This window comes from Natator depressus, chromosome 11, assembly GCF_965152275.1.
Source record: "Natator depressus isolate rNatDep1 chromosome 11, rNatDep2.hap1, whole genome shotgun sequence".
In the NCBI taxonomy this organism is placed as follows: domain Eukaryota; kingdom Metazoa; phylum Chordata; order Testudines; family Cheloniidae; genus Natator; species Natator depressus.
The window spans coordinates 69,647,641-69,888,177 of NC_134244.1; the positions used below are offsets into that span (position 1 = coordinate 69,647,641).

General features: G+C 42.0%; 1 protein-coding gene and 1 non-coding gene across 3 annotated transcripts; one reads left to right on the forward strand and one right to left on the reverse strand.

The window, feature by feature from the left end:
* Window positions 1–30,852: 30,852 nt before the first annotated feature.
* On the reverse strand, window positions 30,853–30,925 carry TRNAK-UUU (transfer RNA lysine (anticodon UUU)). The gene has a single exon. It is a non-coding gene; the product is annotated as a tRNA-Lys (tRNA).
* A 32,328-nt stretch (window positions 30,926–63,253) lies between these two features.
* On the forward strand, window positions 63,254–220,491 carry DRC11 (dynein regulatory complex subunit 11). 2 transcript variants are annotated; one of them, XM_074968154.1, is made up of 19 exons: window positions 63,254–63,651; window positions 79,870–80,197; window positions 85,710–85,829; window positions 88,254–88,445; window positions 89,173–89,244; window positions 100,870–101,075; window positions 143,438–143,522; window positions 158,520–158,663; window positions 163,948–164,023; window positions 170,586–170,692; window positions 170,926–171,033; window positions 182,475–182,536; window positions 185,827–185,909; window positions 189,227–189,334; window positions 193,467–193,666; window positions 208,024–208,110; window positions 212,396–212,573; window positions 216,180–216,418; window positions 219,871–220,491. In XM_074968154.1, exons 1-19 carry the CDS (start codon window positions 63,641–63,643, stop codon window positions 220,003–220,005), a joined length of 2,541 nt encoding a protein of 846 aa, XP_074824255.1. In that variant the 5' UTR covers window positions 63,254–63,640; the 3' UTR covers window positions 220,006–220,491. The 2 variants fall into 2 exon arrangements, with proteins under 2 accessions (XP_074824255.1, XP_074824257.1); XM_074968156.1 differs by lacking the exon at window positions 63,254–63,651 and having other exon boundaries at window positions 79,967–80,067.
* Window positions 220,492–240,537: the final 20,046 nt, after the last annotated feature.

Consider the following 240,537-nt stretch of genomic DNA (forward strand, 5'->3'; position numbering starts at 1 on the left):
TGACTCTTGATGGGCCTTTTACAGGGGCTCTTTTGCCCCGCCATTCTCAAACCATCATCATCACTGGTATGGAAACTCCTATCTGAGATCAGGGCTCCATTGTGCTAGGCACTGTACATAAAATGTACTAAGAGACAGTCCCTGGCCCAAAGAGCTAACAATATATAGAAATTGGGCAAAGGGAGGATTACCCCTATTTTACAGCCACTCAACCAAGGTCACACAGAGAGACCATAGCAGAGGTGGGAATTGAACTCAGGTATTTTGAGTACCAGTCTAATGCTTATACTATACTGCTGCTTGTCAGTCTGAGCCACTAATGTTTATGCACAGGAGCAAATCAGAAAGCACCCACCTTCTGACTGTATTAGAAACACGGACTGGAAATGTTGCTTTCTCTTTAAACTTCCCTTTTTAATGGGCCAGTATATGGGCACTCAATCCCAGCCCTGCTTAATCAAGTACAGAAATGTAACTTGGCAGCCACAAGTGCTGGAAAGATTTTTGGTGTGATAAAAGTAAATAACTGGAGGGGAGGGGTTGTCTCAAGAGCACAAAAACATTTAAAAGAGACATGGAAATATTTGTAATTTGCACAGCATGAGACTTGGCATGAAGCAGGAGCAAGATTGAACAGCGTCACACATTTGCGCGAGTGGGTCTCGGAGAGAGACATCATCATATATCCAGTGTCATAACACAGTAAATTGGCCAGCCCTGTTACTGTCGTCCAAAGCATAAACACAGCCAGCAACATGCCCAGGTCTCTCTCAGACAACAAAACAAAACAACAGCCTTTGCGAGCATGAAGACACAACGACGGACTGTAAACTCTGTGTACTCGACTCAAGCTCTGATTGGGGCAGGTACGCAGAATTAATATAACCTACTATGATCTTCATAATGAGAGTCAGTACCAAAAAATCAATATTAATTTCCTCCCTCTTATAAGCCATCTAGATTTCTGTTCTCTCCCTGACATGGGCATTATAACGTAATTGTGATGATGGATGGAAGAACCATACAAATGACCAGACTAATTAAAAAAGAAAATCACTACTTACAGACCCATTTCTGTGAAGTTCTTTGAAGACAGAAATTAAAAATAAGTAAACTTTATCTGGGCTAAGAATGGCTGTGGTGCTTTTCAGTTTCACCTGACTCTCTACAACAGAAAATACTCACACTAAGCCTATATCTAAATCAGGTTAAGCAGCAACCAACAAAAGTCAGGAAATCCAAAGTTAGTGCTGTTATTCTCTCTCACTCAGACCATTCTGGATAAAAAGAGGCACAAAAGCATGAAGCAAAGGCAGCGTGTCCGCAGTAAATGTTAATTTCCTGGCTTTTGTTCATTTATATAGAGACTTTACGAACTTGCTTGATGCCTCCTGGACAACTTTAGACACATTCCTGTTCCATTCCAGGCTTTGTCCCCAAAATTCCCTACTGCTCCAATCACCAGCGCAGCTTCCCAGATGGTGGCAATTCTAGCAAAGGCCATCAAGCAGCCTTTATGGTCTAACCCTGCTCTGAGCATATCTATTATTATTATCATGTTTGTACCCCGGAAGCACTTAGAGACTGAGGCCCCGTTGTGCTAGGTGCTGTATGTGCTGAGAAGTATGTCCCTGCCCTAAAGAGATTGCAGTTGAAGTAGACAAGAGGTGGGAAAGAGAGGCATGGAGATTTGCCAGAGGTTGTGCAACAGGTCAATAGCAGAGCTAGGATTAGACCCCAGGGGGTTAGATCCTGGTGTAAAGTGTCATTGCTCTATTGACTGTGGAGCTATGACAGTTGACTCCAGACGAGGCCCTGTCCCCAGCTCTCCTGAGCCCTACCCCAGTGCCCTGTGCACTAGACCAAGCTGCTTCATTAGACAGTTAAAAGGCTGGTGGCCACCTGTCCCTTGCCTACACTGGACATATTGCTGTCACCAGTGGACTAACAAAAGGGGAAAGCAAATCTAATGGAGATAAGGCCATATCTCTTCCTGCTCCTGCTGCAATTTTTTCAACTGCAAAACCACCATTGGAGCAGGCCTGGGTCCAGTCGTGTTTATCGTAGGGTATGTGTAGTCCGTATTGCCCTTATTATAGATATTCATGACACCTTGTGTGAAAACTGGATCTTTGGAGCAGGCCTTTAGGGAACAAAGTCCCTTGAAGTCAACGGGGCAAGGCCCTAGAACACTCCAGTGGGTTTTGGACCAGAACTCTTCCCCCTGCAGTCGGAGCCAAATTTTCAAAAGAGCTGAGCACTCTGGATGCACATGAAAATCTGCCCATAGGCAGGAGCTACTGAGTGCTGAGGTCTTTTCCAAACCTACCTGCTTTAGGTTCTTCAGTGGGAGCTGAGCTCTTTTTGAGAGTCTGGCCCCAACTGAGAGCACTGAGCATGTGGCCATATGGGCCCCACGAGTTCACCTGCTCCCAACACATGGACCTTGCCTGCTGGCATAATTTGTTGCTTGACATTTATATCACTGATGAGCAAAATGATTTCTAAATATTATTATTTGAATGTCAGTAGCAGCTAGGAGGCCCCAGCAGGACGTAACATGGAACAAACACCCGGCCCTGGCCCCAGAGAGCTCACAACCTAAGTAAAATGTTTCTCGAAGGTGTGGTGGGTTCTTTTTACCTATGAGCAGCTTTAAAGAAGAACGCTCGTTTGTTATAATGTGCTAGAACTAAGTAGCTATTTGTAGTAACAGTGTGTGCTTCCATGCAACCCTCCCATGGAAGGCGCTAAAGGATCATTAACAGAAAATGTTAACATTTAAGCCGCACAGCTCTCTGTGTGGAAGGTATTAGTCCTGTTTTATAGATGGAGCAGCTGAGGCACAGAGCAGATAAAGTAAAATGCCAAAGGTCACCAAAAAAGGGCCTGATTGTTTTTAAAAAGGGAAAGTGAGTTTTACTTAAGGGGAAAATGCAGGCACTGACTCCCTGTCTGTAGCAGAATTGGGAACAGCAGCCATACCCCCTAGTGGCCAGAGCCTGCGCTCGAACTGCTGGACGGTACTATTGCCAAACCCAATCATTACATGTCAGTAGTCAGGTTCCACAAAACGATCAATTGGAGAGGGTTTTTATTTGAATTCTTGATCTGGGAGCCCTTGGGGTCACATTCCAAGCTGTTCTCAGCAATAAACAACACAGAAACTTTTTTTTTTAATGAAAGCCTAAATTCTCATGTAATCCCAGGACTCCAAGAGCTAGAGCTTTCAGAAAAAAAATACTGCGACACTTGTGAAAAAATGTGTGTCAACAGTGAGGTTTGAACCTCCTGTACAGGCATTAACTCCTCCCTCTGTATTCAGTATTTGTCCTTTTAGGGTTAATGGGGAAAAGGGAACAATGTGAATTTAATTATGCCATGGAGTGTATTACATGTGTCTGTCAAAATCAATGGTCCAGCCCAGTTTTTGGCTGCACTGTTCAGTTCTTTCCTGATAACTTGGCAATGCTTCCTCTCCATGACTAGAGACTTGAATTTTCTCCCCAGCTCTGCTACTGGCCTGAAAGGTGTCCTTGTACAAGTCACTTCACCGCTCTGTGCCTCCATTTCCTCATCTGCAATATGGGGACAATGATACTGACCTCCTTTGTAAAGCTCTGAGATCTACAGATGAAAAAAGAGATGTATAAGAGTTAGGTATTATTACATTAGCAGCTGCAGCTTAACCACACTAGAGAGGTTAATATCTGGATCCAGCTACCTCACAGGACACCTTCTATCAATCACATAAAGAATTGCAACTATGTCATTTTTAGCAAGTTTCCAGAAAGCCCCAAACCAGGTGTAGCCTGCATTCCAACTTGCTGCAGTAGGCCAAGAAAGGGGGGAAGGCAGAGAAATGGACATACTGTTTTCAGTGCAAAGAGAGCTTTAAAGAAAAATCTATATCCCTGTAATTAAGAATACTTCCCATGTAGCTAATAATTATTGAAGATGGCTCTCTCCTTCACAGTCCATTTCCATTTTACCCTTCCTCCACTAAATAAAGGTGGCACCTGTATATGTTATTTGTGGCTTCATAATCTACTGTCAAAGAGATTATTGTAATTTGTTTGAAAAGGAACAAGTGTGTGACCACATGGGAGCTAAAATTGGATTCTGAGCAAGAATTCTGCCTTCAGCAATTACTGCAAGTAGCAATTAAATCTTCAGATATATTGATTTTGATATAAGCACTGTTTTTAAAAAATTTTCCCCTCCATGCAGAATTGTCTCTGTGGGAACAATGGGATTAGCAATCTGGTACATTTGCATCAGTAGTATAGTAGATTCTGACAAAACCCTGCCTATAGAAAGCTGGGTTGTAACTTTCCATTAGCAACAAGTGTTAAAAAGTCACTTGGAAAAGGAAGTTTAAATTGAGGTAGAAAGTGGGGGAAATGGGCAGAAAGTGATGTAAGGAGGTAAATAACTAAAAAAGAGACGCCTGCATGAAATTAAAATGTGTGAAATCATAAATCACGCAGAAAGCGGATACATCATGAGAGAACATACTCCTCTTTCATGGAGGTATTAATTCAACAGTGGCATATCATATTTTCTCTGTGGAGGAAAAAGACATTGTTTTAAAGTAGGATATTTAAACAGTCCTCTAGGAAGAAAAGCAAATATATCCTGGGCAGGGGAAAATGACAAAATTATAATTAAGCACTTTTAGAAATAGGGCCTGATTCTCAGCCACTGTAAATCGACACAGCTCCACCAAAGTCAATGGAGCTAACCCATTTACAGAAGCTGAGAATCAGGTTCATAATCTTCCATATGTGACTTACTGACAACATTAAGTAAACTCTAACACCAAGTAATTTTTCATTGCTAATCATGACGCTATTTGCTCTAGTTTGATAATAAATGCTGCAAATGCGAAAGGTTACAAAACTGTTCCAGTTATTTCCCCACCAGTTTTATTTGATCATAATTAAGGCTACGATTTAGTAACGGAAGTCACGGAATCTGTGACTTCTAGCAACCTCTGTGACCTCAGCCTGCAGTGCTCGGGAGCTGCAGGGTCCCACACCACCACAGGGGCAGGGAGCTGCGAGGTACCTGGAGCTCCAAGCTACTGTGCCCAACAGCTCCCAGCCCTCATGGGTAGCAGGGTGATGCCCAGAGCAGCAGGCAGCAGGGGTACCCCGCAGCCCCCAGCTGCTTCAGGTGACTCCTAGCCCCTGCACAGCTGCTCCGCTTCAGGCGGTGTGGGGACCCACAGATCCCCATTTTGTCAGGGATATTTTTAGTCAAAGTCACGGACAGGTCACGGCTTCCATGAATTTTTCTTTTTTGCCAGTGACCTGTCTGTGACTTTGACTAAAAATATCCATGACAAAATCTTAGCCTTAATCATAATACTCTGAATAATTCTCCTTTGCCATGCTTGGTTTCAGCTGCAATGTGAGTTATTTTGCACAATGAGGAAAATCTATGTTCTTGTTTCTGGGCTCAGTTCTCCAAGATGCTTGGTATACTGTTCCCAATCCAGCAAGACACTTGGCACATGCCTACATGCTTGGCTGGGTCCATGAGTGTGCTCAGCACCTTGCAGAATCAAGCTCTTCGAAAGAGCCAGGGACGAGATTTGGGAGGGGAAATATTGTCACCCTGCTGCAAAGTGGTAGCAGATATTACAGCCCTGCAGGTTAGCTTCCTGGTGGAGGAGAAATCAGTGACATAAAGTCAGGGTATTTTTTTTTGTTAGTGTATCTGGTTTAATTATACCATATACACCAGTCCTGGAACAGAGGTGGTCACAAATGGCACACAGGCAAACCCTTTCTCAAATCTCAGATCAAAATGCCCAGTTCCCAAGGAGCAACTCTGCACTAAGCATTGACTCCAGTTAGAGAGATTAAAGCAGAGAACAGCTTTCTTGCTGTTTGCCATAGCTCCCCTGCTCTCTTCTCCCCCCCTCTGTTCCCACCCCACCCCACCCAACAAGGAATCTGAATTACAAAGCAAACTGACAATGATGCAACATTTCTTCAGAGACTGAACAGTCCCTGCACAAAACATGGACATTTTATGACTAGGGAACAGCACCACTTGGTGCCTCCCACCTTAACAATATTTCCCATAATGTAAAAAAAAATAATAATGCTTTTTCTACATAGTACTCAAACCCAGCAATGTTGTGATCTGGTTCCTCAAGGTGCTAAGCACCTGCAGCTCCCATTGACTTCAGTGCTTCAGCACAACCACATTTGAGGGGGAAAAATACACTGGATTATATAGGTCCAAATCATCCCCTCTCATGGGGACTCCTTGCAGGACTGGGGCCTTATTGTGTTTGCATGAGTCTTTCACATAAGCAAAAGAGGACAGAAAAACATTTACAAAGGTAGGTATGTTTAATTGTAAAACCATTAAAATTGGTGGCGAGGCCTCAGAGGCAGGTGCTTTTATCTTTGAAACTGAGGGCCTGTCTTCGCTGCTCAAATTATAATGTGGGTGTTGCCCCTAACATGAGTCCCATCCGCATGCAAAAACCCTTAACTCGAACTGGCTTTTCACTCGAGTTGGCTGGCTCCCCAAGGGGTGTAGGCTACAGCTTGAGTCGGCACAACTCATCAACTGCTAACACAACTCTTTAGGGTGACCAGATGTCCCGATTTTATAGGGACAGTCCCGATATTTGGGGCTTTTTCTTATATAGGCTCCTATTACCTCCCACCCCATCCCGATTTTTCACATTTGCTGTCTGGTCACCCTACAACTCTTCCAGTATCATTCTGCAGTGTGGCTGCTCTGACTCGAGCTAGGCTAACTCACTCAAGTTCTCTACACTCAAATTAAACTCTGCAGTAAAGACATACCCTGACAAGATTTCAAATTGATGGTGTCCTTTTAATCTGATTGGTCAATTAGGAGTTTAATTTATTCAGAAGGCCTAGGCTAATATAACGAACTACAGAGAATTGAGGGCATCAAAGAGCTGTGGATAATTTTAGGGTTTCTGCAATACTTTCTAAACCATAAGAATATGGGGTTTTTAAATGAAGGCCCCAATCCCATAATCAGGATGCACATGCACAAATGTTTGCACACGAATAGTCCTGGTAATCTTAATGAAATTAGTTGCACAAATAAAGTCGCACGCATGCAGAAGCGATTTCATTTTTATCTTTTCGTTTGCCAATTCAGTCCTCATAGGAAAGACTCGCCCCTTTAACCCAGTCAGGGGTGAAATTCAACATCTAATCAGGACCATTATTTAAGTGCAGATATATTTTGTTAAACAAGAGATTAACTACAAAAAATGTGTTCCTCATGCACAGCCAAAATAACGAAAGCAACAGATGCAAACGCTAAGGTTAACAGAGAAATATTAAGTCATTCCCATTGAGTGTCGATTGCATATGATTAACTTAAATATATTTAGTTGCACATTTAACAAGAAAAACAGCAGTAGAAAAAAACCTTACATGGGCCAGATTCTCAGCTGATGTAAATTCTCAGAACTCCAAAGCTATTTACACCAGCTGAGAATTTGGGTTATGTGCAACAAAACCAAGTCAATTGTTGCTGCAGAAACCTTTGCATTCCAATTTCCTGCCTTTGCCACGTTTACTGGGCAGCTTTTAATAGTTTTGTTACTTTTTTTTTTTTTGCACTTAATAAAAAACACACCCAGTCTTTTTACAGCAAGAAGGCAGGCTTCTTTTTAGAAGCTTTGTCCTCCAGGATAAATTCATGAAGCCAAAATTTTGTGGTGTCTGTGTCCTTACTCTCTGATGCAGTATTGATACCTTTCAATGCAACATCACTCCATAATGACATTGTGGGAGATGGGCAGTATCGCAGGGGTTCCCCACGTTTCCTTCTCTTTTAAAAAGAGCACACAAATAAAAATTCTGTTAGTTTCTTTAAGCTCTTACATGGAGTCCCACAAAGCTGTCACACTAAACCTCAGCCTAATATTTTCTACATAAATATCCATGCAAGAAGGCATCGACCACTTCCCTCTGTACAGCAAATACAAGGAATGCAACTGATAATTCCACTGTATGGGGAGAAGTCACTGGGAGGCATAGGAACCTGTCCTTGAGTTTCCCCAACTGAGGGCCCTGCTACAAAAGCAAAGGAACAGCTCTGCTGCCTTGCTCAATTCAGCAGGGACTCTGTTGTAATTGAACTGAACCGGTTTCAGAGTAGCAGCCGTGTTAGTCTGTATTCGCAAAAAGAAAAGGAGTACTTGTGGCACCTTAGAGACTAACCAATTTATTTGAGCATAAGCTTTCCTGAGCTACAGCTCACTTCATCGGATGCATACTGTGGAAAATACAGTGGGGAGATTTATACAGGAGCTCGTTACATATGTCATTCTGTCTTCGAATCTGATATCCTGTGGGGGAATCTTCAGGGAACGTGATTTAGTTCAGCCTTGGGTCAGGGAGAGTTGACTCAACCTTAAAACAAATTCAGGCGATCTCAACTGACAAGCCACTGACTACTGTTTGCACTACAATAAAGTAAGGGATCCAGCCTAGTTAAACCCAGTGTTAACATAAATCCAAGGAGAAGGGAACAACAACAATTTTCATTCACTCCATGACAAAGAGGACAATTTTCGTTGGTGCAGAATTCTGAGAAAGACGCTCACCAAGTAGCCTTCTCAGTGTCCCATGTGGTAAAAGCATCTCAATCCTGTTTAATCGCACTGATGTCTTACACAGGCTGGCAATGAGAGGTCTGGGCTTGTATGCGTCTGTGAAGGCTTTTTGTTACAGGCACTGGATGGAGTTCCTTTGTTTGCATACCGGGTAGCTTTCAGGAGAGGTATTTTATATGGATCCCCATGGAAAGATCTCAGAGGACATGCTCTAAGCACAACTCTGCACATGAAAGTAATAACTCTCCAAGCATTATTTGTGGTTTATGGTTGAGGGAAGTGCAAACTGCACTATTCGCAATTCTAGGGTGAAATCCTGCCCCTGATGAAGTCAGTGGGAGATGTACCATCGTCACTGGGGCCAGGATTTCCCCTCCTTCATTGTACTTTTTCCTTTTGTTGGATAAAGCTATTTGTAAATCATCCCACATTGACTAGTCCCATACTGCAAAGGAGGGAACGGATGTATGTGGGAAACATAATGTAAAATTAAGAAAGAGGATTTTTTTCCCCCTCCATTTGTAAGATCTTAGGAAAAACTGGTGTCTCAAACCACCATTTTTGCTTTCTGTTTGCTCAGAATGATGTTGATATTCATCTCAATGTTTCACCTTCTATAAATTTGACAGAATTCTAAGGGATCATTTAGTTCATGAACAAAAGCAGCATAATATAAAATCTTTTGCTTACATGGGTGTAAGTCAGGAGTCATATTGCTGAGGTCAGTTACACTGGTGTAAAATTGGTATTGCTGAGGTCAGTTACACTGGTGTAAAACTGTGATAAATTGGAGAAGACTCAAGCCCCAGAAATACAAGGAAAAAATTGCAGAGACTACAAAGGGTATGTCTTCACTGCAGCATTAACGTGGGCTCTTACCAGGCTGTGGCCCCTATCCCCCCTCCCATTTTGTCCACACACAAAACCTTGTCATTGGAGTTTAGCTGCACTTTTAACCCAGGTTAGTTGGCTCATCTGGGCCTGTAGGCTAAGGCCTGACTGAGGCTTTCACTTGGGCTATTAACTCAGCCACTTTTAAGTGAGGGTGCAGGCTAAATCACCCAAATGCTGATCATCCTCCAGTTCCTTCCCACAATTCCCCCCACCCTCCATTTGCCAAGAAGGACAGAGAAGTTCTCCCATAATTCACTGGGAATCATAGAGCATCTCAGGTTACTGTAACACACAGAACCATTGGATATGCTCCCAGAATTCCTAGCAGCACACACAGGCGAGTGCAGCACCAGTGAAGACTCAGTAACTCAAGCAGGGCTTTGCAGTGTGATAGTTCACACCCAAATGCTGATCACCTGAGTTAACTCTGCAGTGAAGATCACATGAGCCCGATTCACTATTGCCCTGCCCCTAGTGTAATCATTGTCACCAGTGCAAAATGGATGTAAAACACTATCAAATCAGAATAGTGGTGTTTTATATCCATTTTGCACTGGTGACAATGTCTACACTAGGGATAGGGCAATGGCGAATGGTGCCCTGTATACTTCTAGACCCTGGTAGCAAAAAAGACTGTGTCTACAGTAGCCTTTCCTGGGGAATCTGCCACCATTGCACTACCACTGGTGCAGCTCCATCAGTCCTAGTGCAAATAGGGCACAGACATTTTCACCAACATCTCATCTAACTCTCTGCAGGGTAGATCTAAATAACATGGTCGTGTCCCATCTACCTACGATCTGTGGAGCTGCACGATCCAATGGTGAGAAGATTACTCTGAAAATGATAGCATAAACAAGGTCCAAGCATGTGGCCATCTTACAAACTGTGCTAGTACCTAGTAATCTGGTCTGTAAAACTGGTTGTTATGCAGCTGGGTGAAACTTTTCAGACAAAACATTTTTTCTGCTTAAAAAAAAAAAATAAATGCAGATTCAGGCTGACCAAGATATTTTGCAAATTTGTGGTGAATTCATGGAATTGTTCAGTTGATTTTACGTGTATATATTTGGAAAAGTCAAAAAGTCTGATGCAACATGACACTGTTTCCAATTTTATTTTGATTTTATTACACTTTTTTTTAAAAAAAGGAAAAACCAAAAAGTTTCTTTTCAACTCAAACATTTGACCTAAATCTATGTATAAACAAAAAACAAAAAAAAAAATAAACCATTTTTTGGGGTCACTGAAAATTTTTTAAAAAAATTGTTCTGAATCTCCCCAAATCAATTTTTTGATTTGCGGAGATTTCATGATGATTTCATGATTTGTCAGTTTAGCCACTGAAGAGAAAAAAATGGCTATTTGCACAGCTCTAGTTTACCGTGCACAGACTCTTAAATTCTGAGCAGGGAATCTGTTGTTTAAAAAGTGAATTGTTCCACTGGTTTTCCCCATTGTGTGCCACTGCATGATTTCTAGTTAGATAGTACAACGCTTGATCCTGAAACGTATACAGTAAGCTACACAGTAGAGCTGAACATTAAGTCAGGATTTCACTTGTTAAACGAAAAAAGGTGGAATTGCCAAAGTAACGCCTCAGAGACTCTTGGAATCTTGCAGATAAGATAAAATATTTATAAGGGATGCAATATTCAAACTCAGCATTTCACAGGTCTGCATATTTTAAACTGTTGATAACTTGACTCCTGAATCAAGCGAAATTGTAACTAATTGGGATTCTTTTGCTACCAATGAGAAAACAGTGTGAGAATTAACACATTAAATTGCAATTAACAGTGTTACACGGTTCATGCTTCCCTCCAGCTGTACATTATGTACATGTACATGAATATTCACAGCCAATCAGTGCAATTTCACAAAAGCTTTTCAGTAAAGAAATTCTCAGAACAAATCTCTCCTCCAGGGATGGACGGAATGGAGACTACTAGCATCCTCCCTACAACCTCACCAGCAGCTCAACGGGGCATTATTTACTCTGAGGGAAGCAGTGCTACATCAATGTTTGGTGCAAAGAGTTACTTTAGAACCCATTACAGAACACTGGTTGGTTATATCTGAACTCTGTCTGTCACACTTGGATCACAGGGTTTGCCAGTCCAGATCAGACCTATCTGATTAGTAGTATCTGGTCTCTGGCAGTATCCAGTTCCAGCTGCTTCATAGGAAGGTGCAAGAAACCCTGCAGCAGGCAATTGTGGGACAACCTGCCCCCAGGAATGTTTCTTCCCAACTCCCATGAGCCAGAGGGTGATTTATCTCTTGAAGTATGAGGGTTTACATTCCTTGCAAAACTCTTTGATTCATCATCATAATTTGATAGTCTTATTCCCTGTGCAAATACCATTTTGTAATCCTGCTGAGATCTTGGCATCATTGATCTCCTGTAGCAAAGAGTTCTACTGGATAATTAGGCCCAGTGTTAAAAAACATTTCCTCTTATCAGTTGTAGGGACACCTAGAGCATGGGATTGCATCCCTGACCATCTTGGCTAATAGCCATCGATGGACCTATCCTACATCAATTTATCTAATTTTTTTTTAACCCAGTTATACTTCCGGCCTTCGCAACATCCCCTGCCAGCAAATTCAGGAGATTGAGTGTGCATTGTGTGAAGTACTTCCTTGTGTTTGTTTTAAATTACTGCCTATTAATTTCACTGGGTGATCCCTGGTTCTTGTGTTATGTGAAGGGGTAAATAACACTTTCTCATTCATATCTCCACATCATTCATGATTTTATAGACCTCTATCACATTCCCCTTAGTTGTCTCTTTTCTAAGTTTAACAATCCCAGTCTTTTCAATCTCTCCTTATATGGAAGTTGTTCCATACCCGGTAATCATTTTTGTTTCCTTTCTCTGCCATTTTTCCGTTTGTAATATAACTTTTTTTGAGATGGCATGACCACAACTGCACACAGTATTTAAGGTGTGGGCCTACCATGGCTTTATATACTGGCATTATGATATTTTCTTATTAACTATCCCTTTCCTCATGATTTGTAACATCCAGTTAGCATTGTTGACTGCCACTGTACATTGAGCAGACGTTTTCAGAGAACTAGCCACAATGACTCCAAGATCTTTCTTGAATGGTAACAGCTAATTTAGACCCCATCATTTTGTAGATTTAGTTGGGATTATGTTTTCCAATGTGTATTACTTTGAATTTATCAACATTAAATTTAATCTGCCATTTTGTTGCCCAGTCACCCACATTTGTAGAGTCATCCGCTAACTCTTCACAGTCTGCTTTGTACTTAACTATCATGATTAGTTTTGTATCATCTGCAAACTTTGCCACATCACTGTTTAACCTTTCAGTTATTCCAGATCATTTATGAATATGTTGAACAGCACTGGTCCCAGGACGGATTCCTGCGAGACCCTGCTATTTGCCCCTCTCCATTGTGAAAACTGACCATTTATTCCTACCCTTTGTTTCCTGTCTTTTAACCAGCTACTAAACCATGAGAGGACCTTCTCTCTGATTCCATGACAGCTTACTTTGCTTAAGAGCCTGTAGTATGGCAACTTGTGAAAGGCTTTCTGAAAGACCAAATACACATTATCCACTGGATCATCCTTGCCCACAAGTTTGTTGATCCCCTCAAAGAATTCTAATAGATTGGTGAGGCATGATTTCCATTTACACAAGCCTCAAGGGGGTTTCACCCCACCTTCCTTGGTGGCTGGTCAGGGAACCCAGGCCCTTCCTCTACTCTGGGGTTCAAGCCCAGAGGCCCTGTATCTGGCAATCAAGGTCTACTCCCTCACATTTCTCCCTGCCTCCCTGGACACCTTCCTAAAAAATGACCACAGACTCTCTCCCTGCAGTGCCCTTTCTGCTTCAAATTCCCTGGCTTTATAATCACCACCCAGTCCCTCCCCAGCTAGGCTACATTATCAATTAGGCTGGGCTTTCTCTGTCACACGGGGCAGCCAAGTATGTTAATTGGCCTCTGAGGCCCACATTAACCCCTTCAAAGCCTGTGTGGGGATACACACGCTATCACAGGTTGCTATGGCAAGGAGAAGGATGGGTATGTAACCTACGGGAGATGGGGTTGTGTCTCTTACCTGTACAACACACCAGGATGCACACAAGGACTAAAAAGAGATCATGAAACACCCACCTTCCTTTATGTCAGCAAATGGGCTCCACCTTGTCTTGCTAGGAAATAGCTTCTCCCACCAGGGCTCTGTAAACAAGTAGAAGAGTTCAGCTTCCAGGGCTGCCAATCCAGCACTTCTCAACAGCACTAACTTTACTTGGGAGGAAAAAAATAAAAATGAATGTAATTGTTTTCAAAGCGCAATATTATTAATGAATATCAAACAGGAGAGGTTCAACCAAGGGGCTCTATTTCCGTCTTGTAGGAGCCAAATCATTTTCCACCACTAGAAGGTACTAAAATAAAAGACCAGAATCCTGATCTCAGCTACACCAGAGGCATCTTTGTGGGGGGGGGGGGATGGGGGGAGGCACTGATCTGTGTTTAGTTTTCAGGGATAATCTTTAAAAATGGAAATCTGCAGTAATTCCAGACAAGTCAGTGAAGTTACAATTGTGACAGTCAGAATCAGGCCCATTTAAGATACTTGCTTAAAAGTTAAAGCCAGATACTTGAACTTTGGATACTGTTAGAAAGGAGACAGCAGCATTTTAAGGATTGGAAGGAAAGGTTAGATTTACAGAGTTGCAGGATGCATTTAAGAAGGCTCTTCCGAAATAAATTCATCACTGATTAGGTATCCAAAAGGAAACCACAAACCAGTTTACTAACGCCTATTCTGGTGAGTCAAGCATACATATTTGTAAAAGCTAGCTACAAATAGCTCTGGAAATGCTGCCTCATTCTGCAGAGAATTTTACAGGCAAGAATCAATCTCTAAAGATCTAGCAGGTTTTTGCTTGGCTGGCTAACAAAATAACCTTACATAGTTAAATGCAAACTACAGTCCTAATCCTGGAAAACTCCCTGGCCCAAAGAGTAGAACTGCTCAGGAATTTTCCAGCAAAACATTTCTTCAGCAGAAAATGTTGTTTCTGAAACATCAGAAAATGTTGAATTTGCTGAAATGTTTTTATTTTGCTTCAAGAAAATCACAGTCTGCCCTCTGGCTGAGCTGCCATAGTGCATTATGGGCAATGTAGTGCAGCTGGGGAGCCTACCTGTTTGAGGAGAATGGTGGCAGTAGCAGGGCCTCCCTACCCATATGCAAAGTACACAGCTCCATAGGGCACCAGGAAATTTGGGGCACCAAATTTCCTGGTGCCCTTCACAGCTGCGTGCTGCTCCAGCCTCTGTCCCGCCTCTTCCCACCCCTGCTTCGTCCCCACTCCACCCCTTCCCCAAAGCCTCCACCCTGCCTCTTCCCGCCTCTGCTCCACCCCAGCCCCACCCCCACTCCACCCCTTCCCCAAAGCTTCTGCCCTGCTCATAGACTCATAGACTTTAAGGTCAGAAGGGACCACTATGATCATCTCGTCTGACCTCCTGCAAACCGCAGGCCACAGAATCTCACCCACTCACTCCTGCAATAAACCTCTCATCTATGTCTGAGCTATTGAAGTCCTCAAATCGTGGTTTAAAGACTTCAAGGTGCAGAGAATCCTCCAGCAAGTGACCTATGCCCCATGCTGCAGAGGAAGGCGAAAAACCCCCAGGGCCTCTTCCACTCTGCCCTGGAGGAAAATTCCTTCCCAACCCCAAATATGGTGATCAGCTGAACCCTGAGCATGTGGGCAAGATTCACCAGCCAGATACCCAGGAAAGAATTCTCTGTAGTAACTCAGATCTCACCCCTTCTAACATCCCATCACAGGCCATTGGGCCTACTTACCATGAAAAGTTAAAGATCAATTAATTGCCAAAATCATGTTATCCCATCATACCATCTCCTCCATAAACTTATTGAGCTTAATCTTGAAGCCAGATAGGTCTTTTGCCTCCACAGCTTCCCTTGGAAGGCTGTTCCAGAACTTCACTTCTCTGATGGTTAGAAACCTTTGTCTAATTTCAAGTCTAAACTTCCTGATGGCCAGTTTATATCCATTTGTTCTTGTGTCCACATTGGTTCTGAGCTTAAATAATTCCTCTCCCCCAGGGTATTTATATCTCTGATATATTTATAGAGAGCAATCATATCTCCCCTCAGCCTTCTTTTGGTTAGGCTAAACAAGCCAAGCTCCTTGAGTCTCCTTTCATAAGACAGGTTTTCCATTCCTCAGATCATCCTAGTAGCCCTTCTCTGTACCTGTTCCAGTTTGAATTCATCCTTCTTAAACATGGGAGACCAGGACTGCACATAGTATTCCAGATGAGGTCTCACCAGTGCCTTGTATAACGGTACTAACATCTCCACTGGAAATACCTCGCCTGATGCATCCCAAGACTGCATTAGCTTTTTTCACGGCCATATCACATTGGCAGCTCATAGTCATCCTGTGATCAACCAATACTCCAAGGTCCTTCTCCTCCTCCGTTACTTCCAATTGATGCGTCCCTAGTTTATAACTAAAATTCTTGCTATTAATCCCTAAATGCATGACCTGACACTTCTCACTATTAAATTTCATCCTATTACTATTACTCCAGTTTACAAGGTCATCCAGATCTTCCTGTATGATTTCCCGGTCCTTCTCTGAATTGGCAATACTTCCCAGCTTTGTGTCATCTGTAAACTTTATTAGTACACTCTCACTTTTTGTGCGAAGGTCAGTAATAAAAAGATTAAATAAGATTGGTCCCAAAACCGATCCCTGAGGAACTCCACTGGTAACCTCCCTCCAGCCTGACAGTTCACCTTTCAGTATGACCCGCTGTAGTCTCCCCTTTAACCAATTCCTTATCCACCTTTCAATTTTCATATTGATCCCCATCTTTTCCAATTTAACTAATAATTCCCCTTGCGGCACCGTATCAAACGCCTTACTGAAATCTAGGTAAATTAGATCCACTGCGTTTCCTTTGTCTAAAAAATCTGTTACTTTCTCGAAGGAGATCAGGTTGGTTTGGCACGATCTACCTTTTGCAAAACCATGTTGTATTTTGTCCCATTTACCATTGACCTCAATGTCCTTAACTACCTTCTCCTTCAAAATTTTTTCCAAGACCCTGCATACTACAGATGTCAAACTAAGAGGCCTGTAGTTTCCCAGATCGCTTTTTTTCCCTTTCTGAAAAATAGGAACTATGTTAGCAACTCTGCAGTCATACAATACAACCCCTGAGTTTACAGATTCATTAAAAATTCTTGCTAATGGGCTTGCAATTTCATGTGCCAGTTCCTTTAATATTCTTAGATGAAGATTATCTGGGCACCCCGATTTAGTCCCATTAAGCTGTTCGAGTTTTGCTTGTACCTCGGATATGGTAATATCTATCTCCATATCCTCATTCCCATTTGTCACGCTACCATTATCCCTAAGATCCTCATTAGCCTCATTAAAGACTAAAAGAGGCAAAGTATTTGTTTAGATATTGGGCCATGCCTAGATTATCCTTAACCTCCACTCCATCCTCAGTGTTTAGATTATCCTTAACCTCCACTCCATCCTCCGCCCCGCCCCTTCCCGCCCCTGCTCTGACCCAGCCCTGCCCCCATTCCACCCTTTCCCCAAAGCCTCCACCCTGCTCTGTCCCAACCCTGCCCCCACTCCCCTGAGGACTGCAGCAGGGCCGGGCCTGCACTTACCGGCGGCAGGAAATGCAGTGACCGGGCCCCAGCCGCATCACCGGTGAGTGCTGGGGAGTGGTTCCCCCCGCCCCCCCAAGCCAGCCCCCCCCCCACAGAGGCCTGAGGCCCCACACACACACCCTCCGTGGGGAGGCTGCATAGGGCCCCAGAATAACTAGGGACAGCCCTGGGCAGTAGGCACCAGAACTACAATTCCCACAAGGCACGGCAGTAGCTCAGGTAGATGCCAAACTGACTTGAAATGAAATATTTCAAAATTTCCAAATTGAAATTTTGCAGAAGTTGGAGCTCAGTGGGATCTAAGCACATGCTTCAAGTAAAGCAAGACATTCACTTCGAAATGCAGATCAAACAAACTGGAACAGAACATTCTTAGTGGTGGTACATGGCTATGGAACTCCTTGCCACAAAAGATCAGCCCAAGCCTGAGAGAGTTCAGGTCATGGCATGAAACACACTCCTTCAACTGATACCCAGTGATCTGGATTGCTTGGTAAACTGGGCTCAAGCAGTCAATATGAATTTTAATACAGTCTACTGTAAAGTCATACATCTAGGAACAAAGGATGTAGGCCATATTTACAGGATGGGGGACTCTACCCTGGGAAGCTGTGACTCCGGGAAGGACTTGTGGTTTATGGAGGATAATCAGCTGAACATGAGCTCCCAGTGCAACATTGTGGTCAAAAGGGCTAATGAGATCCTGGGATGCATAAACCTGGGAATATTGAATAGGAAGGTAGAAAGGCTGTGTTATCTTTACATTTGGCACTGATGTGACCACTACTGGAGTATTGTGTCCTATTCTGGTGTCCACAGTTCAAGAACGATATTGATAAACTGGAGAGGGTTCAGCATTAAAGGATTGGAAAACATGCCTTATAGTGACTGAGCTCCTTGAGTCTATCTGTTTAGCTTAACAAAGAGAAGGTTAAGGGGTGACTTGATCACAGGCTGTAAGTAACTGCATGGGGAACAGAAATATGATAATAGAGGGCTCTTCAATCTAGCATACAAAGTTATAACAACTTCCAACGGCTGGAAGCTGAAGCAAGACAAACACACACTAAGCATAAGGAGCATACTTTTAGCAGTGAAGGTAATTAACCATTGGAACAATTTACCACGGTTTGTGGTGGATCTCCATCACAGCCAATTTTTAAATCAGGACAGCAGGTTTTTCTAAAAGATCTGCTCTCATTCAAACGGGAAATGAATTCAGGGAATTTCTCTGGCCTGTGTTATTCAGGATGTCAGGCTAGAGGCTTACAGGAGGGGGTTTTGGGTTTTTGCTTTGTTTTTGGCTTTATAATCTCTGAATAAAGCCATAAGAACATAAGAATGGCCCTACTGGGTCAGACCAAAGGTCCATCTCACCCAGTATCCTGTCTTCTGACAGTGGACAGTGCCAGGTGCCCCAAAGGGAATGAACAGAACACTTAATCATCAAGTGATCCATCCCCTGTCGCTCATTCCCAGCTTCTGGCAAACAGAGGCTAGGGACATCATTCCTGCTCACCCTGGCTAATAGCCATTGATGGATCTATCCTCCATGAATTTATCTAGTTCTTCTTTGAACCCTGTTATGGTCTTGGCCTTCACAACATCCTCTGGCAAGGAGTTCCACAGGTTGACTGTGTGTTGTGTGAAAAAATACTTTCTTTTATTTGTTTTAAACCTGCTGCGTATTAATTTCATTTGGTGACCCCTAGTTCTTGCATTCTGAGAAGTAGTAAACAACACTTCCTTATCTTTCTCTGCACCAGTCATGATTTTATAGACCTCAATCATAACTTCCCTTACCCATCTCTTTTCCAAGCTGAAAAGTCCCAGTCTTATTTATCTCTCCTCATACGGAAGCCATTCCATACCCCTAATCATTTTTGTTGCCCTTTTCTGAACCTTTTCCAATTCCAATTGATCTTTTTTGAGATGGGGCAACTACATCTGCACACAGTATTCAAGGTATGGGTGTACCTGGATTTATATAGAGGCAACATGATATTTTCTGTCCTATTATCTATCCCTTTCTTAATGATTCCCAGCATTCTGTTCGCTTTTTTGACTGTGACTGCACCTTGAGTGGATGTTTTCAGAGAACTATCCACAATGACTCCAAGATCTCTTTCTTGAGTGGTAACAGCTAATTTAGACCCCATCTTTTTATATGTATAGTTGGGATTATATTTTCCAATGTGCATTACTTTGCATTTACCAACATTAAATTTCATCTGCCATTTTGTTGTCCAGTCACCCAGTTTTGAGAGATCCTTTTGTAGCTCTTCGCAGTCTGCCTAGGTCTTAACTATCTTTAGTAATTTTGTATCATCTGCAAATTTTGCCACCTCACTGTTTACCCCTTTTTCCAGATCGTTTGTGAATATGTTGAATAGGACTGGGCTCAGTACAGACCCCATCCCTAACACACAGTGTCACTCCTCTGCCCAGGTGGAATGAAGAGAAAAACACACACTTTTTGTGTTTCCTCGTTTAGTTACCACAGGGATAGATGCTATATAAAAACAACCCTACTTAGAAGAAGGTTGGCACAGGCATCTAATTCTCTCTCAAGTTCAGTGCAGCTCTCAAGAAAGCTCCAGACTCCACAGCCATCAGTGTAGAGCCCCTGTACCTCCATACTGGTTACAAGTCTACTCCCTCCCACAGCTACATTGCACCTGCAAAGCCATAATCCCTGGATACCCCCACCAGCTCTCCGAACTCTCCATCTGGGGTGTGGTTTCCTGCTTCAGCAAGAGAACCAAGCTGGCCCAGCATAGCATGAATTTACTTGGGTATGCCCTGTGGGACTGAAGGGTGGGAATGATGTTGCAGAGAGTGGCTGGCTCATCTCATGGTCCTGTCCCCTCATGCCTTGGCTGATATGGTCCTTGCTCCAAATGCAATGCATGGCTGGTATCTTCTTCCCATGGTTCTGCCTGGATCCGATGCTCTTTGCTCATAGAAGCAGAGGGGGAACTGAGTTCTCTGGCCAAATGCTCAAGCAGAGTTTTTCTGAGTAGGCTAGAAAGCCCTAAATATATGGGTGTATCACATTAAAATGCTGACATCAACTGTAGTGGTGTAACTGGTATGCCCCCACAGATAGTTCCCAAAACCATCTGGGGTTATTTATTAATTTCTACATACAATCAAGGGACATCAAAGCAGCGGGCACTAGCAGTGGTATATACAACAAGGCTGACTGTCACTTACGCTGTTTATCCTAAACCACCGTTGCTCCCCATTTGGATCCTTTATCAAACAATTAAGGGCCAGATGGATGAGTTCAAGGTCACAAGTCAAATCCAAGTGGACTGAAAGAGATCCATTGAGTAGTTAAGTGACCACTGAAGAGGCCTGCCTGCCCCTCAACTCTTATTGCTCTTGTTAAACAAACATGGGAAATGCTTTTTTTTAATGAGTTTTTTTATATTTTCTAGGGAGGCATCTTTTTTATTCTTCAAGGTGTGTGAACAAAACTATTTGCTGGCACTGATCTCTGTTTGGTTTACAGGGACAGTCTTCCACAGACAAGAACTAGCCATGGTTGGATAAGCATCTGGAGCCAATGACCAGTCAGTTTCATTACAACTTGTTATACCAGTAAAGCCCATGCTGAGATATAAAAAACTAAACCAGAGGGAATTTAGGGCAGTAAAAGGGACAAGACTTGTAATTGTTATTGAAAGTGTGAGCCGTTGTGTTTACACAGAGTCGAGGTAACACTTACTGTGTTTATGCTGTATCTTGAAAATCAGCTAAACTATTGATAATACATTTTGATTTACTGCAAGTTCAGGACAGGTCAATGTGCCATGAACAATTCCTACATAAAGAAGATTAATGTTCCCCTGTGGCTGGTATTTATTTTATGCCATGAGCAATATAACCTCTGCCAGTTCTGCATGAGCTAATATAAGCAGACTGTGGTATGCTGATATCTCAACCCCTCAAGATCTGTTTTGTCAAAAGACCGCCATGCCATGCATTGCTCCAAAAAAATTGTTGGCATTAAGCACGTGCATCTGAAAGCAGAATTAACTAGAAACCCCAATATCAAGTAAGAGAAACACACCACTTCGGTGTGTTTACTTACTGTGCAGCAATTCCGGAGCCTTCTCATTCAGGAAAAAAGTGTGCTTCTACGGATGTTTGTATGAAATCAGCATAGATTATTCCATCATTTCAACTAGGGAATGCAGCCAGACGAAGAAGTTACAAGGACTTTACAGCCCACCCTGGTTCAAACTGTATAATAGGGATCTTGAACAGAACCGGAAAGGAAGAGTAGAGTCTTACAAGAACAGATCTGAAAATGAAACAGTGCGGTACAGGCCAACTTCCCTTAGCATCCCAGTCATCAATAATGTATGGAGTCTTTACACAGGAAGAGTGACCTTCATGAAGCTTGCATAGTAGAGTCACATAAGGTAGCATTTCTTTAAAATAATTTTCACATAACTGGTAAATTAGTCCGGGCACACGGTTGGTACATGCTGGAGAGCTCAGCAAGACATTCTAAGAGAGGAAATGGCACCAAGAAGCAGGAAAGCACCTAGCGTGAACTGAATGCTGATGATAGATCCCACCTTGACAGCTCTGGAGAATGAAATCGTCTATTTAGTCATAGAACTGGTACCGTATGGGCAGAACTGGTACGAGCTTCCCACACTCACAAATGTGCTTCAGCCATGTTGTGGAAGGGAGTAGCTATGGGGACACAAAGGCAATGCAGTTGCCATGTACATTTGGTCCTTGACTTCCTTGTTGAGCCTGCCTGAAAAATGTATTAGTCAGGGTAATCATTTTTGTGGTGTGTAAACCTGTTCACTAGGACCTGAATGGAGACCACTAGCTCACGTCAAACATGCCACCAAATGGTTGTTAGTAAGTAGTGAATGTAACATTGTTGGGAGTCTCACCGAGTGACACAAAGTCTGTTTATCTGAATGCATAGGAGTTAGATCTTGGCAAAATGCTTATTGCCAATCATAAGGCAAATCTTTTTAGATGACACTGAGCCTATCACCTCAGTGAAGTATGGTCTCCTGGCTGAACCTATTCTGTCCTGGTCTTTCTTTTTCTCTTAGAACCATCCTTCTGTATAACAGCTGCCCATGGGTTATAAGCAGGCAACTAAACACCACATTTACATGGTCGTGGGGCCAAAACATTATAACTACTTTGAGCCATTAGCTACCTCCCTGAGTAAGGAAAAGAGGAGTTAACCACTAATGTACCCACAGGGGGAAGGCGTTTGTACTTGGCCAATCATGAGAATCCAAGATAAAAGGAAACGCTAACCTTGTGGCGGGGTCCTTTCCACAATGCCATCTCTTTTCTTCCTAAAGGAGCTGTGTTGTCATTGGCTTCTCTGCCCATACCTGTGCAGCCTCCCCTTCATTGGAGGGGATGGAGACACACAGAGGATACTAATCTGTCTCAGGAACATTATCTCCCACATGGCTATCTGCTTGGCTAGCCATTGGGTCACAAGGGGATCTTATCACACAGCATCAGAGCTCCACAGAGTGGGGATGGAGAGGCTACTACTGTCCCATGCAGCAAAATCATTGCCCCTCACTCCATCTTCACCTGTGTTAACGCCACATTGCCGGAATAGATGGCCAGGATTTTCAGCCTCATCACTGCTAGCCTGTTCTACACTTTCCTGCAGGAGTATCATATGAGCTGTGCGCGTGTTGATGACATCTTTAGGGACCTGCACACCTGGACATTTACAAATGTTTTATTGCACTGTTAAAACATGAGAAGTAGTAAATTATGAGCTGTCCTAAGTGATGGTGCATTCCCACGATGCACTTAAGGTATTTACGAGAATAATTTACGACTGTATTAACAAATCCCTTGTACCTTTAAAGAATTACTACCTCTGCAGAGAAATAAAAGCAAATGTAAATCAATGCAAGAGAGCTGGTTCAGAGTTGCTGGCACTCTGGGTTTATGAGTGGGTTATGATCTTCAGTTAAATCTGTGGGGTGCACACCTATCAACTTGAATGCATTCTTCAGTTCTGCTGGCTTTATGTTGACATATCAAATACAGAAAATAGCCTACAAAGGGATAGAGAGAGATGTACACATAAACCAGAGCCTGAGAACTTGTATATGTTCCCACACACACTCCTCAACTGCTATGGAAGGAAAAGGAAGCTCTGAAAATATACCCTTCCAACTTCTGATGACAGTGAGTCCTTGGCAGCAGACAAAGTACTTATCCCACGTCATCTTTTCAAAGCTAAATGTTTCTGAAGTGGAACTCAATACTTACCACACTTAAAGTCCAGCCAGGGGACTTACAGCATTATTGTCACTAAATAAGTGAAGAATGTAGGGACATGTTAGCAGGCACAGGTGTTATGTCCATCCTTTATGTGGGGGAAGATGTATAGATAGGAAACATGGTGATAGGTTCATTCCTAACCACAAGAAGATAAGGAAGGGGGCTGAAGGGAACTGGTAATGCAATACTGAGCTTTCTACCTGTAGGTCAACAGTTCAAACCTGGCCCCCATCAGAGAGGCCAAGAATGCTCATGGAGACTGAATTATGGTCCCCCCAATGTAGCAATGGGGCTGATTGGTAGAGCAGTTTAGAGAGCTATCCCTCTGATGGATTTCTGTGCATAAACAGTTGGCATCAGTTACATGTCTGGTCAGTCCAATACCTTTTGCAAGCCCTAAACTCACTTTACAAATATAGTCGTTAAGAAATGTACCTTGTAGTGATGGTGTTTAAAAATAAAGCCAAGTAAGTGACAGTAAAGCTACTAGAGAAAGTAAACTGTTTTAATACTGATTAATCTGCACTGGTCAGGGATGCAAAGCCATTCAGAACTTTAACTACACATGGCAACATTCCTCCACTATTAACAACCTTTGGAAACAAGTCTCTCTTTATTGCTCTATGATGATTCTAGGCAAGACCACACAGTGATCTACTGAGCTGCACCACTGGGTATGGGAGACTAGATGACCTGGACCTGTTTCAAGTTCTTTTTTTCTTGCAGCCTATATTACTGTCCCAGGAGACCTGTCAATAGGCACGTCTCTCAAAAATGGCAGGCATAATTTTCCATGAAAACGTAGTCTGCTTCAGCAAGGATATCTAAACTTTTGTCTTCACTGTGAAATGGTGTGGTTTTACATTGAGACAGCTAACTCAAGATAGCTATTTCAGTGTGAAACCCTAGTGAGAACAAGGCAATATAGTTTTGGGGGGTTGTTTTGGGGTAATTTTTTTAACCTCAGTGACACTAGTCAAGGTAAACCCTGGTGGGTGATATGGGAATTAACCTTGATGTAGCTAATCAAGAACTACCTGTGCCTTGTCTCCCTTAGAATTTTACAGCAAATCAGCTCTCTCACGTTAATGATTCAATGTAAAAAAACACCTCCTTTCACAGTGAAGATGAAGCCAATATCACTTAGCTATAGTGCTGCCATTTATAATCAACACCAGGAAATGTAACAGCCTTCTCAAACCCAGGACACTAACTCTGTACAATTCCCTCCCTGCTGCATTGAAACATTTTATATATATAAAACAATCTTTGTTTTCACTAGAAGGCATCACTGTGATCATGCAGTCTGATTTTCTATATAAGGGCTTGTGTACACTTATTGGGGAATTGACGTGCGGCGATCAACCCATCAATGGTTGATGTAGTGGATCTAGTGAAGACCCGCTAAATCAACCGCAGATCGCTCTGCCATTGACTTCTGTACTCCACCAGAATGAGAAGAGTAAGGGAGTCGATAGGAGAGCATCTCCTGTCAACATAGCGTAGTGTGGGCCCCATGGTAAGTAGATCTAAGGTACGTCAACTTGAGTTACACTACTAACATAACTCAAATTGCATAGCTTAGATCGATTTACCCCCGGTAGTGTAGACAAGGCCTAACACAGTCCATAGGACTTCCCTGAATTAATTCCTGAATGGAACTAGAGCTTTCTATGATACCTGGAACAGTAAAAGAGATTTTTTAAATGTTAACTGCAAACTATCGGTAGCTCTTGTGCTCTTCCGGTATTTAAGGTACAGTTTGTAACTGCTGATCTCACATAATGTGGGCAAAATGGATCAGGATAATAGTTGTATGAAATGTATGTTTTTCCTGAGTTCACTTAGACCAGCTGTGTAAGCAACTGGAGGTGGAGAAGGAACGTCAGTGAAGCACAACTCTGCAGCATGTGGGCTGGATGTCAGCTTGAGAAGTGAGGTGGGATGCCAGAAGAATGCATTTTAATAAGTCTGTGGATGCTTCTCTTTTTCCATGCTGATTCCATTTCTGAATGCTGTGACCCAGGTGGTACCCAGCTGAACTCCTCAGAACTCTCTCTGGCAGACCCAAAGAGGCAGTCATAAAAAGAAAGAGCTGTGCTCCAGCTGGTGCAGCCACTCTACACAGACATAAGTTAGTGCCCTGGCGAGATCTGCTGTCTGAATCCAGATGCTTTCATTTAATGGTCGGTGTCTCTTCCTTAGCTAGCATTTAAATCACAGCAATGTTAAATTAGCGGAAAGAGATGGCAGATCACACTGCAGCAAATGAAAACACTTACCCCCATCTTCTCCCACAAGGCCTGAGGCTTGCCACATTGCCAAAGCAGTGCAATGGGACTTCACGGTCTTGTACAGTTTGGTGTATAGATCTGATCAGCAACCAGAAAGGAAACATTTCATATTTTAGTCTAGGGGGAAATTGTGATGAGCTAGTGTTGGCTTTGGGGGGAAGGGGTTATTACATTTCTCTGCGTGGTTTACAAATGGTAGTCATGTAGACAAGTGAGTAGATTCCTTGTTCATAGATTTGAAGATGTCTCTCTCCCCTTTGACTCCCTCCACTGGCTCCCCATCCTTGTTAACCTACTGGAATGAAACCCTGGCATCTTTCAACTCAGTGGCAAAAATCCCAAAGATTTCAACAGGGTGGGATTTCACCCATATTCACCTCCCTCAAGGCTCTGTATAAATCTGTTCTCCTCTCTACTTCTCTTTCTTTGTTAAGTTTTGCATTGCCTCCATCCCATGCACTCCGCCACTACCCCCTATTGCCTGCATGTTCAAGACAAAGGCAAACAAGTGCAGCCACTTATACGTGATTGGATGTCCCCGAGCTCATCCATAAGCCTCCTATCTTCTCCACTAAGTATTTCTTAAAAATCCACTTCTTCCCTGCTGCTTGTAAGTTACTCCTGTTGATTTGTCTGGAAAATCCCTTTTGTTAGTTCCCTGACAACTATCCACGTGTCTAGGCTGTTCAGAGGAAGGACCATTGCTTCTTGTATGCCCAGAAAGTGGCTTACACATTATGGGTGCTACCACAAACAAATAAATTATAGTAAAATAATAGTAATAAATAATAATAATAATAATAATTAATAATCAGAAGGGAGAGCTGCATAAGTTTTATTTCTTTTTGTGGCAACTCTTTCTATTATTTTATTGTTGCAACATATAATTTATATGTCACACAGTGAAAAATGCAGTGGTGGAATAAATGAACAGGTACATGACGTGCAAATATAAAGCCTTAATAAATCACTTTGCTGTTGGAGAGAAATATTGCATCTGACCTGCAAGCCTTCTGCATGTGGAACTCCCACTTAAACCACGTGGTTCCAGTTCATTTTATGAGATCAATTGCAGTTGCTAACACAGGGTCCAAACCTAGTGGTGCTGAGCACCCTCAACTCCCATTGAAGACAACAGGAGTAAAGGGCACTCAGTTTCTTCTAGAATAGGGGCCTAAGGGATCACACATGAACTTCTCCCCTTGTTAGGTGAGGAGTCCAGGGGCTAATTCCTCAGGTCATTTTTACACCAGTGCAAACCAGTTGACTTCAGTGGAGTCACTCCTGATTTACACTGGTGTAAATGAAAAGAATCAGATTCCATCATTGAATTCACAGATCCACTGAAGCACTTAGAGGAGAGGAAAGTGATCAGGAACAGTCAGCATGGATTCACCAAGGGCAAGTCATGCCTGACTAATCTAATTGCCTTCTATTACGAGATAACTGGCTCTGTGGATGAGGGGAAAGCAGTGGACGTTTTGTTCCTTGACTTTAGTACAGCTTTTGACATGGTCTCCCACAGTATTCTTGCCAGCAAGTTAAAGAAGTATGGGCTGGATGAATGGACTATAAGGTGGGTAGAAAGATTGTCGGGCTCAACAGGTAGTGATCAATAGCTCCATGTCTAGTTGGCAGCCAGTATCAAGTGGAGTGCCCCAAGGGTCAGTCCTCGGGCCGGTTTTGCTCAATATCTTCATAAATGATCTGGAGGATGGTGTGGATTGCACCCTCAGCAAGTTTGCAGATGACACTGAACTGGGAGGAGAGGTAGATTCGTTGGAGGGTAGGGATAGGATACAGAGGGTCCTAGACAAATGAGAGGATTGGGCCAAAAGAAATCTGATGAGGTTCAAAAAGGACAAGTGCAGGGTCCTGCACTTAGGACGGAAAAATCCCATGCACCGCTACAGACTAGGGACCGAATGGCTCGGCAGCAGTTCTGCAGAAAAGGACCTAGGGGTTACAGTGGACAAGAAGCTGGATATGAGTCAACAGTGTGCCGTTGTTGCCAAGAAGGCCAATGGCATTTTGGGATGTATATGTAGGGGCATTGCCAGCAGATCGAGGGACGTGATCGTTCCCCTCTATTCGACATTGGTGAGGCCTCATCTGGAGTACTGTGTCCAGTTTTGGGCCCCACACTACAAGAAGGATGTGGAAAAATTGGAAAACATCCAGCGGAGGGCATCAAAAATGATTAGGGGACTAGAACATATGACTTATGAGGAGAGGCTGAGGGAACTGGGATTGTTTAGTCTGCGGAAGAGAAGAATGAGGGGGGATTTGATAGCTGCTTTCAACTACCTGAAAGGGGGTTCCAAAGAGGATGGATCTAGACTGTTCTCAGTGGTAGCAGATGACAGAACAAGGAGTAATGGTCTCAAGTTGCAGTGGGGGAGGTTTAGGTTGGATATTAGGAAAAACTTTTTCACTAGGAGGGTGGTGAAACACTGGAATGCGTTACCTAGAGAGGTGGTGGAATCTCCTTCCTTAGAAGTTTTTAAGGTCAGGCTTGACAAAGCCCTGGCTGGGATGATTTAGTTGGAGATTGGTCCTTCTTTGAGCAGGGGGTTGGACTAGATGATCTCCTGAGGTCCCTTCCAACCCTGATATTCTATGATTCTATGATTCTCTATCCACGCAGGTGCACAGCACCACTAAGCAACATACTGGAACTGCACTATGCGAGCCAGTACTACGCTGGATCCAATGGGAGTTTTGCCTGAATAAGGACTGCTGGATTTGGTTTGGACATTCATCTAAAAAGCATCAACATTTACTAAGACTCAAAATGTTTCTAGTAGAGGACAAAGTTCAAAAGTTTAAAGATTGATCCTATATTCCTTTTTCAGGAAAACTACCACCGAAGTCAAGGGGAATGGGAATTGTGCCGGAGCAAGGACTGCAAGTCTAAACCCCTTGTTAGGTGAGGAGTCCAGGGGCTAATTCCTCACATCATTTTTACACCAGTGCAAACCAGTTGACTTCAGTGGAGTCACTCCTGATTTACACTGGTGTAAATGAAAAGAATCAGATTCCATCATTGAATTCACAGATCCACTGAAACCAATGGCAAAATTCCCACTGACTTCAGTGAGGCCAGGATTTCACTTCAGGTGTTTTATCCAAAGCTTAGCTGAAATATCCAAACATCTTCACTTGGCAAAACTTGCCTGAAAATTTTCCAGTAGGTTTTCTTAAAACATTTCTGGTTCTTTTGTCTCTGGGTAATCCCAGAAATACCATGGAAAATGCCTCTTCTGGGACTTCAGTGTTTCCACTTCTGGGTCTAGTGGGAAGCAAAAAGTGCAAAGAGAGATTTTTTTTTTAAGTTAACAACTTCTATAAACTGCCAAGCAAGTTTGGTTTTACTTGGGGGCAAAGGTGTTGGTTGGTGGATGGTTGGAGAATGCTTATCCCAGCCTGTATAAAATCCTGTCTCTAGAGACCTCATTGCCTGCTCTTTACTAGTTTTAGTTATATAGTCATTTTAGATTCATTTTTTCCAATATTTCAAATTTTGATTGACAAATTTTCAAGTTTAGAAATTGTTTGGCCAGCTCCAGTCTCTACCGTTTTGGTGTCATTCTAGAGCAGGAATAACCAGAATACAAGAAGGAAAATGAGAAACTGGTTCATGTATGAAGCTGTTTTGTCTAGCAACTGTTAGAGAAAGACTTAAATCAACTGTCTTCATGGATTTTATTACATAGATTCATTGGATGCAATAAATTATATGGTGCACAGAAGATACGTTAATGGATTTATTTGGCTTTTATGCCCATCACTTGTGCAAGGTTTTTGCCTGGCAGAGGAGAGAGGGGAGGAAAGGTTGGGGTTTACTTTGCTTGGAGAGAAGATGTATCCTTTTATACTGGGCCAGATTCTCAGACAGATTGGTTCCTTATTCCTTGAGTAGTTCAGTGACAAACAGGATTATGTAGGGAAGTAAGGGATTACTCAAGTAGCCCAAATGTGATTAAAAAGTGTAGATTTGGGATTTGTTTTTTAATTTACTGCGTGTGCCTTGAGTTTTGCTAATAGGGAACATATAATAAATCCGTGGCCTGTGAGATACAGGATGTCAGGTTACTACTTAATGGTGCCTTCTGGCCTTAAGCATCTATGAAATTAAAATAAAAAGCTGATTCTTCAGGCCACTTTGATAAAATGCAGTCACCTTTGGTCAAAAGGTCATTTAAGGGATTTTGCACTCAACGAAGTCAATGACAAAACTCCCAATTGACTTTAATAGTGCAGGATCAGCTGCTAAATCCTAAAATAATCTCAAAATTCTACTGGCACTTGCTGCCAATATGGCTAGTGAAAAAAATTCAAAGTTCACATGTCTGATGAAATTTCTGATTGAAATTTTGAACATTGATGGACAAAAAAAAGTCAAAATTTTCTTAACCCCCCCCCTTTTTTTTCTACCAGCGCTGATCAACATCAATTAGGGATGCAACTAGAGCTAAAAGACTGGGAAAGAATGTTACTAAATGCCCATAAAAATCTACTTACAGGAAAAGAATGGGACAGTATTAAATTTGCTCCATCAAATCTTCCATTTTCCCCTTTTCTACAGGATGTTCTATTCCCCACTGCTTGACAAGTGCTGGAGAGCAGGACAGGCAGATGTTCACACCTGGTGAGGAGGGAGAGTATTTTGAGGTTTTTGGAAGAAGGTGGTCTCAGTTATTTGCAGGTGAAGGGGATCAGACTAGATTTCATTGATTTCACCAGGTCCATATTCACCCAATGATCCATAGAATCACAGAATATCAGAGTTGGAAGGGACCTCAGGAGGTCATCTAGTCCAACCCCCTGCTCAAAGCAGGACCAATCCCCCAATTTTTGCCCCAGATCCCTAAATGGCCCCCTCAAGGATTGAACTGACAACCCTGGGTTTAGCAGGCCAATGCTCAAACCACTGAGCTATTTCCTGCCCCCGCCCCCTCAAAAAAGAGATAGACTTTTAAGATCTTGGGGAATAGTTCATTGCCTGACCAGGGACTTGAACCCTGGACCCTCAGATTAAAAGTCTGATGCTCTACCCACTGAGCTAGCCAGGCTCACTACCTGCTGAATTAGCCAGGCTCATGAGAGGTCTTGTACATCTGCAAGACGTACAACTGTGTTGTATTGGAAATTGACTCTAGCACTGGAGTATCGATTACATCAACTAATAAGAATCGCAGAGCTAGAAACTGTAGTGCTGGAAGCTGCTAATATTCCTGGACAACGGGAAGACTGTGGTAACCACCAGATCCCAGTGTGGGCTTCATTCTGCAAGGTGCTGAGCACTCTGGCCCTGATCCAGCAAAGCTCATAAACAAGTGCTTAGCTTTAAGCCCCGGCCTAGTCCCATTAAAGTCAAACATGGGTTTAAATGCTTTGCTGGCTCAGGGCCAGCATATGGCTGGATCAAGCTCTCAGTGACTATTCGTCCCTAAAAAAATTGAAACTGAAGAAGAACATACAAAAATGTATAACTGAACTGACTGAAGATAATACTCAGGACTCCAGAAAAATTTCTTGGTAATAGTTTATTGAGTTGTAAGTGATATGTGTACCTCCCCCCCCGCCCCCCCCCCAATCCCCAGCACTGCTAAAGAAAGAAAGAAAGAAAGAAAGAAAGAAAGAAAGAAAGAAAGAAAGAAAGAAAGAAAGAAAATTCTAGCATTGGTTACATCAGCTGATAATAAGTGTAAGGCTAGAAACTGCACTGCGGAGACTGCTAATATTTGTAGAAAATGTGAAGATTGTGATCTCCATCAGATCCAAATCTGGGCTTGAACCAAACCCCTGCAAATCAGAGTCAGTGCTGCACCTCTGCCCAAGCACGCACCTCCTGCTCCTAGTCCCACTCCTGGAACATCTCCTATATCAGGGCTTTTAAGGGGTCCTCAGAAGGCAGCCCAGTGGCTGTTTCCACACTGCCTGACCCTGGTGAATCCTCCCCTGGCCAGATTCAAAGCTTTTAGGACCCCTTTACACCACCCTGGCCCTTTGAAGTGGCATAAAGGGCCAGTGGGAGTGATGTTTTCACTGCTGAATCTCACACTCTTGAACTTTGTGGGTCTCAAAGCTGGATTTGGATCCTAATTTTATGGCCTAGGCCCATAGCTACTTTTTAAAAACTGCACTCAAGAATTAAGTGTTGAAGAAGAGATTTGGAAGCACAAAACCACGTTTCTGCCATTGATGGAGATTTGCTTCATTTTAACTTTAACATATGACTTTTTTGAAGTAGCCAAAGGCATCAGGAATATAAATTAATGAGAAGGACATGGGAATGTTTAAAGCAAAACAAATAATTAAGAGCTGTGTCTCTTAGTTTTATAAGTCTAATAAATGACATGCCTCTCTTAATTTTAATACAGGAAAAGGCACCAGATTGCAAAAACTGCTCCCATGTTATTCATAACTTCCTTCAGATACATTAAAATTATGCTGTACTCAGTCTTCATGAAGCATTGAAGCAAGATGGGTCACTGAAATCCCGTTACCCATGTGAATGCCAGATTTAAATGTACTGTTGACATGCTAATGGCCTCCTTCAGAAAGCAGGGTTTGTTCAGTATCCTAATAAGTAGTTCCAAGGTTTGCCAGACTGGTTTTGCAATGAAGTCCTCTTTAGTGTATCATGGACAGTTAACGTATTCTACCAGCCTTCCCACATTGAGGGCTTATCTCTACAACGTAGTTGCACATAGTAGTTTAATCTGGTTTAAAAAGTGATTTAGTTAAACTGGTACAGTAAACCCCTGTGTGGACACTCAGATATTGATTTAAAACTGGTTATATCCTTGACTGCAGACTCGATCATGGGCTATAAGTACCTACATAAGGAAGAGATGTCTGATAGAACATGGCTCTTTAATCTAGCAGATAAAAGCATAACAAGATCCGGTTGCTGAAAGCTAAAGCTACACAAATTCAGACAAGAAATAAGGTGCACATTTTTAGCAGTGAGGGTAATTAACCATTGGAACAATTTACCTAGAGATGAGTTGGATTCTCCATCATATGAATCCTTTAAATTGAGGCTGGCTGTCTTTCAAAAAGACACGCTTTGTTTTGTCTGTGACCTGAGTTATGCAGGAGGTCGGACTAACTGATCGGAATGGTGCCTTCTGGCATTAACATCTATGAATCAATGAATATTTGGTACAACTTATGCCCGTAAATTTTACCAGCACAAGCTAAACTGCTATAAGCCAGGCTTAAAGTGATTTAAGAGCGTCTAAACACAGTTGCACTAGTTTAACAAAACCAGTATAAAAATCAGAACTTTAATTAAGCCACTGCACTGCCCTGTTGACCAGGCCTCAGAGTGATCAAATAGCAGAGAGTGGCTTGGCCCAGATCCTCAGCTGATGTAAACTGGTGTAACAACATTGAAGTCAAAAGAGCTACACCAGTTTAGAACAGCTGAGGCTCTGGCCCTATATTATGGCTGCTTTCAACTGAGGTGGTTTTAACCTGATCTGAAAAAATGCTTGTCTTGTACACTTCACACCTGGGCTGTAAATAAGCCGAATACTTTAAGCATAGTTAAGGTATGAGACCGTCTCTAAAGAAGTCATTCTAACTTAAGATGGCTATCTTATATGTAAGATTAAGGTTAAGGAGACCTGGTTAGCACCATCAAGTTCTGAAATATTGAAGATAAGAATCTGAGGAGAGCACTGTCAGTGAGTAGCTGCCAAAGATCTGATACTTACACAAAGGTTTGGTGCCAAGACAGAATGCAGCAAGGAATGGGGATTCATGTTTCTTAAATATACATAGTAACAAATCCAACAATGGGATCATTATGAACCTAACTGGCTTTCAGAAACTATCCACTGAAAATTAGTTGCGTCCATTTCAAATAATTTTAGCCTACTACTAATTTTAGAACCTACTACAACAGAAGGTGTTCTCATCACTCTGAATGAGGAGAATGCTGCCACATCTACTGGCCCGTTCACTGACATGGCTTAGTGCAGGCCTTATGTCACTACCTTTTCATTTGCTCCTTTCCTTGCTGAAAATTGATCATTTCCTTGCCAGAATTTAGTGATCCAATTTGTGAAAAATCGATCTTGGTCAGATTTCACTCAGCTAAATTCCAATTGCACCCTATGAAGCTTTCTCATACCAACTAGGCACATTAGGTATGCTTGAGTTAGGAAGGAAATGAACACTTCCTATAACAAGAGAAGGGGCCAGAGGGAACGGAGATTCATGATTCCAGTCAACAGCCAGCCACAGCTGGTTACAAATATAAGGTAATCTGAACAGACGCAGGTCCAGTGCTTGGTGTTTTGTTTAACTGGAAGTAGGATCTCTATATGTAAGGATATCTTGTATGTCCTGATTCTTCAAACACTTCAGCATGCGAGTAACTTTATGCATGTAAGTATTCTCACTGACCTCACATATATAAAGTCATTCATGTCCATAAGTGTTTGCAAACTGAAGTTCTAGTTGGTGTCAGTCAGTTATGTTAGTACCCCTTAGAAAGATGATGAGCTTTGATAGTAAAAGGTTCCGCAAACTTTCTATTAACCCCTGAGTGCCAAGTCCCTCTCAACGGGAGCTGAACTGGGCCTTGTATCATGAGAAGTCCAAGAATGATAGTGACCCTGGTATTAGTAACATACGTATGATCAGAACAGACCTTCATGACAAAATCTGTCCAATATAGGATCGTTCATGCCAGTTTTGAAGGTGTATTCTTAGGATAAATTGAAGAAGTCAGGCCAGAAAATGGGTGAGAGTTAGTCCTGGTGTAAACTGGTGAAATTTCAATACAGGTTGCACTGGTCTACCCCATGGTTGAATTTGGTACAGTGTCTCTCTCCCCACTTCAAACAGTGTGATATTTGGGTTTATCATTTGAGATTTTAATACAATGTAACACATTACAGCTGGTCAGAAAATGGTAAATATTGTCACAGAGATTTCAAAATCAAATTTTTTAAAAATTGATTTTTGTTTTAATTTTTCATGGGCATTTTCTTTTCTGTTTTTCAGTAAAAAGAGCTGAAAACTGTTAGGTTTGATTCCTCATAAAAAAGGAAAACATTCCGAAACTCAGATTCTTGTGGAAATGTTTTTTCCTAAACCAAGGCTGTTTTTCATTGCCTGCACGAATACAAATAAATAATAATAATAATGAGTGCTGTACTATTATGTGGGACAGTTTTACCAGTCTCATAAGAACAGCATCAAATGAGAAAAGAAGTCATTTTTATTTTCTCTTCAAAAATGGCCTCTTGCCCTTTTACCCAGTGGTCTCAGAGTGCTCTCCAAAGGTGAATGGAATGCTGATATGCTCATTTTACAGCTTGGTAAACTGAGCCACTGAGCAGTTCATCCAACTTGCCCTGGCAGGGCAGGGATCCCAGGCATAACCCATGTTTCTATGCCTTACTGTATCCCAAATTAACCTAGCCAGCGGAAATTATGGCTCATTGACATGGAAGCTTTTTGGGACAGAGAGTATCATTTACTATATGTATGTACAGCATCTAGCTGCATGGGTGGTACTGCAATATTTAATAGTCATCATGATCATTTAATTATTTTTTGATTATTATTTTTATTATTATTATTATTTAATTTTGTAATTAATACTCTTATTAACAATTTGTCACTACAATACATGCAGCAACAACCATTTGGATAGTGCACTTGTGTGCAATTACCATAGAATACACTGAACTACGTGACTGAAACACAGAGACCAATAAAAAAGGGATCTTGAACAGCAGCAGTGCAGTTTCATGCATGGCAATGGCTAATCCAGTACCCGAAAGCCAATCTCCCTGGTTCTGCTGAAGTACAAATATGAACAGGTAATTAAGCAACAAGTGAGGGAATTTCTCCAGTGCAATGGAGCTTGGGCAGAAGAGGGCTCTTTGAAGCTAAGGAAATTTCTATAAATTTGTGCCGAGTTCTTAACATTTATCTTAGGATTTGTTTTTCAGGCCTGATCCTGCTGCTCTTCTGAGACCACTGACATATTTTGCCTTATTGTGACAAGTACCTTTCATAAAAACTGTATCCCAAATTATTCCACAGAGCTAAATTATTATATCCAACCACAAGAAAAAATGACATTCAACTAGCATTAAAGGTCTGACTTAAATCCACAAGAGTCAGGAAATTCAGAATTAAGGTTGAAACTCCATCCTAACTCAACATATTGGATCAAATTCAACTCTGGTATGAGCCCATTGTAAACAACAGCTTGTTCCAGGGATCAATTTGACATTTATGGCTAGGTATTGCAGTCCATACTGCGTGTAAGATCACCCGTTGTTTGAACCCTGCAACAATTAACCTTACTAAAGTGGAGTAGAGAATAGGGTTTCAAACTTAACTTGAAATTTCCTGGCTTGGTGGGCTTTCGTGAGACCTTTAGTATTACTTTAATGTAGTTTTTTGAGGTTCAATTGCCTACTCTTTTCTAATAACCACCTCTTTAAAAAAAATTAAAAATGAAAAGAAAAAGAATTCCATGGGCTTTCAATGAAATCTAGGCCTACTTCCACCCCACTGTACTCACCTATTATACTTCCAGAATGAGGAGAATCGGACCAATGGACGGTGTATATACTTTGGCTTATTTGCCTTGGCGTCTCTTTGGAACAGAGAAAAGACCTCAGACTGAAAAACAATAGTATTGAAAGTTTTAGAGGAATAAAATAGAGAAAACAACAGTTTCTGGGTTCAGTGAGGGAGGCGTGGTTTGCAGTTTTCTGGAGGCAACTCTGTGATAGTATAATTACATCTTTCATGCTACAGAAAGACAACTCTTTACTGCAGAAGGTTACAGTGAGCAGCTGAAGAGTATAGATTTGGGCTCTGAACTGCTTGCTGATTTGAAAAGCCCAAATCCTGAAGTGGTTTAAACAGGTGCTATTAGGACAAAATACTGATGCTTTTCTGCTGCTCCAAAGAGCAAAGCAGTAGGTCCCTGCACCTCCATGTGGAATCTGGATGTGAGCTGCAAGAGAGTAATCCACAGGAGAATTTGATGAGGATGTGGAGGTGTCGCTCACAAATATTGGGAATGCAGACATGAGATGGGGGATGGAGCAAATCCGCATGGCCCCGGATCAGGACAGGGCTGGAGCTCCAGTCCCAAGCTCTCTTGCACTGGCAGTTTCACATAAGCACAGCCCTTTTACCTTGGCTCTGCTTGCTTTTTCAGACTTGGGCCTGGTAATTCCATCCCATCTGCTACACATCAATAGCAATAAAACATGGCTCCCCCTCTGCTGAGCAGGCTGGTGTGACCACAGCACATTCTCTTGTGCAGAGCAATAGTGTTGTGTCTGCATGAGCTGAAAGCAGCCAGACTATAACTTAAACAAATCAGAGCTAATCGGCCTTATTATACATGTGATAGAATCTGCAGAACTGAGCCAGCTATGAAACTGTACAAATGGATATTTGGCAATGGGGAGGGAGGGCTGCTGCTTCAGAAGAGTTGCTTTTCTAGATGAATTCCAGCCTGTAGAAAACATTACAATGTTATCATGGATCAGTGTTTATACAGATTATTTTCCTTCTTCCACAGGCTCGTCTGTATGTCATCATTGCCCATATTTTACCTCTGGAAGAAAATTAGATAAAACACAAAAAGTCAGGTAGTGGCCTCCACTCTGCTCTAGGCTGCGCTGGAAGTGCAAAGCAGCCACAAAGCTGCCTTAGCTGGCTACCCAAGAACTCCCCACCAGGGTCATAGCCTCCCGAGGAAAACGTGGGCCCGGTGGCCTCAAGCCAGTCTTGGAGGGTCAAATCCAGAAGGTGGTGATGTCTATGGCCAGCCAAGGTTCCACTTTGTGTATTAGCACATCTCTCCTGCTTGGAGAGCAGATTCTTATTTTTTTACAGAGAAAGGTGAGAGGCCATGGTGACCATTGCCAGAGCTTTGTAACACAATGCATGGTGAGACGGCGGTTCAGAGAGGCATGGGTGGCAGTAAAAGCCTAATAACAATCAAGCTGCTGCTTCAGACCCTGCTCTGACCACTGGAGAGCGCATGCATCTTCAGCTTTGAGCAACTGCTGTTTCTCTGCAGCAGCCTTCTTCAGTGTGCTTTGGGTGGGAGAATTGGTGGCAGCTGTGTGCAGTCAATGGAAACCTCATCCAGTCTGGAGAGGAACTCTATTTCTAACCTTCCAAGACTGATCAGAAGAGGCAGATGGCCATTAGTCTGGGGCTGAGTGGGCACAGATATGTATGTTCTTATCCTAGCTTGATGTGGCTATTGAGAAGCTTTTTGTTAGGCACCAAATCTAAGATCAGTCAGTTTCAGGTCATGTTTCATTCTCTCAAAGGAAACTGTACATTCTATGCTCTGTTCCTGATGTATAGCTAAGCATACATTCCAAACTGGGGGGAGCGGGGGAGAGGTTGAGGAGCCTCTGATGTTAGTGGTGAAGGTAAGCCTCAAAGAGAAAGCCACTTGCCACCTCTTCACAGTAAGAGAGGATGATGCAGTGGCCTGCCTACGCTGTATGACTCACCTTCCCGTTGCATACATGCTTGAAAAGGAGTTCAGGGAACAGCATCTGGAGGATGCGTGTTGGGTTAGTTAGTAAACATATGGACACTGAATTTCCTGAAACACACCTCTACTGTATCATAACCGTCTGTTAGTCACCGCAGCTGCTGAAGCCTCCATCTCTTCTCAAGTGACCGTGCCACTGCCTGAAATTTAACATATACTAAATTAGCAGCCAATGCATCAGCAATGCCAAGCAGTTCGTAAAAGATGGGGTATGTGGGAGCGGCACACCTCGCACATAACTACCCAACTTAGCAGAAGATTAGCTCTTCTCGTGCCTTGCTTAGTTTATCACCACTGGGAGGCTAAAAGGCCTTTTCCTGCTACAGAATGATACAAAACCTGTGGAGGGGCCCATGGTCCCTCTCCGCCAGGAAGTGCAGTGCCCCACCAGATCTGGCTGTGACATATGATGGGGACATGACACTTCCACAGATTAATCATTTTAATGAGCTGGAAGAGACCATCTGTCCATTAATATGTAATTTGGTAGTTAGAATTTCAATTCCTTTTTGCACAGAAGCTCAGAAGAGGAGGCCAACACCACACTAAACAAACATGTCCCTTTAAAAAAGCCTCCAAACCAAGTTCCTAGCTTCCTTAATGTTCTAGGAGGCTTTCCCCTTTTCCCTTAGGTATCAGGCTGAGGGGAGAAAATGCTTAACCCAGTTTATAAGGCCCTTCCTACTTCAGAGCAACTAAACTTAGTCAGAAAACAAAGTCTGTAGGGCCTAGGTCAGGCTACTGGCCTGGAGCCTGCAACCTGTAGCAACCAGCATAGCTCCTAGCCTCTTAAACATCCCAACATTCATTTCCTGTTTATACAGCCTGCCCCAGTGTAAGGCAGGACTGCTTGATTATACCCAGGCTTTTGTAAACTGGAAACTGTCCCTTAAAGTGGTAGTAGACCCTGCCACACACAGGAAGAGATCTCTACCTCTTAGTGCAGCCTAGCCTCTGCAATTGCTTTCCCCCAATAGAGAGGGTTGCCAACCCTCCAGGATTGTCTTGGAGTCTCCAGGAATTAAAGATTAATCTTTAATTAAAGATTATGTCATGTGATGAAACCTCCAGGAATACGTCCAACCAAAACTGGCAACCCTGCTACCGGAATTAGTCTGAGAGTAGTCCCAAAGAAAGAAACGCTAGACTCTCAGATGCAATGGAGAGAATAGTTCACAGGCTGAGTGTGATGAATGAGTAGTCTAGACATCCTTTACACATACATTTTAAAGTAATGCATAGAAGGTTCTTTGCAAAATTCCATTAAACAGAATTTCTCTGAGCACCATCTGTGCAGCACATTGAAAATTCACCCCATAGTGCCCAGGCTTCTACAGATAATGTGTGCATAGCAGAGAAAAAAGAATATAAAATAATACTGCAGACAGACAGAAGGAAAGACAGACAGAAAGAGGGATCAGGAAATGCTTCTTCCTATGCAACCTCTAGCATCTGCCTTGTAGGGCCTGATTCTCATACAATGAGCTGTAGAGAAGCTTTAAATTACATTTCTGCCCATTTTAAGGCTCCATTACACTTCCAGAGTAATGTAAAGGGGCCATCATGTAAATAAGAATCAGGCCTGTGACTTTTTTATTTTTTTAAGGACAAAACCACTGGACACAATGGGACTGATTCTCAAAGTGACAAATCAGGCCCAACATTCCTGTGAGAGTAGAATACAAATCCTTTACAAATGAACACCTCTATCCCATGACTTCCATCAGCTCTCCAATATTCCCTTTCCTCACTGCTTCCAAATTTCTCCCTCTTTGTCTGCCCTCGCAGGTGCTCCTCAATAGCCTCCTCCCAACAGCTACTACATCAATTACACTCAATTAATTGATTTACATATCCCCAAGGCCCCATCATTAGTGCAATGCAGCCAAGCACGTTAACATTCAATAATATCATTCAACAACTATTTGTAACATTCCACACTGACAGATCTAAAACTATAGACAAGAGCTCATGAAGGGCTGGGGAGAGGGGGAGATGCTAAACAAAAAGAATCCATTTAGAATATAATTAGGACTGTAGAAGCGAGAGACAGAAAAGACTAGGTCATATGTCTTCCCTCTTGCCAATACAGGATCGTTCTGCACAGTCTACTCTTAATTCCTCAGCAACATGTAACTAAATAAAGTGATTTTTTTCTTGCAATAAATAGTCGAGAAGCTACAATGAATAAATATGCAGCTGTCAGGACCAGGGCATGAGTGGCCTGGTCTAGGGGATAGCATTGGGGGTGAGCTGATGGTCCAGTGTTCAGGAACCAATTACCAGGAACCAGGCTGCACTGGAATGCCAGGAGATCAGAATCAAGAGACAAACCAGAGGGCAGGAACCAGGGTGCAATTACCAAGAGCCAGCCCAAGTCAGGATACTACCAGGTCAAGATCAGAAGGCAGGACCACGTAAATTCCAGACCAGCCATCCATAGCAGGGTGAAGCCCAGTTGTACAGACAACATTCTGTTTCCTGCTCTGGCTTAAATAGGGGCTGCAGCCCAATCAGGGGCCTTGGAGCTCTCCCAATCAGAAGATAGGGGCAGGGCTTGTGCCTGAGCTGGGCTTCATGGACTCCAGTCCCAGTTGCTCCCTGTGAGCTGCTGGGTGAAGGATTGGAGTGTGATGATTTGCAGGACCTCCATGTACCCATTTTCAAGACCTGTGGGGCCTGGCAGCAGCAGAGAGAAAGGAGAAGAGAAATAATGTAAAATCGGTTTGGCCCCGATTCAGGAAAGCACTTCAGCATGTGCTTAAGTCCCATGCTTTCCTGAATCAAAACCGTAATAAAGAAAATGTTACTAGCACAGTTAAGATTGCATTCCTCTCCCCAACCACCCAACAGAGTGCCTAAAGCTATGTCTAAACTACAGAGTTCATACTGGCGTAGCGCCCTAGTGTAAAAGGAGTTTTTCTGCCAGTGTAGGAACACCACCTCCCCAAACGACATTACCTAAGCCGACAGAAGCACTCAACACTGGGAGTTTTGTCCGCACACTAATGGGTATGTTGTTTTCACTCCCCTGATCACCATAGCTACACACGTGTAAGTTTTAAGTGTAGACCAGGCCTTGATAAATATTAAAGTGAGACGGGTGTGAATTTAATTATATGCAATTAAATTGTGGCACCCTTACACACGCAGGTGAGCATTTACTCATGTGAGTAGCCCCACTGAAGTCACGTGAGTCAGTGCTCACCAGTGGAATTGGGGGGTTTACATTCTGGCCCACAATGAGCATTGTGTAGAGCTGGTGACACTTTTCCCACTTAAAAAAGTTCATGAAAAAGGAGAGCTGAAAGTCTGAAACATGACCATGAAAAGACAAGGGGTGGAGAGTCCGGGGATTGACTAAATATTTGTTATTCACCCTCCCATTTTTCAACCAACTAGAAAGCTACTTTTTGAATTGAACAAAAAATTTGAACAAAAAAGTAGACAGTGGGATGGGAAGATTGTGAAAAAGTGAGCTTTTTTTAATTCCTGTTTTCCAGTCACCTTTAGAAATATAAACTCCAGCTTTTGGGGCCATATTCAGCACTCTTCTCACGCACTGCCAGATCTAGATATGCATCCCACTTATTTCTAAGCTCTCAGGGCAGGGACTGTCTTTTTGCTTTCGATTTGTACAGCACCTGACACAGTGATTGGTCATCGCAGGCACTACCTCAGTACAAATACTAAACAATAACTGAGGTGAATGGCAAGCCTGCCAAGGCCTTTGGATAAGGAACTCACTTCAGTGGGAATTGGAAGGCTGGGTAAAGAGTGAAAATGGAGTGCTGAATGGAGCCTTTAAGCCACACAGTTATAATGCTATTTAAGCTCCTTATTCAAGTCCCTGTACAGTCCTAAATTGAAGGCTGAAAAGGGGAGAACAGCACATAATCAGCTCATTTTAAACAACTGAATGTTAAATAAATCCCAGCTCTAATTATTCTAGTTAAGGTGCCAGGAGACTATACATCTAGAAGACCCAAATAAGCATTCCAAAAAACACTGGTGCAGCATCGGGCTGTCTCTGTACAGCTCCACGGAAGTCCCTCAGCAACACTCTACTATTTCCCCTGAAAGTATGTGGCCAGTCCCCAGACAGCAGCTTGCATAGAAGCAGGTATGAGAGGTCTCCCTCTTAGCACTGTTGTATATTAAATAAATTACTCCCCCTGTACTACCGTAGCTCCAGGATGAGTCATGCCTAACCAAGAACCATACTCCAAATGTTTTCACTGCAGTCCCAGGCCTATTTCTGAATGATTTGTATAGAAAAATGAATCCTCCATTGTTATAAAGGGACCTGTTCTCAGCTCCTCTCTTTGCAGCTTCATGAAAGACAGGAATCCATTGCAGTGGCATCACCCTTTTTGGGGAAAGGTTAATTACTTGCAAAATCTGGCACTGAAAAACGAGGATGTTTTGAGGTTAATAAATAACCAAAATGATTTTTTTAAAATAGCCCTTTTTTTTGTTGGTTCCTTTCCATATTGAACTCTCAAAATTAGATTTGTGGATTTTCTTTTTGCCATGTTGACAGACACACGAAGAGCCGTGCTTTAATTGAAAACAGCCCGTTGTTCACCAGACAAGTATTTCAGCGAGGCAGTAACATCTTAAAATGCTACAATCAGAAAAGTATGATATCCAAATTAATCTCTCTTCTAATTTGTAACCCAAAACAGCTACTCTGTTCTATTTTATTTGGAAATGCTGCGAACCACTCAGTGTATGAACACCGATACCAGTAAGAGACCTGAAGAAGACCTCTGCATAGCTCGCAAGTTTGTCTCTTTCACCAACAGAAGTTGGTCCAATAAAAGATATTATCTCACCCAGCTTGTCTCTCTAATTACCAGTACATACATTTTATTGAATGCATTGTACTGTATCGCAGAAAGGCAAGGGTGTCTCTGTATAGTTTCAGAGTACCAGCCGTGTTAGTCTGTATTCGCAAAAAGAAAAGGAGTACTTGTGGCACCTTAGAGACTAACCAATTTATTTGAGCATAAGCTGTATAGTTTAGGTTGTGTAGTTTAGGTTGCAGCCAGTTTCCACTGAGATAAATTTTCAAAAGGAAAAGGAGTACTTGTGGCACCTTAGAGACTAACCGATTTATTTGAGCATAAGCTTTCGTGAGCTACAGCTCACTTCATCGGATGCATACTGTGGAAAGTGTAGAAGATCTTTTTATACACACAAAGCATGAAAAATTGCTCACCCCACCCCACTCTCCTGCTGGTAATAGCTTATCTAAAGTGATCACTCTCCTTACATCCGATGAAGTGAGCTGTAGCTCATGAAAGCTTATGCTCAAATAAATTGGTTAGTCTCGAAGGTGCCACAAGTACTCCTTTTCTTTTTGCGAATACAGATTAACACGGCTGTTACTCTGAAACCTGACATTTTCAAAAGGGTGCAGTATCAGATTTCTATGCACCTGGGACCAGATTTTCAAAAGATCTCAAATCTTATTTAGACCCCTGGTTAGATTTTGAAACAAGCTTAGCATCCAGACTCTCTCACTGTGACACCTATGTCTAGATTTTTAAAAGAACTCAGCATACTATATAGAATATCCCTTTAAATAGTTTTTGAGCCCTCTAGTGGCACTTACTGTATTCCAGTTTTTTAGAAGCCACCAGAAACAACCAGAGCATATGTATTGTTACACTGCAATAAAAAACTTGTGGCTCCAAGTCTCAGAGCCCAGGTGAACTGACTTGGACACGCAGGGCTCGGGCTGTGGGGCTAAAAATTGCAGCAATTCAGGGTTCATCTGGAGCCTGAGCTCTGAGACCTTCCATCCTCGCAGAGTTTCAGAGCCCGGGTTCTAGCCGAAACCTGAATGTCATTGTAATTTTTACCTGGCAGCCTGAGCCCTGCAAGCCCGATTCAACCTCCATGGGCCAGCAGAGTCCATGCCGAATAATCGCAGTTAACTCACGCGATTAACTCAAAAAAATTAATCGCAATTTAAAAAATTAATTGCGATTAATCACACTATTAAACAATAGAATACCAATTGAAATTTATTAAATATTTTGGAGGTTTTCTACATTTTCAAATATATTGATTTCAATTACAACATAGAATACAAAGTATAGAGTGCTCACTTTATATTATTTTTGATTACAAATATTTGCACTGTAAAATGATAAACAAAAGAAGTAATATTTTTCAATTCACCTCATACAAGTACTGTAGTGCAATCTCTTGATCATGAAAGTGCAACTTCCAATGCAGTTTTTTTGTTACATAACTGGACTCAAAAACAAACCAATGTAAAACTTTAGCACCTACAAGTCCACTCAGTCCTATTTCTTGTTCAGCCAATCGCTAAGAGAAACAAGTTTGTTTACATTTACAGGGGATAATGCTGCCCACTTCTTAAGTACAATGTCACTTGAAAGTGAGAACAGGCATTTGCATGGCACTGTTGTAGCTGGTGTTGCAATATATTTACATGCCAGATGTGCTAAAGATTCATATGCCTCTTCATGCTTCGGCCATTGTTCCAGAGGACATGCTTCAATGCAGATAACACTCGTTTTAAAAAAATGGGTTAATTAAATTTGTGACTAAACTCCTTGGGAGGAGAATTGTATGTCTCCTGCTCTGTTTTACCTGCATTCTGCCATTTATTTCATGTTATAGCAATCTCTGATGGTGACCCAGCACATGTTGTTCATTTTAAGAACACTTTCACTGCAAATTTGACAAAATGCAAAGAAGGTACCAATGTGGATTTCTAAAGATAGCTACAGCATGCAACCCAAGATTTAAGAATCTGAAGTGCCTTCCAAAATCTGAGAGGGACGAGGTGTGGCGCATGCTTTCAGAAGTCTTAAAAGAGCAACACACTGATGCAAAAATTACAGAACCCAAACCACCAAAAAAGAAAATCAACCTTCTGCTGGTGGCACCTGACTCAGATGATGAAAATGAACATGCGTCGCTCTGCACTGCTTTAGATTGTTATCAAGCAGAACCCATCATCATTATGGATGCCTGTCCTCTGGAATGGTGATTGAAGCATGAAGGGACATATGAATCTTTAGCGCATCTGGCATGTAAATATCTTGCGACACCAGCTACAACATTGCCATGCAAACGTCTGTTCTCACTTTCAGGTGACATTGTAAACAAGAAGCGAGCAGCATTATCTTCTGCAAATGTAAACAAACTTGTTTGTCTCACCAATTAGCTGAACAAGAAGTAGGACTGATTGGACTTGTAGGTTTTATAGTTTTACATTGCTTTATTTTTGAATGCAGGGGGTTTTTTGTACATAATTCTACATTTGTAAGTTCAACTTTCATTATAAATTGCACTACAGTACTTGTATTAGCTGAATTGAAAAAATACAATTTCTTTTGTTTTTTACAGTGCAAATATTTATAACAAAAAATAAATATAAAGTGAGCACCGTACACTTTGTATTCTGTGTTCTAATTGAAATCAATATATTTGAAAATGTAGAAAACATCCAAAAATATTTAAAAGGTATTCTATTATTGTTTAACAGGATGATTAATCACGATTAATTTTTTTAATCGCTTGACTGCCCTAGTTTTTTATTGCAGTGTAGATGTATCCTGTATGTTTCTGTGTAATCAGTAAAATACTATTACATGGGACCTAACTGTGCCCTTGTAGTTTCTTCACATTATTTTTGTTATGTACAGAACAAAGATACAACATGCAGCATGCTGGCTTTTTTGAAAATTAATTTATCTCCTAGCTAGCATCCTCTGCTTTTGCTCTCTTTCGCTGATAGAGCCAAAAATGGAATAAACACTTTAAGGCCAGAACAATTTCAGCCCAATAATACATTTTAAGGCCAGTGCTTTTTCAGTCTCCAGGTGAGTGCAGCAAAATACTGATTTTCATATACTTTAAAAAAAGAAGGCATGTAATGTCGTTCCCTCATTTGATGTATTCAGACTCAGAATCCTCCCTGGGCAAATCACATTACAGTTATGCAAAAAGGGTTCAGATTGCCCTAACTGTCCATAAATCAAGTGAAATAGGTTCAGATCCTCAGCTGATGTAAACTGGCATAGCTCTGCTGACTTCAGTGGAGCTGTGCAGCACACATATCCTCCCAGTTTGTCTGGAGAGATAGCACAGTGTCATGGAGTCCTTCCAATTGTGCCTGGCTCCCCTGTACAAGAGCACAAGGGAGAGAGGCTGCTTAGACCCTTTCCTCACTTAGGCCTCGTCTGTATTGCAGATGCACAGGTGCAAACTCCAAGTGTAGACAAGGAAAGCTGTGATTTACACTGGTTGAACTAACTCCTGCAGAAGAAATTACAGCAACTCCCATGTGCATATCTGGGGTTTGCACTGCGACAGTTACACTAGTTATTCGCTGCCAATTGCTGAATACCAAGAATAGACAAAACCTTATATTCTTGCACACAATGTGGACCATAATTAAATGGGAATGGTCAATTTCATTTTCTATTTTTAGTCATTTTCAGTGTTTATTTTTGGCTATTTTAATTTCTCATAGTTAATAAAAAAATCAGTTTGTATTTGAACTATAATTGCATACATTTAAGCAGAAATTTGCTTAATTAGCAGTGTGCTAAATAAAGACTATTTTTAAAACTTTTCATTTCTTGTTTGCCTGCTGATTTCCATGTATGTAACCACACAGAAAATTTGGTATGCCCAAGAAGCGAGCTGCAGAGAGCAGGAACAGGAAGTAAAACAGGTTGTAATTTATAGTAAGCCGCTTGAACAAGGCTTCAGTTCTGCTAAGAATCCCTTGAAAGGAAACTTGCCTTTTTCTGGTGTTTATTTTTTTTAAAAACAATTCTTGAAATACAACAGTGCAATTTCAATGGGACTTTAACATGCATTTATTTGTTTTCCTGGAAAATAGAAAATTTCTGGAATCAGGGCCTCGATGTACAGTATAAAGGGCAATGCTGATGATTCCTCAAGATCATATCAGATTCTCTGTGAAAATATTCAGCCACTTAAACCACCTCCGAGAAATAATCTATAGTTTTACGGAATAAACAGACAGCGTACAGCCGGAGCACTCACCTGATGATCCATGTAGAAAACAGTATAAATTGCACCTGGCTAAAAAGATCTGAAGAGGGCATTTGCTTCCTGTCTGAGACAAATATCTCAGACCTAGTGTAATTACCATGAAAGGTCATCAGGGACATCTAACGAGGCATGACAAATTAATGCACCAACCATTTCATGTGGTTAGCTTTCCTTAGAAGATTTCTTGGTAAATATCATAGAAAAGCACTGACATTTTACCTTAAAAGAGGATATGGGCAAAGGACATTTTTCTTGAACTACATGTAATAAGGAAAATTAAGGATGATATTCTGTCCACTTTCTCTGTCTTGTTTGTAAATGAGGCCAGGGAAAGAAAATTTAAAGAAACCGCAAGACACTCACTAAAAAAATATAAGCAGGTCTAAGACTTCCCTCTGACAATGTAAGACAATAGTTTTAGAGGAGTCTAAAGGTATCAGGGTCCCCAAATCTAAGGATACCAGACAGCAAGTGTAAAAAATCAGGACAGGAGGTGGGGAGTAATAGGTGCCTATATAAGACAAAGCCCCAAATATCAGGACTGTCCCTATAAAATTGGAACATCTGGTCACCCTACCCAAACCCAATGGGACTTAGGGGCTTAACTCCCTGAGACTCAATTGAAAATTCTAGCTGTAATTTTATTTTAATTTTCATTTTAATTGTGTAAATATTTGTTTGTCACATGATCATATCATCTGGTACCTATCTGCCCCCTCCATGCATAGATCAAGATTCTGCCACTGACAAATGCCTACAAACATCTGAAGAGTACAAACACCAATGAGGAAAAGGGATGTTCAACGCAACCCAAGGGGGTATATCTAGAAGGAATGGGATGACTGGGAGTAAAATAAAATTTAAGCTTAACAGCCAATGCTCAGTGAAGTCAATGGGAGCCTTTCCCTCACCTTCAGTGAGCTGTGGTTGAGCCTCAATAGCAGGGGAAATGGCTAGAGATTTGAGGTCAGGAAGGTAGCTCCTGCACAGCTGAGCTACCCCATGCATTCCTTCAGATCCTACTACCAGCTTTGCACACAGGTTCTACTGCCAGGCGGCCTTCTGCATCAGCTGTGCACGGGGCAGGATGTAACCCTTCTTGCGTGGAGATCTAAGTCTCCACCTCACCACAAATGTAGAGCAAAGTGATTATTTCAGGATTTCATTGATTACAACCCCAGTCTTCACTTCCAGGGAAGAAAACCTTTGAAGTGACCCTGGGATGGAATCACAGCCACCATCTGACTTCCTCTTCTTTTGGCAAGAGGTGTAGGCTTCCTAGTGTGCCCATCTCCTTCCAGCCAGAGACATGGGTGGGTGGTGGAGCGGTGTGCATTAGAGTGAAGGAGCTTGTTCCTGGAAGTGGTCCCAGATTGGGAAAAGTTTATGCGTCTCCTGCTCTCAGTGGAGCTGTGGAAAGGGTCCCCTATCACAGGACTCTCACTGCCCTGTTCTACTATTTCACCTCTGTCTTACTACCCTGGGTTTTGGTCCCCAAATGCCAGTCAGTGGGGGGACTGAAGCACTGTTATAAATAGTCCTCCAAAAATAAACTGCCTCTTTACAAAGTAACATGGAGTCCTCTCCTGTTATTACCCATCAGATCCCCTAGCCCAGTTCCCACCTTCCACCAAACTTGAATGCAGGAGTTGTGTGAACTAAGGCCTGGTTTGCACGCACAGTTATCCTGGTTTAACTAACAGGAGTGATTTTAGACCAATGTAGTTAAACTGGTGAAACTTTGTGGGTGGGCGGTGATCAGTTTAAACCTGATTTAATATCTGTTTAACATGCCTCAGTAAATTTATAGGCACAAGTTATACCAATATAACCAGTTTGAAGCTAACATAAGAGAGTCTGCACATAAAAAAAAGCACTGGCTTAACTGAACCAATTTAAATTAAACCAGTGCAACATCTGTGTGTGGACAAACCCGAAGAAACACAATCCTAAAATGAACTTTAACAATCAACATATACTGATTTTATTCTTAATGTCCTAAATAAACACAAATGTGTGATTAAGATGTATAACTACCCTATAAAAATCCCACATCACAATGGAAATTTGACTGGTGTCCTTGATGTAACTTTCACCTCCTTCCCACAACACTTATGTGGCTCCTTCCCACAACACTTATGTGCCATTGAGCTGTCATGGTACATCCCAGAGTTGAATTGATTTTTATGGCATTCTATGTATAGTATGCATAGGTGCTGGAATTAGGGGTCAACCTGTGAACTCTGCCAGAGGATGTTGTGAAGGCCAACAGGGTTAAAGAAGGAACTAGATAAGTTCATGGAGGATAGGTCCATCAATGGCTATTAGCCAGGATGAGTAGGGATGGTGTCCCTAGCCTCTGTTTGCCAGAAGCTGGGAATGGGCAACAAGGGATGGATCACTTGACAATTACCTGTGCTGTTCATTCCCTCTGAAGCATCTGGCACTAGCCACTGTCGGAAGACAGGATACAGGGCTAGATGGACCTTTGGTCTAACCCAGTATGGCCATTCTTATGTTCTTAGGGGTGTTGCCACATCCCCTGGCTTGAAGTGGATTCCATTATATTCAGGGCTTACAGTTTAGTTCAGTGGCTCTCAGCACCCCCATTATAAAAACTGATCCATCACCTCTGAGAGTATGTAGTTTTCAAAGTGGTTTGGGATGTATCAGTACAAAACCACCTATATACATGTAAATTATTGCTGTTATTTATTTTATGATATTACAAAATAGATCTATAAAGGATATGATGGAAGTTCCATCGCTTGAGTCTTTTAGAATTAGTCTGGACTAAGTAAACTATACTATAAGGAACAATCCTGTACTGGGAAGGGGATGGACAAGACGAATGAATACAAAGCCACAAACATCCCTGGTGCAGTTGCAATGAAGTGAAATATTTGCCCTTGTTTACTCTTGTTTACACCAGTGGGGGTTGCAAGGGTGTCACTAGAGGGAAGAATGTTGTAAATTGTGTCCATACTCATTTATCACACCATTTGGCAATGCAATTTTCCATTTTGTCTCAGCAGTAGGTCCAGTTCTGGAAAAAAAATGCAACTGGTGGCTTCATTCATAAAGTTGGCTGAAGCCTAGCATAGCAAATATAGCTATTGCTTTTATTTCTCACAGGTCACCACCTTGAAGCCTGAAAGTATTGTTTTTATAACGATTGTGAGAACAAGGGAAGAAAAATAAGAGGTTTCCCTTCCCCTCCCAGCACCCTAAATCAAATATAAATAAAATTGGGCGGATGTTAGATTCTCAGGAGATTTGTCAAATTATCCGTGATAGGTCAGTGTGCATAGCAGGTTTCTGAGTCTGAATTTTATCAATGGCTTATGGAAATCAGGTCCACTTTAAAGGATAGCAGGTGTTAAAACAATGAACAGCAGCCTCCTTTGCATCTGTGCTACAAAAGCTGTCTCCGTGTTTACAAGAAACAGGATAATCAAAAAACATCCTGCCACTGGCACATAGAAACTGCAGTTCCTTGTTATTATTCTTTTTTTCTCACACTGGACAGTTTTATTTATAGAACACACAGTTGAAGCAGGAGGAAGAAAGAAATTCATTCTCACTTCCACGTGGAAGTGACACACATGCAACGTAAAGAGGGGCACTTCATCGTGTGGTTAGTTTGTATTGTTCTTCCAACTCTAATTAAGTTGTTAACCCTTTCACTTGTTATTTTAAATGTTTAACAAGTCAGGCACAGGGTTTTTTTCATCACCACCATACAAATGAATCTCACTGCCTGTAACTCAGATTAGAATACTCTCAACAAGACAAAGAAGGAGTTGCTGCATCTAACATTGCTTGCACCTAGAAACCTCTGGGTTGGGCAGTCTATTAATATATTGATAGATAAGCAGTAGCTCATAATAATTCAGTGCTTTTAAATGAATAATAATATATTGATAGATAGGGGCAGTAGCTCATAATAATTCAGTGCTTTTAAATGAATTATTCTGTGATGCAATGACCTGGTTGATTTTCTACCTTTTTTGCATATCTTATTCTGTTGTAATAGCTTCAAGAAAATATTTATCAATGCAGAGTTTAAAAATGACTATTTTGAAATAACATGTTCTAGTTTAAGATGCACCCGAAATTGGAACTGTGGATCCATCCTTCCTCTGGTCCCAAACAAAGCTTTGGGAAAGCTCTGAATGCTCCCCCATTCCTGATCCAGATTTCTTTACTCAGGCCCATTTCTGATTCTAATAATAAATGGGGGGGGGGAGAAGCGTATTGCCAAGTCCCCAGCAATAGTTGATATTCATTTGTGATGCACCGTTCATACGACAGTCAACTCTTAGCTTCACTAAAATCCCCAATAGTAATAATTAGAGGTGATTGAAAAAAACAGTAAAAATGTTTTACGTAATTTTTTTCTTTAAAAAAAAAAAAACATGAGAATTTTTCAAATTGTCTATGAAACATCTGAAGGTTTCTAATTTTTCTATGAAAAAATGAACCTCCCTCCCAAAATGTGAAACCAAAAACCAAACTGAAAATGTTTTTGTTTGTTTTGGGGTTTGGGTGTTCCCAACCCACATCTCCTGTTTTTCCCTTTTGGCCACTAAAAAAAAGGTGGAGAGGAGTAAAAGAAATAGAATGGAGAAAAAACAAAAATGGAAACAGTGAAGACAGAATACCAAAGAATCGAATAATGCTTGCTTTAGTGTCTTTCACATGAGGCCCTCAGAGCCCTTTACAAACATTTGTTAAAGGCTAGATTCTGCCACTTTTCCTTACCTTGAATAATTGCTTACTCTGTGGATTATCCCATTGAAATCCATGGGACTATTCATGGAATAAGGTACTATTGAGGCCTGGTTTACAATACAACATTTTGTGGGCATTGTTAGGCCAGCTAGGAATTTGAAAAAAAAAAAATCACTCCTCCTAGCTGACACAGGTATGTGGCAAAACCCCCAGTGTAGACACAACTATGCCAACAGAGGAGTGCTTCTGTAGTGGCTATGTCTACTCTAGGAGTGCTTTACCAGTATAGGAATACCAGCGTTCTGTAATGGCAAAGTGCTCCTAGTGTGAATTCAGATACACTGGCAAAGATGCACTTTGCACCAGTTTATAGTACCACCACCCCACACAAAAGAAGCAAGCAATACCAGTAAAAGCACAGCGGTGCCAGTCAGGGATCACCCTTCTTCATACCCCTGACACACATAGCTATGCCAGCTGTAGTCTGTAGTGTAGATATAGTCTAATGGTATGTCAACACTGCAATCACAGAGTGTGATCGCAGCTTGGGTAGACATACCTGAACTAGCTGTAATCTAGCTAGCTTGGGTACATACTAGGGGGTGACATACTGTAAGTGACAAATCTGGTTCTAAATCCCATAATTTACGTTGGGAAGAGCCATTGTACAAATGGATAAACTATGGCACACAATGGTGGTGATTCTCTCAAGAGCACACAGTGAGAGCCAGATTCAGCAAGGTGCTGTGCACCCTCACATTTCATTCGCTTCACTGGTCACTGAAGGCTTTGACATAGTCAATGGGTGAGATCTTTCCCTTCCTTCCAGCTCCTTTACACCAGGTAAAAGAACCAGAATGGCATAAAGGGGCCCTAAAAGTCCACACCCAGCTGGGGACGGATTCCTCTGCTGCAAGTACTGCAGTGATAGGTGTAAGGATGCCCTCTGAGGACACCCTTTGAAGTCCCAGACCAGACAGCAGAGCTGGGGTGGAAGGGACATGTTGGGGTGGGACCACAGCAGACATCACTACTGAAATTCTGAGCAGCACTGCTGTTAGACAGCTCCCCTTCTCCCCCTGCCAAGACTATTAATTATGCCAAGAGCCTCTCTTGGAATAGCGCAATGGTAAGTGTGTGGCAAGAGGGCTTAAAACTGTTCTAGGATTGGTCTACGCTACAAACTTATGTCGGTATAACTACATTGCTCACGGGGTGGAAAATCCACATGCCTGAGTGACACAGTAATACCAACCTAACCCCCCATGTAGGCAGTCCTATGTCGATGGGAGGGCTTCTCCTGTTGACACAGCTACTGCCTCTCAGGGAGGTGGAGAACTTATACCAATGGGAGAAGCTCTCCTGGCAGTGCAGCATCTTCACTAAGCCATGCAGCTGCGCCATGGCAGAGATGTAAGTGTAGACAAGCCCTAGGGCAGGTCTACACTTAATAAGCTGCAGCTGCATCACTGTAGCACTTCAGTGAAGACAGGACAGCTTCTCTCATTGGCACAGTTAGTTCATTTCCTCAAGAGGCGGTAGTAATGTTGATGGGAGAAGCCTGTCTACACCGGGGGTTAGATCGGTATAACTGCGGTGCTCGGAGGGGGGAGGGGGGGCATTTTTCACAACCCGAGTGACATAGTTATGCCAATGTACGTTTATATTGTAGACTGGCCCTAGACTCCTTCCCACTGGGCTATGAGTTCTGTGGTGCACCTTTAAGAGGTGCAGCACAGAATCTCACCCAGTGTCAGTAGTCAGAAAGAGAGGCCCCACATTGTTTCAGAACCCCCCAGTTCTACCCATTAGGCAGCACTGTCTCCCAGTAATTGTCACTGTAGTCAAATAATAATAAGTAAAATATTAATTCTTGCTGAATCTAGTTACATTACAGTTCATTCAGTTATACAGTATCTAAAGCATTACAATTTATCCTGTGAGGGCTTACCCTAAAACAGGCTGGACTCTGCCTGCACCAAACACTGAGGATGGCATATCTGTCTCCAAAGTTCCCAGCAGCCTAGTAAACACTATGGATTTTTCACACCCCTCTTCATCCCATTCATGATGCTTCTCAACTTCCCCATGGTGAAGCATTCATGCTGAGTACAATGGGAGGTGCACCCACATGTCTGAGGATAGAATTAGGGTATTTGTGTCCAAAGCCTCTCAGGGCATTTGAACAGCTCCAAAGAATGGCGGAATACGCTGTCCACAGAGCTCCCAAATCTGGATCTCACCTAAGACAGCTCACAGCATGCTCCCTTCAAACTAGCAAAATCTACTTCCTATTGGCAGCAATGCTTTTGTAAGGCTGTTTCTGAAATATATATACTGTGAAATATATTGGACCAGCGCAAGTGGAGACAATGGAGTTGCACTAGGCAGAATTTTAGCTCATTGAATCTTGTTTTAATGAACTTTCACAAATCCCAACCCAATGTAAATAACTTTCCTTCCTACAGCTGCTCACAGAAGAGAGTCATTGTCCTTTCTCACCTGCTTTCTCCACCTTTAACCACTCCTAGCCCCACCAAAAAGTGGGAGTGATATTTGCAAACATGATTCCAGAAAATAATCAATGTGAGTGAGTAACTCAAAGAGAGCAGGACTTCAAAACAATTATTACAAGGAGCAAGACTGCAAGAGATGTTGAAATTTCAAATTATATTTTAGCTGATAATAAATTAAACTATAAATATTTAGGGAGCTGAAATGGTGTCCTGGTTCTATCACTTACCAGAAGAGCGCTCTGGGACTTCTTTCTTTAGGACTGAAGCACTGTCCACATGCACACGGCTCTCTTTTCTTTTCTCACTGTTTATGGTACCTGCAAGATCTGATATCATTCTAGCTCAAGAAATGTAATGTGAAAATTTACTTTATTGGAAATTTACGTCATTTGTTATCGAAAAGCGTGCAAAATAGAATCAAAAACACTTGCTAGGCTTGTGGTTCTGGGTCAGATTTTGCCACATTTACTCAAGTTGAGTAGTACTTCACTCCATGAGGAGTCCCACTGAAATTAACATGGTTACTTGAGGAGTAAGGTAATACTCAAATAAGAGTCAGAGTGGCAGAATCTGGCCCTCTGTATTCATAATTAGCATGAACACTAAAAAGAAAAGGATAAAATACTGCTGTCTGGTGACTCTATTTAGAGCAAAGAGATGGATATAGTTTCTATTCATATTAAAAGGACAGAAACATGACAGATTCTGAAAGCACTATTTCATGGATTGTATGAAATAAATCTTTTGCACTGCTCATATTGAGCTAACGCAATTTAGTTTCTAATTTTCTGATATTTCTTTTCCACTATTATATAAAAGCGACCTTTATCCTCCTAATTGATTAACCCCTGACACTATACTTGTGTTGATTTATTATGAATATGCTGGATCAAGCCAAATGTTAAAACCAAACAGTTTTCTAAAACCTCTGCTAACAAATTACTTGGATAATAGCCAGAAGCCTGGAATCAATCCCTAGTTCTATGTCTTTCTCACCAAAAACATCTGGTATATGTTAATTACAATCTGTATTGACTGTAAGATTTAGGACTGCGGATAGGTCCTAGATGTTTAAATAAATGAATGCTGATAAGCAATAGTCAATACAGAATAAAAATCAATAGATGTTTCACTACCAGCTGTTCCTAATGATAGGGAACAGAGAGTATATATACTATGAACTACCTCTTTTAGACGCTTTAATTTTATTGAGCAAATTATTTCATAAGCCATCATTTGGGGGTTTCATTTTTAACAAAAAAGTAGTAGAGTGTGGCATGGTATTTAATATCTGGCTGAGATTTAAAACTCGCACTCCTTATGAAGTATGACATTTTATACTTGAAACCACAGGAACAGTTTCCTACATTTAAGTGCAGAGGAAAATTCTTCAAATTAAATTTGAACTTTATACCTTTTAACTCTCATCCAATCCTCCTCCTCCATGTACTGTGCCTGGGTCTGATGAACACGCTGGTACTGTATCAAAGTCAAATAGACCTGGCTCCTGTCAAATCCCATTCACTTAGCCTTGAACTAAGCATCAATCCTACTGTAGATCACGGTAGTTCATGTTAGCCAGCAGCCACTCCCTCGCATGGACAACTAGCCTGAGGACTACACAAACTGATCACTACAGCTTATTTTGCAGCACTATTGCATCTGGATTCAGGGGAACAGGCACACTAGTACCTGAACTCAAATCCAGCTGACACTGCTTAGACTCTAGTCCTCCAGTGAACACCTGCCCAGAACACATCCACTGACCTCAGTAGGGACCTGCATAAGTGTTGGGGGGGGATCTGTCTGCATGGCGCTTATTGCAAGATGGAGGCCATAGGGATAAACTGCACTGCTAGAGGTGCTGTCATTCTAACCGGCTGTTCCATGGAAGTCCCTCTGTTGAATGCCCAGAATGAGCAATAAGCATCCTTGGCACTTTCTGGAGAGTCTAGGGAATAACCCTTGTGTTCTGCACAACCCACTCTCCTGTCCAGTGCTGTTCTTTACAGTGCTGAGTGCAACGTGGCTGTTCTGTCTGGCCACTATTCAAGGGCCTGATTCTGCCACCTTTGCTCATATTGCCTAGTAATTTACTCCATGAGTTGGCCTGTTGATTTCAGTGGGGATACCTGCATGAGTAAGGGTAAAGAATCAGGCCCTAAATCATTACTTTGGGCTAGATTCTGACTTGGACTGGCCTAAGCTAGGGGGAAAAGACACTTCTTCACCTCCCTAAATGGGCTGCCCGATCTTAGGTCCAGGCACACAAGGGTAAGGCTACTTACTTCCCTTGGTTGAGGTAAGGCAGTACTAATTTTCCCAGATAGGGAACCAAGGCACAGAGACTCAGGCCCAGATCCTTACAGGTACTTTGGTGTTGCTCTGCTCAGCATTGCAATGCCTAAGTCCTAGGCGGCCTGCTGCCCAGGGGAATTTTCAGCCCCAAGCTAGGCACCCAAGCTCCCATACAATGAAGGGAGAGTTTGATGCCTAAGGAAAGAATTTTCAGAAGCCAGCCAGCTGACCTGGTGCACTTGGCTGAGAGGCCAGGGACAGGTGCCTCCCTCTGCTCAAGATCTTTATCTATGAATTCTCTCCTGGAGTGCGGCACCTAAGCCAGGTCAGCCACTTAGGTAACCCATGTTCTAGCAGCAAGCCCTCTCTCCCTGTCTCCTGCTCACATTCAATACCTCTTCCATGCTCGCCCTACATGTCCCTGTGCCCCTAGCTGCCTTTTGTCTGGGTGCGCTGCTGCCCCTCCAGTGCAGTGGCTGGCAGGTATCAGGTGTTAGGCATGTTCTGGGCATGCCTACAGGATCAAACTGCCCTCGTGAGATAGGTGATCCTGTGCCTAGTTTGAGAATCTCAGTTTGAGGTCACTTGAGCTTAGGCCCCGAGCAGCTCATTAGCAGTGGTGTGGCATCAGTACTTAGGTGGCTTTGCAAATACCAATGGCTGTAAACCTAGGCACCTATGGGATTTAGGTGCCTACATACACCACTAAGGCAGCATTTTCAATGCCCCTGCTTAGCTGCCTTCAAGGATCTGGGCCAAATGTTATGCCAAAGATCTCATAGGAGGTCTGTGGCAGAGCAAGAAATTGAACCCCCCAGGTCTCATAAGTGCCAGACTAACATCCTAACTGCTGGACTAGTCTTCCTTGCTAGGGGTTGGTGCCAGAGGGGAGAAAAAGGTCTCAGAGGCACAATGCCTTCTGGGGCTCCTGCTGGGGTGGTACAATTTACAAATTACTCCTTGCTCAGGACTGGCCTAAAGGCACAATCCAGCCCTTCATAAAATGCTTTGAAATCTGAGCTGCAATTGCATACTTATTTCTGTAATATTCCATGCTTTACCTTCAGCCCCTCCAAACCCTACCCTACCCTACCCTACCTGGCCCCCACACCCCACCCCACAGCTCCCCTTTTAGGACAGCTGTTTGCCAGAAGTTTGACTTTGGAGGAACAAGAGCCTCCATTTTCATAATCGATCTCCTTGTAAGATCACCAGTAACCTATTAAACTTGCAACAAAGACCAATGTGAACATGGTGGCAAGTAGTTTCCTAGCCAGCCGAATTTTTATTCTTCTTTTTACAAGAAGCTAACAGGTGACAGACACTCATAAGTAATATGTTCTAAAAACTACCCTTGCATTTAAGTCTTGTACATTAAATAGACTATTTTCTTTTGTAATACAGAATGGTGAGAAGGAGGAGGAGGAGGTCACTGCAGGAGCTGTGCAAAAGATATGATTTTTGTTTTGAAGAACTTATTATAATTATTAGTGTATCTGTACTGTGGTAGTATGTAGCACTTCCAGGTCCCCTTATGCTAGACTTTACATACATGGGCCCTGATCCTGAAGAGACTTACACACATGCTTAACTTTGCACATTATGAGTAGCCTGACTTCAAATAAAGTTAAGCATGCGCACAAGTCTTTGCAGGAATGAGACCACAGAATACAAGTTATCCCCTCCACCAAAGAGCTTACAATCTAAATAGACATAACCAACAACGGGCAGGGGAAAGGGAATAGAAAATACAAGCAGAGTGAACAGTGTGATGATTTGCAGGGGTCGTGTGAGTTCCATGAGGTTTTTTTTTAGTTTGGTTGAGGGATTGGGGTTCTTTTTAAGAATAATTTTGGAGTATGTTTTGTTTATATTAAATGTATTTCAGAGACATAGTGGGTGAGAGGATGGAGATCAGGCCGGATGAGAAGGAAAGAATGAGGAGAGAAAGATGGAGTGTGACACGGAGGGAAATTGGATTGAGCCTGAAGTGAAGAGACTGTGAAGGAAGGGGCAGAAGGGAGCTGGAGCCATCAGCCAATCAGCAGTGGAAAAAGAACATTGAGAGTAAAAACTGTAGAGAGCAGTTTGATGAGATCATCCATGTCCAGAATGATACATAACAATCTGCGTGGTTCCACTTCTCTTTCAAACCTTGCTTTATTCCCTAATTTTCATAGTGAAAACATGTAGAAACCCAACTTCCCTGGTTTTAGTCCAATAGCCATCTTTGCTGGGAAAATGGGCCATTTGTCACTCAGACACTTGCCTCTTTGTGTTTATAACCAGACTCATTTTCATGGGAAAAGTCAGATTTTCTTTTCAAAGAGTAACACTGAAGCACGATTTTCCACTCAAATGATTCCATTTTCAGTTTCACATCAAAACATAAAAGAAAAACAAACTCTTAGCTCTGACAGGTACTTCCTATGTGACCTTGGGTAAGTCACTTAATTTCTTTGGGTATGTCTACACTGCAGCTGGGAGCAAGCTTCCCAGACCAGGTAGACAGACCTGTTTCACTCTAACACATTAACAACAGCATTGTGGACATTGCTGTACTGACAGAGGCTTGGGTAAGCCACCCAGGTTGAAGCCCACCCCACCCCTGGGTCTGAGCTCAGGTGGCAAGACTGAGCTGCCACCAGTGCTACGAAGTCCACACTGCGATTTTTAGTGCACTAATGCAAGTCTGTTTACCCAGGCTAGGAGGCTGGCTCCCAAATGCAGTGTAGTCAGACATACCTCTTGTGCCTCGGTTTCACATCTGTAAAATGGGACTAAAAATACTTCCCTTCTCCTGCCCTTTGTCCTATCTATTTAGGAGGTAAACTGCTCAAAGTAAGGGCTGTCTCCTGAATATGTACAGCCCCTAATACAATGAGACCCACACCTCTGCAGGGGCTTCTAGGCACAAACGTAATACAAATCATTAATAAGGGACCATAGAGCTTAATCACCTACTAAGACTTTTTTCCCTCCTTCTCCATCTTAAACATGTCTGCCATTCATTGGGTGGGATTGCAAGAGTAGTGCATGTCCCTGGAAGGAAAATTTTCTGAATAATGAAACGTATACAGATCGCATGTGAAACACGGCCTTTTTCAATCCATCTTGTATCTAGTGATCTGGTCACCTCTCTTTTAAGGATTCACACTTTCTAGCCTCTCACATGCATGCTTGAGTCATTTAGCTATCAGTATTTTAAATAACATTTTCCTTGAGACTCTTAGGGTTTAGAAAGAAAAATACTAAGGTAGGATTTTAGAAGGATTTTGAGCTTTTCATATACGTTTTAGTTGCTCATTAAACAAGTAAGCATCATTCCTTTTCTCTTGGATATTTCGGATCTGGGAAGAGGGATGGTAGATGGTAGATGTTCTGTGCCCTACGAAAAAAATGTATATTGCTTAGGAAATAAGGCCAAATCAGCCCTTTAAACCCACATGTTTTTATGGAAGACGTAGAACTGCTCTGAAATTATGCAAAAAGAGACAGCTGTCAAAAAGACTACATTAATGGACAGAAAATATACTGCAAGAATTCTAACAGTAATCCACTAGGGATCTGAAGAATGACTAGGGGCGAAGAAGACTATGAACTAGATTTGGTCTGAAGTTGGATGCTGCTTTTGAGACTCTCTTTACTGTAGAAGGATGAGGATGAGTCTGAGAACATCTGAGGGTCTGATCTAGCTTCTGATGCACTGTTTCAACAGAGCTGCTCTGGAATTAACTGGTGTAATTACAAGCCTTATCTGGCAATAAGATGTAAATAACCTCCAACCCCAACTGTTCAAAATCACTAGTCAAGCTCCCCAAAATCACAAGATTGACACTGGAATCATCTGATTTGGAAAAATAATAAATTTGGGTGGGTGCCCAAACCTTCTACTTTCATGTCCTTTCATTCTTTTTTTCTACTTTTTTAAGAGAGGTCTGGAAATCTATTTTTTCCAGAATGATGTGTTCTAACCCTGCCTTAGTATTGGAAACAATGTTTCAGTGCTTTTAATATACTTTCCCTTTCTGCATCACTACCATGTCCTTAATTGCTGACTGAGATGCTTAAAAAATGAAGCCAAAATGAGTGAGTCTCAGTGTAAATGATGGAGACTTGACAGGTAGGTATAGCATTTTTTGAATTAAAGGAAGGAAAATGTCTCAAAACTCTTACCAGACTTCCTAGCCACTCTGAAATGAATCCTTTACGAGTATACTTAAGTAGGAATGATACTGGAAAAAATATATGAAAACGCCTTTTGTTTTACATTGAAAAAAGTTTCTATTTTCTGTGTAAGAAGTGAACAGAAAACCACCAAAGAAATTAGTCTTGATATTTGTACTGGCACTGATGCAGAAAAAATTGGACACAAACAGAATAGCTTCCTTGAAATAACCTTTCTTCCCTGGACTGCTATAGTTTAGAAATTGCGCTAATCCCAGGGTTTTAGAAAGTTGCTCTGCCCAGTATATGTACTTGTGCACATACCGTACACACCTACCAGCCATGTCACACACATATGCTCCCCTAATACACACAGAATGCCCACAGGGCATCTCATTCTCCCCACCCCTCCACACACACACTTCTTACAAAAACTCCCCCCAACACTCACTCACTCCTCACACATAGCTCCCACGTCTCACACACAAACACCCCCACACCTTTCCTTTCTCACACACCCCACTTTGCTCGCTCTTGCTCTCACACACACATACATTTCACTGGCCATGACCACACTCCCTTCCCTTCCATGCCTCATCCCCATCTCTCTCCACACACATCCCCACACACGCACCCCCAGCTGCCAGCCCCAGCGGCAGAGCTCCAGGCTAGCCAAAGACCACCTGAGTGTATATGAACTGCATCCCAGCAGCCTCCTCCTCCCCCCCCGTGCCATGCACACACCGCCCCCCCCCTTCCCCCATGGAGTGGAGGCTGGTATGGTTCAAGGGAAAACAAAGAGCAGCCATATACCTGGCCTGAGGGGCACCAAAACAGGGCCCTGCAGCCTCCAGCTCTGCCAGCCCTAGCAGACACATGAGTCTGCAGTAGGGTTGCCGACCATCCCATATTACGGGGGACGTCCCTTTTTTAAATAGGAAATTGGCTGTCCCATGCTAAATCAGTACAGGACACTTTTTATCCTGTATTTCAACATATTAGAACTATGATCATTATACAAAGCCAGTTTCATTATTACCTTACCTTCCGATGATCTAAAGTTTGTAAAATTAGACAATGTAGTAATGCAGAATCGGTCCCACGACTTACTGAACCAATGGAATTGTAGCGCAGAGGTTCCCAAACTATGGGGCAAGCGCAATAAGGTTATCGGGGGGCATGAAAGGCTGGAGTCAGGAGGGGACTCTGTCCAGCAGGGGAAGCAGTCAGGACTCTATGCGGGTGGTCTCGGCTGCCAGGACCAGCTCCCTGCCCACCTCGCTCCCCCACTGCTGCAGCAGCCACCAGCCAGCAGTTATGCTCCTCTGCTGGGGATGTTGGCAGAGACTCTGCGACCAGGGAGGCTACACCCCGGGAGTACTCACCCGACTGCCAGACAGAGCCCCTTCCGGACCCTGGCCCTTCAGCACAGCTCCAGGGCACACAGCCCCGGCCACTTGTGCTGCCAGACACAGCCTGTGAGGCACTCAAGGGCTGGAGTCAGCAGGGGGCCCTGTCCAGCAGGGGGTCAGTACTCACCAGTGTATCTTTCCACTCCCCCCCCAACCCGGGACCTCCAGTGCTGCCCTGTTTACTTCCAGACTTGGGTCCTGACAACCAAGACTGCCCGACTGCTTCAGGGAGGGGAAGGTTTCCTCAACTGCAGCATGGTTAGCACCCCCCAGGCCCCATGGTACTGGGCACCCCACCCCTGGTCTCCATGGGCCCAGGGTACTCTGCCCCCAGAAAGTCCCGTATTTTCAAAATACAATGTTGGCAACCCTAGTCTGCACAGGGTGACCAGATAGCAAGTGTAAACAATCGGGACGGGGGGTGGGGGGGGTAATAGTTGCCTGTATAAGAAAAAGCCCCCAAAACTAGGACTGTCCCTATAAAATGAGGACATCTGGTCACCCTAATTCTGCAGCACAAGGGCAAACAGAGGCACAGGCGGCAGCCGCAGGCCCATTGGCTTCCATAGCAACAACGTGGGGGGGGGCGCCCGGGGAGGCTTGGCATCCAGTTGCTAAGGGAAGGAGAGGAGGCTGACAACGACTGTAACTAGGTGTTCTGGGCACAACAAGCAGCCTCCAGCAGGCCTGGGCCAAGCCAGTCTGACCTGCAAGGAGTGAAACAAAAGCCACCGTGCTGGTGTGATGATAGGCTTCAGCAGCAGCCTCAGACTGGCCCCATAGTGCAGGGTCAGACTGCCCCAAGAAGGGGCCCAAAATCATGGGGCTTTGGGGCCTCCCGAGTGGCTTCTGATCAGGGCCACCAGAGAGAGGTTGTGGCACCAGCTTTTCTATTGTTTATTAAGGGGCAGGCAACCCCTTCCGCCCCCACTCACCCTCCTCTGGCAATAAACACAGCCGCGGTATTTTGGATGAGAAAGCAGTGAGGTGAAGACAAGAGGAAAAGCCAAAAGCATGTCGCACATGTAAGTAAACATCTCACCTGGTGGTTTGGGGAGCTTTCAGGGAATGGTTTGTTTGAAAGGCAGGTTTGGAAAGAACCAGGCCCATAAAGTTTAGTGCTGTGGAAAACCCTGGATGGGGTGGGGTGGAGAGGGAGTGTCTGTGTGTAAATTCACCGAGTGGAAAAAACCTGGATGTACTGTTTGTGTGTGTTTGTGTGAATTAACCCATTTGAAAAACCTGGATATAGTGTGTGTGTGTGTAAATTAACCCAGTTGCAGAGAGAGAGAGTGTGTATGAATAAATTAACCCAGTTCCATTTCTTGCTGTGCAAGGACCCAGGAAGATGTTTCCATCCTTGCTCTATGGTTACTTCGCAGTATTGCCAGTACCAGGAGCTAAAGGGGACATTGCCACATTTTGTCGACTTGCAAATCATACTTATGTCTTATTTTTTTTTAACATATCATTGTTAAAAGTAACACCTAAAATTTATCTGAGAGGAATTAGAGAGAAAAACTTTTCCCTCCAGTTTGTTTACTTTGTTCACTTTGTGTATGGTCAGTTTCACGGTTTATCTTCTATAATTAGTCACTTTCCCTTCCTGTTTGTGTTGATTATCAACCATCAAGAGGGAAGAGAAAATCATATAAAAATATAAACAAAGAAAAATTGAAATGGACTAGTTTTCAAGCCGAAAATATTATTTTGTATTGTTTTGTAAAAGCACTCCAGGCAACGTATTAACTATTACTCGCTGAATTTTCAAGAGGGATTAGTGATTTCAGATGCCTCCGTTTTTAGGTGCCCAACTTTAAGGGGCCTGATTTACAGCGTGTGCCTACACTTCAAGCTGGGGGATTGATTGCCAGCTCAAGGAGACATATTTGTGCTAGCTCCACTGGAACTAGCATGCTAAGAATAGCCTAGCTGTGACAGCACAAGCAGCAGGAGGGGCTAGCCACCATAGTAGGTATTTAATATCTGTGACAGGCACACCCTCTGGGCAGCTAGCCCCTCCTGCCTGTGTTGCCATGGCTACATTCTATTTTTTAGCACTCTAGCTCTCACTAAGAGTATCCGAACTTCAACTTTTAAAATAATGAACAGGCATAGTAAGAACTACTTTGAACCCTTTTAGGAAGTAATCTTAAAGCTCATCTTCACTGCAATTAATTCGAGTTATAACACAAACGTTTCCCCTAGTGCAAGTCCCATCAACGCACAGATTAGTCCACAAACTAATGGAGGGGGTGTGCTTTAAACTCAGGTCGACTTGCTTGTTAGAGGGTCGAGGCTACAGTTCAAGTTAGTATATCTCATCAGCTGCTAACGCTGTCTTTCTATGCTGCTAATTTAATTACTCTTTGCAACTGGAGTTTTATTTTGTAGAGTGGCTTCTCTCACTCAAGTTAGGCTAACTCGGGAGAAGTTAAGTCAAGTGTATATATTTTGAGTTAACTCTGCAATGAAGAAATAGCCTCTGATACAATTCTTTATTGAACATCATTTAGCTTAAATCAGGGCAGGGCAGGGTGTTACAAGGTTGCCTATACAACAGTGTTAATCAGTTCCTCCAAAATGATACACAGTCCAGCTACCACAAGGTAAGAGCTTGTGCAGGTTCTATTCCAAACCAAGAAGTGAAGCTGGTGAGATAATCCAGCTACATGCACCTATGCTTAGGTGGACCAGTCTGTGTGATCACTCCATTCAGATATACATAGGTGTCCATAGCATGGGGATGGTTGCAGTGTTCAATACAAATACTCACAAGTACATATCTGAATAATCTGCCAGCTGTACGCAGCTGAATTAAGTAATTGCAATGCACATTCACTCCAAGTAACCACAGGTTTGTGTAGTTAGATGATTGCATGTCATATGTTCAACATTTGCAAGGATGGTTGCAACCTATACAGGGTGCAGACTGTTGTATTCACTTAGGGCTGCTTAGGAAATGCTCAACATAGCATACTTTCTAAACTATTCTAATGGCTAACATTTGCATAAAGATATACTTTTGTTCCACACACAACAGGAGATTTTCACAGATGTATTTGCACTGTATATTTTCCTGCTGAGTGTTCTTCTACCTTTACCAGTTCCTCAACCTTTTATGTGGCTTATAAGAGCTTGAGCAGTAACTTCTCAGCTTGCCCAAGCCTCAGGAAGTCAGGTCTACTGACAGCAGAGCCTGGGCAGTGCTATGAATAGCACTAACTTTTTCTTTTATGGCATCTTCCATGAAAAGAACATAGTGAAAATCTTTTAAATATCATCATGATCCAACACAATCCAATTCTCATAACGGAGAATACTGGATTTATATAAAGTAGATCACTGAACTCTGAAATTAAGACCATCTTAGTCTCTCCCTTCCAATTTTCACAAAGCAACTAAAAGAAACCAACAGTTTATTTTACATTCCATCCAAAAAATTACATTAAAAGAACATTGTTCAAGGTTGCAAAGTCAGAGGCTCTAAAATAAAGAAATACTAGACTTAAGAATGTCTTTGCAACCTTAATTTGCCCACCTTGTGTGTATGCATTATAATACGGTCTTTAATACATGATCATATTTATTTTTGTTAGGGTTGCAAATAATTTTTCCTGGTGTAGAAAGTTACTGTGAAAGTGAGTCAGATTCATTGATACATTACTTAAACTACTTTGACTATCCAAATATCTTTATTTTCTATTTAGCTCTAATGTCATTACGTTGGAAACACAGTAAACTTCAACTTGTCTGGTATAATGCAGGCAGTGGGCTGTATTAAAGAGGGTTTGTTAAGGTGTTTGTATTTTATGAACGGGAATAACAGTGCATTCCTTTTTTTCTTCAGACTGACAGCTGATATTTTATTTGAGACATAAACATACATTTATGATAAGATTTGGTGGCAGAGGTTTACTATTTCTGCTCAGTATTTGGGCAAAAGCTAGACGATGTATTCATATTAGATGTTGATGATGAAAAGCTTTCCATTCCAGCAGCAGCTAAGGAGGGTGTTAACAGCAACTAAAGCTAGCCATTTTTAAATCAGTAGGTCTACATAACTTGCACCAAAGAGTTTTTTAAAAGTTGTCTGGGGAGCTTTCTGGACCATTAATGTTGATTTTCAATGTCATGAAACACCTGGGAAGTTCCAGAGGATGGAAGAAAGCTAGTGTTGTGCCAATATTTAAAAGGGTAAATGGGGAGATTTGGGTAATGACAATCACCTCAGCCTGATATCAGTCTCAGGCAAAAAAACAGAATGTCTGCTACGGGACTCAAATTCGCAGGTTCCAAGACCAGAAGGGACCACTGTGATCATCTAGTCCGACCTGTATAGCACAGGCCAGAGAACGTCCCCAAAATAATTCCTTTTGAATTGGAGCAAATCTTTTAGAAAATCTTTTAGTCTTGACTGTAAAAGTTGTTAGTGATGGAGACTCCACCATGACCTTGGTAAATTGTTCCAATAGTTAATGACACTCAGTGGTACAAAAAATTACACCTTTATTTCCAGTCCGAGTTTGTCTAGCTTCAACTTCCAGCCCACTATCAAATATTTGCTCCCAGTGTAGATAGTTATAGACTGTAATTGTCACCCCTTAACCTTTTCTTTGTTAAGCTAAATAGATTGAGCTCTTTGAGTGTATCTCTATAAGGCTGTTTTCTAATCCTTTAGTCATTCCCATGACTTCTCTGAACAAATCAATATGGATTTATGGAAAACAGACCTTTTCAGACTTTATATCTTTTTTTGATGGGATTACGAGTTTGGTTGATAAAGGTAATAGTGTTGATGTAATATACTTAGATGTCTGTAAGGCATTTGACTTGGTACTTCACAACATTTTGATTAAGAAACAGAAAAAACACAAAATCAATATGGTACATATTAAATTAATTCAAAACTGGCTAACTGGTAGGCCTCAAAATATCATTGCAAATGGAGAAACATCATTGAGAGAGTGCATTTCTAGTGGGGTCCTATAGGGATTGGTTCTTGGCCCTAATAGGGTTGCCAGGTATCCGGTTTTTGACCGGAGCACCCGGTTGAAAAGGGACCCTGAAGGCTCCTGTCAGCACCACTGACTGAGCCGTTAAAAGTCCAGTTGGCACGGGGCTGGCAGGCTCTCTACCTGGCTCTGCATAGCTCCCCAGAAGCAGCAACAGGTCCCTCAGCTCCTAGGCAGAGGGACGGCCAGGGAGCCTACATGCACTGCCCCTACCTCGAGCACCAGCTCCACAGCTCCCATTGGCCAGGAACCATGGCCAATGGGAGCTGCGGGGGTGGCGCCTGTGGGTGGAGGCAACATGCAGAGCCACCTGGCTGCCCCTATGCCTAAGAGCCAAGGGACATGTCACCACTTCCGGGGAGCTGCCCAAGGTAAGTGCTGCCTAGTGTCCAGACCCCTTTCCATGCCCCAACCTCCTGCCCCAGCCCTGAGACCCCTCCCGCACCCAAACTCCCTCCTGGAGCCCACACCCCAAACCCCTCCTGCACCTCAACCCCCCTGACCCAGCTCAGAACCCCCTCCTGCACTCTGAACCCTTGGCCCCAGCCCAGAGCCCCCTCCTACATCCCAAACCCCTCATCCCTGGCCCCACCCCAAAGCCTGCATCCCCAGCCCTCTCCCACACCCTGAACTCCTCATCCCTGGCTCTACCCCAGAGCCTGCACCCCCAGTCGGAGCCCTCACCCCCTCCTGCAACCCAATGCCCAGCCCAGAGCACCTTCCCGCACCCTGAACTCCTCATTTCTGGCCCCGCTCTGGAGCCCACACTCCCAGCCGCACTCCTCACCCCATCCCACACCTCAAGCCTCTGCCCCAGCCCGGTGAAAATGAGTGAGTGAGTGAGTGAGGGTGGGAGAGAGCAAGTGACAGAGGGAGGGAGGATGGAGTGGATGGGTGAGGGGCCTCAGAGAAGGGGCAGGGGAGGGGGTGGTGGAAGGGTGTTCGGTTTTGTGCGATTAGCAACTTGGAAATCCTAGGCCCAAAACTATTTAACATTTTTGTAAATGACCTAGAAGAAAAATATAAAATTATCTCTGATAAAGTTTATAGATAACACAAATATTGGGGAGGTGGTGAATAAGGAAGAGGACTGGTCATGACACAGAGTGATCACTTGATAAGCTGGGCACAACCAAACAATATGCATTTTAATACATCCAAATTTAAAGTCATACGGCTAGAAAAAAAGAATGTAGGGGGACTCTACCTTGGGAGGCAGTGACTGTGAAAGGGAGTTTTGGGTCATGGTGGCTAATCAGCTGAACATGAGCTCCCAGTGCCACTCTGGCCAAAAGCCTAATGTGATCCTTGGATGTATAAACAGAGAAATATCGAACAGGAGAATGGAGGTTATGTTACTTGTATTTGACACTGGGTGTGACCACTACTGGAATATTGTGTCCAATTCTGGTATCCACAACTGAAAAAGAATGTTGATAAACTGGAGAGGGCTCAGAGAAGAGCCATGAGAATGATTAAAAAACTGGAAAACATGCCTTATAGTGATAGAGTCAAGGAGCTCAATCTTAGCTTAACAAAGCAAAGGTTAAGGGGTGACTTGATCACAGTCTATAAGTACTGACACAGGTAACAGAAATTTGATAGTGCATTTCTATCTTGCAGACAAAGGTTTAAACAAGATGTCTGGAAACTGAATCCAGACAAATTCAGACTGGAAATAAAGTGCAAATTTTTAACAGTAAATGTAATTAACCATTGGAACAACTTATCCAGGGTTGCGATGGATTTGCCATCACTGAAAATTCAAGATTGTAGGTTTTTCTGAAAGAGATGCTCTAGTTCAAACAGGAATTAATTCAGGGAAGCCCTATGACCTGTGTTATACAGGAGGTCAGAGTAGATGATCACAGTGGTCCTTTCTGGCTTTATAATCTATGACTCTAACAAATTAGCTGATGGCATCAGAAAGTTTCAGGCTGTCATAAATATAAAGGGAAGGGTAACCACCTTTCTGTATACAGTGCTATAAAATCTCTCCTGGCCAGAGGCAACATCCTGTTACCTGTGAAGGGTTAAGAAGCTCAGCTAACCTGGCTGGCACCTGACCCAAAGGACCAATAAGGGGACAAGATACCTTCAAATCTGGGGCGGGGGGAAGGCTTTTGTTTTGTGCTCTTTGTTTATGGGGTTGTTCTCTCTTGGTACTGAGAGAGGCCAGACAGAAATCCATCTTCTCCAACCCATCCTAATCCAAGTCTCCAATATTGCAACCAGTATCAGTAAGCCAGGCAAGGCGGATTAGTTTATCTTTTGTTTTATGTGAATTTTCCCTGTGTTAAGAGGGAGGTTTATTCCTGTTTTCTGTAACTTTAAGGTTTTGCCCAGAGGGGGATCCTCTGTGTTTTGAATCTGAATACCCTGTAAAGTATTTTCCATCCTGATTTTACAGAGATGATTTTTACCTTTCTTTTTTTTTTTCTAATAAAATCCTTCTTTTAAGAACCTGACTGATTTTTCCATTGTTCCAAGATCCAGGGGTTTGGGTCTTTGACGGTTTTGTAACAAATTGGTTAGGATATTATTCTCAAGCCTCCCCAGGAAAGGGGGTGTGTAGGGCTTGGGGGGATATTTTGGGGGAAGAAGTCTCCAAGTGGTCTCCTTCCCTGTTCTTTGTTTAAAACGCTTGGTGGTGGCAAGTTCAAAGACAAGGCAAAGTTTGTACCTTGAGGAAGTTTTTAACCTAAGCTGGTAAGAATAAGCTTAGGGGGTCTTTCATGCAGGTCCCCACATCTGTACCCTAGAGTTCAGAGTGGGGAAGGAACCCTGACACAGGCTATCAAGGGTGTTTATTCTACTAAAAAACTTAGTATAATCTGATAATAGTAGTTTTAGATTGTCTTAAATTTTCATAATGCTTATTTCTTTGTGCTTAGTTTTTGTGGTTGCCACATGTAACCTAGGAGAATATGCTTGTTAGAACAAGAGTAAATGAGGAACTGAAGTGTCTTGAATTAGTTAGATGACACTGTAGTTGCTAAAGAAGCATTTTGGCTGACTGAAGAATTAGATCGTTTTATAAACACACATGAAGATATTCCTTGAGCACTTGTAGCAAATGACTTTTTAGTCAATCATATTTCTTTCAAGAGGGATCAGGTATACTTATCAGATAAAATATTTGCATGTTGGAGTTCATTCTGTTATCATGGAAACAATTTGTATTGCCATCCTTCATGTATTCAAAGACTGCCTTGTATAATTATTAGACCTATAGAATTTGGAATAGTTTGTAGGTTCCATTTAGGAGAGGGTCACTGGATTAAGGATCATGGTCTTCTGCTTTGAAAGAAAAAAATAAACATTGGCAGGGGGAAATTTACAACGACAGTTATGCTAGAAAATAGGCCATATTCTCATCAGTGTGAAAGGGGTTAGAGTTGTATAGCAGTCTACATACATGAACCCTAAGCATTAATAGGAAATGTTGGCCGCTTGTGGACTTTGGGACATCTGAGCAGAGTGCCTGTCCTGTGTCTGCAGTCCTCCCCTCCCCTCACCAGCAACGGCAGTGCAGCCAGCAGCATAGCTGGATACTACTTCCCCCTCCAAGGGGGAAGAAACTGTGTGGAGGGAGTTAATGCTGTAATAAATCTCATTACTGTGCCAGTACAGTGCGGTGTAAATTAAGGCATCTTGGAGCTGGAGCATACAGTAGAGAACAGCTACTTCCTAGCTCTGGACCCTTTCTGGCTAGCCATATCCCATTCATCCACTCAACATGCATAATGCAATACAGGATCTTTGATATGGAATAGCTACTGGTGGTTATCTGATAGGGATGCAGTACTACTGTCATACTGCAGAGCTGTCTTTACACACTTCTGCAGCCACAGACAACATAGGAATATTCTTCTGATTTTGCCAGGGAAAGCATGCATTTGCTTCCCTCCTTGTCTCAAAGCAGAGGGCATTATATTGCCCTCAGGCTGGAGAAGCTGCAATAGTTAGATAAAAGGCTGCTCCTTAGAGCATGGTAAGGTAAAATTCAGCATATGGTAATCTCTTCTCCACGTAAATTACTCAAATTTCTATTCCTGCTGTTGTATTAAAATTCACCAGCACAATACCCTTCTTTGACCAAAGAAGTATCTTTTCATCAGCCTTGTGAGTTTGGGCAAGAGCAGGTGCTTGAAAGCTACTGAGGTGCAGTGTTACAGCTGGTGTTTAGTGAAGCAGGCTTCCTTGTCTTTGCTGTGGTTTCCCATTACGTTTGTGTCACACAATCTTTTATCCTGTGTTCACTCTGTTACACTACTGAAGAATGAAATCGGAGAAGGTAGAAGTGCAAGGCTGTTCCTGTTAACAATGCTGTATTTACTTTTTCCAGTGACTAGAGTCTATGGAGCTTTATCCTCCTTTATTTTGCCCCTTTGCTATTGAATCTATAGAAAATCATTGACTGGCCTGGAAATAGTTAAGGCAATTCATGTCGTTCCACTGTATGCTCCCTCATCCTGGAATAGCTTGGGAAGAATTTTAAAACCAAGCTTAATTTTAGGGATAGTGAGCAAGTTTGACCCAAAATTTTGTCCAAAACTGGAATTGAAAGGTTTAGAACAGAACAGGTTTGGATAATGTTTTTGGAAGTCAGCTAACCTTTCATTCTCATGGGCCTCAGGAACTACTAATTCTTTCTGTGATCAAAAGCCAAAATATCCCAAGAAAGAGATTGGTGTCCTTAAGGTATCTCCAGCCCATTCCGTACTTGTGTGTCCAGCCCTGTGCGAGAGTGCTTGAGGGGGCTTTTCTTCCTTTACCCTGAGGTAGAAGTCTGCCAATGGGGAGCCACACTTCTGCTTGTGTATACCAATCAGCAGAAGGCCACTGCACAGAGTGTGAGCTGTCCCCTGCAGTGGAGTAACAGCCCGGCTGTTGCAGTTTGCACTCCTCTGTGTCGGCCAAATTACCTTCCGTGACATCTGCTGGAGCATAGCTCCTCTGTCCTCATCATCCCCACAGAGTGGGTTGCAGCTTCCAATAAATCACAGTGTGGCCCAAAGTATTTTGATCTCCCTCTGCTGGCTTTGCAGCAGAAGTTAACTAATTGTTGCTGGTTCACAAAAATTGGTTGACATAAGTCACTAAGGCCTCAATCCTGCAAATAGTCAATGGAACAACTCCCATGCTTAACATTAATTCTGTAAACACTTCAGCATGAATGTGGAATTGGTGCAACAAAAATAACCAGATTAATTTCAGCTTTGTTGAAAACAGCACTTAAGTTAGTTTTTCCAAACCGGAAAAAAAATGTCAGGTGGAAATGTAATGTCAGGCTTCAGAGGATACAGGAATATTAAATAAGTGTAAAATAAATTGACAGTGTTTTAAATAATTTTTGTGTCAGTTTGACCACAGAAATGTATCTTTAAGCCTCATTTTTAAATGAGTAGGTCATATTTTATTCTGAGTAATAAAAATAAAGTTCAACCTAGAAGAAGCCATACTACGGCACAAGGCTGGATGATTAATAAAGTATTCTTGATTGACTACTAGTATCTGGACTTTGTTTACTCTCCCCGGGAGCATAGAGAGTTGAAGGAACACATTGATCAGAAAGGCAGGACTCTCTTTTACCCCGAAAGCCGTAAATGCTGCCAGAATGCACTTCAGGGCCTCTGGAATTAAGTGAGTGTATATGTTTTTCTCATCCCATTACTCAGTGTTGCTTATTTTCCCCTGTAACATTCCTTGCCTTTCAGCTGCTATGGCAATCAGCAGTACTGCTTATACTTTGTGTGTGTGTGTGTGTGTGTGTGTGTAACTTTGAGAACCTGGGCTCTTGCCCTCCCCTGAACTTCTTCCTCTAAGGTTGGAAGTATGAAAATTACACTCAGTTGCATTAGTTCCCCCCCAAACACTTAATATAGAGTAGGTTAGACCTCCAAATACTCGTCCTTCCTGCATCTCCTCATCTCTTGAATCACACTTTCAGAATTTGAATGTAGTCATTTACACTCTTTATAGTTAACTGCAATTGCTACTACTCCTGCCACTGATTCCTACCACTACTGAGTAAGCATGTTGGATGCCCCAGGAACAATTATAGACCTTCATTCTGAAAACACTCATGCACATTGTGATGTTCTATACCTTGGGGGAGCGTGCTGTAACTTCCATATTCCTCATTTTCATATAATCCTGATCTTACATATAAAGCATGCCTTGTAAGGTATCAGGGGAAAGGTTATGATCTGCTAGAAGTCATTTCTCTATCCATATATGTCTATCATTAATGCATATAAAGTTATGAGAATTGTGTAGTATGGTTGTCACTAACACATGCTGTAAGTTGGGGGAATCAGCCAGATATTAGCTTCCCAGAGGCAACAGCAAGGAAAGTAACCAACGCCTGGGTGGGATGTCAAACAATCCATCAACAGCCATTGTCCAGCAAGGGAGCTACAATGCAATGACTCACCTGCATGAGGCCACAACAGTAATGCTCACCTGACTCGGAAGTGGGGGAGCAAAGCCAAGGGGGAGGAAAGGACCTAATAAAAGGAAGAGACATTTGCCATGCCCTTCCTCTCTCTTCCACCTACATCTACAGACACCACCACACCAAGTGACTGAAGCGCTGATCAAAGGGGAGAGCCTGGCTGAAAAGCAACCAGCCAGCCTGTGGTGAGAAGCATCTAAAATTGTTAGGGCATTGAAAGTGTTAAAATCAGCTTAGAATTCATTTTGTTTTTATTGCATTTGACCATCTGACATGTTATGTTTTGACTTATAATCACTTAAAATCTATCTTTATAGTTAATAAATCTGTTTGTTTATTTTACCTGAAGCAGTGCATTTGGTTTGAAGTGTGTCAGAGGCTCCCCTTGGTACATATCAATTTCTTTGTTAAATTGATGAACTTATATAAGCTTGCAGCGACCAGAAGATTTAACTGGACACCGCAAGATGGAGGTTCCTACGGTTGTGTCTGGGACCGGAAATATTGGCTAGTGTCACTCAGTTGCAAGTAGCTGGGAGCAGCTTACATGCCAGAGGCTGGGCATGAACAGCCCAGGAGTGGGGGTTTTCACAGTAAAGCGAGGTAAGGCTGTCTCCCAGAGTCAAGGATTGGAGTGACCTAGCAGATCACCAGTCCGGATAACACCAGAGGGGAATGTCACACACATATTTAATTTTACTATCATTTGTAGCCCTACTGAATTCCATGGGACTACCTGGGATAGGAACGTTAAGTATGTGCATGAGTATCAGCAGGATCAGGGTCATAATTATGACCTTCACCCTAATGGGTTAAATCCACTTCTGATATAACTTCACACACTAGTACATATGACCCTAATGACCATTGCCTAATAACGAAGGAAAGGGAGCCAGTCTTCATGATGTCTTTATGACAGTTCCTAGTATACATCACAACTAGCAAAGATTTTCCTTTAAGATTAAAAGAAAAGTCAGCAGTCAGGATTTTGTTTCACTCTTTCCTTGGTGGCTGGAAGCCGTTTTTGCCCACAGGTCCCTCTTTTTCTAGAAGACAGGGGTGCAATGCCCTTTCAAGCTTGTGGGAAGAAAACCGTAGCAAATGGGCAAAATGAAAAGTGAGTTAAGGGCCCTATGCTGCCTGGTTAGTAAGGTGGGGATGGCTCAAGGCCCTCACTCCTCTCCTATGGTCCCTGGGCTGTGGCCAGGCACTCCCCTCAGCACAGAAGTTGCTCGCTCTAGCACACAGGGAGCATTAGCCACTCTGACAGAGGGAGAATAGATTGTAGAAACTAATGACAGGTTTCAGAGTAGCAGCCGTGTTAGTCTGTCAGCAAAAAGAACAGGAGTACTTGTGTCACCTTAGAGACTAACAAATTTATTAGAGCATAAGCTTTCGTGGGCTACAGCCCACTTCATCGGATGCATAGAATGGAACATATAGTAAGAAGATAGTGTATATATATATATATATATATATATACACACACATACAGAGAAGGTGGAAATTGCCATACAAACTGTAAGAGGCCAATTAATTAAGATGAGCGATAATATATATTAATTAGCCTCTTACAGTATGTATGCTGACTTACACCATGTGAGAATCTGCCCTTCATTGTTTTGATGTCATTCTTTTCCCTCCTTTTTCTCTTCCTTAATGTTTTATACTTTATTCCCCCCACATACACACTTCCCGTCCTTTATTTAGATTGAATGTTAATGCTGGAAAAACAGAGAAACATTTCATGATCTCCACAGACATGAAACCGATCCATAACAACATGCTTGCAGTAATTTGTCATTATCTTACACTTATCTGATACTATTTTGCCTTACGTTAACATGCTTTAATTTTTTTAAAAAAAGATTCAAAAATATAAAAAGAAACTGAATAGTAGCTGGCACAATGGGAGAACACTTGGCATTCTCCACAGACTGGGGAGAGAGAAAGAGGTTATTGTAAAATGGAGTGGACAGTTGCATGTGCAGTTTTGGTTGCACTGATGCCTATTGTCAGCTCTGAAACAACTTGCATTTGAAATGTTCTAGCCTGAGGAAACCCACTGTTCATAAATCAAGCCTGTAGTTGGGGTACAGTCTATAGGCCCAGACATCCTAAAAGATTTACAACCTCCCCACTGCAAATTGATTCTAGATACACACAGCTAGGAAAGTACAACAGCATATTGTGTTCTTCTGTGCTGGAGTACCCCATGAGTCTCATTGGTTTCCGTTCATCTGAGTCCCCAATTCTAAGAAAGTGTACAAAACCCCATTGATCAATTGGCTGAGCTGTCAGGGCACAGCTAATGGTGTTCTTGTTTGTGCCAATCTTTCCTATCCCAGTGGTTTTATTTTGTTTATCTCTTGCACCTGGGTTAATTGCTGCAATCTACTGAGTCACTTGGTGCAATGGGATGTAAACGAAGTCGGAAGAAAGGGGGAAATATCTGGGTGGGCTGTTAATACACTAAGAAGAGCAGGGCCAGCTGCTTCCTGCTGAAGCTGAAAAGTATAGTATACACTTTAAAAAAAAATTAAAGCATGTAAATTCAATAGCAGGCTCAAATTGTTAAAATTTTTGCTGATCATTCTAGTCAGTCAGAACATCCCCATCAATATCCTGAAGAAATAAACAAATATAGAGAGCTCAAGCCATTATGTCCATGATGAGAGATCTTACTAAAATATTATCCTGTCATCTCCATAGCCTCATTACAATTGCAAGTATATCATTCAGTATGATAAAATGCATAGGCATGAGGGAACAATATGATTGGCTTACAAAGATTCCAACCCATACACTTATGGATGACAAAATCACACAGGTTACAGCTGCTTGGCCTCTTCATCACAACAGAAAATTAATACACAACTGCATTCTCAGTCCCAATCAGACCATCAAGATAACAGGTCCAAAATGGCTCTATAAAATGTAACAGACATAATTCAGTTGTATCCTTGTCCTGCTCCTTTACTCTTGAATGTGTTAATAATCCTTCTGCCAGGTACCAGTGACAGCAACAAGGGCCAGGTTGAATGTATCTAGGGGTCCTTCTCTAAGATAAATAGATATATGATTCAAACCCTACCCAGAACAGTACTCTTGTTTCTGTCTCTGGAAAATAAAAATAAAACTTTCCTTGTCACGCTTACAGGAAGTTTTTTCCCCACTCACAAGCGCTCGAAAGTCATTCAGAAATATGGAACACAGGAATCTTTAATTTGGGGAAAAAGGCGAACACAACCAAAAGAAACATGACACAAAACAATGATATATATTTATATATTAGAAACTGAACAACCCAAATGAATACACCAAGAGTCTGGTCATCTCCCAGTCCAGCTTATGGAACTCCAGAACCCTGAATCACCACAAACTCCACCCATTAAAAACCCCACTCACAGGTTGAGTTAGTCTCAGTGGTAACCAAAGGATATCCAGGGGCGGCTCTCCTCTGCTTGTCAGCTCTAGACCTCAGAGAACTATTCTGCCAGATCTGACTCCAATGAGCAGCAACCTAGGCCAGTCCAGTGCTTCCAGGTCTGCCTGCACCAGCTGAGTGAGCTAGGACACTGTGAAGTCAGCTCACTATTGCCACCACTGGTCTGGTCAGGACTTCCTGTGGAACCAACTCTACTCCACTGCTACCAGTGAGGCCTCCGCACAGAGCCAGCTCTACTTCTCCATCACTACTCCAGACAGACCTCTCTATGGAGTTTTTCACTGAGGTTAGGGAATCGCCACATGGGGAGCACAGCGCAGAACTGGACCCTAGGATAAAATCCCTATTCTCTAGATCAGAATTCTTCAAGACAAAACTTCCTATCTCTTTGTTGAGGCCAAGCTTTGTTATCCAACCAAAGTCTGTTTCTTGTTCAGTCAGGGTGATTCCTCACTCATGGCATATCTTGCACAGTTCTATGTCCTTTAATGAGCACAGTACTGGCAACAACCTATTATCACCTTTACACATGAAAACAAACATTTCCAACCAAAACAACAAAAACTCAATAGTGGAATTATGGGTAAACAATATTACAATTCATGTAAATGAAGTTAGCCAGAGCTGGGTTTTCCACTTCTCCCCAACAGAGGGAACAGAGAACTCCATCCCTCTAGGTTTTCTAGCCAGGGTGCTTTCTTTAGTTTTTGGGTGAAGTAAAACTTTACTTTCAGCTTTAGATACAAATCTCCTCAGAATTCTGAGGGAGTCAGGTCTGGTTTTTTAGTTGCCGCTTCTACTTACCTTAGAGATTTAAACCATGTTATTTATTTGTATTACAGTAACTCAGAGGCCCCATTCTCCTAGGTGCTATACCATCCACATAGTGAGGGGCAGCCTCTGCCCTGAAGAAAACACAGTGTAAATAGACAAGACAGATAAAAACAGTATTATTAACCCCATTTTGCATATTGGTAACTGAAGCACAGGGAGTTTAAGTAACTTGACCAAGGTCACACAGAAAGTCTATGACAGAGCCAGGAACTGATGCATATCCTGAGTCCCAGCCCAGGGTCTTAACCACAAAACTATACATTCTGTCATCTGAGGTCCTTTCTCACATTATTTTCCTACCTTACTAGCTGTCATGCATCAGCATTTGAGAGACTTAGGATGAACGGTGAAAGCAGAGTTCCAACCCATTGTACATGGCAGTTCCTTTCTTAGTTCAGGATTTCCAGCATGGCTCTGAGACTGAGTGCTCTTTTTAGAATACCTCTTTAACCATTCCTGTGTTCCAGTTTCCATCTTACAGTAGCATGTTCCAATATACTCTATGTTGGCACTGTAAAAAAAACAAACAACTAGTGCTGATATAGCACTTTCATCAGTAGATCCAAAGCACTTTTCAAAGGGAAGTGAGTATCATTATGCCCATTTTACAGATGGGGAAATTGACGCATAGTGAGGTGTAATAACTTACGCAAGGTCATCCAGCAGGCCAGTGGCAGAGCTGGGACTATAACCCAGGCACTTATCTTCTAGGCCACACTACCTTCCTTGATCCCCCCACAATCATTGCTGTTGCAGCCAGCCTAGAAAGACTGGCTTGTAAGAGAAGCCTGCTGTTATTGTCACAGCCTGTGGAAATACAAGCAATTCCTTGCAGAACCTACAGTTTCCAAGATGCAGGTGATATAAATTCCATGTCCACATTTTGCATCATATTGCCAATGAAAAAAAAAATCACCACCATTGTAACCTTTAAACTCCTTTTTGATGCTGCTGCAGCCTAATTCCTGACAGGAGAATAAAAAGGAGAGCTTAACATTTTATTTTTTTAAATTGTAACCACTGGACATTGAATCATGCAAAAGGGTTGTGACGCCTGACGTACATGCCTTAGGTTCTGATCCTGCATTGACTTCAGTGGAGTTTCACATAGGCAGAGGGGTCTGCCTATGCAGAGCTCGTTGCTAGACTGGGGCTGTTGTTACAACTATATTTTGTGGTGAACGCCAAGAATTTCTAACTTTTTAATTTTATTAAAGCATAATTTTGAAACTCCTATTTCTAAAGCTGCTTTACTAGTAGAGACAATAAAAAAAGAACTATGGTTTAATTCAGTAACTCTGCTTTAAAATACATTTTAGCTAAGTTTTTTAAAAATCTTTTTGGAATTAAAATGCACTTCAGTGCTTGCATTTGTCAGCTATCCACACTTCTGTAGTCATAGAGACACTCAATAACTGTGCTACCAATTGTGTGCTAATCAATGCATATAGCTGCAGCTAAGATATTCTTTTCTCCTTTCAATTAGCACTTATAATAAGATGTGGGCAGAAGCCCAAGAAGCCCTCAACGGTCTGCTCCAGAGGGAGATAGAAGATAAGCTCCTAAAGGTACAGAAGGATCGCATAACAGTGTTCCAGATGTTAGCCACCTTCTACATTAAATATGTGCAAATTTTCTGTAACTTGGAGACTGCCTACGACCAGATCGTTCACCCACAAAAACGGTTAGTGATTCGGCAAGTGCTGGAGGGAGTGATGGGCCGTATCCTGGAGCTAAAGAATGAAATGGTGGAGCTGGAGAACTCGGAGTTTCATTACTTTGATGATATCCTGCAAGATCTTAAGCTGTCCCCTGTAGGTATACTTTTATCATAAGCAAGTTAGGAATATATTCTATATATTCTATATTCTAATGTAAATTGCTTGATGTCAATGAATCTATGCTGATTTACATTATCTGAGGATCTAGCCTAGTATTTACCAGAAAGTCAATACTATTTAACAGCACTGGGCTAAATTCTCTGTTGGTGTAAATTGGCACAGCACCATTTATTTCAATGAAACTGCCCCAATTTACATCAGCCGAGAACTTGGCCTACTATATGCTCACTAGTTTACTGCATAGTCATGTATTTCTGTTAAAAATAACTACACAGAATATATTCATTCGCGAGTGAGATTTTCACATGGGAGCAAGATTTTAAAAATGAATCTGCTTGATCAATATGTTATATTTCAATATGTCTGGAATATTACCAAAGATGTATAGTTTTTAATAAAGGTTATGTCTTTCCTTTATGTCTGACTTGTTCTGCTTGGTCCTAAAGTGAACTCATGCTAGAATAAGTCAGCTTCTATGTTAATAATGGCAACATTGCAAATCCACCCTGATTTTACTGTAGGGTCACATAGGATGGTCCACTCAGGACCAAGCCACAGTTGATGTCAGAGTTCAGTTTGATTTTCCTTCTGCTTCAAGATGAATCAGTTTGAGCTCATGATTCATGACTCTCTCAGAGGTTACAGATAAAACTAGGTGGGAAATAGACCCCAGCACTGCTCCTGCTCTGCTGGCTCCGGGCATGGGGGACAAGCAGTCCAGCTGTGCCTATCTTTAAGATGCAATACAGGCACAGTACAGTACTTGCTTTTTTGTTTTGTTTTGTGTGTCTGCTGCCACCTGATTGGTTACTTCCGGTTTCACATGGTTTCCCATTGACCGGTAAGTCCCTAACTCTGGTGCTTGTATCTTTGAGGTTCTACTGTATGGCCATAATATGGATCCTTGAAGGTTGAAGGTATAAAAACCAGATGAGAAATAATGGTGATTTGATTGATAATTCCTTTTGTTTCTGACAGCTCTACATGTTGTCAAAGTTGGGTACTGTAGGTAACAGGTTTCTAATGGAAAAGTAAACAAAGGTATTGTTTAAATGATTACTATTTTCTGGATCCTGGTTATGATGTGAAAGAAATTTCCTAGTGGTATCTTAATATATTATAGAATTAGTTCTTCGGGTTTTAGATATGAAACATGTTGCAGCTTTTAACTGATTATTTTGCCATATAAATATGTATAGTTCAGTGATCGCTACTTATTTCAGTCAACCATTTTTCTGCTATTTTATTCATAGCAGAGAACTATTTTGACCATCAGAAGACATATTGGAGAATATAAAGGCATCATTCAGAATCTGATAACTCAAAATGTATTAGATTTTTTTAAAAACCACAATTATGAACATTACTGTATTTTGATGATTTATAGGTAAATCAACCAAGCGAGAAAAGTTGATGAGTTTGAAATGTAACATTTTTAACATCAGGTATTAAAAAAATGAAGACGAATTCTCGTCCCTCTGCCCCACCTTAGAACTAACAAGGCATGGTGTACCTGCTGAGGGAAGATAGCATTGAGATGCTTGGGGAGGCTGGTTTAGAACTATTCTTAACAGTTGATGACAACATAGACTTGATTATATTTTTATCTGTAACATCCTTGGCTCCAGTACTAAGGTCCTGGTCAATGCACACAACAAACTCCATATATCTACATGGGACTTCCCCCATCTTTGCACCAGGGCCCTTACTTTCATCAGTTGTGAAGGGCTTGTAGTCCAGCATAATCATGATAACAGTGAGGAATATTCAGAATTGCTAAATCCCAGGCATGTTACATCTGATGGATGATTCTGAGGTGCACTGGTTTTATTTTTGGTATGCCACTCAAGCATTTAAGCTTTATCTTTCTCCAGTTATCTGTGCACCACCTTTCTCTAGTTCACCTTCAGACATGGAATCTATCTATCTATGGTAATTATACAGATACTTTTTAATGTGTTTATCCTTACTACACCTATGTGAGGTAGGGTATGGTTAAAGGCTCCATCTGTGACTTGATGTTTGTGGACAAATATCACAAGCCTATTGTTTCACAATGTTGTGTCCTACAAAGTGCTTGAGAATGAAGGCTGTCCTCTTTTGGCTGGCTAATGCTTGGTGCTAGGCCTTTACCTCCTCATACTGGGTAGAAGTCAGTTAGGCTGTGGGACTGTCTTATAATCAACCATAAAAAGTCATGCATCCTTGAAAAACTGTGAAAGTGTTCATAGAATCATAGAATATCAGGGTTGGAGGGGACCTCAGGAGGTCATCTAGTCCAACCCCCTGCTCAAAGCAGGACCAATCCCCAACTAAATCATCCCAGCCAGGGCTTTGTCAAGCCTGACCTTAAAAACTTTGAAGGAAGGAGATTCCACCACCTCCCTAGGTAACACATTCCAGTGTTTCACCACCCTCCTAGTGAAAAAGTTTTTCCTAATATCCAACCTAAACCTCCCCCACTGCAACTTGAGACCATTACTCCTTGTTCTGTCATCAGCTACCACTGAGAACAGTCTAGATCCATCCTCTTTGGAACCCCCTTTCAGGTAGTTGAAAGCAGCTATCAAATCCCCCCTCATAGTGTGGGGACCAAAACTGGACACAGTACTCCAGATGAGGCCTCACCAATGTCAAATAGAGGGGAACGATTGCATCCCTCGATCAGCTGGCAGTGCCCCTACATATACATCCCAAAATGCCATTGGCCTTCTTGGCAACAAGGGCACACTGTTGACTCATATCCAGCTTCTTGTCCACTGTAACCCCTAGATCCTTTTCTGCAGAACTGCTGCCGAGCCATTCGGTCCCTAGTCTGTAGCGGTGCATGGGATTATTCCGTCCTAAGTGCAGGACTCTGCACTTGTCCTTGTTGAACCTCATCAGATTTCTTTTGGCCCAATCCTCTAATTTGTCTAGGGCCCTCTGTATCGTATCCCTTCCCTCCAGCGTATCTACCTCTCCTCCCAGTTTAGTGTCATCTGCAAACTTGCTGAGGGTGCAATCCACACCATCCTCCAGATCATTTATGAAGATATTGAACAAAACCGGCCCGAGGACCAACCCTTGGGGCACTCCACTTGATACCGGCTGCCAACTAGACATGGAGCCATTGATCACTACCCATTGAGCCCGACAATCTAGCCAACTTTCTATCCATCTTATCGTCCATTCATCCAGCCCATACTTCTTTAAGTTGCTGGCAAGAATACTGTGGGAGACTGTGTCAAAAGCTTTGCTAAAGTCAAGGAACAACACGTCCACCGCTTTCCCCTCATCCACAGAGCCATTTATCTCGTCATAGAAGGCAATTAGAATAGTCAGGCATGTCTTGCCCTTGGTGAATCCATGCTGACTGTTCCTGATCACTTTCCTCTCCTCTAAGTGCTTCAGAATTGATTCCTGGAAGACCTGCTCCATGATTTTTCCAGGGACTGAGGTGAGGCTGACTGGCCTGTAGTTCCCAGGATCCTCCTTCTTCCCTTTTTTAAAGATGGGCACTACATTAGCCTTTTTCCAGTCGTCCGGGACTGACGTCGTGTTGATTTCTTGATCATTCTAGGGAGTAGCTCATCATTCCCAGCATAGAGATGGAGTGCACATCTCATTTCAGATTTTTACAACCAAACATTGCTTCATGTCTGAAGCAAGAAAGTGCTCCCTGAACCTGCTAAATGGAACAGGCTCATCTCATCATTGCTGGGGCCATCAGGACAGAAATCTGCAGACAGACTTGGAAATAATAGCGCATACATTTCCCTTCTCTGGGAAAAAAAGGAGCATAAGTGAGATATTCATATAGGAACAGGTGAGGAAAACCAAGAGAACAACTTGTGACACAGCATGCTATTAAGAGCAGTCAAAAATTACGATGGAAGAAGCAGAAAACTAGGCCGACAATATAGTCAGAAAACCTCCCAGATCAGGCCTCTGTTGTGATAGAGACAACTATGTAAAAGAGGCAAAAACTCTCTATGTCATGACACAAACCCAGTCCTGAGCTTTCCCTTACATACACTACCACAACAGGGGGGCCTGGGCTCCAGGACAGGAGCCACTAACAGGAAAGCTAGATGGGCTTGCTACTCACATGTGGTAAGATGTTGATTTACAGAAACTGTTTTCCTTAGCACTTGAGCCTTCCATCACACTCTCGCACTTTAGAGTTTACAAAGCACAGAAACATACAGTATATCCCAGGATCTTTAGCTAGACATTGGTGCTGTTTTAGTGGGCATCCAATGCCTTTTCACCTCGCTGCTTATGCACCGTACTGTTGCCCATATCTGAAGTGATAGCCAGGGTTCTGTAGAAACAAAAGCAACAGTCCATTTGCTTGAGTGAATATTTTAGCCATTTCTTTAATAAAATCTTTGTTAATGGCACCATTGTGTTCCAGGTCTATCAGGAGTCCAAAACAGAGACTGCTGTCAATGTGTTTTCATGTTTGCAGCTGTCATGTTTAGTCCCAGAATATTAATGAGACAAGGTGGGCGAGGTAATATCTTTTACTGGACCAACTTCGGTTGATGAAAGAGTTAGGCTTTCAAGCTTACACAGAGCTCTTCTTCAGTTCTGTGTGAGCTCGAAAGTCTGTCTCTGCACCATAACTAGTTGGTCCAATAAAAGATATTACCTCGCCCACCTTGTCTCTCTAATGCCTTTTCATTAATTTGTACTTGCCATTAAGGACTGCTAGTGATAGCGTACTCTTGGAAGAATTGCCTCTATTCATAAGCAAGGTTCTAACAATCAGTTGTGCTACTCAGTAATGCCTTGGCTTCTGCTAACTCGTAGATCTTTTGGGGGTTCTTCTTTCTCTGCATGTCTCTCAAAGAAGCCCTCTTCTTTCACTTCTCGGCATCAGTGAATAATCCTGTAAGAAAACAATCAATGGAAATGTGAGACAGTTGTAATTTTTATCATACAAGTGAGTAAAGGCAGACTTTGTGTAGACATTTCCAATCATTCTTGATTCTGAGGGGTGCTTAGATACTACAGGGATAGGCACCTTAGAAATACTGAAGAGGCTAGATAATTAATCTGGTATTAATTCCTTGTAATAATATCAATGCAATATAGCTGATTTGTTTTCCAAGATGTTGATTAAATAATGTGGGAGGATCATACTAATGAGTTTATTAAAATAAGTGGAAGTCACTGTCTGTGCATTTTTTAAATACCAGCAAACCCTGAAATGTTCAAAATAGTTGCTAATTTTTTAATTTGTAATTGCACAATTTTAAAAAATGCTGTGGAAATCTGTATGAAACTGGATTTATTTTTTGTTGTTGATTTAGACCTTGAGTAATTGCAAAGTAATAGCACAGCAGCTGTTACATAGGTCAAGTCACACAACACTCCTGGAAATTCAAGAATCTTTAGGCCAACTTAATTAGTCTGTAAAGGAAAGGTGTTAAGGTAATAAGCAACATGGTTTTAAACAAAGCTCTAACAGTGTCCCATGAATATTTCTCTCCCTTAGGAACACATAGAAATCCCTATTCCAAGGTATTTTATTAAGGAGAAGCTGAAGGTGCTGAGAGAGAGGGAGAAAATCCTTGCTCAGATTTTAATTAATGCTGGATTGCAAGACATCAAACCGGTTAGTATACCATAGGTACCGTAATTATCCAGTCATCTGCCTACCCTTTTACCTTGTAACTGAACATGTTTCCACACATACGAGTGAAGCAGATACATTTTCCCCATACCAATCTATAATGAAACATTGAAGTGAGAAATATTTTTGTAGTATATATTTAATCAAACTGCATTGATGGGTGAAGCATAACTGGAAAGAAACATAATGTACATTTCCACCAGGAAGGAATGTCTTCAATCTGAGCAATATTAACAATGGTAACTTTGCAAAATAATCTGGCTTCATTTTATGCTGTGAAAGTAATAGAAGGGCAGCATTATGGCCCCAGTTCAGCAGGGTACTTAAGCATATGGCTAACTTTTATTGCACAAGTAGTCCCACTGATTTCAACTTAGGTACATGCTTAAGTACTGTGCTGAGTCAGGGTCTATAACAAGAACAGAAATCACAGTGAAGGTTGCATAACTATTAGCATTCTAATCTCCCATTTTAATTGTTTATAACATTCTGAAAAATTCCTGTGCTCTTTTCTGTATAGCTATGCCGCTGCAATAGCTAGGAGAAGAAAACTGAAATTTGGCATTGGGACAATCCTTAGAGAGGAGAAGTGTCTTTGAACAGCCTGGTGAAAACTGGTTTTGAGCTGATGGAGTTAAGACTCTTTGCAAATAGAGTGCTGCATATGTGCAGTACTCTTTGGAAGCTTTCCTGCCCTCTAAACTACTAAAGTGCACAACTGTGCATTAATTCTGGCTAATTTAGAGTCATAGACTTTATGGCCATAAGAGATCACTATGATAATATAATCTGACTTCCTACAACACCCAAGCCATAGAATTTCACCCTGCGTTGGAGGAAATTATTCTTCCCTACTAGGTACGTGAGACTCTCAACACCAATAATTTGTGGTTGAACTAATCTGGACAGTGAAAATAAGGAGTTGAGCGAGGGCTCCTGTGCATTTCATAATGAACTAACAAAAATATTCATAGGCAGTTCCTTAGTCTCAATCCCTGCACATCTTAAAGTGTCAAGTATCAGAGGGGTAGCTGTGTTTGTCTGTATCCACAAAAACAACAAGGCACCTTAAAGACTAACAGATTTATTTATTATATGCCTGCATCTGTAATTTTCACTCCAGGCATCTGAAGAAGTGGTTTTTTACCCACAAAAGATTATGCCCAAATAAATCTGTTAGTCTTTAAGGTGCCACCGGACTCCTCGTTGTTTTTATCTTAAAGTGTGTTTACCTACCTGTGCTCTGCCCACCTCCCTCACCAAGAGTGACATACTAAGGATGAATCTGCCTGGTGTGGAGCCAGATTACATGAGAGTGAGGACTTTACACATCGTGTACTCTAGTGTAACTGTAGGGCAGGTCTCTCTTGACATGCTACCACCCTGTGAGGCTTGTAAAGCTGAATAATCTTTTTTATTAACACAGTTTATATATGTGCTCTGTGCTCTGCTTCCAGTTAATTCTGTCTACTTATTTCCTGTGCTCAACTACTACCACTGAGATTGCTGTTGAGTCTTCTGCACTTTAGTATGCATCATAGTGAACCATATACATTCAGGAAATTCTGGCAGTCTGCTAACAAGCTTCTGTATTCCCATATGCACGTAACAAAAAACTGTTAAAGAGCACGCATTAAAAATTAAATAGTTCAGCAGGGGACTTTTATGGATATCATTTTTGTGTACTCATAGATTATGTATTTTTCCTTGTAGGGAAAACCAAGTTTAAAATTTAGTACAGTGAGCCCAACTCAATATTTGTATACAGAACTGTATCCAATTGAGGATGTCAATAACAGGAGAGGGGGAAAAATTCTGCCTCTCCAGCATGTGAACTCTAGACCTCATGGGCATATCCAGAAGCTCCTATCTTCAGAATTTAGGAGGGAAATAAGAGGAAGTCAATATACAGCTATTAGTTTAATAGAATTTAGCCATACTGATATTTAGGCTTATTTCTCAAACAAAATAAAAGGGATAAGTTCTTTGTTACAGAAACTACAGTAAGAACAATTCTTACTTTTTACCCCATGTCATCAGGAACTCCTTGCCCCCTCAAAATGCTACCTTACCAAAAGGTATGATGGTTATAGCATGTCTGGTTCACTTTCTCCTTAAAATGCTTTTCAGGTTAAAATTAAGATCCTGGTACAATTATCAAAATGCCAAACTGTCAAAACTAAAATTAGGTGGTCCTGAGGTATGGGTTTCACCCTCTCTGCATTGGGGCTACTTTTGTCTTGGATGGATTCCACTAAGATATCGTTAGTTATTCAATTTGCCAACTAAAGTAGAGTTAACAAAAGACACATCTGAATTTTCAAAATGATTCAGGGAAGTAACTCTTAGGATCTACATGTTCTGATAACAGGCCCATTTATCTGTTTGTTTTTCGCTGTACCACAGAAGAAATACGTAAAGCCCTTGCCTCTTGAAGAAGTCATTAGAGTAATCCAGATTTCTGAGAGGGCTCGGCAGGGTCGCCTAAGGGCTACATTCATGAAGCAAATCTACCTGGAAGAAAAGAGAGAAAGACAAGCTAAACTTCAGGGAGCAAAAGGTCCAAATTTGGATGCTGCTGCACTTCGTATTCAAAAGGTGAGTCTTGTTTCTGTCAGAACAGTGCTGGCAGAATTGACAATGTGTTTTGTTCACAAGAGCAGCATGAACAGAAATGAACCTCATGATACAGAACATTCTGAATTGGCATTAGCCTAATTGTGTAGCTGGTTGGAACCCCATTACGTGGGCCATTCCAAACAAGACTAGACAAAGCACTAGAAACGAAAGTAAAGGGAACAGACCTGCAGGGGCAGTCCTCTGATTTCAGTGGCCAAACTGTCCTCTCTGATCCACACCCCAAGATCCAAGTATATCACTGGTGATTCATGTGTTTGGGGAGTAAAACTTGCTGCTTTTTCTGGGGCAAAAGAGAGTTTGCCCCTAAATAGAAAGAAGCAACCCTGCAAAAACTGAGACAGTGTAGTCAGTATGAAGTTGAGCGGCGGGCCATTTCTAGCTAGGATCCACATGGTGAATACTCCTGTGTGTTGGCAGGACCACAGAGCTCAGTGAGAGCAGGAATGGACCTAGATCTAAACAAGCTTTCTACAATTATGCTTTTAACATGTGCTGGGAGGAGGGGGAAGAGCAGACTTTAGAATTTGTTTAAAATAATACAGCAGATGGCAACCTGTTCAGGAGTAATTGCTTCAATTATATATTCTGTTTTTCCTTCCTCTATTTGTTTTTTCCTGTGCCTCCTGCAGTAAAGGAAGCAGTAACAGGGCCCATTTATCTCATTAGAGTCATGTTTACAATTCAGGTTTGGCGTGGATTTACCCAGTGGAAGAAAACAGAGAAAATGAGAGAAGAGGAAATGATATTTCTGGGGATGGTAAGTTTTGCTTCCCAAAGAATATAAAATGCATTCAAGATTGTATTCTGTTTTCCCTTTGGATTTTTGTAATTTAACAGTAGGGGAGAACAAGACATTCATTTTCTAAAACTCTCCACATATTTTAAAGAGGTCTTTAAGACCAAAGAACTCAAATGAAATGACTAATGGTGTGGCAGTAGGACAATCTCACTTCTGCTATAACCTCTTATGATATACATTAGTGCCATATCTACTGCAGATGTGGAAACAGACAGACTTTGCTCCAGGATTTGGGGGATATGATCCAGGCATGGCAGAGCAAGGTACTCATGTTAGTCGGTCTTCTGTTCATAATGCCTCAGGACTCAAGATGCTTTATTCCTGAAGCAGAGTTGAACCTGTCAAGTCTTCTCCTCACACCATTTTGCAGGCCCTCTCCCATTGTGTGTGTGGTTAGGAAGGGGAGTAAAAAGCTGCCAAATAAATATATCCCTTAGGCCCACGTGGGAGGGAAGAGGCAAAACAGCACCTCAGAGCTCCTGGCATGGGGAGGCAAAAGAGGAAAATAAACATACACAGTGATCTTTTAGACCAGGAGTGGTGGAGAATAGAAGGACAACCTAGGGGAGTTTCCCCCTCTCCCATAATCAGGGAAGGTAAACCGTCTCCTCCCTGCAGAAATAGGAAGGTATGTGTTTCCCCCAGCCTCTCCATGTCTCGGCTATATAGCTTCTCCAAGCAACTGGAAGCAGCAGCTGATTCTACGTAAGTCTGGTCTGTGGGAAGATGGGAAAAGTCAGAGAAGGAGAGGACACGAAGGAAAGCCATTCCCTTCATTCCTTGGAAACTCAACAAAATTCCATATTGCAAATTTGATCTGTCCTTGGAAGCAGCAACTGGTGCTCAGTAGCCTATGCATCTTGTTGGTGCTGAATATAAGTGTGCAGTAAATTATAGTGCTCCCAGCAGCTACCTGGGAGACGGGATAGAATCTCCCCATACCTTTCCAGCTGTCATCCATTCCCTCAAATGCATTTGTCCTGGCCCTCTCCACTCCGTAGTGTTTATTTTATATGACACAGTATTGGTGCCATGCCCTCCAGGTCCCCTTATCTACTACAACAATGCACTGTTGGTACTGTGTTCAAATGACAGTCTTTTACAATACTGCCCTTACAGTAATATTCATTCTCATCATGTATTTTTTTAGATGTATGCATGACTTTTTGTACTCTAGAGCTATTAAAATATCATCTAAAACAATCAGAATCAATATTCCATCATTGAAGCATACCTTCTGCTTGCCCCAAAACATGGGTTGGACAATTTTCTTATCCAACAGTGAAGTTATAATTAGGCAGGTCATTGCTTTATGAAAACTAAGTCTACCCCCAACAACATACAGAAAAAGAGCATTACTTAAGAATGTTCTTCAAAACCTAACCTACAGAAAGAACTTTGAATTGCCGTAAGCCAGTGGTTCTCAACCTTTTTCTTTCAGAGAACCTCCCCCCCCCACACACATGCTATAAAAACTCCATGCCCCTGCTCCTGCCACAACTGTTTTTCCGCATATAAAAGCCAGGGCTGGCATTAACGGATAGCAAGCAGGGCAGTTGCCTGCGGCACATGCCACAGGGGGCATTGCGAAGCTAAGTAGCTCAGGCTTTGACTTCAGCCTCGGGTGGTGGGGCTTGGGGCCCCAGGCTGCAGTCCTGCGCAGTGGGGCGTCAGCTTTCTGTGCTGGACCCTAGCGAGTCTAATGCGGGCCATGCTTGGTGGACCCCCTGAAACCTGGTCATGGCCCCCCCAAGGGGCCCCAGACCTTTGGTTGAAAACCAGTGCCCTAAGCCGTTGGTTCTCAATGAGGGGTACACATACCGCTGGGGGTACACAGAGGTCTTCCAGGGGTTATATCAACTCATCTAGATATCTGCCTAATTTTACAACAGGCTACATAAAAAGCACTAGCGAAGTCAGTACAAACTAAAATTTCATACAGACAATGACTTGTTTATCCTACTCTATATACTATACCCTGAAATATAAGTACAATATTTATATTCCAATCCATTTATTTTATAACTATATGGTAAAATGAGAAAGTCATTTTTCAGTAACAGTGTGCTGTGACACTTTTGCATTTTTATGTCTGATTGTGTAAGCAAGTAGTTTCTAAGTGAGGTGTAACTTGGGGGTATGCAAGACAACTCAGGGGGTACAGTAGTCTGGAAAGATTGAGAACCACTGCCCTAAGCTATATGAAGATGAATGGGAAATTCCTCTCTTATGGATTCTTTTCTAACATTTCTCCTGTGCAGTTCCAAAGAACACTCGTGGCAAATGACGAGTGAGTGCTGATTCTGCTTTCTGTTGAAGTCAATAAGAAAACTCCCCTAGACTTCAGCAGGGGCAGGACTAAAATGCTGGAACACTGGGATTTAGTGAACATAAATGTTTTAGAAATGATGCCTTTCAGAACCCAAGGGATCATTCGCTGTTATATTCTGTATTGGTTACCTAAAAGTCTTAGAAAGGGCTCCAGTCTCTAGAAGATGATGGAGGAGTGGAGGTCACAGGTGTGATCGGGTATACAGCTGCATCCTCTTTTCACTGTGGCCTGCACACTGATAATGGGTGTGAAGACAGCAATGTATTATACCCTATGGGAAAAAGTAGACATTCATGGGGACAAGAGGGCTTAAAACCTAACACAACATCCAGATTCTTCACTTTCTGACCGTTTTTTAGGAGCAATAGAATTGATGTTTGCAACACTGTTCTCTGTAGAGCCATTATTTGACATCAAATATCTAATCGGGGGAGATGGAGGAAATGAAAACTGCTTTGTCTTCCAATGTTTTCATATTTCGGATTTGTGTTTTTCCTGCATTTTTAATGCCACATTCCCATCTACGGCCTCTAAAGGAAACAAGTGGCAAACAGGCATCAAATCACATTGATGGATCAGCAGAGAGCTCCAAAGGTCAAGCCCCTTTGATGTATGATCATGTCAGCCCTCTAAAAAATGATCACAGGTCTTCATGCTGTAAACATGCTGAATTTGCTTTTCTAATACTTTAAGACTTAGATAAATTAGAAGACATGGCCATCTATTATTTTAAGTCCATTACAAACGAGTCAGGACTTATACTGAAAGAAATATACATTCACTTTAAATTATTATTTTAAACTTATTTATAAAGCACTGTAATTTACAATTTGCAGAAGGAATTGAAAAACTTTAAATTATTAGTAATGACTTTTGGGCCATTCAGTTATATGGACCTAACAAGAATATACACAAAGATAGTCCAAGAGCCATCCTAACTGCCTCTGAATTAACAGTGCTCATGCAATTTGCTGTCAGTTCTTATGTCTCTGTGCTGACAGAAACACTTTTTGTCAGTTTTCTTGAGTTTGAGCCTATTTCTTATTTTACTTGTTGACAGAGTAGAAGTCCATGTTCCAGAGATTTTTCTTGGCTCTAGTACAAAGTCTTGTTGTTATTATTATTATTTATACAGAAACAGCATGATTCCCTCAGCACGTTTTTCTAAATCTCAGATAAATCATGATCTGAAAAACCTGCTTCATTTGTAAAAAGAAGCAGGCCTAACCAGGAACACATATATCTTTATAACTGTCTCCTGACTTGCTTCCTGGTCTTCCTCATATTCCTGCCATGGAGCTGTGTATTAGCAGCTCCACAGCTAATTCAGCAGTCAACGTTCCATTCTAAATTCTACGTTTAACCCACTCTGACTCTGGCATAATAATTAGATTGTCCTGAAAATGTACATGCCTCGTCCAGAAGAAACCTTTATTTTCTTCCTCCAGCCATACTAAAGTTACAGGCCAGCCATATGCCGTGCTTCTGATTTTTTTAAAACTAGTAGCTAATTTCTCTTGTTTATCGATAACTCAAGAACAGCTTAATGTTAAGACTTCAGTCATCAGGGGCCAGATTCACCAGTGTGCTGTGGTTGGTTTGTGTTGGTCCAGTGATCCAAAGAAGCCACAAACCCAGCTTAGCTGGCTGGCTAACCCATGTTTGCAGCTGCTTTGTTTCACTAAAGTGGTGCAAAGCAGCCAGAGCACAATGCTAAACCTAGACTCAATTCTTTTGCTAACACAGATGCGCCTTCCATTGAAATCAATGAGAGCTGTGCTCAGAATAGAGCCAGATCCTGTGAGGTGCTACGTGCCTCTAAAAGTCAGCGAGAGTTGAGGGTATCCAGCACATCTCTGGAGATTCCCATCTCCTAATAGGACTGGTCCTTAAGTGAGGATATATTGGGCTCCCCCTGTACTCAATAGTCTCAAGACACAGGCTAGCTTAGAGGAAAATCTGTTAACATAAAAAGTTATTTAAAATTATTTGCAAATTGACTAATTCGACACAAGTCTGGTCCATGGGAAGAGAGGAGGAGTCAGAGAAGGAGAGGGCAGGAAGGAAAACCAAAGTACACACTCTGGAAACTCAACAAACTTCCATGCTGCAAATTTGCTCTGTCTTTGGTAGCAGTAATTGGTGCTCGACAGCCTATGCATCTTGTCAGTAGAGAATATGAGCGTGGAGTAGCTATATAGGCACCCAGGGACTATTTGAAACCAGGGTTGATGTGTGGATTTCACTATGGATTGCATGAGATGAACGGCTCAATCCTGTAGGGTGCAGTGCACGCTGGCCCCAATCTGGCAAAACTCTTCAACACATTTTTAACTTCAAACACAAGGAGTCAGTCTCACTGAAGTTAAGTACTTCACACGCTGAAGTGGTTTACAGGACTGAGGCCTTATTTGTTGGACATGTACATATTTATATGTTGTGCTCTGCTAGGCAACTTTGACACTCTGCTTTTATACAATCATTTATGCTCTTATAAAAAGGGAGTCTAAGGTACAATATATGTTAATACACAGCTCTTCCATATAGTTTTAGAGGATTTTTTCCCCTCCTTTCATGTGGATTTTCAATTGAAAGACATTATGTGCTCTTCAGTAAATAACTATGTTCTCTCCTCCTTACCTCTTCTAAACATACCCTAATTTAGGCATGTTGGCTTGGGAAAGGGTTATATTTCTATCTGAGGAAACAGTCTGGAATTTCCAAACAATTTTTTACCCTTTGAATTCCTAATAAATATATAACATTTCAGCCCGTCCAAAAAAAAAATAAAGAATCAGTGTTCCCCAGAATAGCCTTCTGAGTAAACATTGGAGTCTGTAGCTAAATAAATAATTTGATTGGATATTGCAAACTGTATAAATAAGTAGAGCATAAAATAATTCTCCAGCTCCTGAAGTGGATAAACAGGATAGCTGAAGGGTGCCCAAAAGTCTGTTTTTATTAAACCTAAATCTAAAATGCTATTTTGGCTTGATTTATAGCCTACCATTATGTTTGAGAAGTCAGCACAAAGGGGGTTTTGTATTATTTCCCCATAGTTATGTGTTTGCAAAATCTGAAGAATGCTATCCTAGATTTAATGTGATTTTTTAACGTGTTTAGTGTCAAACTTGTAAGATATTGGAAAGCAACACAGAGTCATCTCCGTTATTTTCTGCTATTGCTCCTTCTTTTTATGAAATTGTGCTAATATTTAAACAATTGGCTTTTACAATCAAAAACATGCATTATCATCTTTAGTAAAAGAAGTTTTGCAGCATGGCCAGGATTAATATCTGAAATAAATACAACCAGGACTGTACAAGATAACATCATTATGAATAAAAATAAGGGTTTTTTTTAAATTCCACACCAAATGTAATGTTCCTTTTATCTTTTTAATAAGTACTGTGAGTTTCATAATGATATAAACTGAGCCATTTTCAATATTTTTCTACCAAGACCTCCTACTACAAATAAATACCATTGTTTGAATGCATGTGACAATGACTTTAATTGGCAAAGCTATTGGAGTGAATCATATAGTGGCAAGCTTTAATGAATGTAATACATTTTGCTTTGTGATTCTGTTTTGTACCTAATTTGGGACTTCAGTCATATAAATTTATATGGTGCTTTGTATTGTGCTAAAATGGAAGATCTATGAACAAATGCTTAGTAAGATAAGAGACTTGTTTAAACTCTATTCTCCATTCCTCCAGACAAAATATATTGAGAAATACAGAAAAACCCTAAATAACCAATGATACAGTAAGCTTGTTAAAAGAATGTCCAGACAACCAAAGTTTAAAATTCAATAGAATAACTGACATGAGAAAAGAATAGACTTCTAGAAGGCTGAATCATGAACTCCTTTACTTTGACTAATAAGCAGTTACACATGTAGCCTCATTTACTTCAGTGGAACTGCTCATATGAGTAAAGGCACCTATAATCGGGCTCTGAATAAATATATATTCTGCTGAGAAATATCTCTTCTGCTACAAAAGTGTATTATAAAACAATGTAAATGTGGAGTAGCTGTATAGGCACCCAGGGACTATTTGAAACCAGGGTTGATGTGTGGATTTCACTATGGATTGCATGAGATGCACTGCTCAGTCCTGCAGGGTTACTAGTTTAATGGGTATTTGTTGTACACGGCTCTGTTTAAAGAATACAATTTTGGAGAAAATTATCCAAAAGAGAATCCATACAGCAGAAATCCCACAAAAATGTGTGGTTTGAGGTCTGCAAAAAGAGTCCAAGATACTGTGTCCTGAGCAAAATACCTGATAATAAAAGTACAGTAAATTTACCTTTCAGGCACGATAGTCCTAAAATATTAAATAAAATAAGATATATTTATTTACTGAAATTAAGACTATTTTCCCTCTTAAATGTAATCTTAATGGAGCAATTGAAGAGCAGTTAGTTCCACAGCATGGGGCATCCTAGATGCAGAACTATAGCCTCAAGCATGTTCAGCCCGCCTGCACCCCTCTACGTGCTTCGTAATGAACAATGAAGCAGCCTGTGTTGGAAAGAGCTGTTGAGCTGACTAAGCATAAAGAGTGCGATTTTCCCACCTTGAGACAGTGGTCTGTACAAGCCAGTTCTCAAGTGAAACCCGTACCATTGAGTGAGCTTTCCTCATGTTGGCTTACCTTGAAAAATGCAGGGAACTTCTACTGCTCGGCTTTTTCTTTTCATAAAACCTAAATTCTCTTTAGAAAACACAAAGAACACAACAGCAAGCATCTCGCTCAGTGTACTTGTGACTGATGAGTTGGAAAAACATTCTTTTAGACAAATGTCCATTTTGCCTTATTAATTTAAACAAGGATTTTAAAGACAAAGCCCATCAAACATTAGATAAGCATTTTAAGTTAATGGGCCATGTAGTCCTATTTTCCCACAAACTCAGGAAGCTTCATATTATGTCCTATTTTTACAGCAACATCAATTATTAATATGTATACTTTTGCTGACAGAGGACCTCGCTAAAAATGTGAGTTTCGTTATCCAGTTCTGGGTCATTAACTATGGAAAGCTTGTAAATATAATGGTTTATTCACATGGGAAGCCTTCATTAAGATGCATTATTCTATAGCTGATGTGGCTATAGTGCATTATTGAATTCACTGTCTCCGTCTAATATTTGTAATTTGTTTTTAAATGAGTTGCTGTTTATAAGGCGAGTTAACAAATTTGAATTTTGCATGGCCAGAGAAATTTCTTTAAGATGGAAAAATGCTTCTGCCCCCAAGGAAAAGGTATTTATTAGTGTCTGACTGCAGAGTATCTCCCTAGGAGTCAAAAGCAACCACATTAAAAGCATTCAGAGAAACAACATAGAAAAGAAATTGGCTTTTGTTTTTAACATGTGCATTAAGTATATAGATGATATCTATGAAAACTTTAAGAATTTTGGGGACTGTCAATGGAATATTGATCTGGAATATTGTTTGGTACTATTCAAAGATTGTCATCTGAATACTGTAGTAGCTGGGGTTGTTTGAAGTCATGTTGTCTTGGAGGACTGTCACCACGAAAGCAGGGCAACCTTTCCATCAGGTTAATGTTTACTTTCCCCTGCATCCTGGGACGCTCTAGGTGTGTATGTCATGCCTCATGTCTCCTTTGTAGTCCCCTGAACATCTCCCTCTTTGAAAGGAGCATGCAAAGAAAACTCAGCAGGGCTCACCCTGCTGGGTTCTCTAGGTGCTGCGTCATCTCCAAGGTCAGTGAGGCCTTTAGGTGGGATTTAGGAACATATGTGGGCCCCAAAGTTTGAAAATAGGTTTCTTGATACTACCTCAAACAGGTGACATTTAAGATGGCATAAAAAACAAAACTTTCAATACAAAGAGAACAGCCTAAGGTCCACAGAAACAGAGCTCCAGTAATGTACCATCTTTTTGGCTTTGTTTCTTTGTAAAGCAAGAGGACAAAAAAATTATTCTCTAATCACAACTGTACCATCACTGGCAATGTTCAACTCATTTTTCCTTTCATTTCATTTCAATTTGAGAAGGCCGGAGATCCTAGTTAAAGATTTTGTTTTAAAAGTAGCTAAAATTTTTGTAACTAGTGTAAAAAACCAACATACTTTTGTGACCAGTGTAAAAAACCAAGATACTCAGCACTGTTTCCTTGTGTAGTCTGTCATTTTCCTTTGTTAGCTGCCTGAGTCTTTCACAAAGCAAGAGTAGAAGAAAAACCCTTTTTAAAGAAAGTAGGGAAATACAACTGTAAATGCACAAAAAAAAATTGGTTGTTGAACTCAGGAACCAGGATGGTATATAAAACTATAGTGGGTTTATTTTTTTAAAAACTCACTTATGTTAAGTTGACACTGTTCTTTTTAATTGACCCAAGTGGTGGGGTTTCTAACACTTCACTTGGGAGACTATTCATATCTTAGGTTTCAGAGTAGCAGCCGTGTTAGTCTGTATTCGCAAAAAGAAAAGGAGTACTTGTGGCACCTTAGAGACTAACCAATTTATTTGAGCATAAGCTTTCGTGAGCTACTCAAATAAATTGGTTAGTCTCTAGGGTGCCACAAGTACTCCTTTTCTTTATTCATATCTTAGTAAGTCTCGATGCCAGGAGTTTTTTCCTTCATGTTCAGCTTTAATTTTCTTTTTTTATTTCATCCCTTCATCCTTAGTTTTACCCTATCAACTAATTTCTGTTCTTTGTTGTTTATATCCTTCACATATTTGTAAATTTATCATTTTGTCATCATTGTGAACTTTATATAGATTATGTCTCAATTTTACTTATTGCTTAGCCAAGGTGTACATAACAAGCTCTTTCCACCCCTTTCCTTTTGTGTCAATCCCTTTCCCTGCTAGTCATGGACCTAGGTTGATATATTGCTCTGTGTGAATATTCTTTGTGGTGCTTCTGCTAGTTTCCATATTTAAGCCAATCTGAATTCATTTTGAAAGATCCTGCGACATATTACTGGGCCTAATTCACCATGTGCTTTGCCTCCCCCCCACCCCCTTTTTTCCCCTCAGTATAATTCCATTGATTTCAACAGGAGTAACCCAATGGTGAAGCAGGTCTATTGGATGTATGTATGTAACGTTTTACTAAAAGCCAAATATGCATTACATGATTTTTAAATTGCAGTTCATCACTCTCCTCATTTTCCTTGAGAACAGAAGCCAGCTTGTATTTCTGACATGTGTAAACCTTGTGGTCTTCACTCACAAGCAGAATCATAATGTGTGTACCACATCAGACTGCCATGAATCCATCAGTAGTCATTTATCCTAGCTCCTGTTGCTTCTTATTTCAGAATCTCTCTCCCACGCCTCTTCTGTAATTCTTGCTTATCTGGCCCTTCATATTTGAGTTAGCTCCGTCTTCTCCATGATGAAAACAATCAAGCAGCAACATGTCATATCAACTGCTGCCTCTTTCCCCATTGAAATACACCATTTTCACATAAGTAATTCCTGTAATTTAATTTAGGAAATATTAAGAAAAGAAAGAAAGGAATCTGGATTGATGGTCTTAGCGTATATCATAACATCTAATGAAAGTAAATTTTATAATTTCCCCCCTTTTTTCTTTCATTTATTATCAAGACGTACAGAGGATGCTCACACTCTCCTTGGTATAAGTGGCACATATTGTTACTTTCTAATAAAATAGTACCCTAAGAATTAACAAGAGATAACAGAATAGTCCCTGAAGCAAGAAGCAGCCACAGCAGATCTCCCTGCCACTGGCTGACCTTTGTATTCGTAAAGTAGGAAATTTCCCGCTGCCCTCCACCTCTTGCTCCTATAGGCCAGTTCATGGACTGGGTCTGCCAAGGCCTGGCCAGCTGGGTTAGACTATACGCTAACACACATTCCTCATAAAGAGAGACACTAAGTTGCCCCAGGTCAGAAAAAATGCATGTGTGGTTCTCTCTCTCTCCTCTCAAATCCTTATGCTCAGAAGGGTCAGAGGAGAACCCCTCTCTGCTCACTGGGAAATATTCAACTGTAGCCCCAGATTCCTCCATTCATGGGGTTCACACCCCCAATTATTTTCCACTCACACTCCCAGTTCTCTCTCCTTCCACCTTTCTTCTCACCGCTGGTGGATGAAGAGAACTTTGAGACATAAACAATCATTCCAAATAAAATTACCTCTAATGAGGATCCAGCCAGAATCTCCTTTTCGAAAGGCACTCTCCAACAGGATACCCTCTGTGTTGTACCAAACAGTACCTGTAAGCCTGTCTATTCACAGAAACAATTACAGCAATCTATAAGAGCAGGATGCAGTAGGGTAGAGTTTTGCTGGCCTAGCTACACAATACCAGGCCTGATGTTATTTCCCTGGCCAATACTTCTACTCATGTAGGTCGCCTTTGAGAAGAGCACAGGGAACTGATCTGGAGAATACTTACTGACACAGTAGGAACACATTTTCAGTTTATAAATGATCACACAATGGAAAATACAGTCTAGTAAAGTTTTATCTCAACCCCACAGTTGATGTTTTTCATACTTCTTTGATTGCACAAATGAAAGACTTTCATTTGTATCTATCCTAAAATGCATATATAAAATCAATGAGAAAGCTGAGCTTATTTATTTATTTTTGTAACACTTTATTCTGACTTCTAAGCACCTAAAGTTCTCCTTGGCAGGATTATCTAATCATGGGAAATTTGGGGAGCTCCTTTTTTATTACAGTGTTTGGATTTTTATTTATAAATATATGTTTTACTCAAGGGAAGTGGATTTCCTAAAGGAGTTTTACCAGCTGCCACAGAATACCAGGAAACAACTGACCAAACAGTGCATATAAAAAATGTTAACTGAACAAATTAAAAACAATGCTGTCTAATTAAAAAGAACCACTGGGAAATCCAAACATTTGAAAATTCAATTAAAAAAATCTCTGGCACCCTTCTGACATGGATAAAGTTGGCATTTGCTGCACAGCAGTCTTCTCACCTGTCTCGTTGAGATCCCAGGATCCCACGCTGGAAGGATTGTTTTTGTACATAGCAATTTTGTTAATTAAGGTTGAAACACTAACAATAGACCATTGTGTATATCCAGGCACTTTTTATGAGCAGGTTTTCTTTTTTTTACTCTCTCTCCTTTTTTTAATTTTTCACACATAAAACGAGGCTTAGAGAACATGAGTATCAACCCAGCATTCCAACATACGTTAAATTTCTTTAATTTGTACCTTTTATTTTGAATCTCGTTCTCCCTTTTCATTTTCAGAACCCACCTCCTCAGTTCCAAAGGATTAGTGCTTCAGTAGCACGTGCCCAGAATGTGGAAACCAAGAGGTGTGAGGTCCAGGGGAGACATGAGACTGAGTACGAGAATGCTCTGGTATCCATCAAGACCCATCTGAGAGAAATAGAAGGTCCTGACATCAAGGAAAGTCTTCAGGAGCAGATCCGCCAGTGGTTCATTGAGTGCCGGTGAGAAGAAAGAAAATACTTGCACTGTAGCAATAGCATTTGCCTTAGAGGGCCTGATTCTGCCAGCATTATTCTGAGTAGCATCTTTAGTTCCAGTTGGACTACTCATAGAGGAAGGACTACTCGGGGTGAGTAAGGATCACAGAATCTGGCAGAGAGATTAAAATTCAGGACACGTTTAAACTCCACTTCAGTTTGTGTCCTAGCTTTGTGTCTACATCTGAATACTTACAAGGTGTGAGGTAATGCTTCCTGTTAGAATGTTTAGGGGATGAGAGGAATTGTCAAGCCTCCCATCAGACAAAGGAACAGGGATTTGACAGAGTGGATCAAATAACTGGTACTTAGATCCCTTTTCCTGCCACTGGCAGCATCCAATAGCTAGTGTGAAAATCCCACAAGGAGCCTGATCCTCCAAACACTTAAGCACATATATAATTTTACTTGTGTGTATTCCTATTGACTTCTGCGGAACTTAGCACATGAATAAAGTTAAGCACCTACGTAAGTGTGTGCAAGCTCAGACCACTGATACATATGGACTTCTGAGCAAGTTCACCTTAGGCAAGTATTCTTTAGTTGATGAAATTCTAGATGTTCAGCTCTAACATGGTATTATTGTTGTGAAGTAGCATAATAAGGAAGTACAAATTGCTTGAAAAATACTACTAATCTCCAGTACCAATCTTTGAGATCTGTTAACTAAAAGAAAATTGAGATTCAAATGGCAAATCCAGGGATTTATCAGTCGAATTTCAACTGCTTTGCACACCTGTTCATGATTACTAATGTATGTTTTGCCGTTTTGACTGTTTGCCCAATTTACATGACAAATGATAGTTTAACTTCAGGAACTGTGTCATCTACATTCCTGGTCATATTTTGCTTTGTTGGTTGTACCTCCCTACAATGTGCCTTCATGTGGTATTCAACTGTCACAAATACAGGCAGTCCTTGACTTTACGACATTCGAGTTACAACAAACGGCACTTACGACGCTTCTACATTGACACCCTGATTCGACTTACGACTATAGGTTTCGAGCTTATGACGCTCGGTCCTACAATGGAGTAGATCGCAGTACCAAGTTACAATGTTCTGATTTACGACACAATTGTAAGGAACCAGTTGTGTCATAAGTCCGAGGACTGCCTGTAAACGGATATCACCAGTGAGTCTTCATGTGTTTCTAAGATACAAATTTGCTAAATCCTGCTCTGCTTGTGTCTACGTGCTCCATGACTTCCTTTAGTTTCTGTTTAGTACATAACAGTAAGTGTGCGTATGAATTGTTGAAAGCCTGGAAGTTGTAGATAACTGGTGCCAATGATCATTGCATTATAGTGTTGAGCAGTTTTTCCACTCTTACTTACAATGAGTAGTACCTTTGAGAACAATGGGGCTACTGGTGGATTACTCACTGAGAGCAAGAAAGGCAGGGTCTGACCATAAGAATCTGCAAGAGTGAAGGCAAAAATATTCAGATGATAGTCTTCAAAAAGACAGACCTAAAAAGCTTGAGGTAGAGAGTATGTGGAATATGAGCAGTGAAACTAAATGGAAAACCTGGAATATTTTAAAGGACATTATTGATCTGCAGTACACTGAACATTATCTCAACAAAATAAAGTGATAAGGGCCTGGTCCTAAGCCCATGGAAGCTATGGTGAAATTTTACATTGACTTCAGTGGGCACAGAAGAGGCCCTAAAAGACCTGTGTATGTACCTGCTGAGTTTTAAAGATCTGAAAATGAAAAGGGAATAACATTAAATATAGGAAAAGAAATTATAGCAGTCATTAAGGGGTCCCATCACTAAACCAGGTTTGAGATGCATAAACACTTAAAATCAGATTCTATAGATACAATGGGTGACATCCTGGCCACACTAAAAAAATGGGAGATTTGGCATAGATTACAATGGGGCCAGGACGTCACCTAATATTTTAGTTAATTTGAATCTGGCTCAGTGATATGGGGGTTGTGGTAGTGATTGTGACGCTGACAGACTAGGTGCCATCTCATGCCAAGTCCCCTGGGCCTCACTGAACACTTACAAAGGCATAGATGGAAACCACTCTGGCTTGCCTATATGTTGGTACTGCTAAAATAGATATTAGAGTTATATGAATGTCTTTAGTATTTTGAATTTCTGAAATGCTTGTAGGATGCTGCATGTATTCACCTTACTGATGTCTGTATCCCATGTTATAAGGCAGGGGTGGCCAAACCACAGCTCTTTACAGTTAAAGTGTGCCTTGCAGAGCCCGCCATATCCCCATCCCATTCTCCACCTACCAGACTGGGGCAGGGAGAGCTCAGGGCTTCTGCTCTCCAGCAGGGTGGTGGGGCTAGGGCCTTCAGCCCTGCCGGAGGCACCTGCCAGGGCTAGGGGCTTCAGCAGAAGTGGGGTGGAAGTGACCCACTCGTAGTGTAACTGATTAGCCAATTGAATGCACCATGTGAAGAGTTATGGGGAAAGAGTGTTCTCTAAAACTTCCAGTGAAGAATTTGCGTACTAACCACAAAGTGAGTCTTTAGTCAGTGAAATGGATAAATTTTTAAACTGTCCTGTTGCAACTGAAAGTACCAGTGATAGTAGGAATTCCTCACAGCCTGAGAAGAAAAGTAGTCATAGGTATGACCCTGCTTACTTAAAGTTTGGGTTTTCATTTACTGAGGACCAAAATGATGAACACAGGCTGCAGTGTGTCATCTGCAGTAAACTGTTAGCAAATGAAACCCTAAAACCATCAAAGTTATATAGCCATTTGGAGACAAAGCATTCTAGCTATAAAGACAAGCCTCTTGATTTATTTAAACAAAAAAGCAAAGATTTGGAAATATCACAAAAAACACTTGAATGTGTATCTACTGCCTGGGAGCAAGCATTGCATGCCTCTTGCCTTGTTGTATACCCCATTGCGAAATGTAAAAAAGCTCGCACTGTCACGAGGGGTTAATTTTACCTTCTGCTATTGACATGTGCACTGAAATGTTGGGTGAGTCAGCTGGAAAAAAATTAAAAGCAATCCCTATTTCCGATGACACAATACAGAGAAGAATTTGCGATATCTTAGAAGACATCAAACTGCAAACAACTGATCATTTTTCAGTAAACGACTGTTTTCTTTTACAATTAGATGAATCTACAGATGTCTCAAACTGTGCTATCTTGGTGGTTTATGTGAGGCATGTATGGGAAAGTGATTTTCAAGAACAGTACTTGTTTAGTGCGGATTTGCCTATTTCTACTACTGCTGCTGATATATTTGTTACGCTAGCTAATTACTTGGAGTCGGTGGGATTGAGCTGGTCGAAGTGTGCTGGTATTACAACTGATGGAGCTGCTTCAATGACCAGTAGGGAAACTTTCAGGAGCTGTTCAAAGAATCCTTTTGAAAGCATCCAATGAAATGTGGGACCACAGTTTCCTGCACAGGGAGGCATGAGCAGCTAAAGACATGTACCTGAGCATCACTAAACTCTTAAAGATGTTGTCAAAACTGTGAATTACATCAAACAAAATGCCAGGAATTCACAGTGCTTACAAGTTTTCAGTCAGGAAATGGGCAGTGCACATGTACATCTGCTTTACCATGCTGAGGTTCATTGGCTATCCTGTGGTAAAGTGTTGTCTCATGTATACAAACTTAAAAGTGAGTTGGCAGCTTTTCTTAAAGAAAAAAAGTGTCACCTGGCAGAGCACTTCAGTAACAACACATGGCTTGCTCGAATTGCATATCTGGGAGATGTATTCGATCAGCTGAATGATTTGAATTTGTCTTTACAGGGCAGAGGGCACAATTGCTTTGAGTAGACTGACAGAATTGCTGCATTCAAAAATACCCTCTCTCTGTGGAACAAACATGCTTCAAATGATAGGATGGACATGTTTCATAACGTGTCTCTAGAAACAAAATAATGGAAATATTCTGCTAGCCCAGAAGCACTGAAGAAAATTATCAGTAATCGTTTAACTAAGATTAGTTAAACACACAAGATTCTGTGATTACTTTCCAGATGAGCAACTGAAGGGAGAAGAATGGGTACAGGATCCATTTGAAGTTGTGTTGGAAAACATGCGTCTACCTATGAAGCAAGAATCTCAACTGGTCGAGTTATCTTGTGATCGCAATATACAAAGAAAATATACCGAAATGACCCTTCCCCAATTTTTGTGCAGTGCTCCTGGAGAATAGCCTTCTCTTGCTTTCCATGCTATTGGAATCATTTTGCCTTTCAGTACAACGTACTTGCGCGAAACTGGATTCTCTGCCTTGACTCAAGTGAAGAATAAAAGCAGGAACAGACTGGATGTTGAACACAACCTTCAGATTGTGCTGACTACAATTACACCAAACTTTGATAAACTCATCAAAGAGAAGCAAGCTCAAGTTTCTCATAAAGTGGAACCTAGGATTTATTATACTGTTGTTAATGTGTTCCTCTTGATGTTGATTTCTGCTTTTAACTTTCTGACTATTGAGCTGCTTTAACTTAGTATCATTGTTGTTGTTGTTGTTACATGTAGTGGATAATAAATATTTTGGGGGCAAAATACTAGTGTGTTTTCTACTTAAGATATTTACTGGGTCAGGTCTGGCCATCAATGTTTATAAATGGGTCCTGATCCAAAAAGGGTTGAGAATCAGTGCCCTAAAGGACATATAAAGCTTGCATATTATAGTAGCTACTTTCATCTTTTTGAACCTAAGACTATATCTCATTTGCGTGTGTATGTTTACCTGCTTTAACCTTGTAAATAATTCTCATTTCTTTTTCCTAGTTAATAAATCTTTAGTTAGTTTATTATAGGACTGGCTACAAGCATTTGGTCAGAGATCTAGGGTACACTTGAGCTGGGATGACTGGTCCTTTGGGACTGGGAGTAACCTAAATATTGATGTGATTTTTGGTTTCAAGGACCATCTATCACTAAGTCCAGCTTGCCTGGCTGGGAAGATAGACCGGAGTACCCAAGGGGACTGTCTGTGACTCCATGTTAAGGGGGTTATGCTTGAGGAGTTCACACTTGATACTTGGTTGATGAAATCTAAGTATAGAACACACAACCAGTTTGGGGTTCATGCCCTGTTTCTTGACAGTCTGCCCTGAGGTTGGCACTCACAGTCTTGAGCCACTCCATAATGGCAGTGACATAAGTCACAATGAATTATCTGCCCTCCTTTTTGCTCTCTATGGGAGGCTTCACGTAACTGACCAAAACAAGCTTCCCACAGACATATTCATTTCCATCTAAATAGGTAAGAAGAGAATCTGCAGATTTCTAAACATGGAAGGGTTGTGTAACATGTAGAGCTAAACTGTTGGCATGATGAACCTTCTAATACTAGAAAAATTTCTGTGTCCTGTTCCTTGCATGCCTCACTGATCAGAGGCTGAACATTTGAAGTGCCAAGATTTACATTTCTTATTACATGCCAGGATATATTTTTAATCGCCTTAAAATTAAGAAACAAGATAAACTTTTAAATGTTGCTTATAAATTGTCCTTTAACTAAAATTTTTGATTGATTTTATGATCTTCCATTGTCTATTAAAAATCCAATAACTGAAGAAGGTTTACAAAGGTCCTTTTCTTTCTGATAAATTATGTTACATATACTAAAAAAATAAAACCCAAGCTTATTCATTCCTCCCATGCCTTATAGTCAATTGGAAAAGGGTGTGACAGCACGTACAATTAGCAGGTGTTGTCTTTCAAGACAGCTGTTATTGTATTATAAAAACAATGGGCAGATATTGAATTTCCCCACTTGTAAAAGGCAGTGCTGCTATAAATATTTACCCTCTTTCTTTGCAGAAAAGACCAAGCGTAACGTCAGTCATTCCTAAATCCAAGACAGTTTTTATGGGGATAGAGGTCCTAATAAACCTTCCCAACAGAATAAAATAAATGCAAAAGTCTGTTTTTTTGTTGTAGCACTGTCACTGGAGTCTTACTGGAGAATTCTACATTTCTTGTTTTATAACTTCTTTCCTTTTATGATCCTGGTTTTAGCTCTGCTATGCATCATTCTGCTTATCTATTTGTGTGCTTATTTGCCTGAATCTGTACCTCTCTGCCTGGTGAATCATTTACTTGAAAATTTCAAAGCTTCTGTTTTGTCTGGGTCCTGCGAACCACCCTGGAAAATAAGGGTAATTGTTAAAAGCTTAAAATCATTTAAAGAAGTATAGCCACTCACATTAGAGAAATGCAGTGTGCATAATGGTCTCTTATTTATCACAACTGTCCTTACGAATTGTGGAACAAGGATACAAATATTCCAAACTTAATAGCATCTGTAATGAAATCCCTCCCAGTTGTTCCAGGTTTCAGCCACTCAACTCCCAGAGAAGCCCCCACACATCACATTGACAATGCAGAGGTTTATGTTGTTATAGAAATTAGAAGTTACATAACTAGGGCTTCGGTTTTATTCAAGATGTAGGAAGCATTTTTCTGCAAATTGAGTCCTTTTGGGGTTTCACATGCATGTGCACCATGAACTAACTGCCACTCTTCTCTCTCCATTGAAAAGTTTGCAAAAAGGTGGGGAGAGCAGAAGCAGCATGAAAAATAGTAAGGAGTGTGGTGGCACCTTAGAGACTAACAGATTTATTTCAGCATAAGCTTTCGTGGATAAAAACCTCACTTCTTCAGATGCATGGAGTGAAAATTACAGATGCAGGCATAAATATACTGACACATGAAGAGAGGGGAGACACTCTCCCTTGTAATTTTCACTCCATACATCTGAAGAAGTGGGGTTTTTACCCACGAAAGCTTATGCTCAAATAAATCTGTTAGTCTCTAAGGTGCCACCGGACTCCTTGTTGTTTTTGTGGATAGAGACTAACACGGCTACCCCCTGATACATGAAAAATAGTGTTTCTTATATGCTTTTTATTGCCGGTTTAAACCTAAAACCACAACCCTGAACACAATAGCAGCACTCGCTTGTAGTTCTTCAAAGTAACTACCTCTTAGTGTGTGATAACTGCAAACCCAAGCTACAGTCAGCACTAAACAGTCAAAAGACATGAAAGAGCTCCTGTGTACATTGAATAAAAAAAGTAACACCTTTGTCAAATTTCTTGGGATAATGAATTTAGATTCATTTTGGAAGGAAGTCAAGATGAAAAATCAGAAATCAAGATGAGGTTTTTATTACTTGAGATAGCCTCAAGAGTCACAGGGGAGAGCCTAATATACAGGATTGGCTGTAATATATCTTATGCCCTCTAGCTGTAACAAATTATTTTGTGAATTTCTTGGAGGATTTATATGTCTCGGCTCAGTGCTCCAGGGAACATTTCATCAGTGGCATTGCTGACCTAATAACAGGGGAGCTAAGTATTAGCAACTTTTATGTACGTGTTATGTGTTATTCCCACAGATTTGGGGATTGCTTTTCTGGGGGAAGGAGGCAGCCAGGGATAAATGTGCTCTCATAATAGGCTTATACTTTACTGATTAGCTTTGAAAGATCCTCTTTCTCGGCCTGTTGACTTGAGTACTGTCAAAATGAACCATCTGAGCTTCACTGTGAATGAATGAGACTCATTTTAAAGCAGGCGGTTCCTGTGTTTTATTGATTCATTTTAAGCATTCCTGACTGCCAGCTCAGCCTTTGATCAAGAGGGGAGTAGAAAAGAAATAGGAGGTGATCACGTTATATTTTCCTTTTTCATAAGACTGTTTTGTTGGGCTGAGATTAATGCCAAGATGCTTGTTCACAGGACTCCATGGGAAGCAGAGAGGGAGGAACAGAAAAAGGCGGGAAGGAGATGAATGGAGGAAGAGTTTTTTCATACTGAAAGTCAACAGACTAGGGAAAGCATTTATTTATGTAAGGCTGGGGCTGCCATATTACATTTCACATTCTGTACTCATTACTCTTTCTAAAGGTAATTTTACTGTTTATGAAGGGTGCTGGATGACAGCTTCAGCAACTGAAGTCCTGCCCACGGGATGGAGATAGCTTTGAGCCATAGTAATGCTGAGCAGTGGCCCCAGCACTGTACCTCATCCCTGATTTGGAGGAACTGCTTCTCTGGGTCCAAGAGGACATACCCATTCTTTCAAGCAGTCTGAAAAAAGCCTGACTTCTTGGTACACCACATCTTCAGCCCTGGCTGGAATGCTCTAGCTATGAATAACCCATGCGATAGGATGATAGTACACAAAAGGCAGAAAGCAGCTAATAGCAAAATAGCTTCTCCGATTTTTACTATAAAAAACATAATTAAAAAAAGACAGCTGTTTAACAACAGGCTGCAACCTGGACATCCTGGGGATGTCTTGCCATGAGATAAAGTTGGAGGTCAGCCTGTTCATCGCAGTCATCTCTCTTTACAACTGTCTGGTCACTACTGACCTCCCCTCGTCCACCATTTAGTATTACTCTTCTATAGGAACCTTTCCTAGCTTGCTTTTCTGATAGCTGGCCCTTTAAATTCAGCAGACACAAGATTTGAATCCTCAAAGAAACCACCACCTCCCTCTCTTCCAGCTTATAAATATTCCCAGTATGTCCTTCCCTCTGATTGAGGAGATGGTGGCACATACTCACAGGTCTTTGGTACCACATGCATGTGCCAGCCCATACAGAACCAAAAATTCAGAGCAAGGCTATTGAAGAAGCCATTGCCATGACCCCTCAGATCTGTTCAATCATTGCAGGTGATGAGGACACAACTCCCTTAAGTCCCGTCTATCAATTGGCAGAGACACAAAGCTTGCTGTCTGGGCAGCCTGGGATGTTACTACAGGTGTATCAAGACAAATGCAATAGCAGTGCAGAGATGGTTGTGGTTCCATGGGTATGATCTGTCGCAGGAGGTTTATAACTGAGGGCCTTCCATTCAAGGCACTGGATCTGTTTAAAGAGCAGTTGGAAAATTTCTCATTGACTTGAGAACAGGATCAGATTTTTCTTGTAAGAAGGCTGGTACAGGAGCAGGGCCTGTTGCAGATGTCCTCAGAAGTCTTTCCATGAACTGTGTGTTTTGGAGAAGTAGAAATCCACACACCAGAAGATGCCGCTGGTTCCCTGAACCAGGTACATCCTTTGCATCTGCTTCAGCTACCCAGTGAGTTAGAAGATACACCTGGAAGCCTGTAACTCACCTCTTTTTGTTTTGGGGAATATCTGGGTAACTTCTTAAACACATCTACCCATAATAATTCTATTCCATACAGACCAGAAAAAATGAAGAGGTTAGTTCAGTCAGTTCCACTTTAGGTCACTCTTCAGCCCCTTTCCTCACCTTTTTTCAGGTATCCTTCCCATTTGCTGAGAGATTAAGTAAACTCCGCTTTTTCCAGTGGAACCTATAGAAGATGTTCCTCATCTGTACTGAGGAAAGAGGGCTTTACTCCTGCTACTTCTTTGTTCACAAAAGACAAGAGGAATTAATTATATTTTGACTTGGATAAGCCTTAACAGGTTCATCTATATTTTCAGATACAAGAGGGTAACAAACTAAGATTTTGCATAGGCAAGAATCACTACTAGTACAAAGTGCTCCCAATTGGCCTATCCATAGCAACCATAAAATCATCAACAGGTATCCTGCACATTTTCTTGAATTCAGTTCAGGGGACCAGCTTTGTCACGCTGGGTGCCTTAACCCACTTCCTGTTTCAATCACTGTATCTCTGAATCAAACAATCATACCATGCCATGTGGTAACTTCCACAGGAGGCACCATCAACTCCGTGAAAGCAATGGCCTTTCAACCACAGGACATATTTCTGGAGATACTGAATACCACCAGGAGCAGGCCTTGAAGAGTCAGCAGTATTATATTTTCCAAATAAAGTCTGACAATTTATTCTTGGTGTGAACTGCTTAATACTTGAGCTTGCAGGCTGCTAAGCTGAAACATGGATGGATTTTTCCTTTACAAAAGGAAGAGTAAAACTAAGAATATTTTATAATTAAGGAAATGTAAACACTAATGGGCAATGTATGGGTCTTCCCTCACTTGTCTAATAAGCTTCATTGCGTATCTAGTTATTACATGTACTAATTTTGGTAGAAATATTGAGGACTTGAAAGACCAAAGAAAATGGAGAGCAAATGCATGACTTTCTCAGCAGACGAGAAGCCAAAATCAATAGCCTAACTTCCCATGTAATGTTCCTTTGAACAGAGGAAAAGTAACATTATGATAAATGTGAGTATTGCTTTTGTGGGGCAGGAAAAAAAGAGCAAGATGAAAATTACCCAGCAAGATGATTCTGAATAACAACATGTGAGGAGGCCAAATCTGTAGCCATGATTATACCGGCCATTTCCCACTGATGGGAGTCAAAACTCTGGATTTGTTAGCAATTTAAACAATGACAAATTTAGTTGTCTTTTCTGGTTGCTTGGACACCCCTCTCCTCCCTGTCCAATTTAAAAGTGTGAACCCCTCTATTTCTAAAAGGAGTGTCATGTGAAATTCAGTCCATGTGTAGCTAACCTGCTTTATAGGGTGTTGCTGGATTTACAGGGGGCAGGGGACACTTTAGAAGCTTCTGTGCAGTGGCAAAAGTTGCCTACTTCAGTGCATTCTGAAAATTTATGAGTGTGCTGATATTAATGGAGGTGGCTTGATGGCTTTTGGGGGGGATCTGCCGGAAGCCCTGTGGTTCATATATTTTTCATACTTGGTGAAACAGATAAATCTTTGTGGCATGCATCTAAAACACACCAGTTGAAGCCCAGTGTCAGGCCTCCAGAGAGAAACTGATAATTTCACTAGCTCTGCTTTCTGAAACATTACTAACTGTGAAGCATTTCATTTCACATTCGCATAAGGCTTCTGAGTTTATACTTCAAATTAAAACAATTGCCAGTTCTACCAGGTGATTTGAAACACATGCAAAGGACTCTGCTACTGTTCTTTAATTTCTTTAATTTAATGTCAAAACTTTGAAGTAATCGAGGAGCCTAATATATGTCTTAGGTGGAAACAAAGATTCCTACAACTTAAGAGTTGTGGGAAGGCGGAGGGGGCCACAGTGCATCCTGGGTCCTGTCCCAATGCCCTGTGATGCATAGCTTTGCATCCCAGAAATCCCTGTGCTTCTGTCTGCATTTTGCGCCGTCTTTCAACGGTTTGTGTACTGCACGCTCTGCCTCTTCGGTCTTCAGGGATGGATCCCGCACTGTTGACCAATATGCTGCTCGCTCTCACTAACACATCACGAGTGGCAGTGGAGTTATTCCTTAAATTACAAAGGCAAAAGGAGTTCGACATTGATCTCTCCACACGTAGTAGCTACAACATGAGATTGCTTGTGGCATTCATGGAAGTGCTGATCACAGTGGAACGCCGCTTTTGGGCTCAGGAAACAAGCACTAAGTGGTGGGATCACGTCATCGTGCACGTCTGGGATGACGAGCAGTGGCTGCAGAACTTTCACATCAGGAAAGCCACATTAATGGGACTGTGTAATGAGCCCGCCCCAGCCCTGTGGCACAAGGACATCAGAGTGAGAGCTGCCCTGTCGTTGGAAAAGCACGTGGCAATTGCACTGTGGAAGCTGGCTGCTCCAGACTGCTACCGATTGGTCGTTAATCAGTTTGGAGTGGAAAATCGACCATTGGACTCATCTTGATGGAAGTGTGAAGGGCCATTAATCGCATCCTGCTCCGAAAAACCATGACTCCAGGCAACGTGCATGACATTGTGGATGGCTTTGCACAAATGGGCTTCCCAACTGTGGAGGGGCGATAGATGGCATGCATATTCCAATTCTGGCACCAGACCTCTTAGCCACCAATTACATTAATCGGAAGGGGTATTTCTCTATGGTTCTCCAAGCACTTGTGGATCATCGTGAGCATTTCACGGACATTAAGGCAGGCTAGTCCGGAAAGGAGCATGACACAAGCATCTTTCGAAACACTGGCGTGTTCAGGAAGCTGCAAGCAGGGACTTTTTTTCTGGACCAGAAGATCACCGTAGGGGAAGTCGAAATGCCCATTGTGATCCTGAGAGACCCTGCCTACCCCTTAATGCCGTGGCTTATGAAATCATACACGGGAACCTTGACAGCAGCAAGGAGCGGTTCAACAACAGGCTGAGCAAGTGCAGAATGACTGTTGAGTGTGCTTTTGGACATTTAAAGGCTCGCTGGCACTGCCTATATGGGAGGTTGGACCTGGCTGATGACAGTATTCCTATGCTTATAGCCACATGCTGTATGCTCCATAATATTTGTGAAGGGAAGGGTGAAAGCTTCACTTAGGGCTTGACCGCTGAGGCTCAGTGCCTGGAGGCTGAATTTGAACAGCCAGAGACCAGGGCTATTAGAGGGGTGCAGCACAGGGCCATAAGGATCAGGGATGTCTTGAGGAAGCAAGCTGAAGCTGGAAGCCACTAATATTTGTTGCTATGCTCGGGAGTGCAGTGCTTGTAATGCTAGGAGGTGATTGTGATTGGTGCAAATGATGCACTATGAAGGTTTAAGAATATTGCCTGTTGCTTTGCAGGGTTCTGTTTGCTTTCAATGAATGGAATAACGATGGCTTTCAAACCAAAACAATTCTTTTATTAAAAAACACCATCTGGAGAAGAGAGACAAACAAAAAAAACACATCAGCACTATGGGGGATGGGGGAAGGGAGGGTTCCAGGCGGAGGTGGGGTCCCGGGACGGTTAAAGATTTGTGTATGTCCAGGTATCATATCCAACCTTGTCCTTTGGAGTACAGTGCAGCGGGTACTGTGCTTTAGCAGGGCTAAACTGCAGAGGGATGGGTGTTGAGTGCGGTGGGTACTGGGAGTCCGCAGGGCTGGACGGTGACAGGGCAGGAGTGGAATGCAGCGGGTACAGACTGAAGCCAGGAGGTTGATAAGTGTGTTGGCAGTGTCTGGGGGGAGCACAGGAAAGAGTTTTGCGACAGCAGCTTCAGGGGAGGGTAGGCGCAGAGCTGATTGGTTTGCAGTGCTATTAGCTCCATAACGTTTAAGAGCCGCTCCGTGGCTTCGTTCTGATGCAGTGCATTCTCCTTTTGGTCCCTCTTCTCGCTGTTCCACCACTCCTTCAAGTCTTGTTTTTCGGCCATGGAGTGCATCATGACATCACGCAGAAAGTCTTCTTTAGTTCTTCGTGGCCGCTTTATAATTCTATGCAGCCGTTCAAACGGCGATAACAAAGGGGGAGGCTGGGCTCCCAAGGTCATACCTGTGAAGTCAAAATGCAACATTTTACAGAAGTAGTATTGTTTGCAACACACAGGCCACTGATTCAGTGATTTAAAACACAGCCACTATTTACATACCTGTCACTAACTGGCTGACCCCAGGCAAGCACACATGAGCCATAAGATGCCCAAAATGGTAAGTAACTGCAGGGGCAGGGGAAATCACTCTTCCTGGACCCTGCTGTACACTGGGCATGGGCTGTTGGGGAGAGCCAGCACTGAAGGGGAGGCCTTATAAACATTCCTGTCCCCACATTTTCCACAGGCTGTGTTCATTATGGAAGATATCTCGCTGCTGAGGGTGAGCAGGGAATCAAGGGAGGGTCTTCTTCAAGACTGCAGCTTCCACCCTGGCCCTTATGCAGCTTGCCTGTGTGCAGCAATGGTCGTCCCCCCGCTATGACGGCACAGTGGCATGGGAAAGTTACCTTTAATGGCGCAAGAAACAAAGCAGCTCTGCCAAAGAACCTGTGGCAGTGGATTGCCCAGTATCTCCATGAGAGTTTCATGGAGGTCACTGAGGCAGATTCCCATGAAGTGAGGGAGTCAATCAACACCCTGTTCCACCACTCAGACTAGGTATGTGGTGGTACATGCATCATACAGACACAAGCCAGCTTTCGGCAACCCTCCTGCCCCCAACAACTCGCTTCAGCGATTCCCAAAATCAAAGCCACTTACCAGAGGCCTCCTCTCCTGTTTGCGCTTCGCAAGCTCCGAGAGCTGTGACTGGCTAGCATCCTCCAGGGTAGAGAAGAGCCCCTGGCTGCATGCATCTCTGACCTCCAAGTCGCCCTCTGCTTTGGGTCCCCCTCCTCATCCAAGATTTCCTCCTCCTGGCTCGGTCCACTCTCAACTGGCATGCGAGCCACCGAAGTATCCACAGTGGCCTTCGCGGTGGAGGTGGAGTCGCCACCAAGTACCACATCCAGCTCTTTGTAGAACCGGCAGCTCGTGGGCGCAGCACTGGAGTGGCAGTTTGCCTCCCGCACCTCGTGGTAGGCGTTCCACAGCTCCTTCACTTTGACCCTGCACTGCAGTGTGTCCTGGTCATGGCCCCTTTCTGTTATGCATCGTGAAATCTGTCCATAGGTATCATAATTCCTATGGCTGGAGAGCAGCTGGAACTGGACAGCCTCCTCTCCCCAAATGCCAATGAGGTCCAGCAGCTCGGCTTTTTTCCAAGCGGGGGATCGCCTGGTGCGTGGAGCAGGCCTGGTCACATGGAAAGATGCGCTGAGACCACTGCATGTGTCACTGAGCAAACAGGAAGGGGACTTTCAAAATTCTCAAGGAATTTAAGGGGTAGGGCTCTCGGCTGGTCACCTGAGGGCCGGGCAGTAGACTTCAAACCGATGACCAGAGAGGCAAGAACAGGCATTGTGGGACATCTCCCGGAGGCCAGTCACGGCGCTGTAATTGACCAGCGTGTCTACATTGGCACTGCGGCACTGTAGCCCCAGCGCAGAAAGCTGTACGAGTCTCATCAGGGTGTTTTTTTAATAGCACTGCAATTGCGCAGTTTCTGCGCACTACGTGGCTTGGCAGTGTGTACACCTCGGGATTTACACTGCAGAAAGCTGCTTTACTGTGCAGAAACTTGCCAGTGTAGACAAAGGTCTGATCTTACAGGGTACTTTCAGTTGGAATTGAGAGCTCAGCACCTTGCAGGGAGTGCTCAGACTTTTGGGCCTTTAGACTACAAGCTTCTCTGGGACCTCACCTGTCCTCCATGAGTTCTCAAAGATATGACAGTTGTCTTCCCCTGAAAGCCAGGAAACATTGTGCAAAGGAACTGATTCTTCCTCTTCTCACTTTGTGACAGCAGACTGAAGGAGAGGGAATTGAGGTACAATGGGGAGATAGGAATGTGGGATTGGGGGCTTGCCAGTTGGTGGAGAGGGAGAAAGGATTAGCGATGTCTAAGGCCCTGTGTACGCAGTTTCTAAAGCATACTAATGTGCTGCACATTAACTGATCTGTGTAGACCCAGCTAGTGTGCATTAAAAGTTGCCTTGTATGCATTAGGGTAATGGTGCTACATTAGTGCACATTAATACACTTTAGAAATCACACTCTGTAGTATGCATTGCTGCATCTTGTAAACAACCCACTTATAGTGAGTTGTAATATGAGAAAAATGAGACATTGTATGGGCATGGGAAGGAGCAATTATTTTTAATGTATATTTAATTCCCTTCCCGCTCTGTGAAAGTCTGTTGCTCTTTTGGGTTGGCTAGAGACATTTCAGAATGCATCAGTATAAGATGTCACCAATGTCTCCTTGGGAAGGCTGCAAGTTGGGGAGGACTGGGGGATCTAATGGATGGTAATGGAGAGGTAAGTACGAGTGTGATTGGGTGTAGAAAAGAGATGGCTTATCTGAAGTAGGGAGAGGGAGAGAGAGAGAATATATTAATGAGAAGCAAGAACATTATTTCTCAAACTATGACCTATTCACAGAATTAAATGTTCTGAGAACCAAGGAATGGAGATAATAGGGTGTTGGGAGGGAGATGGTGCTCTTATATTATAGTCTGTGCAATGAAAAGATTGGAGAAGCCCAGGGCTAGAGGGTGAAAGAAGTGTGACAAAGATTAACAAGAGAACCTGAGTGAAGAATTAAGAGAAACAGCGAGTGAGGAGAAAGAGAGGCAGAATCAGAAAAGAGGGATGAAAGAAGAATGTGTAGGGGGAAAAGTACATATTTTAAAAATATTAGATAGATAAAGTAGGCTAATGGTGGTTAAAAAAAAAAAGACGGTTACTTACCTGTACTCTAGCAGCTGTTCTTTAGATGTGGGTGCAGACATGTTCCATTCAGGTGTGCGTGTGCCCAACACACCAAAGCCAGAGATCCTTGCTTAGCAACATCCATCAGGGCAGCACTTGTACCATCAGGCCTTCCCATGGACATCGCTGTCCTGACCCCCGTCAGTTCCTTCACACCAGAATCTAAGGCTGGGGACTCCAATACAGAGGAGAGGGGATGGAGTGTGGGTCATGGAATACACATCTTCACCCACATTTCTAAGAACAACAATTACAATACAGGTCAGTAACTATCTTTTGTTCTTCAAGCAGTTGCAGATATGTATTCTACTCAGGTGACTCTCAACAGTGGGGCTTGGCGCCTACCTAAACAATGATTGCAGAACTGCCTTCCCACAGTTTGCATCTGACCTAGATTCTGCGGTAATAGGAAAATGTTTGGTAAACATATGCATAGAAGACCACGTAGCAGCCCTACACATTTCCAATATTGAAACATCGCTGAGAAATGAGGTCAATGTCAACTGATCCCTTGTCAAATGAGCCTGTGACATCTGTGGAGGTAAAGCTTGAGCTACTTCATATGCCATGGTAATCCAGGAAGTTACCCACCTGGAAATTATCTGCATGGAGACCAGCTGACCTTTCATTCTATCCACATAGGAGACAAAAAGTCAAGGTGATGAAGGAAATGGTTTAATCTTTCCAGAGAGAACACTGAGCATTGCCTCATATCTAACACTGTTCATCTGCATTTGAGGGTCGTTTCAGAAAAAATAAAGGCAAGTAATTAACCTAGTTAAGGTGAAACCATGAGACCACTTTGAACAAAAACTTTGGTTGTCGCCTCAAGGACACTTTGTCTTTGAAAACCTGAGTATATGGAGGGCCTGGTCTTCCAACCACAAACCCTGAACTTTTAACGCCCCTAGATGTGCTCCCCAACTTATTGTGGAGGCATTGGTGACCACAGTTCTGGTTGGCTGAGGACAGGCAAAGGGAACAATGTGGCACACATTGTTCTGTTCTGCCCACCATTGTAAAGACTCCAGTATCTCTGGAGTCACTCAGACAAACCTGTTCAATGACTGGCTGCTTGGTGACAGAGCAACTTCAACCATGACTGAAGAGGACGAAGTTGCAGTCTCGTATGCTGAACCACGTAACTGCATGCAGCCATATGGCCCAGTAACTTTAGGCATACACAGACCCTGGTCAAAGAATGAGATTGGAGGTCCAGACAAAGGTGCCAAATCATCTGGAATCACTTGTGTGGGAGAAAGGCCCTTGAATTCAGAGTCTCTAGTAGGGCCCCAGTGAACTCTATTGTTTTAGTTGGAGTCAGTGTCGACTTTACTTTGTTCAAAATCAACCCCAATCAATCAAAGAGGTCCAGTGTGGATGTGACTGAGGACTTGTTTTTCAGATCTGCCACTCACTAGCCAATCATTTAGGTACAGGAAGACATGAATTCCCCTCCTTCTGAGACAGGCTGCTACCACCATCATACATTTGGTAAAGACAAATGGGGCTGATGACAGGCCAAAGAGAAGAACTGTGCACTGATAATGTTGTCCAGTGACTAGGAATCTCAGAAACTTCCTGTGACCCTGAAAATTCGCCACATGGAAACAGGTGTTCTGAAGATTGTGAGCAGTACCCCAGTCGTTGTGATCCAATGCGGAGAGAATAGTAGCCAGAATAACCACATGGAATCTCATATACTTGATGTAATTGTTCAGACCATGTACACTGAGGATAGGTCTCATCACTCTATTGGACTTGGGAATCAGGAAGTACCGGGATAGAGTCCTCTATAGCTCCCAGGACACACACAGAGTCTAGACCTGCTGAAGAAACAGTGACTCCTTTCTAGAGTAGTCTTGGTACCTAGACTGGTAAGGTGTCTGTCTGACATACTGCTGGGGGTTGTATTGGAGCTGCTGTTGCTGACCCACAAAATGATGACTTTGTTGCGGGGGTATAAATCCCCAAGGAATGCAGAGTTGCTCATGAAAACAACAAGGAGTCTGGTGGCACCTTAAAGACTAATGGATTTATTTGGGCGTAAGATTTCGTGGGTAAAAAACCCACTTCTTCAGATGCATGGAGAGAAAATTACAGATGCGGGCATTATTATACTGACACGTGAAGAGAAGGGAGTTACCTCACAAGTGGAGTACCAGGGCCAATTCAATCAGGGTGGGTGTGGTCCACTCCCAATAATTGATGAGGAGGTGTCAATTCCACGAGAGGGAAAGTTGCTTTTGTAGTGAGCCAGCCACGCCCAGTCCCTATTCATGCCCAGATTAATGGTGTTAAATTTGCAAATGAATTTTAGTTCTGCAGTTTCTCTTTGAAGTCTGTTTCTGAAGTTTTTTTGTTCAAGTATAGCTACTTTCAAATCTGTTATAGACTGTCCAGGAAGATTGATGTGTTCTGCTACTGGCTTTTGTATGTTACCATTCCTGATGTCCGATTTGTGTCCACTTCATTTATTCTTTTATGTAGAGACTGTCCAGTTTGGCCAATGTACATGGCAGAGGGGCATTGCTGGCAAATGGTGGCATATATCACATTAGTAGATGTGCAGGTGAATGAGTCCCTGATAGTGTGGCTGATGTGGTTGGGTCCTCTGATGGTGTCGCTAGAGTAGATATGGGGACAGAGTAGGCAACGAGGACTGCACTGAAGAAATCCCAGTAACTGAATGCTCCTGAATAACTGGGGAGTCAGGAACAGATAAGCAAAGTAATACTGACACTGCCTGGTATGCCAAAAGTTTAGAAACATTCAGTGCCAATGTATTTGGTACCAGACTCAATGGGCATCCCACAGAAGGTACCGGAGTCAATGACACAGTTTCAAACTGATGTTACCTTGGTACTGGAGATCGGGTAGACAACCCAGCTTCATCTCACATAACCAAAGAATCACAGTGCCAATCTGCACTCCTCATGGAAGAGGAGGATGAATTTCCCTGAGCTGTGGAGTGGCTGCAATCCATTTTATGAGACCTTTTCCTTGGAGGATCTGAGTAAAAAGAACAATCTCTCTTCCTTCTGGGAGAAGCATCAGAGTCTGGCTGAGGAACATTGGCTCACTCTGGCACTGAAGTTGTCTGAGGAGCTCGATGTTCTGTGGTGGTCCCCTGTGCTGATGTGCGCCTCCTGGCCCATTCTATAAAGTGTTGCTTATGTCCCTGCCATCGGCCTTCTTTTCTCAAAAGATTTGCAGAAGAAGCAGCTGTCTTTAATGTGCTATTCTTCTAGGCACAATAAACACTGTGTGTGGGGCTCGCTATAGGGAGGACAGACAGGGTAGATAGGACATCCCACCAGGATAACTATTTAAACTAATTACTACTAAGGGTACTACTAACTATTAACTATAAACTATTTACAACAAAATCTCAGGCTGAGATTAAAAAGTTGTGAGGTAAATACTACACCAAATGCTCCGACTCTAGGCATGGTGGAGAGAAGGAACTAAGAGGGGTCAGGGCAGCACAACCACCCTTATATAGCCAGGTACTGTTAAACAACGTTGTCCAGCTTTGGACTGGAATTCATGTCTGCAACCACTCGAAGAACACAGCACAACACAGGGAACAGTACCCCAATATAACAGAATCATAGAAAAGCTGAACTGAAAGGAACCTTAAGAGATCTTCTAGTCCAGTGGTTCTCAGCCTGCGGCCCATCGGCACACAGCTGCAGCCCATGTGACACCCTCAGGGCCATACAGGTAGTATTGGATGCAGCCCGCAATGGTATATAGGTTGAGAACCACAGATCTAGTCCGTCCCCGCTGTGCCCACGCAATATTAAGTATATGTAGACCATCTCTGCAGATGTTTGTTTAACCTATTTTTCAAAACCTCTGAAGATCCATCACAGCAAGCAAAAAAAATTGAACTAAAATATAAAGAAATGTTTGATTGCATATAATTTATTTTGAGAAGTCAGAGTATCTGTCTGCATAGTGTCTGAGATCTTGAAATATATGCTTGTTGACATGAGGTGGGGATGAGAGCCAGCCAGGAGGTAACTTTGGTTATGGGGAACATTTTTGGTTTAGAATAAAATTGTTGAATCTTTTTTCCACAGTGGGTGCCTGGGTATCTGTCTGATGGGAAATATTTCTAATTTGCGAAGGTCTGTGGTTTTGGTGTGTGGTTTTGATTATTTAACAAGCCCATCACAAGTTTTCTAGAACAAAATTTCAGACGAATAACATGTTCAACATTTAACATACAACATCTCTGGGTCACTCTCTATCAGAGATGGCATAGAGTTCACAGTGCTGCTAGTGGGAATGTATGAGATAGCAGGAGTTGTTTCATGGTTCTAAAATGCAGGAAATTTAACCTGGTATTTCAAATTGCCAAGAGACATATCTTCCCCAAGCCTTGCACTTCAATTTCTGTGCTCTTGCTTATACTTTGAATAAAGTGCTTTGCCCCCTGATAAAGACCAACTGCTACAGCACACAACTAGCTTGTGGGACTCATTGCCACCGGATATCACGATAAGGACAAGAGCACAGCAATACTTCAAAAAGTAATTAGGCATTTATATGGTTAATAATTATCCAGAGCAATAATTGTAAATATTAAGAGAACAAGCAAGAGTTTGGGGCAGGATCTGAACACTCACAATCTAGGGCAATTTCTATCCCAAGTTAACAGGAAACTTTCCCTGGGTGGCTAGGTTATCCCATAACTGAGTACTCTGGGGTCTCTTGCACTCTGCAGTAAAACAGCTGGTACAGGCCTAGTACTGACAGGGCACTGAACTAGGTCTCCCCCTGTGGTTGGCAAGAGTATGCTAAGCGAGGCAAAGCTTTTCCTGTAAACAGGTCGTACACCCTTAGAACACCCTTTGCTGGATGAACAGTATGTTGCATGGCTCGGCAAGCATTTAATTTAAACTTTTCTAAGTGCAAAGTTAGCTACAAAAGTTGATTCATCTGAACCCCATATTCAAGTTGAATCCAAGTTTACAGGGAAGGTTGAAGATTGTATTTCTATGGGTGGAACAAGAGTTTGGGTGAAATCTGAGTCTCGTCTACTCCTTTCAGAATCCGTTTGGATTAGACAAACCCCACCAAGCAGGTTGTTTTTATTATCCAGGTCAGAGTCCATGGCTTTTGAGTCACACTGTATTTCAGTGCTGTGCATATACAACTGAAAATCTAATTATTTGCAATAATTTAGTTTAAACACACGCAGCCATTACCTTTCATAAACCAGCCATGTTTTGTCTGTGGTTGCAATCATTGCTAGGATTTACACAGATGAAATGTTAAAAGTTAACATTTTAACATAAAGCAGAGCGATTGACAATGAGCCTTTGTGAATTGCTAGTTCTTGTTGGCCTCTATTTTTACAAATCAGAGGAGCATTAAGTCCCACTAATAAAATCTCTACAAAGTATGAAAAATAATTTCACTGAAGCAAAAAGATTTTAAATGTAAAAGTTACATACATTTTGAAAAAATATCTATGTAGGATAAGAAAACTGCAGCACTGACAAAAATCTGTTAAAGTCCTTCTCTGTCTCCCTCCTTAAAGAGTCATACTCATAAAATAATCCTTTCATGTCTTGAAAAGGAAATCTACTTCCTCATTTTGTATTCCTGATCATGCATGAAATCTGTCTCATTACCAGAGGTTTTCTGGAAAATGTCAAATCCAGTATCTGTGAATGTAAGACACAGTCTCTGCTAGGAGGAGAAGGTGAGGGGTGCCACACAGCAGGAGTCATCCCCTAAAACATCCTGATTCCTCTGTGGGAGCAAATGCCACAGCAGGAGCTCTGCCACCTTTTATACTGCATAATTACGCTCCCCTATCATCAGCTCAGCCCTATGGGCTGGTGCAGAGACGGTAGGGCCATGCCCCAGCTCTCACCTCACACCCTTCTGGGGAGTCTAGCATGACAGACAATTCTAGATGTGCACAGAGTGTGAAGTTTGAAATTGTGAGTGGCCTCAGTGCTGGGGATGCAGTGTAATGCGGGGGAGGGGAGGAAGCGCATTGTAGCCTCTTCACATGTAGGCATTGCTGGTAGTCTCTAAGGTGCCACAAGTACTCCTTTTCTTATTGCTGGTAATGTTTTCCAAGTCCGATCCTTACACTTTGCTCCCAGGAAAGTTTCTGTCATGTGCTTCCCTATAAGGAGGATGCTCTAGAGAAACGATCCATTGTAGGTGCTGAGTGTAAATCTTTCCAAGTTCTGAGAATGTGTGAAGCAATTGGATTTTGGCTTGAGAGATATGTAAGCAAGGATTGACTCCAGTTTCATAGAAGACTTCCCTTACAGTTTCAGTTCAGCAGGCAAGTATGCCTTTCCCTTCATATATCATCGATTCCTGGCTGCAGTAAAGAATCCTCTTCTGCAGTCACTCTGCAGAGAGCCTGCAGCTTAAAGCCCCACCTCCTGATGATGTCGTCATAATTTTCTTTAAAAGAAGAAATAAGGCTGCAGTGTTGTTCAGCAGACTAACAAACGATGAACTGATGATGCATTCTCTCATATGACTGGCGGCTGGAATGTGGAAGTGGGTTTTGGACGCTCATGGTATTCAGCACTGCCCCTGCCAACATCTAAGAATCTTTACAGAATTCAAGACTCAAAGCATTCAGACTCTATGTGGCAGACTTTAACACATGAACAATTTGAAGCAAATGTATTAATTAGCCTAGCTGTATTTGAAACCACAGCGGGTAGTTTACAGTGCAGGTTGGAAGATAACTCTCGAGAAATATCCAAGGCTCAGAATGCACCCTGCACTAATCCACAGGAAGGGATCACTCATCTGACATAGTTACTCACACATCTTCTTGTAGGAGGACATTACCAGTGCACGCCCTACGTCCCACAAGAATTGACCATAGGTGCATTCCCAAATCACAGAGAGAGCAATCCCCACAGAAACACAATGCCTCGAATCTGGCTCCATCGGAGCCTCACTACCAATGACTTCAGCTGGCCACAGCTGCCCGCAGTTCGTGAGGAAACCCCTAAGGTGGAGTTCTCCACTGCAGAGTGGACTCCATGGATAAGGTAATACCACCCCAAGTTCTCAGGTAGTCACCAAGGATCTTGTTGGGAAAATAAATTCATCTTCCCTAGCCCTAATCCCCACCCAGTGCAGGAATCCCAACCTCCCAGAACTCTTTAGCTGAGACCCTGGGAAAGTGGGGACACAGACCATTAATATTCTGCAAAGAGGAGGAAGATCTTTATGCAGAGATTCCCAGGTGCACAACCAAGCTCCAAGTCTGTATGTAGAAATAAATGTCAGATCTATTGTTGCTTAATTACTCTTTCTGATAAGGAGAACTGCACTGAATTAAAAGCTGTAATAGTCTCTCCATCTTAAACATAAGTTTGAAAGGCACTTGATTAAACCAGAGCATGTAGAAGTCAAACTCAGAGCCCATTCTCTGCACTTGATTTGAATGAAATCCCTCGGAATTCGATATAGTAGCATGTGCAGGAGAGTTAGCGCCTGTCTATATGAATACTCAGTTTGCAACAAGCGGGGATCTAAATCTACCCCGCACTAACCTGATGTGCACTAAGTGCCTATGTGGACCCTGCTGTCATGCACTCAGAGTTCCTTAGGGTGTTCTAATCTACTGTTTCAAAGCAGACTGGAGCAAAGCACACTACAGAACTTTTCATGCGCAGCAGGCTAGTGCGAGGTATATTTACATCCCAGCTTACCACAAATTAAGTGTTCGTATAGACAAACCTCAGACTGTTCAAGCAATACTAAGGGTAGAGCCAGAGTGCTCTAAACAGCATCGAATGTCTTATTCTTTCAGAGTATCAAAATTGTCAGCCAGTTTAAGAAAAATATACAGCCGCATACCCCAGATATGCCCAATAGATGAAAATCTGGCACTCAGTTTTCCTTTTACAAACAGGAGAGTGGGTTAATGAACTTGGCATCACAGAACTGTAATGTGTTTTTTGGACTGCAAAGATGACTGAGTTTTTCAATTAGCAATGTTGATAAATTGGTTGGCTTAGTACTGCACTGAGACTGGCTTTTAATTTAACTCATTTGAAATATTTCTCCCTATCTTCTTTCACACTTTAGGAATCACAGGAAATAAAGTAGAGATTTCAGACAATTTATATTGCTAAAGGTCACATGTTAGTCACTTTCAACTAAAAAGCTAGGTATTTTGCAATTAGCACTGACCAACAGTCTCTAAACCTCTCTAATTAACTGTTTCTACAGCCTCTCTTTAAAAATTATCAATATCAATCTAGGTTTTCCGCCCTCTTTTCTATATTCTGTTTAATGTGATTATGATTTATTCAAATAGAGCCCCCAAAACCAATTGGAATGAACACTGAAATTCAGTCACTGTGTCTGTTTTCATATGCATGAAATTGCGTCAGATTTATGATACAATAGTTCATTTAAAAACTCAAGAAGACCACAGAGTGAACTGGATATCTGGAAGTGAAGTGGATGAGAATGTTAGTAATAGTAAAATATGAAGAATCATACCTTGATGGATTGTTTAAAAATTAACAATAATATACTGTTCTTCTGCACTCTGGTGTTTATAATTGCTATAATTCTCATTCCCCAATCAAATTTTTTCTTGCATGTCACAAGTACTTCTAATGGAAGTGTCTTCTCAACCATAAATATAGTGTCATTAGCACGATACTATGATAGTGGTCTAAAAATGTAGCAATAAACCACTCTCCAGAGCAGTAGTGCGGTGCTTGACAGATGTTGACCGTATGTAGTCTTTTATAAAAGTTTAGGGCCAGATCGTGGGCACATGAGGGGTGAGAGGCATAGTGAGCCACACATGGGGCAGCCATAATTGGGTTGCTGGCATGGAGAGCACAAGCACTCATCTTGTTTTAACACCAAGGAGCCAGAAGATGATGTGTGATAAAGATACATCAATGTAGACTACCTTTCCTATTGGTAAAGTGGGTTGAAGTAGGCCTAAGACAGCCTAACAACATACAGGGGTCTAGTAGTGAAATGGGATGGGGAGTCTAACAACACCTTAAGTATCATCTGTGACTTTGTCTCTGGCCTGTCTAAGGAGACCTTCTTAGACCAACTTTCAAACAATGTTAACAGTTAAAAATCAAATAAAGTCACCTCATTTTTGAGTTTCTTTTGGTGATATTGTGTTGCTTACACCACAAACACAATGGGCCTGATTCTATTTTTCCTTACACTGGTAGATCTATTCTGAAATTAATTCAAATGAATTAAATTACAGGTGTAAATCTGATCTCACTCTGATCTCATTTCATTGACACAGGCATTTTCATATGACAAGTTTTTATCCCAATGGCATTTATAAATTTGTCAGTCCCTATGTACTCTACACTCTCCCTACTCATTAGCATCTTTTTTCTTAAGTGAAGTGTAGGGTATAAGACCAGTCATTATAACACCAAGGGCTTGTCTTCACCACAAGCTAAATCGGCACTGCTGCAATCGATGCAGCAGGCATCAATTTAGCAGGTCTGGTGAAGATACAATAAGTCAACGGGAGAGCGCTCTCCTGTCCACTTAATTAATCCACCTCAATGAGAGGCAGAAGCTATGTCAATGGGAGAGCATCTCCTGTCAACATAGCATGGTGGAAACACCATGTTAGGTTGATGTAAGTTACTTAACTAGCATAACTTAGATCGACTCACATTGCTAGTGTAGACAAGGCCTAACTTAGCTACAAACTTAAGAGACCTTTGTATGACAACATATTTTCACTGCAATAATTATTTAAGAACTACTAATGTTACACAAGGATCATTTACTGTGTAATAGAGCTAGCCAAAAAACAGAATTGCTGTCCCAAAAAAATTTCCAAATTTTCAAAATTTTGTTTCTTCCCAATTTGAGACAAAAAGTCAAAATCTTGGAATTTTTCATGAAACAAAATAGTCCAAAAAGTTTTGTTTTGACAAGTCAAAATGTTTCATTTCTTTTTGACTTTTATAATACAACTAACAAAAGTAAAAACAATAAAGGAGAAAAGAAACGTTTCAACACTATCAAAACATTTCAATATTTCCCATAATAAATTTCAACAAAATTGATATATTCCCATGAAATGTTTCGATTTTGTTGAATCAGCTTCCCCCCACCCCTTCTGTATTAAAAACAGTTCCCCTGGAAAATCTTTGACCAGCTCTGAGTACAACCATCCTTGCCTTGACTGGAGTTCAGGAAGACCTAAGGATTGGGGCCATGAAATCTATCACTAAAGCAATGAACCCATGAAATACTTGGAGTACTTTTTGCAGTCAGGTTTCTGTTGAGATCGATTCTGATACCTTTTGATAGAGAAAGAAATTAAACTTATGCAAAAACATTTTATAGGAAGTGGAGGGTCATGGATCTGAGCGAGCTGACAGAGTCAGTGTGTGACTCGTGTCTTTATAATCTATATAAGTGGGTCTACCAGGCTGCACTATTCGCCCATAAAGAAAGTAATCCCTCCAGGTCAAAGGGGAGGTCAGTGGTGGGGCATTGCAAAGAGACGCACTACAACTCCCTGTCTCTACCTGGCTTGTGGACTTTTTTTAAAAGCGGCGTATTTAGTTTCCATAGCTGACAACACCTTAACTACTAGGAGCATAAATACTTCTCACAGAGAACCTTTAAATCAATACACTCTTTATACCTCATTCCACTAAAATCTCCCAAAGAATCAGTGATGTTAGTGGGTAGGTTATTTCTTTTGGCTAGCTTTGTTCAAATATTGCGTATTTTATTTTTTTACAGAATCTTGTATTAAAGTACTATTGGCTTCCTCTGTCAGAATCTGTATAAAAATTGTACTTGCAGCTTCTAGTTTGGGTTGAAGTTATCTTTCTCAAGACTTGCCTTAATTGTTTTATTCCCTGTCTTGAGTTTAGTAGCCACACAGAAATGTCACTGATCTATTCATGCACATATAATTGAGAAGATCTGGTTGATAGGTCTGACTGAGGGTGAGAGGGTTTTTTTATATTCAGGAAGTACAGGGGTATTTGGCCTGCTGTTGCATGGAGCCAGTTTCCGCACTTTTGACCTCAGCCTCAAGGGAACTGGAAGATAAAAGTAAATCAGTTCAGATGAGAGTTTAAGGAGAATTTTGAGCTTCAACATACATGTTGCTCCAACACAGTAGAGTCCTTCAGACAATTAAAGACAGGTTCTGATAGGAGCTATTCAATTTCAGTAAGACTTACTCTGCACTCAGTCCAAATGAAGTATTGCTGTCAGAGGCTGACCCATAGAAAGGACAAAGACAATTTCCAGTAATCTTGGGACAGAGTCCAGTAATGTGAGAAAAGGTAAAGAGCATCTCTCTTCATGGGTGGTCCCACTGAAGGGCCAATGGGACCATGAACAAACATATCAGGATCTGACCCTTCAGGATCAGTCTGGTTTAGAACGGCGGGGGTTGAAGTTAGTATAAGGAGTACCCAAGCAAATTACATGAAACATGGCGTATAGCAAGATATTACTCGCTGAAGGTTTAGACCCAACAAGCAGAATTTCTGACATTATCGTTAACCTGCAGCCAAAATTGGAATAATTTCAAATCAGGTAAGTGATAGCATGGATGGACCACAAAAGATCTGTGGTTTGCTTTTGCTTTTTCAGTATGCATATATATTTTACTATTAGCTATCGTATCGTCATCAACAACAATGCCTCTGGGATATGCTTTTTGTGGGTCTTAGAGGGGCAACCAAAGAGAGGTCTTCTGCCTCTCCAGGGGTTCTTGCAAGGGAGGTCTCAGAAACTCACTTTCTCAGAACCCCGAGACTAATGAGTGCTTCACTGTCAAGGCAGTTACTGATTGGCTGACAATGAAACCATTGGAAACTACAGCACAATTACATCTCTTGCTCTCTTCTCACAACCCCTCACCAAAATACAAAGTACAAGTAGGCTATCCTGCTGGCACTGACCAGTCCTGAAGTCCAGCTTATGGAGTTTGCACTCTGTTTGGAACAGAGTAAGAGTTACAATGTATGGGTGTAGAAAACCATGCACTGTGAAGAACCTTGTAATGTGCTTGATCTGGCAGCACTGATAGTTAATGGGAGTAGGATTGAGACAACTTTGTATTGCAAGGACTGAGCATACGGAAGTGCAACACCCTGCCAGGGAAGAGGGAAGGATTCTCTCAATTGATCTCACTTTATTTCTATTCACTTCTTCGTAAAGTTAATATAGTTTTCTCTGGTTTTGTCTAAATTTGCAGTATGAGTTTGGCTTTTTAGCCCATGAAAAGGGTTTAGGTCATCTGGCTTGTTTAAGGCATTACAAGGGACAGGAAATCATTGTTTTCCAGTCCTGGTGTGATTAGGGGCCAAGGAAACCATAACTCCTGGCAGGGGAAAGACAGGCTGGGAAACAAGACCACCATTAGGGTATTGAGGGGGGTTTTCCTGAAAGGGATGCAATGGGTCTTCTTATCTCTGATGTCCTAGCATCCTAGCTCCTGGCCTTGAAGGGCCAGAAGGAGCAGGGACGGACTGGACCCAGAGCTACCCAGAGTTCACACTCTGGTGGGAGAGAGTCAATATTTCACTGCAAGATGTGGGGACATGGGTATGTCTACACTTAAAGTGGGAGGTGTAAATTCCAGCATGAGGAAACATACCTGCACTAGCTCTGATCAAGCTAGCACACTAACATCAGCGTGCAGGCTCTGCCGTGTGAGTGGCAAGCCGCCCCAAGTACATGCCTAGAGTCTGAGATGGGTACCGACTCGGGGCAGCTATCCCGGACTGCCACTGCAGCTACACTGCATTTTTAGTGCACTAGCTCAGTCAGAGCTAGCTTGCATATGTCTCTTTGAGCTGGAATCTAGACCTCCAGCTCAAAGCATAGACATATCTTAAAGGAGTATTGTTATGCATCAACAAAAGTCCAGCTTGCTAGCTGTGGGACTGAGGAAAGGGACCCAATAGGAGGGTCAAATAGAAAGTATCTTGAAAAATTCCTTAAATTTTTCTTTCAAGAACTATCTTCTTGGGCACTTCTAGGAAGGTTGCATCTAATAAAATACTGGCAGTTAATCACCACACAGTCCATTTGTGTCTGTGGCTCCCCCCTTGTGACAGTATTTTATCTTTTTATTCCTGTTACGCTGGCCTGGTAACACTTCCTTTTACATTTCTTAAAACATCACATGAAAAATACCATAGTAAGTACAGGCCCAGTGCTCCAAACACATACGTGAATAGTGCCATTGAAATCAGCTGAACTACTTGCATGCATAATGTTACTCATGAAAGCATTTGGAGGCTCAGGGCCTTACATCATAAATGGTGATGCTATCCACAATACACTCCTATACCATACCATTAGAGATGGCAAGTGCTGTGAGCAAATTAAGCATTATATATTGTTGAGCGACATTTGGATGTGTGATTTATTTTAGAAGCAGCTTCCAAAGCGTTTTTTAAAAAATGAAAAACAGAAAAAGCAAGAAAATGTAGGAAAATGCCACAGTTAAGAAAACTAAAACAAACCATGTAAGTTGTTACACTGAGCCCATAGCAGGTGGGATTTTAGAAACTGGCAGGTATGATAACAAATAGGGTTTTGTTTCTTTAAAGGATTTTTATTTGTATTTTGTCCTTTATTTGATGTAGTCTGTACTACTGAACTTCTGCCTAGAGTGCACAGAAATTATTCTTGTGCTTTCTTTTGTACAAATCCCACATGCTTTCTTACCCTGAAAAGAATTAAATATTCCTTTTCCTCAAAAGAACCATTTTTTTTATTTTTCTGGCAGGGCCTTTTATGCAATTAGATAGAGAAGTCCTGACCAAGATGAAAGAATAATACATGTAAAACCATGCCAGAGTAAGGAGAGTAGGTAGTAAGTTGCTGAGTCTATTACTAGGAAAATGTTTAAGTTAATGTTGTGTTCTCATAAATCAACATCCATATTGGGCCTTTACTATAACCATCTTTGAACAATACAGAATAGAGAGGAAAATATTAACATTGTAGTGCTCATGAAAGTGCACTGACTTAAGCCCAGCAGAGCAAATGTATCCACTGTGCATCTTCCTGTTTTCTCACTCATGTATGGTAGGAATTTGTTGTAAGTCAGAATTGAAGTGTACTGACATTCAACTCTTGGGCCTATCCTGTATGCAGACTTCCAATCACACTAATTTGTGCCAATTCCCGTGGTAATGTCAAAGAAGCATTCAGGCCTCGTTAAAACCAAAAACATATTTCACTTTGTGCCCCAAGACAAAACTGGTAAAATCCTGGCCCTACTGAAGTCACTTCCATTGACATAAATAGGGTCAGGGAGTCCACCCTACGTGTCCCTAGGTGAAAAGCTAATGTCCTTGGCCTGAGAAAGTCATTCTAGTATGTCAGATCTAAGTAATAAGAGGAATCATTTTTGGAAAGGGAAGAGTAACACAATAGTGAAGCGGGCAGATGAGCACAAAAATATATGGAGATGTCTACAGTAGTGATGGATGAATCTCATAAGGCCTTTTTTCCAGTTCTTTAACCCAAAGAGATCCCTCTTTTTTCATTTTGTCCTTGCTTTAACTTTCTCATTGGCTATTTTAACTTACTTGTTGATTAACAATGCCCAATGTTTAGAGCAGGAGTACTTGTGGTACCTTAGAGACTAACAAATTTATTTGAGCATAAGCTTTCGTGGGCTACAGCCCACTTCATCGGATGTATACAGTGGAACATATAGTAAGAAGATACATATATACATACAGAGAAGGTGGAAGTTGCCATACAAACTGTAAGAGGCTAATTAATTAAGATGAGCTATTATCAGCAGGAGAAAAAAACTTTTGTAGTGATAATCAAGATGGACAGTTGACAAGAAGGTGTGAGGATACTTAACATGGGGAAATAGATTCAATATGTGTAATGATCCAGCCACTCCCAGTCTCTATTCAAACCCAAGTTAATGGTATCTAGTTTGCATATTAATTCAAGCTCAGCAGTTTCTCGCTGGAGTCTGTTTTTGAAGCATGTGTCTGTAAGTCTATTCACTGAAATAAGGATTGCCAAATGTACTACATTCCCGCTGAAAGCATATCACTGCTTTCCAGAAAGGAAATGAATTTCTCAAGTGCTTTGGCTCTCTTACAGATCACCCTCCTGTTTCATTTTCCAAGATCCCCTTTCTCCACAGTCCCTGAGAAATGCATCGTCTTTTGCAGCAGAAACATGTCATAGTTCCTTGGGCCAGACTCACTAGTTTGAGGGAAAGATATTTGCCTATGGTGCTCTCTAGAACTCATCGATTTGATCAGAAGCAGTTTATTTATGAAAAATCCTGATCATTTGAGGCTTCATTTTGTCCAGCGCTATGCAAGTGCACAATGTGGAGGGAGGGGCCACAAGGTATCTTGCCTGTGTCCCTGCTCAAGGACTAGAAAGTGGTAATCCTTATTCTCCTGTGAGCACAAGGGATTCTCTAGGTTACTGCCTCTGCTAGTCTCCTCAGATATGGTGGACAGAGAGTGATTTCTTCCTAACCGTGATCTGTAGCATCTTCCATTTGGCTTCTGCTGCAGCCACTGAACCCAATCCCACCCAGTGACCATACTAGGAAACTTTTCTTTGCAAATCAATGTCTCCCAATCATATTCATTTTAAACAGTTTTACAAATAAATTGTATGCTATATATGAAACTCTGATAGTATACTGTACCACATGCCGCTGCTTTCTTACTTTCCTTGAGCTTTCTTTGATTCTTGCCTGATGATATGATCATCAAGTTAAAAATGAGAGTTGCTTCATCCAGTTCTGGAGGTTTTTACATTTCTATGAGATGCTGTAAAGCAAGTTTGCATTTCTGTGCAATGTAGAGAAAACAAGAACAGTGCCACATTCATTAAGTTTTGTCTTGACACTGAATCAGGTCCCTCTTCAAAGTCTTACATTCATACAGTATCTCTCCTGAGTACATTACTCACTCTAGTACAAGCAAAATGTTATTCTTCTTACCCTAGTATAAGCTTTCCATCCCAAGCCCCGCTATGTAACTGGTTACTTTAAGACTTACCTGACTACAGTGTTTTTGGACACTATTCCCCTTTCCTTGACAAACAAAAATGCAAAAAGGCCACAGGGCCCATGTATTTTGTGAGTGATCTGTCATCAGGGCTGGATTACCCAATAGGCAGACTAAGCACGTGCTTAGGGCACCAGCAAAGCAGGGGGCACCAAAAAAAATGAGATTTTTTTTTTAGCAGGCTATATCTCAAAATATGGGAATGCTGGCAAAGATAACCCATCATACTTATCCAAGACAATATGTGATGAACTCATTGGTCTAATGAGCAACAAAGTTCGTTCAGCTATTGTGAATGAAATAAGTACTGCTGGGTACTTCAGTTTATCTGTCGACCCTACACCTGATCTTTCACATATTGATCAGTTGAGTATTGTACTAAGATATGTGTCTCCCACCGATGGAAAACCAGTTGAACGATTTTGTAACATTCCTCAATTTTAAAAGCCATACTGGTGAAGAAATGGCAAATCAAGTACTGCATTATCTGTGCCAAGTTTGCAAAATAGATTTCTCAAAGTGCAGAGGTCAATCTTATGACGACGCTGCCAACATGTCAGGGTGTTATCAAGGAATGCAGAAGAAGCTTTTAGAACAGAATAAACATGCCATATTCATACCATGTGCTGCACACTCTCTCAATCTTGTTGGCCGCAGTGCTGTTGATTGCTGTCCGGTGGCAGTTAGTTTTTTCTCAACAGTCCAGTTACTTTATACATTTTTCTCTGCCTCAACATATTGATGGGCAGCTCTTAAAACATATTTGGGCAATGATCGTGTGTTGAAATCTCTTTCTAATACTTGCTGGGAGGCACATGCAGTGGCAACAAGTGCAATTCTGGAGTCCTACATAAAGATTGTGGATGCATTAGAAAGTATAGCTGAAGACCAATCACAAAAGGGAGAAACTATATGAGAGGCAGAAAACATTGTGAACAAGATGCAAGAACTAGAGTTTGTATTCATGTTGACCATGTGGAATTAAATTTTACAACACTTTTACCACACAAGTCAAGCTCTCCAAGAAAAAGAATTGGATTTGAATACATGTGCAGACCTCTGTCAATCATTAGAGGACCACTTGTACACTTTGAGGAATGATTTCGAAAGATTTGAAGACATATCAAAAGATATCTTGCCTGATACTAACTACAAAGAAGCCCAGTCCTGCAAATGAATCAGGAAAAAACAAGCAAATGATAGCAGTGCAACAGAAACAGCATTGAATCCTAGAGACAAATTTCACGTATCTACTTACAGCACTATAATTAATACACTTGAAGCTCATATGAAGAGAAGAGGTGAAGTGTACAAAGAAGTATCAAGTAGATTTTCTTTTCTAAACAATATGGACTTATCTGACGAACAATATTCACAAGGTTCCCAAAAGCTAGTTGACTCCTACCCTGTTGACTTGAACATGAATCTCTGTGGAGAAGTACGGCAGTTCCACTGTTATATGCGCGCAAAGTTTAATGAAACAGGAAAAATGAAATTCAGTCTCATTGATCTTCATGACACAATACTGAAAGACAGAATACAATGTGTATTTCCAAATGCAGAGATCGCACGACGGATTTTTCTAACATTGATGATTTCTAACTGCTCCGCAGAATGCTCTTTTTCTCAGCTGAAAAGAATAAAAAATCCTCAGAGAACAACAATGTGTCAGGACAGACTTGATTCACTTTCCCTATTGTGTATGGAAGCGGACATGCTTCATCGACTCAGCTTTGATTAACTTATCCAGAATTTTGCAATCAGAAAATCTAGAAAGAAGCTATTTTAATTTCAGCATAAATGTAAGTTTTGTGTCATTTCGAAAAATAAAACTTTATTTTACGGTATAGTATTGTTTTTATTTTGAATTACATATGTGGTGGCACCATAATCTTTTCAGTGCTTAGGGCCTCTAAAGGTCTTAGTCCAGACCTGTCTGTCATCCAGATGTAGAGACCATTGTGCATGCAGAGAAAACATTCAAGTGATATTTCTGTGGGAACTGAGCACTGAACAGACTAGAGGGAAACATGGAACAGATACTTTTTTTAGAAATTCTTAATGAAGAGTGATCTTGCTGACAGCAAGTAGTTTGAAGTTCTCAATTAATCTCCAGTGCTCCACAAATGGGCTGTGGCCTGCAATAAATGCTGTCATACCCCAGCTCTTTGAGACGGAAACACTGTGGGAGTCAGAGTAATGTCCTTTTCGTCACCACTCTGATTATCAGGGTTGGTTGCTTATTAGAGGTGTCTGCTGCTATATCATCTGAAATATTTAGCTAACAACATAGCCATGCCATTTGCACCATGGAATTGGAACGGAGAAGGATTCCCATAGTAAGCCTTTTCATGCCAAAGTTCATAATATGGAGAAAGTAAAAGTTCATTCTGGGCTGAAATTTGACACCTCATCTCATGTATTCTGGTTTACTTGCTTTTAGCATTTAAAAATCCTGTTATAGTCATGAATATTAAATAGTTTCCAAGAATTTTCAAAGCAGGTGTCAGTTTAGAATTAATTACACAGCAGTAGCAATTACATAAAGCATATGTCTGTAAAAGCATTTATGTGCATATGTATTTAAGTAACAGACCAAGCAACTTCTTTGGAGTCACTTATCTTTCAGATAAAGAAAAACTTTATTTGAATATGCAGTTATTGCCAAATGCCACCCTGTATATATTGCATGGGTGCACTGGGGGAAAGGGAGAAGGGAGCCTCTTTCCTACCAAGTACAGCTGCACAGAAGCAGGGGAGGATTCCTACTTAGCATTTTAGCACATATTAGGCAGGCCAGGACACATGCCACTCCATTCTGGATCAGTAAATGCTGTATGCCCAGTAGAAGTTTTCCACTGCTGCCCAGGCCCATCAGGATGGATATTGGACCATATGTGCAGTGGGCTCTGTCCCCCAAGAAAGGGCAGAATAAACTCCTCAGCCAGTACACTAAGGGTACGTCTATACAGGGATGAAAGCCCCGTGGCATGGCTCCGGCTGGCAAGGGGCAGCTGACTGGGGCTTGTAGGGCTTGGGCTACAGAACTAAAAATTGCTGTGTAGATGCTCAGGCTGGAGCCCAAGATCTGAGACCCTCCACCCTCCCAGGGTCTCAGAGCTCAGGCTCCAGCCTGAGCCCGAACACCTACATAGCAATTTTCAGCCCCAGAGCCAGAGCTCAAGTCCCGCGAGCCCAAGTCTTTTTCATCTATTAAATAAAGAAATGAGAGGGCACACCGCATGGTTTTTACGCCTGTTGCAACTTCTATAACATTTAGTCATCCATATGCTGTAATAGTAGAAATAAGTTAATCATAACACAGATGATATTTTTCCTGTAATATGTGAAATCATTTTTTCATTTTCTTGCATGCTTAATATTTGTTTTATAGTAATAATGCTTTGGAGAGTAGAATTAACATAGAAGTGATGGTGATGGGTATTTTTGTTTTTGTTTGTTTGTTTTGTTTTTAACAACTAGAGAGAGCAACAGTAGTTAGAGGAGGTGGTGGTTTATGGCACTCATATTGTTCCAAGTTGTAGTAAACGATGGAACTGGTAGTAAATTTCAAGAGAGCTGCACCAGTTTCCTACAGTGTCTGCATTATTTGCCAAAAATCAAGTAAAAAAGATGTGCGTGAAGCCCATGAACAAGAAGGAGGGCAAGAGCCATTAGAAAGAAACTGCGAGATGTCAAATACAGAGAGGCCATTGACAGAAGTGAGTCCAGCTTTCATTCAGAACAGACACTATCAGTCATCTCGCACAGAAATTTCTATGCCCAATACATTGACAAAGGCAAAATCCAGAGGTTACAGAAAGCAAAACCATCTGCAGCTGCTGTATCATATGTGGCAAGATGTAGTGATCCCAATAAAGAGATCAGTGTCTGTAATACAAGACAGTCCAGGTCTGTGAAACTTTTGGACTGGCGATGCTGCCTGTTTTGTCAAGAAGCGTGCCCTAAACAGAGACTTACCTTCATAACTACATTCAAAATGAGTGAACAGATAATGAAGGCAGCTGTATTTGACCACAAAATGAGTGTTTCTTTACTGGAGTAAATGACCCCATAGCTGCTGAAGGCAGGTACTACCTGACTTGTTACATCTCATTTATGAGGTCTGTAATGCAAAAGAATGAGAGTACCAAAGTTACTGGCACAGCAATACTTTGGCTTCAAAATGAGCTTCAGCATGCAGCCATATTTTGAAAGTATCTGAGTTTTGGCATCATTACAGCAATCTTGCAAAGGAAACTGGCATTGAAATTCCCCATTCCTATATCAGTCGTAGATCATCATTCAAGGGAAAACTCCAAGTTCACTTGGGTGATTTATTTCATTGTCTCTCAGCAGGAGATCGATCAAGGTGAACACTCTTAGTTCCATCCAAGTATAAATATGTACCCATCTCACAAACGATGGATTCTTGCCCTGATGACGAGATGGCCACCTGCATTTACCAGCCCCAAGACGACATATTTCTGTCACTGGTACATGTTGCATTGAAAATTCGGGGAGATACTTTGTCAGATCCTGGCCACAAAGGTTTCAATGTCAGTGAGGATGACGCAGTTGCTTGCACTCCAGATAGCCTTCAGCTGCTGTACATGTTCCTTCACCCGCTGTATAAGGCCAATTTCTCCTTGACTGTGATGCTGTTGAAGAGAACTTTGAGAAACAAGAATTAGGGAAATTCAAGGTGCTTAGTTTAGCACAAGACATTGTATATGGTGTGAGTGGTGGAAAGAAAGGGACACCAAAGCATATTGGTCTTGGGTGTACCTCCCATCAGGCAATAATGTCAAAACAACTTGTTCAGCTTTTCCCATAAGGCTGTCCACAGTATTAGTTATGAAGAAATCCTAAAGGTGGGGAGAGCCCTTGCAGAGAAAACCATACAAACTATGGATGCTGAGAATGGCACTGTTATTCCCCCCCAGCCTGGTTCCCAGGAAGTTTGTTCACTATAAAGCCACCAATATTTCCATAAATGATGCTTCTCTGAATGGCAAGAACATATTCCATGCAACCCAAGTTGCTGCTTGGCAAAGAGAATCTACCCCTTATCTAAATGTTGAATGATCTAAACAGCAGCACGCTCAATGTTCCTGATGCAATCCACACCAGCAACCCAAGTTGCTGCTTGGCAAAGAGAATCTACCCCTTATCTAAATGTTGAATGATCTAAACAGCAGCATGCTCAATGTTCCTGATGCAATCCACACCATCAAAGCAGCCAATGTAAGAAATGGTAAACCTAAACCAGTATTCAAGGACCATGTTTGCAAAGAGTGGTACTCAGACTCCGAAGAACAGTGCAAAACTGCAGTGCAGACAAGAGCTACTGATATTTAGCTTTATCATTAAATATCAAAATGAGAACCCAAGAGGCGAATGGACCTATTTCAACCAGTTGTACACAACAGAACCAGAAATAACTGTCACTGGATACTTGCCAATCATTCAAGCTTCTTCCCATAAACTAGACACCCTCAGTACTCCTGTATGGAGATACAAACATGTGCACATGTTTGTGCTTGGGCTGCAGTTTGTGGGTCTAACTGTTGATGAAACTGTACCGTAAACTGATGGAACTAAAATGGGCCACACCAGAGTAGAGAGAGTGGCTTTTCCATGATTAGGAGGGATGAACTTATAGGCCAGCACACACAGGCTTCAGGACTTGCAGTAGATTGAAAGTAGAGTTCTTGGTCCAAACTCTGCAGAGCAAGCTATGAATGGCAAGTCTCACATTAAGGCAACACGGGCCCACAAACTGACATTTCAAGCTACTGTGGTACCTGCTTCTTTCACAACTCTTGGAGTTTATAGCAGTGCACGATCAAGAGTGCGAAGAGGATATTGTCAAAGCTCATCAGTCACATTCTTATAGTGAGATCACGTCCATTTGTACTTGAAAGAGTTTGAAATCTCACATCCACATTTCTGAGCACCAAAGGTCAAGGTAGTGTGAACTTCAGGTTTTGGTGACAGTACATGGAAATGGTGGCCCTACTGCTCATGTTCCCCCATCCCCAGAGAGAAAGAAATTGGGAGATACACCTCTTCACCTTCAAGCGTATACTGCCATTCTTCATGTGATATGAACACACAAATTATGCAAAGTGGGATGCCACCTGCATTGCAGAAATGAATCAGCTACTAGCTGAAGTGCTCGAGGAGTTCCTGCAAAGGAACTTTGTTGTCAAGAGATCATGTCAGAAGTTCAATCAAGTGAACCCTGATCAGAGCCAAGAGTAGCTTAATGGCACAGGAAAGAAAGGACGTGGAATTGTAGGCATTGCCAACACTCAGCTCTCAGCAGACTTGCCTTTTCTTACAACCTGAGAGTCCCTATCACAGCGGACACCAGAGTCATGTTCCATGTTGGTTTGGATGACCAACTTATTCGTGAATCGTTGATGAAGCCACCCAACTGAGAAGGAACAGGTAGGGTTAGTATAAACCCAGGAAGCTGGCAATGGGAAAGGGCTGCAGTGAAGGAGCCTGCAGCCACTCTCTGGCTGTCAGGAGGACACTCAGAAGGAAGGAAACTCAGCAGGGGAGTAAAAACCCCAGGGGAGCTAGGCCATGAAGGAATAGTTTATTCAGAAGGGTGATGGAGCAAAATCCTGAGAGAGGCGGAGCAGGAAAAGGCTCAGGAAAATTGCAGCAAGGTAGGACATTGCAGACCTTGGTCACTGATTAGAGAGTGCCTGAACTGAACCTGGAGTAGAGGGCAGGCCTGGGTTCCCCTACCACCCACTGAGGAAGTGGCACAGTCAGGGCAGTGAGGGAGAAGACTGCCACTTTGGATGGAGAGGCTTTGATAACTTCCCGGAAGGGGAAAACACACAGTGACCTGGCCAAACAGCCAAGCCATGAAGAGAGAGCACCCTGAGTCTCCAAGACAGAAAAAGAGAGAGGGTTGCTCATTCATGTGCACTGCCAACCGGAGGGTGTACCAGACCTGGATGAAGCTAATCCCCAGAACAGCCAGCTAGGAGGTGCCCTAGCAGCGAGTGGTTCACCTGTTACAGAGTCAAGAAAGCCAAACAAGCAGTGTGACAAAGAAGATGAGAGTGCATTCTTATGAACACTTCAGAGGTTCAAGATTTTCTCCAGGTAGGAATCATACTTTTCGTTGCAAAATATTGCAACAAAAGATCTGGCTGCTGAAGCCATACAAGACACACTGTTGAAGGCATAGCTCCTACAACAAATGCAATTGGAAAGCTTTGTGGAGAAATGGCTTATGGAACAAGAGGGAGAACCTGAACATGTACACATTCATGATCCACTGCCAACAAATAATGCTCCAAATTTTTTCATGATATATGAGGTAGGGAAAGAAGTCAAAGAAAAAGCCTCAAGCATGAAGGCAGACAGAAATATTTTTCAGCAATTTATCACAGACTATGAAGCCAGCAGGATTGTGAATTTGCAACATATTTTGAAACATGAGTTAATGCCTGTCCCTTTGCAATTAGCACATACAAATGGCAGTCTAAGAACAAGCACAAAAGCAGTACTTGGTGATGTACAGACAGCTGCCCACCAACAGTTACCCCTTTTGGGAGACGCTGTTTTGTGACAGATACACAAGCTTTGGGACAAGCTACAGGAAAGTCATCGCGAGCCATCCAAAACATTTGGAGACCTTGCAGGCACATTTGTAAAAACAGTACTTAGGACTGGAGCAGACTTCCACAGAATAGACATTGTATTTGACAGGTACTTCAAGGAATCTGTTAAGGGTGGTACAACAGAAAAATGCTAAAGAGGTACAAGATCCATCCGAAGAGTGGTGGAAGTCAAATATGTGTGTCTTCCAAGTAACTGGATGCATTTGATTGAGCTTCCAGACAATAAGGAGGACCTTGAAACATTTTTATAAGAGCAACTAATGACAGAAGAACCGTATGACAAAATCATCAGTCTGGCTGGTGGATTTCAGGATGAGGCTGAAATACAGTGCTCAACAGCAATAGTTGACACTAATCAAGTGTGTGCTCATCAGGAAGAAGCAGACACAGGAATGATTTACACTGTCCACAGTGGTGCTGACAATGTGGTTGTCACAGCCAGGGACACTGATGTAGGGGTTTTTTGGGTGGGGGTCGCTACAGCAAAATGACATGTAGGCAGCTTTGGATGAAAGCTGGTACATCAAGGGAACCAAAGTACTTTCCTATTCATGCCATTTGTGAGAAAGTACAATATGGACCCACTGTTCTGGAAACTCTGCTCCCATTTCATGCTCTGACTGGTACTTCTTTTATTGCCGGACAAAGCAAGAAGACCTCATGTAAAGTTTTTCAACAACACCATCAGCTTCTAACTGTCTTGTACAATGTGGCCTAGACTCAAAGGAGGTGAAAAGTGCAGAAGAGTTTATTTATAAAATGTATGGCATGCCAGAGGTCCACAGCACTGACAAAGCACATGTTATTTTGTTCACAGACATGTCGTTATAAGACGCTTTACCTCCAACAAGTGAGGATCTTTTTGTTCACATGCAGAGAGCTCACTACCAGTCACTAGCTTGGAGACAGTCCCACTGCCCCAAAATCCTATATTTCCTCCTCCAGATACAATGGGTTGGAAATCGGAGGACAGCTCATGTAACAGCCACCAATGCCAGCAGATTGCATGGAGGCAATATTCTGTGGCTGCCCAACAGGGTGCAGAAGTCAGTGATGTAGGTGCAGGACAGTGCAACTTGTTTGTACAGGAGATTGCAAATGTAGAGAACTGGAACAAGGGTGTGTCAATGTACATGACAGTTCACCAGGACAGTACTGTCAAATAAATAGCTGTGCCATAATATGTGACCTAATAAGACTGATTCAATCTGCCACTGCATACCAACATTTCTTGGAATAGTACATTAAGATGTGCGCTTAACTTGTGTGCATTAAAATGTTTACTTAAGGTTGAATCAAGAAATATTTTCACTTGTTTTAAAAACGGGTGTTTTCAGATTATGTGTTGTATTTCTGATCTTTAAATTAGCTTGAACGCTTTTGTTTCAGGGTGCAAATGTTCAAATGATAAGAGCCATGCAAACATGCTCTTTCATGGTTGTATAACATATTAAAATATTTCTAGCACCTCTTACAAATTAGAAACTGAAATCCAATAGCTTTATAAAAAGGTTGTGCATATTATTTGCTCACTTTCATTATATCGTATTGTTCATTAAGGTCCAACTGAAGTATGTTAATCCTCGACAAAAGGAAATAAAGATTTACACTCCAGCCATTTCTATGTTTCTTTGTTTGTGAGGCCTTTATACACAACATACAGATTGGTAACAACCATATTTGGATTCACCGTAATTATCTTAAAAAGATTTTTTGCAACTTTTAACAAAAAAAAATGCCTCTCACAGTCAACGCTTTTGAAAACCTACCTAGTCTGTTGCTCAAGAAACAGAATTTTTGTCTCTCAGGAAAGTAACATCCATTTGTATCTATGAATTATTTTTAAATAAAAAGTAAACAAAAATACCAAAATAAAACATTTTTGTAATACGCGTTTATAGTAAATTGCTTAAAGGGGTTGAGTTCAGTCTGATTCTTCACCTTTAGTTCACATTGTCATTTTTTCCCTTCACCTAGCATTAATAATAAAGCAGTAACCACCTTAATGTCAAATGCTCTGGCATTTATCCGCTTTAAGTCAAACTCTTAGCATTATGCAAACATAGGAGCTGCATCTAATACAATATTAAACTTTTTCACTGAGTCAAAAATTTGAATGAATCCTTACTTATCTTAGAGATAAAACATGTTTGTAAAATCAAATGTGGCCTAACATTTAACAGAACAGATGATCTATGCTTCTTTTTTGGTTCTAAGGGCCATTTTTCAACTGGCCTCTAAAAACTTTTTGTAGTATAAATGAGAAAATCCTTTTTTACATGTATGTTGATTTATTGCAAATGCAGGGAACCAGTTTTTCCATCTGATGCTATTTATACATGTGTAAATAGAAATTGTTCAGTATGCAAGCAAAAGTGCCTGCAATTATAATGGATGTATTTTTATATGTTATGTTTATTGCAATAGTAATTAATGACTCCAATCATAGACAAGGTACTGTACAAACATAACAGAAAGACAATGAATTTGCTGCGTGAATATCTGCCTTAGAAGGTGATGCTATTCTTTCAATCTTGAGTATGATGATGGGATGACTCTCCATAACACATTGGTGTTATCAGATTAATAACAGGATTGGCAGATATTGTATTTTAATTGAGTCTTCTTTTGTTTTGCATGCAGGCATATTACAGGCAAGTTTCCTGACTACCCTAATGAAGAGGAGGGAGGTTCAACTGCTATTTTTTCTCAAAAAACCCCAGATCAGGTATTTTAATGACTCTCCCCCCTCAAAAGGGGATAAAATGCTTAGAGGTTGAAATTAAGAAAAACAAAAGTGTCCACACCTACCCAAGTGAGATTTTATAGCAATGGTCTCCACTGCTCTAAAATTTTTTAATTAAACTTGTTATTGGGATGGCAATGGGTATGTACTCAAAGTACATAAGAACGGCAATACTGGGTCAGACCAAAGGTCCATCTAGCCCAGTATCCTGTCTTCTGACAGTGGCCAATGCCAGGTGCCCCAGAGGGAGTGAACAGAACAGGTAATCATCAAGTGATCCATCCCCTGTCGCCCATTCCCAGCTTCTGGCAAACAGAGGCTCAGGACACCATCCCTACTCATCCTGGCTAATAGCCATTGATGGACCTATCCTCCATCAATGTATCTAGTTCTTTTTTGAACCCTGTTATAGTCTTGGCCTTCACAGCATCCTCTGGCAAAGAGTTCCACAGGTTGACTGTGCATTGTGTGAAGAAATACTTCCTTGTGTTTGTTTTAAACCTGCTGCCTATTAATTTCATTTGGTGACCCCTAGCTGTTGTGCTATGAGAAGGAGGAAATAACACTTCCTTATTTACTTTCTTAAGCAAGTAAATTTAGAGTTTCCATTACTCCTTTGCCTTCATAAGCAGAGATTCATTCCCATATAGCATATATAGCTTCTAAGCCACATTTGAAGGTGATATGTAAAGTATGTAATTACACATTGATAAGCGAGTGTAAGAGAGTCTAAGGGCAAAGAAGTCTCTTAGAAGAGTTACACCAGTTTACCTCAATAAATTTTTTAAAATGTATTCAATTAGACTGATGCAAACCCCCAATGTAGGTACATTTAATCCATTTTAAACCTCGTTTTAAGCAGTTTAGGTCGCATCAGTAAATTACCAAATTAAGCTAAATCATTTTAAGTAAGCACTCTTATGTCTCTACATTAGGTGTTTGCACTAGTCTAAGTACATTGATTTTAAAATATTTAGTTAAACCGGATAAAGGTTTCTAATATACACCAGGCTTAAGTTGCTTTAATTTACTGCCACTGGCCAATAAAAAGGTTTAAGTTAAAGTGAGTGAAGAGGCTTAGTTTATCTTACACCTTTTTGCAACCCCTCTCAGTTGCTTTTCCTATAAAAACCCTTTTCTGGCCCCTCTGACTAATAAAAGCAGCTTGTAATCTCTTTCCTTGACCATCAAGGTGTCACATGGAGAATGTGATTAAGCTCAGTTGGCATAGCAAAGGCAGAGGTTGGCACTCAGAGCCATTTCCTCCATCAAAAGTGACCTTAGCTGGATGATGAATCTGTTGAGGAAATAACCCTTGGGAACTCCTTTACACGATAGTAGAATTTGACCCACCGAGCAAACCAGACTGGCTGGCTACTAGTGGGCTGAGGAAAAAATACAACTTGATGTCTGGTTATTAAAATAAAGTTTCCCGTTCCTCAAGATTATTGTCTTTATTAACTGCATGCAATTGTTTATCTTATTTAATGAAACTATAATGAAACATGATTTGAATGTAATTGTTTTCTGGAAAATCCAACAGAAGAGCCGGGGATAGGTCAATGGTAAATATTTCTGTTTTTCACAAGTGTAAATATTGACTCACCTAGCCTAAGGCAGAGTGCTCTCAAAGTCAGTTACTTTGCTCAGAATAAGGAAAATAATAAGAAGTAGGTCTCTGAGTCTCACCAAAACTGAAGTCTGGCATACTCTAGCTCACAGTTTGCTAGGGTCAGCCTGCCAGTCTCTCTATCTAAACCTCATTGTTGTTCAGTCCCAGACAGAATGAGGAAAAACAGTCCATTAAGTTTTTCAGGTTTTAAAGCAGAAACATATGCTGGAGTCAAGAGGGCTTTGTAGGCTGTTCTAAGCAGCAGGGAGCTGCCCAGCAGGTATTGCTTGTTATTAGAGATACCTTCAGGGGACATGAGGATAATTAGACCTGCCCCTGCCAACAAAAAGAACAAAAAGAAAATATGACAAGAAATGGTACCACCAAGAAATACTGATTTGCAGTAGATTTTGGAGTATGTTTTTTCCCCAGCTTTTAATTCCTATCTTCATTTATTTTGCTATGTTTCTTGGGCATCTGCTTCATCACTACATTATAAATATAGGAATTCAAAAACCTGGAACAACAGTTTGAGAGATTGTGTTACTATCTGTTTTCTCCCTGCACTAAAGGAAAACAATACAAAAGTAAAATACACCTATTTCTGCTGGCAACATTATCAAATTATCCAATTTGACATAATTTCTGCCTCCATTTTTCTCCTTAAGATCAGTATAATTGCGATCAGAATATGACCCATGTTCTCTCAGATATTCAGAATATGTTTGCCCTATAGAGAGGGTATTGAAGTATGTTAATGAATTTCCTACCTAACTGTCAAATATATAAGTAAAGGATCTTCTGTTTGTCTGACTCAACATACTGTTGATGCCGGAAGAACAACTACTATGCAACTAGAAAAGGAGTACTTCTGGCACCTTAGAGACTAACAAATTTATTTGAGCATAAGCTTTCGTGAGCTACAGCTCAGTTCATCAGATGCATTCCGATGAAGTGAGCTGTAGCTCACGAAAGCTTATGCTCAAATAAATTGGTTAGTCTCTAAGACGCCACAAGTCCTCCTTTTCTTTTTGCGGATACAGACTAACACGGCTGCTACCCTGAAACCTGTTACTATGCAACTGTTTTTGTTCAACTTTGGTATTCTGGGTAATATAAGTCAATGGGAGTTTTGCCATTGACTTCAATGGGGCCAGGACTTCACCTCTTGTATGTATTACCTTCCGTGAATAGGCCGGTTACTATCAAGTTAAACTCTATGAAAAATGAAGACAGGATTGTATTTAAAAGTGAACATTTGATAAAGCCTTGGGTAAAGACACTTCAGGGAAAATAAAATGAAAATTTATCATTTCTCAAACCATTGCTACATTAGTACACATTCAATATTTCTTTATCCTTCGATGACTATGACCTTATTTGACTTTATAATATAGCCTGCTACTTCTGCACAAACTATGCTTTTGTACTTTGAGGGTAATTTTGTGCATATATTTAACTATGGTAAAATATAAATAATAAAAAATATTATTAATAATAATAATAATAATTAAAATAAAGTATGCAAAAGGTGTCCCTGTAGGAATTTTTCTGGTTATTTATACTGAAAAATATATTATTTCTTTGTTGACAAGAGGCTTTTGTCCCTTAAGGAAATAATTTAAGATTTTGGTGAAAATCAATATAATCTTACTGCATCTGTTTCAGATTTTTATCCCCTATGTCTTTTATATCCTTCTATGAAGACAGTTTTTGCCTTTGCTTTTATACTACTGCCAACAAAATGACAACTTGTTTCTGCAATTAATCCTTTTAAATAAATGACCCTTCACTAGAAATAACCCACTATAGTTGCTGTCTAGAAATCACATCATCCCTCCAATTACTTCCAACATTCAGAAGCTTAAGAAATGAAAGAATCTGCTTCCTGGGATTTTTGGTTGCAAATTAAATGTATGTGTCAAGAATAGAACGTCAGTTCTGAATTACTGTAATTTCAGCTTTATAATGTGAAGGCAGTAATGGGGCGGGGGGATTATGTGCTGTCTGCTGTGCAAACATATGTGCGTCATCCTGACTGGAGACTCTTTGCAATACCACAATACAAATGATCATAATTATTATTAATCAGCACCATGAAACTAAAATAGTTCATATATTCAGACAGTCAGTTTGTACAGGTATAAATAGCAATGCTTTAGATACCCCCATTATACCTATGAAAGCCTCAGTTTGGAGAGTTACATCATATTTTATCAAGGTATCTTGAACCACATTATTTGTGTGCGTGTTAATGTAATCATATATTGAAACATTCACATACACCCCATATGGAATGTTCTGTTCACTTGTTAAGCAATACTTTGAACTGTAATACCTACAATGTGAAAGACAGATTCTGGATAATGGCAGGTTTCAGAGTAGCAGCCATCTTAGTCTGTATCCACAAAAAGAAAAGGAGTACTTGTGGCACCTTAGAGACTAACAAATTTATTTGAGCATAAGCTTTTGTGAGCTACAGCTCACTTCATCAGATGCATGTAGTGGAAAATACAGTGGGGAGATTTTATATACACAGAGAACATGAAACAATGGCTGTTACCACACAGACTGTAACAAGAGTGATCAGGTAAGGTGAGCTATTACCAGCAGGAGAGTGTGGGGGGGGTAGGGGGGTACCTTTTGTAGTGATAATCAAGGTGGGCCATTTCCAGCAGTTAACAAGAACGTGTGAGGAACAGGGGCGGGGGTGGGGGGGAGAATAAACATGGGGAAATAGTTTTACTTTTTGTAATGACACATCCACTCCCAGTCTTTATTCAAGCCTAAGTTAATTGTATCCAGTTTGCAAATTAATTCCAATTCAGCAGTCTCTCGTTGGAGTCTGTTTTTGAAGGTTTTTTGTTGAAGAATTGCCACTTTTAGGTCTGTAATCGAGTGACCCAAGAGATTTAAGTGTTCTCCGACTGGTTTTTAAATGTTATAATTCTTGACATCTGATTTGTGTCCATTTATTCTTTTACGTAGAGACTGTCCAGTTTGGCCAATGTACATGGCAGAGGAGCATTGCTGGCACATGATGACGTATATCACATTGGTAGATGTGCAGGTGAACGAGCCTCTGATAGTGTGGCTGATGTGATTAGGCCCTATGATGGTGTCCCCTGAATAGATATGTGGACACAGTTGGCAACGGGCTTTGTTGCAAGGATAGGTTCCTGGGTTAATGTTTTTGTTGTGTGGTGTGTGGTTGCTGGTGAGTATTTGCTTCAGGTTGGGGGGCTGTCTGTAAGCAAGGACTGGCCTGTCTCCCAAGATCTGTGAGAGCGATGGGTCATCCTTCAGGATAGGTTGTAGATCCTTGATGATGCATTGGAGAGGTTTTAGTTGGGGGCTGAAGGTGATGGCTAGTGGTGTTTTGTTATTTTCTTTGTTGGGCCTGTCCTGTAGTAGGTAACTTCTGGGTACTCTTCTGGCTCTGTCAATCTGTTTCTTCACTTCAGCAGGTGGGTATTGTAGTTGTAAGAACGCTTGATAGAGATCTTGTGTTGTGTAGGTGTTTGTCTCTGTCTGAGGGTTGGAGCAAATGCGGTTGTATGCCATCATGTGCCAGCAATGCCCCACTGCCATGTACTCCTGCTAATAGCTCACCTCACCTGATCACTCTGGTTACAGTCTGTGTGGTAACACCCATTGTTTCATGTTCTTTGTGTATATAAAATCTCCCCACTGTATTTTCCACTACATGCATCCGATGAAGTGAGCTGTAGCTTACGAAAGCTTATGCTCAAATAAATTTGTTAGTCTCTAAGGTGCCACAAGTACTCCTTTTCTTTTTACAGATTCTGGAGTTTCTATAGAACAAGAGTTTCCTATAGCTCTGCAAATGCACTTAGTCCTGACCTGCAACACACTGCTTACAAAAGGTTCAGGCAGTGAACACAGACTGAAAATTGTGCCAAATTACATAGGCCCAGATTTTCTACATTTCCCACTAATTATGGGTGCCCAACTTAAGAAACCTTGGGCGATTTTCAGAGGTGCTGATCATGCACCCCAGAACATCAGGACCTAAGTACCTCAAGTTAACCACACAGAAACCAAGCCACCCAAAGTTTCAGCTGTTTACTGGGGAGTAGGCAAAGCACTAAGCTAGCTGTGCTTGTGAGTTAAACCAGATTTGAACAGTGTCTGCAAAACTAGACTACTGTGTTAATCTGCCATTGATCACAAAGTGTGGCAGACCCTCAAAACAAAGACTTTGCAAAGTCCATGGAGACCCACAGAATCTCACTCATGATCTTGGATCCATTCCTGCAAGGTACAAATCCCTGTGGCTGCTTTTAAAGGTTTAAAAGCTTAGGTTTTGTGTGTAAATGCACATTGGAGTGTAAACAGTGTTCAAACATGCCTTACCAAGAGAAAACAAACTTAAAGGTAGCTAAGGGAATTCATTTCTCAAATGGAGTGAATCCAAAGTGTTAACTGCAAGCAGCATGATGGGATTTTGAGGCTTCTAATTCTGCCACACTTAATGGAAATATGATTATCCTAAGTACCATGAATAACTGACATACAATGGCACCACCTTAACAGGAATATTCAGCATATAAAAGGACCTGTAATTTAGTTTATTTAAGCAAAAGAAGCATTAACAGGGGTCTGTACGTTACATACAACAAATACAAGAGAAAGAATGGATGGTCCAGTTGTAGGGCACTAATCTGGGAGTTAGGCAATCCCTGCAATATCATAGACTTCTTGGATGAACTTGGGCAAGTCACTGAGGGTGGGATTCACAAGGGGGGTTAGGCACTGCAATACCTAGCTGTTAAGCACCCTGCTGCCTAGTGGAATTCACAAGCCTGAGTTCAGGCCCGGGATCCTTGTACAATGCATGGAGACAGGGATTCACAAAAATCAGCATGGTGAGCGACCCAGTAGGAAATGCCAAGGAGAGGGGTATGGCCTAAGCCCCACCCCTCCAAAGTAGTTAGAAGCATCTCTCTACTTGGAATTCACAGCCATAAACCTCCCGGAGTTAGGTACCTAGGCCAGGTTAGTGGCTTTTCATGAAAAACGAGGGGGGAAGGGGGGGAAATAATGTGGAGCAGGGATTTGAATTTAGGTCTCCCAGGAGAGTGCCTTAACCACTGGGCTATGGGGTATTCTGGGGCAGGTACCTCTCAATCTCTCCTGTTGGAGCTGTTCTACTATGTCTACCTAATTAAATATTCATTGGGCCCAGGAGAGTGAATGGGAGTTAGGCATTTCTGGAAACCCCACGAGGCACCTATTGCATCTTTAGGTACCTAAATACTTTTGCAAATCTGGCTCTTCATTAATTACTATAAATCTAAGTTCCACATTTAAGAGGTAGATTGCCTTTCTCAGGTGCCACAGCATCATTATTTCCTACCCCATCTTATTCTTGGTTCTTTGGTAGTATCAGTCAATGAAGGGATGAGAAGTCCAAGGCAGGTCAGGCCTTCTCATCAAGAAGGATGCCAAAGAGATTTACATTTAGGGAGCAGAAAGTCTACGCCAAATATCTGTTTGGCCAGTTACTGAGCCATCATGGCTAAGTGCCAGTTTCACCTTCAGGAAAGATGCTGTCTTTAATCAACCAGTTTCCTGAGGATTAGTGGCTTAGTAGCACATTAGCATTCAAGCAATTTCTACAGGTGGATTTGGATTTTCGGACACCCTGACTCATACACTGGCGTCAGCAATTTGAATTGGTACTCCTAGCTCAATTTAAGGGGTTTGCACGGATTTAACTACAGCAATTTAAATATTTATTTTAATTAAAACTGATGCAACCTGAGTAGTCAAGGCCTTTAGGCCTGTGTGGAGGACCTCCTATTAGAAAGGGAAGGTCTTTTCAGCCTCAAAATGGACAAGACACTAAGAAAAATGTGCCTCTAGGTTTCTGGGACTACTTCTGTCTTTCTTTTCTGGCCTGAATCAATATCTTCTATCAAGTATCAGAAACCTTACCTGGTGTTTTCAGGTTTCCAGCATCAATCCCAGAAGAGGAGGCCTTGGCAACATCAGAAGTGGAAGGACAATCTAAAACATTTCAAGAAAAAAGAAAAGGAGTACTTGTGGCACTTTAGTGACTAACCAATTTATCTGAGCATAAGCTTTCGTGAGCTACAGCTCACTTCATCGGATGCATACTGTGAAAAATACAGACGATGTTTTATACACACAAACCATGAAAAAATGGGTGATTATCACTACAAAAGGTAGTGATCACTCTCCCCCCCTTTTATAGTGATAATCACCCATTTTTTCATGGTTTGTGTGTATAAAACATCATCTGTATTTTCCACAGTATGCATCTGATGAAGTGAGCTGTAGCTCACGAAAGCTTATGCTCAAATAAATTGGTTAGTCTCTAAGGTGCCACAAGTACTCCTTTTCTTTTTCCAAATACTGACTAAAACGGCTGTTACTCTGAAACATTTCAAGAAAAGAATGGCTTTTTCCAGCATGCTTTCCTTCAGGAGAAAGGCTGCAGATATGATGGGTTGCTTAGGAGCCCAATACTAGTTTTAACTTCCAGTTCCTTTCCCCCTCCTTTTGGGGACGGTTTACTCGATTTTCTTGTAGCCTAAAGTGGAATTACTATGGACCGTTGGGTACTATAGACCATTCAGCTTGGATATGCAATCCAGTTCCACTCCATGCCACATCCCAGTGTGTTCCCCTCCATTCTTTTCAGGAATCTCTCTCATGAAGAACTGTTCAGAGCAGAGTGGGAGTAGGGCTGTAGATGTAGCATCTCAGAAATACAGAGGGAAAGGCTTCTATTCATGGTACTTCCTCATATGGAAGAGGAAAGAAGGTCTTTGTGCCATCATTAACCTCTGGAAACTGAACGGCTTCTTCAGAGAGTTCAGGTTCCACATACTGACAGTAATTTCTGTCACTGCTTCATAGTTTTAGTGTAATGAGACCTTCTGGCATGACAAGCTATAGAAATTATGCCAAAGTGTTAAGAAGACACAACCCCCCTCGGTGTTTATTAGAGGTAGGTAAACTCCACCCAGAATATGGCTACACTCTGTTTGGGGTCTTGATCCCCCATGTCCCTTTGTCACTACTGTTCATTCCACTTTCCTCTAAAGTCTGATCTGAGAAACTCAGTTTATAAAGTGCCTACTTTCACAGAGCCCTCAGACTAGCTCATAGCAGATATATCTGTTCTTATGTGCTGGGTGACCATTAATAGCATGAGCCTTTTAGCTTTTTTACTGCTACAACAGTATTTATCAAGCAGCTGGCAGTGATTAATGCTCAGCTCAGACATCAGTGTAGTCCTGTATCTGGATGAGTGACTAGTCTAGGCCCATTTACACCAAGGATTAGAAGAATCACGCACTCAGTGCAGAGTCCCTAGGTCTCCGGGTAAAGCAAGAGATGATCACTCTTGCACCATTAATTGTGTGACAATCCACTATTCAACTTTGAAAATCTCAACCAAGATTCTTATTTTTCACCCTTATAAAATTGGGCCAAACAAGACAGTAATTCAATACCATTATAGCAGGCCGATGAATACAGAAAGTCTGTTCAATCTCTTTCAATATCACATTATTCACATTTATAAAACAAATATCTATCTTTAATCATAGTCTGGAGATACTTTACTTTTAAAATAATGCCAGTAGAACTCAGAAGTGCTGCCTAAAATTAAAATATTTGGTAACTTTCATTCAGAGTTACAAAAATTCTCAATAAATAGATCTACTCCAGAGTTGTTTGTAAATGGTTACAGTTATCCTTTAGTTATCAGTCAGAGCAGGGGGTGGAGGTGGAAGTAGTTTGGACTTCTGGAATCGTACTACCACTTCAGTTATTAGGAAGAAATATTGAGTACCTCTGTTGGTTTTGGATACAACAGCCCAGCTGGGACAATAAACACCCATTTTGAACTCTAGTCATTCTGTTAATCTATCCAGAAGAATGAAATGCTTCACTGCTTATAAATGCAAGATATGACTGAATGGTGCTTGGGGTTTAAATTACCATATTTAATTAAATGTAAGATACTGAATGCTTGGGGAAATCCGCTAATGAGATTCCAATGACTGCAATGTATAGCCATGTCTATTTTCCTCCCTTTCTTTCCACTGTGAGATCTTTAATGCATCTTTAAAAGGCATTCTTCAGAAAATATATTTTACTGTTATAGATGTTTCTTTTAGCCTTAGAAATATTCTGTCTTCCCTATTTTATTTTTTCCTGTGTTGTCAGCATTTTTAAAATGTATTTTTGCAATTAAACATCAGTGTCATAGAGCTTGTATTTCATCATTACCACTGGTTACCTGACATGAGAATTAAATCTCCAACATTATCTATAACAGGGATCGGCAACCTTTGGCACACAGCCCATCAGGGAAAGCCGCTGACGTGCCGGAACAATTTGTTTACCTGCAGTGTCCACAGGTTCAGCTGATTGCAGCTCCCACTGGCCATGGTTCGCTGTCCCCTGCCAATGGAGGCTGCGGGAAGCAGCGGCCAGCACATCCCTCAGCCAGCGCTGCTTCCCTCAGCCCCCACTGGCTGGGGACGGCGAACCGCGGCCAGTGGGAGCTGCGATCGGCCGAACCTGTGGATGCTGCAGGTTCCCATCCCAGCCCACCAGTGTCTTTCCGTGATGGGCCATGTGCCAAAGGTTGCCGATCCCTGGTCTATAAGTATTATTCTAACATTCTATACAGTTCCAGCCATCTGGGACATTACCATTCATGATGGAAAATGTCATCTTCTTCCTTTGAGTTTCATGCTAGTCCTGTTTAGGGTGACCAGATAGCAAGTGTGAAAAATCAGGACACTTTTTTTTTCAGGCATATATAAGACAAAGCCCTTTGTGCTGGGATGTATGGTCACCCTAGTCTTGTTATAAGAGACTAGCTTACATTACCTATGTTGCAAACAAAAAAAGCAAGACCACTGCAAATAAATGCTTGATTGTGATGACTCATATGTTTGTTCACTTTGAAATAACCTGCTTTTCCTTGATAAATTTGAGCCTTAATACCCTCTCTTGGGATGCATTTGTGTATGAACCTGTCTTTGGTACTTCCTATTAGGATTCCTCCTTTTTCCTGTTTTTTCGCTTAGAATCATAAAATTATAGAACTATAGGGTTAGAAGGGACTGCAGGTGTTATCAAGTCGAACCCACTGCCAAGATGCAGGATTTGTTGTGTCTAAACCATCCAAGACAGATGGCTATTCAACCTTCTTTTGAAAACCTCCAATGAAGGAGCTTCCATTACTTCCCTACATAGTTTGTCCCATTGTCTTACTGTTCTTACAGTTAGGAAGTTTTTCCTGAGATTTAATGTAAATCTTCCATGGTGTAGTTTGAACCCATTCCCTCTTGTCCTGCCCTCTGTGGCAAGAGAGAATAATTTTTCTCTGTCTCTTTATGGCAGCTTTTCACATATTTGAAGACCACTATCATGTCCCCCACATATTGGCCTCTTTTCCAAATTAAAGATAACCTTTGCTCATATTGCTTGCATTCCATCCTTTTCATAGAATCATAGAATATCAGGATTGGAAGGGACCTCAGGAGGTCATCTAGTCCAACCCCCTGCTCAAAGCAGGACCAATCCCCAACTAAATCATCCCAGCCAGGGATGTCAAGCCTGATCTTAAAAACTTCTAAGGAAGGAGATTCCACCACCTCCCTAGGTAATGCATTCCAGGGTTTCACCACCCTCCGAGTGAAAAAGTTTTTCCTAATATCCAACCTAAGCCTCCCCCACTGCAACTTGAGACCATTACTCCTTGTTCTGTCATCTGGTACCACTGAGAACAGTCTAGATCCATCCTCTTTGGAACCCCCTTTCAGGTAGTTGAAAGCAGCTATCAAATTCCCCCTCATTCTTCTCTTCCGCAGACTAAACAATCCCAGTTCCCTCAGCCTCTCCTCAGAAGTCATGTGTTCCAGTCCCCTAATCATTTTTGTTGCCCTCCGCTGGACTCTTTGCAATTTTTCCACATCCTTCTTGTAGTGTGGGGCCCAAAACTGGACACAGTACTCCAGATGAGGCCTCACCAATGTCAAATAGAGGGGAACGATCACGTCCCTCGATCTGCTGGCAATGCCCCTACTTATACATCCCAAAATGCCATTGGCCTTCTTGGCAACAACGGCACACTGTTGACTCATATCCAGTTTCTCGTCCACTGTAACCCCTAGGTCCTTTTCTGCAGAACTGCTGCCGAGCCATTCGGTCCCTAGTCTGTAGCGGTGCATGGGATTCTTCCGTCCTAAGTGCAGGACTCTGCACTTGTCCTTGTTGAACCTCATCAGATTTCTTTTGGCCCAATCCTCTAATTTGTCTAGGGCCCTCTGTATCCTATCCCTACCCTCCAACGTATCTACCTCTCCTCCCAGTTTAGTGTCATCTGCAAACTTGCTGAGGGTGCAATCCACACCATCCTCCAGATCATTAATGAAGATATTGAACAAAACCGGCCCCAGGATCAACCCTTGGGGCACTCCGCTTGATACTGGCTGCCATCTAGACATGGAGCCATTGATCACTACCCATTGAGCCCGACAATCTAGCCAGCTTTCTATCCACTTTATAGTCCATTCATCCAGCCCATACTTCTTTAACTTACTGGCAAAAATACTGTGGGAGACCGTGTCAAAAGCTTTGCTAAAGTCAAGGAATAACACGTCCACTGCTTTCCCCTCATCCACAGAGCCAGTTATCTCGTCATAGAAGGCAATTAGATTAGTCAGGCATGACTTGCCCTTGGTGAATCCATGCTGACTGTTCCTGATCACTTTCCTCTCCTCTAAGTGCTTCAGAATTGATTCCTTGAGGACCTGCTCCATGATTTTTCCAGGGACTGAGGTGAGGCTGACTGGCCTGTAGTTCCCAGGATCCTCTTTCTTCCCTTTTTTAAAGATGGGCACTACATTAGCCTTTTTCCAGTCGTCCAGGACCTTCCCCGATCGCAATGAGTTTTCAAAGATAATGGCCAATGGCTCTGCAATCACATCCGCCAACTCCTTTTGATCATCCTTGTCACTCACTTCTGGATCCTTTCCAGTTTCTCTATATCCTTTCTAGACATTATTTACCAAAACTGGACACAGTACTTTAGCTGAGGCCTAACCAGCGCCGAGTGGAGCAGTACTATCACCTCCCATGACTTGTCTCTGTTCATGCAACACAAAATTGCATTTGCTTTTTTCACAACAGCATCACATTGCTGACTCATGTTGAGGTTGTGATCCACCACAACTCTCAGATCCTTCTTAGCAGTGCTGCTGCCAAGCCTGTTATCCCCCATTCTATATTAGGGAAGAAACACCAAATGCACAAAGTGTCTTTGTCTTTTTTGAATTTCACTTTCTTGTCTATAGCCCAGTTCTCCAATTTATCAAGATCCCTTTGAATTTTAACTCTATCCTCTTAAGTGTTTGCAACCTCCCCTCCCCATATGCCACCCCCACACCGCAGCTTTGTGTCATCTGCTGATTTGATCAGGATGCTCTCTATTCCTACATCCAGGTCATTAATAAAAATGTTAAATAACACCAGACTCAGAACAGATCACTGTGGAACCCCCTTGAGACCTCCGTCCAATCTGACAGCATTCCATTAATAGTTACTCTTTGTTTGTGGTTGCCCTTTCTTTAGCATATCCTACTCCTACTGTACATGTACGGCTGTATCAGAATTTGGTTTTGCAAGTATTTAGTTGAATTTTGGATGAAATGATTCTATTTAGCTATAGCAAGTCAGTTTTTCAATACCTATTTGAAGCCAAAAAGTAGCTGCAGCTGATGGAAGTCTAGGATGACACATTGCAAAGTGCCTTGTAAGACACTTTGGAACAATGTGTTTTTGGAATGAGCAGCAGTCCTAGATTTCAGCACACTGCAGAAGAGTTGTAACAACCAGATTAGAAAGCCATGATCTTCACCAATTTACACTGGACAGTAGGAACACTGTCAAGATGGAGAAAACAAGCAAGGTGATTGTCTGAGGTAAGCCTGAGGCAAGGCCCCAAATGATTCCTGGCGTCTCTGGGAGGTCAGCTCAGAAAGCAGGGCCAGATGCCCCTTTTTCACCTGAGAGTTCAAATAGGGGGATGAAGGGAGTATGGAGGGTACTCAGAACCAGTAAAGAAATAAATATAGGGGAGTGGGGAAGAGGAACTATTAAAAATGAAAAACATGGGGACAGGAAAGAAAATATAAAGGGAGAGAGAGACTCATAGAAAGAATGATTTAGAAGGCAAAGAGTTGCATATAAAACATATGCATAAGAGTGGGAAATAAAAGGGGGCAAGGGGAGAGAGAATGGCATAAAGAAACAAAGAATTAAGACCCAACACCTTTACAACTAGTAAAATATAATGAGCCAAGTCCTTAGCTGTCAGAAATTGGCTCTATTGATTTTAACAGAGCTATACCAGTTGACAATCTGGACCTCTGAGTTTACAGTCCTATATAGTGTTTGGCTTCAGACAAATACCATTTCCAAGGGGGTCCAATATTCAGCCAGATGTTGAAGCTAGACATCCACTACATCCCTGAAGGAAACATCTCAAAATCCATCTATATAAAACCAATCTGCTTTGGAAACACTGAGCCAGATTCTGAGGCGAGTCCAAGACTTGAAGGGGTCTATGCATCTTTTTCTTGCTTCTGGGCCCACTGATACGTTATGGCTCTGGGTGGAATTCAAGATGTTTCAGTCTATAAAGCCCTGAATGGTTTGGGACCTAGTTACCTCAGAAATCACCCCTCTTCCACAGTATATTGCCACCGCTGATATAAACAGAAGTTCTCAAGCTGGAGCTTCCTCAGTGTAAATGAAAGGGAGCGCCAGGCAGGGTGTTCTCAGTGAGTGGTGCTGTGCTTTGGAACTTGCTCTCTCAACCCCCTGGGTCTGCCAAAACCTAGATGTGGTAGCCTTCTGGGCACACTACAAAGCCCATCTTTAACCTCTCTTCTCCAAGGCTGTTGTAAAGGGAGTGGGTTGAGGTGGTTACATTTATGGGAAATCATTTGCTGATTTTGTGGTTTTAACCATTGAGGTAGGTGTCCAGAGCACAGACTGAGTGCTTATCATTACATTTTTGACATGTAAAATAAATAAAATCAGTCAATTTATACTAACTAACAGCCATTTAGCAATGGGTGACTTTTTGAAAATAGAGATTAAATAATGAAAAAAAGCACAAGAATGTAAAACTGAAGGACGGAGAGAAATATCAAATCATGGCCCATTCTGAAAGTGAAAATGTATTTCAAGTAGGCAGAAACATCCCTTATCCTGCTTCCTGTACTTTAATATTCCTTATATTTAAAAACATAAAGATAATGGTATGTGTTACTTTGACTCTCTCCCAGGTTGCTGCTGAGCTGGCTGCTAAAGAAGAAGAAGCAGCTCTAAAGAAAAAAACCAAAGAAAAGGGGAAAAAAGAAAAAGGAAAAAAGAAGAAGAAAAGGAAAGAAAAAGGGAAAGGAAAAGAGAAAAAAGGAAAGACGGATACTGTAAGGCGTTTTAAAATGTGAATTTGTTCAGTAGTTTGTTAAAGCAGCGAAAGCTTCAGGCCTGTGCAATCCATGTGGCATCACTGGGTTTCTGCGTGTAGACAAACTTGACTTGCCACCATTGCTTCAGCCTCACTTACAGGAGGGTTGGAAGTGGATGAGATCCTCATGCATTTTACTTCGTCTAAGTTTGATGGCCATGGAGACTTTATTTAGGCTTCCAAAACCAGAGGCTTGGGGTGGGGGGTTGTGAAGCTTCCTGTATCTGTGGCAATAGCTGGAGGACATTTGCCTGTGGAATGTTGATGTGGGAGGATTGACTCCAGGGGTATGGATGGGAAAGAATATGCTTAGAGGCTGTTACAATGCTTTAAGTATGGTGTGTTCTCCACCAAGCACAGGCCTCTTTGGGTATGTCTACACTGCTATTCCAAACCTGCGGCTGGCCAATGTTAACGAACTCAGGCTTGCAGGACTCGGGCTAAGGGACTGTTTAACTGTGGTATAGACAGTGCTTAATTTGTGCCAGGGCTTGCCAGGACTGAGCCTCAGGACCTCTAGGCTTCACAGTTCATAGCCCTGGCACTGCTGGGCTTGCTGCATCAGTTATGAATGTAAAAATATTGCTGAGCCCCAGCACCTCTTTCATTACAAATTAAGCACTGGGTATAGACATTCAGGCTTGGGCCAGAGCCCAGGCTCTAGGATCCTGCGAGGTGGGAGGGGTCCCAGAGCTCAGGCTCCAGTCCAAGTCCAAACACCTATGCTACAAATTAAACAACCCCTTAATCCTAGTTCCACAAGCTTGAATCAGATGGCACGGGCCAGCCAGGGGTGTCTAACTGCAGTGTAGACATACCCTTGGTGTGCAGATGACAGAATGCTGGCTATCACCCAAGCATGACCTCTTCGGAGCATGGATTACTGGGCAAAGTTAGCCACCAACACCCTTTCACTCAAGAGGTGGAAAGACCAGCATTCTGCCTGCCCTTATGTATCCAAACACTGTGAAACAGGCAAACTCTCTCCCTGAAGCTAACATTTTACCAATCCAATCTGCACACTTGCGTATATTTCAGACTAATTTTTAAGTACAATTTACTATCTGAAAACCATTTATTTTATAATTTAAACCAATGTTTTGCAATTCTGTAGATAGTGGCCATGTTTTTTCAATTCACTTACTTAAAATGACCCTAAAGTATGAGCTCTTTTCACCTCAAGTTGTTTGTAGGCCAAATTTATGTTTTTGCTAACAAAACTACTAGAATGCTATCCTCCCTGAAGGCTTTGAAAGGTTGAGATTCTGTTACTCCAATGAGCTTTTTTCAATAGCAGGTTCATGGAAGAACACACCAGACAAATGATATGCCAACCACAAAGTTGTGATGGATTTTAGCTACATTGTCTTAATTCTAAATCATGCTGCGCAATCAGAATTTCTGACTTTTGCTGTAACAGCAACTTTTGTTGCTTGTGAACTTTCTAGAGTGATTTCGTTTTTTGTAGATACCATTAATCTTTAATCTTTTAGTGATCATTATCACTGAGTGTTAGGAGGAGGGGACTCCTGGGGCCCAGACATTCCCTCACTGTAAAGTCTTCCGAAGAGAAGTTATACATTTAGCTCTAACTGTGGGACACTCACATAACATGAAGACTAGGGTTTCTTAGGCAATGTCCATCAAGCTGTCTGAAACAATAGAAACAGCTGGCCACGAGACTAAACTAAGTGAAATAAATAAGTGTCAATCTTTCTAATTTAGAGGTTATCAGATTCTGACACTGTAACGTGGGAGCATCCATTTACAGTATATTGTAGGTAGCTGTCTTTGTATGTCAAAGATACTAAGTGGATGGGCTGAAGAACTTTAAATGTTATATAACCTCCACCTAAGGTAATTTTTCAAATGAGTTTTTATCTGCAAGAAGCAGCAAAAGTAGACTCATATTGAACAACTAATTACAAAGGGATAGTAGCTGTGAGAGGATATAAGTAACCTTCCTCCAACTTCTGCCCCAGCACATCACCACCTACCTGAAAGGGGGTTCCAAAGAGGATGGATCTAGACTGTTCTCAGTGGTAGCAGATGACAGAACAAGGAATAATGGTCTCAAGTTGCAGTGGGAGAGGTTTAGGTTGGATATTAGGAAAAACTTTTTCACTCGGAGGGTGGTGAAGCACTGGAATGCGTTACCTAGGGAGGTGGTGGAATCTCCTTCCTTAGAGGTTTTAAAGATCAGGCTTGACAAAGGCCTGGCTGGGATCATTTAGTTGGGGATTGGTCCTGCTTTGAGCAGGGGGTTGGACTAGATGACCTCCTGAGGTCCCTTCCAACCCTGATATTCTCTAATTCTATGATTTTACACAAGCACCAGGAGAGTACAGCCTCAATAGCTGTACTAGACTTCAATAGGTGAAGGGTGGATCTATGGCCCATCCCCTACTGCTCCTTCCAGGACTACTGAGCTATCAGGATACCCGCTGCATCCTGCGTTACTAAGTCAGAATGCCTCCACTGATTCACACTGGTACAGAGCACCTCTGCACTGCCCCTCCCCTCAGTGCTGGACACAATATTAGCCCTAAGAGAAGAATCAACTAACAGTCATGGTATATCTCTACCTAAGTGAGGGTTTAAAGGAATTATTAGAATTACACTGGTTAAATGACGATATCATACAGAGCCATGCAATCTAGGATATTAAGCAGTTCCCTTCAGCCTGAGAAGCATTTACCAGTATGTCCTTGTACTGCTAACTGAGGCCTTGCTTCTAATTCCCCCACTCTTCCTAAATGGCCCTCCCAAAACAAAGCCCTAGTATGTCTCTGTCCTGTCCCTGAACCAGTACATTGGAGAGGGTCCTTTCACACGTGCTGCAAAAATGTATCCTAACAATACTTCAGTTTTTAAGTCACCCAGGAAAAGGTCAGGAGGAAATAGCTTCAGATCCACTGAACATTCTGAACTAGATCTGAGCTTCAAAGATTGCAGTGAAATTCACTCCCCTGACTTAAAAACCCAACTTTCCAGTCTTTCATGAGGTAAGGTGATTGCTTTGTATCCCTCAGTAGATAAACAGCAATACCAAAAATGTGTCCCTGTCCTCTCACAGCTCTAGTTGAGTCTTGGTATGAAATTCTGAAGATCTGTGAAGAAACAACAGTACAGAACTATGGGGGCTTTATAATTTTTTGTAGCTCTCCTCTATTCTGATGCCCCAGCCTCTGTAAAGTAATAATCAAGGCCATTATATCAGGTGTTCTGTGGCTCATTGAGATAGAACAAAGAGAACATTATTCCCTGCTTGTAATACTGAAAAAAAATCATCTTGGAATGGTTCAGAAGTATTCTGAAAAGTTCTAACAGAAGGACCTTGTTAAAATAAGCGTAGGCTATAAGTCATAGTGACGCAGTCAAACAAGGCCTTGTTCCTAACTTCAGTTTTTTAAGAAAACAACATTATGATCCCAGAAGGAGATTTAAATATTCCTTAAGTCTGATAGTGATCTTTAGAAATATGCATTTGATATCAAAGCAGCTTCATTTTCTTCCCTGTTAAGTGTTGATCTGATTTCCCATTGGGCACTAAGAAAGAAATAACAGAAACCTAGCACAATATAATCTCTCTTCACAAGCCTTTTATTTCTGCGACTTTTCAAGACATATGTTGAACCATTTGGAACTATTTAATATAGTAATATACTGTGTACTGACCCCTGCTCGTAAGACATAAATATGGCGGTGGTCTCTCTGCAAATTTCATCCAGCCATATTGAGTTTAAAGCAACATTCTGCCATCAAGGAGATCCATAGGCAGAACCTCTTCACTGTGACCAGGCAAATGTAGCCAAACAGCACAGTGGATATCAATTCAGATTCTTCACAGCCTCGAAGTGTGGATTTCCGAATGCAGATCAGCCTGTGGAAAGATTCAAACACATGCTTAGTGTTCATCCAGCTGTTACCCCCATATCTGTGGCTGGATTAAAACTGGTATTATCGGTTCAAGGTGCCCCACCACAGTTCACACAACATTGACTCAGCTATTCTATCATCTGAATGTAGGAAAAATATCAAGAAAAGAATTCCTTTATCTTTCTAACACTGTATGAAAAACACTGACTGCTAATGTAGAATTTAGGCCCATATTTATTGGAGCTGTTCTCTATATACTGAATTATTTTGAAAAAAAAATCTATTTCAATATGTTGTATATTTGAACTGTATTGGCATAGAAATACTCTTTACTTCAACGTATAAAATCAGTGACGTTAGCCATCAAAATGACTGCTTTGCTTATTCCTAAGGATAAAAGAAATAATGAATATACATGCACTATGTTGTTCACTGGCTAAATAAATTAACAGGGAGCGATTGAGTTTTCACGCTTCACAGCAACATTTGTGTCATGAACAAAATATAAATGTATGTCTGTTATAAATGCAACTTCTAATCATCTAAATGTCATTTTGTGTAAAAAGTTTGACTTAAAAAAATTAAAAGCAATGCAACAGGGCTGGCCTGATAGTCTAAATGCAGTATATCGCGTACTGCAGGAGATCCAGATATGGGCCCCAGAAATCTCAGCCCCTGCAGAAGGTGGGAGTGCAGCAGAAGCAGCAGAGAATTTGAGTTCCACCCTTGAATCCTCTTGCTTGCATTATTCTTCAGCATACCCCTCCAGCCAGTCCTCACCACCTCCTTGTCAAGTCATGCACTCTACTGATTAAAATTCTTTCATGCCTCCTTTCTTCTTTTGCCCCAAAATCACCTCCATGCCATCTCCCAGGCCATATTCCCTGTACCTGCAATATCCTTTATGATCCTTCACAGCACACTTCTCTTCTCAAAACCCATTTTTTCCTCAAACAATAATCCTCTAATTGCTTAAAAACAATCCTTATTTCATGACACCAAAGTGCTTAGCACATTGTGAGGAAGAAAAATGATTGGAAGGTAAATAGATTGCCATGCTCGAAGGTCGCATTTACACTACAAAAGCAAGGTAGTTTAACGACTTTTAAATTAATGTGACCCAACTGGTTTTGAACATGAACTGCCCCAATCTCTGTGGAGGAAGTTCAACCATATGATCAGCTTGAAAAATATGATTTAGTTCAGGGGTCTTATCCAACAATTTTCACCAAATAACTTTTTGATAATCACTTGTGAATTAAAACTACACGTGACCCCATTTTTCATTATACTGTCACCCTGTGTTTTTAATGGCTCTCTATCTCGTGATTAATACAATGATATTCTATATTTTCTTCACACAGGAAGAAGAGGAGGGATGGAAAATGGCTCCTAGTAATTTCCTCCCTATAATGGAGGAAGGAAACAACCGATACAAAGGTCAGCAGAGGGAGATAATAATCATAGTTGGAGCATTCTCTAATTAAACTTAGATTGGATGCCATCCATGTCACATCAAACTAAAGTATGGAACATTACAGAAGTGCAAGCTTTAGACAAAGTAAAATTTGAAAGGAGATTCCTCCTGCCCCTGTAATTTATTTTTGACCTTTCTGGTAACATTAGGATATCATAAAGCAAGGACCAGATTCCAGTACCCTTACTCAGGCCTTTGGCTCCGATCATACAGCTGACAATATGCAATCAAAGCAGTTGCTCTCACAATAGGTGCAATATCAGGGCCATACTCTGTGACTAGATGATTCAAGGGGACAGTTATTAAAGTGAAGTGCTACTCAGTGCAAGGAAAGGTGGCAGAATCTGGCCCAAAGTATTTGTAGTGCTTCTGTAAGTGCTTTAATTTTTTGTTATTTTTATTTCAGAAAAGTCATCTGTGCTTATATATAGTACTGACTGGCCACTAAATGGAAAGCCCTATCCAGCAGTTGAGGTTACAACCACATTCCTTAAATTTCTTACCCTCTTTGCCCTCTCATTCACTGACAAGGCTGTTGATACACACTCTTCCACACTAGAGTTGGTCAGCATTTTCTGAATGAAAAGACTGGTTCTAGAAAGAGAGCTTTTCAAAATGGAGATTTTTTTCCAAAAAGCAATTGATTTGAATGTTTGTGCTTCCTGCAAAGATTTTTTGCAACTTTTTTTAAGTCAAAACCATTATTCAAACAGACATCCCATTTTGTTGTTTACAGAAAACTCAGCTTTTGGTAAATGAAAAATTTCAGCAGCATTTTTGATAAAAAAGAGAGTTTGAAATTTTCCGGTATTTTTCGAAAATTTTCAACCAGCTCTGTTCTACCCCATCCTCCACACTTGTCCCCTTTTCCCCTCTTCCCTATCCAAAGCTCTGCAACCCATAGACTTCTGGGCTCGGGTCAGACCCAGGCTTTGGGACACTCCCAACCCACAGGTCCCTAGAGCCGGGCACCAGCCCAAGACAAGAAGTCTACACAGCAATGAAACAGCCGTGCAGCCCAAGCCCAGTGAGCCCCAGTCAGCTAGCGTGGGACAGGTGCAGGTTTTTCTTTGCTTTGCAGACATACCCCAGTACTCCCCAACCAGGACGATCAAGAGTCTCTTGAGGTAAGAGGCTGAATAGGAAGTATGGTTCATGAGCCATAGTGTAAGGCCTCAAACATGCAAATAAGCTACAAGTATCTGACCTTGGAAAGCTTGAGACCAAACTCTGAAGTAAAGGTTTTGAGTTTCGCTGTCACTACTTCCATGCCTACTATGCTCCTCATGAGAAAGTTATTTTTTTTTTAATCTCTTCTTCTTAACACTCTACAGTGTTACTGACTTGCTAAATTCCTCGCCTGAAATCCTTTGTTGTTATGCAGTCACTCACATTGAGTTGCCTCAGGTCAGCTGTGGGAAAAACAAGTTATCAATTTGAAAATTAGTTGTAATCAGCAGAGTGCTGCCCAGCCTCTACCTTGTTAACTCATGGAATTTCTTTTGTAAATTATAAGTCACAGAGAGTTGTTTCATGGTAAGAATCAAAGGAGGGCTCAAAGCCCTTGAATACACACATACAGCTCCCACTGAAATCAACACGAGATTCACAGATGTGAGAACAGAAGAAATTGCTCCTTAACTTGCAGGGAATGTTTCATATGTGCTGCTAAGCATGTTTGGGGCCACTCTGGGTCTTGTCCTTGCATAGGCACAAAATGGAGGCAGAGGGCACAAGTAGTGCCTCCCCATCCTGCAACAACAATGGGAATCCTTGCACTCAGGGCTAGCAGCGCTGCCGACACCAGCCTCTGCATAGGGGGCAGGGAGAAGATGGGATGGCTCCATGCTGGCTAGCACTGCCTGCCAGGCTTGTGGGGGAGCATACACAGTACTCCCTTAATGACCCCTGAGGGCCAGAAGGTGTCCTGGCACTCCTTCTGGGACAACACAGCTCCATGCTGCCCCACATACTACTTGTTAATCCCCCAGAAATTGTGTATATTGATTGTCTACAGCTGTACTGAAAAAATTCCTCAGCTACAAGTGTAAAAGGTAGAAATACAAAATGGCATGCTCCATTCACATATATTTGTAAGTGGTGTGTACATCATTGGAGAGGTGAGGGAGGAGTTAAATAATTTAAAATATTTACGTTAATATGCATGGTTGGATTAAGAGTACTGACTCCGTGATATGGATGGGATGTGGGGAGAGAGACTTCCCAAATCTCACAGCTAGCCCTTTCAAAAAAATGTCCATTTATTATTACTTCTGCTTGAGAGCTGATGGGGCAAGTTAATTGTCAAAAGTGTAACTAAAAACAGATGTGTACATGTTGCCATAAATTGTATATGTAGCCAAGGTATGTTCCTTCTTAAATCCTCCCTAACAGGATACACTTGTAGGGGCTCCAAATATGTAGGTTTAGAGTCTTGATAAATTATGTGACACGTTGTGACTACACTATGCACTGAAAATATCTCCAGGAGCACTTAACAGTGAGCGTGTGTAGGCAAGAGACACTGCTAGAATCCATTTGGGGTAAATTGAAACTACAGCCGGGGATTCAGATTTAACCAATATTTAGCACATCCAGAAATCCTTAGAGAGGGAACAGTAACTCCAATGAGATTCAAAGGATAGCAATGGGTATGTCCAAGATGAACGTATTCACAGGAAAGTATCCAGAGCTGTTCAGCTTTGCCTCACTTCTTTTATCTGTGCACTTGTGGATTGAGACTATCTGAACCAATATTCTGGTTATTATCACACACATTTCACTGCTTTTTAATAAATTATTAATTTCTACAAACTGCACATCCCCCACCTCATTCACAAGTAACCTTCACAAACGCCTGTTGGGGATGGTCTAGATAATACTTAGTCCTGCCATGAGTGCAGGGGCCTGGACTAGATGACCTCTTGAGGTCCCTTCCAGTCCTACGATCTATTCTATGATTCAGTATAGTTTATTACATAGCTATATCCTTCTACAGATATGCATAATGTACTCTACCTTCACTTAGTTTGCTCTGCAATTCTCATTTAAATTACTACTAGCCAAAAATGTACTGCTCACGTGTGAAGCGCAATTTTTCAAAATCTCAAGAATCAAATCAGATAGCTGGTAGAGTGACTCTGAAAAGGCCATAATATTTTAATATTGGATTTTTTTTCACTCTCCCCTTGCTTGAAAGTGCTTGACTATTGTTTATAGACATTTTGAAGAAAACTCACCTTTAGCAGTGAATAAGCCTAGAAAATTTCAATCTAATAAGTAAGCATTATTCTGAGTGACCAAAAGCAGATGCCTACAATGGAAATGTTTAGGGAACCTTAACTGTAAGTGATAGCCACTTAAAACATATTTTACACACACACACACACACACACGACATGTATATATGTAATCTCCCCTTATGCTGTAGTAAGAGGAAAGCAACCTCGTCCAGAACACTGTGAATGTACGGCTTGCACAACTTCAATTGTGGCACAAGCAATAATTTGTTCTTGTGATATTCTACCTACTAAAGGTACTTATGTGGCCCCTCTCACTGAGCACCTCATATTCTTAATGTATTTATCCTCACAAGACCCTTGTGGGGCAGGGCTTGTACCTTCATTTTACAGGCTAAATGATTTCCCAAGGTCACACAGGATGTTTGTGGCAGAGCAGGATTGACTCTGGGTCTCCTATAGCCCAGCCCAGCCCAGGCCTCTAACCATTATGCTTCCTATATGTTTGACAGTGCTGTAAGCTGTGGTGACATGACTTCATGTTTATCTTACATTGAAAGATCTCAAACCCTGTCCCCAAGCGGTTGAACGTTTCCATAAGAGTGTGACGATTAAGCATCCCCCTGTATTGATCACTGGCTGCTCTCTGCAATGAAAATATTAACACTAAATAATGTTTTGTACATTAAAAAGGCTAAGTTTTCTGAGTCTGAGCAAGTGCACTGTAACTGCTGATGCTGACAGCCATGTTAGCCCAAAGGGCAGCCTGCTAGCAGCCATATAAAGACAGAGAAAAAGGATGAATCTCGAAAAAGCTATATGCATTTCAAAAAGAGGTGATTCAACTGCATGTCACAAAAACATGCACACACTCCCATAGGTAAATGGCCCTATATGTAATTGAACACCATGCACTTTTGACCACTCAGTGAAAACAGAATGTCCTTAACCTTCCGACCTTGCTTTAAAAAGAACTGAGAAACATTTTTTGATCTAGAAAAAAATAACATAGCATCTAATATCTACAAGCTATTGATCTATCTTCTAAAATTAGAGACCTCTAACCTAGTGACTAATTTAGTCCTCAGCGAGCCAGTTGCCAAGTAATATCAATAAAGCCTATTGGCTAAGGTGCAGGAAGGAGGCTGTCACTGATTTGTCTGGACTGCCTATTACCCACTAATCCATGCACAGAATGACAAACAATTATGAAAAATAAAATAAAAAGTGTGGCTCAGTCTATGAAAAATAAATACCTAAAGCTTAATGCTCCTGTGAAAACATAGCACTTGCAACCTGTTGACCCAGCCAGGAAAGTGTTTAAAAATTCACATCTCTTCTATGTAATATCCCCTTTCCCCAAGGCTGAAATTCCAAACTAGGGTAACCCTGGGGGACGTGCCTTCTAACTAAGGCAAGTCAACCTTTCCCGTTGAAATATTATGTGGCATCTGTCATGTTATTTGACAGGCCTGGAGTCATTTAAAGAAATTGACGTCTATACCTTTGTGTTCCTTTCCTTATTACCAAAAATCCACTGTCCTCCTTAATCGTTACCATTTTTAGTTATAAAATTAGGACTCTTCACCTGCAAAAACTATTCCCTATGTGTAAAACCACATAAACTTTGCACATAATTGGAATCCAAGAGAATTCTCAGAAGCAGTAGATAGCAGCGTGTATATTAACTAGACTAAATCTTGCATGATCTCCTGTCGGTGCTATGAATATCTTTCTCAGTTTATAGTGTCTTAGACACTGCAGAGGGTAGTGAAAAGAGTAGTCCATGAAAAACAGCTTCATAAAGGAGTCTATGTTTTAAGGTAGAAAACTGTAATTTTAAATCATCTGGAAACTGAATCAGTGCATACTGCTGGAGATAAGCTGTCATTATAAAGATACTACCGGGGTTTGGAATGTAGGGAAACTCGAGGTATGGAGTTGTCCTTTTAAAATTAATTCAATCTATCGAAAGAGGAGATAAGCAGTTTCGCTTGCTAATGTGTCTCCTTCGTTAATACCACAGAATTCAAACAAATACAGGGCTTTCCAAATTTCAGTTTACTTTTCTGGAAAACAAAAAGTAGTTTTCATTCAAAATAAAAATATTCACAAAGTAAAATCATTAGGTACTTTATCATAAACAGAAATTTTGCCATAGACTTGCACTTCTCACTTTCCTTCCTCAAATGTAGTCTGCTATTGCTTGTGTTTGACCCATGCAACATTAAAAAGTAGTGATGTAATGTCAGTTGGACTACATGACTCTTTTTTGGAATCCCTCCACCGCCTCCCCCTGGCCTACTATATAAGGTTCAAACTGCTTGCCCTCACCTTCAAAGTTCTGCCCAGCTCTGCCACACCTGTATGTGCTGGATCCAATTTTCATCTTGTTCCTCTTTGTCCCACAAATGATGCCAGCCTCACTGCCCCCTCCATCTCACACTCCCATCTTCATGCCTTCTTCTATGAGGTCCCTTATGTGTGGAATGGCTTCCCAAGCCAGTGGTCCAGGCCCACACCTCATCTTCGTTCAAATTACTCCCAAGACTCACTTCTTCTGTGAGGCAAAAATATTATCGCACATCAGTCAAATGCCCTCACATTCTATTCTATTTAATACAGCATTGTATTATATAACTGGGCAAGGAAGAATGAGGATGATGAGGAGTTAACGTTTTAGATTAACCTATGCCTCTGGTCCCCCAGCTTGTCTTATCTTTTCTGTGTCAGTCTTTTAGACTATATGCTCCTTGGGTAGGAGCTATTTTAGTGACTTTCCCATGGCTACATTTTAAAACTTGATACAGTAAGCAAGAGGGAGTCAGTGGAGGGATTCCAAAGTAAAGTGACATGGTCGAACTCATTTTATATCATTACTCCTTAAGGTTGCAAGTGAAAAATACAGCTCTAGGGATTAGGACTTGCAACCTATAAGTGATAATCTCAATATTCATTACTATCCCCCTGAAATCCAATACCAAACTACAGTACAAGGCAAAGAAGGTTAACCTTGAGTATCTCAGAGCCTAGCACAATAGTGCTCTGATCTTGCTTCGGGTCTCTAGCATCTGCTACTTACATATAATTAAGTTCCGATGAAGTGAGCTGTAGCTCACGAAAGCTTATGCTCAAATAAATTTGTTAGTCTCTAAGGTGCCACAAGTACTCCTTTTCTTTTTATATAATTAATAATAATTTCAACCATCCTGGTTTTTTCAACAACAGCTAGAAAAGCAATGTCTTCTATAACTTTTTGCCCCCTTTCTTTGCTTTTGGATATCAGACGTTTGGCAGAACAGAGATGAGCAATGGAATTTCCCCCAGGAGTATGACCCAGAATTGATCAAAGAGGAGAAGCGGAAAGAAGTGGAGGAGGAGATCAGAGTGCAGGTGTGCTTACAATAATAACAAGACATTTATAAGAATGGTTCTTGCTGGCATGGCTTTCCCTGTGGCTGTAAGAACTGGCCCTGACATCTAGACCTTGGATCCATTTGGAGCTGCCCTGTCCATTTTTTTCCTTAAATGTTTGGCTGAATATTTGTCCTCAGAGTGATTTCGGTTGCATGGCTCCAGCATGGAAAAACTAAGAAAAAAATTTAACTCTGTGCCTGTCTGAATAGGTTGATGAGCTGATGCGACAGGAACTGAAGAATCTGAAACTGGCAGTGGACAGAGAGAAGGACAAAAAACAGAAAAAGGGGACAAGGGGGAAAAAAGGTGGAAAGAAGGTGAGTGCAGCAAGGGAGGGGAAGCCAGCATGCATCACAATTCTCAGCCCCTAAATACCAAGGAAGAACTCCTACCCCCATTAAAGTCAATAGTGAAACTCCCTCTGTGAGCGTTTGGTGAATCTTAGGTCACAAGAAGTCAAAACCACCTCACATGTAAGCTGATTTCTTAGGCAGTTTTGTTTTGTGTTCTTTGTAGTTTTTTTAGATTTCAGTGTTGACCAACCCTTACACTTTTTATTTTATTTTACGTTTTAGGACCAGGCAAACCATTCTCAGGGAACAACTCCACAATATTGATCTGATTTTCAAGAATACTCTGAAACCACAGCTCCAGCTGAAGCCAACGGAAATGGAGGGTGCTCTGCACTTTTGAAAATCAGACCATATATTCTGAGCCTGCTTGATCCAGATTAATATGATGGTCTTGTAATTAAGGCATGGGACTGGGAGCTAGTAGATTTTCCATGGACTGAGTATCCTCCATTCAGAAAGCAGGTCCCTTTAAGTTGTCTCCAAATGGACACCCAAAAACGAAGACAACCAAAATCACTAGTCACTTTTGGAAATCTTGGTCTAATCAGTCAAGTATCTGAACTGACTGACACACAGATGTGTGCATTTTAGTAAATATTATTTAAATGTATTCTGCTAACCATTGGAGAATTTAAACCAAATTTATTTAGGAAAAGGAAATATGTTAGCGGCATAAATTACTTTAGTGTATTTGACCCATTAAAATGCAGCAAATATAGCAGTGCTGGAGTCCTAAAAAAAGAATTGTTGGAATGCAGGGCAGTGGGAGGCCCCAGGAGGGAGCGGGGGAGCTAGGAGGAAGGCAGTAGAGGAGCTGGGAGAGGTCCAGGTCCAGTGAAGCAGGAGATTGATTCCCTGCAGTTGTCCTGCCCCCCACCTCTCCTAGCTGTGCCTGACTCCTGCTCCCCATGGTGAGTTCTGCTGTCTGAGTGGCCCTGATACTCAGCTCCCAACATCTCCCACCTCACCTCTATGCTCCTTTGTCCGCTCCTGGCTGTAGTGTCCCCAGCTCCTTCTGCTGACCCACTGTCCAACACCCCCTGTTTGGGCCTGCCAATGGCACCTGATGGCCTGACATGCTGCAGCTGAGGAGGGAAAGGTGCTGCCTGGCCCAGATCCAAGGGAAGTGCCAGACACCATTCCAGCTCCTAAAAAAGTACCAGAACAGCATTCTGAAGTGTTCTAGTACAACTTGAGTGCTGACATATAGTGTTTACATGTAGTTCACAGCATTACAGCATTCAGAGAACTTCACAATTGCATGTTCCTTTGAATTGCATGTGCACTGTTATTTTACCCAAGAATTTAAATTCCAGATAACATTTGTACAACAGGCATTCAGCATTTACAGATGGAATCAGCATTTCAATTTAAAACGCTAAAGGCAAATAACAAACCCTAATCTTGTGCTGAAGTTTCACTCTTGGAATTGTTTGTGCATGCCAATACCTTTATCTGCAGTACTTCTACTTAGATCTCAGCCCTTTTAGAAATTTAGAATGCTCTTTGCACCTGACAAAAAAAATTACAAGGGCAATTTAATAAAGCTAGGTTGAGGCATCTTTGAAAATTGATATATGAATACTATATGGACCAATTTAAAAAATGCCGGGGTAACTTTGAAGAGAAGGAAGGCAATGCACAAAAGTGCACGTGCAGTTAAAGTGACTCAGCACACAAAATGGATAGTTGCATGGACACATGGCAATCAAGACACCTCAGTTCTCATTTGTGTACACAATATCCCACAGTTCGTACACACTGAGTCACTGTAGTGAAGCATATGGACCTTAGACTGGATTTTTGAGAATTTCGATTTCTGAAATTGGCATAATGTAGACTAGGAGCAGTTAGGAAGCAGATTGCCAACTTGCTGATGAAGAGTACTTAATTATTCAGTAGTAACCCTTCTTTTTGATCAAGGGCCAGTGTTGGCAGACCCATCCAGTCCTTTCCCTAGAGGAGCCAGGGCCTCTGAAGCAGGTGATACAAACTAGGGAATGTTTGTAGATTTCATGGTGCCAGTGAAGACTAAGTGATGCCAGACGTAAAACAAATTTTTCAATGGGGGTTAACCTGCCTTGCAAACAGCATTCCCAAGACAACTCCTACAGAAACAGACCCTTGTTTCTATGTCCAGTTACCAGTGGGAAGTTGGCAGAGAGTATAATAACTGTCAAGCTGAATACTGAAAAACAGAGTTCATGTTCTTTTGTTGGGGCATGCTCCATTTTTGTGAGGCCATATTTCTTGAGAATTCTTACTGCAGCTTTTAGAAAGATTTTTTTCTATTTGCTTTACAACTACCATTCACTGCAAGCCCACCAATCTTAGTGCTATTCCTCTTTGGCACTAGGGAATAGACACACTAGGAATTGATGTGCAGGTCGAAAGCCCCATTGCAGTCTCTATAGTGGCACATTAGAATAAGTAGTCAGAGGTTAAAAAAAATGCAAAGAATTAGAAAAAGAAAAGCTCTCAATCCATCAGGAAACACTCCTGCCATAGATCATTCCCAGAATTCCCTTTTCCGAGGCAGCTCAGCTTCACATGTGCTGAGATGTGTAAGCACCATTCAGATTGAACTCTTGGGAAGGCCACTGTAAGGAAATGGACTGTTTTCACTGTCAAACTGTTTAGCTGCATATATTTTTTTTCCCATTACAGCAAAGGTGCCCTTAAATATGACCTTGGATTTTAAAAGTTTGATTCTTTCAGACATCCCATTAAAATCCAGAAGGAAGCTGTCAGCCCTCTTAGTTCACACAGTTTACCTCTAAGCAGAGCCTTGCCATTGATTTCAGGACTTTTAAATACCATTTAGCATTCTAAAAGAAAAATGAGCAAAAATCACTTACATTCCCCCAGAAGATAACAGGCTATTTTATCCCTTCTGTGGAGTTACACCAGGGTTTCATTTGGCCCAATAGTTCTAGAAGGAACCTAAATATTCACCCGCTGCCTCACAGCCAAAGAGCAGGTGGATTAGATTTTGGAATATTAGCCATTAGGCTGTGAGGAAAATACATCAATCAGCTGGGCATGATGGGTAAGAAGCCAAATCACCTCTTATTCTGGGCCAGACTCAGATACCCTTCTCAGGCTAAACAGCGCTTTACTCCATAAGCAGTCCCATGAAAGTATTTTATTACTGTTAAATATTTATACTAAAGTAATACCCAAAAGCTCTCATCAGGATTGCGGGCCCCATTGTGCGGAGTGCTGTACAAACACTGAAGAGAGATCATTCCTGAGCCCCTGAAAGGCTTACAATCTAGACACACCAACAGGTGGAGGATAGAGATAAGAATGCAACATTCAAGCAAATTAATCTTTTGAACAATTGATCCAGCTTGATAGTTAAATGGATTGAGGGTTGGGTTTCTTTAATTGGCTGTAGAGGTGGGGAGGTGGAAAAAAGGCACAGTTGCACCTTGTCATCTGTGCAGCCATGATGAGCAGACTAGGTTTGTAAGCAGCAGGGCAGAGGTGAGTTTTAAGGATGGGTTTAAAGGAAGATACTGGCTGTTTTAACTTTATCAGGGAATTTGCCCCATGCATATGGGGCAGCATGGGAGAAGCCATGGAGATGTTTGAGAGAAAAGCTGACTGGTGGATGGTGCAGGCTGGGAACGCTGGTAGAGCAAAGGCAAGAGTCAACATTATTAGGATTCTAATAGCCCCATCCTATGTAGCTGCCCTAGTAATCTGAAGACCTTAACAAGGGGTAAAATTTTCAGAAGTACAGAAGTGACTTATTGAAAACCCATACTAAATAGACTTGAGGTGTGCCAGTCAAGCCCAGAAAAGAGGAAGTTGTGGTAATAATGAGGGCTTTGGCTGCATGGGCAGAAAAGAAAAGCAGGATTTTAGAGATATTGTGTAAGAAAAAGTGGCAAGGTTTAGAAATTGGGACTACTGTGGAAGAAGGTGCTATTCAATGCAAGTAAGGGTATCAGAATCTGGCCCTCTATACCAACATAGCGCACTTGCTGCATACACAAGTCCTGGCTTTGCCTTCTCCTCTTGGTTTTCTTATTTCATGGGCATTTATGCCTCACAAGTCATGTTCTCTAGGCACTGTTAGTCAATTCTTACCAATACTGTAAACATTTGTCACAAATTCATTGAACAAAGATCAGGAAAAAGGAGCAAGAAACTACTGTAAACTTTGAGGAAAGAAAATGGCTCAGATTGTGTGTGTATGTGTTACTTGTATCATATTTCTAATATAAAAGGGTTTCATAATTGATCTCTGACATAACACATTGGGTGGCAGCACACCACAGTAGCATTAGCCAGAAAGACTGGAGATACATCTAAGGGCTTGTCTACATTGCCTAGCAGTTCGGACTATAGGGATGTGAACAGCAGTGCACACCAAAGTGCTGCACTGTAACTGCCCAGTATGGTCATCGTGGGCATGAACTAAAAAGTTCATAGTTCCCGTTAATGTAATCCTCCTTCAGACAGGACTACCTTGTATAAACTAGGAACCTTTCAGTTCGCACCGGCAGCATCTACACAAGGGAATTACAGCACTTTGGTGCACAACCCCGTAGTCTGAACTGCGGGGCAGTGTAGACATAGCCTTAGGATACTCAGTGCTTAGGTACAGAGCTGTGAAGACATTTCCCTGCACTACTTACGAAAATGTGCAGTAGCACAAGGCCACTGCTGTATCATTTGCAATCTGTAGAGGAGATACATTAGCTGCTGTGATTACTTTCAGAATCTGCTTCTATCATTTTTAAAAAGTTGCCTTCTTCTCTAATGTCCCCTGTGAGTTAGCATAATATGACATGGTACAAATATGCTAGTGAGCATGCTGCCATGCTGCCCTCCATGAGAAGAAAAGGCTTCTTCACCTGCCATCTAGGGATCAGTTGCAGTCCATAAAACACTTGCAAATGGTTCAGAGAGAGCTGGTTACATGGTGATGCTCCCCTCTTTTCCAGGCCCTGAACTGCACTTAAAAGAGAGCTAAAAAAAATGCAGGAAGTACTTTCTCCATGCTACTTGTCCACATAAGCAATTGATGTACCTTCCACAGGTACGTTGTACAATTGCAAATGAAGAGGAAGTGGCCAATGCAATTTTGACTTGGAGGGAAAGTGTCTACAAGATACTTTATTAAGATCTCCTCCACCTTGTGCTCTAGAATCCTGCTGCAGACTGATTCTGTGTATGCTTACAGCAACACCTGAACTGCTCATAACCCGGTTAGTGATCACACATTAAAGAGACAAGACCCTGAGCACACCCCACTTAGGAATGGAGATGAGGCACCATTAGATCAGCCAGAACTAAATGCAGTTTTATTATACGGTAAAGGATATGCAAGAAAGTGGAAAATAACCATGAATAAATGGGACACCTACAAAGTGGTTAGGGGATGGAATAGATGGACACATTTAAAGGTAAAATCAAATAGGTTTTCATAACTGATTAGCCTGTTTGCATTTACTATACAGTAAAAGCAGCTGTCAATAAGATATATTTTGTAGGAAAGCCACAGTCTAAAATTCACATTTTCTCTTATCTCAGTGCTTGCCAGATTTCCCAGAAACAGTGATGTTAATTAGGAAAACACATTTTTTCCATAAAACAAATATTTTTTTTAAGCTTTTGAGTTAGTTTACTGGTGAAAATGCCCTGAAAAAGTTACTAGTTGGCCAATAAATTCAGCATATGTTCAGTGTCTTTATAAAGAAAAAAAATCATCTTGTCTTCCCAATAAGTGCCCATGATGTTATAATTTCTTCCAATTTCCTAAAAAATATAAAGAAACAATGCTAGAGAAGCACTGGCAATAACCCACTAGAGCCAGTATCTCCACAATTTCCCAATTGCTACTACAGTGTGATACATACTTTTCTGACGCCGTCACTAAAGATGTTTGTGTAACGTTCCTTGTCCTATAAAACAATACACACTGCTAGGACTATTTACATAAATAAGTCTGTGGTATAGTTCTGCATATTTGGATATGTTTGTATTATTCTAATGCAGGTCCATTACAAATATTAGCTTTCTCCAGTTGTCTCTTAACTATATAGCTCTGGGTACGTCTAGATTATTTACATTGTATTATGAACAATAACAGATGATATGAGCAGCAGATTGTCTAAAGTATGATCCGGTCTTTGGAAAGTTATAATAGATTCATTTCTAATCATTGCTGATTTATTCCGGGAAGAACAGCATTTTCCAGATAGCTAGATAGGATTTTTTTTTAAACGTGCAACCCCTGGAGTGCTGCATAAGGGTTTGTGAATAATTCAATAAAATAATAAATAAATGCATGAGTAGGAGGTTATATAGTCTCTTCTTCCCAAGGGTTGAAGAAACTAATCGTTTAAGCTCATGCCTGATTTTAAATGTGTGGAGTAGTCTCATTGACCTCAACATGACTAATCACATTGATGCTTCAGTGCTTTGCTGGACTGGGCCTACTACACCAAGCTCTAACTTCACTGTGTGTTACACACATGGATTAACCAAGTGCTGTCCTTAGTTAATTGTTATGTTGATAAGTATATTTGTGTCTAGTGACTTCTAATGACTATGGAGAGTGCTAGCATATGTGATTCCCATACTTGTGTTTATTTGTTTTCCATGGGGTTTTGCAATTTGTGAGGAAGCCATTTGCACAATATGTAGTCTTCTCATAATGCTTCAGTTACTGTGGAGAAAATCCCAAGAGAAGACCTGCTCTAGTTATCCTGACCTCATGCTACTTCTTCCCTGAGGCATTACAAAGAGGAGGTAGGAAGGAGTTTACTGGTTAGGGCACTAGTCTGGGACTCAGGAGACTTGGATTCAATTCCTGGCTCAACCACAGCCATCCTAGGGGACCTTAGGCAAGTCACTTAGCCCTGGTCTACACTACGAGTTTAGGTCGAATTTAGCAGCATCAGATTGATTTAACCCTGCACCCATCCATACAACAAAGCCATTTTTGTCGACTTAATGGGCTCTTAAAATTGATTTCTGTACTCCTCCCTGATGAGGGGATTAGCGCTGAAATAGACATCACAGGGTCAAATTTGGGTTAGTGTGGACGCAATTCAACGGTATTGGCTTCTGGGAGCCATCCCACAGTGCTCCATTGTGATCGCTCTGGACAGGACTCTAAACTCAGATGCACTGGCCAGCTACACAGGAAAAGCCCCGCAAACTTTTTAATTTCATTTCCTGTTTGGCCACCATGGCGTGACCACACAGAGCTCATCAGCAGAGATGACCATGGAGTCCCAGAATCGCAAAAGAGCTCCAGCATGGACCGAATGGGAGGTCCTGGATTTGATCGCTTTATGGGGAGATGAATCCATGCTATCAGAACTCCATTCCAAAAGACAAAATGCCAAAATACTTGAAAAAATCTCCAAGGGCATGAAGGACAGAGGCTATCACAGGGACCCGCAGCAGGTGCCACGTGAAACTTAAGGAGCTCAGGCACACCTACCAAAAAACCCAAGAGGCAAATGCCCACTCGGGGTCAGAGTCCCAGACGTGCCGCTTCTATGATGAGCTGCATGCAATTCTAGAGGGTGACCCTACAACTACCCCACACCTGTACGTGGACTCCTGCAAGGGAGTCTCACGCAACAGGGATGAGGATTTTGGGGACGAGGAAAATGATGAGGAGGGGGAGGTTGAAGAGAGCGCACACCAGGCAAGTGGAGAAACCATTCTCCCCAACAGCCAGGAACTGTTTATCACCCTGGATTCAACACCCTTCCAACCTGGGCTCCCGGACCTTGAAGGCAGAGAAGGCACCTCTGGTGAGTGTACTTTTGTAAATATAATACACCGTTTAAAAGCAAGTATGTTTAATTATTAATTTGTCCGGAAGACTTGGGATGCATTCGCGGCCAGTACAGCTACTGGAAAAGTCTGTTAATGTGTTTGGGGATGGGGTGGAAATCCTCCAGGGACATCTCAATGAAGCTGTCCTGGAGGTACTCCCAAAGCCTTTACAAAAGGTTTCTGGGGAGGGCAGCCTTATTGCGTCCTCCATGGTAGGACACTTTACCACGTCAGGCCGGTAGCACGTAGTCTGGAATCATTGCATAAGAAAGCATGGCAGCGTGTGGTCCCGTGTTTGCTGGCATTCAAGCAACATCCATTCTTTATCTCTCTGTGTTATCCTCAGGAGCGTGATATCATTCATGGTCACCTGGTTGAAATAGGGGAATTTTATTAAAGGGACATTCAGAGGTGGCCGTTCCTGCTGGGCTGTTTGCCTGTGGCTGAAAAGAAATCATCCCCGCTGTTAGCCATGTGGTGGGGGGAGGGGTGAAGCGATCATCCCAGAGAATTGGGTGGGGGGGGGGTTGTTGGGTTTGTGCTGCACGTTAACCCGAAAACATCAGCCCCTCCTTTTAAATGGCCAATGTGTCTTTTTCAATTTTAATCTCCCTTTTTTTCCTCCCGCAGCTGCAAATGTTTCAACGCTGCAACTAGCATCTCCGTCCCAGAGGCTAGCGCAGATAAGAAGGCGAAAAAAACGCACTCGCGATGAAATGTTCTCTGAGCTCATGCAGTCCACCCAAACTGAAAGAGCCCAGCAGAATGCGTGGAGGCAGACAATGGCAGAGTCCAGGAAAGCACAAAATGAATGAGAGGACAGGAGGGACGCGCGAGAGAATAGATGGCTGGAGCAACAGGAGAGGTGGCGGGATCAAGAGGAATGGTGGTGGCAGTGTGATGAAAGGAGGCAGGATGCAATGCTGAGGCTACTGAAGGATCAAACTGATATGCTCCAGAGTGTGCTTGAGGTGCAGGAAAGGCAGCAGGAGCACAGACTGCCACAGCAGCCCCTGTGTAACCTCCCCAAGTCCCATAGCCTCCTCACCCAGACGCCCAAGAATGCAGGGGCGGGGGGAGCCTCCGGGCACCCAACCACTCCACCCCAGAGGACTGCCCAAGCAACAGAAGGCTGGCATTCAATAAGTTTTGAAGTGCAGTGTGGCCTTGTCCTTCCCTCCTCCTCTCCTCCCCCACCCCACCCGGTGCTTTGCTCCTCCCCTACCCCTCCCAGGCTACCTTGCCAGTTATCCCCGCATTTGTGTGACGAATTAATAAAGAATGCAGGAATTTGAAACAACAATGACTTTATTGCCTCTGCAAGCAGTGATCAAAGCGGGGAGAGGAGGGCAGCTGGCTTACAGGGAAGTTGAGTGAACCAAGAGGGCGGGTTTTCATCAAGGAGAAACAAACTGAACTGTCACACCGTAGCCTGGTCAGCCATGAAACTGGTTTTCAAAGCTTCTCTGATACGCAGCGCACCCTGCTGTGCTCTTCTAACCGCCCTGGTGTCTGGCTGTGCGTAATCAGCGGCCAGGTGATTTGCCTCAACTTCCCACCCTGCCATAAACGTCTCCGCCTTACTCTCACAGATATTGTGGAGCACACAGCAAGCAGTAATAACAATGGGAATATTGGTTTCGTTGAGGTCTAACCGAGTCAGTAAACTGCACCAGCACGCTTTTAAATGTCCAAATGCACATTCTACCACCATTCTGCACTTGCTCAGCCTGTAGTTGAACAGCTCCTGACTACTGTCCAGGGTGCCTGTGTATGGCTTCATGAGCCATGGCATTAAGGGGTAGGCTGGGTCCCCAAGGATAACTGTAGGCATTTCAACATCCCCAATGGTTATTTTCTGGTCTGGAAAGTAAGTCCCTTGCTGCAGCCGCTCCCACAGACCAGAGTTCCTGAAGATGCGAGTGTCATGTACCTTTCCCGGCCATCCCATGTTGATGTTGGTGAAACGTCGCTTGTGATCCACCAGTGCTTGCAGCACCATTGAAAATTACCCCTTTCAGTTTATGTACTCGCTGCCTTGGTGGTCCGGTCCCAAGATAGGGATATGCGTTCCGTCTATCGCCCCACCACAGTTAGGGAATCCCATTGCAGCAAAGCCATCTAGTATGACCTGCACATTTCCCAGAGTCACTACCCATGATAGCAGCAGCTCAGAGATTGCATTGGCTACTTGGATCACAGCAGCCCCCACAGTAGATTTGCCCACTCCAAATTGATTCCCGACTGACCGGTAGCTGTCTGGCATTGCAAGCTTCCAGAGGGCTATCGCCTCTCACTTTTGAACTGTGAGGGCTGCTGTCATCTTGGTATTCTTGCGCTTCAGGGCAGGGGAAAGCAAGTCACAAAGTTCCATGAAAGTGCCCTTACGCATACAAAAGTTTTGCAGCCACTGGGAATCATCCCAGACGTATGCAGTCCCACGAGTCTGTGCTTGTTTCCCGGGCCCAGAATCAGCGTTCCACGACATGAGCCTGCCCCATTGCCACCAGGATGGCCAAATTGCCAGGGCCTGTGCTTTGAGAGACGTCTGTGTCCATGTCCTCATCACTCTCGTCACCGCACTGCCACCGCCTCCTCGCCTGCTTTTGCAGGTTCTGGTTCTGCATATACCGCATGATAATGCGCGATGTGTTTACAATGCTCATAACCGCTGCGGCGATCTGAGCAGGCTCCATGCTTGCCGTGGTATGGCGTCTGCAGGAGGGCAGAGTTGCAGGGGAAGCGGTGGTTGGATGACCAGTTTTGCAGAGCTACTGCACTGTCTGCTGCCAGGACACAACAGCTGAGCGGGCTGCATGCTTGCCGTGGTATGGCGAGACAAGAGCAGCCCAGCAGAGTTACAGCAGAAGCGGCCCTGTGAGACCACCAGGTGAGCAGGAGAGCAGAGTGACAGCGGAAGTGGTGGATGACGACGACGGATATCAGTCCTACTGCACTATCTGCTGAAAGCAGTATGGCGCCCACACAGAAAAAAGGCGCGAAATGATTGTCTGCCATTGCTTTCACGGAAGGAGGGGTGACTGACTACACGTACCCAAAACCACCCGCGACAATATTTTTGCCCCATCAGGCATTGGGAGCTTAACCCAGAATTCCAATGGGCGGCGGAGACTGCAGGAACTGTGGGATAGCTACCCACAGTGCAACGCTCCAAAAGTCGACGCTAGCCTCGGTACTGTGGATGCACTCCACCAACTTAATGCACTTAGTGCATTAGTGTGGGGACACACACAATTGATTGTAGAAAATAGCTTTCTAAAAAATCAACTTCTATAAATTCGACCTAATTTCGTAGTGTAGACATACCCTTGGTCTCCTTTGTGCTTCAGGTTCTCATCTGTAAATGGAAATAGTACTTCCCTATCTCACAGAGTGCTGCAAGGATACAATCTATTCCTCAGATACTATATTGGTGAGGACCACATAAAAGTACATAGATAGTGAAAAATACAAATACTGACATATTTAGGTTTATTAAAGTTGGATCGGCAAGTTTTGGCCTTCCAATAGCATTCAGCTCTACATCCCAACTACTTATGTCATTAATTACTGTCTACATTTATGGTCCTCAGAAAAAGAAAAAAGGGAAGAAAAGTGGGAAGAAAAAGAAGGAGAAAGATTTGACTCCCGACAGGTAAAGAATGCACCTGTTCATCCTGAGAGTTACATTGTGACAAAATTATGTATCCTTTATATTTGCCACACTGCCAAACCCTTTTTGTTTTGTTTAATTACAAAAGGACAGTGTCAGAACTGGTAGGTTTACATTTCAACCTATCAGTGCCAACAGCCTCACACTCATGAGGAACCCTACAATAAACAGAACCATTTGGATAACAGCTATAAATATCCACAGATGTCTAGAAATAAAACAAACCCGTCATGAATTTGCAAAATGTTCATTTTAGTCTCTTTGAAATATTTCAAAGTAAAATTCGTTCTGTGTTGTCTGTAAATGCTACATGACCTCTTGACTGATAGGTTTGTAGTGCTACCCATTACAAAACAAATGCTGCTTTGATGGTGTACATTGTACAATAATGACCTGTGCTGTGTATGTTTCCCTTTAATTATGCTGTTTTCAGTAGTTTTGTACAAGCCAAGGCCCTGATCCTGTAAAGACTTACACATGTACTTCAACACCCAGACTTCATTGATACCATTAGGACTACTCACAGTGCATACACATAGCATGCATGTAAGTCTTCGCAGGCTCTTGGGCCCCGTTCTTTAACGAAGACCCTTTTACTTTTATTCCCCCAGCCCCTCACCAGCAGGTGCAGGAACACCTGGCAGTCTCAGATGTCTACAGATTTTCCATCCAATTTAAAGTCCCTGAGAAGAGAGGCTGTAGCCAGCCTTAGTGAAATACCGCAATAAAGCAGCCTTTGTTTCTCATGTAAAAAGTACATGTCATAGATCAGTCTTATTTCTCGTCTGACCAACATAAATTCTTGAGGGCACTTTACAATTTGTTAAATATTTCTGTTCTGAGGGCAGAGTTTATTTTACTTGAGGGGTTTAAGCAAATTCCGTGTTTTGACACCTGCATTTTCAACATACACATGACACATCTACTGAGAATCTGCCCATTTTTCACTTGTACATATAATACAAAATCTATGCTGAGTTATCACAGCTAGCACCAATTTATCTAGTAGCAGCGTGGAACAGGGACAGTTTGCGCTCCTAGGCAGCAGGGCCCAAGAGCACTGTAGAGACAAGTATGCTCAGCACCTGGTGGAAAGAAGTGCCTTGCATTATGATCCAGTCCTATTCACTTGTATAGGATTTAGCACAACTGGGCCCTTTGGGCACTACCGCAATACAATCGATCAAGAATGGTGTCTTATTTTGGTTTCAAATGTTAAATCTCTTAAGCCAAATAAGTAAGTGTTGAAGACATATTTCATGGAAGTGTATGGAAGATGACCTCTCATACCATATAGCAGCTCCAGGGTCTAGCAATTAAATGCATATGCACGTTTACAATTATTATACTTATTTACACATATATAAACATACAATTATACAGCGGTAATGCTGATGCCTCTGGGTGGGTCAGCAGCATCAAGGATTGAATTTGGGACTCTAGATCTTAATGCATCAGGCTCTGCTGCCTGAACTAAAACACCCCGCTCTCTTAGCCAAGGCTGTAGCAAGCACAATCAACGTCTACTTGACCTACCCACCTCTATGGGGGGACAGCGTGCCACACCTAACAGGCCTGGCTTACTCAGAAAATATGTAATTATTATAATACTATGCTATTAGTGACTTATTTTAATACTATATGATATCCTTTTTAGTAGCTAGCTTGTTATGGGAGTTTATTTGGCCTTTAAGTTTCACACATTGCTCTCGCCTGCTGTTCAGAAGAAGGGGTAAAATTCCAGAAATAGCTAAAAAGGGTTCATGTCTATCTTTGTGTGTTGTTACGTGGTAGAGAAACACAGGGGCTTCAACTGATAGAAGGCCCTGAGCGTAACACACTTCCACATGGAGGAGACTCAGTTCATGCATCATTAAATTTGCACATTTAAAATAATAATGCAGGAGTTATGGCTCTTACAGCAGTGCTATTTGTCCACATTATACCTGCTGAACATTTTGTGATATACACCTAACATAAAAATCATCACGTTATACATTCAACTATGAAAACAAGAGCCAGAGTGGCAGCGTTAATGTTGTAGGCACATTAAATTTTGCATTTCCTTATTACTGCTTATGTATTAATTATGCACTGTGTGGACATAAAAAATTTAAAATGAAATGTCTATTTGAAAACACACAAGACATGAAATTATTGGCCAACTTATACCTATTATTAAATATTTGTATTTTTTTAGTAGTACTGAAATGCCTCAGTTAGGATTGGTGACCAAAATTATTAGAGGCATGGAAAGACTTCCTTATGAGACACTGAACAGATTGGAACTGTTTAGCTTGAAGACGAGATGAATAAGAGATGATGTTAAAGGTATACAAAATAATGAAAGATCTTGAGAAGGTCAAGTTAGGCATTCTTATTTACCCTCAAAATATAAGATGATGACCTTCAATTAAAATGGAAGGCAATATACTTATAGTGTGCAAAGAATTATTTCTCGAAGTAATTTTAATTAATCTATAGATCTCACTGCCAAAAAATATCATTGATGCTGAGAGTTTAGCAGGATACCAAAGGGGGAAAAAAGGATTGGACAGTTACATAGATAATGAGAAATCCACATTTACATTAGATAGATAAAAAAATTCAAGGGTATAAATCCTCATTTCTTAGGGCAAAAGACACCCACAAATTGACAGGAGATAGGAAGAAATTTCCTCAATTAACATGTTATTCCATAATTGTCCACTGCATGATTTTTCCCCACCTTCCTCTACAACATTTGGCTCTGGCCCCCATCAGGGAGGATACCGAACTAGGTGGACCATTGGTTGATCCAGTATAATAAATGATGTGATGTTCTTAAAGGAGTGGAAGTTGGTCTATTGAAAACAGAATAAATTCTAGGAAGATTAATGAATTACTAATTGCAGAAGCATAACATTATGTGCTGTTATTCGGATTTTAAAATAATTTCTCAGTAATTGGTATTAATGAATGAGTACAACAGTAGTCAGTGATCTTCATCACCTGGAAATAGGTAGTCATAACTGCTATAAGAAATCATGTGGTATATAAGGAAATAAAAGTGTAGGACTATTACTTAAAGGGGAAGGAGAACAAATAACAGATGACACATAAAAGTCAATAATGATTAAATATTGACAGCAACAAATTATATATTTGTCAGTAAAAAATTATATATTATAAAGCTAAGGATGTGTAAATGTTCCATTTAGTTTTGTTACTGACGGATTGGACTGTTTTTGCAGATCTCTAGAATTTTCTGAAATTATGTATCTTGTCTGTAGGACCATTGATTCTCTGTACAAGGAACTAGTAGAAGAAGGATTACTAATAAAGCCCAAGACAGTGAAACTCTCTGATTATGTTGGTAATGTATACATTTTTAAATGTCTTACATATCAGAGCTAATGTATATCTTGAATATTATAAGAACACTTCATCCATAGTGCACTCCAGTTTGGCTGCTTATAAAAGATGGATGAAATAGATTGAATGAAACAGCTGACCAAAAATGCAAGTCAGAATAAATTCAACCCTCTTTTTAAGATTTGAAATATGGGTTTGTTTTCTGCATTTTTAAACGTTTGCATGCCACTACTTTGTCATTCCTGAATTTGCCAGGTGCCAGAAAGAGAAGTACCAAAATATTGTAAGAAGCTGTTCTCATGTTATTTACAGTCCAGACATAACCAAGATTTCAGGAAAACCTTTTCCTAGGAGTTTTCCAGTTCAAAGATATTTGGATTTGGAACATCCAAGTGTTTGTATGTTTTATCTGATGAAACATGCAAACCTTCCAAGGTTCACTAATCGCTATGACCAGTCAAGTCAAGAATGAAATGAAGTACAGTTGCAATTTCAATAAGATTCTGGGACAAAATTTTTAAACCTGAGTGTGTAAAGTTAGGCACCCAAATCAACAGAAGCCTGATTTTCAGAGGTGCTCGATATCCACAATTTGTACTGTTGAAGTGCCTGTCTATGGAGCTAGGCAATACAATGGAACCTGAAGGCATAGCGGCATGGTGTTTTATATTGTGTCCAAAATATTTTCCAGAAAATAAAATAGTAGCCAATATTATACAGCCCCACATACACAAATAGAAAACCCCAAGATAAAGCACCATAGAAAGATCTGAGTGCAATGGGGCTAGTGTTCAGAGAAGAAATGCAATCTCACAGTGGCTTGATACACTCTCTGAGATTGTTTTGGGACATTCACTAAAACTGAACAAGCTGCAATATATCAGGGGAAAAACCCACTAATTTAAAGGACCACAATTAAAGAGCTTGTCAGTACCTAGCACGTACAGTGCATCTGGCCATTAATATGGTATATAAGCAGGAAAAACGGGAGTCTTTCATATCGGCTGTAAGTGCCATGTTTTTATAAACTGCTAAAAGCAGCATTTATTGCCAACAGAGTGCTTGCCCACTCTAGAGAATGAGCTGGTATTGGTATTCTATTCATTGCATACTCGTTAAAGAGCATAGAGTGCTGAGAGTAGTAATGGAAGCTTTTCATTATTATTGCACTCGCCCAACCACTACCAGCTGTCCTTCCCAAGGTCGTTTATGGCTGACAGACATTTCCATCACAGACACTTTGAAAGACCATCTTGGGCAATAGGCTAGCTAGTGGCTGGTAACATTGTAGAATTTTGTAAAAATCAAAACATCCTCTCACAATTTTAATAAATTACTCAGCACCAAAACCTCAAGTGCACCAACTGGAGAGGTGGCGGGGGGGCAATGATGGCTTGGAGCCATCTTTGTAATCCCTTGATCCTGAAGCTTTCAGGGGTCAGTTTGACTCCTGTCATAGCTTAGGGTGGCCTCAGGGCTGCTCTAAGTTACATAAAAGCAGCACTGACCTCCTAGGAGCCATTACACTGGGTGGGGGATCACTGTAACACAGAGTGCTCATACCCAGCACATCCCCACATAGCCCCTACTCTGGGTAGGCAGGGGGGAGGCATACAGCTGTCAAAGCCAGCCCTGCCCCAGCAGAAGATTCTCTCATGTTCAGGGAATTCTCAGCTTTCCATTTAGGGCAGCTTTAAGTCCCACTTGCACTGTCAGAGTGAGGCAAATGGTACTTAGCATTTCCCAGGAGCGAGGCCTAAAATCTTTGGCTTTATATCAAGTCAAAAGCAACATTTAAAGTTGCAAGGTTAGAGTTATGGCCCATAGAGAAATAAATGAGTGCCCCTCAGCCCTGAGTCCTGAAATCCTAGAAAGGTCGCTCTCTCACTCACCGTTCTTGGGGAGAAGACAAAGGGCAAAACTGTGCAAGAAGCCACACAATGAGTAAAGGTACTGAAACGTCCGTCCCTATGACAAACCGACACTGCTGAACTAATTTTCTTGGTGACCTTATCTAAATTAGTCAGAGAATATCCATCATGATTTATGGCCAGTTGCAATTAAACCCTTTGATGCCTTCTAATTAAATCTCTGAAGATTAATTTCTAGCCAGTTCTTTTGATTTCTCCTTAAATAAAAGATAAAACCTGAAATGAATTTTACCCTCAAAGGGGGAGGGGAGGCTATGCCAGCGCTTGTCCATCTCCTTGCCCAAACTATGACTATACTATATCTCTCAAATCTCTCTCATTTTATACCTAATTTTACATCTATCCCAGACAAGCTGGATGTTCTTCCTTCCTATTTGGAAGTTATCATCATCAAAATACAAAATAGTATTAGGTACAGAACATGTTATTTATGCTAAAGAAATTAATCCTTCTTGAATGTATTTTTCCTGCACTATTAGTGTATGTCTACACTGGAGCTGGAGGTGACATTTCCAGCTCACAGTGTAGTCTTAGCTTCATGAGTACAATCTTGTCTGAAACCCTAGGAATGTACTTGGTGCGGCTAGCCCATCCCATCGCTACACTGCTATTTTGCGTGAGCTAACATGCATCTACTCAAGCTGGAAATTACCTCTACAGATCCAGTGTAGACGTAGCCTTAATTTTCTTGCTTGTGTCCCATCCTTCTGGATCTTTGTCCCATTATGTCCTATATGTGATTACAGCTCTCTAACAAGATGAGGCAGGACTCTAGTTTTAGACTGCTTCAGTCTGCAGCGTTGCATTTCACTCTACTTTTAAATAAAAAAGGTGAAGTGCGATGCAAAAAAACAAACAGTGAACTGAACACAGACTGCAGTGCAGAGTGTCCCCACTAACTAAGATGTGGTGGGAATTTTGGGGGCAGGCAGCATTCAGAAAAAAAATTAAGTAACCTTTTAAACAATATATTTTTCCCTCTTTGAAATCCCTTAGATACATCTTGGTTCATTGGTGATTCCAAAAATATGACATCTCAACTCCCCAAATTCTCTGCTATTGATGTGATTTATGGTGTCAGTAATGATTCTTTTGTGAACCACAAAGTTTCTTTAAAAGGTTATTTAAGACTTATTTCTCTGCTGAATGCCTTCCACAACCTGCTTAGTAGGGAGAGTCAGTACAGGAATGTATGCTTAACTTCATTTTCCTTCTAGGCCTGTATTCCATGGCAACATTCCCCTACTTGAGTCCCTTACCCCTGACAGAACTGGGTTTGCTCAGAGCATGCAAAATTTGTATTCCGTGGTAGTTTTTCATTATTTGAATTATGCTTTTTATAACAATACAGTGTCACATTTATTAAGCCCATGCTTCCTCCCTGCAGGCGACTACAGCTATCTGGGGACTACGCTTCGTCTGGTAGATATAGAGCCAATGCCCTCTCTCACAGATGTCAGACAGCTAATAGCACTGTATGGAATATTGCCATTAGGTAAGAGCACAGCAAAAATTACTAAAGGGCAGAATATGATGGTTTGCTTCCTGCCAGTAACATACATTTTTACTAGCTTTGACAGTGCTTGATTGATTGTAGTCTAAAGCATTTTGCAGTATAATTGTTTTTCAATTAAGCATTCTCAGTGAAGGCCATATCATTTTAATAGTGTATAAAAGAGCATGCACATGCTATTGTCAGGTATTGCATTTCTTTGCCATCTCTGTTTGCATTTTAACAGTTTGTGAATGGCAGCATATAAAGGAAATCACATGGGAAAGATAATAGCTAAAACAAGCTCCAGTGATTAAAATCAATCAAGTTAAGGGAAGGGCTAAGGTTGCAATTTACCTTTTACAAGCTGGCTAATGTTACTTGGAACCAAACAAGGTGAACAGTTAAGGAATTAGTCTGAGTAGATTTCAGATAGCTGAAAGAGAGCACTTTTAAATGTCCTTGTAGTTTTAAATGCCAGCCACTATTAATATGAAACAAGGCTTAGTTGGGTTTTTTAAACATACTGTCTGCCCCAATATTTTTCTCAAGACTGACAGGATGACTGTAGCAAGCCATGAGGAATCCAGGCACTTACTACATAAAGGGGCTTTGCTTCTGCTATTTATAGTTTTCTTCCATAATGTTTTGGGAGACCTCTGTCAGAGGATAGGCAAGTCCTCGGCCAGCCAAGTCCTATTCTCTGTCTCCAAGTCCCTCATTCTCTGCCACTCAGTCCACTTGTTCCACCTCAGGCCAGAATGTCCCTGGCTCTTGTTTTGGTGTTAGGATGGAGGGGAGCAGGGAGCCTTCTCTTCTCCTTCCCCTCCCTTTTGTGTGCCTTTAACAAAGACCAGGCACAAATGCAATCCTTGTGCTCAGGCTGCTCTCTCTGTATACACTGGAACACACCATGTGCATTCCATGGTGCCAGCCCCCTCTGCACGGGCACACAGAGTGGGCCCAGTGCACGAGGGGGAGCAGGCTGCACCATACAGAAGACTCTTCCCATCCTACAACTATGGGAATTTGGAAAAGAGGGAGCGAGAGCTTTCCCTCAAAGGGCTTGTCCTTCAGTAGCAAGTTAGGCTGTATTAGTTGACTCCTCAAGGCTGAGTTCTAACATTACGTTAAATGGAACTTTGCAGTCAGCGTAGACAGGGACCTTCATTTTAAGACCATGTCATGTGGTCATTGGCTAACTCCACTAGAACCACAGGTTTACCAGCTGATACAAAGATAAACATGACATCCCTGTCTACACTGCAAGGTCATGCTTTAAACTAATTTTCCAGGGTAATCAAGCCCAAAGACTGTTCCTGCCAAGGTAAGAGCGGCCCATAAACCTCCTCCCATTAATTGGAGAGAAAATGAGAGAGAGGAAAAATACCCTCAACCAGTAAAACAAATATAGGCTGTATTTGTAAATGTGTGTTAAAAATATATTGCCTGAAGCCAAAAAGTCTCAGGAATAATTTCACCTTTGGGTGGTATTTTATGGATGACATTTTACTTAACTGGCCTCAGAACTAGTTAATCATTGTATGAGAGTGAGAGCAAGAGAGAGAGAGAGAGAGAGTAAGTAAAAGCTTTCCCAAAAATATTCACCTGATTGAGAAAATTTCAGCCCAAAAGGAATCTGAGAAAATTATAAGCAGCTGAAAGGAGACTTTCTAATGGAAGTTACATTTCTCTCGAGGGTTTCTACTGTTCCATTATAATCAATGTATAATAGTAGTAAATTGGTATTAAATGACCAAAAATATTCATATAACCTGAGAGGTTGGTAACTTCACTACATGGTTCATGGTATTGGAATAAAGGCTTACGATGACATTCATCTTAATACTTTGTTCATTGTAATTTATTTGGCTACTTTAAGTCATTAACACATTGATGGATGGGTTTGTTTTCACTTTTAATAGCATGGTTAGCTAAACAATCGCCTCTCCTTCTGTGGTGGTTGTAGGAGTCGGAGATTCTCTTGCTCTCAGTACCTGGAATAGAACTTTTCCAGAACTGGCAAAGCTCCCGCAAAGGGCTCTCACCTTCTGGACTTTTTCCCCCTACCAATTAGCTGGCAGACAGAAAGTTTGCACACCCTCAGCACATGATGAGAGGCATAACTATTCAAGTTACTTTGGAGTGGTAATCACTACATCAAGATAAGGGCATGTTTTTATGTGGCAAGTAAAAGGCACTGATTTTATTGGACCATCAAGGGAGAGGCAATTTATATGTTTGCTGTTAAGTTTACTGTCTACTTTCCAAATTCTATTATGAGGGATGCTGACCATACTATAGTAACAAATATTTTTGTGGCTTTGTCCGTGACAGCACAGATGCTGGGTCCTGCCTCTCACTGACAGGCATGATGACAACTACCATTCAGCATTTCTCAGCTCTCTACATCTCCTTTTTCCAGTCCATCCCTCACTAAGAGCAATGAGCAATGCAGAGGAAGATAACCTCTGTCCCATTGCATCTTACACCACTGGGCTGTCAACGAGAAATCTTACCTGCACCTCTTGCAGCAGCACGTTCTCATTGGAGCATTAAGCACTTTTCCCTTCTCTCACTGAGGAACTCTCCAATCAGTCAGTGGAGCAAAGCAGTGGCTGAAACAACATCCAGAAATGTAGCAGAAAACAGCTCAGCTTGCTTAGAAGGGAGAGAAGTTCACCTCAAGGAGAGATTCTTCTCAAAGAAGTGTCTGGGGTGGCTACCAGCCTTTGACACTGGAAGCTGTGAAGGAGACAGAGGTGCTTGGCCCTTCCTTTTCATGACCTCAGGCTCCCTCTTTTCAATCTCTCGTTCTCCCTCTCTAGGGTGGCTTTCCATAGGGTGCCACTATACAGAACCCAATCTGTGCAGTCACAGCCAGAGCCACAAAACATTGCCCCTTACCTGCGAAATTGCTTTCTGTGGCTCTGTTAAGACAGTGCAGGCACCCTCCCCATTGGGCTTTCCAAGCTCAGGCTTCGACAAGACTCACTGATCCGACTATCAAGGTAGAACAGGCAACCTCATTTCTTTCAGATCCGAAGCATTTAAACTGGAGAAGCAAAGGAGAGAGCTGTAGAGAGCAGTAAAATCTTGGATGGTGATTGGTCATCATCCTCCCTGTCAGAGCAAGTGAAAGGAGGAACCCAGCATCTGCACTGTCTCAACTAAAAAAGTAGAGAACAAAAAGCAGATTAGCCACTAAATGGGTATATACTATGCCTCTCCTCATAAATGAAGTAGCAGAGTTCTATATAGGGCTTAATCTTTCCTTGTTGGAGGATGACTTGACAACACTCACAGCAACCCCACCCCTGGGTGCTGTCATCACCCAGCTCAGTCAGATAAATTCCATTCCTACAATCAAGGGATCAGACTCTCTCCCACACGTACTAAAAGCAGAAATATAATAAAGAGAAAATTTTCCAAAAAAAGGGTGGTGAGGGAAGAAAGGGGAAAAGAAAGACTGATGATGACATCTGGTTTTAAATTACAGAAGAATGCTGATCAGGAAAATACTCCAATTAGTTTGTTTTCTTATGGAAGTTGGAAAGTGTCATTTTTGGCACAGATAAGGGATTCTGCTATTTTAACATATGACAGGAATTTCCTCCCTTTTCCAATTATGAAGTGGGGAACAGCTCTGAGGCAGAATGTTTGTCTCCTCTTTTAAATTAGACCACAGGTATACCTACAACCATACATCTGCCTGACAGCCAACAGGCAGTCAATTAACAGTTAGGTGTAATTGAAGGCAGACGTGTACTGTGCATGGTGTCAGGCTTGTCTTCTGCATGTAACTACGTGTCTCGTTTTCATTTCAATGCTCCTTAGCCTGTTACAGCCCATATCCAATATTAAGCAAAGTGAAACGGTCACCCTGGACCTGAGAAGAATTTTGCTGAAAGTCACAATTAAAATAAGTTCAGTACTATTGGTTTTCCTGCCACGAAGAAAGGCTAACGTATTCTACAGCTGTAAAGTGAATTCTACACCACTTGCTCTATGTTAGTGAGATGAAGAGTTCACATTATGAAATATTTATCAGGAAGAAAAACTGAAGAATCATTCACCGTTACATTTATGGCAGACTTAAATTAAAGCAATAATAGTGCCTTATTACTTTTTATAGGTTCTCAAGCAGTACATGAGAAGGCTCCTTTGGTGAAAGCCTTGTTGCTAGCTGGGCCTACAGGGGTAGGAAAGAAAATGCTGGTGCATGCCCTCTGCACAGAAACAGGAGCCAATCTCTTCAACTTGTCTGCCTCTAACATTGCTAGGAAATACCCAGGCAAGAGTGGTCTGCAAATGATGCTCCACATGGTGTTCAAGGTACTGTACTTTTTGACAGCTGATTCTCACTAGTCTGTTGTGTGTTTTTTTATTTCTTCTCTTAAAACTCCTGTGGAATCATATCCTACTTTCTTTTAAATAAGTTCCACTTTTCAGATACTGGGCTCAATCCAGGGGTAATTGGGTGAAATTAGTTGGCTTGCATTTTATATTAGGTCCAACTAGAAGATCTAGTGGTCCCTTCTGGCCTTAAAATCCATGAATCTGTAAGACATAAGAGTGTATGGTGCCCTTGAAATGTCCACATTTCATTCCCCTTCCCCTTGTGGATGATAAATCACCTTATGCCCATTTTCTCAACTTCAAAGAGAAGATCTTCAACAAGCCAGTTGCTCTGCGTTTAAAATAAAGCCACGAACCAGAGTCAGAGTACACCAAAAAGAAAGCACAGCTGTCCAAGGTCAAAACAAGTCTCATGGCTTTCAAATTTCCTTAAAACAATGTTCTGACAACCAATATGTTCACCACTGTGGAGAATTTAATGTCCCAAGAGAAATCACTTGATACAAGAAGGTTTTTCCATGTCACCACTTGAATGATCTTTGAGTTACCTTGAGTATGAAAAGCATTATATAGAACAAAATTCTTTTCTGTGTTTCTGTTTACTTCGATCAGGAATATTTCTTTGAGATGCACTGTGTAGTCAAATAATGCTGGCTATTGTTGGGGGTATATTTCTTGCACAGGAGTCACTACAAATGGCTCTCTTCTTCACAGCTCTCTGGTTAGCTGCAGTCATCATTTTGAAAAAGGAATTCTAGCTTAGAATTACAGGAACAAAAATATAAGATAATATATGGTGGGCTTGGAAATTAAACCTTGTGTATTAATTATGAATGTATCCAGATCCCTTACTTAACGACATAGTCAGGGCCCAATTTCTTCTTTATTCCATGATCTTCACATTTCCGATGAGAAAGGGTGCAGGCCTACAGCCCCAGGAGGAATCCTTTAAAATTGAGAAGAAGAAAAAACAAGATCTCCCTTTCCCAGTGCCAGAATCCCCAGGAGAGATTATGGATTCAGAATGGCTTTCTCCAGAAAGGAAAAGATCATAGAATCATAGATTAGCATTGGAAGAGACCTCAGGAGGTCATCTAGTCCAACCCCCTGCTCAAAGCAGGACCAACCCCAACTAAATCATCCGAGCCAGGGCTTTGTTAAGCCGGGCCTTAAAAATCTCTAAAGATGTTTTACACCACCTCCCTAGGTAACCCATTCCAGTGCTTCACCACCCTCCTAGTGAAATAGTTTTTCCTAATATCCAACCTAGACCTCCCCCACTTCAACCTGAGACCATTGCTCCTTGTTCTGTCATCTGCCACCACTGAGAACAGTCTAGATCCATCCTCTTTGGAACCCCCCTTCAAGTAGTTGAAGGCTGTTTTCAAATCCCCCCTCACTCTTCTCTTCTGCAGACTAAATAACCCCAGTTCCCTCAGCCTCCCCTCATAAGTCATGAGCCCCAGACCCCTAATCATTTTCATTGCCTTCCGCCGGACTCTCTCCAATTTGTCCACATCCTTTCTGTAGTGGGGGGCCCAAAACTGGACGCAATACTCCAGATGTGGCCTCACCAGTGCCGAATAGAGGGGAATAATCATAGAATCATAGAATCATAGAATATCAGGGTTGGAAGGGACCCCAGAAGGTCATCTAGTCCAACCCCCTGCTCGAAGCAGGACCAATTCCCAGTTAAATCATCCCAGCCAGGGCTTTGTCAAGCCTGACCTTAAAAACCTCTAAGGAAGGAGATTCTACCACCTCCCTAGGTAACGCATTCCAGTGTTTCACCACCCTCTTAGTGAAAAAGTTTTTCCTAATATCCAATCTAAACCTCCCCCATTGCAACTTGAGACCATTACTCCTCGTTCTGTCATCTGCTACCATTGAGAACAGTCTAGAGCCATCCTCTTTGGAACCCCCTTTCAGGTAGTTGAAAGCAGCTATCAAATCCCCCCTCATTCTTCTCTTCTGCAGACTAAACAATCCCAGCTCCCTCAGCCTCTCCTCATAAGTCATGTGCTCTAGACCCCTAATCATTTTTGTTGCCCTTCGCTGGACTCTCTCCAATTTATCCACATCCTTCTTGTAGTGTGGGGCCCAAAACTGGACACAGTACTCCAGATGAGGCCTCACCAGTGTCGAATAGAGGGGAACGATCACGTCCCTCGATCTGCTCGCTATGCCCCTACTTATACATCCCAAAATGCCATTGGCCTTCTTGGCAACAAGGGCACACTGTTGACTCATATCCAGCTTCTCGTCCACTGTCACCCCTAGGTCCTTTTCCGCAGAACTGCTGCCTAGCCATTCGGTCCCTAGTCTGTAGCGGTGCATTGGATTCTTCCATCCTAAGTGCAGGACCCTGCACTTATCCTTATTGAACCTCATCAGATTTCTTTTGGCCCAATCCTCCAATTTGTCTAGGTCCTTCTGTATCCTATCCCTCCCCTCCAGCGTATCTACCACTCCTCCCAGTTTAGTATCATCTGCAAATTTGCTGAGAGTGCAATCCACACCATCCTCCAGATCATTTATGAAGATATTGAACAAAACCGGCCCCAGGACCGACCCCTGGGGCACTCCACTTGACACCGGCTGCCAACTAGACATGGAGCCATTTATCACTACCCGTTGAGCCCGACAATCTAGCCAGCTTTCTACCCACCTTATAGTGCATTCATCTAGCCCATACTTCCTTAACTTGCTGACAAGAATACTGTGGGAGACCGTGTCAAAAGCTTTGCTAAAGTCAAGAAACAATACATCCACTGCTTTCCCTTCATCCACAGAACCAGTAATCTCATCATAAAAGGCGATTAGATTAGTCAGGCATGACCTTCCCTTGGTGAATCCATGCTGAATCATTTCCCTTGATCTGCTGGCAATGCTCCTACTAACGCAGCCCAATATGCCATTAGTCTTCTTGGCAACAAAGGCACACTGTTGACTCATATCCAGCTTCTCATCCACTGTAATCCCCAGGTCCTTTTCTGCAGAACTGTCACCTAGCCAGTCAGTCCCCAAGCCTGTAGCAGTGCATAGGATTCTTCCATCCTAAGTGCCGGACGCTGCATTTGTCCTTGTTGAATCTCATCAGATTTCTTTTAGCCCAATCCTCCAATTTGTCTAGGTCACTCTGGACCATATCCCTACCCTCCAGCATATCTACCTCTCCCCCCATCTTAGTGTCATGCACAAACTTGCTGAGGGTATAATCCATCCCATCATCCAGGTCATTAATGAAGATGTTGAACAAAACTACCTCCAGGACCGACCCCTGGGGCACTCCGCTTGATACTGGCTGCCAACTAGACATTGAGATATTGATCACTACCCGTTGAACCCAACAATCTTGCTAGCTTTCTATCCACCATATAGTCCATTCATCCAATCCATACTTTAACTTGCTGGCAAGAATACTGTGGGGGACCATATCAAAAGCTTTGCTAAAGTCAAGGTATATCACATCCACCGCTTTCCCCATATCCACAGAGCCAGTTATCTTATCATAGAAGGCAATCAGGTTGGTAAGGCATGACTTGCCCTTGGTGAATCCATGTTGACCTTTTCTGATTACCTTCCGCTCCTCCAAGTGCTTCAAAATAGATTCCTTGAGATCCTGCTCCATGATTTTTCCAGGGACTGAGGTGAGTCTGTAGTTCCCCAGATTCTCCTTCTTCCCTTTCTTTAATGATGGGCACTATATTTGCCTTTTTCCAACCGTCTGGGACCTCCATGAGTTTTCAGAAATAACGGCCAATGGCTCTGCAATCGCATCAGCCAACTCCCTCAGCACCCTCGGATGCATTCAATTCGGCCCCATGGACTTGTGCCTGTCCAGCTTTTCTAAATAGTCCTTAACCTGTTTTTTCACCACTGAGGGATGCTCACCTCCTCCCAATACTGTGTTGCCCAGTGCAGCAGTCTGGGAGCTGACCTTGTCTGTGAAGACCAAGGCAAAAAAGCATTGAGTACTTCAGCTTTTTCCACATCATTTGTCACTAGGTTGCCTCAGTAAGGGTCCCACACTTTCCCTGACCACCTTCTTGTTGCTAACATACCTCTAGAAACCCTTCTTATTACCCTTCACATCCCTTGCTATCTGCAACTCCAATTGTGCTTTGGCCTTCCTGATTACACCCCTGCATGCTCAAGCAATATTTTTAAACTCCTCTCTAGTCATCTGTCCAAGTTTCCGCTTCTTGTAAGTTTCCTTTTTGTGTTTAAGCTCACCAAAGATTTCTCTGTTAAGCCAAGCTGGTCGCCTGCCATATTTGCTATTCTTTCTGCACATCAGGATGGTTGTTCCTGCACCCACAATAAGGCTTCTTTAAAACACAGCCAGCTCTCCTGGACTCCTTTCCCCCTCATATTAGCCTCCCATGGGATCCTGTCCATCAGTTCCCTGAGGGAGTCAAAGTCTGCTTTTCTGAAGTCCAGGGTCCATATTCTGCTGCTCTCCTTTCTTCCTTTTGTCAAGATCCTGAACTCAACCAACTCATGGTCAGTGCTGCCCAGGTTGCTACCCACTTGTACTTCTCCTACCAATTCTTCCCTCTTTGTGAGCAGCAGGTCAAGAGGAGCACGACCCCTAGTTGGTTCCTCCAGCACTTGCACCAGGAAGTTGTCCCCAACATGATCCAAAAACTTCCTGGATTGTCTGTCCACTGCTGTATTGCTCTCCCAGCAGATGTCAGGAGGATTGAAGTCCCACATGAGAACCAGAGCCTGTGATCTGGAAACTTCTGTTAGTTGTCCGAAGAAAACCTCGTCTACCTCATCCTCCTGGTCTGGTGGTCTAAAACAGATGCCCACCACAACATCACCCTTGTTGCTCTCGCCTCTGAACTTAACCCAAAGACTCTCAACAGACTTTTCTCCAGTTTCATACTGGAGCTCTAAGCAGTCATACTGCTACCTTACATACAGTGCAACTCCTCCACCTTTTCTCCCCGCCTGTCCTACCTGAACAGTTTATACCCAACAATGACGGTGCTCCAGTCATGTGAGTTACCCCACCTAGTCTCTGCCATTCCAATCACACCATAGTTCCTTGACTGTACCAGGATTTCCAATTCTCTCTGCTTGTTTCCAAGGCTTCTTGCGTTCATGTACAGGCACCTAAGATAACTAGCCAATTGCCCTACTTTCTCAGTATGAATCAAGAGGCCTTCCCTGTTGCACCCTCCTCCTTGTATTTCCTCCCAGTATCCCACTTCCCCACTTACCTCCAGGCTTAGGTCACCATCCCCCGGGGAACCTAGTTTAAAGCCCTCCTCACTAGCTTAGCAAGCCTGCCTGCGAAGATGCTTTTCCCTCTCTTTGTTAGGTGGATTCCATATCTTCCTAACAATCCTTCTTCCTGGAACAACATCCCATGGTCAAAGAATCCAAAACCCTCTCTCCAACACCACCTGCACAACCACGCATTTACCTCCACAATTCTACGGTCCGTACCTGGGCCTTTTCCTTCAACAGGGAGGATGGACGAGAACACGACTTGCACCTCAAACTCTTTATCCTCTTCCCAGAGCCACGTAGTCTGCAGTGACCTGCTCAAGGTCATTCTTGGCAGTATCATTAGTGCCCTTGGGGAAAAGCAGGAAGGGGTAGCAGTCTGAGGGCTTGACTCCATCACATTGTGACACTCCATCACACAGACATTCCATCACATTGTGAATTCTAGCTCCAGGCAAGCAGCACACTTCTCGAGTCTCCCGGTCTGGTCGGCAGATGGATGACTCCATCCCCCTTAGGAGGGAATCCCCGACCACCACCACCCATCTCCTCCTCTTGGGAATGGTGGTCATGGAACCCCGATCCCGAGGACAATGCATCCCATGCCTTCCAGTCAGTGGGGTCTCCTTCTGATCCCTTCCCTCAGATAACTCTTCCAAACCGTTCTCCTCCATAGTATCTGTGGAGAGAGCCTGAAAATGGTTTCTTACCTCTATCTGCATTGGGGGTACATGGGTTCTCCTCTTTCTTCTTCTGGAGGTCACATACTGCCAATTTTCTTCCCGTTCTGCATTGCCCTCTCTGATTCTTCAGCATGCTGTGCCTGAAGTACCCAACGCTGACTTCTATCCAGAAAATCTTCATTTTCTCTGATGCAACGCAGGGTTGATACTTGGGTCTCTAGTCCTTTAACCTTGTCTTCCAATATGGAGACCAGCTTGCACTTCGTACAGACAAAGTCGCTTCTGTCTTCTGGGAAAAAGACAAACATGGCACATCCCGTACAGGTCACAACAGCTGATCGCTCACTATCCACATTGTCTTCCTTCTAAGAGCCTCTTCAGATGTTGTATTTACTGCTCACAGAAGCGTGAAAGGCAAAAACATTCTGTGGGAACTCCCCCCAACCGAACTCCCCGGCAAACTCCCTCTGTTCACCACACACATTCACAATGCATGAGGAGGGAAGCTTATTTGTTCCCACCAAAGGTTTCTTCCTCTCTCCATGGTAGACTAATATCTGATCACTGCACGTATATGCACAGGTAATGTATCTGATCACTGCAAAAGTATATTCACAGTATAATTCTTGACATAAAAGACTTCAGTATATGGCAGCGTACATGTGGTATTTATATTCACAGCTCTCTGAATCTCACTGTCTCACACATAAGAGTTCACCTCGTTACATTTTTCCTTGTGTGTAGATTCACAGGTCTCAATAACAGATAGTTTCAATTATAAATTTTGCATGCAACAGCAACTGTTGCCCTAGTCAGACTGGCATAGAAGGCATTTGTATTGCCAAAGATACTTATTTATAGTTAGCCAAACAAAATAAAGATTGTGTACTTATAATTGTAAGTAAATTACAGGAAACATTGCAATAGTTATTTCTCATGTTATTATATGATCTATGTAACCATTCCTAAACCATGAGATTTACTAAATATGTATTTCTGGTGCCTTATGATGAAGGTGAAGTAACCTAGAACTCTTGATTACCAATCACTTCAACAAACAAAAAAGAGTTTTGGTAACTAAATTAAACTCTAGAGAGCATTAAATGACCATTAGGAAACTTTCTATCCATAATTGAACTGATGGCAGTTATTTCACAGGAGACACCTTAGACAAGAGAACAACGCTGGAAAAAAAATGAGACTTTAATTTGTTTCAGATGCAAAAATCCAAATCCTTTTTTCATATAATTATTTTTGGAGGGCTCTGTTGCAAGATACAAACCAGCTCTGACAAAAAAGGGACTCAAGGTATTAAAAACTGTCACTTTTAATGTAATTTAGAGGAAATGACCTAATTTACCTTAGTGGGAAAACACTGAAATTTCACTCTATCTTTCCAGAAAAACATATGAGTGATTAATATTTAACAGCAAAATTACTGAAGGAAGCTGTGAGTGTCAAAAAATAAGCACGTGTGTTCTCACAGAGAAGTCATATAGCACAATGATCTGTTTCAGAGTATAGAGGAAGGGTCTCCATCTGATATTGAATGGCGTCTCAGCAGTGCCTGAAATGAATCTGATTCTTCATGTCAAGGGTGCCGGATCCTTCTCAAAAGTGGGGAACCAGGGGTTCCGCTCCCCTGAGGCCCCACTCCTTCCCCCAAGGGCAAACCCCCACCCTTCCTGTTCCCCTGGAGATCCCGCCCCCAGTCAAGCTGGAAGCTGGAGAGGGGCTGGGGAGCCCATCTTCCCCACCCCCGGGGTGGGGGGGGCCAAAAGCAGCCCCCTGCCCGTGTCTCAGGCTCCCCACAGCTGCCCACGTGGTTCTCCCCGACCCGGCTCCAGCTGGGGAGGGCTCAGAGCTGCAGCCCAGCCATGGTAAGAGCCGCACGGGCAGCTGTGGGGGAACCGCAGTGGACCCTCCACCTGCCCATGGTGTGGGGCACCCGCCGAGAGCAACCCCCAGCCCATGTCTCCGCCCCCCAGACTCCCTTCCCAGGGCAGGTGGAGGATCCACAGCTGCCCCCGCAGCTCTTACCATGACTGGGCTGCGGCTTTGAGGCCCTCCCCCGCAGCTGGAGCCGGGTCGGGGATAGAGCCGCCTGGGCAGCTGTGGTGAGCCGGTGTGGAGTTGCAGACCTGCCACCTGCCCTGGGCCGAGTGGGGAGGCCGGGGGTGGGGACATGGGCCGGGGGTTACTCTCAGCCCCCCCGCACCACGGGCAGGTGGAGGGTCCGCGTGTGCGGCTCCCACAACTGCCCATGTTCCCCTCCCCGGCCGGGCTCCACGCTGGCCTGGCTGGGGCCTCAGGGGGAAGAGGATGGAAAGGGGCCGGGGTCTGCCCCAGCAAAAAGTGGACATGCCATGTCCCGCTGCCCCCCACCACCACCGGTTCTGGCACAGCTGCTTCACATAGAAACCAACATACATGGGGAGTATTTTGCATATAACCATTTTCCATACATTGTGCCTGACTTATGTCAGTGGAACTCTGCCCGTTTATGCCAGCTGAGCTGGGCCTCAGTTGTTTCTACTGATGCTGTTTAAATACATGAGCAGCGCTTCAGCAAACTGTACCTTATACAAAGTTTTCCGTGGGAGAAATAAGAGTCTGATTTATCTGACAAAATAAAAGGTTAGTGGAGGCCGCCTAGAAATGGTAGCAACAAATCCAGAGAAGAGCAAGGGAAAAAGCTATAAGACATAACTCTCTCAGGCATGGAGGTATACAAATGTAGGTAGTTTGTAAGCCACAACTCTGAGGCAAAAAATATAACTGGCAAGGCAACAACACTGAAGAGGGCAGCAATCAGATTAATCACAAGTACAGACACACCTCACCTAACATCTTTCCCAGGGCAGCAGCACACGGAAAAGGCATCATACAAGGAGCCACTGATGGGAAAGGGCTACTGGTACAGTACTGATCAGACTAAAGGGTTGGAAAAGTGGCCAGGAGGAAATACAGGCTGTATGTGTGTGTACACAAGCAATTTAGCTCAGACACAAAGCCAGATAGACTGAAGAGTGGACACAATAGTGCTCCTTCTGTTGAAACATACTGCATTCTACTTCAAACAGCATCAGTGTTGGAAGATTGAGTAACAAGGATATTGGTTATGAAATTTACCAAAGCCGAAGGCAAAGATAAATCAGTCCTTTCAGAACATTTGTGTTGTGTCTGTCTGAAATCGGAAAAAGATCAATAAGAAGTTACCCTAAAATGTTGGTAAAAAGCAAATTTTGTTAAACATTTCGCTGCTGTGAAATATTTCCCTACTCTGATTGAAATACTGATCAGACTTCTATTCTAACAGTCAGAAGGTGTACTCTCTTATGCATGGTGCAATGAAGCCTGCCTAAAAGGAAAACCTGTGAGAAGGTTATATTCATGAAAGGATGATTATTGCCAAATATCCAATGCAATAAATGTATAGTATCATTTCAAAGGAAGGGATCAGATTTATCTTGTTTTATCTCCTAAAGTTAAAATGTAATAAAAGTCAATCTGTTAGAGGATTTTATTATTATACTGTCTCTATAGCAAGCCAAAATATATTATCTGTAAAACCAATATCTGTTAAAGGAACTCAATTTTATGTTTTCCACATTCTTACTGACGTCTTCTTCTACTTGTTACTTGTTCTAGTCAACCTCACACATTTGGACCAAATATTTATTTATGATTTTCATCAGTTTGATCTCACAAGTGCTTTATCTAGGCTTGTGCTGTCAATATAGCAACTGTAGAAAATACAGTGATCAGGGGCTGGACTGAGCTGATTTTCATTGAACCATCAATTTCTGCAGAAACTTAACTTTATTTTTTCATTTTAAATTAAGGCTGGAATCTTTGAGCTTGGAGGAGCTGTACATACTCAGCAACTCTGAAAATCAGGCCGTTTATTTGGGTGCCCATGTGTGGCATTAAGTGCTTATTGGCACCCAAGTTTGAAAATTTTAGCATAAGTTTCTTACAGTTGCAGTTATAGCGTTCCTTCCAAACATGAACCAAAGCAGTCTGGAGAGTAATTGAAATAATAGCTCTAAGACAAAATGTTGACAACAGAACCATGGAGCAGCAGAACCACGGTGGTTATCACCCATTATACCTAACAAAATCCACTTAGTAGTTACTTTCTGTTCTGCTTTAATTCAGAAATGCAGGGTAACCTAGTCCTGACTGGGCACATGCAAGAGAATTTGCCATGAAAAACACAAAGTCAGATCAGCACATGCAGATTGTATGCATTTTTGATTAATGGAGATGGACAGAAGGAGCAAGAGTTACAGCAAAAGAACATTTTTGTCATAAATGTACATCAGATTAGTAGCTGAAACTACAGTGAAGATCAATTTTTATCAAATGTTGCTAACTTAATGCAGTATTAGAAGGGTTAAGGAGCCATCTGCTGGTGACTTCAACAAATTGTTGAATGCAGCAATGCTAATAAAATTTCAATTATAAATTAATTATGTACAGTGCATTTAATTATCCATGGATTCAAACTACCCATGGATAATTCAAATAAAGCACTTTCAGGGGAACATACAGTCTGCTCTGTATCTGCCAACAATTTAAATTAGATACCAATGGATTATGGGTGTCTGATTTTTTTTTAATTAGGACAAAAGCAGTGTGTTGGATCATGTCATATTAGCATATATGTGGAATTCTGCTGCTCCATGCTATGCTCCTCTGTTCTTTCACAATTCATTGCTGTGAATTAGAAAGCAGAGATCATTGAAGTATCTGCTTTATTCAAGAGCTGGTAGAAACTAGGTTCACTCTCTACATTGTTTTCAGTTAGCTTCAATAATGGGGAAATATAGCAAAGAAAAGAGGAACGGGGTGCCAAAAGAAAGAAAAAGGGTAAATGTTATTTAGAATAAAAGTGGGCCCATAGCCTAGTTAGCAGTGCAAAGTGCTGCAACAGGTACAGGTCCCAAATTAAGCATCGGAGCCATCTGAGGAAGGAAGACAAGTGCCTCAGACCTCTCTAACGACCCCACTGCTGAAACAATATTGAGGAGATGGGGATCCGGAGGCAGCCTTCTTTGCTAGAGGAAAAGGCCGTAGTGGGATCCCAGAGAATACCCGCAAAAGAACAGGGTGTTGTGTACAACTTAAGTGAGTGTGTCCATACACAACATACCATGTTTAGCAGGGGATGTTCAGAAGAACTCGGCATTAGCCTAACCCTGTTCCCATTGATGTAAATGGGAGTTCACTATTGACTTCAAAGGAAACAGAGTTATACCACAGCCTGGTGCTCTTGGAAATCCCCACCCTTGTTCTCCACATGAACTGCAGAGCATTATCCACTATGTCGGGTAACAGGTATGGAACATGTTTTCCCCTTAACCTTTCCCTGGGCATCAGAAAGACTGAACTATCAGCTTAGTACAACCGATTTACCTTGGAAAGCAAAAACACCCATAAGGAACTAGTCCCCCTTCAATGTTCACATGCACTTCCTCTTCGCATTAATGTTAGCAATTAGTGTAAGTATTAAGGGAGAAGTGACCCATCGCAGCATGTGATTGAACAACTAATGGGAGACACATAAATATAGCAACAGCAGCACAGACCCCTAAATGAAAGAAGTATGGAAAACCCCTTGTATATCAGGCAACAAAATCTAATCTGTAGGGTGGGCTGATGTGTATGTGCATATCCTATAATTAGACTAAATTAATAGAAGACTAAACTGTAGCAATTAGCCCCAGTTCTGAGTAGGGGACCGGGAGGTAACCCTCCACCTCAGGGAAAGCACAATCCCTCCGCAAACTCCCATTCACTGTGGTCTCCCTGGCTTTATACTCAAGGGTGTATGGAAAGAGCAGTCCATGAGCTCCCTCTGTGCTTCGGAGCACAAGTTAGCCCTGAGGGGACCATAAAGTGCTAGATGACAAAAGGTTTGTTAGTTGTGTAGAGCTTGCTGAGGATTTGGGGATCTCTGGATAAAAGGTGCTTTATCATACAACCATAGGGTTAGAAGGGACCACAAAGGCCATCTAGTCTAACCCTCCAAGCAATATATGCAAGCAAGCAGAGTTCCCGCACTTCTCTGAATAGATTATATACATATACTGTATGAACCCTTTGAGGAGCTTTGACTGTCTCGGTAACTTAACAATTTAGACTCCAGCCTAAGTTTTCTTCCCCAAGCTTGGCCAAACATAAGGTTTTTCAATGTATGACCTCTGTCCCAGGCCTTCATTCCCTCGCCTCCTGAGAAAGAGAACCCAACCCCTCTTATACCCTGATTGGAGCTAACAGAATCTACCTGTTAGTATGACTCAGCAATAGTTACATTGGAGGTCTCAAATACCTGATAACAAGATGACTCAGCGGAAGAGCCCTGCATCCCCAAATCTGCCATTCAGCTCCAATACAATAAAGATAAAAGTCTGCCATTCTGCTACAAAATAATAAAAACCAAATTTTCAAGAGTGCCTTCTAAATTTATCCCAGCAATGTGTGTGCAAGTTTCGAGGTGCCCAAAATATAACTGTGAAAATGTAGAAACCAGATTATTTGAAATTTAACACCACGTGGCCTTATTGTTGCATAATTTTATACCTTTAGCCATTAATCCAGGTTATTTACTCCATATGCTATTTGATCACTCTTCACACTTCATCTCTCTAATTATACATACGGGTAAATAGAGATGCAGATATCTGCCTATCTGCACACGTGCAATTTTGGCAGAGTTCACATATAGTCATTTATCATCCAGTCTCTTTATTTTAAATAAATCTTCAGTATTATAACTCAACGTTTTAGCTCATGCCTTCCAAAATTAGTGAAGATTTTCATTTCCTCAGGTAAAACAGTTCTAGTCAAGTAACAAACTGAGGGATACCACTTGACATTTTCCAGAATTGATGGATTATTTCCACTAAAGTATTGCATGTCTAAAATTGCATCACTTCCTCTTGGAACCATCAACAGTGAGAAAGGGCAAGCATACATTTAGAAATCCACTTAAAATGACTACTTTCTACTGTTTTTTTTGTTTAGTGCAGCTGGAATGCCTAAACCCAAGCTAAGAGTACTTTCAAAAGAATGTTTATTTCTAGGGCTGGCCGGAAAACAACAATTCCATATCAGAAAAAAAATTTTTCAAGGTTTTGAAAATTGTTTTTGTTCCAGTGCGGAGTGAAAATGAGACCTTTCAAATTTTTACATGGAAAAAAAAAAAGTCGTACTTGGTAGCCTGATCATTAGGGCAATCACTTAGGATGTGGGAAATCCCTCGTTCAAATCCCTGCTCTGTCTACTTTGGAAAGGGACTTGAACCTGGGTCTCCCACATCCCAAGTGAGTGTACATGGGCTGTAAATCCTGGAATGGTCATTAATCATACATTAGCACGATGCGTACAAGCTTCTGATATTTACATCCCCCTTTCCAGTCGCAACAGCTTCACCTGAAGAAGTGGAATGGAACAAGAGCATGGCAGAAAAACTAATCCTAGTTACAATTTACAGCCAGCACTTCCGTCACGGAGCAATCTAACAGAGCTCGGACAGCAACAACTGCAATGTGATTAATACTTGGCAGCAGAATTCCTAAACCACTAGGGTTACTATAGCAATAGGAAGTGCAGTTGTGAAAAAGCCTGCAGCATTGCTGCCATCCTGCTGTGAGCCAGAGGTATAGTCCATCTAAGTTTTGATGTAGAAAACACATTAATATGTGCACCAAAACTTAATATATTGTCTTAGTTCTTAGCTAAGCTGCTAATTGTGCAATGCCTTCTGAATGCTGACATTTCACATCAGCCTATTTTGCTTAACTACATCGTGTAACGCTGCAGTACAGACCTCTTGTTCACAAATAAAATATATAGCATGTCACGACAATGTACTAGGAGTTTGGTATCGAATTTAAACCAGGAGATTGTAGCAATTACTGTGAGATAAACATATGGGCCAAAATTTTCAAGCCACATCTCAGTACATTACATTAGATTCCTAAATAAAAGAGGCATGATTTGCCAAAAAGTGCTCAGCAATAAAGCCAATGGCAGCTACAAGCACTCAGCCCTTCTGGGGGAAGAAAACAGTCTTCTTTGATCCCTAAATGTGGATGTAGAGTCAGAGTTCATCTATGACTAAAGATCATCTCTTCTGACCTCCTGCACATCACAGGCCACTCTACCCCACCAGTTATCCCTGGATTAGACAAAAGCAGTACAGCCCTTGGGAGACTAAACTACTGTGTGCCACAGGCAGAGACTAGGAGGGACCAAGGTGCACCAATGTCCAAGGCTCCTGCAAATGGCAGGGAATTGATTTGGTGAGATATAGCCACTATAATAGTAAACGCAGGCAGGGCAGATTTGAAATTTTAGCCATTTTAATTAACTTCATATATTTCCTCTCATTTCTCCTAGGTGGCTAAGCAGCTACAGCCTTCAGTCATCTGGATTGGAGACACAGAAAAAACATTCTACAAAAGAGTGCCGAAATCTGAAAAAGAGGTGAAGGGCTCCTGTTTGATTTCTAAACCTATAATAATTTCACATGCCGTAGCAGACCTGACCCAAAGGAACAGGGGCATTTCCCAGCTTAACATGTACCACTACGACCAAACCTGCCAATGCTCACTTTATAATAGCTTGCCTCACTTTCACTTTTTAAAAGAAAGTCTCATGACCTCTCACAAGCTCTTGAAGAAATCACCTAACTGGCCTTATTGAAAAGTGATTTGCCCATTGCTCATGAGTCCTGATGGCATGGCAAGAGAAATAACAGTGAAAGAAAAACGGAAGACCTAAAAAATACAAAGAAAGAAACTAAGACTGAAGACGAGCTTAAATTATTCAGCTTTATTTATCAATAATAAAGGAACAAGGACAAATCTGCACTGTAAAAACCAAGAGTATAGGTCGAACAGTTAAGTTTACAGGTTTTTATTTACCTCCTGGAATTCCTGTTTTAATTACTTTCTTTCCTTCCCATAACCAGCAATTTCCCACTAGTAGAGAACAGTAAAAACATGCAGAAACACACGGCATTTCATATAAAGCAACTTGTACAACAGCAAACAGGGTCACATGGGAAATACTCATTCAATTCACAAAGCTTTCAGGACTTTAGCCACAATTGATTCTTTTGATTCTATGTCAGATTGAACCATTTTTAATTTTTTTTAAAAGGCAGTTTGTATTTTTTGTCCGGACACAAATGCAATATTTTTAAGATACTGACGACATACTGTCTTAAATTAGCCTGTCATTTCACAAGCTGTTTAGAGTACTTATTTTATGACTTATGTATGTGGTGATTGATGCCCTCTGGTGGCTGACGTACCATACTGAAAGCAAATAATTCCCTAATTCTCAAATCTTGGTTGCAACTGCTATTGTAACGAAGATTGTGAGATAAATATTGCCTTCAGTGTTCATAGCCTTTGTCTACTGGCTTCATTAGCAGCAGTCTGTGTGTGTCTGAGGACAGAATTTCGCTCTAACTTCCCAAATGCAATGCTAGGGACAGTCGTATAAATTGCACTCCGATCTGTTCACATTTAGTAGAAATTCACATATTTCCTTGATGAAAACAGATGGGCTCCATGGCTGAACTCACTTGTCTCTAGTCTCACTGTTACACAAATAGCACAAGCTGTTCTGAACCAGCTAAAGGAGTCTGTATTCCTCCGATTAGCATTAACAAGCAGTCTGAGCAGGCCTCAATAAGAGAACCCCCAACAGTAATGGCAGCATAGGGAAAGAGGAATCAAAGAAAATAGGTAACAGAAAGCAGAAAGGTAGCTGGAGATGGTAAGCTAAATTCTGCCTTTGGATACATACACAGTCACTGAGAGCCAATTGTACACCTCCCCAGGCAATGATTTTGGCACAATGGCTTAGATTGTGATAATAGAAAACCTTATATATTGTGGAAGGCCCATTATAAAACTGGCCTCCATTGCCCTCCTCTTTTCAGGTCAGCCCTTTCCTGCCTTTTCAGAATTGACAGCCAGATAGTCAAGTATTAAATCTGTTACGGTAACCCAGTTGCTGGTGGCGCAAGCAATAGTCACTATCTTTCTTCAGGAACCTGGGGCACCTTCACAATACCCCCCACTTTCTCCAATCCAGATTTGGAAGACAGCTGAAACCCTGGGTCCCCTGCTCAATGGCCTTTCTTGCTACAGACATTTTTCTTTTAAAGTGAATGGGAGTATTATTAGCTTTCAGGACATATCCCTACAATACAATGGTCGTATATTATTTTCAAATATACAACAGGAGCTGTAGACACACTAATGCCAAAATGGCTTTCTAGGCTCCACACTGGAGTGGATGCGAATAGAGGCACTGTTGGGGGGTGGGAGGTTGGCACTAGTACAGTCATTTAGATTTTAAAATCAAGATTCCTACATCTTGACAACATGAGCTCTCACTGTAACTGACTCTAGATCTGTGGAAATACAGAAAGCTACCACCTCTACCAAAAAATGGATTGCTCAGAATGTAATGGCTGAATTAGGACTTAGCACAAAGACTAGGGGAAAGAGCAGAGGAGAATTTTTATTTTTGTTAATTATCTGACAGTTCCTGTTGCCAAGATACCCTTCCCAGTAGAAGGGATGTATTAGTGGCCTATAAACTAGGATCTCTAATCAGCAGCAATAGTTTAACCTGTACCATTTATTTCAGCACAGTGCTAATTTTGGAGCCTAATTAGTGCCATTTAATAATGATAATTCTCTCAAATAACAGTTTTCATTTTCAAAACACTTTACTCACATTAAGGACTCCTTCCAACATCCTTACAAAATAGGCAAGTAAAAATCCAAATGTCTCCCTAAATATTGAGCAGTTGGGCTGCCAGTATGAACTGGCTACAAACCCTTTTTAACAACTATGTGTGGCCAGTCCTCACCGGTAGCGCAAACTTTTATTTTAAAAAGTGCTTTCAGTGATACTCTGGCTAGTACGAACAGGGCCAGAGAAGTGAAATCTCTCACCAAAGGCTACCTAACTAACCAGTGGCAAAGCTGGGGTAAAGCACTCAGGAGGCTGGTGTTTGAAGTCCTTATTTCAGACCACTAAACTGTGTTGCCCACTAACATGTCAGTTCTAATATTATTAAGCAATTGGCAATCTAGTAACTAGACTCTCAGTGTGACTTTGAAGAATGATTTAGAAAAAGAGGGGTTTTTAGAAAAAGAGGAGTAACAGCCGTGTTAGTCTGTATTCGTAAAAAGAAAAAAGAAAAGGAGTACTTGTGGCACCTTAGAGACTAACCAGTTTATTTGAGCATGAGCTTTCGTAGCTCACGAAAGCTCATGCTCAAATAAACTGGTTAGTCTCTAAGGTGCCACAAGTACTCCTTTTCTTTTTTCTTTTTAGAAAAAGAGAGAATATATATATATATTATCTAACTAAACTGGAAGAAAATGATATTTCCTCTTCCCCTTGATTGTTCAGAGTTTTCTTTCATTTCTAATTTCTTCTTCTTTGTACTCTTTAATCCAAAGAATAAGCACTTCCCTCCTTTCAGCAACTGCTGGTACAAGCAGATGAAAAACTTTGCCTGGCAAGGGCATTCACAGTGCAGGATATAGTCCATCCTTGAAACTCAGATACCTCAAAGTACATAGTTTCCTCCATATTTGCACTATGGAAGGCTGAGTCCAGAGCTAAGTTAAGGTCTCCCATGTTGCAGCCTGACATACAGTAAAAACAATAAGACAAAGTAAAATGTTCAAAAGACCCAAAAGTGATTTGGGAGCCTAAGACCCATTGACTTTCAATAGATTTAGGCTCCTAATGCCAGAGGCCATATTTTTAAAGGTATTTAGGCACCAACTTCAAAAGTATCTAAGCACCAAACTCCCATTGACCTCAATAGGTGTTAGGCACCAAAGTGCTTTTGAAAATCCCTTTGGGTGCTTAAATACCTTTAAATATTGGGCTCCAAGTGTCTTTTGAAAATAGAACTTAGGCTCTCAAATCACTTAGGCCCTTTTAAAATTTTTACCCCAATCCATTGCTTTGCAGAGCTGATTATTTTTTATCTACATGCATCAGTTTATTTGAATTTTAAAGCTACAATAAGACCACAGCAACATATAACCTCTGCAGGGCCCTGCTAACTAGTGATATAATATCTATGATGAAATATGACTGCAAACTATTGCAAATAAATAAGTACTAAGTTTACACAGCCAAGTGTTTAAGTTTATGCACTTGGAGCTTTGCTAAGCAAAAACCATGGCAGAATGTGAGGAACCCACTTATCTCATTGAAAACACAGCTGCTTGTTTGTAAATCTAGATCTCCAAGATACAAGAGCAAACATTACAAATCCTAGCAGTTTTCTTGGTATTGAAGTTAACCAAGTACACTGATATTATCCAGCTGATATTAAGGGATTTAAAAAGAAAAAAAAGAAGAAAAAAAAAGCTAGCTTCCTCCTTCCTGCTTCTGCATTAGTCAATGCCTTCAGATGAAACAGGGAAACACAGGAATTCAAAAAAAAAATCACGAATTCGTAATAGAAATTAAGTGCTGACTCAACCTGCAATAGGCAGACTTGACCCAGAAGGCAAAAGCTTAACTTAGTCCCACTTATGCTGAGTATCTCTTCTCTTTACACTAAGTGTAAATGTAAGTGTACCTCTGACAACAGAGAGCCATAAAGCTTTATATAAAGCATTCAGAAGGGTTATTTCAGGAGTTATTTCACCTGCCTAACTCTAAAGGATGGGTGCTAACATTTCACTTTTTTCCATATATATATCTGCTCCTGAAGATGGAACCTAAACGTCTGAAAAAGAATCTCCCCAAAATCCTGAAGAGTTTGAAAGCAGAGGACAGAGTCCTGGTTGTGGGGACTACCAAACGTCCCTTTGATGCTGACCTCCGACCTTTCTGCAAAGTTTACAAAAAAATCATTCTGATTCCCAGGCCAGACTATGCTTCAAGATTTGGCAAGTATATTAAATCATCATGGCAGAACGAGATCAGCTGTTTATATGAAAACATGCTAAAAAAAAGAACATGCCACAGGAGGGATCCCTTTATCTGGCTTTTGTCAAAACACAATTTAACTTGAACTCACACACTGTGTGCACCTAGGCACCTGAAATTTTCAGTTAACGTTATGGTATAAGACAAGTTAAAACAAAATCAGTCTCATAAAAATGAAGAAAAAAGTTTTATTCTCCTGTGGCTGTACTTCACGTTATGTATTTAGGGTTGAGATACATTGAATCTGGACTTGGACTATTATTTCTGGCTCTATAAATGACCAGAACCCATCTGGGTGCTCATTTTGATTTTTAACCCAACTTTTTACAGGAAGTAGAGTCTGAATGGCTATTATTTCTAACTGGGTTCCACATTTTAAAGAACATAATTTAGGTTCTATTCATAAACTGTTTCATTTTTGGAATATTGTGTTTTATCACTATCAAAAATCCTTTGTTTAGGTTTATAGATCAAGTTTAAGATTCCAAGGCAAACTTGGCAGATGCCAGAAAAGTCACAATTAAGATTTAAGCCCTCCAGTCATCTCATACTTCTCTGCAGCCCCAACTCTTCCCGTTGCCACACAGACACCCAAAACAAAGTATTATCTTTAACAGTGAATTTCCTGGAGTTTTGGTTCCTTGAAATCTTAAAGTTGCTTGTTATTTACCTATTCATTGCCATACATTGTGGCTATCAATTCTGTGGACACTCACACAGTTTAAAACCACAAACCAGAATCAAACAGACATTTTTAAGACATTTTAAAAGACTTGCCCAACTCCACAGCAATCTGCTCCCAATCATTCACTCCTGAGTCCCACTAGCTATTGGTAAGATCATCTCTCTTCCTTTGATATCTTGGCACAGCTGTGAGCAGCTGAGCCACGTAAGTCGATAGGTGCCTGATCGAACTGGGAACGGACTGGTAGCAGAGCATTCTCAATTATGTGTTTTCATCTTTTGAAATCACTTCCCCATGGTTCAGAAGAGCCCAGACTTAGTGACTTTCAAAACTGCGAAGGCTATTTAAGTTAATTTAGGTCAATTTGGGTTGAATTACAGACCCCAGGGAACTTAATAGGCCAATCAGTTCCCCTTCGCATTCCTGAAAAAGTCTGGAATGAGGTGCTGTGGTGAACTAGAGGTCTAAAATTAAGGATCTTTCATCATACTCCTCACTGGGGATATCCTGCCACCAATCCCCTCCTATCTGAGCCAGGGGCTGTTAGCATAAGCACCTCAGCTGCTCACAATTGCTAAAACAACAGACTTTCTTCATACTATTTTATCACTTGTGGTTGAAGTCCCAGCCAGAATTAAAACAGAATTAAAACAAACGACTTAAGTCCCAGCTGTACCACAATTAGTCATTTTGGGGCACTTATTTACAACATGATTGTGCCCCAAGCAAAGTACACAGGATTGCATCATACATTCACCATATTACCAACTCATACTACAGCTCTGGGAAGTCCAGCATTGTACCACCATTCAGGAGCTTGCTCACTGCAGTTTGGTGCAAGAAACAGCAAATTTTTAACTGTGTTAAGGGGCTACTCTGTTGCAGCTCTGTCCCACATGCCATCATTTCCATAGTGCAGATAGAACACTAGCCTCTAGACAGAACCAGACTGTATAACAACAGTAGGACATGCATGCTGCAGCCCTGACAAGTTAATAACAGATAAGGCTCTTCTTAAATTAGGGGAGTGAGACATGACTAGGATGTGGAGAAGAGAGATGGAAGCAAGTGAGTTTGAATAGTTCAGATCAGCCGCTGGGGGCTTAACCGCCATTTTATGGGTTTTACTCATCATTAATTTAGAATCCAAAGGAGATTAAAGGGATTTAATCCTTAATCTGAGCATGCAAAGAAAAGTCACCACTGTCTAAATTTTAAGGTGCATAAAATTTGGGCCTTAATTATTTGACACTGCCCCTTTAAAATCATCACACACATTTTCGCCAAACAGTAAGTTTATTCTTGAGATCAGACTGACAAACTGTAGAAAATCTTGCAACATGCGAGAGCACTTTCTTGGTGCCAAGCACCCTTAACTCCCCATTAACTCCTTCACATGAGGAACTCAGCACCTATCATGGCCAGTCCCCCAGTTTGAGAGTCAAATCGAATTTTTATAGCTTATTTCTAACAGCCTTAAAACACCAGACATTGATAATTACAGCTGCCCAAATTGCACACGTAGCCTGTAACCCTTCTACTTTTCTACAGCACAAGATCTTTCATTTATACCCAGTATGGGTACAGCAAACACACAATGGCAGTCATTGCACCTGGAGATCTGATATTAGTCATGATGTGCATCAGTTTCTCTTCTTATCCACGATCCTCGACTGCAGAGGAAGCTACGCTGCACAACACAGGGAAACACAAAATAAATGTTCACCGCTGCATGTATCAATTACCCTATTATGAATCAGTGATTCAGCCAATAGTTAGTGAGACTAGGTATAAATCAAGTTGAAGAACACTGTTTTCTAGAATGAAAAACGAAGTCAGTGGTTATGAGTAAAAGTCCATAATATCTACATTACAGTAGAAGGAAAGGTGAAGCAGTTTTTCTCTTACACAAAGACTATTACTGGATGCTGCAACAGTCTCATAATTGTAACTCTCCCCATGCATATTATTATGCCATATACTGTGTCTTCAAACACAGATCACTCATGTGGCACAAACTGCACTACCATGCTACACTACTACAATTTCAATCCTCTATATGCAATTTGTCTAAGTCACTATTTTCACTTGTTTTACTTTTCAGACAAAGGAAATATTTTTAAAAAGACTTTCTAGGGAGACATGTTTAAGAATCTGTGGAATCTGTGGTAATATAAAGATTGTAATCAGCATGACTTTGGGATCCATGCGTTCCCATACAAAGGGTGAAGGATGTTAGTCTTATTTATTAAGATTTTTGGGGGGCACCCACAAAGCACTAGGCACTTTCTAAATATGAAAAATGTGGTCCCTGTCCTCCAGAGTTTACAAGCTAAAAGACAAAGGCATGAGATTAATGCACCGTAGTATTTGCAGACATAGCCCTACACCTGCAAAGACATACACCTATCATTTTAAACGTGTGCCCAAGTCTTTGGAGGATCAGGGTCTTAGACACCTAAAACATAGTAGTGAGCCCTTGTACCTCTCATTGACTGTGGTGGAAGCTGCCTGCTCAGCACCTATTAAAATCATGCCATGGATGTAAGTGTCTAACTTTAGGCACCCTGGTTTAAAAATCTGGCCAAATTACGTGTATGCATATATACAGACACACATGGATATATACAGAGTAGATTAAAATATGCTTAGTTTAATTGTGTATTTCCCCCATATGTACAGGGTGAAAATGTAAATATCTATATATATATAAAATCAAATCTTTTTGGTTTGCTGATTGTACTGATGTCCTATATTTTCATTTTCCTTCTCAGAAAGAACTTTAGGTTCAAAGCAATTAGCCAAATCACTCAGATTGCTTTTCCGCCTCCTTAATACATGTTTTCGGGTTTCTCTTCCCTCTTCTGTTGGTGATAAACAGTCTTATGGAAACACATCATCCTGCAGAATGGAGGGGCTGTCACCAAATCTTTGAACATAAGTTGCCTAGCAAAGGTTTCCGATGGTTTCACCCAGGGACACATCGTTTGTGCAGTGCAAACTGTCCTCAGTGAACGACGCCTCAGGCAGATGACTAACAAGCCGCTGACAGCTGCTGAGTTCCTGAGTTCCCTGGCCAGGCAGGACCCAGTGTACAAAGAGGAAGAAGAAACTTATCAGGTGAAATTAACATCTATGTAAACAATGTCCCTTTCACTCTCCCTTTCAGTGTTCTCAGGCATCTCCCACATGTGTGTCCTCTAACTACAACCAAAACATGACCTGCTACAGACTAGCTGTAGTAAGCTGCATCTTTTAGAAGGTATCTGCACCTGAATGGGATTGGTGCCGAGTGTCTCACTGGGTTAGGTCTATTGTGTCTACTAATTGCTCATGCTGTCCCCTCCACCGTACAAGAGGCTCAGTCCTACCATGTACTGAGCAAAGCTGAAGTCAATGGATGTTGAGAGTACCTTGCACCGTCCCAGACTGCGCCCTTACACTGCAGCCAATAGCAGCGTGTAAGTGCCCCTCTCTGCCTCTCACTTATCCTATGTACACACAATAAAATACTATGTAGGCTGGAAAGGGGAACTTTTAACAGCTATCAGTGCTGCACTCTGGTTTTCTTTCTTTACTTCTCCAGCAACGAGCAGTATGGAATTTCCAGCAACTTCAACACATAAAAATGACTCTAACTACACTGATCACCAATCACCTGAGTCTAAACCAAGCCACTGGCTGGCTGGATTGCTCTCATGAGACATTTACATCTCTCTCTCTAACTTCTAATCTCATTTTGGTGCACACACTCCCCGAGTCAGTTGAACAGTCTCCAGTTTCTATTCAGAAACATTTGACTCTATGAATATGGTCAGTACTTGAATACTTGAATTTGGCATTTTAGTCTTTTTGCTCACCCTTACTATCTGTCCAGTATCTTGCCTCGAGGTGTGATCAGTGTTGTACCATAGCAGGAAACATTCATTCCCAACTCCAAGTAGCAATCCACTTATGCCCTGAAATGTGAGGCCTGGTGTTTGTTGTTACTTCTTAACTGAGCTCGTAAAACAGCAAATGTTATTCCTATAAACACAACTGCACAACACAAAGTATGCTGACAGCAATCAAATAATTTTGAATCTAGCTCAAATATTTCCCTCAATATCCCCTGGCAATGATTTCTTTGCATTAAATATACCCTTCTTTAAAATGTATTTCCTTTTACCTGTTTTAAATCTGTTTCCTTTATATGTCATGTACTGTAGCCCCTGTTCTTGTGTCATGGCACAGGGGAAATGATTGCCAAAATGGCCTTCACTGTAACATTCAGAGATCACTCTTAGCTTTCTTTTTCACATTAATTAATTCAAGTCTTTTAATCTCTCCTCACATGGAAGTGACTATACCCTGAGCCTCTAATCATTTTCATTGCTCTTTGCTGGACCTTTTGTATTGCTTTGTCCTTTTTGAAGTGAAGTGACTAAAACTTAAAGCAGTATTCAAAGTGAGGATTAGTATGCTGATGAATCTTTAATTTCTATTCCCTCCGAACATGAATCTCCCCCTTTGACATGTGGTTATATTCTGCCACTGTTCCCAAAATGAATATAAATAATGGAAAATGGTGATAATAGGATTTCTTAAATTCAGTTATATACACCCATTTAAAAAGTGACCTACTTACTGCACCTATTTGATACAAAATAGTTAAATAGAAACAAACAAATTGCCTTATTGGATCAACCAATGGTCCAGCATCCTCTCCCTGACAGTAGTCAGTACAAGATACTTCAGAGAAAGGTGCAAGAAAATTATAGATCAGCATGCCCCCAGGGGAAGTTTTTTCTTAACTCAAGGAAGTCATTTGTTGACTTATGCCCTGAAACTTCAGGGTTCAAATCTCTTACAAACAGAAACCTGTGTATCTTATTATTCATTAGAGAAAATCTAATCTGGTTTTGATTCTTTCTTTCTAAGCGGTTGGCTTCAGTAATATCTTGGAGCAGTTCCACTCATTGCAGAATCTGTGAAGAAACTATTATGGGGACATGCCAGTAAATAGGTTAATTATTTAATTAAACTGAATATACAAAAGTAAGGAAAAGGAAACAACAGATGACACCAACAAAAGTTGGTGCTGGTCCTGCTTTGAGCAGGGGGTTAGACTAGATGACCTCCTGAGGTCCCTTCCAACCCTGATATTCTATGATTCTATGACATTGTAAATCATTAACCCCACGCTGCCACATAAGAGAGGGGGCTGGAGTAGGTCTCAGTATTCCCCCACATTTACCACGTGCTGCCACATTGTTTAGTTAGTCCTTAATAATGTGTTCCTAAGAGTTCCATCACCAAGCAGAATTTCTTCAGAGAAGTCTAACAGCCCTATGGTTTCAAGGTGCAACGCCTCAAAAGTTTGTACCTAGCTCACAATGTATGTGCACCATCACTAGCCCCTTCCCCTCCTCATCCCCGACCCAAGTACAGTACAGCCTAATTATTCAAACCCACCTAAGGTTGGGTGAGATTTTGTATAATACAGAGTTAGAAGAGGGGGTAAGATAGAGAGGTTTGAAGAGTAGGTATTCAGCTAAATCAGAATAGTTAGATTGCGGGTCACATTATTATAGCTGTTCCACAACTGGTTGGCCATTTTGCTACTAATGCATTTTGTTTACCTGTTTAAAGCATTTAATCCACAAGACACTACAAGCCCCAACAGAGTCAACATCATTGTGAATGGAGATAGTGTAGGTGTAAGTGTGGATGGAGCGGAGCAGAGAGAGACGGGAGCTGGCCTAAGTAGGGTTCTGAGGTGAGAGGCAGAAGTCAAGACACCAGGGTACCAGTCCTTAGGCGTCTGAGAGGGAAAAAGCCAAATTCATTCCTGGCATAACAAAAGAGATGAACATAGTGAATAGGTTTTTCATCATGCACACCAATATCTAGTCACATCTTGAGCTGCAGAACGGACCATGACATTGTTACTACAGACGCACACACTTCAAGCTTGGGGAAAGGTTATTTCCTGTGCACACCGGATTTCAAATATTACCAATTCAGCCCTTTTAAATTATTTTAATTATCCCAGAGAGGCCTTGTTGCCATTACAGTCCCAGAACTTTGCAAGTTTGCAAAGCAACCAAAACAAAACCGTTTATGAGACACAAAACTATGAACAAGCACATGAAACCAATAAACAGCTTTTTAAAAATTATGATTTGTTTAACTTTCCCCCTGAAATGAAAAACAACTGAACAGATTTTAAGAACTACCAAAAAATATGCTCTTTATACTGCCAAGTTTCCAATCAGAGGTAATTTTGACAAGAGTTACATACCCTTGGAAATAGGGCTGATCATAGAAGTTCTAACACTCCCATAACTATAGCAACACAAGTGGCACAGCTAAGTGTTCATGTTAATGAGGGACTCTGAAAGCAGAGGATTGCTACACTTCTTGTTATAATGGTGTACTCAAGAGTTCTAAGGATCTTGTTTCAGCTTCTCCACGAGCCGGCCAGGATTGTAAGGTTTTTGTTAGGAACACTCCATCGTACATGCAAAAGTTACTTAAATGTTCTTTCATGCTTTTTTTCCTCCCCTCTAACCACTTATTTGATTCTCCAGGTCTGGTATGCCAAGACACCTCTGGGGAAAGCACGAGCCAGAGCACTGATTGAAGGTGAGGAAATGGGAAAAGGAAAAGGAAAGGATAAAGGGAAAAAGAAGGGAGGAAAGAAAGGGAAAAAGAAGAAAAAGTAATTTATTTCCTTGAGGAGATCTCATCTGGGAATACATCACAGGAAGCTTATTGATCCATTTCTCTGAAGAGGGATGAGGACATTAGAGACAACATACACAAAAATCTGTGGCCAGCTCTGGGGGAAGAATATATTTCTAAGTGTGTTCCATGAAAAAAAAAAAATTGCAAATAGGATGAGACACCAGTGTGACATTTCACTCCAACAAGATTAAGAGCTAATGACCACTGACTTTCTCAAGCATCACTTATTCTAAAGAGTTTTTTTTTAATTACTTATGACGATATCATACCGTCCAGTTTTTAGGCAAAACTCCTTATTGATTTCAATGAGGAATTTTGCTTAAAAACTGATGTCGTGTTAAGAGCCTTTAATTATTTATTTTTATTTTATTAACTTAGTTGCTTTATAAAACTAACTGCTTTCCATACCTGTATATCTAGTGTATTATAATTCCCAATAAAATAGTTATAAAGGCTCTTTTTAATTTTTCTCTGACCGTGGGCTGTTACCAAGCACTTAATGTAGTCTACCATAGGCTGACCAACATTAGTTACAGAAGCATGTCCATATTCACATGAGGACCAGCGCTGCACTTTATCTTTCTACAAATGTCACCATGCACAAACATTCACAGATACAAATGTTAGCAGAAAACATATAGAAAGAAGCATACACAGAGGACATTCACTTGGGTGGCATTTATTTCAAAGAGTGTTTTTGAATACTGTTTTGTGATATTTGACTAGCTCAAGGCACAGTTCTGCAATATTCAGGTTGCTAACACTGTAAGAGGATTTAAAAAAAAAAAAAAAGATTGGAACTTTAAGAAGCCATGGAAATACTTCCATTGGTCCTAGATTTTAGGCTAAATTTGGCCTGACCTGTACTAAGTTTTTCAAAAATATGCACACTTTTATAGTATGGGCCCGCATCTTGCAAAGACTTACATTATACGCCTGAGCAGTTCCATTGACTTCAAGGTAACAGATCCATTGACTTCAGTGGGACTTCTCATCATGTATGACATGCACTTAAGGCTTTGCAGGATTGGGGTCATGGTTTGTGTATGTATAAGCTTGTAGCAACAGAACCTGAAGCTTCAAATGGCATCGTCTCGTCCTTTCAGGGAGACCCCAGAGGCTTCTGACAGACAGCTTTCTAACTGTTGGCTCCCTTGGGCATTTGCTATTGTTGTCCTTCTTGTTTAACCGATAGAGTGCGGCAAGTCGAAGAATGAAAGCATTTATTCATGAGTAACTTGTTTAAAGAATTGATAGGAAAAAAATCCTTAAATGAATCATGCACTGAATATCACTTGATCAACAGAGTAGTCAAATAATGACACCATTTATTAACAAAGTAGTTTACCCAAGGGAATTTGCCTGAGTTATTCATAACTGGACCAGCTCTAAAGCCTTTGGAGGTGATTGCGAGCTGGAGCCACTGTCGGGTACAGTATCATCAGTGTGCCAGTGATACCTCAACAGGTCTTTTACCCAGCATCTAACAAAGACTGGGACCTGTGCGACAGCTCACCATCTCGCAGTCCCGGTGCCTGTTGGTAGGAATAAACTGTGAGGAAATGAAAAAATGTTCCACTGCACCTCAGTAGAGGGAATATGACTGCTTGTTATCAAGTTAGCTCACAAGCCTGGAGGTCTAATAGGACTCACATGTGCACCTAAACTTATAATCCTATAAACCAGATAATACCTGCTTTCATCTCTCACTAGCCAAGTGATTGCAGCTTCGGCGTGGGCTTCATAATGTGTATTCTATCATAGCTATTTGGGTTTATATACAATGCTCATCATCACCATGGTGTCATAGTACATACCTTTGTTTTCGCAAAGCTAGAACACTGTAACACGTGCTACACGGGATTACTCTAGAAGGCCAGCCAGCACTTTCATCTAATGAAGACTGCATCATCTCACTTTTAGATAAGGCAGCCCAATGAGACCATAGTACACCTGTGTTCCATGCCCTCCTCTGGCTATCAATTCACTGCTGTTGTCGTTCTGGTGCAACAGGGTCGCTGGGAATTAGGAAGGGTCCTCAGAGGGAAAAAAGAGACCATTTTTTTAAACAAACTGCCTGTATTCTTCTGTTTGGTTTGTTTGGATCCCAAAGCTAAAGTCCTGAGAGAAAAGTGGGTCAGGGCTTCCCTTTCTCCCCAGTTTTCCACATCAGAGCACAGTGGTTCCAGGAAAAAAGACCCAGAAATAAACCCTGAGAAGTTTGTTCTTACCTAGAAAATGGTCAAAGTTTGCTGCCAAAAAGGTGTGTCCTATTGAAAGGCCTGGGGAAAGAAAAGCCTGCTTGTCAAGCTCCTCTTAACAAAGCATACTGGGAAGGGGAAGAGTCTGAGGCCCTATAACAGACTCTCTTACATCACAGTTAGTTCTAGAAAGGGTGTTGATACTGAAGGTGATACTAGCTTGGAAGAGAAACCTGGGCAAGAAAACATACATAAATCTAAAAAGCTTATGTGAGAGATTAACTCTCTATAGGAGGACCTTGGGAACCATATCCCTGAGCACAGAGGGAAGAACTAGTTGATTCTGGTTTAATAAACCCTCTCTTTTCTGCCACTACTACCAGGGGAAAGGGCATGTTGACTCACTACTACAGCTGGTGATACCTCAGAAATAGGCCTCTTTGGGCCCTAACCACTACAGTCCCTGAGCAATTCCCATCATTCATATATTCTTATCCTCCTCACCCCTGTGAGGAAGTAATCCCCCAGTTTTACCAATGGGCACTAAGACATAGGGAAGATTGCCGACCTACCCAAGGCCCCACAAGAATTTTGTGGCTGAGCTGGAAATGGAACCCATGTTTTCTGAGGCCCAGTTCACCACCCTATGCACTGACCCATCTGTCCTACAACAGTCCTTGCATTCCATGGAAATGAAACAATTCCTAACAGAAATCCATCTGAGCCTGACAATTTTTAGAGCAAAAAGCAAGATCTTTCTTTGTGCAGGCTTCTTTTTTCCCACCCCATCTGTAGCAGCTGGAATCCCATTGGTAATTAGTCCCCTGGCTGTTAGAGTCTTGACATGTAGTGAACAATGAAATTCTATGAATATGAACAGTGTCCTGTATTTAATCATTTGCACAGAACAGCTACAGAATTTGGTGTAATTTTTTACAGACACTCGGCTGCAGCTCATTGGTAGCTTTACAAATTCAGGCATCCTGATCTTAACATATTCCAAATAAAAAAATCTCCAACTATCCTTCCCAAAGAGTTCCAGGCTCTAAAAATAATATTGTTAATTTCTGTATTAACTTTTTGTAGTCTTTAAAGCAGGAAAACAAATTTGGACAAATTCTGCCCTCAGCCCCACTGACTTCTTACACATAATAGTTACGGTCAACTTCAACAGGGTGGCTCGGGTATTACTGATTGCAGAATATGAACTGATAAAAATAAGATTAGATTGGACATAAGTAAAGCCATTATATAACATTCAAGTAGGTTAAATAGTATTATTCATCTTAAAACTAAAGTAACAATGGGTGGAATCCAGGAAGGGACTTCATCATTGCGCCACTCAGCATTGCAACACCTAACGTTTAGGCAGATAAAATATCACAGGAACAATACTGCAATACATAAAACCTGAGTTAGGCATCTAGGCTCCCTGTACAATGAATGGGAAGAGATGGGCACCTAGGAATGGGATCCACAAAAGCCAGCACACTAGGCAGCTCCCTGTCTAAGCTAGCCAGTGGGAGACCCCAATGTGCTAAGCCCTGCCCCTTTCTCAGTGATAGGGGCTTCAGTCCAGGATGCAGGGAGGTGCCTAGCTCTGCTAGCAATCCACAAACAGGAACCCATGATCCTGTCTTAGGTACCTAGTTTCTTGCAGGAATGAATTAGGTGCCTGCCCCACTACACAAAATGGCTGGAGGAGAAGGTGGTGGTGCCACTGCCAACCTAATAACTTTTAGCCCACTAGTTTGAGCACTCACCTGGGAGGTGAGCAAACCAGGTTCAGATGCCCCCTTCCTGGCAGACAGGGGAGAAAGGATTTGAACGGGGGTCTCCCATCTCTCAGAAGCGTGCTCTAACCATTGAGCTACAGGACAGTCTGATGTGGGGGTGTCTCTCAGTCTCTCCTGTGGAAGCTGTTCCACTGTGGATAAATAAAGACAGAGTGATTGGGCCAGACACAGAATGACTCTCTAGTCCAGTGGTTAGAGCTCTCTCCTGGGAGGTGCTTACAGGGTTCCGTGGGAGTTTTGTTGACCACGGTGGGGAACTTAAGTGCCTAAAAACAGGATTTAGGTGCCTAATTCTGGGTTTAGGCAACCAAGCAGCTCCCTGGATTCCATCCAACGTGACTGGCATAGTGTGTGTCCCCCTTAGCATATTGCTCCATTTCTATCCACGTACGCAGAGGTACGGAGCTCCTCATGCCCACTCACATGCCTGCACAGCTCTGCATGACAGGAGAGAATCTGGCTTCCAACTTTTTTCCATGTGTTCTTCCATGTTATAGAAGTAATTAAATGTTTCCATTTCTTCTCAATTTATCCTTCAACCGAATATCTCAGTGGTGCTCTAACTGGCTCTGCCCTTGTAGCCATGAAGCTGGATTGCACATGGATATTAATAGGACTGGGACTTGGAAACCACAATTGGCATATCTACGTAGCAAGAAAGAACATTATGGGACAGTTTCACTGGCTGGTTAAGCTAGGTTTACAGCTGACTTGCGTTGCCAGAATGGCACAAAGCCGCCAGGTTGCTTTGGTGTGTGTAAATGTATACCTACACCACCTCCAAAGAGCATCAGTCTTGTAAAAAAGGTAGGGAGCAATTTTATTGCTATTTAAGTACAAGATATAATGATGATCCGGGAATGTGTAGCTATTTGAAAATAAAACTGTTGTGTCAAGCAGGGGCAACACTCACTGTAATTTCAGTGTTAATGATTGAACTATGTAATTAAGTGGCCCCAGTAGATGCTCTAGCATTAGGTCCCACTGTGAGGCTAATAATGCTCATGAAAGTATTGCTGCTAAAGGTGTTCTGTGAGTCTTACGTATTTGCAACAATTACAGGGCGGATTACTTCTCAGCTGTACATCAGATATAGTGTAATTAGACTCCAGCCTCTTTTTAAGTCTTCCTGTTACAGCCCTCTGATAGTACAGTTATTTACAATAGCGGTTAGGAGAAATGCTCAGAACACGAAGGGTAACTCTACTGCTCAGTTAACCTGGGTGACTGGCTCCTGGTTCTGAGCACCCAGGTTAGCCTGGCCTGGGTGCGAGTGTTCCAGTAACAAAGCCACACCCGCATTGCTGCGCCCTGTTTCTGCACCCAGCTGGGTGTGACTGGGGGCATATCCCATGGTTCTTTGTGCTGAGATGCTTTAGGATTCTTTCCCAGGCAATTTCAGGAGAACTTGTCTGCCCTTTGGGAGAATTGTGGGAAGGCATTGGGGGATTATCAGCACTGGAGTAACACCTGGTTCTAACCTGTGCCAACAGCCAGGACAGTTTGACCAAGGTTAAAGCACCTCCAAACTGAGGTCAGAGTTTTCTCTGTGTGGATGATGGGGAAGGAGGGTGTCTAAAACTCAGGTAAGAGCCTGGGTGAACTGTGCAGTGAAGACATCCCTACACTATAGCTCCTGCAGAAATGGGTGTTGCTACACGGTGACAGTACTGTGAGGCCAGCAGGCCTTACCCAGAGCAGACCAATAAATACAATGGTCAACGTTTGCAACACACCGGGTCTGATTTAGTGGTCACTAAATTACTGTAGTTAATAATACAGTGGGTTTGATTCCCTAAACCATAACTTATTATTGTTTGTATTGCAGTAGCATCTAGGTCCCCACAGTCATGGCCAGGACCCTGGCAGGCCTTGCCTGTAGGAAAAGGCTGTTTATAACACTTGCCACATCTTGCAATACAGCAAATATTTATAATGGACAGCATGGTAGCTGGGCTCCCTACCTCATTCTAACATACCAATGGCACTTCTCTTGACATTTTGCATTTATGGCAAATGGAGCACAGCTTCAAAATAATCCAGAGTTATGGGAGGGGAATCCCTCACTTTGAAAAGTCCCAGCAGAATGGGTACATTTCTTATAGCAATGCCACTTTGCAACAGTGTAGAGGAAATCAGTGAAGAGTCTTCTGAAGGGGGCACAGTGTAACACAATGTCTTGCTGATTTCTCTATTTTACAACTCCCAACGGCATCCCAGTGCAAATGCGTGGAGCTGTCTGGCTGCCAGAATTGTTCTCTGTGTTGCCAGGAAGCTAATTCAAGAGCACCAGCAAAGCAGAGAAAGGAAGCTGTCATGCTCATTTATATATGTGAGTGATCTACAGAATTATTGGTTAAATTATTTAAGTGTCCCATTATTATTAAATTACTGGGCATTCATTGTAAGAACAGTCATAATACAGTAACTAATTTGGTATTAATGTGAATGTCAGAGTTTCATTGCAGTTATTCTGTAATTCATCATAAGATAATTTACCAATAAATTAATTGGCTTAATTGCTTTCTACAAACCCAGGAGAACTACATATGATATGACTTTTTTCAATGTTCATATTTCCTTCCTATTTCTTCATTAATCCTTTAGTGGTCAATCTCATCAGGCGAAAAACGTGATCCGAAATTTTCAGGATACCTCTGTGCATTAAAGTTCCACCATGAGTAGGGAGCAGAATTGGACTGATCTACCCCAGTGGGCACAAAGGCATCTGCATTGGCCCTTCATATTTTCACAGTGTTTTAAACATAGCTTTAGAGCTAATGTGCAATTTCAGTGTTTTGAAGTGGAAGAACAGACCTCAATGCGGATATTTCAGGCTAGTAACAGACCTACAAACTTTCACAAGTTGACTGTAGTCTAGTGGTTAGAGCAGAGATCCCAGAGTCAGAAGCCCTGAGTTGTGTGCTTGGCAACTGACTAACTGTATGACTTTGGCACATCATTTAGCTCCAGTTTTCAAAGGAGCCCATAAATTTGGATGCCCAGGTGGAGACTCCTAGATGTTTAAACTGTGCACCAAAAACTAAGCCCCCCAAAACGAATGGACTGTAGGGCCTAAGTATCTGTGCTTCAACTTATCTGTGTGTGAAATAGCTCTACTTCTAACCTATCTCACAGGGATGTTGTGAGGTTTAGCTAGTGTTCGTACAGCATGCTGGAGGTCTTTGGATAAAAGGTCCAGCACAAATTACAAAATATTTTAGGTTTGTTTCTGTTACAATAATGCAATGTATTTTTCCTTAAGCTGAGGCACTTACAAACTTGATAGATAAGCCTAAAACGACACATGTCATTTACCAGTAGTATTTGGAAAAAGGATGGATAAGAAGCTGAAACTATTTTGCCATTGCACTGAAAGTTTTAGGCAAATAACCTCAATACCAAAAAAACAAATGTCACCTTAAAAAACAAGAAATAGTCTCAGATAACAAATGCATGAACTCATTCTCTGGGCTGGTAAGTTCATGGTTTGCATTTTAGAAATAAAATTCCTACAAAGGATTACAATTAGATAATTGATTAGATTAGATAATTAGATTACAATTAGATAATAGTAAACTAAACCAATTTCTCAGAGCTGGGAAGGCAAAAGCCATGTATTGTTGCACGCTAGAGCTACAAATAAATCGTTTATATTCACTCATTAATTTCCATCCAACATTTATTACTCGAGAACTAAATATAGGGGGGAGTTAAAACACTGAAAAGGTGATTGTGGCCTTTGCAGTAGTTTCTAAACCTAAGTCTAACAGAGCCTTTTGGCCCGTTCAGGCCCAGATAAGACCTGTCACTGTTTACAAGAATTTATTGTTTGTAAGTACCCTCAGATATGGAAAGTACCTAGAGTATTTTTCAACCTATTAAATGTATTAAGGAAAAATGCCAGGTTTCAATTTGCCTTATTTATTCACAAGTTGTACTGCTTTAACTGAACTGGCATTTTGCTGTTGCTCTGAAGTTTTAGACAACCAACTTTGATACCAAAAAAGAGGGTGTCGTTAAAATAGTACAACCTGAGCACTTCCAGCCAGTAAAATCTCTGAGTCACTAATGCTCTAAGCCGGATTTGATCAGCAATCTTTATATGAACGGTTACAATCTCATTATCAGTCCCATCTGCCCCCCACCCCTTGCGTGGGCTCAATAATACCCGTATAACTTAACATATGGAACATAGTATAACACAGGGAAATCAGCTATACTGGTATAAGCACATTTATACCAGTATAACTACTGGTAAAATAAATCAGACCACTGACCAAAATAGTTATACCGTCACAAGCTGGGTAGACCAGGCCTAAAAAGTTAAACCAAAAAGGGACGTGTAATCCTTTGAGAGTCAAGCATAATATGTGCACCTTCTGCTTGGAAGTGGTGCCACTGTTTTGCAATGATCGTGAGGAGATCTGCAAGTACCGCTCTGGTGGATGGACAGTCAACGTGCAAAGACCAGAGGAGGGAGTTACCGGATTCCTGCTGTCAAGTGTCTGGGTATGGCAAATATGTCATCAAAGCACTTTAATTTTCAGCAGCAACAATTGCTCCCAAAAGTTAACATGGGAGTTCTCCATCAACCCTTCCCTAAGCATGGATGTAAGCTCTGGTTATGTGTGTCAAGCAATAAATATCATATTTCAAGAAACAGAAATCACTTATGAAAAAGGTACCTTAGGAAAGGAATAAATAAAAATACTCCACAAACTAAAACCGTTTGGATATGTTGTTCTTGAACTGCCCTCAACAATGTGCCCTCAACACATGTACATGGAGTGGGGTTTTTAAAAGCACTCACTGCTAGTCTAGCTTTGCTCCCAGTGAAGTTAGTAATAAAGATCCCATTGAATTAAATCAGGGAACAGTTAGGCCTACACTGAGTGCTACAGAGAAGTCCACCCCTGATGCCCAGATATTATGGTGCTGGGTACTTCCTTGAAATAATCTCATGTGAGATGGGGAGGAGGAAATTGAGAATGCATGGAAAAGGGCCAGCGAGGCAAATGTTGGGAGGAAAATTAGCTGGGGCTGGCTGTTCATGGACTTTTCAGCTATGCAAACATCATCTGCCCTGTGACAGATCCAGACCAGTGGGGTGCAGGAGTCTGGTCCTATTGGGATCCAGGAAGTGGGCGGGCAAAGCTCACCCACTGCTAAAGGATCCCCCCCGCAGCCTAAGGGGGAGATCCACAAGACCTGGAAGCCAAGTAATTATGGGGGACAACTAATGAAGAACAGGGACGGGAGTGCGGTCAAAGGGTCAAAAGAAGGGAACCGGACGGGGACACCGAGCAGAGGACCCCGGACAGCGCCCACCGCTCCTCAAAGGCGTCAAGGGAGTCGGTGGACACCGCCCAGAGGAACTCTGCCCGGAGGCGTGAACAGACGGAGGATCGGAAATAGGCCCCGCAGTCGCAGGAGACTCCATCGGCCAACCTCCTCACCCTGGTTTTATAGATGGCCACTTTAGCCAGGGCCAGGAGGAGGTTGACCAGGAGGTCCCGCGACTTGGTGGGGCCACGGACAGGGAGTGCGTAAATAAGAAGGTGAGGAGAAAAGTGCAGCCAAAACCTTAACAAAATATTGGTGAGGAGCCGGAATAGGGGCTGCAACCTGGCGATGCAGGAGTCTGGTCTATTGGGATCCAGGAAGTGGGCGGGCAAAGCTCACCCACTGCTAAAGGATCCCCCCCGCAGCCTAAGGGGGAGATCCACAAGACCTGGAAGCCAAGTAATTACGGGGGACAACTAATGAAGAACAGGGACGGGAGTGCGGTCAAAGGGTCAAAAGAAGGGAACCGGACGGGGACACCGAGCAGAGGACCCCGGACAGCGCCCACCGCTCCTCAAAGGCGTCAAGGGAGTCGGTGGACGCCGCCCAGAGGAACTCTGCCCGGAGGCGTGAACAGACGGAGGATCGGAAATAGGCCCCGCAGTCGCAGGAGACTCCATCGGCCAACCTCCTCACCCTGGTTTTATAGATGGCCACTTTAGCCAGGGCCAGGAGGAGGTTGACCAGGAGGTCCCGCGACTTGGTGGGGCCACGGACAGGGAGTGCGTAAATAAGAAGGTGAGGAGAAAAGTGCAGCCAAAACCTTAACAAAATATTGGTGAGGAGCCGGAATAGGGGCTGCAACCTGGCGATGCAGGAGTCTGGTCTATTGGGATCCAGGAAGTGGGCGGGCAAAGCTCACCCACTGCTAAAGGATCCCCCCCGCAGCCTAAGGGGGAGATCCACAAGACCTGGAAGCCAAGTAATTACGGGGGACAACTAATGAAGAACAGGGACGGGAGTGCGGTCAAAGGGTCAAAAGAAGGGAACCGGACGGGGACACCGAGCAGAGGACCCCGGACAGCGCCCACCGCTCCTCAAAGGCGTCAAGGGAGTCGGTGGACGCCGCCCAGAGGAACTCTGCCCGGAGGCGTGAACAGACGGAGGATCGGAAATAGGCCCCGCAGTCGCAGGAGACTCCATCGGCCAACCTCCTCACCCTGGTTTTATAGATGGCCACTTTAGCCAGGGCCAGGAGGAGGTTGACCAGGAGGTCCCACGACTTGGTGGGGCCACGGACAGGGAGTGCGTAAATAAGAAGGTGAGGAGAAAAGTGCAGCCAAAACCTTAACAAAATATTGGTGAGGAGCCGGAATAGGGGCTGCAACCTGGCGATGCAGGAGTCTGGTAGAAGGCAAATATACTGGCCACTGGAGGAATAGTTTTCTGTTCCCTGAGTGACCAGAGCAGGGGCTGCCCTAGAGCAATCAGGAACCTGCCAGAACCAATTAAGACAGGCAAGCTAATCAAGACCTGGAGCCAATTAAGAACTTTCTAGATTCAATTATGGCAGGCAGGCTAATCAGGACACCTGGTTTTAAAAGGACCTCCCATCAATTAGTAGGGGGCGTGCCAGGAGCAGGAAGTGAGAAGGCGTGCTGCTGGAAGAGTGAAGAGTTCGAGCGTGATCAGGCTTCAGGAGGAAGATCCTGCAGTGAGGATAAAGAAGGTGCTGGAGGGAAGGCAATGGGGAAGTAGCCCAGGGAGTTGTAGCTGTCACGCAGCTGATACAGGGAACATTGTGGACAGCTGCTATCCACAGGGCCCTGGGCTGGAACCCGGTGTAGAGGGTGGGCCTGAGTTCCCCCCATCCCCACAACTCCTGATCGGACACAGGAAGAGTTGAACCTGGTCTGTGAGAAACACCAGAAGGGAAGGTCTAAATTGGAAAGGGATCTGGCCTGTCCCCGACCCACTAGGTGGGACACAGAGACTGCGGGGATTGTTCTCCGTTTCCCCCATGCTGGCCAGTGATGAGGTTAGCTGAGTGGATGGCAGGTTTGAGCTACTAGCAAGAGTGGCCAAACTGAGGGCTGCCGTGAATCTCTGAGGCGAGCAAATCCGCCAATAAGCGCAGGACCCACCGAGGCAGAGGAGGAACTTTGTCACAGCCCATACACACAGAATCTATTAAACTTTAAAACCACGCCTGGGTTCAGTCTTGGTGCGGATGCACAATCCTACTTCTATGTGCTTTAGGCTAGAAGCCTAATTGCTCTTTTGAGCAAAAGCTGCTTTTTGAAGAAAATTCAACAATGCAGCCAAAATAGCCCCGTGAACCAATGTTAGGCTTTAGACACAGCTTGTAGGATTTAATTTGACCTTTGAGTCAAGCACTGAAGAAATCCTTACAACAAGTACAAACGGTGCCTCCACCAGATCATATTAGCAAAGCAGGGACACCGAAGTGCCTAAGTTCCAAGCACTGGACTAATCCACGTACAAGACATTTATTTAAAAATGGAGATGGCTAAAAGCACTATGAAGTCATGTTTTTACAATGTAAGCATGTGGTATTATTAGAGACCTGGTTTATGTCAAGCTCTCAGGTTATGTCTTTAGTGCCAAAGTCCTTTAATCAGACAACGTAGCTCCTGTTATAACGAGAGCCAACATTCGCCTTTGATCATTGCAAGTTTCAAATGAAATATTTTTTCTTGGTACTCCTCACTGACCAATTTAGAGATAATGTATCTGTGATTGCAGTTGCTTTCCAGAAAGAGTTGACTCCTTTTGGACGTGGATTTTATAGACAGCACTTAAGTATTCTGGTCATATTGCAGTAAGACTCCAATAGTTTCCTGCTTCCTTGCGAAACTCCCTTCTCTGGGAGTTCAATAAAAATATATTGTATTGTCTCAAGGCAGAAGAAAAAAAGGGCTCAAAAAAAGAAGGGTGGGGCAAGGCATGCAAAAATTCTTGTGTTTTCTACACATTGCTCTGCTCTACACAGAAATTGGATTGTCTGTTCCTAAGGACCATGTAATAGACTGTACAGGATTCTGCAGAAATCACCAATAAGCCAGGCTGTTCTAGCATGTGCATTACTGCCATAGGGTGAAATTCACCCCAAGTGCAAAGTACTCACAAGTCCCTATGCATGGCTTAAGCCTCAGTGTGAGACTAAAATGAGATTTAAGTGGTGCAGAGAGCCAGGTGCAGGCTCCCTCAGACTGGATCGTAACTTGGCTCAAACACTTTCATACTCGCTCAGCTTTATGCATGTGAGTAGTCCCTTTCATGTCAGTGATAAATGTCTGTGTGTATTTCCAGGGGCAGCGCCTCCACCTATATCTTATCTCCAGTCTGAGTCGCTATTTCTCATAAGCCCCTCTCTCACTTCCTCCAATTTTCACTTATTACAGTACTTCCGTCGGGAGCTGGTTAACACTTCCAGCGTTGGGCCTGATATTGCAAGCTCTTGGCAGGCTGAGCTCTCACTGAAGACAAGGGAAGAGGAAGTGTTGTTCATTACTTTCTGCGTGACGTTGGATAAGTCACTGAGGCCCAGATCCAGAAAGACATTTAGCTGCTTAGGGTACATCTACGCAGCAGCCTGGGTAGACAGAATTGAGGTAGCACACTAACAATTGCAGTGTGGGTGTTGGGGCACCAGTGGAGGCTTGGGCTAGCCACTGGACCCCCTGGGTCTGAGCACGGATGGCTAGCAGGTGCCACCACATCTACACTGCTATACTTAGCGTGTTACTCGGCTCAAGCAAGCGCAAGTCTGTCTCCCCAGGGCAGGGAGGCTCTCTCCCAGCTGCAGCAAAGAGATCCCCTTAGTCTCTTTGTGCCCCAGTTCACCGCCTGTAAAATGCAGATAATAGCACTTCCCTGCCTCACAGGAGTGCTGTAAGGAGACATCCATTACAAAAATTCTGCAGTGCTTGGCTACTCTGGAAATGGTGGCCATACAGCTGCCTGAGAGTCCCAGGCACCTTGCTTACAGGATCCATCCCTTGGTAAGTGACTTGAAAATGACCATTAGATCACAAATAGCTCCTGAAGGAATAGCTTGCCTCTTCAGGGATTGGAGGAGAGGGGGGAAAGCAAGGTCAGAGAAAGTTCCTTTACCAATAAAGGTACTCTAACAGAGTGCAAGTGCTCATATTGCCTTCTCTTATCCCAACCTGCACTATGGTTTCTAATGAAAGAATGTTGCATTCAATCTCAAATTGACTGTAAAAAGTGACATTTCCAAATCCGGAATCCATTTCTGAGTGACGAGCACCGGAGTATGCAGTCCAGGCCATCGGTGTATCTTCTCAGGGAAAGCTCTCAACGTGGGAGGCTGTTTGGCCTGGAAATTCAGGCACTGGACTACAACTCAGGACACTACAATTCTATTCCCATCTCTGCCACTGACCAGCTGTCTGACCGTAGGCAAGTCCCTTCTCCTATGACTATTTCCACTCCCACCTCTCTACTGGTTAGAATACACCCTCAGCAGGATATGGACTGCCTCTTGCAGTAGGTACAAGGCTTAGCACAAAGGGGCCCAGATCAGAGCTGGGTCCTCTAGGCACTGCCACAGTAAATAAATCTAACATCAACTGTGTGCCCTTACACCACTCTCCAGACATGCACAAGCCTCCCATTCATGCACAGCTGGTTGTAGCTGATTGTTTAAGTGGCCATTAAAAATAGAACATGTTTCTCCCCAGCAAAAACAAAATCCTATAATACAAAGTGAAACTGACTGTTCTATTAACTCCCATCCTGCATCAGCAAGTTTCTAAAGTGTTGAAATGTTATAATTGACTTTTCTGCTAGTAGCAAAATGTCACTTTTTCTTAATACCTCATAAGTCAGTAATACAGTTCAAAAGCCTCTAATGCTACAACCACAACAGGACTTACAAATTAGCACATTTTTAGCTTTTCATTAAACACAATACAAAAGCCGCCTCATATTAGGGTTTCTCTTCCCATTATTGAAAGTACTGGCACTTTGGAACTTCTGGTAGCAAATTATAATGCACTCAGCTAGGGCCTATTGTAAATCGGCACTTCAAAAAGTGTCACATACTCGCTCCTCTTTAAGCACTGAAAATATTGGAGTCTATTTGAAAAAGCCTTATGGAGTCTCTCTCTAGCCTTGCAAATCATCACAGCGCTGTGTAGGGCTTCCTTTTATTTTCGCATGGCATTAAACCATTTTTATTCTGACAAAAAGAGGATTATTTCTTGCTGAGATTAAAAAAATACATAAGATAACAAGCTGGATAAAAACCCCAAATCATTTAGGGCTCTATTCTCTTCCACATTTGTTTTATGTGCTCCTGGTAGTGCTGCATCCGTGGGGCTGACCTAGCTAAGCTCCTGAGGAGATGAGTCCAGATCTGAAATTCTAGACCTGTCCCGTAATTCAAAATCTGGCCTTGAACAACGCACTGTGCCTGCTGCCATGACATGCCCATCACACGTATAGATGGTGGCCTACAATGATGACATCTGGCTGAGGAAGCCTTTCAAAGGCTGACTGACAGAACCACTGCCGCAGAGCAATCAAAGGCAAAAGTGTACATGGTTCTGTCTAATTTCCCACTCTTCGTCTAACAAAAGGTATTGACAAGGCTCTACATTGAAAAGCCTGTGCCCTGGGAGGACATCTTTCCGCTTTGCGCTGCAAAAGTGGGGCGGCTTCTCCTGCAGACCAAACAAGTGCTGGCGCACTTTTGTGTGCCTGCCTCACATGAAAGGACCTGGCATGCCCTCGAGTTGGCCCTTCAGCATTGTGACCCCGATGCTGGATTCCCACTGCTCTGGAAAATCACTTGATTTGTAGAGGCAGGAAAGAGCCTTCCTGGCCCACAGCACAGCAGCCGGTGCCTTCGCAGGTGACCCGCTCTGCTTACAGGCAGCTGTAAATTGTAGTAATACCGGTACTGCCATGCTGCTTCCTACATGTAAGTGTTGTAAAAATGGCTCACATTAGCTCTCTGAACAGAGCAGATGGGGAAGCTGAACCGTCTCCCAGCACAACACCCCGAGAGAGGCAGAAGGGGAGCCAGCATAAAGAGCTACGTTTAAAATGGGTGCTGTGGCATGTCAAGAGGCAGGCGGCGTTAAAATGGCGGAGCTAGCAAGCGTGGAGGAGTGCTGTAACATGATTAGCACTGAAACTGACATTTCTATAGTACGTGGTGGACGAACATGCCTCACCAGTGGGGCCTAGTGGGAGGCCAGCAGGGGTCTCCAGGCACAAGGCTTGGGGTTCGCAATCCACTGAGGGTGTCCCATCCTCAGGACAGACAAGTAATAAACGGCTGAAGCCCAACTCACGCAAATGGCTGCCTCCTTGATTGGCCAGCAGCAGAGCAAGGCCCAGCACAAGATAGAGCAGCTCCGGGGAGTCATCTTGCAGAAAAACTATCCAGCCCTTTCAAACATTTCTGGGGGAGTATTCAGAGTCTGAATTCTGAATGTCTTAATTAAATAGAGCTGGTTGAAATTTTTTATCAAAAAGGTCTCGCGCTTTGGGGGGGCGGGGTAGGGGGAGGAGGAGTTGTGTCAAAAACAAAATGTTTCAGGGGAAAAGCATTGACTATTTTTTAATTTTGTGACACGAGATTTCAAGTGAATCAGAATGTTTTGATTTCTAATTGAAGTTTTCATTCCCGGTTTTGAAACCAAAAAACTTTTGGAAAGTTGGGATTTATTTTTTTCTTTTTTGTCACTGAATGCAAAAGAATGAACGTCAGGGTATCGTTTTCTCCTTCTTCACCACACATGCTTTTTTTTCCTTTCCTCCTTTTGGAAAAGTTAGAGTAGAAAAAAAGGGGAGTGGTGGGGGGGGGAAGTAGTGGAGAAAAGTAATAACTTTTTCCATTGCATTCAGGGGCAGTTCTTATGTTGCCATTTTTCAACCAGCTCTATTAGACAGAGAGAGAAGAAGTAATTCTTCTGCTTTACTCCATGCTGATTAGGCCTCAACTGGAGTATTCTGTCCAGTTCTGGGTGCCAAATTTCAGGAAGGATGTGAACAAATTGGAGAAAGTCCAGAGAAGAACAACAGTGATTAAAGGTCTAGAAAACATGACCTACGAGGGAAGACTGAAAAAACTGCCTTTGTTTAGTCTGGAGAAGAGAAGACAGAGGGAATATGATAACAGCTTTCAAGTACATAAAATGTTGTTACAAGGAGGAGAGAGAAAAATTATTCTCCTTAATCTCTGAGGACAGGACAAGAAGCAATGGGCTTAAATTGTGGCAAGGACAGTTTAGGCTGGACATTAGGAAAAACTTCCTGTCAGGGTGGTTAAGCCCTGGAATAAATTGTCCAGGGAGGTTGTGGAATCTCCATCACTGGAGATTTTTAAGAGCAGGTTAGACAATTTATCAGGGATGATATTTATATTTATCAGGGATGGTATTCTTGCCATGAGTGCAGGGACTGGACTAGATAATCTCTCGAGGTCCCTCTAATCCTACAATTCTATGAAAAGGAAACTACTGAAAGAAAGGAGTTGGGTGGGAGTGGAAAGGGGGCAGTGTGGAGGGCAGAGAATGAGGGAAAACTGGTCAAGAGGAAGAGCCTTCTTGTACTGAACATTATAGAGGTTAGAAAGTGAACAATGTTGCTAGCTCTAGTTGGGGTTATTTTTAAAGCCCCAGCTCCTGGAGCTATGTGATTGTGAGAATCTCAGCTTTCATTTTTTTCAAAACTCATGGTTGTGGAGAAAGCTTGAAAATGTGAACATTAAAGGCTGAAAAAACTAGACAGGAAATAAAAAGAACCCACTTTTTAAAAATATATATATTTTTAGCCAGTCACATCTTAAGGGCCTGACTCATGATTTTTGACTGCTTGGGGATGGCAATATGGGTAATAGCTCCCAGCTCTTGTCAGGTTAGACACAGAGCTCCCTCCACTCAACAGAGAACAAGTAAGGAACTCATGAAAAGAGGCAAGAAAGTTCTTAGCCAAGGGTTGTGACATAACATAGCTGAAATTCACTGATAAACACCTGCTAAATTCAGCCAAGCAAATAGCAGAGCTAAGATATAATGGCCTCTAGATGGACGTTGCTCCAGATAATTCAACCAACCTCAACAAGAAGAGGGCAGCATTTAATGGGCTGAATGGAACGTCAGGTGAATTGATGGTCTCAAATATCCTGATTTGGTGAATTCAACTCAGTTCTTCAGGACTTAGTCTGAAGCACAGTATGCACTGTGGAAACGTACGCCAAGCTAACCTAAACCAATAGAATGTCTGTCTCAATTAAAACCTGCCAAACAGTACATTTTTAAAAGGATGGATTATCTTTGTTTTTCTCAGTAGAAAGTGTTACCAGTACCCTCCAACGTGGGCCTGATCCAAAACCCAGTGGGAGTCTATTGACTTCAGTAGGCACTGGATCAAGCTTCTCAGAATGTTTTATCAACTAGCTAGAACGGTAATAGATCAAGTATTTAATATATTAACACTATGATGCCCATATCACTTGTATAATTGCTGTACAAGCTTACAATGTCACTGTCCTTGGTTTATTCTTTAAATGTTTGTTGTTTTACTCAATAGTTAAAGGAGCAAATATAGTACCTTTTATTAGGATGTCTGTTCTACTTTGAAAATAAGAGCATGTGCATCAACTTTGAGCCTCATAGCTGCTCGTAAGTTTTCAAAAGTGCCTAATGGACCTAATAACTTAAGTTCCATTTTCAAAAGCAAGTTAAGCATCAAGGGACCTAAATCCCATTGACCTTTATTGAGCATTAGGGTCCCAAGTCACATGGAGTCTCTGAAAATTTTAGCCCAAGACTTTAACTTTTATACCACATGCATAAATTTCCAGTCAAATGTGTTATGAATAGTTTTATGGTAAATACACTTAAACTGACATTTCTACACTGATATAAATTTCCAGTATAAACAGAGCAAAAAGCCTATTGTGTAACAAAGATTGGTAGCAAGTTTTTAATATGAAAATTCTTGATGGACAGTTCATTCACTTGGAACACAGTCTTTCTGTTGTAAAGGCTACATTGGGAATTGTTCAATATTCCAAACATACCCATTGCATACAAAGTTAGTTGAAAGTGGCTTTTGGGAGGGGCAGCCATGCTATTCCAGGGAAAAGAGGGGGTGTCCAGTGGCTCTAGGGAACCTTAAAGCAGAAAGAAGGGACAACAAGCATTTCTTTATTCATTATAGAAAGATACTGTGCTACTCTGGGTGTCTGACAGTACTTAGAACAATACTACAAACCCAGCAGCAAACCAGAAGGATTCCAGCAAAATGGCACCCTGCCACAACTCAACCCAATAAGCAGGACTTCTCCTATCAACCCTCCATTTCCAAGGCTCCATCCTCCCTCCCCCCCCCCCCACCATTTGGCCCCAACCTTTCCTGAAGCTCAGGAAATGATGGGTTTAGCAGCATGCCCTGAACAATCTGACTATTTCAGACAAAGGCAAAAGCTTGTGCCTCCACTTAGAGCCCCTCATGGAAAACACTCTATGGCCAGTCCCCTCTCTATTAAAACTAACAGGGATCCAGCTTTGCAGACCACAGCTGGCACACAGAGACATGTTTCAGTGATGAAATTCTAGCTGTGCGCTATTGGGAGTTGATTAGTAGGTGTGATATAAAAAAAATAAAATAAAACCCAGCCAGCCAATCAGAAGGTGGCTGAGGACGCACCTCCAAAGCCATCCTCTGCCATTGACTTGCTGCATGGCTTCAGGCAAGGCACCTCATCTCCGCCTCAGTTTCCCAATCTAGAAAAGAGGGATAATGCTTATCTCTGCCAGGAGAGGAGTGAGCACACTTTGACTGTGTCAGTCACTATGACCAGATTCTGCTGCCCTTAATGAGTAGTACCTTACTCCATGAGTAATCCCATTTAAACACAGTAAGGTATTACTCAGTGTGTGTAACGGGGTAAAAATCAAGCCTTAAAAGTGGAGATACTTTTACAGGTGTGTCTCACTCATTTATTTTCCTAGTTCCAGGGAGCTGCTGCTATTTTTTTTTCCAAAGCAGGATTCCACAGCATGAGCCACTGTCACATGCTCCGGCGAGCAGTTTCAGCACTTCGAGCTATTAGACTTTCCACACCAGGACTAGCTCTTTCCATCCGCTTCGCCTAACGGGATCCGATGACAGCCGCCGCATTCTCTGCAGATTATGTCACCCGTTTGCTGTCTCGCATAGTTCCAGTTAGACATGATATATCTCCCTGAAAAAGAGGGAGGACTTGAAACACCGCAATGTCAAAGAGACTGACTCCTAAGTCCATCAAAAACCACATGGATACCTTGGAAAAAGAGGGGTAATTTTCAGTCCTAGAGGTGGGGCATAGCCTTTTACCAAATCCCCTGTAACTGTGGGGCTGGATAAGACAGAATCTGCATCTGCAACTCCTCTGGATTTGGATCCGAAAAACCAAAACAGTCTCCTCTGCGGGTCTATTGCTACCATAGCTGAAATGGGTGTGGGAAACGCAGCATGGCATGAGGTTGTGCTTGCCCTGGCACTTGCCTTCCACGAGTATGTGAGGGAGGGAGAGTGCAGAAATGGAAGGGGAAGTGTGTCTTTTGGGGAAGGAGTGGGTGCTCTGGGTGCTCTCCCTCTCTGGTAGCAAACTGCAGGTTCCTTCTCACTCCTGCAGGAGCTGCTGAATATTTCTGCCTGCCTGCTTCTTGCAACAGGAGCAGTGATGTCATCTGCAGGGACTCCAGCTGTTTCTTCTCCTGTTTCTCTTTAAAGCAGTTGAGTCCAGCTGGGCTGTCACATGTCCCCCTGCTGGGACGGACTGTGGAGGACCCTGAATTGAGGAGACCCCATCTATGTGCCTCCATCCCCAAGAATGCCCAAAACTACTATTTCTAGAAGAAACCGAAGCACGTGTAGGTATTGCAGGTAGCCCTATTCCTGTTTGACCTCCCAGTGGCACATGATCTGAATGTGAAGGCAGGAAGCAGAAGGCTCTGGGTCCTTCTGCAGAATCTGACAAGTTAAAAGAAAGCAGAAATGCAGATCAAGTGCTGATTAGATCCCATGTATCCCTTGGACTTCATTGACCCAAGAGATCTCAGAAGCTCTCAGTACTTCAGTGTTATCCACCTGAGGGGTCCCAGGGCACTACCATCAGAGATTCTATTTGCAATCCATCAACATGCCGAGCAAGATGAGACTTTATGGTTTCCATTGCTGT

What these genes read in the sequence shown, in the direction of transcription:
- DRC11 (XM_074968154.1), top strand. An exon ending in AAGATCTTAAGCTGTCCCCT is followed by an intron (nt 80,198 to 85,709) that starts GTAGGTATACTT and finishes TCTCTCCCTTAG; the next exon opens with GAACACATAGAAATCCCTAT. An exon ending in AAAAAGGAAAGACGGATACT is followed by an intron (nt 158,664 to 163,947) that starts GTAAGGCGTTTT and finishes TTCTTCACACAG; the next exon opens with GAAGAAGAGGAGGGATGGAA.